This window comes from Podarcis filfolensis (genome assembly GCF_964270895.1).
Source record: "Podarcis filfolensis genome assembly, chromosome: 2".
NCBI lineage: Eukaryota > Metazoa > Chordata > Lepidosauria > Squamata > Lacertidae > Podarcis > Podarcis filfolensis.
Genome location: NC_139605.1, coordinates 3444400 through 3668800, shown reverse-complemented (window position 1 = coordinate 3668800; position 224401 = coordinate 3444400). Strand labels below are relative to the sequence as shown.

Here is a 224401-nt window from a genome sequence, read left to right as displayed (position 1 = left end):
GGCCCAGCAAAATCTAAGTGCAGCCGGCTCCAGGGAGATCTGGACTGCTCCCACCAGTGAACTGGTGCTCTGGCCACTTCTGGCCGCACCTCTTGGCATGCCTTGCATGTTCGTACCCATTGTTCTATGTTCTGGTCCATTCCAGGCCACCACACATAACATCGGGCTAGCGACTTCATCCTGACCATTCCCGGGTGTCCCATGTGAAGCGTCTCAAGAACCCTGTTTCTCAGTGGTGCTGGGATGATCACCCTATCTCCCCACAGGAGACAACCCTTATGCATGGACAACTCGTGCTGCCTTGTCGCATAAGGCCTGAATTTGTCTTCATGCGGACCACCTGGCCACCCCCTCCCCACCCAAGTGAGCACACGGGAGAGAACAGCATCTTTCCTCATTTTCTCAGCTATATCAGTAGCCGTTACAGGAGCCCCCGGAAGTGTTTCCAGCATCATTGTGTGCTCCGCTGGAGCAGGATCCACATTGCTCCCGCCAGGAAGAGGCAATCGACTCAGCGCATCAGCATGGCACAACCGTTTCCCCGGCACATGGGTCAAGGTGTACTGGAACCCGTTCAGCAATATAGTCCAACGCAACATTCTGGGGGAGAGAATTTGTGGCGTTTGTTTGTTCGAGTTGAACAACCCTAACAGTGGTTTGTGGTCCATTTCAATGGAGAAATGGCGACCATACACATAATCATGGAACTTTTTGATTCCTGCCACAATTGCAAGCGCCTCTTTGTCAATTTGAGCATAGTTGCGCTCCGTGGGCGACAACGTACGGGAATAGAAAGAGATGGGCTTTTCCGACCCATCCGGTTCCCTATGACTCAGCACCACCCCCAGGCCGTATTGAGAGGCATCACATGCCAGGACCAGCGGCTTCGACTCATCGTAATGAGCAAGGACGCTCCTGCTACTCAGCATTCCTCGCAAGGAGTCAAAAGCCTTCTGCTGCCCCTGCCCCCATCGCCACACATTCTTTTTCTGCAACAGTCGATGTAATGGTTCAGCTACCGAAGCTTTCTGGGGTAAGAACGAATGATAAAAGTTAATAAGTCCCAGGAATGACTGCAACTGCGTCTTGTTCTGTGGTCGTGGTGCCTCGATGATGGCCTTAATCTTAGCATCTGTGGGGTGGATGCCTGATGCATCAATTTTAAACCCCAAGAAATCCACAGTTGGCACCCCAAAACTGCATTTTTCCTTTTTCAGTTGCAACCCCACCTCCTTGAACTTGAGCAGCACTGCACGGACACGCGCAACCAGTTCCTGTGGGTCTTTTCCAGCAATCAAAACGTCATCAAAAAATGGCAAGACCCCCGGCAGACCTCTTAACAGGCGTTCCATGAGCCCTTGAAAAATCCCTGGGGCCACACAAACTCCAAATTGTAATCTGTTAACTCTGAACGCCCCTTTATGTGTGACAATAGTCTGTGCTTCCGCTGATTGTGGGGTTACTGGCAGCTGTTGGTAAGCTTGTGCCAGGTCAATTTTGGCGAACACCTTGCCCCCAGCCAGTTTAGCCAACAGATGTGATACGACTGGAATGGGGTATGAGTTTCCCCTGAGTGCCTTATTGATAGTACATTTGTACAGATCCTGACTTCCCCATTTGCTTTAAGGGGCGTGACGATTGGAGTCTCCCACTTAGCAGAGTCCACGGGTGAGAGAACTCCCTGCTTGACCAATTTATCCAGCTCTGCTTCGATCTTGGGTTGCAGTGCAAATGGCACTCGCCTTGGTTTGAGTCGGATTGGGGCCACCCCAGGGTCCAATTCGAAGTCAACTGGGGGCCCTTTATAACAACCCAGTTTTCCATTAAAGAGACCAGCAAATTCTTTGCATAATGCCTCGCTCATCTCAGGGCAGGTTTGGATTGAATTAAGCCCTGATATACTCAGTCCCAGGGCGGGGAACCAGTCAGTGCCCAGGAGACTGGGGCGACTGCCCTTCGCAATCACCAGTTTGAGCACCGCCTGTTTGTCCCGGAACTGTACTCTCACGGCACACATTCCCATGACATGGATGCGGCCCGCTGAGTATGACTGCAAGGTTGCCGGGAAGGGCTCCAGAGGGGGCAACTTACCCCTGGGGAAGAATGTCCTCGCGGTCTGGTCCGACACGATAGTGAATCCAGATCCGGAGTCCACCTCCATGTCGCACAGCTGACCCTCAATCTTCACCTTGACGTGTGCCTTGCCTTGCGCTGGAAACTGCACGACCCTCCCGTTGATCTCCGTTACGTAGTGGCAGTCCTTTAGAACATGGTTTGCCGTGGACAGTCTGCGATGCTCCAGTCTAGTTGCTCCTGTCGCTCCCAACGCCGCCGATCTACAGACCCTGGCGATGTGACCTGTCTTCCCGCACGTCCGGCACATAGCATCCCGGAAACGACAACTCTTCCGCTCATGGTTTCCGCCACAACCAGGGCACCTGCCTCGGTGATCTTTGTGCACTGTGCAGGCCTGACGCACTGACTCGACCCCACGGACTGGGCTTTGGCTCGGAGTAGCCTCTAGCTCGTCCATGGCATGCGCAACTTCTATCTGTGGCTTAGGGGCCTTGCGACTGGCATCAAGCTCTTCTCTTTCATAATTCTCCGTGGCAGTGGCCTCCTTCAAGGCTGAAGCAAGGGTAACCTCTTCTTTAGCCACGATGCGTCTTCTGGCTTTCTTGCTGCTCAGACCACCGATAAACCGATCCAGGAGAGTCTCTTCCAGATCTTGAAAGTCGCAGTGCTGAGCGAGCTTCCGCAGTTCAGCTAGGAATGCAGATACAGACTCCCCAGCACGCTGCTGCCTCTTATGAAACTCCAACCGCCGGGCCATCTTGGTCTCAGTAGGCGCCAAATGGCTTGTCAGGCAGGCAATAATATCTTTGAGAGGTGTCTCACTTAGCTTCGCTGGAGCAAGCAATGCCTTGGCCAGCTTGAAAGTCTCAGGCCCACAGTAGCTCAGGAATGTGGCCCTTCTTTTGCTGGCATCGGTGATCCCTTGAGCAACTGTGAAGAACTCGAAGCGTTTGACGTAGTCTTCCCACGTGTGGGGCTCTGATGGCTGGAAGGGCTCCAATACCCTTGGACTCTCCATTGTCCTGTGGGCAGGGTCGTCTTCTCAGCCGGCCAGTGAGTCTTGTTCTTAGCTACAATCCGGACTCTGAGGCAGGGCTGTGTTTAACCGCTCCTCAGCATTCCGGATCCCATCCTCGTCGCCAGTTGTTGTGACGTGGGGTTTGTGATTTCAGCTCTCTTGACATAATATGCTGGAGACAGTTCTGTAGTAACGCTTCTTTATTACAGCAAACAAGACTGAGAACTGAGGAGGGGAGAGCTACATTTATAGGGACAGGGAACCAGCTAGAAAGGATACATTTTGGAGGGAACAATATCAGGCAATCACAGTCCTGCCTTTTGGAGGAAACCAATAAGACAGAGGATCCAAATACAGCAGCTTAAATGAACCAATAGTAGCTGTACCCTCTGGAACCAAAAGGCAGTTACTTTACCCTAATGCAAATGCAGACAACAATAATACAGATATAAAATCCTTTGACTCAATACACAACAGGGGATGCTGGGACCTCAGAGGCCTTGGGTCCCATGGCTTCCCTTCCCTCCAGCCACCCAGGGGATCCTCCCAGTCATCCCTCAGCCCCCCCAATAGCCCCCTCTGCACCCCCCCCCCCGTCGCACCAGGGCCTCCCCTTCGCACAAAGGACCCACCGCCCCAGAGGGCTCCCAAGACAAGCGAGGAGAGGAGAGGAGGTGGCGGGAAGGGAAGAGGGGCATTTCCCAGGCCGCTCTAGGCAGCTGGGGTCTCCCGCTCCCTTTAACGCTTACCTGGCCTCCCCACTTGGGGATTCCAGCTCAGGGAGAAAGTGGGCAAGGCACCGGGAGGGATCCGGATCCCGCTGTGAGATCCGCTAGATTCAGGACATGACTTGGCAACACTCTGCTGGGCTCCCACCCTGGGAAAAGGGCATACATAGGAGCCAATTCCCAGGGGCCCAGAACCCTTTGGGGGTGATGACATATTGAAGGGGCCATAGGTGGGATAGCTCAGTGGGCAAAGCATGAGGCTCTTCACCTCAGGGTTGTGGGTTCGAGACTCACGTTGGGGAAAAGAGCCCTGAATTGAAAAGTGGTGGAGTAGATGACCATCTGGGAGTCTTGCAACCCATTGCATAGATCCGGGGCCCAGTAAGGGCCCTTTTTGGGGGCCCCTCCCTTCCCCATCACTGCATCTTCATCTCCTTGTCCTCTCTGCCCATCGGCCTCCCTTGCTCGCTCCTCCGGGAGTCTATTTCTGCGAGTCAAGCGGGGGTGCCATGCCCTCTATGATGGGGGGGCAGTTCTTCCCTGTTCAGTTCTTCCTGTATTGGATCCTCAGGGATCCTGCACCTCAGCCCACAAGGCCCCTTTTCTGCAAGGTGGTTCTTTGGCCACTTCTTCCCTGCCTCTGGTTTACAGAAAGCTGCGAAATCTGCACATGCCCAGAGTATGAAGGATTTTCAAAACTGTGGTTATGTTTGTTGTGGGGGAAGAAATCGGGGGGGGGGAGCTGTCTGCGGACAAAGGTCCAGGGGTCCTTCACCTTCGCCTTCCCTTTGGTGGGCATCGCACGTCAGTTTCCGCAAAGGGGCCCCTGGGGGTGCAGGGCAGGGGAGCATCTCTTGGCCCCCCAGGGAAAGAGAAACGTGTGTGTGTGTGTGTGTGTGTGTGTGTGTGTGTGTGTGTGTGTGGAGGGGGGGAGACTTCCAGGATGCACTCTGCCGGTGGGTCCCAGGAAAGGCGCTTTAACATTCACTTATTGAGTCATTTCAAAGTAGGGATCCAGATGCACACTGCATAATGCAGAAACCCCCACCTCCCTTGTCGTCAGTCTGCATAAGATGGGGGGGGGGGGCCTTGATGCAGAGTCCTTGGCACAGATGGAGAAGGGAGGGCAGCCTAGAGCGCAGAAGCAGGAAAACGGCAGGCAGGGAGAGGGAGGGGCGGTCTGGGTGCCCTCGGCTTGCCAAGGGTTAAAAGGAGCAGAGCTGGATTCCTAGAGAGGACAGGAAGGGGAGGGCGGGGAAGGGCAAGGTCCTCCCGAACAGAAGCCCCTCCCTGCCCAGTCCCTTCCTGCGAGCAAAGAGGAGGCTGCTTTGTTCTCTCTGCTTTGCAAAAACTTCCTCGGTGCCCCTCCTGGAATCTGGTGAGTCTCTTCTCTCTTCCCCCTTGGGGTGCAGCGGGGAGAAGGGGGTCCCAGGGCTGCAAGGGGGGAGGCAACCCCCCCGTTCAGCTCATGCATGGGGGGGGGGAGACCCCCAAGTCAGGGAGCAGAGGGTCCTGCCCCCAGTTCCTCTCTGCCAAGCCAGGGAGGGGCTGAGTGTCCAGCAGGTCTGCGACTCTGTTCTTCCTTTGGATCAAGATGCTGCCTTCCCTTTGGGGGAGGAGTCTTTGGGGCAACAAAAAGAGGGCATGCAAATAAGCCCCCTTCAGACTGAGGGGAAAGTCGCATTTGATAACACAGAGAAGCATCCAAGGACTCCGAGGAAGGAGAAGCCCTGTGGAGTGGGGAGATACAGCCCCCCCCCAAGTGTGGAGACTGGAGGGGAGACCCTCTCCCACCATCTACCCAAATACAATTCCCAGAGATCCCTGGCAAGAAGGGGGGATTGGTGACCACTCTGGGAATTGCAGGCTTTGTCTCCTTGCAACTCTCAGGGTCCTGAACCAATTCTGGCTCCCAGGATTCTTCGGAGGAGTCCCTAGGGCCGGGTGAGATCTGGTTTCCAACCTTGTTAAACATCTGCCCCCTCCCAGCAGAGCAAGTGCTGGCATGTGCCACTCTTGGGAGCAGGAGCTGCATCCAGCCTTGCTCAGCTCAATATTTTTAGGAAGACCATGCCCCTCCTGCCCTGGCAAGGCACTGGGGTGCAGCTGCCACCGCCATCAACATCCTGTGCGAATAATAATAATAACAATAGTATTTACCTGCTACCCAGTTCACTGGGTTTTCCCAGACACTCAGGGCGGCTTCCAGCACATACAATATACAGGGCTGCTTTCAGGTGTCTTCTAAAGGTTACATAGTTACTCATCTCCTTGACATCTGATGGGAGCGTGTTCCACAGGGAGGGCGCCACTACCAAGAAGGCCCTCAGCCTGCTTCCCTGGAACATCTCTTCTTTCACTGAGGGAACCGCCAGAAGGCCCTTGGTGCTGGACCTCAGGGTCCAGGCTGAATGATGGGGGTGGAGATGCTCCTTCGGGTATCCTGGGCCGAGGCCATTTAGGGCTTTAAAGGTCAGCATCAACACTTTAAATTCTGCTTGGAAACATACTGGAAACCAATGTAGATCCTTTAGGAGTGGTCTTACATGGTTCCAGCAGCCACTCCCAGTCACCAGTCTAGCCTCCGCATTCTGCAGAACACTAAGTGAATGACACAGAAGTTGCTGCAGACTAAAGTTAGAAAAGCTTTAATTGCTACAAATGGTATAAGGAAACATTTTGCGTGAATAAGGAAAACGAGGAGGTGGCTAAGAAACAGCAGGAGCCAGATCCTATTACCAACCTTCTAGGGTCTCTCAGCAGCTCTAATGATGAGCAGAAAGAGGTTTTGGGCCCAGCCAGCTCAACTCCAAAGTCATCTCTTGCATTGAGATGTGGGGGCACCTACATGTAATAGCTACTCGGCTGTATTCTGCCCATGCTCTGGGGTTGCAGTTTTCAGGCTTGGGGACAGGATGGTGCCTGGTTTTTGCACCAAGTTCTATCCATAAGCCCCACTGAGTTCAATGGGGTCTACTCTCAGGTCACTAGTGTGCAGACCATGCCAGCCTTACGAAGTGGGTTGAGGTGCAAACAGATTAAATGGGAATCACTGGAGATGTTGCAAATGGGGTTTCTGTTGGGAAGGGGCTGCCCCATTTGTGCTTATCCAGGAGCAGGGGAATATCTAGGGCAGGAGAATCCCTGCAGGGCCTCTGAGGCTCCCTTTGTTTCTTCCTCTCTCCCAGGACCCTGCAGCTCGTGGTGGCTTTTCGACTCCTCAGGAAGGATGAAAGAGACTGAATCTGTAAACCAAGCGAGGATGGAAAGGGGAAGATGGACAGTTGACCTGGTCAGGTTGTCTCCTGCATCCCTCCTCACAGCCTCTCAGCGTTCCCTCTCAGGGACTTCCGAGATATCTGGTGAGTCCCAGGGGAGGGAAGATGGGGACATGGATGGATGGGGCTGGAGAGGTACTGGGGCATGTGTATCATTCGTGCACACTCTCCCACCTCTCCAGCCTGCCTTCCAACTCCGTCAAGACCCGGCTGAGGGGGGTGGGGTGCGCCGAAACTTTTTCAGAACATAAAGAAACAATAACAGTAGTTTGCTGCCACCACTTCCTTATCTTAGAACAGCCCTGAAAAGTAACCTAAGGAAGGAGATTATTCTTCAGTTTTTCCAGACTGCCCCACACTGTGTCACTTTTCTGTGTCACAGACAGAAATCCACCAGGCTCTGGTAGGCGACTAAGTGGTCAGGTACTGGTTTGGCTTCCCCGGCAGAAAGGCATAAAAGACAGAAACAGGGAAAAGTCCTTTTTCCAGAATTTTTTAAAAACCAAGATTATTCAAACATAAAAGTTGGCACACCTCTTACAATTCCCAAACAGAAAATAAAAACATTTTTCAATATCACTAACTACAGAACATACAACGAGAATGAAAGTGTGAAACAGAACTGTTCTCCGCATCCCTGGCATCAGGGCAAGTCCTCTTTGCAAGACAATGGTCTCACATGGCAAGGTATGTTAGGGAATTGCAAGTTGGCTTCCTTAGGTTTTATCCCCTTTGAACCCACGTGGATTCAAAACTCAAAAGCCAATCAGTTCTTTAGATTAATTAGCAACTCGCCAATGGTTAGATAGAAGAACAATAACTCAGGCTTATTAGGAGCCTCGACAGCCGAATCCTGTTTATCAAAAGGCCTTGAAGATGAAAAGCATTCCCAAAGCCAGACCAGATTCTTTGAGTTGTAAATTAAGCTTCATAACCTTTTCTACACAGAAACGGCATCTCAGATAGCCAGGTGTCAAGACTACAAATCAGCTAGGAACCTCCTTCCTGCAGATGGAGAAGATAACTTATTCACACTCTTTGAGACAGAAAGTCTGCAATTAAAGAAGCAGATACACATTACCAGAATTCTACAGCGTTTGGCTCTCCCATAATGCTCTTCTTTAGCATGAGCCAAAGTTTTAACTTGCTAAGAGCCAGTGTGGTGTAGTGGTTAAGAGCGGTATCTCCTAATCTGGTGAACCGGGTTCGCTTCCCCGCTCCTCCACATGCAGCTGCTGGGTGACCTTGGGCTAGTCACACTTCTCTGAAGTCTCTCAGCCCCACTCACCTCACAGTGTTTGTTGTGGGGGAGGAAGGGAAAGGAGAATGTTAGCCCGTTTGAAACTCCTTCGGGTAGTGATAAAGCGGGATATCAAATCCAAACTCCTCCTCCTCCTCCTCCTCCTCCTCCTCTTCTTTTTCTTCTTCTTCTTCGATTTCCCAACTTCATTACAAACTCTTTATTGGTAATATATAGAGATAAATTGAGGATTTTTACAATTTTATAAAATGCAAATAAAATTATGTGTTGCGAAACCAGAGAGAGGAGCTGGGGGAAGTCTTGGGGGTGGGGAGGGATTTTTTTTTTTTTTAAGGGGGAAATGGGGGGGGGGAATAATGTGGATGATGTATTTTTGTTAAAATTGTTATGTTGGAATTCCTAATAAAAACATGTGTTTTTTTAAAAAAAGGAATTAAGGGGAAAGATGGTGTTGACCTGGAGTGGTTACAGAATTTCTGGCCTCTCCCCAAGTGCCACGGGCCCTGCTCCAAAGAGAGCTTCTCTAAAGAAAGCACAACCAAAAATCACTCCATTTTGCATGAATAAAGAAAATGAGGAGGTGGCTAAGAAACAGCAGGAGCCAGATCCTATTCCCAACCTTCTAGGGTCTCTCAGCAGCTCTAATGATGAGCAGAAAGAGGTTTGGGGCCCAGCCAGCTCAACTGCTAAGGCATCTCTTGCACTGAGATGTGGGGGCACCTACATGTAATAGCTACTCGGCTGTATTCTGCCCATGCTCTGGGGTTGCAGTTTTCAGGCTTGGGGACAGGATGGTGCCTGGTTTTTGCACCAAGTTCTATCTATAAGCCCCACTGAGTTCAATGGGGTCCACTCTCAGTCACTACTGTGCATACCATGCCAGCCTTACGAAGTGGGGTGAGGTGCAAACAGATTAAATGGGAATCACTGGAGATGTTTCAAATGGGGTTTCTGTTGGGAAGGGGCTGCCCCATTTGTGCTTCTCCAGGAGCAGGGGAATATCTAGGGCAGGGGAATCCCTGCAGGGCCTCTGAGGCTCCCTTTGCTTCTTCCTCTCTCCCAGGACCCTACAGCTCGTGGTGGCTTCTCGACTCCTCAGGAAGGATGAAAGAGACTGAATCTGTAAACCTAGTGAGGATGGAAGGGGGAAGATGGACAGTTGACCTGGTCAGGTTGTCTCCTGCATCCCTCCTCACAGCCTCTGAGCGTTCCCTCCCAGGGACCTCTGAGATATCTGGTTAGTCCCAGGGGAGGGGAGATGGGGACATGGATGGATGGGGCTGGAGAGGTACTGGGGCTTGCTCATTTTGGGGGTGGGATGAGGCAGGCAGGCGAATGGAGTTTGAGAAGGTGGGCACCTTTTTGGGCTCCTCCACCTGCCTTCCAGCGCCTTTGACATCTGCAGGGAATTTGGGCCAGGAATACGTCACAGCTCCCCGGCTACCACGATGTATTGGCGCCAGTACTGTGCTCTGAATGCCCTACCAATGTCAGAGAACTCACTGATCCATTGCGCAGCACTAGAAGCCATGATTCTTTAAATTACCTGATCCTAATTTCAGGACTGATTGCCGATGGGGCCTCTGTGTTTTGCCTTTTTCTTTTCTTTTAGGAATAACTTTTCATTTTCTTTTAAAAACAAGGATCATATAAGACTAATATATGATACAAATATGTAGACTAAATAAATTTGCAGGAATAACATGTCGTTCCTCGTTGGTGATCAATGTATGAGTTCTGGGTTCATGAATTGGTATAAATTGAAACAAAAAAGGGTAAACAGCGGAGAACAGAGAACATTCAACATCGCATAGACGAATTCCTTGTCAGAAGCTCTTGTGACTGTCGTGCTTAGATTAAGTGTGAGTAATAGTCATTTTCCATCTTCTGTTACCAATTAAACTATACAGAGTTGGTCTCCTCATGAAAATGAGAGGAGATTCCAAGTGAAGAAAGATATTTAGAAAAAGGTTTAAATTTAGACCAAATTTAGATTGAGGCAACAGCTGATGGGGAGTGTGCAGGTGAAGATGTTCCTGCTTGTTTCAGAGGAGGCAGGGACGTTGCTGGATCCTGACCAGAGAGCTTTTTCTAAGGAAATCAAGAAGGAGAATTGAGGGATCATGGACCCTCTCGTTAAAATTCCCTGTTAGATCATAACATCAATTTTGAAATTCCATGCCTACCTCTATTTCAGGGGTGGCCAGCTTCCAAGAGACTGCGATCTACTCACAGAATTCAAAACTTGGAGTGATCTACCCCTGTTTTGTAGGGGTTCAGGTCAAAGTTGTGGAGCTTTTATTAGCAACTCACCAAAGGAGCGCTGGGGGGAAAACAGCCTCCAGCCTCGGTTTGTAAGCTCTGTCTTCCATTCTCCAACAATGGAGGGAGGATCCGGGAGGGGGTCAGTGATTGACTGCGATTGACCAAAACCTCGCAGGGATTTACCAGCAGATCGTGATCGACCTGTTGGACACCCCTGCTCTATTTGATGAACCACCACTATTTGGATGGAGACCAACAGCATCTGGGATTCTAACATCCACACCGTGAGCCCTGAATGGAGGGATATCAACTGTTTGTGAATATTCTTTGTCTAGTCATGCCTTTTGAAACAATGACCAGGCTTGTCTGAACCACCCAGGCCTTCTTAAATGTGGGCTTGAGAGTTTTTAGGGAAGTTGAAGTAACTTCTGTCAGGTTTGTTGTTTTGGCTTCTGTTTGCATTTGATTGACCAAAGAGATGACTGACCTTGCATATGGGGTGGATTCCAGGATTGAGCCAAATCAAATCTATCCCAGATAAAAGCCAAGCAATATTTCAGTTAATATCAGCCAACAAAGGCAGTGAAAACTATTGTAAGGCCTCACATCTAACTCCAGTCCTTCCTTTATCACAAGCATTCATTAACTTTGTTCAATAATGGATGTGAACCACGTCCCCTTCGCTCTGAGTGGGGTTGGGGTCCGGGGCAGCGATGCAGAGTTAGCACGACTTACCCTAACGTGGCAGTGCATTGATGGGGGAGGGGTCAGGTGGTGGGTTTGATGGTTCTGTGTCATCTGCGCCCCGGTCACAGTATGCTGGCAGTGTGGCCCATTGGTTTCAAGAGAGTCAGGCACCCCTCAGGCGTGCTCAAATGTTGGGGGGTTGAAGATGCCACACATCTACAATGCCATTAATTTAGACTTCAAGGAAGTCCTCTTGAGGCTGAAACGAAGCACTGTCAAGTCTCTTAGTGAGTTGGGGGGGCGGGGAACTCTGTTCAATAATCTGGAGCTCCATTTCTTCCTGACGCGATAATTATCTTCTCTTCATTGCAGATGGTGATGAATGGGAAGGGAAGAACAAGGGGGACCACAACAGAATCCACATATCGGAGAAATCAAATAAATATTCAGAGTATGGAGAGAACATCGGCCAGAGCTCCCAGTCCACCTCCCATCAACGAAAGAGCTTCATTCGGAGGGATAGCCTCACTTCACATGAAAGAATTCACAGAGGAGAGAGATTGTATCACTGCACAGAATGTGGAAAGAGTTTCAATTGGAAGTACATTCTCACTTCCCATCAAAGAATTCATACGGGGGAGAAACCCTATCAGTGCTTAGAATGTGGGAAGAGCTTCCGTCACAGCAGTAGTCTCACTTCCCATCAAAGAATTCATTCAGGGGAGAAATCCTTTCAGTGCTTGGAATGTGGAAAAAGCTTCAGTCAGAGGCAGGGTCTCACTTCCCATCAAAGAATTCATACAGGGAAGAAACCATATCAGTGCTTCGAATGTGGGAAGAGCTTCCGTCACAGCAATAGTCTCACTTCCCATCAAAGAATTCATACAGGGGAGAAACCCTATCAGTGCTTGGAATGTGGGAAGAGCTTCAGTCGAAAGGACAGTCTCACTTTGCATCAAAGAATACATACAGGGGAGAAATCCTATCAGTGCTTGGAATGTGGGAAGAGCTTCGGTCAAAAGTCCAGTCTCACTTTGCATCAAAAAGTTCATACAGGGGAGAAACCCTATCAGTGCTTGGAATGTGGGAAGAGCTTCAGTCAGAGCAGCAGTCTCTCTTCCCATCAAAAACTTCATAAAGGAGAGAAACCGTATCAGTGTTTGGAATGTGGAAAGAGCTTCAGTAGAAAGGGCACTCTCACTTTTCATCAAAGAATTCATACAGGGGAGAAATCCTATCAGTGCTTGGAATGTGGCAAGAGCTTCACCCACAGTCGGAGTCTCTATTCCCATCAAAAAGTTCATACAGGAGAGAAACCACATCAGTGCTTGGAATGTGGAAAGAGCTTCAGCCACAGCCACAGTCTCACTTTGCATCAAAGAATCCATACAGGGGAGAAACCCTATCAGTGCTTTGAATGTGGGAAGAGTTTCAGTCAAAGCCCCCATCTCATAATCCATAAAAGAATCCATACAGGGGAGAAACCATATCAGTGCTTGGAATGTGGGAAGAGCTTCAGTCAACGCCCCCATCTCATAATCCATAAAATAATCCATACAAAGGAGAAACCATATCAGTGCTTGGATTGTGGAAAGAGCTTCAGTCACAGACAACATCTCACTTCCCATCAAAGAATTCATACAGGGGAGAAACCCTATCAGTGCTTGGAATGCGGAAAGAGCTTCAGTCACAGCGAAAGTCTCACCTCCCATCAAAGAATCCATACAGGGGAGAAACCCTATCAGTGCTTGGAATGTGAAAAGAGCTTCAGTCACAGGCAGAATCTCACTTCCCATCAAAGAATCCATACACGGCAGAAACCCTATCAGTGCTTGGAATGTGGGAAGAGCTTCAGTCACAGCAATAGTCTCACTTCCCATCAAAGAATTCATACAGGGGAGAAACCCTATCAGTGCTTGGAATGTGAAAAGAGCTTCAGTCACAGGCAGAATCTCACTTCCCATCAAAGAATCCATACAGGGGAGAAACCCTATCAGTGCTTGGAATGTGGAAAGAGCTTCAGTCAGAGCCACAGTCTCACTTCCCATCAAAGAATTCATACAAGAGAGAAAACCTCTTAGTGTTTGGAATGTGGGAAGAGCTTCAGTCAGAATGCCACTCTCATGGCCCACCAAATAATTCATACAGAGTTGAAAGCATATCAGCGCATGGAATGTGGATAAAATTTCATTTGTAAATAAGTCAATTCAAGAACTCACAGCAGGGTAAATAATAGAATGGAAGATTCGGAATCTAGTCCAACCCCCGCCCATGCAGAAAAAAACTCATTTCAAGCATCCATGACAGATGGCCATCCAACTTCTTCTTAAATACCTCCAATGATGGAGAGTCCACCCCCTTCTGAGGGAGTTCCTTTTCACTGCTGGCTCTTGCTATCAGAAAGTTCCTCCTGATCTTTAGGAGAAATCTCCTTTTGTGTTGCTTGAATCACCTCTTTAGATTCCTTCAAGACCTTGAGAAGGACTTCTGTAAGTCTGAGAATGTCCAGGGGACTGGACCATGCTCTATATTCAGGGGGGAACCCATGGAGAGGAGTCCCATATAGGGCTTAAGTCATCTGGGCATTGGTCCGATTGTCCAAACGTCCAAAGGAATTCTGTAAGTCTGAGAATGTCCATATTTGGGGGGGACACCCATGGAGAGGTGTTTGATATAGGGCTTAAGTCATCTAGGCATTGGTCAGATTGTCATAATTACAGACATACTTACTGGTTTGGACGGAAGTGATTCTTCTTCCAGGGGAAGCGGTGACTGTGAGATTACAGGTGCTCTTGCCAATATTGTCCAAACGTCCAGTAAAACTTTGACACAGCAGAGCGAATGTTTACCCGCTGAGGTTGATGTATTGGGAGGTTAGGTTTAGGGCCGTGTGGTATTGCTTAATTGTATGTGGGGTCCCTATAAAGGGAACTTCTTCCTCTAGGTGGGAGGGAGACTGGTCAAGTTACCATCAGTTGAATGCAACATTTAAGTTAGATTTTAAAAAATGGATTTGCAGAACAAAACTCACAGTTTGAAAGCTTGCTATATGCTAAGGGAAAACTTCATGAAGATGATGCAAAGGAGTCAATCAAGATTATCAAGACTCTGAAACCAAGCCTTCTGAGGAGGGCTTGAAGGAACTGGGGGTGGGGGGCGGGGGCGGCGTATCCATTTCAAGTGAAGTTTGCCGAAATCTACGCTTGCGACATGGGCTGCCATATGTCGAGATTTTCCCGGACATTTCAGCAATTTCCGCCCAGACGCTGTTTACAATTCTGGATGTATGGCAACCATGTCTATATACAGTGGTACCTCGGTTTTCAAACAGCTTAGTTCCTGAACAACTTTGAACTCGAATGCTGCAAACCTGGAAGTCAGTGTTCCAGTTTGCGAACTGTGCTTCGGAAGCCGAACGTGCTCCTGAGCTTCTGTTTTCACTGTTGCGCTGCTAATTTGTGTCCCCCTGCATTGGAATCAAAGCCTTCTTCCTTCTGTTTTCACTGTTCTGCTGCTAATTTGCGCCCCCCCCCCCATTGTAATCAAAGCCTTCCATTTCCAATTGCAGTGTTCTGAGGTGATATTTGGAGCTTATATCTGGTGCTTTTTTTTTTGCTAAAAGAAATTGCGTTTTTATTTGGCTTTTTCGTTTTTGTGACTGTGGCTTGTTCTCTGTTTTTGATTGATTGTGTGACTGCGGCAATGTATAAAAGCCCCCCCATCCAAACAATGTCTATCAATCAGTGCAGGTAAGAAAAAATAATAATTTTAATTTTAATCTAAAGTACTGTCTTCTTTCTTTTATAGTACAGTACATTGATTATTGCTTTCATTTTATGGATCAATGCTCTCGTTAGATAGTAAAATTCATGTTAAATTGCTGTTTTAGGAGTTGTTTTTAAAAGTCTGGAATTGATTAATCTGTTTTGCATTACTTTCTTTTTTTAAAATTTATTTTATTTTATTCGAGTTTAAGATTTCTTACATACATATATTATGTTCTTACAATTTTTAAATTTTCCCACACAATTTTTAAATTTTAAATTATACCCATTGTCATGAAATCAAAATCTATTGAAAGCTTCCCTTTAAAAATTTCATTAATAACCTTTAGGATTTCCCCCCAGAATTCCTTTACCTCTGGGAATTCCCAGTACATATGGGAAAACCATCCCTTGGCTTGTTTACAGTGCCAACAGCTAGAATTCAATCCTGCTACCATATTAGCAAGCTGGGCTGGAGTTATGTAGCATTTTAGAAAGAATTTTAATTTCAGCGCTCTAAATTTGCTTACTTTAATCTCATCTGTTCCTTTCATTATCCTTTCAACCGTTGCTTCGCTAACTTGTTCTTCCTTACTCCACATCTTTTGAATAAGTTGGGTTGTCTGTTCATTTGTTTGTATAGTTCCTCTACTGGCTCTTCTAAACTCCTATTTCCTGTCTCTTGGACTTTGGAAGTTTTGTTGTATAGTCCTCCAATTTTTAACCAATATTGGTTACCTATATTCTCTGTTACTTCCTGCAATGACTTTAAGGACTCACCTCTATACATACATTTAACTATATGATATCCCAGATTTTCTTCAAAGTCTGGTATACCTGCTGTTGCAGCTTCTTTCTAGAAAATTTAAATATTACATTCCTGGGGGATTTTCTCCCCTTGGGCACTCGGCAGCTATGGGCTCGTTCCACATCTTCTGCCTTCAAACTAACTCCTTGAATACTACTACTACTACTAACTTATTATTTATACCCCGCCCATCTGGCTGGGTTTCCCCAGCCACTCTGGGCGGCTTCCAACAAAACACTAAAATACAATAACCTATTAAACATTAAAAGCTTCCCTAAACAGGGCAGCCTTCAGATGTCTTCTAAAAGTTTGGTAGTTATTTTTCTCTTTGACATCTGATGGGAGGGCGTTCCACAGGGTGGGTGCCACTACCGAGAAGGCCCTCTGCCTGGTTCCCTGTTACTTGGCTTCTCATACTGAGGGAACCGCCAGAAGGCCCTTGGCGCTGGACCTCAGTGTCCGGGCAGAACGATGGAGGTGGAGCATAGCCAGGTTCTCAAAGTTTCTTCCAACTCTTTAGCCTGTATTTCTTCTGGAATTCCTCCCAGAATCGTATTAGCTCTTCTCTGGGGGTCCGGCAATTCTGACCCCTGTTTAGATAGTGTAGTTACTTTTTTTTCATTTTCCTGGGCTAGCTCTTTAGCTTGAATTGCTAATTGCTTCGCCCCCTTAATTTTGACTCCTTGAAGCATTACAATATATAAATCCTAGTTAAAATATTTTTTAAAACTTCCACCACATTCACCACACGTCTCTTAGTTATCTTGCTCGCCTTTACATCTGTTCTTCAATCATTTCCCTTCCTTAGGTTCTTTCATAATCCGTCAAATCTTTATGTTCTCTATATTCTTCACAAGGTTAGTCTAAGCACAGCCAAACTTTCGTATTTGAGCCCTGCTTGTATAAATATTCATTTAAGCATTCCCATTGTTTCTGTATTATAGTTTTGGATTTATGCCTTATTAAATCCGTCAATTTTGCTAACTCCAGGTACTCACATAGTTTACTTAACCAGTTCCCTTTTGTTGGGATATAATTTCCTTTCCAATGACAGGCTACCAACATTTTCAGAATCCAATCTTCAGAATCAGTTGTATATCCTAAATCCCGTTCCCACTTTAGAATATTCTCTCCTTTGACTTCTTGATCTGGGAGGACTTTATCTAATAATCTATATATTTTAGAGAGTGTTTTTTGATTATTTTGTAAAGCCTCTCTTTCTAATTTTGATATTTTATTTCCCAAATCCCCTAGTTTTTATATCTTTCTTGTATGTAGCCTTAAGTTGGAAATATTCTAACCAATTTATTCCCAGTATTTTGAGTTCTTCATATTCTTTTAATTTGATACAGTGGTACTTCGGGTTACATACGCTTCAGGTTACATACGCTTTAGGTTACAGACTCCACTAACCCAGAAATAGTGCTTCAGGTTAAGAACTTTGCTTCAGGATGAGAACAGAAATCGTGCTCCGGTGGTGCGGTAGCAGCAGGAGGCCCCATTAGCTAAAGTGGTGCTTCAGGTTAAGAACGGTTTCAGGTTAAGTACGGACCTCCGGAATGAATTAAGTACTTAACCTGATGTACCACCGTATTTTCATTCATTCCTTCTGCTAAATCTCTATAAGTTGGCCAGGCAATTATTTTTTTAATGTCGAGGTTGCCTCTATTGGAGAGGTCCACCTTGGAGTTCTTTCTATAATTCTCTCTTTTGTTCTTTCCCATACCTCAAATAGGGCCTTTCTCACGAGGCGGTTCGTAAATCCTTTATGCAATTGTATTTTCCCATAGAATAAATACCCATGCCAACCCTGTATTTTGTCCCAGCCTTCTAGTTCCAAAACTTCAGTATCTTTTAGTAACATCCACTCTTTCATCCAACTCCAGCACACTGCTTCAAAATATCTTCTTAAATCTGGGACTGCAAATGCCCCCATTTCTTTTGGCCCCATCATTATTTCTGATTTTATTCTGGCTTTCTTCCCTTGCCATATAAAATTGGCAAGGTCTCTTTGCCAGCTTTTAAAATATTTTGTCCCAATTATTATTGGGATAGTTTAAAATAAAAATAGGATTATCTTTCTGTGTGAACGTAAACAAAGATCCTTGGAGACTCTGGCAGAAGTTGAACAAACAAGAAAGATTATTTTACAGAAGAAAGTTGAAAAAAGCAAAGGATGTGTCAGGAGATAGATAATGTTCTTTCAGGAAACAGTAAACCTATTGATAAATTGTACTAAATTTAGTGTATGTTACAGGGTTCTAAACAAAGTAGTAAATGCACAGCTTTTTTAAACTTCTGTTGCTTTTTTAAAGTTATTCCTCTTCGATGTTACAGGTGTCTAGAGAGGATGGCCAATGCTGAGCTTATTTCCAGTTATTTCACTTCAGCTCCTTAACTTAGTTGTTGCAACTTAATATTTTGATTTTTAAACAAGGTGGTACTTTCTGTCAGTTTCCACGCTCCTGAGGTACTTCTGACAGTATAGAAGACCCAGGGGGTCACCACACCCTTCAAAACTGGTTTGGGATTCTTCTCTTTCTAGAAGATCTTTCCCTTCCTGACTGAAATGAGACCAAAGTAGACAGTATCCTCACAGCTTCTACTTCTACTACTGAAGCTGATGGAAGGCACTCCGGGCCACCGAGGCCATCTGAGCCTCGAGCGACAGCAAAGGCTCCTGGAGTACCCCCAAGCTGTGAACCTGCTCCTTTGGAGGAAACGTGACCCTGTGAAGAGCAGGTGGCCTAGGGAACCACCCACTAACAGTGCCTTGGTCTTATCTGTTAGGATATTTCCGTTCCACCTTAAAAGGGAGCAGGATGTTTGTGTCACAGTCTGCGTATTTCCTGTTCACAGGATGTTTATGTTTTCTATTGCTTTCGTTTCTCTCTGTGTCGGAGACACTGAAGCAGGCAGTCATGTTTTTTTGTTCTGATCAACGCTGAATAAAACGCTGAATAAAACTTGTAAATAATGCTCTCCTGTGTGCGACTTTTGCTGTGTGAATTCTGCTGATAGAGCGTGCATCAGCCCAGGAATGTGGATGCTATTTTCTGGAGCTCGTGTCGCTATTTGCTGATACTGCGTGTCTACGGGAGATCGATGGACGTCCGGAGACGACGTGGAGTCATCATGGACTTTATCTCCCTGGCAGTATCCCAACAACAGGTTTCGGGCCCAGATTCACGGCACTTACAGGAGAGTAAGACTGCGACAGACTGTTGAGGTATGTGGGGAAAACGAAACCAAATGAGGCTTTTCTGTTGCCGCGGCAGCCTCTTTGAACTCCGGCCGGCTAATTGGCCTGGGAGCCGAGCCAAGCAGGCCTCAAGATTTATGAGGAGCCAAGATAAGGAGTCTCTGAAGTGAAGAAGACTCACGGCTCAAGTAAAGAGCTGGAATGGAGTTTTTCCAAGCCTCTGAAGCTGCTGAGTGCCCAAAGTTAAACAGGCACAATTATGAGACCTGGGCAAAATGGTGTGAGAGTTTGCTGCGACAGTTTGGAGTGTGGCATACTGTGAGTGAAGCCCCTCCAGTTCCTCTGACAGAGAAATGGAAGGCTCAGAATTCGAGGGCCATGGACGTAATAGTCTTATCCGTCTCTCTGGAGGAAATTGCTACGCTACCTGGCAACACGACTGCACGTCAGATGTGGAATGCTTTGAAAGTAGCTCATCTGCCGGTCATCCCAGCCCAGAGTTTGACTGCATCGGAGGTCCTGGCTGTTTTCCAGAATGCGAGTGAATGCAGGGATGCTGAGGGCACCGGTTGCAAGCTGCAGGGGGAGCTGACTGTGATGTCATCCCCGGCAGCATACCAGCCTCCAGGGGGAGCCAAGGAGTCGGCAGCTGAGAGCTCTGTTTCCCATGGGAGCCAAGGTCAACTTTGCAGAGGCCGGAAGGCCAGAAGTAAACAGAGACAGATGCCTGCAGATGGCCCGAAGCAGAAGGGGGGTAAAGAACCCACGCCAGTGGAAAACAAGGCTTTGTTTGCTGGCAGAGCTTCACCAAAGGCTAAAGGCAAGGTTGATGGCCAGGAGCAGGGGGGCAAGCAGCAAAAGCCCACGCCGGTGGAAAACAAGGTTTTGCTTGCCAGAAATCCTGCTCCCAAAGCCAAAGCCAGGTTTATTGTGGATTCGGGATGCACCCGCCATGTGACGAAAGAGCGACATCTCTTTATCTCCTTCACACCTCAAGACGGAGAGATCCACCTGGCTGATGTAAGGACGTTGCAAATTGCAGGAGTAGGGACTGTGAAACTTGCAAGTCTGCACACTACCATCAGAGATGTACTTTTTGTTCCAGGTGCTGCGGACAATTTGCTTAGTGTCCCACAGCTGATTGGGCGTGGTTTGAGGTTTCCTTCAAGAGGAGCGGCTGTGTCATCAGGAAAGGCAAAGAGGACATTTTGCATGCAAAGTTTATGGATGGCTTATTCTGTATAACTTATGATGACAATGCTATTATGTCTAATGTTGATTCTTGTTGTGTTGCACAAACTAACAAGGTTCTTCATGCAGGATGTATTCATGATCAACATCGAAGATTTTGTCACATGTCTTGGCAGGCGCTGGCCAAGATGCCTGGGTTGGTTGAGGGTTTGAACATCAAACCCTGTAAGTTTCACATGAAATGTGTATCTTGTGCAGAGAACAAGGTGAAGGTTGCTCCAAAAGGCAAGGAGTCTAGCAGGCAGGCTTCCAAACCCTACCAGCTAGTTCACGCAGACCTGGTTGGTCCACTTGCGCCCTCTTTGGGTGGAGCAAGGTACTTCATGGTTCTAATTGATTCTTTTTCTAGGTACATTCATGTGTTTATGCTTGAGCAGAAATCGCAAGCGTTTCCTAGGTTCAAGGCATTCTGTGCTTGGTTGGAGAATGTTCACAGTAAACGTATCGGCTGTTTGTTTACTGATCGGGGCGGGGAGTTCACTTCTCAGCAGTTTGAAGCTTTCCTGACTGAGAAGGGAATCCAGCATGACTTGTCAACGCCTAGATCGCCATGGATGAATGGACTTGCAGAGCGAGCAAATCAGACTTTGCTTCAAGGCCTGAAAACCTTGTTGCATGATGCCAACCTCCCTGAGAAGTTTTGGGGGGAAGCTCTGTCGACGTTTGTTTATTCCTATAATCGCAGACTGTCATCACCTATTGGTTGTACTCCCTCCGAGAAGATGTTTGGTAAGAAACCGAACGTCAAGCACATGAGAATCTTTGGTTCTGACATTTGGGTACACACCCCACAGAGCAACAAGCTTGGGAAGCGTGGGGCACATGGTTTGTTCATGGGGTACGAAAAAGGTGCATACAGGGTATGGATGACTAACTCTAAGTCCATTAAGTTCACAAGGAGTGTTGAGTACAATCCTAAGTGGGGGGAAAATGTGGGAATTTTCCAGTTACCCAGAGGAAGATGAAGGTGATGTGAAAAAAGCAGATGATGTTGAGAAAGCTGAGGATGAAGATGATGATGATGATGGTGATGATCAGAGTTCGGATTCCAGTTCAGTGGGTGGCGCTGCTGGTGGTGTCAGCGACAGTGATGACACAGCAGACTACAAGAGCGCAAAGGCCTCAGTCAGACCATCTGATGCGTCTGACAATGAACTGGAAGAACCACTGTTCACCATTGGTCACTTTTCTCCTAAGAAAGAGGAGATGAGTCCAGAAGACTTGCGTCTGGTTCGCAGGTCTGAAAGGGCGACCAAAGGCAGACCTCCAAAGAGATTTGCTGATGAGTTTGCTAAGACAGCAACTGCTGTTCTTAGTAGCTCAGAGAAGGTGTGGGAACCTTCAAGCTTCAAAGAGGTTCAGGAGTTAACCTCTGAAGATGCTGAGCCTTGGCTTAATGCCATGAAGGCTGAAGTTGATTCCTTGAACAGGAACCAAACTTGGGAGCTGGTACCGGTAGTCCCAGGAATGAGACTGGTTGGCAGCAAATGGGTCTTCAAGGCCAAGACAGACCAGAATGGCAAGGTTGTCAGACACAAAGCCAGATTGGTTGCCAGAGGTTTTTCACAGGTACCAGGACAGGATTACCACGAGACCTACTCGCCCACCGTCAAATATGAGAGCATTCGGCTGATGCTCAAAATCGCTGCGGAGGAGAAACTGCATGTTTCCCATCATGACATTAATACAGTTTTTTTGTACGGGATTTTGGGGGAGGAGCTGTACATGCTTCCACCTGATGGAATGCAGATACAGAAGGGAATGGTCTGTAAACTGTGGAAATCCTTATATGGTCTCAAGCAGAGTGCCAGGTGTTGGAACACAAAACTCACTGAGACGTTGCTTTCTCTAGGTTTTCACCAGGGCAAAGCTGATCCGTGTGTGTTTGTCAAGGAGGAGGGGCAAAACAAACTGTATTGTTTATGTTTTGTTGATGATCTTCTGATGTTTTGGAAGAATCAGGCTTTCTACCAAAGCACCCTAGCTCAGCTGAAGGAGCACTTTGACATGAAGGATCTTGGTGAGGTATCCAACTATCTTTCTCTGCAGGTGGAGAGGGACCAAGCAGGTAATTTTCTGGTACACCAAACACAGAAAATTGCTGATGTATTAACCAGGTTGAATTTGGTTGATGCAAACCCAGCAGACACACCGATGGTGACAGGTTACCAGGTAGACGGTACTGCTGAAGCGTTTTCTGACACTACGCTGTACAGATGCATTCTAGGCAAGTTGAATTTCATTGCTAGATGTTCAAGACCTGACGTAGCTGTAAGCACTAACCTGCTTAGCAGACATGCTAACAATCCTACTGTTCAGGATTGGAAAGCTCTGAAGCACATAGCCCGTTATTTCAAAGGGACTATGCACTACAGGCTGAGGTTCACCAGTCAGAAGACTGGAGGTCTTGAAATCTTTGCAGATGCAAGTTTTGGAAATGACACCACGGATGGTACAAGCACTTCTGGAGTATGCTACATGTACAACCACTGTTTGTTTGACTGGCTGTGCAAAAAGCAGACGACAGTTAGCCTAAGTTCCTGTGAAGCAGAACTCAATGCTCTGTCATTTTCACTCATGGATTGTGAATGGTTGATGCAACTGTTTAAGGACATCGGAGTTTCTGTGAAATGTCCTATACAAGTGTATCAAGACAATAGATCATGTTTGGCTTTGCTGAACTCAGAGAGTTGCAAGCAAAGAACCAAGTACTTGCAGATTAAGCTACATCGTGCAAGAGAGTGTATTCAAAAAGGACTCATTCAGGTGTCCTACATGCCAGGAAATGAAATTCCTGCTGATCTGTTGTCTAAGGTTGTTAACAGAGAACAACTTAAGGTTTACGTACAGAGGTTGCAATTGGGTTGAACCACAGGTACTACAGGTTACACGGAAAGGGGGAGGATGTTAGGATATTTCCGTTCCACCTTAAAAGGGAGCAGGATATTTGTGTCACAGTCTGCGCATTTCCTGTTCACAGGATGTTTATGTTTTCTATTGCTTTCGTTTCTCTCTGTGTCGGAGACACTGAAGCAGGCAGTCATGTTTTTTTGTTCTGATCAACGCTGAATAAAACGCTGAATAAAACTTGTAAATAATGCTCTCCTGAGTGCGACTTTTGCTGTGTGAATTCTGCTGATAGAGTGTGCATCAGCCCAGGAATGTGGATGCTATTTTCTGGAGCTCGTGTCGCTATTTGCTGATACTGCGTGTCTACGGGAGATCGATGGACGTCCGGAGACGACGTGGAGTCATCATGGACTTTATCTCCCTGGCAGTATCCCAACATTATCTGGATTGAGCTTAAGTTTGTTGGCTCTCTCCAGTCCATTACCGAGGCAAGACACTGGTCCAGCACTTCCACTGCCTCACCTGCAGATGTTAAGGAGAAACAGAGCTGAGTGTCATCAGCGTACTGCTGACAACGTACTTACTTCTGACCTGGCTTACTTCTCAGCAGATGTGCCAACTTGAATAAAATAATAGGAGGGCCCAGGCAATCAATGTCCAGCAGAATTGATCATATGATGCCGTGCACACACACTATTTGAATGGCAGTGCCGGTTAACTTTGGGGGTGCCAGGACCCCACAAATATTTTATTGGCAAAGCCGATCAGCCCCTAGGAGTTGGCTCTTGTGCGTCAGAACCGCAAAGGGCTGGGCTGCAGATTCTTCCACCTGGATCTCTGCAACTATTGAGAAGAGTTGAGTGCTGACCATTCCTGGCTCCCTGGAGCAGTCCTTGTTTCTGCTAATAAAGAGTTAGCTTCACATGCTCTCTGTGATTATTGCTGGCTGGCTCTAGGATTCCATGAATCCAAACTCCCTGGAGGAAGGGGGTGCGGTGGGACTAGGACCCCCACCCCCCGCTTTACTTCAATCAGATACCTGAGCAGGAGGAAGACGCCAAGGCAGCTCTGGAGCCCCTCCAGGAAATTCTCTGCCAGCGTCCCCAACCGTCCCCTGGCAATGCTTGGCTGGGCTTCCCTCCCACACCCTCTTCCTCCCAGTCTAATGGATGATGGGACCTTGGCCCCTAGGAGTTGGCTCCTGGGCCTCTTTCCACCCCCTCCCTGGGGAGTCAACCCTGAGGGCCCTCTTTGGCGATGGGGACCCTCATCTGAAGGACAGGGAAGGTCAGGGTTCGAATCCCAACGACGGGGTGAGCTCCCATTGCTCTGTCCCAGCTTCTGCAAACCTAGCAGTTCAAAAACATACCAGTGCAAGTAGTTGTGGCATTTCTGTGCACTCTGGTTTTCACCATTGTACCCTGTTGCGCCAGAAGCGGTTTAGTCCTGCTGGCCACGTGACCCGGAAAAGCTGTCTATGGACAAACGCCAGTCCCCTTGGCCTGACAGCAGAGACGAGCGCCCCAACCCCACAGTCGCCTTTGACTGGGGTCCTTTACCTTTTGAATATCCCAGTGTTACTGTGCGTGGGGGGAGGGTAATCTGCGGGGGGAGGGGCTTCATCCTGCCACGCAAGCCCTGCAGGTGTTGGGTTCCCACTTTGCAGCTTTTTGGAGGCCCCTCCCTTCCCCATCACTGCATCTTCATCTCCTTGTCCTCTCTGCCCATCGGCCTCCCTTGCTCGCTCCTCCGGGAGTCTATTTCTGCGAGTCAAGCGGGGGTCCCACCCCCTCTATGATGGGGGGGGCAGTTCTTCCCTGTTCAGTTCTTCCTGTACTGGATCCTCAGGGATCCTGCACCTCAGCCCACAAGGCCCCTTTTCTGCAAGGTGGTTCTTTGGCCACTTCTTCCCTGCCTCTGGTTTACAGAAAGCTGCGAAATCTGCACATGCCCAGAGTATGGAGGATTTTCAAAACTGTGGTTATGTTTGTTGTGGGGGAAGAAAGGGGGGGAGCTGTGTGCGGACAAAGGTCCAGGGGTCCTTCACCTTCGCCTTCCCTTTGGTGAGCATCGCACGTCAGTTTCCGCAAAGGGGCCCCTGGGGGTGCAGGGCAGGGGAGCATCTCTTGGCCCCCCAGGGAAAGAGAAACGTACGTGTGTGTGTGTGTGTGGAGGGGGGGAGACTTCCAGGATGCACCCTGCTGGTGGGTCCCAGGGAAGGCGCTTTAACATTCACTTATTGAGTCATTTCAAAGATTCCTAGAGAGGACAGGAAGGGGAGGGCGGGGGAGGGCAAGGTCCTCCCGAGCAGAAGCCCCTCCCTGCCCAGTCCCTCCCTGCGAGCAAAGAGGAGGCTGCTTTGTTCTCTCTGCTTTGCAAAAACGTCCTCGGTGCCCCTCCTGGAATCTGGTGAGTCTCTTCTCTCTTCCCCCTTGGGGTGCAGCGGGGAGAAGGGGGTCCCAGGGCTGCAAGGGGGGAGGCAACCCCCCCGTTCGGCTCATGCATGGGGGGGGAGACCCCCAAGTCAGGGAGCAGAGGGTCCTGCCCCCAAATCCTCTCTGCCAAGCCAGGGAGGGGCTGAGTGTCCAGCAGGTCTGCGACTCTGTTCTTCCTTTGGATCAAGATGCTGCCTTCCCTTTGGGGGAGGAGTTCCCTGGCAAGAAGGGGGGATTAGTGACCACTCTGGGAATTGCAGTCTTTGTCTCCTTGCAACTCTCAGGGTCCTGAACCAATTGTGGCTCCCAGGATTCTTGGGAGGAGTCCCTAGGGCCGGGTGAGATCTGGTTTCCAACCTTGTTAAACATCTGCCCCCTCCCAGCAGAGCAAGTGCACAGACTGGCATGTGCCACTCTTGGGAGCAGGAGCTGCATTCAGCCTTGCTCAGCTCAATATTTTTAGGAAGACCATGCCCCTCCTGCCCTGGCAAGGCACTGGGGTGAAGCTGATCAGCATCCTGTGTGAATGATAATAATAACAATAGTATTTACCTGCCACTCATCTGACTGGGTTTCTCCAGACACTCAGGGCAGCACATATAAAAACACAATAAAACATCAAACATTAAAAACGTCATGATACAGGGCTGCCTTCAGATGTCTCCTAAAAGTTGTGTGGTTCTTTATTTCCTTGACATCTGATGGTAGCGTGTACCACAGGGAGGGCGCCACTACCAAGAAGGCCCTCAGCTTGCTTCCCTGTAACTTCTCTTCTTGCACTGAGGGAACCACCAAAAGGCCCTTGGTGCTGGACCTCAGGGTCCAGGCTGAATGATGGGGGTGGAGACGCTCCTTCAGGTGTACAGGACTAAGGCCATTTAGGGCTTTAAAGGTCAGCACCAACACTTTGAATTGTGCTCGGAAACATACTGGGAACCAATGTAGTTCCTTTAGGAGTGGTCTTACATGGTTCCAGCAGCCACTCCCAGTCACCAGTCTAGCCTCCGCATTCTGCAGAACACTAAGTGAATGACACAGAAGTTGCTGCAGACTAAAGTTAGAAAAGCTTTAATTGCTACAAATGGTATAAGGAAACATGATATGGAATTAAGGGAAAAGATGGTGTTGACCTGGAGTGGTTAGAAAATTTCTGGTCTCTCCCCGAGTGCCACGGGCCCTGCTCCAAAGAGAGCTTCTCTAAAGAAAGCACAACCAAAAATCACTCCATTTTGCGTGAATAAGGAAAATGCTCTAATGATGAGCAGAAAGAGGTTTGGGGCCCAGCCAGCTCAACTGCTAAGGCATCTCTTGCATTGAGACGTGGGGGCACCTACATGTACTAGCTATTCGGCTGTATTGTGCCCATGCTCTGGGGTTGCAGTTTTCAGGCTTGGGGACAGCATGGTGCCTGGTTTTTGCCCCAAGTTCTATCCGTAAGCCCCACTGAGTTCAATGGGGTCTACTCTCAGGTCACTAGTGTGCATACCATGCCATCCTTAAGAAGTGGGGTGAGGTGCAAACAGATTAAATGGGAATCACTGGAGATGTTGCAAATGGGGTTTCTGTTGGGAAGGGGCTGCCCCATTTGTGCTTATCCAGGAGCAGGGGAATATCTAGGGCAGGGGAATCCCTGCAGGGCCTCTGAGGCTCCCTTTGCTTCTTCCTCTCTCCCAGGACCCTGCAGCTCGTGGTGGCTTTTCGACTCCTCAGGAAGGATGAAAGAGACTGAATCTGTAAACCTAGCGAGGATGGAAGGGGGAAGATGGACAGTTGACCTGGTCAGGTTGTCTCCTGCATCCCTCTTTACAGCCTCTGAGCGTTCCCTCCCAGGGACCTCCGAGATATCTGGTTAGTCCCAGGGGAGGGGAGATGGGGACATGGATGGATGGAGCCCTAGAGGCATCGGGGCTTGCTCAGCTTGGGGGTGGGGGGAGGCAGGCAGGCGGATGGAGATTGAGAAGTTGGGCACCTTTTTGGGCTCCTCCACCTGCCTTCCTGCGCCTTTGACATGCAGGCAATTTGAGCTAGGAATACATCACAGCTCCCCGGCCACCGTGATGTATTGGCGCCAGTACTGTGCTCTAAATGCCCTACCAATGTCAGATAACTCACTGATCCGTCGCGCAGCACTAGAAGCCATGATTCTTTAAATTACCTGATCCTAATTTCAGGATTGACTGCAGATGGGGCCTCTGTGTTTTGACTTTTTCTTTTCTTTTAGGAATAATTTTTCATTTTTTTAAAAAAACAAGGATCATATAGGACTAATAAATGATATAAATATGTAGACTGAGTCTTCTCAGTCTTCTCATGTGATTCGGGTGGCGAACCTATTTGGGCTCGTCCGCAAATACAGATGGATCCTGATAGATTCCGACAAGCCTTGCGGGACCCTGCTCCTCCTGGCGACTCATTAGATGACCTTGTTGAGGACTGGAATAACCGGCTCTTGGCAGCCATTGATGAGATCGCACCTAAGCGCCCTCTGCGACCCCATCGAAACCGGGCCCCTTGGTTTACTGAGGAGCTCCGGAAAATGAAGCGGGATCTCAGACGGCTAGAGCGAGTATGGCGGCGGACTCGTGACGGAGCCACAAGAACATCTTATAGGACGCTTATGAAAGCCTATGAGATGGCTATGAAAGCTGCTAAGAAATCTTACTTTGCAGCTTCCATTGTTACGAAAAAGGAGCAATGCTGCTGAGTGCTCCAGGTGGCTGGAATGGTAAACAGGAAGCTGATGTTATTGGATTGTACCGTGGGAACCAGGGACAGTCTGTAAAGTGCTCTGAGAGCCGGATGTTAGCTCAGAGTGTCACATGACCCTGTACTGGAAGTACATGGGTGGAGTTATTTTCTCTCTGCTGTGGGTATCAGAGGGTGCAGACATGTTGTTCTCTGCACTGAGGAAAGACAGAAATAAAGGCATGTAAATACATTTCTGTCTGTCTCTTTCCCCTCCCTGGGGATGGCAGGGAGTGAGGGAGGAGGAGAGTGGCTGTGTTCTTCTCACGTTTGAAGAAGGATCGGCCGATAAAGACCTCGCCTTGTCTAGCCGGGAGTCGCTGACGGGGGAGGCCAACAAGAAATCAAGCCGGGCACCTGGATAGAGTGCCAAATTTCCTCTGACTGACAAGGCTTGATTCAACATATGGTAGCAAACGCTGCTGGTTATCTGATCCATGGGAATCAGCATGAGAGGTGAGAGGTTGATGGATCGTGTGCCATCCTCTGCACCAAGGAAAGAAGATAACGTCTGCAATTGCAGCCAGAAGCTGAACAGACGGCTGGCCCCAAGAGGGGGTGTTTTCCAAGCAACGGAGCCCCAAAAAGGTATGCTGAATATCGGGCTAAAAGTGTGAATGCAGATTGATTTATTCTCTGGTTCACGAGAGCTGCGTTTGGCAAAACAAGCTCTGAAAGAAAGGCTTGCATACCAGAAATTCCTGTGGTGAGATAAGGATTCCCGTCCCGGGGAAGGTTGCTAAGCAACGACAGTAGGGCAGTGGAAAACTACTGACACCTGGGGCTGGCTCAGTCAGAGCCGGGAAAGCGAAAGTTGTTTTGACTTTCAGACAGCTTGGAGATTGCCTGCCTGGGAGAGAGGCAGAAAAACAGCTCAAAAGAGCTTTTGGGATTTTACTAGCTCGAGAGTGCAGAGCTGTGACTTGAGTTCAGCATGGATGCCAAGAAGGGGGGAGTGCCCCTGAGTGCCGTGGTTCAGGATGAACACAGCCGGCATGCTGCACTGGAGGTGAAGGACAGGGGGAGGGAAGAACGGAGTTCTAATTCCCCCACTGATGTTGCTACTGGAGAGGATGCTGTAGCTTTGAACGTTGTCCGATGCTACAATTGCGGACAGGCTGGGCATCTTCAGCGGAGCTGTAAGAAGCCACGCCAGCCGAAAGGAGCGAAGGGCCGCTCAGCAAAGCCTGAGGCGTCAGGCAAAGGTCATACCAAGCCTATGGTGGAACCTGCAAGGGCTTTGATGGCGAAAGGAACCACGCCAGATGTTGGGAACGCGTTTATTATCGACACTGCAGCGACGGTTCATATGTCCCCGCACAGAGGACTCTTTTCGACGTTTAAGAAGCAAAGCTTCGCTGTGGAACAAGCCAACGGTCAGAAGCTGGAGGCGACTGGGGTTGGATCTGTGTATCTTAAGAGTCTGAACTTGACAATACACAATGTTTACTTGGTTCCTGAATTGAAGTTCAATCTGCTGAGTGTTTCGCAGATTGCAAAGAAAGGACTGAAACTGTCCTATGATGATAAGAGCTGCGAGATCTTCAAAGATGGAGAGTTATATCTTTCTGCCAGACAGAAAGGTGGACTGTATTTGTTGGACTTTGACCAAAGTGATTACATGGAATGTAATTCTGAGTCTAACATGATTTCTCTTGCAGGTGTGACCAAAACGAGCGCCAAGAAGGTGGCCAGGGTCGACAGAGCGTTTCAGCGGGTGTATGCTGATGTGATTGGTCCTCTAGAACCATCTAGAGGCAATGCAAGATATTATCTTGTGTGTGTGGATCATTTCTCTAACTTTGTCTGGGTTTATGTGTTAAAGAAACCACAGGAAGCCTTGGAGAGGTTTCAGGAGTTTTGTGACAAAGTTCAGAGTATGCATGATGCTAACATTGATTGTCTATTCACAGATGAGAAGCAGATTTTTCTTTTACAGGATTTCCAGAGGTTCCTGCACAAGAAAGGGATTAGACACAAGGTTGCTGTTTCAGCGGAAGCGTGGAACAGGGGTGCCTGTGTACGGGTGAACAGAGAATTGCAAAAGGGGATGGAAGCGCAATTGCTTAGTTCACATCTGCCACATGAGTTCTGGGCGGAGTCACTCATGTCGTTTTGTCATGCATGGGTGAGAAAGGTTTCGAAAGAGTTGGGAAGTTCTCCTTTTGAGAAACTGTTCCAGAGAAAACCTTCTGTTGCCCATTTCAAGGTTTTTGGGTCTCATGTGAGGACAGAAGCTCCAGGTGGAGTAAAGAATGCCAGAGGCATTTTTGTGGGATATGAAAAGGGTCTCTACAGAGTAATTTTGTCTGAATCTGGTCAGGTGATTCTCACAAAATTTCTAGAGAGTGCTCCTGAAAAGGAGAGAGTCATAGTGCACACATTTCCCACAGAGGACGATTCAGATGATGATGGTGACTTCACAGAGTACAGTGGTACTGAGAGTGACAGTGATAGCTCAGAGAGCTCAGTTGTCACAGTCATTGAGAGGAAATCTCACACAATGGATAGACCTTCACAGGTGAAGGATGAACCACTGTTTGCTGTTGGAACTGGTTCTCCTAAGAGTCCTGAGACAGAACCAGTGAGCAGAGAGGATCAGCACCTCATACGCAGGTCTGAGAGAGTCACAAAGGGTGAACCACCCAAAAGGTACTCAGAAGAGTATGCTAATTTAGCTGTTGCATGTGTTGCTGTTGTACACAACCGAGGACAGGTTGGAGCTGTGTCTAAGTCAGAGACAAAGACACAACAGAGAGTTGCTAGCCAAGGTAATGCAGATGCACTCATTCCTTGGAAGCCAGACAACCAGAGAGGTACACTGGGAAAACCAGTGGCGGGTAGTTCCAAGGGTGGAACTGAAACAACAGGGGAGTGTTATGTGTATAACAACTGTTTGTTTCCTTCTCTGGATCACGCTTTGCTTGCCGCAACATGCATTGATTCTTTTGGGGGAGGTTGTTACGAAAAAGGAGCAATGCTGCTGAGTGCTCCAGGTGGCTGGAATGGTAAACAGGAAGCTGATGTTATTGGATTGTACCGTGGGAACCAGGGACAGTCTGTAAAGTGCTCTGAGAGCCGGATGTTAGCTCAGAGTGTCACATGACCCTGTACTGGAAGTACATGGGTGGAGTTATTTTCTCTCTGCTGTGGGTATCAGAGGGTGCAGACATGTTGTTCTCTGCACTGAGGAAAGACAGAAATAAAGGCATGTAAATACATTTCTGTCTGTCTCTTTCCCCTCCCTGGGGATGGCAGGGAGTGAGGGAGGAGGAGAGTGGCTGTGTTCTTCTCACGTTTGAAGAAGGATCGGCCGATAAAGACCTCGCCTTGTCTAGCCGGGAGTCGCTGACGGGGGAGGCCAACAAGAAATCAAGCCGGGCACCTGGATAGAGTGCCAAATTTCCTCTGACTGACAAGGCTTGATTCAACATCCATTGCATCCGCTAGCTCTCGCCCGGCACAACTTTTTAGATTAATTAGATCAAAAACGTCCTTAGGAGGACAACCAAATTTAAGCACAAATTTGACCCACAGCTGTGAGGCATTCGCAAGCTTTTTTGCGGAGAAAGTCCTCTTGCTCCGCCGTGACCTCCCTGCCAATTTAGATACAGTGACTGAACTGGAGGCCCCTCGACTGACTTCAGGTCCAGTGTTAGACCATTTCGATCGGATACTCCCTGCTGATGTGGATAGATTCCTCCAAGTTGGTAGGCCCACCACCTGCCTCCTTGATCCGTGCCCATCTTGGCTGATTATGGAGTGTCCAGATGTTGTGCGGACCCCCCTGGTTGAAATTATCAATTTGTCCCTTGACACGGGGACATTCCCAGGGGAACTGAAGGAAGCAGTAGTGTGTCCACTCTTAAAGAAAACTTCATTAGATCCCTTAGACCTATCCAATTACCGCCCAGTTTCAAATCTTCCATATCTGGGTAAGGTAATTGAGAGAGCAGTTGCTGAACAGCTTGGTAGGTTTCTGGAGGAAACATCGGCTTTAGATCCATTTCAGTCCGGTTTCCGTCCTGGTTTTGGGACCGACACAACTCTGGTTGCCCTAACAGATGATCTCCGTAGACAACTGGATCGAGGCGGGTCAGGACTGCTGATGCTTTTAGATTTGTCAGCAGCCTTTGACATGGTTGATCATGATCTTCTGGACCACCGCCTTGCAGATGTGGGGATACAGGGCATAGTCCATAACTGGCTGTGCTCTTTTATCTCTGGTCAGGGACAGAGGGTGGCACTAGGGAGGGAAATGTCGTCACGCCATTCCTTGGTGTGTGGAGTGCCGCAGGGTGCAATTCTCTCCCCGATGCTTTTTAACATCTTTATGCGCCCCCTTGCCCAGATTATCCAGAGCTTTGGGCTGGGCTGTCACCAATATGCTGATGACACTCAGCTCTATCTGCTGATGGATGGCCACACCGACTCGGCCCCGAACACACTGACCAGATGCTTGGAAGCTGTGGCTGGATGGTTTCGTGGGAGCTGATTGAAACTAAATCCTTCGAAGACAGAGGTCCTATGGCTGGGTCAGGATGGCATGGGGATGAGAGACCAACTCCCTTCTCTTGCAGGGGCCCAATTAGTGCCATTGCCTTCCGTTAAGAGTTTGGGTGTAATCCTTGACGCCTCCCTTTCCATGGAGGCGCAAGTTACAGCAACAGCCAAGGCGACATTTTTCCACCTTCGCCACATCAAGCAGTTGGTCCCTTACCTTTTCCGCCCTGACCTGGCCACAGTGATCCATGCGACGGTCATCTCCAGGCTTGACTACTGTAATTCGCTCTATGCGTGGCTGCCCTTGAAGCTGACCCAAAAACTCCAGAGGGTGCAGAATGCTGCAGCGAGGCTCCTCACGGGGTCTCTGCCATGGGAGCATATTCACTCAGTGCTTTTCAAACTGCACTGGCTCCCGGTAGAGTACAGGGTTAGATTTAAGGTGCTGCTTTTGACCTTTAAAGCCCTTCACGGCCTAGAACCCTCGTACCTACGAGACCGCCTCTCCCGGTATGCCCCACGGAGAGCCTCAAGGTCCATAAATAACAACACCCTAGTGGTCCCAGGCCCTAAGGAAGTTAGATTGGCTTCAACCAGAGCCAGGGCCTTTTCAACTCTGGCTATGGCCTGGTGGAACGCTCTGCCTCATGAGACCAGGGCCCTGCAGGATCTGATTTCTTTCTGCAGGGCCTGTAAGACAGAGTTGTTCCGCCTGGCCTTTGGCTTGGAGCCAATTTGATTCCCTCCCTCTCTTTCTTTTTTCCTTTCCTTCTCCTCCTGTGATGAGGCTACATGTTTCAATATTTTAATGTTGTATTTTAATTTTGTTTTTAAGTTGTAATCATTCAACTTGTTTTTATTATTGCTTGTAAGCCGCTCTGAGCCCAGCCTTGGCTGGGGAGGGCGGGGTATGAATAAAAATAAAAATAATAATAATAATTATTATTATTCTCAAAACTAGCAGAATAAATTTGCAGGAATATCTGTAATATATGGTTCATCGTTAGTGGTCAGTTTATGAGTTCTGAGTTCATGAATTGGTTTAAATTGGGGGGGGGGAGATAGGAGAGAACAGAGTACATTCAACATCTCCTAGCCGAATGCCTAGTCAGGAGCTCTTGTGGCTGTTGTGCTTGGATTAAGTGTGAGTCATAGTCATTTTTCCTCTACTGTTACCAATGAAACAATATAGAGTTGATCTCCTCATGAACATGGGAGTGTGGTTCTAAGTGAAGAAAGTGATTTATAAATTTAAATTGAGACCAACCAGATTGAGGTAAATGCTGATGGGGAGTGTGCAAATGAAGATGTTGCTTTTTGTTGAGGCATGGAGATTGCTGGATCCTGACGAGAGAGCTCTGCATAAGGAAGTCAAGGAGGGGAATCGTGGAATCATGCACCCTCGGTGAAACTCCCTGTTAGATCATAAGATCAGTTTTGAAATTCTATACATACCTCTATGTGATGAACCTCCACTATTTGGATGGAGACCAACAGCATCTGGGATTCTAACATCCACACCGTGAGCCCTGAATGGAGGGATATCGACTGGTTTCTCTGTGAATATTCTTTGTCTAGTCATGCCTTTTTAAACAATGACCAGATTTGCCTGAACTCCCCAGACCTTCTTAAATGTCGGCTTGAGAGTTTTTAGGGAAGTTCAAGTAACTTCTGTCAGGTTTGTTGTTTTTGCTTCTTTTTTTTACACTTTATTTATTATTAATGTTGCAATACATATATGAAATCTTTACATATTGATACATATACATTATATTCGTAAATTCACATTTTCACATTTCATTATGTACCAACATTTATCCATTACTTATTTCTTGCTCTGTTACAGATAGGTAGCCGTGTTGGTCTGCCATAGTCAAAACAAAAAAATTTTTTTCCTTCCAGTAGCACCTTAAAGACCAACTAAGTTAGTTCTTGGTATGAGCTTTCGTGTGCATGCACACTTCTTCTTATTTCTTGCCCTGTGTCTTCCCTCCATCCGTACGTGACTTCCTTGTTATTATTTTGTAACTTTATTATTGAGTTCGTAATTTTGTATCTTAATAATTAAACATTCAATCTTATATATTAGCTTAGCTTAGCTTAACGTAACTTTGTGAAATCAGTCTATACAGATAAATAAATTTCCATTCCTGTTTGAGATTTTTATTAGATTGCATTCTAATTGTTGCCATCATTTTTGCTAATTCAATCATTTCAAAAAAATTATTTTGCCAATCTTTCAATGTTGGTGCTTCTTCTGATTTCCAATATTTTGCAATCAATAACCTTGCGGCAGCTGTTGCATAAAAAAAATTCTCTTCATGTCTTTTGGGATGTCATTTGTTATAATTCCTAAAAGGAATGTTTCCGGCTTCTTACCAATTGTTGTTTTAAACATTTTTTTCAGTTCCTCATGTTGTATATTTCCCCAAAATTTCTTAATTTTATCACACCCCCACCATACATGATATAAGGATCCCTCTGATACCTTACATCTCCAACACAGATTCAATGTTAGTTTATAATTTTTAGCCAGTTTTAGTGCCATCTATACATCATTTTCATTATATTTTCCTTTAACACTGTACATGCAGTGAACTTGACCCCTTTCCTCCATAACCTCTCCCAATCTTCAAACATTATGTTGTGTTCCACATCTCTTGCCCAGTCTATCATCACAGATTTAACTTGTTCATCCTTTGTATGCCATTCCAACAATAAATTATACATTTTAGACAAATTTTTAACTTTAAAGTCCAACAACTCCGTTTCCAACTTAGTTTTTTCAGAAGCAAAATCATTTTTCTTATCTAATTTATACAGTTCATTAATCTGGTGATGTAGCCAATTTATTTTATCTTTAATTTGATCAAATGGTTTTAATTTATATCCTTCTTTATCTTCCAGTAACAGATCAGCGTATCTCAACCACTTGGTTTCCATATTTAACTTTTTGGGGGCCTTTGCCTCCATTGGCGAAAGCCATCTGGGTGTTTTCCTCTCTAAGAGATCTTTGTATTTTAGCCAAACATTATATAGAGATTTTCTAATTACATGATTTTTAAAACCATTGTGGGCCTTTACCTTGTCATACCATAGATAAGCATGCCATCCAAACACATTGCCAAATCCCCCCAAGTCTAAAACATCAGCATCATCTAGTTGTATCCATTCCTTAACCCAGCAGAGAGCTGCAGCCTCAAAATAAATCTTCAAATCTGGCAGGGAGAACCCCCCTTTTTCTGTTGAGTCCACTAGTAATCTATACTTAATTCTGGGTCCCCCCCCCCCCGCCAGATAAATCTTTAGTAAAGCTTTCTGCCATTCTTTAAAACATTTCACATTGTCAATAATTGGGAGGGCTTGAAACAAAAAGAAACATCTTTGGCAATACATTCATCTTAATCACAGAAATCCGGCCCATTAATGACAATTTTAAATTCGACCAAATCGCTAAATCTCTCTTGATTTCATTCCATAATTTCTCATAGTTATCTTTGTATAAATTCAAAATTTTCACCGACAAATTAACCCCCAGATATTTAACTTTTTTCACAAAAAGTAGGCCCGTCTTTTCTTGTAGTAATTTCCTTTCCTCGTCCAGATTTTTCTCTAATACTTTGGTTTTGCTCTTATTTAACTTAAATCCTGCTACCTGTCTGAACTCCTGTATCATCTCCAGTGCTTTTACTGCACTGGAGTCTGGATCTTGTAATGTCAACACCAAGTCATCTGCAAAGGCTTTTAATTTATACTGTTTGGATCCTACTACTATACCTTTAATTTGTTCATCTTTCCTTATCATACTTAACAAGACCTCCAGGACTGAAATAAAGAGCAGAGGGGAAAGTGGGCACCCTTGCCTGGTACCCTTCTCAATTCTAATTTCCTCTGATACCACATTATTTACTATAATTTTAGCTTTTTGTTCCTGATAGATCGCATTAACACCGTTTAAAAACTCTTGACCAACCCTAATACTTTCTAAATTATGTGTCATAAAACTCCAAGATACATTATCAAAGGCCTTCTCCGCATCAATAAACATTAACATTGCTTTACAATTTTTTCTTGCTTCCAACTTTTCCAAAATATCTACTATATTCCTAATATTATCCTTCATATGTCTTCCAGGCAGAAAACCTGCCTGGTCCTTATGGATATATTCTGACATGACCTTCTTCAGCCTGTTGGCCAATTTATTAGCAAAAAATTTGTAATCCACATTAAGTAGAGAGATTGGTCTATAATTTTTGACATTAGCTCTATCTTGATCTTGTTTTGGATATTTGGCTAATATTTCCTCATTTTCTTCTATTTCTTTTCTAATTTGATACATTTTCTTTTCTCTATTTCTTTTATGAATCACATTTTGTTGAATATAAAATCTTCTTATACCAGCTTTTCTCACCTCCCATATTATTCTACTATCTGTATCTTGCTCTTTATTAATTTGGAAGAATTCTCTAGGTAATTCCTGTGCTTTACCTAGAATCTTTTCATCATTAAATTTTTTTTTCATTCATTCTCCATCTTCTTTTTACCTTTCTGTTATCTCTTAATTCCAGTGTAACTGAATTATGATCTGTTAGTAGTCTAGGTTGTATTTCTGTTTTTGTTTTTTCTTAACATTAAATTATTTGAGATCCAGATACCATTGATCCTTCTTGCTGATTTTTTTGCCTGTGAATAGTGTGTGAACTGTTTCTCTAGTGGATGTTTATATCTCCTAACATCTTTTAAATTTAAATTTTCAACCATTTGGGAAATAGTGTGTGGAAGTCTACCACCTTTTGACTTCTTTGTTGTGTTGGTGCAATCATATTCCAATGAGGTGACTCTGTTGAAGTCACCTAATAGAATAATCTCATCATCTATATATTCTAATAATTTATCTTGCACTATTTTAAAATACTGTGATTTATTCCCATTTGGCGCATAAATCCCTACCACCACAATTTTTTCCATCCCTTTTTCCAATAGTAACTCCAATAATCTGCCTTTCTCATCCTTGAAAATTAGTTTCGTCTCTATTTGAGGGTTTATATATGTTACAATACCTCTTTTCTTTCTGGGATCTGATGATATAAATTCTGTTCCTAGCTTCTTGTTTATCAATACCCTTCTATGTCTTTTCGCTACATGGGTTTCTTGCAAATATACAACATCCCATCTTCCCTTTTTCATAATATACTCTATTTATTTCTTTTCAATTTACTATTAAGACCATTTACATTCCAAGAAATTATGTTCATCAGTCTCTATTCAATTTTATCTAATTTGTTTACTATGTTAAAATTCTAAATTCAAATGAATTAATTCTATTGTTCTTATCTAACAATTGTCCTTCTGCATTGAGGTTTCTATTCTCTCCCTTCCGACTCCTCTTTTCTTTCCGTTGATGCTTCTCCTCCAAGCTCCTTTTTATACTTTCTCCAAAATTTTGCCATTTCTTCTATTGATCTTAGTTATTTTCTTCTTTCTTTTAACGTAAATGTCAGATGTTCTGTTCATCAATTACTAATTTACATTGGCTTCTTTTTGAAATATTTTGTCTTTGAATAGCCTTGAGTTTAAAAACACTAGGCAATCTCCTGGGCCTTTGTACATGTTTGATCTTTCTGATCTGATCCTAAATATTTTGTCCACATCCATTAATAATTTGTCTTCCTGTACTCCCATCCACTTTGCTAACTCTTGGATTATTTTATTCTCAATTTGTTCATTTTGGGATTCAGGAATTCCTCAAAAGTGCAAAACCATTTGATGCTGATACATGTCCAAGATGGCAATCTGATCTAATAATTGCTCTTGTGCCTTCTTTATCTCTGTTTTTTTTATAAATATTTTTTTATTAACAGGCCAATCAAATCACATTAATTCCAAATCACATTAGTTCCAAATTATACAGCCAAATTTTTAAAATTTTATTGGGGGTACCCATACTTCGCGCTCCGAAAGGGATCCAAACATCACTCTTGCTGCTGCTTTAATTTCACAATTCTGTCCAGATAGTCTCTTTATTATTTTCCTCATCTTCTTGTTGTAATCATATATTCCTTTCTTTGTGATCTCTGATATTCTTCACAAGCGGGTTGGAAACAAACATATCCTGTGTGGATTTTACAATGTCCAGGAACCATATCACATAAAGGACAGCCACCATTTCCACCCTCCATAAAAAACATTCCTACAGTCTGTCCGTTGATTTCCACCGGCCTGCGTATCTGTATCTCAGGGGGCCCTGCCGGGTCAAATTCACATTCCGATCACCATACATTCACATTCCAATGACCACGGTCTTCCTCCCCCCGTCCTCCTGCAGGCAGGCCGTCTTGACAAGTCTCCATTTTGAAACTGCATCACAAAGCTTTCCTTCCATTCCCGATTTTCCCACCAGTCCTCTCTTTGATCTATAATTCAATTCCACACAGTTTTTAATCTCCAGCTTGTGATTCATAATTTGCAACAATCTTTCTCTCTGGGAGGGAGGATTATTGGGTACTCACATAAGACGAAAAAAAGAAAAGTTTTTTCCTCCCCCCCTTTCCGTTTCAGTCCGACATACCAGTCTTTTAATGATGAGTCTTCACTTGATTTATTGACCAGCCCATTGCTCCGCACACAGAGATCCCATTAATCAGCAGTCTTTACTCCCTATCTTCACTTGAAGTATGTGCATTTGCTTCTTTATCCAATTATATATTTCGAAGTGATGCAAACCAGTGCGCAATCACAGATAGCGTCCGGGAGAGCGACCCTGCCCAAGGGCTTTGTGCCAAGTGCCCTCACCCCCTTCTTTCAAATCCCGGGGGGGAATTATGGACACAGCTGGCAAGGCAGTCTCCCCCATCCCCTTGGGGGGGGGCAAGGGAGGCTGCATACTCCCATATCAGCCTCTTAATTACCTCGTGTGGGGTCGGAGAGATGTTATTGTCGGCCATCTTCCAATGCGCCCCCTGGTGGCCCCCTGCCTTCTTTATCTCTGTTATGTCATCTGGTATAATCTCCTGTTTTTTCCTCAGGTCTTTATTTTCATCCTGAATCCGTTTGGACATTTCTTCTTGTTTATTTGTCTTGATTTTTACCGTATTTTTCGCACCATTGGACGCACCGGAGCAATAGACGAACCTAGTTTTTAGAGGAAGAAAACAAGTAAAAAATATTCCGAATCAAATGTTGTATAAACTACTGTATTTAATAAACAACCAGTATATCAGAATCATATTACAGCCATGTAAAGTGAACAGCAGCCAACAATGGCATTAAGAACCATCATCACTGTCATTAACAAATGAAGAGAGACTTTAAAGTTTGAGTACTCTTCTAGTCTTCTGTGAACCCCAAGAACTCATCACTGCTAGAGTCAGAATTTGTGGAGCTCAGTTGCTCACAATCACTGACATCACTTTCTTCGCTATCTTCATGTAAAATACCATCTTCGTTACCATCCAAAGCATTGCTAATGCCACATTTTTTGAATGACCGGACAACGATTTCCTCCTTCACTGAGTGCCATGATGTTTTCACCCATTCACAAACTTGAGTGATAGTGGGCCTCTTCATTCGTCCAGTGGGTGTTAGATCATGATTACCAGCAGCCATCCATTTGTTCCACTCTTCTCGCATAAAGATCTTAAATGGCTTGTTGATGGAAACATTGAGAGGTTGCAACTGGCTGGTAAGACCTCCAGGAATTACAGCTAGATGAGTCTTCACTTCTTTAAAGCACTTTTTTGTAGTTTCGCTAATATGTGCTCTAAAGTGGTCAAGTACTAATAAGGCAGGTTTTTTCAAAAGCCCTCCAGGACGTTTGGACCACACTTTTTCAACCCATACTCTTATTCCATTTTCGTCCATCCATCCTTTCTCATGAACATGTACAACAACTCCTCGTGGAATCACTTCTTTTGGAAATGTTTTCCTTTTGAAAATTAACATAGGTGGCAATTTGGTGCCATCTGCACAGCAAGACAACACAACAGTGTAATGGGTTTTCTCATGTCCAGAGGTTTTCATGGCGATAGTTTTGGCACCTTTCCGATCAACAGTCCTATTTGATGGCACATCAAAGGTTAGAGGGACTTCATCCATATTCCCAATCTGGCCAATTTCAAATCCATTTCTCTTCCTAGCATCAATTACAAATTTATGAAAAGACAGAATCTTAGATTTATATTCTTCTGGCATTTTTTGTGCAGTTCTAGTTTTAGTGCGCATAGCAAGGCCACATCGCTTCATAAATCTGTAGCACCATGATGGTGAGCCAGTAAAATCGTGAATGCCTTTCTCTAAAGCAATGCGTTTGGCTTCATATATTATCATTTTTGTAGAGACTGCGAAGCCTTTATTCCGCTGTTTTGTGATCCATTCTTTCATGGCAATGTCCATCTGTGGCCACTTTGCAGCATGTCCACGAAAAGTGTGCTTGCTTTTATCTGCTTTTTGCAGCTGATCCTCCTGTTTCCTCCACTGTCTTATCATTTTTTCAGTTGGAGGTGGTCCAAAATGTCTCTCTGCTGCTCTGTTTCCATGCTCCTTAGCATATTTTACTACCTCTAGTTTAAAAGGAATCTTATATGCTAGTCTTTTATGCTTTATCATCCTTATCAGAATGGGGGAGGTTTTCTGCAAGAAAATACAGTGGCAAGGAACTATCAGTAATGTACAGTACAGTATCTCCATTGTTTACTATTGGGCGCTTAACTGCCCCCCCCCCAATATTTTTAAGTTGGAAGAGGGAGGGAGAGAGGGAGGGAGGGAGGGAGGGAGGGAAGGAAGGAAGGGAGAGGGAGAGCTCAGCCTGTGGGTCCCCAGATATTGTTGGACTACAACTCCTATCATCCCTCAACTCCCATCTTCCCTGAGCTCTGGCCTTGCTACCTAGAGGCGTTCACATCTGGGGACCCACAGGTTGAGAAGGGCTGAATTGTGGTATGTGATGTGGGGCTTTACTGCCCCCCCCCAATATTTTATTTAAGGTGGAAGAGGGAGGGAGGGAGGGAAAGAAGGAAGAGAGAGGGAGATCTCACATTTCTGGATGTCTGTGGAGGGCAGCTGCCTTGCCTCCTGGAACTGGAGCAAAAGGAGGAAATGCCGGGAATTACCGATACAATAACCTGGGGGAGGGGCGGAAGGGGATGTCCAAATCTTCCGGCTCATTGTAAAGGGCTTCCCCAGCCAGCCCCCTAGAGCGGCTCACCTTGGACTCAATGGAGAAGCCCAGGGCTTCCCCAGCCAGCCCCCTAGAGCGGCTCACAGGACGGAGGGCAAGTTACAGGCAGCCTCTCTGCTGCTCGCTCACCGCCCTGAGCTCCTCCAACTCAAAGGGAATCCCAGGGCTTCCCCAGCCAGCCCCCTAGAGCGGCTCACAGGACGGAGGGCAAGTTACAGGCAGCCTCTCCGCTGCGCGCTGACCGCCCTAAGCTCCTAGCACTGAATGGGGAATCCCAGGGCTTCCCCCAGCCGCCCACGCAGCCTCTCAGCTGCTTGTCGGGCTGAATGGGGAATCCCGGGGTTTCCCCAGCCGCCCACGCAGCCTCTCTGCTGCAACCGGAGCTTGGAGGGGCTGGAGGGGGAAGTCCCAGGACCACACATTCGCTCCATAGGACGCACAGACTTTTCCCCTTAGTTTTTAAAGGAAAAAATGTGCGTCCAATGGTGCGAAAAATACCGTAATTCCTGAACTGTTTTGTCTAGCTACTTATTTTTTATTGTCAGGTCTTTTACCTGACCTTGGAGACCTATTATTATTTTTAAATGTTGTTCAATCTTATTGTTCATTGAATCCGGTTTATCATTTATATTTTTGTTCATGTTGACTATCAAGTCTTTCAAATCTGCATTGGGATCAGTTTCTGCTATTGAAAGTCTCCTACCTTGGGAGCTGGCAGTAACAGTTATTTTAGATTGTATTTTCTTCTCAGCCATCTTGACCTTCCATTTCTTTTTCTTATGTACACAGGTTAATATGCTTTGGCCCAGGTTTGGCTGGTGATGTCTTTAAATAAGACCAGAACATCCAAGTCTGTAATATTTCAAACTGTTGGGATCTGTCAGATATTATTCCCACTATTTAATAATGGAAGAGATAGAGGAGTCGGCTTTAAATACAGAGGATGAGCACATCAACACATTTTGCCTGCACTTTTAAAATTGTCTGCCAGATGGCGCTGTGCACTTTTCCTTCTTTTATTACTAGCCTTGGTTTGTCTTCTGTCCTGGTTCCTAATTCCCAGAATGCTTTTTAACTGTCCTTCCTCTTTCTTTATTTCCTGTTTGCTTTCCAAGGTGAGGGTGAGTCAGCAATTAGCAAGCTGACCCCACCATCTTCATCTGCCCTCAAACCTTTCTCCTTCCTTTGTCTCCTCCCTCCTGGCTCTCAAAACACTCTTGCAGTCCCTCATCATCCTGGCTCTTCCCTCTTTCAATTTCTCTCGTTCTCCCCACCACCTTCGCCACCACTTCTCCCCACGCACCTTCAGTCTGCTTAAACAGCGTTAAACAGGGTTCTTGCAGGTTGGGCAGCTTCTTGCAGGTATTTATTTATTTTCTTTGATATGTTTTGTCTTCTTTTAGTTTAGAACGTAATCCTCACAAAGCTTCTTAGTCCCAATTTATAAAATCACATGAGAATGAACCTCCTTTTTCTAATTCACTCTATGTCACTGTTTTTAATAGAGTTTTACTCCCAGTCTCCCACGTATTGCTATAGTATAGTCTGTTTTAAGGGAGCCAGGGTTGGAGTTTCCAGCTGTAATATTTGGAGAAACCTGGTGCTTCCTCATCTGGGTTTCAGGCATCTCACTGTTAGGAGTGCCCCTTTTTAAGCGCTGGACTATTCCTGCCACCTTCCACTTTTTGTGCCAGCGTACGGAGAGTCTCTTCTAGTGCCGCTTTGGTGCTTTTTTGGCTAGAGACCTCTTCTCTGGCTTTTTTCCAGGGGAGTCTACATCGCCCTCGTTCTCCCCTCACCCCTTTTACAGTGATCGGGTGTGCTCGACTGTATCAGAGCACTTCCCTCGACCCACCACTGAGCGCACCACACAGGGAAGTCTCATTTTTGCTTTTGCTTCTGTCTGCATTTTGTTGACCAAAGAGATGACTGACCTTCAAGATGGATTGGACTCCATGACTGAGCCAAACAAAATCTATCCCAGATAAAAGGCAAGAAATTCCAGCTAAAAAAGGCAGTGAAAATTATAGTAAGGCCTCACATCTAACTCTCCTCAGTTCTTCCTCTATCACAAGCATGCATTAACATTGTTCAATAATCTGGAGCTCCATTTCTTCCTGAAGCTCTAATTAGCTTCTCTCTTCATTGCAGATGGTGATGAATTGGTGGGGAAGAACAAGAGGGACCACAACAGAATCCACATAGCAGAGAAGTCTGATAAATATTCAAAGTGTGGAGAGAACATCCGTCAGAGCTCCCTGTCCACCTCCCATCAAAGAAAGAGCTTAATTCGAAAGAATAGCCTCACTTCCCATCAAAGAATTCATACCGGAGAGAGACCCTATCAGTGCCTTGAATGTGGGAAGAGCTTCACTCGAAAGTACAGTCTCACTTCCCATCAAAGAATTCATACAGAGGAGAAACCGTATCAGTGCTTGGAATGTGGGAAGAGCTTCAGTCGAAAGTACAGTCTCACTTACCATCAAAAAAGTCATACAGGGCAGAAACCCTTTCAGTGCTTGGAATGTGGAAAGAGCTTCATTCACAGACAACATCTCACTTCCCATAAAATAATTCATACCGGGGAGAAACCCTACCAGTGCTTCGAATGTGGAAAGAGATTCAGTCATATGTCACATCTCACTTCCCATCAAAACCTTCATACTGGGGAGAAACCCTATCAATGCCTGGAATGTGGAAAGAGCTTCAGTCACAGGCAGAGTCTCACTTCCCATCAAAACCTTCATACTGGGGAGAAACCCTATCAGTGCCTCGAATGTGGGAAGAGCTTCAGTCACAGGCAGAGTCTCACTTCCCATCATAGAATTCATACCGGGGAGAAACCATATCAATGCCTGGAATGTGGAAAGAGCTTCAGTCACAGGCAGAATCTCACTTCCCATCAAAGAAGTCATACAGGGCAGAAACCCTTTCACTGCTTGGAATGTGGTAAGAGCTTTATTCGAAAGGACAGTCTCACTTCCCATCAAAGAATTCATACCGGGAAGAAACCCTATCAATGCCTGGAATGTGGAAAGAGCTTCAGTCACAGGCAGAGTCTCACTTCCCATCAAATAATTCATACCGGGGAGAAACCCTATCAGTGCTTCGAATGTGGGAAGCACTTCAGTCACAGCCGCAGTCTTGCTTTGCATCAAAGAATTCATACAGGGCATAAACCCTATCGGTGCTTGGAATGCGGAAAGAGCTTCAGTCAGCGCATCCATCTCACTTCCCATCAAAGAATTCATACAGGGCATAAACCCTATCGGTGCTTGGAATGTGGAAAGAGCTTCAGTCAAAAGTCCAGTCTCACTTCCCATCACAGAATTCATACGGGGGAGAAATCCTATCAGTGCTTGAAATGTGGAAAGAGCTTCAGTCGAAAGGACAGTCTCACTTCCCATCACAGAATTCATACGGGGGAGAAATCCTATCAGTGCTTGAAATGTGGAAAGAGCTTCAGTTGCAAGAAAAGTCTCACTTCCCATCAAAGTATTCATACAGGGGAGAAATCCTATCAGTGCTTGGAATGTGGAAAGAGCTTCAGTTGGAAGGAAAGTCTCATTTCCCATCAAAGAATCCATACAGGGGAGAAACCATATCAGTGCATTGATTGTGGAAAGAGCTTTCGTCTGAGTGGTGATCTCACTTCCCATCACAGAATTCACACAGGGGAGAAACCTTTTCAGTGCTTGGATTGTGGAAAGAGCTTTCGTTTGAGGGGTGAGCTCACTTCTCATCACAGAATTCATACAGGGGAAAAACCATATCAGTGCTTGGATTGTGGAAAGAGCTTTCGTCAGAGTGGTGAGCTCACTTCCCATCACAGAATTCATACAGGGGAGAAACCCTATCAGTGCTTGGAATGCAGAAAGAGCTTCAGTCACAGACACCATCTCGCTTCCCATCAAAGAACTCATTCAGGGCAGAAACCCTTTCAGTGCTTAGAATGTGGAAAGAGCTTTCGTCAGAGTGGGCATCTCACTTGCCATCAAAGAATCCATACAGGGTAGAAACCCTTTCAGTGCTTAGACTGTGGAAAATGCTTCCGTCGGAAGGAACATCTCACTTCCCATCAAAGAATTCATACAGGGGAGAAACCGTATCAGTGCTTGGAAAGTGGAAAGAGCTTCAGTCACAGGCAGAGTCTCATTTCTCATCAAATAATTCATACAGGGGAGAAACTGTTGGGTGTAGTGAAGGGTTAACCTTCTATGCCTCGTGCTTGAGGGGACGGGCTTACAAGGGAAGTAAGCCAGGACGTGACGAAAGCAGCTTGGTATGTTGTGAACTGAGTGGAAATCGAAAGCACTGAGTTCAGCCGCTGCAAGGAGAGAGAGAGAGAAGGCAGAGAAAATGCAGCTTAACACGGATGGCTGTTGTGGATTGTAGATACGCTATTTTGTTTCCAATAAAGAGATATTAGGACAGAAGAAACGTCTGGACTGATTTACTGCCCTTTCGACACACAGGCGCTGTGTAATTCTGCTAATGGCTTTACGACCGCTCTAAAGCCACACTGCGTAAACAGAAGCTGCAGAGGCTCGCAGGGGAAGCGTGGCTGGGCGCCAAACAATAAAGCAATAAATCTAGCAACAGAAACCATATCAGTGCTTCGAATGTGGGAAGAGCTTCAGTCACAGCTGCAGTCTCGCTTCGCATCACAGAATTCATACAAGAGAGAAAACTTCTTAGTGTTTGCAATGTGAGAAGAGCTTCAGTCAGAGTGCCACTCTCATGGCCCACCAAATAATTCATACAGCTTGGAAGAGATAGCTCAACTTAGGGACCCAGAACATTTTAGTAACCTTGACTCTAGCTGTAATGCTTAGAGTTTTGTTTCTCCATCTTTTCATCTCCTTTAGTATTTTATGCCATACCTTCTTATAGTTGAATTCTGCAGTCTTGTTAATATTTCTGCAGAGTTTGATGCCTAGGTATTTTATTCTTTTAGACCCCAGGCCCATACCTGTTATGATGTTTATTACTTTTTTTTTGTTACATTCACATTAAAATACATTATTCTGATTTTGTTATATTTACCCCTAATCCAGAATATTCCTCAAAATCTTCTAATATTATCTTTAATTCTTTTATCCCTTCCTTAGGATTTGTTATGATTCCAATAGTATCATCTGCAAACAAATTGATTTTCATCTCCTCTTTCCCAATCCTATAGCCCTCTATCCTTCCACAGTTCCTTATCCTTTCTGCTAGTTGTTCTATAGCCGTTATAAATAGGGACGGCGAAAGAGGACACCCCTGCCGAACGCCTCTGCGTATTGGGATAGTTTGGGAGTGTTTTCTTTCATTATACAGTTGCCCCTAAAGACACATTTTGCTGCACTCCTGAGGATTTCTGGAGTAACTGATCCTTTATTATCTTGAAAAAATTACCTGATCTGCTTTTCCATATACTCTGTCTTGAACTTTTTGTTGTTGTTTAGTCGTGTCTGACTCTTTGTGACCCCATGGACCAGAGCACGCCAGGCACTCCTGTCTTCCACTGCCTCCCGCAGTTTGGTCAAACTCATGCTGGTAGCTTCGAGAACACTGTCCAACCATCTCGTCCTCTGTCTTTTTTCTTTTTTAAAAAATAATATTTATTACTTTTCCAACAATTTAAACAAAACAAAATAAACAATACAGTACAATACAAAAACACTACATAATATAACATAAAAACACTACATAACACTAACACACACTAACAAAATAAAAACAATTTAAAACACACCAAACAATTTCAATATCTTATCTTTCATTCACTTATTTCAGCGACCTCCTCACACCTCCCTTTTTGTATTCCACTTCTATTAATTGTTTCAGCAATTCCTTTCCATCTTCCTCTGCTTTCTATCCTATAATTATCTTAACATTTCTAACCTTATTTTTTCCTTTAATACTCTAATAATCTAATTATACTTCGTTCCTTATCACATTTCTACTAAAGCCATATAACTTCATTTCCACATTTTTCTAACATTCATTAATTTACAGTATTTCTGTAAATAGTCTTTAAACTTTTCCCAGTCTTCTTCCACCGACTCTTCTCCCTGGTCTTGGATTCTGCCAGTCATTTCCGCCAGTTCCATATAGTCCATCAACTTCATCTGCCGTTCTTCCCGGGTGGGTAAATCTTGTGTCTTCCAATACTTCGCGATGAGAATTCTTGCTGCTGTTGTTGCATACCATCTCGTCCTCTGTCGTCCCCTTCTCTTTGTGCCCTCCATCTCGCCCAACATCAGGGTCTTTTCCAGGGAGTCTTTTCTTCTAGCTTTCATCCAGCACATGTTTGCAATTTGGTCTCTGGTTCCTCTGCTCCTTCAAAATCCAGCTTACACTTCTGGGAGTTATCGGTCCACATACTGCTTAAGCCTGCCTTGTAGAATTTTAAGCATAACCTTGCTAGCGTGTGAAATGAGTGCAATTGTGCGGTAGTTGGAGCATTCTTTGGCACTGCCCTTCTTTGGGATTGGGATGTAGACTGATCCTCTCCAATCCTCTGGCCACTGCTGAATTTCCCAAATCTGCTGGCATATTGAGTGTAGCACCTTAACAGCATCATCTTTTAAAATTTTAAACAGTTCAGCTGGAATATCATCACATCCACTGGCCTTGTTATTAGCAGTGCTTTCTAAGGCCCATTTGACTTCACTCTCCAGGATGTCTGGCTCAAGGTCAGCAACCACACTACCGGGGGTGTACGAGCCATCCATATCTTTCTGGTATAATTCCTCTGTGTATTCTTGCCACCTCTTCTTGATGTCTTCTGCTAGGTCCTTACCATTTTTGTCCTTTATTATGGTAAGGTCTCTTGTCCTTACTCAGTCTTAATTCTAACTCAATACTTAGAGGGGCATGGTCTGAAATTAATATTGGGCGTGTTGTAATTCCTTTGACTACCCAATTGCTTGCCTTTCCCAAAATAAAGAAGTCTATACAGGATGCTGTTTATGCCTGCTGGATATATGGGTAGCTTTGGGTTTTAAACCTAGGATGCCAGGTGCTTCTTGCAGTCCCCAGTTACTGAATGAATTGTTTTAATTTTTGTGATATCCATATTCAAATCGCCTGCTATAATAATTTTGCCCTCTGAGAACTGGTAAATTTTTAAAAGTACTTTATTTCGGAATTTATTCTGTCCTTTATTTGGAGCATAAATGTTCACTATTTTCCAGTTTACCTTTAAGCACCATAAATCTACCTTCCTTGTCTAACTCCATTTCTGTCATCTTAATATCTATTCTCCTATTTGCCAGGACTGATACCCTCTTGCTTTTGCTTTACTTCTTGCTTCTGCTAATACCTCCCAAGCTGAATTATTAAATAATGTCTTTTTGTCTTTTTTTGGTTTATGGGTTTCTTGAAGACACATTATATCGGCTCCTTGCTCTCTAGCTAGCCTAGATAACCTATATTGTTTAAGGTCGGATGTAAGACCATTGACATTCTTCCGCCCGGATCTCTGCAACTACTGAGAAGAGTTGAGTGCTGACTATTCCTAGCTCCCTGGAGCAGTCCTTGTTTCTGCTAATAATGAGTTAGCTTCATCACATGCTCTCTGTGATTTTGGCCGGCTGGCTCTGACATTTCCTAGGATTCCATGAATCCAACCTCCCTGGAGGAAGGGGGTGCAGTGGGAATAGGACACCCCCCGCTTTACTTCAAGCAGATTCCTGAGCAGGAGGAAGACGCCAAGGCAGCTCTGGAGCCCCTCCAGGAAATTCTCTGCCAGCGCCCCCAACCGTCCCCTGGCAATGCTTGGCTGGGCTTCCCTCCCACACCCTCTTCCTCCCAGTCTAATGGATGAGATGATGCCACACACCCCTCACCATTTTAATGTCAATCAACTTTTTGGGAGGTGGGGGACAACGGGACCTTGGCCCCTAGGAGTTTTAGTCCAGAAGAGGTTTAGTCCTCCTGGCCACGTGACCCGGAAAAGCTGTCTGTGGACAAACGCCAGCCCCCTCGGCCTGACAGCGGAGACAAGCGCCCCAACTCCACAGTCGCCTTTGACTGGGGTCCTTTACCTTTTGAATATCCCAGTGTTATTGTGCGTGGGGGGAGGGTAATCTCCTGCACGGGAGGGGCTTCATCCTGCCACGCAAGCCCTGCAGGTGTTGGGTTCCCACTTTGCAGCTTTTTGGGGGCCCCTCCCTTCCCCATCACTGCATCTTCATCTTTTTGTCCTCTCTGCTCATTCACCTCCCTTGCTCGCTCCTCCGGGAGTCTATTTCTGCGAGTCAAGCGGGGGTGCCATGCCCTCTATGATGGGGGGGGCAGTTCTTCCCTGTTCAGTTCTTCCTGTACTGGATCCTCAGGGATCCTGCACCTCAGCCCACAAGGCCCCTTTTCTGCAAGGTGGTTCTTTGGCCACTTCTTCTCTGCCTCTGGTTTGCAGAAAGCTGCGAAATCTGCACATGCCCAGAGTATGAAGGATTTTCAAAACTGTGGTTATGTTTGTTGTGGGGGAAGAAAGGGGGGGAGCTGTCTGCGGACAAAGGTCCAGGGGTCCTTCACCTTCGCCTTCCCTTTGGTGGGCATCGCACGTCAGTTTCCGCAAAGGGGCCCCCGGGGGTGCAGGGCAGGGGAGCATCTCTTGGCCCCCCAGGGAAAGAGAAACGTACGTTTGTGTGTGTGTGTGTGTGTGTGTGTGTGTGTGGAGGGGGGGAGACTTCCAGGATGTACCCTGCCGGTGGGTCCCAGGGAAGGCCCTTTAACATTCACTTATTGAGTCATTTCAAAGTAGGGATCCAGATGCACACGGCATAATGCAGAAACCCCCACCTCCCTTGTCTGCATAAGATGGGGGGGCGGCCTTGATGCAGAGTCCTTGGCCCAGATGGAGGAGGGAGGGCAGCCCTAGAGCGCAGAAGCAGGCAGGGAGAGGGAGGGAGGGGCGGTCTGGGTGCCCTCGGCTTGCCAAGGGTTAAAAGGAGCAGAGCGGGATTCCTAGAGAGGACAGGAAGGGGAGGGCGGGGGAGGGCAAGGTCCTCCCGGGCAGAAGCCCCTCCCTGCCCAGTCCCTCCCTGCGAGCAACGAGGAGGCTGCTTTGTTCTCTCTGCTTTGCAAAAACTTCCTCGGTGCCCCTCCTGGAATCTGGTGAGTCTCTTCTCTCTTCCCCCTTGGGGGGCAGCGGGGAGAAGGGGGTCCCAGGGCTGCAAGGGGGGAGGCAACCCCCCCGTTCAGCTCATGCATGGGGGGTGAGACCCCCAAGTCAGGGAGCAGAGGGTCCTGCCCCCAGTTCCTCTCTGCCAAGCCAGGGAGGGGCTGAGTGTCCAGCAGGTCTGCGACTCTGTTCTTCCTTTGGATCAAGATGCTGCCTTCCCTTTGGGGGAGGAGTCTTTGGGGCAACAAAAAGAGGGCATGCAAATAAGCCCCCTTCAGATTGAGGGGAAAGTCGCATTTCACAACACAGAGAAGCATCCAAGGACTCCGAGGAAGGAGAAGCCCTGTGGAGTGGGGAGATACAGCCCCCCCCAAGTGTGGAGACTGGAGGGGAGACCCTCTCCCACCATCTACCCAAATACAATTCCCAGAGATCCCTGGCAAGAAGGGGGGGTTGATGACCACTCTGGGAATTGCAGTCTTTGTCTCCTTGCAACTCTCAGGGCCCTGAACCAATTCTGGCCCCCAGGATTCTTGGGAGGAGTCCCTAGGGCCGGGTGAGATCTGGTTTCCAACCTTGTTAAACATCTGCCCCCTCCCAGCAGAGCAAGTGCTGGCATGTGCCACTCTTGGGAGCAGGAGCTGCATCCAGCCTTGCTCAGCTCAATATTTTTAGGAAGACCATGCCCCTCCTGCCCTGGCAAGGCACTGGGGTGAAGCTGATCAGCATCCTGTGTGAATGATAATAATAACAATAGTATTTACCTGCTACCGAGTTCACTGGGTTTTCCCAGACACTCTGGGCGGCTTCCAGCACATACAATATACAGGGCTGCTTTCAGGTGTCTTCTAAAGGTTACATAGTTACTCATCTCCTTGACATCTGATGGGAGCGTGTTCCACAGGGAGGGCGCCACTACCAAGAAGGCCCTCAGCCTGCTTCCCTGTAACTTCTCTTCTTGCACTGAGGGAACCGCCAGAAGGCCGTTGGTGCTGGACCTCAGGGTCCAGACTGAATGATGGGGGTGGAGATGCTCCTTCGGGTATCCTGGGCCGAGGCCATTTAGGGCTTTAAAGGTCAGCATCAACACTTTAAATTCTGCTTGGAAACATACTGGAAACCAATGTAGATCCTTTAGGAGTGGTCTTACATGGTTCCAGCAGCCACTCCCAGTCACCAGTCTAGTCTCCGCATTCTGCAGAACACTAAGTGAATGACACAGAAGTTGCTGCAGACTAAAGTTAGAAAAGCTTTAATTGCTATAAATGGTATAAGGAAACATGATAAGGAATTAAGGGGAAAGATGGTGTTGACCTGGAGTGGTTACAGAATTTCTGGTCTCTCCTGAGTGCCACGGGCCCTGCTCCAAAGAGAGCTTCTCTAAAGAAAGCACAACCAAAAATCACTCCATTTTGCGTGAATAAGGAAAATGAGGAGGTGGCTAAGAAACAGCAGGAGCCAGATCCTATGGTTTTTGCACCAAGTTCTATCCATAAGCCCCACTGAGTTCAATGGGGTCTACTCTCAGGTCACTAGTGTGCATACCATGCCAGCCTTACGAAGTGGAGTGAGGTGCCAACAGATTAAATGGGAATCACTGGAGATGTTTGAATGGGGTTTTTGTTGGGAAGGGGCTGCCCCATTTGTGCTTCTCCAGGAGCAGGGGAATATCTAGGGCAGGAGAATCCCTGCAGGGCCTCTGAGGCTCCCTTTGTTTCTTCCTCTCTCCCAGGACCCTGCAGCTTGTGGTGGCTTCTCGACTCCTCAGGAAGGATGAAAGAGACTGAATCTGTAAACCTAGCGAGGATGGAAGGGGGAAGATGGACAGTTGACCTGGTCAGGTTGTCTCCTGCATCCCTCCTCACAGCCTCTGAGCGTTCCCTCCCAGGGACCTCTGAGAGATCTGGTGAGTCCCAGGGGAGGGGAGATGGGGACATGGCTGGATGGAGCTGTATTGGGGCTTGTGTATCATTCGTGCACACTCTCCCACCTCTCCAGCCTGCCTTCCAACTCCGTCAAGACCCGGCTGAGGGGGGGGGCTGCGCCAAATCTTTTTCAGAACATAAAGAAAGAGAAACAGTAGTTTGCTGCCACCACTTCCTTATCTTAGAACAGCCCTGAAAAGTAAGCTAAGGAAGGAGATTACTCTCCAGTTTTACTGGGCTGCCTCACTTTACCATGGCACAGACAGAAATCCATCAGGCTCTGGTAGGTGACTAAGTGGTCAGGTACTGGTTTAGCTTCCCCGGAAGAAAGGCAGAAAAGACAGAAACAGGGACAAGTCCTTTTTCCAGAATTTTTTAAAAAACAAGATTATTCAAACATAAAAGTTGGCACATCTCTTACAAATCCCAAACAGCAAATAAAAACATTTTTCAATATCACTAACTACAGAACATACTCACAACGAGAATGAAAGTGTGAAACAGAACTGTTCTCCGCATCCCTGGCATCAGGGCAAGTCCTCTTTGCAAGACAATGGTCTCACATGGCAAGGTATGTTAGGGAATTGCAAGTTGGCTTCCTTAGGTTTTATCCCCTTTGAACCCACGTGGATTCAAAACTCAAAAGCCAATCAGTTCTTTAGATTAATTAGCAACTCGCCAATGGTTAGATAGAAGAACAATAACTCAGGCTTGTTAGGAGCCTCGACAGCAGAATCCTGTTTATCAAAAGGCCTTGAAGATTAAAAGCATTCCCAGAGCCATACCACATTCTTTGAGTTGTAAATTAAGCTTCATAACCTTTTCTACACAGAAACGGCATCTAAGATAGCCAGGTGTCAAGACTAAATGTGAGGCTCCCTTTGTTTCTTCATCCCTCAGAAACCTGCAGCTCGTTTTCGCTTCTGAGCTCCTCAGGAAGGATGAAAGAGTCTGATTCTGCAAACCTAGCTAGAATGGAAGGAGGAAGATGGACGGTTGACTTGGTCAGGCTGCCTCCTGCATCCCTCCCCAGAACTGTTGAGCATTCCCTCCCAGGGCCCTCAGAGAGATCTGGTGAGTTACAGGGGGTAAGATATGGGCGCAGGGGTGGAAAGAGACAGGAGGAGGGAAACACATTGGCAAGGGGAAAAGATGGAGAGGAGAGAAAAGGCAGGAAGAAGGAAGCAGAGAGGCCTTTTCCCATGCTCCTCTTTGTTTCTGGGATCTGCTTTCATAGAGTAACCAGAAACCTTTTTCCTCTCACAGCGTTTTGATTTTACATCTTTCCCCTGCACTACATGATTAAATGATGATTATTACCTAGACTAATACAGAAATATGGGTAAAAGGTGTTGGGGAAATGCTTTCAGTAATTATAGATTATTTATTTATTTATTTATTTATTTATTTGAAACATTTCTACCACTTTATTTTTTTTCTAGACAATTATCATTATTTATGTAATTTATATATCTCCCTTCATACAAAGATATTCCTTGAAACCCTAAAATCATTTCTCCCTTTGCTTCAAAGCAGGTGGTGCAGACAATCGACAGAACTCTGCAGAACGTGGAATGAGCTTTATCGATGGTGGAAACCTTACAAACCATCAACGAACTCACACGGGGGGAAAACCATTTCAATGTAATGAGTGTGGAAAGAGTTATAGTAGTAATGCCACTCTTAAACAACATCAGCGAATTCATACAGGGGAAAAACAATATGAATGTGTGGAGTGTGGTAAGTGCTTCAGTGAGAGTGGAAAACTTAAAAGACATCAACGGACTCACACAGGAGAGAAACCATTTAAATGTATGGAGTGTGGAAAGAGCTTCAGCGAAAGTTGGACCCTTCATACGCATCATCGAAGTCACACAGGGGAGAAACCATTTAAATGTATGGAGTGTGGAAAGAGCTTTGGTCAGAGTTCACACCTTACTTCACATCATCAAACCCACACAGGGGAGAAACAATTTAAATGTATGGAGTGTAAAAAGAGCTTCCGTGACAGGGGAACACTTAGAAAACATCAACTAATTCACACAGGGGAAAAGCCATTCACATGTATAGAGTGTGGAAAGAGCTTCCGTCATATTAGTTCACTTCGTGTACATCAACGGACTCACACAGGGGAGAAACCATTTGAATGTCTAGAGTGTGGAAAGTGGTTCAGACGAAAGACACATCTCACTTCACATCGGCGAACTCACACGGGGGAGAAACTATTTAAATGTTTGGAATGTGGAAAGACTTCCACTGATAGTCGAACACATGCAGAACATCAACGAACTCACACAGGAGAGAAACCACTTAAATGTATGGAGTGTGGAAAGAGTTTCCGTCATAGCAGCTCACTTACTTCACATCAGCTAACTCACACAGGGGTTAAACCATTTAAATGTATGGAGTGTGGAAAGAGCTTTGGTCAGAGTACCCACCTTACTTTACATCAGCAAACTCACACAGGGGTTAAACCATTTAAATGTATGGAGTGTGGAAAGAGTTTCCGTCAGAGTGCACACCTTAACATACATAAACGTATTCACACAGGGGTGAAAGACTTTAAATGCTTGGAGTGTGGAAAGAGCTTCAGTCGACGTGATAAACTTAGTAAACATCAGAGAACTCACACAGGGGAGAAACCATTTAAATGTATGCAGTGTGGAAAGAGCTTCAGTCAAAGTGGAGCCCTTAGAACGCACCAGCAAACTCACACAGGGGTGAAACAGTTTAAATGCTTGGAGTGTGGAAAGAGCTACAGTCGACGTGATAAACTTTGTAAACATCAGAGAACTCACACAGGGGAGAAAAGTATGGAGTGTGAAAAGAGTTTCCATCAGAGTGCACAGCTTACTTTAAATAAACATACTCACACAGGGGAGAAACCTTTTAAATGTATGGAGTGTGGAAAGAGCTTCAGTTGGAAGAATCAGCTTAATTCTCATCAACGAACTCACACAGGGGAGAAACCCTTTAAATGTATGGAGTGTGGAAAGAGGTTCAGCGAAAGTTGCACCCTTAATATTCATCATCGAACCCACACAGGGGAGAAACCATTTAAATGTATGGAGTGTGGAAAGAGTTTCCGTCGGAGGACACACCTTACTTTACATAAACATACTCACACAGGGTGAAACTTTGAATGCTTGGAGTGTGGAAAGAGCTTCAGTCAACGTGGGAAACTTAGTGAACATTCACTCAATGTTCATTCTTTTTCATAGAATTCTAGAGTTCACCCTTTTTGGATGGGGCAGTGTGGAAACACATTCACTTTGTTTTGTTTACTTCTCTGGAACAAATGAACCTCAAAGGCAGATTAGCATGACAATCCACCAAGAGGTTCAGTGCTGTCACTTGTGGACTGAATCGGGACCATGGATGTTTTTCACAATGTGGGTTAATCAGATTCCCAGTGCCAACTACAGTGGTACCTTGGTTTAAGAGCAGCTTAGTTTATGAACAACTTAGTTTATGAACAACTTGGAATAAGAATGCTACAAACCTGTAAGTAGGTGTTTGGGTTTGTGAACTTTGCCTTGGAAACAGAACATGTTCTGCTTCCTGTTGAGTGTGTTCCGTTTGTAAATTGAGTCCCCCACTGCTAATCAGAGGCTTCCTGTTGAGTCTGTCGGCTGTTGAGTCCGGAGCACCCACACAACACAGAGGTTATATTTGGAGCTTTTGTCTTTGCTAACTTTTGTCTTTTTGTTTGTGTGGCTTTTTCTTTTATTTTTACTGTGTCTTGTTCTTTGTTTTATGGCACTGACTTTTGACTGTGGCTTGTTACTTCGTTTTTATGATTGTGTGGAACCCAGTTCAGCTACTGGTTGATTGTGTGACTGCAGAAATGGATAAAAGCCCCCCATACAAACAATTATTATCATCAGTGCACGTAAGAAAAAAATAATAATTTTGAGTTTTATCATCTACAATACTGTCTTATTTATTTTATTGTACAGTACATTGATTATTGCCTTCCTTTTATGGATCAGTGGTCTTGTTAGATAGTAAAAATCATGTTAAATTGCTGTTTTAGTGGTTGTTTTTCATTGTCTGGAATGGATTAATCCATTTTCCATTAATTTCTATGGGAAAGCATGCCTTGGTTTAAGGACAGACTTCCTGAACAGATTAAGTTCGTAAACCAAGGTATCACACTGATTTTGTGTGTGAAAACAACTATTAATAAAAGCGGTGGACTTGTAATCTGGTGAACCGGCTTCGCGTCTCTGCTCCTCCATATGCAGCTGCTGGGTGACCTTGGGCCAGTCACACTTCTCTGAAGTCTCTCAGCCCCACTCACCTCACAGAGTGTTTGTTGTGGGGGAGGAAGGGACAGGAGAATGTTAGCCCCTTTGAGACTCCTTAAGGGGAGTGAAAGGCGGGATATCAAATCCAAACTCTTCTTCTTCTTGACTGGGAAGTCAAGAAGGAGGAGAGTAATGCTGTCATGATTCAATGGGCCCAGGATTTTGGATATAATGAAGCACGTGAAGGTAATAGCAGGTACCCAATTTGCATTATAAGGATCAGGCAGACGCAGCAATGGAGAATAAGAAGGAGAAGTTTATTGCCAAGCAATAAGGACCCAGTTTGGAATCTCTTCCAAAAGGAACTGGGACCCCAATTGACAGAAATCCCGAGGTCTTTATACATGAGCAAATCACAGCAAATCATAGATCATGGGACAACCATGAGACAGTCACGATATCGCCAGTGAAAATTAGCCAATTAGCAAGCTCCTTGCCATGCTTCCAGCTCCTGGTCAAGCACTGGTCAAGCACAGAGTTCTACTTCTGCTTTCCATTGCCTGCAGTGACGCTCTGTCTAACCTCTCCCCTAGTTATGACAGGACAGGGAGTTTTGGAGATTTTGTGGTTTAGCTCTTCCTGTTCCAGTGGATTAATTTAGCCTGTATCTGAGGGGATTTTGTACCAGAATCTCTGATTCACATCTTCCCCTTGTTCAGGGTGCACGGATGTTTGTAGGGGAAAGGTCGGCTCCTAATTTTGCTGTTTCGAGCAGTTTGCAGTTAGCTAAGGCACAGCTTCCCTTTGATTCAAAATGGATTATAAAATACTGTAAGCCCTGATTATGTGTGAGATTATATATGAATATATTGATTACTGATAACTGATTATATGAATAGCATAAGGGTAGCCCTTCTTCCTTGGCTCAATAACACAGATATGAAAGAGTGGGAAAATTTATGGAAAGTAAATCTGAAATTCACAGAATGCGGGACTTCCAGGTTAGCGTGAACGGCTAATGGCGGATTCCCTCCGAGCTCCGGAGGGAATCGGCTCTGCAGGAGCTGGGTCTTGCCGCTGTGGCGACGCGGGGACCCTTAGAAATCACAGGCGCTGAAGCCTGTGAACCTGGTGACTCGGCGGGCACCATTTGCGCCCCCTGACCTGCGAAAGAGCCTTTTTAAAGGCTTCGGAACGGGGGACGGGGTGAGCGGCGCGGTGCTGAGAGTCGACTGCTCCTCCTGTGGAGTGAAGCCGTGTGCCATGGTCGGAGAGCGCTGACTTCTTCTTGTGAACAATTGGACTCTAAAAGTAACAACCCGTGAGTAGTACGGAAATTGGACTTGTTAAGGAAATTTTCTTCTGAATTTGGCACGATCGGGGAAGGCGCAAACAGGAAGTCCGCCTCCCCGTCTTGTAAAAAATTTAAAGCAAGGACTAGTTAACTAAGGTCGAGATAACTTCTTTTTTTCTATTGGATAAAAGATATTAATTTCACGATTTGGCAGTATAAGTATAAGTAATTTTACTGGAGGATAAGAGCTAATTTTGAGAGCCGAAGTGTCAACCCCCCCCCCGGACCCGGGAGTGATTCGCGAGAGAGCCTGCTGAGGAGAAATAGAAGAGTTTGACAGCTGTCAAAATCAGCTGTCAAGAAGGAAAAAGAGAACTTTGTTTCTGCTGTCTCTGCTGGATATATTTGTTGCAATTTGGTTTTATTTTGTTGAAAACAAGGAAGAACTGATACAAACTAACCTGACTTTTGGATTTGAACTGGAAAGAATATTAAGTTACCAAAATCCCTCTAGAGGGGGATTTGGGACATTACAAGAATGGCTGGAGGAGGGAAAATTCAGGCTGGGTTGGACAGAGTTTTTGTTCTCTTGGGAAAGTTACAAGGCCAAATTGATGTTTTGGCTACAAATGTTGCAACTCTGGACTTGACAGTAAATAACATTACTGAATTTGATAAGGATTTGACTCAGGAAGCCCATGCAGCTGGACAAAAAGAGAAAGTTGAGAATTTTGAAAGTGTGGAGAAGGAGACATATGTTGTTCCTGAGGAGAAGGAAGGAGGAGCTGTAATTCTGCAAATGACAAAGGAAAGCCAGAGGCCTGACAGGATGCTTACAAAGGAAAATAAGAAATCGAACCAGAGGCCTGACATGATGATTACAAGGGAAAATAAGTACTGGACGATGAAAATCTGCTTTGAATTGGAGATTGAAGAATGGAGAGATCTCCTTATGTGGAGATCTGAAGACCTATGGATTACAAATTTGATTAAAGTGGAAGCTGGAGTTTTCACGACAATTGGACTTTTGGGCCCTACTTCTAAGTATGGAGGTCTGGCTGGAAGAAACATGGACCTTATTGGGACAGAGCTGCTCCGAGATCTGGTGTTTAATACTAAGGACTATCAAAAAAAACCGGCAGAGAGGAACTGAGAGAGAATTAAGAGCCTCGGACGTGAGATCTCCAGGCTAATAGTAGATTAAGACTGATGGACATTTGCTGGGGATCGAAACCGGGAAAGGGGGTGGTGGGTCTGGGAATCCAAAGGGTGTACAATTATAATCTGTTTTTTATTTTGTTTGGTTATTAGTATGAAAATTGGGGAATTCGTGGAAGGAAATTTGGGTCGACTTTAGAAAAAGGTTTGAGCACTGAGGTACAAATATTGATGTCTATAAGTTAAAATTGGTTTTTCTAAAATGAATTAAATATAAAAAGGTTAAAAACTGGGGATAGGAACTTGTTGAACTAACAATTTGAATTGGAATACAAGAAGGGGAGGTGTGGGGAAGTCAGGGAAATATGGTACTGAAAATATGGAATTGTAAAACTTATGTGTTTTTAATTTTTTTGATTTTTCTTTTTTGATTTTTTGTATTAAATGTGGAAAATTTTAATAAATATTAAAAAAAAAGAAATTCACAGAATGCTAAACCTTGAGGTAACATTTCCAAAAAAATGCAATATTGTTGGTATTTGACCCCATGGAAACTTTCAAAAACGTATAAAAATGTTTTTAGTAATTTTTGGTGATGTGGAGAAGGAACAGGCACAATGTTCCATATGTGGTGGCTATGTAAAAAGGTTTTCTGGGATGACATCTATATATGACGGGATGCTATGATTCTACACATGACTGTGGCCTGATGGGAAGTCTTGCACATGACTGTGGCCTGATGGGAAGTCTTGCTTTTAAGCTTCGCTCCTGCATATAATGCTGCACAAACCATTCTTATACTAAGACATTCCCTCACCACCCCAGAATGTTCAGTTCACATTGAGTTCAGGAAAAACATTGTACTTTGACCCGTTCTTAATGCATAGTTGACCACATCTACGGATGAATGCTATATCAATCACTAGTAAAAGTTTAATAAGGAGGTTTTCACGCCTGTCCAGTTCTGTGCTCCCTTTCCCAGTCTTTAATCTATTGGTGATTAATGCCTATGTGCAACCCTTTGCTTTGTACTTGTGTTAACCAATCAGCAACAAGCACATATGTGGCAATGCTGTAATATTCAATAAAAGAGGCTCCTTGAGACTTGCTCAGGAGATGCCTCCCAGATGACACTCGCTACCTGTCTGTCGTTATTTCAACCCAACAATATAGAACTTTAAAAAATGTTAAATGTTTGTTTCACACAAAAAAACAGAAGCCTTTTTATCAAAGGCGCCGATATTCCTAGAAATGTAAGGGAGGTATTTTTATACGCCACTGTTGCCGCTAGAGTCCTAATAGCGACAAATTGGAAGAGTGATAAAGTTCCTTCCAGGTTAGAATGGTTACAAGAATTGGTCTAATATGCAGAGCTAGCCAAACCAACCGAAAAAATAAAAGATAATTCAAAACAAGTATTTATTTCAAAATGGGAAGTTTTAAGAAGATATCTCCTGCCTGCCTCACTATGCCCAGTCCATGATGGGGAAGCAGCGCTCCTGGATCGCTCCCAGCTCCGGTGGCTCTGATCCCAGGACTTGGGTGCTGCTGCTGCTGCTTCGCTCTCCGGCGCAGCATCAGCACCCAGATTGTCACCACAGGGCTTCACTCTCTCTCTCTGCCCCCTCAGCAGCCCATTCTCTTACATTCCCTACTGTTGCTTTAAATTGCAGCTGATTTCGTGTCAGCATCCCCAAGCCCTTACTCCACCTCTCTTTCACCTACTGTTTTGAGCCTTTCCCTCACTCAAATTTATGGGGCGCTAAGGGGGCTTTCCCCCATGTCTTTTGTTCTTTGCCGCCCTCACTGTCTCCTATGGACTCATTGTTAAAACCGTGTCTATGGAAGACAATCTTACTCGGCTACGAGTGATCGCCAAAGAAGAAGAAGAAACTGTATAGAATTTTACTTGCCCCCAAATGGAAAGAAGTCCCAGCAAAGGAAGAATGGATACAAAAGCTTAGGGAATATGCAGAAATGGTGAAACTTACCCAGAAGAATAAGAAATCAAGATAACAAACTATTTATAAAATAATGGAAATGGTTTATTGAATTTTTACAGATAAACTGTAAACAGATAAGAACATTCGTAGGATTATTGTAATAACCTGCAGTATTATAAGTGTATATTTGTAAAGTGGATGAATGAAAGAGCAATTTAAGTCGATTTGGATATGCAGAGGATACGAAAAATAAATTTAAGGAACTGCGGAAAGAGAGGGAAGAAAGTCAAGTTTTTAAATGTCAAGATGATTGTAAATTTGATGAAATGTATAAATCTGAAAAGCATAAATGACTTTTTTTTAAAAAAAAAAACAAGCTCCATGGTTGGTTCCTCCAATGGGAGAGGAGTGCTGGGCTCCACTGGGGGCGCCTGCAAAGCAGTGACTGCCTTGTGCCCCCTCAAAAATCTGCTCCGGGGCCACTGCCCTGCTGGCATCACCCCCATGCAACGCCCCTGTCACAGGGTGGTTGTGGGGAGAAGAGGGAGAAGGTTGCCAATGTAAAAATAATGCAACATATTGGGGGTACCAATGAATAAAATATTTTGGGGGGTCCAGGTAATCTGCGTCCTGCATAATTGATCACATGCTGCAGTGCACACACCCCATTTGAATGGCAGTGCCCATCAACTGGAGGGGAAGGACCCGGCCCCCTCAAATATTTTATTGGGGGGTGAAGCCCCTAGGGCTCCTAGGAGGTGGCTCCTGTGCAACATATTAAACCCACTAAAGCAGAGAGAAGGCGGCAGTCAGATGCCTTACACCCGTCCGGGAGAGGAAGAATGAACCCAAGCCTTTCTAAGGAAGGACACGCCAAGCCAGGCAGGTAAACGAGGGGGAAAGGAAAGATGCTATGGCGGAAGGGGAGGGGGGCGCTCTTAGGTTACAGATCTGGCCAAGTTCTTCCAGTGACGCCTTTGCAAAGCGCTGGCATCCTGAGGGTGGTCCATCTTTCCACAAGAGCATTTCATGCCATGCACACCCCCAACATAATGAGTGTGTATATTTATATATATACTGTGTGTGTATATATATATGTGGGCATCACTTTCACGGTGAAAGCGATGCCCGCGAGGGGCCCTATCCTCCAGCCAGGCTGGTTTTGCACCCAAGTCTCTAATACAGCGCCCTTCTCTGCGGGATCTGGATCCCTCCTCCTGCCTAGACCTGGAAAAACGCAACTGGCGAGGCGCGCAGGTAGTGCTATTTAGGGAGGAGGGGGAGGGGGAAGGGAATAGAGAGAGCCCGGCTGCCTAGAGAGGCCTGGGAACAGACCCTCCCTCTGTCCCCCCCCACCTCCCCTCCCCTCTCCTCTTGGGTGGTCCCTCCTGATGCAGAGGAAGAGATGCGGCGCGCAGGGCGAGGGGTGAGTCGTGCCAAGGGGGAGATTTCGTGGGTGGGGGACCCGAATAGGAGGGTGTTGGGGGGCTGAGGGGGGAAGGGGAGGATCTCTGGGAGGGAAGCCCAGCCTTCTTGCTCCTGCTCAGGAATCTCCTTTAAGTCACATCCCTGCACGAGGCGAGGGGCGTCCTATCCCCCCCCAAGCCTTTCTTCCCTGGAAGCTGGATTCCTGCCCCCTTCCTGCTCCCAATGGGGAAGCCGGATCTTCTGGGGGATCCCAACGTGGGGCGCTGCCTTAGACCGAGTCCGCCCTTCGGTCGACGTGGGGCAGAATTGCATAGGGTCGCTGCCTTTGTTCTGGCAAAAGATGCGCAGGGCGGTGAGGGGGGGCTCGCGGGATTCTTTATTATTATTATTTTTTGGCGCTGAATTGACTTCAAAGCGACCCATTACAATCTATTGCAGCCTAATTCCCCTCTGTGGAATTTTATAAAAATGCCTGCAGAATTCTTCGTCTTTCTTTGTGTCCTGGCCATAGTCGCTTCTAGGGTACGTGGTCTGGGGGGAGGGGCTACAGCGGAAGGGAAGCCAGGCTGGAGGAAGAGAGTTGGGGGAAGACCTGGCAGCCAGCAGAGTGGCTGGGGAAGCCCTGCCAGATGGGCGGGGAAATAATAATAATTGCTATTATTGTGGGGGGGGGGGGGTATTGAAATAACTGGGAGCTTGTGGCCAGGGAGGCTGCAATGCCAAAGCTCCCATCCAACAGAGATAAAAGCAGACGCAAAAGGCATGACTCTAGTCATCATGATGATGATGATGCTATTATATATATCCCACCCATCTGGCTGGGTTCCCCCCGCCATTCTAGGTGTCTGGGTTTTCCTTTCACCACAGAAACTGTGTTGCCCAGAGGGCGCCAATTTACTCTGTATGAAAAAGGAGTCTACACCAGATCGGGCATCACTAGATTTATTGCCGTAACAGGACTGCACGGGCGACTCCTTAGCTCATTCCAGCTTACATCACACATAATTTATAACCTAAAAGCGTTCGAATATCCCTCCTACAATTCCTATTGGTTAAGAAATTGCAGTTTTCAGGCTACCCAATCTACCTACACATTATCCCTCTAATATGTACCCCCATCAATAACATGCATCCCATGTCCATTCAGATAGCAATTTCTCCTTTAGGGGTGTGTATTCATGAAGCTTTTGAGCACGCGTACTAGTTCTTAAACTTTTGTTGTTGTTCTTTAGTCGTGTCCGACTCTTCGTGACCCCATGGACCAGAGCACGCCAGGCACTTCTGTCTTCCACTGCCTCCCGCAGTTTGATCAAACTCATGCTGGTAGCTTCAAGAACACCATCCAACCATCTCATCCTCTGTCATCCCCTTCTCCTTGTGCCCTCCATCTTTCCCAACATCAGGGTCTTTTCCAGGGAGTCTTCTCTTCTCATGAGGTGGCCAAAGTATTGGAGCCTCAGCTTCATGATCTGTCCTTCCAGTGAGCACTCAGGGCTGATTTCCTTCAGAATGGATACGTTTGATCTTTTTGCAGTCCATGGGACTCTCAAGAGTCTCCTCCAGCACCATAATTCAAAAGCATCAATTCTTCGGCGATCAGCCTTCTTTATGGTCCAGCTCTCACTTCCACACATCACTACTGGGAAAACCATAGCTTTTACTATGCGGACCTTTGTTGGCAAGGTGATGTCTCTGCTTTTTAAGATGCTGTCTTAAACTATCACCTGCTATTTGTCCTTGTTATCTCGAGTCACCTCTAAACTATAAATCTATCACTCACAGGTTCAGCATGGGCCTTGAACACATTCTTTCACAGATAACACCCTGTTTCTTAGTCTTAATTGCACCCTCAACAAGGAAAGCAGTTTAAGGAGAATCCTTTGATTCAGCTAAGGATTCATTTTTATGCATTTATTCCTCATTGGGGCAGGACCTATTTTTCTTGCATGGTGGGTTTTAAGAGGAAGGCACCCTCTTTCACCATGGGAACAGTGAAAGACTTACCCTTCAACAGCTAAATGTGAGGCTCCTTCCTGCAGATGGAGAAGATAACTTATTCACACTCTTTGAGACAGAAAGTCTGCAATGAAAGAAGCAGATACACATTCCCAGAATTCTACAGCGTTTGGCTCTCCCATAATGCTCTTCTTTAGCATGAGCCAAAGTTTTAACTTGCTAAGATTTCCCAACTTCATTACAAACTCTTTATTGGTAATATGTAGATAGAGAAATTGAGGATTTTTACAATTTTATAACATGCAGATAAAATTATGTGTTGCGAAACCAGAGAGAGGAGCTGGGGGAAGTCTTGGGGGTGGGGAGGGATTTTTTTCTTTTTTAGGGGGAAATGGGGGAGAATAATGTGGATGATGTATTTTTGTTAAAATTGTTATGTTGGAATTCATAATAAAAACACGTATTTTTTTTTTATAAAAAAGGAATTAAGGGGAAAGATGGTGTTGACCTGGAATGGTTAGAAAATTTCTGGTCTCTCCCCGAGTGCCACGGGCCCTGCTCCAAAGAGAGCTTCTCTAAAGAAAGCACAACCAAAAATCACTCCATTTTGCGTGAATAAGGAAAATGAGGAGGTGGCTAAGAAACAGCAGGAGCCAGATCCTATTCCCAACCTTCTAGGGTCTCTCAGCAGCTCTAATGATGAGCAGAAAGAGGTTTGGGGCCCAGCCAGCTCAACTGCTAAGGCATCTCTTGCACTGAGACGTGGGGGCACCCACATGTAATAGCTATTCGGCTGTATTCTGCCCATGCTCTGGGGTTGCAGTTTTCAGGCTTGGGGACAGGATGGTGCCTGGTTTTTGCACCAAGTTCTATCCATAAGCCCCTCTGAGTTCAATGGGGTCCACTACTGTGCATACCATGCCATCCTTATGAAGTTTGGTGAGGTGCAAACAGATTAAATTGGAATCACTGGAGATGTTTCAAATGGGGTTTCTGTTGGGAAGGGGCTGCCCCATTTGTGCTTCTCCAGGAGCAGGGGAATATCTAGGGCAGGAGAATCCCTGCAGGGCCTCTGAGGCTCCCTTCGTTTCTTCCTCTCTCCCAGGACCCTGCAGCTTGTGGTGGCTTCTCGACTGCTCAGGAAGGATGAAAGAGACTGAATCTGTAAACCTAGCGAGGATGGAAGGGGGAAGATGGACAGTTGACCTGGTCAGGTTGTCTCCTGCATCCCTCCTCACAGCCTCTGAGCGTTCCCTCCCAGGGACTTCCGACATATCTGGTGAGTCCCAGGGGAGGGGAGATGGGGACATGGATGGATGGGGCTGGAGAGGTACTGGGGCTTGCTCATTTTGGGGGTGGGATGAGGCAGGCAGGCGGATGGAGTTTGAGAAGGTGGGCACCTTTTTGGGCTCCTCCACCTGCCTTCCTGCGCCAATGACATCTGCAGGGAATTTGAGCTAGGAATACATCACAGCTCCCCACCCACTGTGATGTATTGGTGCCAGTACTGTGCTCTGAATACCCTACCAATGTCAGAGAATTCACTGATCCATCGCACAGCACTAGAAGCCATGATTCTTTAAATTACCTGATCCTAATTTCAGGATTGACTGCAGATGGGGCCTCTGTTTTTTGCCTTTTTCTTTTCTTTTAGGAATAACTTTTCATTTTCTTTTCAAAACAAGGATCATAATAGGGCTAATATATGATACAAATACGTGACCCGGAAGTGTCTCCGGACAGCGCTGGCCCCCGGCCTCTTGAGTGAGATGGGCACACAACCCCAGAGTCTGTCAAGACTGGCCCGTATGGGCAGGGGTACCTTTACCTTTACCTTATGATACAAATATGTAGACTGAGTCTTCTCAGTCTTCTCATATGATTCTCAAAACTAGCAGAATAAGACTTCGGGTCAGCGCCAGCGACAATGGCGGATTTCCTCTGATCTCTCAGGGGAACCGCTCCGGGGATTTAGGGTCTGCCGCTGCGGCGAAAGCGGAGACCCTCTAGAAACCACAGGCAGGAGAAGCCTGTGGACCTGGGATCCGGCGTGTACCTTTTGCGCCTCCCTTGCTCGCGAGGAGACCCCTGTTTGAGGCTCCGCCGCGAGGCGGGGTGAGCAGCGCGGGGCTTCGGATCGACCGCATCGTCCCCGGAGTGAAGCCGCACAGCTGTTGTCGGAGAGCGCTGATTTCTTTCTGGACAATTCGGCTCAAAAAGTAACTACCCGTGAGTAGAACCAATTAGAAGAATTAAGATAAGGACCGAGGTTTAAAGAAGTTAAATTTTAATTGGAAATTTTTAAAGAGGAAAAGTTAATCTGGCTTTAATAGCGGGAAGGTCTAAACAGGAAGTCCACCTTCCGCTTTTGTATATAGCCTGAAGCAAAGACACTACAAGCAAAAATCCTGCAATTTTATTTTTGCAAGCCTAAATATCCGCTGTTTAAAGTATTCACCCCCTTTGGAGGAAGTAGGGGGAAACTTTGATTTGGACAATATTGGGATTTAAAACCTTCTCAGCACTGACCTGGGAACAGGCTGTCTGGATGCTAAGAAAGGATTTGAAAAACTACTCCTTTTTTGGACAAATGGATGTAGACAGCTGTCTAAAAGATACAGTTTCCTCTACCCCCTCCTGCATTCAAAATGGAGATCTGCAACATTGTTTACTTCTTCTTGAAATTGAACTGGCACTTGGAAAATAGTTAAATTGTATCCCTCTAGTGGGGAAACTTTGAAACTGCTACAGGAACAAGTGCCAGCTGCAGATAAAAGCTTGGGAATCGACCTTGAACATCCAAAATGCAGACCTCTGAAGCAATAATAAATGCATTACATAAGATAAACTTTCTGTTGGAAGGGCTCCACAAGAAATTAGATCACATAATTGGGCGGGACAGTGGGGAACAGGAAAAGAATGGTCGGGAACTGGTTGAGTTGATGGAAGGAAAGGAAGAAGAGACTAAAGTAACACATGAGGCACTTTCGACTTTACAGATGCAAACTCAGTTTTACAAACCGAAGACATGTGGCAAGGACATTGCTGAGGGACAGATTGTGACAACAGGATGCCAGTTCAGACTGGTAAAATGGAAGGATCCTGTCTTACAGGGGTCTATGGACTGTTGTAATATGGACGTGGACTTGGGTTTGGAAGAGTCAGACGGACTTGGGGCCCGTGGGTTTGGAGGTATTTGGGTATACCTCCTGAAAGATTACTCAAACTACAATTATAACTTTGGAAACTTGGCTGAATTACATAAAGGATGTAACTTTAATGTCAGGATGAAATACTTCAGAGATGAGTCAGTTGGTATCAAAGAGTATGAACAAAATCTGCAGAAGGGGCTGGGAGGAGACTTAAGAGCCTCCGATATTAGATTCCCAGATTGAGAGACATTAGGGAATGGACGGTAAGGACAGGCAGTTTCTGGGACCAGGGGGGTGCTGAGGGGGGGAAATTTGGGAAATTCAAAGTGTACAAAATACATATTAAGTTCAAAGTTTAATGTAAAACAAACTAAAATATTTGTGAGATTGAACAACGGTGGATAGACACTTCTTGGACTTTGTATAAATGTGGTGAGAGTTTAGGTAATTACATGTGGTTGACTTGAAGCTTAAATAAGGATGAGGAAAGTATGCTAAGTATACAAACCAAAATTCGGGTAAGATGGGAGGGATTTGCTGAAATAATAATTTAAAGCGGACTACAAAAAAGGGAGGTGTGAGGAAGTCAAAGAAACAAGCAAATGAAAGTATGATTATGGATGTCTTATTTTGTTTTTATGTATTGTTTATTGTTGGATTTTTATTTATTTTTTTGTTTTTTCATTTTTGTGTTGTTATTTGTTGTTAATGTTTGTGTTTTATCTTTGAAACTTAATAAATATTATTATTAAAAAAAATAGCAGAATAAATTTGCAGGAATATCTGTAACATATGGTTTATCATTAGTGGTCAGTGTATGAGTTCTGAGTTCATTAATTGGTTTAAATCGGGGGGGGAGGAGAGATAGGAGAGAACAGAGCAACAGAACAAGTCACTGATCCATCGCGCAGCACTAGAAGCTGATCCTAAATTCTTAAACTACCTGATCCTAATTTCAGGATTGACTGCAGATGGGGCCTCTGTGAGTTGCCCCGTTATCTTTTCTTTTTGGAATAACTTTTTATGCTTTTAAAAACAAGGATCATAGAACTAATAAATGATACAAATATATAGACTCATTCTTCTCGTGTCATTTGTATATCTCAAAACTAGCAGAATAAATTTGCAGGAATAACATGTCGTTCCTCGCTGGTGATCAGTATATGAGTTCTGGGTTCATGAATTGGTATAAATCGAAACAAAAAAGGGTAAACAGCGGAGAACAGAGAACATTCAACTTCGCATAGCCGAATTCCTAGTCAGGAGCTCTTGTGGCCGTTGTGCTTAGATTAAGTGTGAGTAATAGTCATTTTCCATCTTAGGTTACCAATTAAACTATCCTTATTTTTCGCTCTATCGGACGCACTTTTTCCCCTCCAGAAATGAAGAGGAAATGTTTGTACGTCCTATGGAGCGAATGCAGGCTTTCGCTGAAGCCTGGAGGGCGATAGGGGTCGGTGCGCAGCGGGGGTTGGCGCTGCACACCCGGGCTTCAGGCTTCAGGCTGCTGTCCGCGAGCCTTTGGAGCCCGGCGGGAACTCCCGCCGCATTCAAAAGGCTTGTGGATAGCTGCCTCTTCTGGGGGATGGGGTCGGGGGAAGCTCAGGCTTCCCCCGCCCCAGCCCTGCAGCTAAAAACGAAGCCAAGAGAGCTAGCGGGATCCATCCCGCTAGGTGTCTTGGCTTCTGCCAAAGCCGCCCGCAGCCTCTCCCGGCTGGAGGGTTTGCGCGCGACTAAAGAGGAAGCCAAGACAGCCAGCGGGATAGATCCCGCTCACTGTCTTGGTTTCTTTGCTATTTGGGGCTGGGGTGCCCCAAACTAGGTGTGCCCTATGGTCCGGTGCACCCTATGGAGCGAAAAATACGCTATACAGAGTTGGTCTCCTCATGAAAATGAGAGGAGATTCAAAGTGAAGAAAGATATTTAGAAAAAAGTTTAAATTTATACCAAATTTAGATTGAGGCAACAGCTGATGGGGAGTGTGCAGGTGAAGATGTTCCTGCTTGTTTCAGAGGAGGCAGGGACGTTGCTGGATCCTGACAAGAGAGCTTTTCATAAGGAAGTCAAGAAGGAGAATTGAGGGATCATGGACCCTCTCGTTAAAATTCCCTGTTAGATCATAACATCAATTTTGAAATTCCATGCATACCTCTATTTCAGGGGTGGCCAACTTCCAAGAGACTGCGATCTACTTGCAGAATTAAAAACTTGGAGTGATCTACCCCTGTTTTGTAGGGGTTCAGGTCAAAGTTGTTGAGCTTTTATTAGCAACTCACCAAAGGAGCGCTGGGGGGAAAGCAGCCTCCAGCCTCGGTTTGTAAGCTCTGTCTTCCATTCTCCAACAATGGAGGGAGGATCCGGGAGGGGGCCAGCGATTGACTGCGATTGACCAAAACCTCGCAGGGATCAACCAGTAGATCGTGATCGACCTGTTGCACATCCCTGCTCTATTTGATGAACCACCACTATTTGGATGGAGACCAACAGCATCTGGGATTCTAACATCCACACCGTGAGCCCTGAATGGAGGGATATCAACTGTTTGTGAATATTCTTTGTCTAGTCATGCATTTTGAAACAATGACCAGGCTTGTCTGAACCACCCAGGCCTTCTTAAATGTGGGCTTGAGAGTTTTTAGGGAAGTTGAAGTAACTTCTGTCAGGTTTGTTGTTTTGGCTTCTGTTTGCATTTGATTGACCAAAGAGATGACTGACCTTGCATATGGGGTGGATTCCAGGATTGAGCCAAATCAAATCTATCCCAGATAAAAGCCAAGCAATATGTCAGTTATTACCAGGAAACAAAGGCAGTGAAAACTATTGTAAGGCCTCACATCTAACTTCAGTCCTTCCTTTATCACAAGCATTCATTAACGTTGTTCAATAATGGATGTGAAGCACGTCCCCTTCGCTCTGAGTGGGGTTGGGGTCTGGGGCAGCAATGCAGACTTAGCACAACTTACCCTAACATGGCAGTGCATTGCTGGGGGAGGGGTCAGGTGGTGGGTTTGATGGTTCTGTGTCATCTGCGCCCCGGTCGCAGTATGCTGGCAGTGTGGCCCATTGGTTTCAAGAGAGTCAGGCACCCTCAGGCGTGCTCAAGTGTTAGGGGGTTGAAGATGCCACACATCTACAATGCCATTAAGTTAGACTTCAAGGCTGTCCTCTTGAGGCTGAAACGGAGCACTCTCAAGTCTCTTGGTGAGATGAGGGGCGGGGAACTTTGTTCAATAATCTGGAGCTCCATTTCTTCCTGAGGCAATAATTATCTTCTCTCTTCGTTGCAGATGGTGATGAATGGGAAGGGAAGAACAAGGGGGACCACAACAGAATCCACATATCGGAGAAATCAAATAAATATTCAGAGTATGGAGAGAACATCGGCCAGAGCTCCCAGTCCACCTCCAATCAACGAAAGAGCTTCATTCGGAGGGATAGCCTCACTTCACATGGAAGAATTCACAGAGGAGAGAGATTGTATCACTGCAGAGAATGTGGAAAGAGTTTCAATCGGAAGTACAGTCTCACTTGCCATCAAAGAATTCATACGGGGGAGAAACCCTATCAGTGCTTAGAATGTGGAAAGAGCTTTAGTCACAGATCACATCTCACTTGCCATCAAAGAATTCATACAGGGGAGAAACCCTATCAGTGCTTAGAATGTGGAAAGAGCTTTAATCAAAGCATACATCTCACGTCCCATCAAAGAATTCATACAGGGGAGAAACCCTATCAGTGCTTAGAATGTGGAAAGAGCTTCAGTAACAGCACCAATCTTGCTTCCCATCACAGAATCCATACAGGGGAGAAACCCTATCAGTGCTTGGAATGTGGAAAGAGCTTCAGTCAGAGCAGCAGTCTCACTTCCCATGAAAAAATTCATACAGGGGAGAAACCCTATCAGTGCTTTAAATGTTCAAAGAGCTTCAGTCACAGCAAGAGTCTCGCTTTGCATCACAGAATCCATACAGGGGAGAAACCCTATCAGTGCTTTGAATGTGGAAAGAGCTTCAGTCAGAGCAGCAGTCTCGCTTCGCATCACAGAATCCATACAGGGGAGAAACCTTATCAGTGCTTGGAATGTGGAAAGAACTTCAGTCAGAGCAGCAGTCTCGCTTCGCATCACAGAATCCATACAGGGGAGAAACCCTATCAGTGCTTGGAATGTGGGAAGAGCTTCAGTAAGAGCGACCATCTCGCTTCCCATCAAAGAATCCATACAGGGGAGAAACCCTATCAGTGCTTGGAATGTGGAAAGAGCTTCAGTAACAGCACCAATCTCGCTTCCCACCAAAGAATCCATACAGGGGAGAAACACTATCAGTGCTTGGAATGTGGGAAGAGCTTCAGTCACAGTCAGAGTCTCTATTCCCATCAAAGAATCCATACAGGGGAGAAACCCTATCAGTGCTTGGAATGTGGAAAGAGCTTCAGTCGAAAGGACAGTCTCACTTTGCATCAAAGAATCCATACAGGGGAGAAACCCTATCACTGCTTGGAATGTGGGAAGAGCTTCAGTCAGAGCAGCAGTCTCACTTCCCATGAAAGAATTCATTCAGGGGAGAAATCCTTTCAGTGCTTGGAATGTGGAAAGAGCTTCAGTCGAAAGGACAGTCTCACTTTGCATCAAAGAATCCATACAGGGGAGAAACCCTATCACTGCTTGGAATGTGGGAAGAGCTTCAGTCACAGTCAGAGTCTCTATTCCCATCAAAGAATCCATACAGGGGAGGAACCCTATCAGTGCTTTGAATGTGGGAAAAGTTTCAGTCAAAGCCCGTTTCTCATAATCCATAAAAGAATCCATACAGGGGAGAAACCCTATCAGTGCTTTGAATGTGGAAAGAGCTTCAGTCACAGCCGCAGTCTCGCTTTGCATCAGAGAATTCACACCAGAGAGAAATCTTCTTAGTGTTTGGAATGTGGGAAGGCCTTCAGTCAGAGTGCCACTCTCATGGCCCACCAAATAATTCATACAGGGTTGAAAGCATATCAGCGCATGGAATGTAGATAATATTTCCCTCGTAAAAAAGTCAATTCAAGAACTCACAGCATGGTGAATAATAGAATGGTAGATTCGGAATCTAGTCCAACACCTGCCAACGCAGAAAAAAATCATTTCAAGCATCCATGACAGATGGCCATCCAACTTCTTCTTATAGACCTCCAGTGAAGGAGAGTCCACCCCCTTCTGAGGGAGTTCCTTTTCACTGCTGGCTCTTACTATCAGAAAGTTCCTCCTGATCTTTAGGAGACATCTCCTTTTGTGTTGCTTGAATCACCTCTTCAGATTCCTTCAGGACCTTGAGAAGGACTTCTGTATGTCTGAGAATGTCCAGGGGATTGGACCATGCTCTATATTTGGGGGGAAACCCATGGAGAGGAGTCTGATATAGGGCTTAAGTCGTCTAGGCATTGGTCAGATTGTCATAATTACAGACATACTTACTGGTTTGGACGGAAGTGATTCTTATTCCAGGGGAAGTGGTGACCCTGAGCTTACAGGTGCTCTCACCAATATTGTTCAAAGGTCCAGTAAAACTTTGACACAGCAGACCAATGCCCGCTGAGGTCAATGTATTAGGAGGTTAGGTTTAGGGCCGTGTGGTATTGCTTCATTGTATGTGGGGTCCCTATAAAGGGAACTTCTTCCTCTAGGTGGGAGGGAGACTGGTCAATTTACCATCAGTTGAATGCAACATTTAAGTCAGGTTTTTTAAAACGGATTTGCAGAACAAAACTCACAGTTTGAAAGGCAGTTATTAGGCTCCAGGGTTAAAATATTATCTAAATGTTACTGGAGTGGGATACAAAGAATGAAATGATAAAATCATGAATGAGAAGCTGGGCCAGAGATGTAGGACAAAACATTGACTTTGCTTTATGGGAGCAACTGTGGAAAGTAAATTTAAGATTTACAGCTAGCTACATGCTAAGGGAAAACTTCATGAAGATGATTCAGAGGAGTCAATCAAGATCATCAAGGGTCTGAAACCAAGCCATATGAGGGGGGCTTGAAGGAACTGGGGGGGTGCGTATCTATTTCAAGTGACGTTTGCCGAAATCTACGCTTGCAACATGGGCTGTCATATGTCCAGATTTTCCCGGACATTTCAGCAATTTCCGCCCAGACGCTGCTTACAATTCTGGATATATGGCAACCATGTCTGTATACAGTGGTACCTCGGTTTTCAAACAGCTTAGTTCCTGAACAACTTTGAACTCAAATGCTGCAAACCTGGCAGTCAGTGTTCCAGTTTGCGAACTTTGCTTCGGAAGCCGAACATGCTCCTGAGCTTCTGTTTTCACTGTTGCGCTGCTAATTTGCGCCCTCCCCCATTGTAATCAAAGCCTTCCATTTCCAATTGCAGTGTTCTGAGGTGTTATTTGGTGCTTTTGTTTTTGCTAAAAGTAATGGCGTTTTTATTTGGCTTTTTCATTTTTGTGACTGTGGCTTGTTCTCTGTTTTTGATTGATTGTGTGACTGCGGCAATGCATAAAAGCCCCATCCAAACAATGTCTATCATCAGTGCAGGTAAGAAAAAATAATAATTTTAATTTTAATCTAAAGTACTGTCTTCTTTCTTTTATAGTCCAGTACATTGATTATTGCTTTCATTTTATGGATCAATGATCTCGTTAGATAGTAAAATTCATGTTAAATTGCTGTTTTAGTTGTTTTTAAAAGTCTGGAATTGATTAATCTGTTTTGCATTACTTTCTTTTTTTAAAAAAAATTATTCGATTTTTTACATATATGCTTACAATTTTTAAATTTGCTGTACAATTTTTTCCTTTCCCTCCCCCCCCCCACCCATTGGAAGGGTTCAAACAATTATTCTCAGCCACGGGCATAGTGTCTTTAGTTTCTACCGAATGTCTTTTGTTCCAGTAGTTTTTATCCAATCAAGATAGGGGTTCTATCTGTTCCTTATTGTGGTGGACTTGACCTTCCACGTTGTTTCCTGTGACATGACTGCGACAATGTCTGACTGAATAAGTTCAACAAATAAGTATTCCATGCCTCTACTGTCTTTTCCTCTCTCTTTCCAACCTAAAGCTGTCGTTGCCTTTCCCGCTAATATCATAGCTTTGAAGGTAAACTGGTCACCTTTCTCTATTGCCATGTTTCCAAGTATACCCATTGTCATGAAATCTATTGATAGCTTCATTTTAAAAATTTCCTTAATAACCTTTAGGACTTTTTCCCAGAATTCCTTTACCTCTGGGAATTCCCAGTACATATGGGAAAACCATCCCTTGACTTGTTTACAGTGCCAACAGCTAGAATTCAATCCTGCTACCATATTAGCAAGCTGGGCTGGAGTTCTGTAGCATTGTTCCATTTGCTGTTTTCTCATCTCTACTTTAATATTTCATTCCATACCTTCTTATAGTTGAATTCTGCAGTCTTGTTAATATTTCTGCAGAGTTTGATGCCTAGGTATTTTATTCTTTTAGACCCCAGGCCCATACCTGTTATGTTGTTTATTACGTTTTTTCCGGCTACGTTTACATTAAAATACATTATTTCTGATTTTGTTATATTTACCCCTAATCCAGAATATTCCTCAAAATCTTCGAATATTATCTTTATTTCTTTTATCCCTTCCTTAGGATTTGTTATGATTCCAGTAATATCATCTGCAAACAAATTGATTTTCCTCTCCTCTTTCCCAATCCTATAGACCTCTATCCTCCCACAGTTCCTTATCCTTTCCGCTAGTTGTGCTATAGCCATTATAAATAGGAACGGCGAAAGAGGACACCCCTGCCGAACGCCTCTGTGTATTGGGGGAGATTGGGAGTATTCCCCATTAACTCTCCCCACTGCTGTTCTTTCCTTATATAGTTCTTGTATCGCGAACCGATAAACCTCTCCTATTCCATATTTTGTCATTGTTTCCCATAAAAACTCCCATGAGTGTATCACATGCTTTAAAGACATCTAATTTCAGTAGCCCGAACTTTTTTACTTGTCCGTGATATTGGTCTTCTTTTATTATTTGGGGGGTGCCATAATTTTGGCGAAGATTTTATAATCTTGGTTTAATAGACTTAGAGGTCCATATGAACCTACTTCTTTAGGGTCTTTGTTTGGTTTTAAGATTACCATTATTTCTGCCTTTCTCCATGTTTCTGGGGCCTTTTCCCCTTCTAGTATACTGTTAAAAAGTTGTAGTAGTTCCGGGGCCAAAATTTCTACCATTTCCTTATAAAATTCAGCTGTAAAACCTTATGTTATGTCGTTGTTATGCAGTTTTTGTGCATAAGGTTTCATTGGGCTTTCTTGCCTTAAAGTAGCCTGGCATACATCTCGACTCACCCACACTCTTTTCCCTTGGAAACTCAATTTCCTTCAAAGTCTGGTATACCTGCTGTTGCAGCTTCTCTCTAGAAAACGTAACTATTGCATTCCTGGGGGATTTTCTCCCCTTTGGCCCTCGGCAGCAATGGGCTCGTTCCACATCTTCTGCCTTCAGACTAACTCCTTGAGTACTACTACTACTACTACTACTACTACTAATAATAATAATAATTTATTTATACCCCGCCCATCTGGCTGGGTTTCCCCAGCCACTCTGGGCGGCTTCCAGCAAAACAGCAGCTTCCAAGATGGCGACGGAGACAGCAGGCTATTCAGACTCCTCTGCTTTTAACTAAGCTTTTAAGTAGTTTTAAGTAGTTTTTAACCACTTCCTGGTTTTAAACTCTCAGTTTTAACGTTTTACTAGCTGTTTTATTACCTCCTCGCTTTATTTTTAGTTTATTGTTTTATTGTTTTATTGTTTTATTGTTTTATTGTTTTATTGTTTTATTGTTTTATTGTTTTATTGTTTTATTGTTTGACTGGAGAACGGCGGGGCGGAGCAGTGGGTCGAGGGAAGCCACTTTCTACCTCCGAATAGCGATGCCCCAAGCTCGCAGAGAAAGCACCTCGCTCTCAAGTTAAAGAAATCTGGAGCATAAAGTGAAGTCTCGGAGCAACAAGGAGAACCCGGAGAGAAAAATTTCGTGGAGTTCAGCTGACAGCCAAAATCAGCACAGACGCAAAGCTATATGCAGAGCGGAAAAAGGAAAGTGAGTTGCCCTAGCGGCCATTGTTTCTTTCCCCCTACTAACTTTTTTAAAAAAGTAACTTTTTAAGAAGATACACTGAGTGTTTTATCATTGTTTTAAGTGATAAGGAAGGCTAATAGCTGAAGGAAACCTGCTGTGAACTTTTAATGCAGCTGAGCATTGTAGCGTGTTTATTACAACAATAAAGAAATAATTTACAACTTTAAAGAAACAATGGTGATGACCAGAAGTGGTTGCAAAACCTCAGGCTTTTCTCTGAAGGCTGTAAGACCCACCTTTAAAAGAACCACTCTAAAGAATTCGCAAACAAAAATCACTCGCTTCTACATGAACAAAGCAAAATGTGGAACAAATGAGGAAACGACTGAAATGAGTGAGAACAAGAACAAGAAGGGAAGAGAAATTCTACTCTCTCCTACCAATCTCTCTTACAGCCATAGTGAAGGACTGGTTATGCAAAGAAAGGAGTGTACTAAAAGCAGTGATAAAAGCCTGAATATATTGGAAGCAACACAAAACATCCTCGATACAGCCGATGAGGCATCCCCGAAACTGAAAGCCAAATCCCAAGTTCCCCCCGAACCATCGTTAGATCAAAAAATGGAGGAACTAATGTTAAAACAAATTTTGGAATTGGCCTCGGGAAACAATAAACCTTCGAAAGACTCTTATCCTCATTCCCATGAGACAAATGAAGAGGGTCTTTCAATCATCAAATGGCTGGTGCTCCTTACTGAGGACATTGAATCCATAAAGTCCTACCTGGACATTTGCACAAAAATTCTTACCATCATGGCTGACTCCTGTAAAACTTTATGGAGAAAACCCGTCGGAATGCCTGCAGAATCAGAAAGTAACCATGGCCTCGCCTCCACCCTCTGTAGGAGTGGCCCATTAAGGAAGGGTAAGAAAGCCTGCAGAGCTAATGCTTGTAAAAGAAGACCCATAGTTGTAAAGAATGTTAAAAAAAGTAAAAACATAAAAAAATTTAAGTCAGTGCATTATAAAAAAATGGTTTTTAAAAAGCTTTTTAACCTACTTGAGAGCACAACAGCCTCTGGGACTAGAGGGAACCTGGTGAAGTCTTTAGCCAAGAAGTCAGTTAAACAGGATTTGCCCCCAAACGTCTGTGCTGATAAAGCTCTGGATTGTCTAAAACCTTCAGCGCATGCTCCACCACCAAGCCCTAAGCAAGATTTATTGCCCCAAGACCCATGGTCCTACGTTTTAACCATAGACAACTCCAAATCCAATAAGGAGAGCATTCCAACAAATAAGAACTGGAAGCTGGTGTTGCTTCAAAACAAGCTTGTTTTTTCAAGCTATCCTAAGCCTCCAGGATTTATATCACAAGAGGATCGCAAAGTCCATTTACTAAACTTCCTTAAGGCATACATGCCAGGTACTTTGAGTAATCCCTCGGAGTTGGACAAAGTGGAATATCTATATTTTGATGGCTTGCTTGCCAGGGCGGTGGTTACATTCCATGATCGGAGATTGTATTTCTTCCGGAATTCCTCCCAAAATCGTATTAGCTCTTCTCTGGGGGTCCAGCAATTCTGCCCCCTGTTTAGATAGCGTAGTTACTTTTTTTTCATCTTCCTGGGCTAGCTCTTTAGCTTGAATTGCTAATTGCTTCACCCCCTTAATTTTGACTCCTTCAAGTATTACAATAATATAAATCCTAGTTAAAATATTTTAAAAGACTTCCACCGCATTCACCGCACGCCTCTTAGTTATCTTGCTCGTCTTTACATCTGTTCTTCAATCATTTCCCTTCCTTAGGTTCTTTCATAATCCGTCAAATCTTTATGTTCTCTATATTCTTAACAAGCTTAGTCTAAGCACAGGCAAACTTTCACATTTGAGCCCTGCTTGTATAAATATTCATTTAAGCATTCCCATTGTTTCTGTATTATAGTTTTGGATTTATGCCTTATTAAATCCGTCAATTTTGCTAACTCCAGGTACTCACATAGTTTACTTAACCAGTCCCCTTTTGTTGGGATATAATTTCCTTTCCAATGACTGGCTACCAACATTTTCGCTGCTGTTGTTGCACTCAGAAAGATGTTAGTTTTGTCTTTGGGGATATGCTTACTCAAGATTCCTAGTAAATATGCTTTTGCCCTCCTGATATATGATACTTTTATCAATTTTTTAATCTCTTCATGGATCATCTCCCAAAATTTTCTGATCTCTGGACATGTCCACCACATATGGTATAGAGTGCCTTTCATTCTATTACATCTCCAGCATTTATTACTATTTGATCTATTCGTTTTTGCCAGTCTGTCTGGTGCCATATACCATCTGTGGTGCATCTTCATATAATTCTCTCTTAATGAATACTAAGCTGTAAAATTTATATTTTTTCCCCAAAACTTTTTCCAATCTCCAGAATCAATTGTATATCTTAAATCCCGTTCCTACTTTAGAATATTCTCTCCTTTGACTTCTTGATCTGGGAGGACTTTATCTAATAATCTATATATTTTAGAGAGTGTTTTTTGATTATTTTGTAAAACCTCTCTTTCTAATTTTGATATTTTATTTCCCAAATCCCCTAGTTTTTATATCTTTCTCGTATGTAGCCTTAAGTTGGAAATATTATAACCAATTTATTCCCAGTATTTTGAGTTCTTCGTATTCTTTTAATTTGATACAGTGGTACCTCGGGTTACATACGCATCAGGTTACATACGCTTCAGGTTACAGACTCCGCTAACCCAGCAATAGTGCTTCAGGTTAAGAACTTTGCTTCAGGATGAGAACAGAAATCGTGCTCTGGCGGTGCGGCAGCAGCAGGAGGCCCCATTAGCTAAAGTGGTGCTTCAGGTTAAGAACAGTTTCAGGTTAAGTACGGACCTCCGGAACGAATTGAAAAAAGCAAAGGATGTGTCAGGAGATAGATAATGTTCTTTCAGGAAACAGTAAACCTATTAATAAATTGTACTAAATTTAGTGTGTGTTACATGCTTGTAAACAAAGTAGTAAATGCACAGCTTTTTTAAACTTCTGTTGCTTTTTTTAAGTTATTCCTCTTCCATGTTACAGGTGTCTAGAGAGGATGGCCAGTGCTGAGCTTATTTCCAGTTATTTCACTTCAGCTCCTTAATTTAGCTGTTGCACCTTAATATTTTGATTCTTAAACAAGGTGGTACTTTCTGTCAGTTTCCACGCTCCTGAGGTACTTCTGACAGTATAGAAGACCCAGGGGGTCACCACACCCTTCAAAACTGGTTTGGGATTCTCCTCTTTCTAGAAGATCTTTCCCTTCCTGACTTAAATGAGATCCAAGTAGACAGTATCCTCACAGCTTCTCCTTCTCCTACCGAAGCTGATGGAAGGCACTCCGGGCCACCGAGGCCGCCTGAGGCTCGAGCGACAGCAAAGGCTCCAGGAGTACCCCCAAGCTGTGAACCTGCTCCTTCGGAGGAAACGTGACCCCGTGAAGAGCAGGTGGCCTAGGGAACCACCCACTAACAGTGCCTCGGTCTTATCTGGATTGAGCTGAAGTTTGTTGGCTCTCTCCAGTCCATTACCGAGGCAAGACACTGGTCCAGAACTTCCACTGCCTCACCTGCAGGTGTAAAGGAGAAACAGAGCTGAGTGTCATCAGCATACTGCGGACAACGTACTCCAAACCTCCAGATAAGCCCACCCAGCAGTTTCATGTAGATGTTTAACAACCTGGGGGATAGGCTTGAGCCCTGCGGAACCCCACATTGAAGGTTCCATGGGGCTGAAAATCACTCCCCATGTACCACCTGGCTTACTTCTGACCTGGCTTACTTCTCAGTAGATGTGCCAACTTGAATAAAATAATAGGAGGGCCCAGGCAATCACTGTCCAGGAGAATTGATCATATGATGCCGTGCACACACTCTATTTGAATGGCAGTGCCGGTTAACTTTGGGGGTGCCAGGACCCCACAAATATTTTATTGGCAAAGCCGATCAGTCCCTAGGAGTTGGCTCTTGTGTGTCAGAACCGCAAAGGGCTGGGCTGCGGATTCTTCCAACCGGATCTCTGCAACTACTGAGAAGAGTTGAGTGCTGACCATTCCTGGCTCCCTGGAGCAGTCCTTGTTTCTGCTAATAAAGAGTTAGCTTCACATGCTCTCTGTGATTTTTGCTGGATGGCTCTAGGATTCCATGAATCCAAACTCCCTGGAGGAAGGGGGTGCGGTGGGACTAGGACCCCCACCCCACCCCGCTTTACTTCAATCAGATACCTGAGCAGGAGGAAGACGCCAAGGCAGCTCTGGAGCCCCTCCAGGAAATTCTCTGCCAGCGCCCCCAACCGTCCCCTGGCAATGCTTGGCTGGGCTTCCCTCCCACACCCTCTTCCTCCCAGTCTAATGGATGAGATGATGCCACACACCCCTCACCATTTTAATGTCAATCAACTTTTTTGGAAGGGGGACAACAGGACCTTGGCCCCTAGGAGTTGGCTCCTGGGCCTCTTTCCACCCCCTCCCTGGGGAGTCAACCCTGAGGGCCCTCTTTGGCGATGGGGACCCTCATCTGAAGGACAAGGGGGGTCGGGGTTCGAATCCCCACGACGGGGTGAGCTCCCGTTGCTCTGTCCCAGCTTCTGCCAACCTAGCAGTTCAAAAGCACATCAAAGTGCAAGTAGTTGTGGCATTTCTGTGCACTCTGGTTTTCACCATTGTACCCCGTGGCGCCAGAAGCGGTTTAGTCCTCCTGGCCACGTGACCCGGAAAAGCTGTCTGGAGACAAACGCCAGCCCCCTCGGCCTGACAGCGGAGACGAGCGCCCCAACCCCACAGTCGCCTTTGACTGGGGTCCTTTACCTTTTGAATATCCCAGTGTTATTGTGCGTGGGGGGAGGGTAATCTCCTGCGTGGGAGGGGCTTCATCCTGCCACGCAAGCCCTGCAGGTGTTGGGTTCCCACTTTGCAGCTGGATTGCATAGATCCGGGGACCAGTGAGGGCCCTTTTGGGGGGCCCCTCCCTTCCCCATCACTGCATCTTCATCTCTTTGTCCTCTCTGCCCATCCGCCTCCCTTGCTCGCTCCTCCGGGAGTCTATTTCTGCGAGTCAGGCGGGGGTACCACCCCCCCTCTATGATGGGGGGGCAGTTCTTCCTGTACTGGATCCTCAGGGATCCTGCACCTCAGCCCACAAGGCCCCTTTTCTGCAAGGTGGTTCTTTGGCCACTTCTTCCCTGCCTCTGGTTTACAGAAAGCTGCGAAATCTGCACATGCCCAGAGTGTTATGTACTGAAGTTCTCACCCTGGGCCATCAGGGGGATAGTGTAGATAGTTTTCACTCAGGTCCACGTCAGTTATTTTAGGCGGGAAACCCTGGGTTGTTGTTGCTACAATGTTAACAGCTGGCTGCCTATAAAAGCAGGCCGGCTGAGCTGTTTGCTGTTCAGTTTTCTGTTCCAGCTTACAAAATAAAGAGCTGCTTTGGAGAAATCGCTGTGTCGTCTGCCATGTCTACCCACTATTCTTCACAGAGTATGGAGGATTTTCAAAACTGTGGTTATGTTTGTTGTGGGGGAAGAAAGGGGGGGCGCTGTCTGCGGACAAAGGTCCAGGGGTCCTTCACCTTCGCCTTCCCTTTAGTGGGCATCGCACTTCAGTTTCCGCAAAGGGGCCCCTGGGGGTGCAGGGCAGGGGAGCATCTCTTGGCCCCCCAGGAAAAGAGAAACGGGGGGGGGGGGAGGGGGAGAGACTTCCAGGATGTACCCTGCCGGTGGGTCCCAGGGAAGGCGCTTTAACATTCACTTATTGAGTCATTTCAAAGTAGGGATCCAGATGCACACGGCAGAATGCAGAAACCCCCATCTCCGTTGTCGTCAGTCTGCATAAGATGGGGGGGGCCTTGATGCAGAGTCCTTGGCCCAGATGGAGGAGGGAGGGCAGCCCCTAGAGCGCAGAAGCAGGCAGGGAGAGGGAGGGAGGGAGGGGCGGTCTGGGTGCCCTCGGCTTGCCAAGGGTTAAAAGGAGCAGAGCTGGATTCCTAGAGAGGACAGGAAGGGGAGGGCGGGGGAGGGCAAGGTCCTCCCCAGCAGAAGCCCCTCCCTGCCCAGTCCCTTCCTGCGAGCAACGAGGAGGCTGCTTTGTTCTCTCTGCTTTGCAAAAACTTCCTCGGTGCCCCTCCTGGAATCTGGTGAGTCTCTTCTCTCTTCCCCCTTGGGGGGCAGCGGGGAGAAGGGGGTCCCAGGGCTGCAAGGGAGGAGGCAATCCCCCCGTTCAGCTCATGCATGGGGGGGGATAGACCCCCAAGTCAGGGAGCAGAGGGTCCTGCCCCCAGTTCCTCTCTGCCAAGCCAGGGAGGGGCTGAGTGTCCAGCAGGTCTGCAACTCTGTTCTTCCTTTGGATCAAGATGCTGCCTTCCTTTTGGGGGGGGGAGTCTTTGGGGCAACAAAAGGAGGGCATGCAAATAAGCCCCCTTCAGACTGAGGGGAAATTCGCATTTCTTGACAAAAATAAGCGTCCATGGAATCCGAGGAAGGAGACGCCCTGTGGAGTGGGGAGATACAGCCCCCGCCCCCAAGTGTGGAGACTGGAGGGGAGACCCACGATCTACTCAAATACAATTCCCAGAGTTCCCTGGCAAGAAGGGGGGATTGGTGACCACTCTGGGAATTGCAGTCTTTGGGCAGCAGGGCTGAAGCTGTCTCCTTGCACCTCTCAGGGTCCTGAACCAATTCTGGCTCCCAGGATTCTTGGGAGGAGTCCCTAGGGCGGGTGAGATCTGGTTTCCAACCTTGTTAAACATCTGCCCCCTCCCAGCAGAGCAAGTGCACAGACTGGCACGTGCCACTCTTGGGAGCAGGAGCTGCATCCAGCCTTGCTCAGCTCAATATTTTTAGGAAGACCATGCCCCTCCTGCCCTGGCAAGGCACTGGGACTGTAGCAGGAACCCCCCCCCACCCCAATCATTCTGTTTGTACAAACTTCACACACACTCACACACTACATACGCCACATTTCTGTTATAAATTCATAGAAAATCAACCATACATCGGATTTGCACTGTTCCATTTTATTTTACTCCATATGACAAGAACTATCAAAGGGGGGTGCCTTGGTCCTGGTCAGCCATAATCCCTTCACCGTCTCAGCACATCCACAGGAGCCCTGCCCAGTTGCTATGCCAACCCTGATGATCCCAGACAGAAGACCATCAAGATCACAAAGAAGTTGCATATGGGAGTGGATTCAGCATGGACTGAAACAAAGGACAATGATCAGATCTTCCCTCTGGGGGCAGGAAACTGCAAACTCCCCTTTGTCTCCTGGAAGTGACTCATGGGGAGGGGGGAAAGGAGGAACTAGCCAGGTGACAAGACACTCAGGTTACCACCAACTCCTCCCTCAACCCCTCCTTTCTGTAATGTATGCATGATGTTTCTGGGGGTGGGCTTGACTTAGAGGAGGGGAATTTCAAAAGTTTTTATAAGACCTTGCACACTGTTTTTCTGGGTCTTTCCTCTCTCTTGCAAGTGAGGGGAACACCCTGTTGCAACAGTTCAATAAAGGCCAAGCCTACAGGCTGCTGTTTTGCTCCAAGTTATCCTGGTTGGTGTCTTTACTTTTGTCCAAGGGAGCCCTCGGATATTTCCGGCAACAGTTTGAAGCTGCCACTGCCGCCATCATCCTGTGCGAATAATAATAATAACAATAGTATTTACCTGCCGCCCATCTGACTGGGTTTTCCCAGACACTCTGGGCGGCTTCCAGCACATACAATATACAGGGCTGCCTTCAGGTGTCTTCTAAAGGTTACATAGTTACTCATCTCCTTGACATCTAATGGGAGCGTGTTCCACAGGGAGGGGGCCACTACCAAGAAGGCCCTCAGCCTGCTTCCCTGTAACTTCACTTCTTGCACTGAGGGAACCGCCAGAAGGCCCCTGGTGCTGGACCTCAGTGTCCAGGCTGAATGATGGGGGTGGAGATGCTCCTTCGGGTATCCTGGACCAAGGCCGTTGAGGGTTTTAAAGCACCAACACTTTGAAAGTAGATCCTTTAGGAGCGGTCTTACATGGTTCCAGCAGCCACTCCCAGTCACCAGTCTAGCCTCCGCATTCTGCAGAACACTAAGTGAATGACACAGAGGTTGCTGCAGACTAAAGTTAGAAAAGCTTTAATTGCTACAAATGGCATAAGGAAACATGATATGGAATTAAGGGAAAAGATGGTGTTGACCTGGAGTGGTTACAAAATTTCTGGTCTCTCCCCGAGTGCCACGGGCCCTGCTCCAAAGAGAGCTTCTCTAAAGAAAGCACAACCAAAAATCTCTCCATTTTGCGTGAATAAGGAAAATGAGGAGGTGGCTAAGAAACAGCAAGAGCCAGATCCTATTCCCAACCTTCTAGGGTCTCTCAGCAGCTCTAGTGATGAGCAGAAAGAGGTTTGGGGCCCAGCCAGCTCAACTGCTAAGGCATCTCTTCCACTGAGACGTGGGGGCTCCTACATGTAATAGCTACTCGGCTGTATTCTGCCCATGCTCTGGGGCTGCAGTTTTCAGACTTGGGGACAGGATGGTGCCTGGTTTTTGCACCAAGTTCTATCCATAAGCCCCTCTGAGTTCAATGGGGTCTACTCTCAGGTCATTAGTGTGCAGACCATGCCAGCCTTAAGAAGTGGGGTGAGGTGCAAACAGTTTAAGTTGGAATCACTGGAGATGTTTCAAATGGGGTTTCTGTTGGGAAGGGGCTGCCCCATTTGTGCTTCTCCAGAAGCAGGGGAATATCTAGGGCAGGAGAATGCCTGCAGGGCCTCTGAGGCTCCCTTTGTTTTTTCCTCTCTCCCAGGACCCTGCAGCTTGTGGTGGCTTCTCGACTCCTCAGGAAGGATGAAAGAGACTGAATCTGTAAACCTAGCGAGGATGGAAGGGGGAAGATGGACAGTTGACCTGGTCAGGTTGTCTCCTGCATCCCTCCTCACAGCCTCTGAGCGTTCCCTCCCAGGGACCTCCGAGAGATCTGGTGAGTGCCAGGGGAGGGGAGATGGGGACATGGATGGATGGGGCTGGAGAGGTATCGGGGCTTGTGTATCATTCGTGCACACTCCCCCACCTCTCCAGTCTGCCTTCCAACTCCGTCAAGACCCGGCTGAGGGGGGTGGGGTGCGTCGAAACTTTTTCAGAACATAAAGAAACAAAAACAGTAGTTTGCTGCCCCCACTTCCTTATCTTAGAACAGCCCTGAAAAGTAACCTAAGGAAGGAGATTATTCTCCAGTTTTTCCAGACTGCCCCACACTGTGTCACTTTTCTGTGTCACAGACAGAAATCCACCAGGCTCTGGTAGGCGACTAAGTGGTCAGGTACTGGTTTGGCTTCCCCGGCAGAAAGGCATAAAAGACAGTAACAGGGAAAAATCCTTTTTCCAGAATTTTTTAAAAACCAAGATTATTCAAATTTTTCAATATCACTAACTACAGAACATACAACGAGAATGAAAGTGTGAAACAGAACTGTTCTCCGCATTCCTGGCATCAGGGCAAGTCCTCTTTGCAAGACAATGGTCTCACATGGCAAGCTGGCTTCCTTAGGTTTTATCCCTTTTGAACCCACGTGGATTCAAAACTCAAAAGCCAATCAGTTCCTTAGATTAATTAGCAACTCGCCAATGGTTAGATAGAACAATAACTCAGGCTTCTTAGGAGCCTCGACAGCCAAATCCTGTTTATCAAAAGGCCTTGAAGATGAAAAGCATTCCCAAAGCCAGACCAGATTCTTTGAGTTGTAAATTAAGCTTCATAACCTTTTTCACACAGACAGGGCATCTAAGATAGCCAGGTGTCAAGACTACAAATCAGCTAGGAACCTCCTTCCTGCAGATGGAGAAGATAACTTATTCACACTCTTTGAGACAGAAAGTCTGCAATTAAAGAAGCAGATACACATTCCAAGAATTCTACAGCGTTTGGCTCTCCCATAATGCTCTTCTTTAGCATGAGCCAAAGTTTTAACTTGCTAAGAGCCAGTGTGGTGTTCTGGTTAAGAGTGGTATTCACCTAATCTGGGGAACCGGGTTCGCGTCTCCGCTCCTCCACATGCAGCTGCTGGGTGACCTTGGGCCAGTCACACTTCTCTGAAGTCTCTCAGCCCCACTCACCTCACAGGGGGTTTGTTGTGGGGGAGGAAGGGAAAGGAGAATGTTAGCCGCTTTGAGACTCCTTCGGGTAGTGATAAAGCGGGATATCAAATCCAAACTCCTCCTCCTCCTCCTCTTCTTCTTCTTCTTCTTCGATTTCCCAACTTCATTACAAACTCTTTATTGGTAATATATAGAGATAAATTGAGGATTTTTACAATTTTATAACATGCAGATAAAATTATGTGTTGCGAAACCAGAGAGAGGAGCTGGGGGAAGTCTTGGGGGTGGGGAGGGATTTTTTTCTTTTTTAGGGGGAAATGGGGGGGGGGATAATGTGGATGATGTATTTTTGTTAAAATTGTTATGTTGGAATTCCTAATAAAAACATGTACTTTTTTAAAAAAAAAAAGGAATTAAGGGAAAAGATGGTGTTGACCTGGAGTGGTTAGAAAATTTCTGGTCTCTCCCCGAGTGCCAGGGGCCCTGCTCCAAAGAGAGCTTCTCTAAAGAAAGCACAACCAAAAATCACTCCATTTTGCGTGAATAAGGAAAATGAGGAGGTGGCTACGAAACAGCAGGGGCCAGATCCTATTCCCAACCTTCTAGGGTCTCTCAGCAGCTCTAATGATGAGCAGAAAGAGGTTTGGGGCCCAGCCAGCTCAACTGCTAAGGCATCTCTTGCACTGAGACGTGGGGGCACCTACATGTAATAGCTATTCGGCTGTATTCTGCCCATGCTCTGGGGTTGCAGTTTTCAGGCTTGGGGACAGGATGGTGCCTGGTTTTTGCACCAAGTTCTATCCATAAGCCCCTCTGAGTTCAATGGGGTCTACTCTCAGGTCACTAGTGTGCAGACCATGCCAGCCTTAAGAAGTGGGGTGAGGTGCAAACAGATTAAGTTGGAACCACTGGAGATGTTTTAAAAGGGGTTTCTGTTGGGAAGGGACTGCCCCATTTGTGCTTCTTCAGGAGCAGGGGAATATCTAGGGCAGGAGAATCCCTGCAGGGCCTCTGAGGCTCCCTTTGTTTCTTCCTCTCTCCCAGGACCCTGCAGCTTGTGGTGGCTTCTCGACTCCTCAGGAAGGATGAAAGAGACTGAATCTGTAAACCTAGCGAGGATGGAAGGGGGAAGATGGACAGTTGACCTGGTCAGGTTGTCTCCTGCATCCCTCTTTACAGCCTCTGAGCGTTCCCTCCCAGGAACTTCCGAGATATCTGGTGAGTCCCAGGGGAGGGGAGATGGGGACATGGATGGATGGGGCTGGAGAGTTACTGGGGCTTGCTCATTTTGGGGGTGGGATTTAGACCAAATTTAAATTTAGACCAAATTTAGATTGAGGCAACAGCTGATGGGGAGTGTGCAGGTGAAGATGTTCCTGCTTGTTTCAGAGGAGGCAGGGACGTTGCTGGATCCTGACCAGAGAGCTTTTTCTAAGGAAATCAAGAAGGAGAATTGAGGGATCATGGACCCTCTCGTTAAAATTTCCTGTTAGATCATAACATCAATTTTGAAATTCCATACATACCTCTATTTCAGGGGTGGCCACCTTCCAAGAGACTGCGATCTACTCACAGAATTCAAAACTTGGAGTGATCTACCCCTGTTTTGTAGGGGTTCAGGTCAAAGTTGTTGAGCTTTTATTAGCAACTCACCAAAGGAGCGCTGGGGGGAAAACAGCCTCCAGCCTCGGTTTGTAAGCTCTGTTTTCCATTCTCCAACAATGGAGGGAGGATCCGGGAGGGGGCCAGCAATTGACTGCGATTGACCAAAACCTCGGAGGGATCAACCAGTAGATCGTGATCGACCTGTTGCACATCCCTGCTCTATTTGATGAACCACCACTATTTGGATGGAGACCAACAGCATCTGGGATTCTAACATCCACACCGTGACCCCTGAATGGAGGGATATCAACGGTTTGTGAATATTCTTTGTCTAGTCATGCATTTTGAAACAATGACCAGGCTTGTCTGAACCACCCAGGCCTTCTTAAATGTGGGCTTGAGAGTTTTTAGGGAAGTTGAAGTAACTTCTGTCAGGTTTGTTGTTTTGGCTTCTGTTTGCATTTGATTGACCAAAGAGATGACTGACCTTGCATATGGGGTGGATTCCAGGATTGAGCCAAATCAAATCTATCCCAGATAAAAGCCAAGCAATATGTCAGTTATTACCAGGAAACAAAGGCAGTGAAAACTATTGTAAGGCCTCACATCTAACTTCAGTCCTTCCTTTATCACAAGCATTCATTAACTTTGTTCAATAATGGATGTGAACCACGTCCCCTTCGCTCTGAGTGGTTCTGTGTCATCTGCACCCTGGTCACAGTATGCTGGCAGTGTGGCCCATTGGTTTCAAGAGAGTCAGGCACCCTTCAGGCGTGTTAGGGGGTTGAAGATGCCACACATCTACAATGCCATTAAGTTAGACTTCAAGGCTGTCCTTTTGAGGCTGAAACGGAGCACTCTCAAGTCTCTTAGTGAGTTGGAGGGGCGGGGAACTCTGTTCAATAATCTGGAGCTCCATTTCTTCCTGAGGCGATAATTATCTTCTCTCTTCATTGCAGATGGTGATGAATGGGAAGGGAAGAACAAGGGGGACCATAACAGAATCCACATATCAGAGAAATCAAATAAATATTCAGAGTATGGAGAGGACATCGGCCAGAGCTCCCAGTCCACCTCCAATCAACGAAAGAGCTTCATTCGGAGGGATAGCCTCACTTCACATGAAAGAATTCACAGAGGAGAGAAATTGTATCACTGCAGAGAATGTGGAAAGAGTTTCAGTTGGAAGTACAGTCTCACTTCCCATCAAAGAATTCATACGGGGGAGAAACCCTATCAGTGCTTAGAATGTGGGAAGAGCTTCCGTCACAGCAGTAGTCTCACTTACCATCAAAGAATTCATACAGGGGAGAAACCCTTTCAGTGCCTGGAATGTGGAAAAAGCTTCAGTCAGAAGCAGGGTCTCACTTCCCATCAAAGAATTCATACAGGGGAGAAATCCTTTCAGTGCTTGGAATGTGGAAAAAGCTTCAGTCAGAAGCAGGGTCTCACTTCCCATCAAAGAATTCATACAGGGAAGAAACCATATCAGTGCTTCGAATGTGGGAAGAGCTTCCGTCACAGCCATAGTCTCACTTCCCATCAAAGAATTCATACAGGGGAGAAACCCTATCAGTGCTTGGAATGTGGGAAGAGCTTCAGTCGAAAGGACAGTCTCACTTTGCATCAAAGAATCCATACAGGGGAGAAACCCTATCAGTGCTTTGAATGTGGGAAGAGTTTCAGTCAAAGCCCCCATCTCATAATCCATAAAATAATCCATACAGAGGAGAAACCATATCAGTGCTTGGATTGTGGAAAGAGCTTCAGTCACAGACAACATCTCACTTCCCATCAAAGAATTCATACAGGGGAGAAACCCTATCAGTGCTTGGAATGCGGAAAGAGCTTCAGTCACAGCCAAAGTCTCACTTCCCATCAAAGAATCCATACACGGCAGAAACCCTATCAGTGCTTCGAATGTGGGAAGAGCTTCCGTCACAGCCATAGTCTCACTTCCCATCAAAGAATCCATACAGGGGAGAAACCCTATCAGTGCTTGGAATGTGGGAAGAGCTTCAGTCACAGGCAGAATCTCACTTCCCATCAAAGAATCCATACAGGGCAGAAACCCTATCAGTGCTTGGAATGTGAAAAGAGCTTCAGTCAGAGCCACAGTCTCACTTCCCATCAAAGAATTCATACAAGAGAGAAAACCTCTTAGTGTTTGGAATGTGGGAAGAGCTTCAGTCAGAATGCCACTCTCATGGCCCACCAAATAATTCATACAGAGTTGAAAGCATATCAGCGCATGGAATGTGGATAAAATTTCATTTGTAAATAAGTCAATTCAAGAACTCACAGCAGGGTAAATAATAGAATGGAAGATTCGGAATCTAGTCCAACCCCCGCCCATGCAGAAAAAAACTCATTTCAAGCATCCATGACAGATGGCCATCCAACTTCTTCTTAAATACCTCCAATGAAGGAGAGTCCACCCCCTTCTGAGGGAGTTCCTTTTCACTGCTGGCTCTTGCTATCAGAAAGTTCTTCCTGATCTTTAAGAGAAATCTCCTTTTGTGTTGCTTGAATCGCCTCTTCAGATTCCTTCATGACCTTGAGAAGGACTTCTGTATGTCTGAGAATGTCCAGGGGATTGGACCATGCTCTATATTCAGGGGGGAACCCATGGAGAGGAGTCCCATATAGGGCTTAAGTCATCTGGGCATTGGTCAGATTGTCATAATTACAGACATACTTACTGGTTTGGACGGAAGTGATTCTTCCAGGGGAAGTGGTAACTGTGAGATTACAGGTGCTCTTGCCAATATTGTCCAAACGTCCAGTAAAACTTTGACACAGCAGAGCGAATGTTTACCCGCTGAGGTTGATGTATTGGGAGGTTAGATTTAGCGCCGTGTGGTATTGCTTAATTGTATGTGGGGTCCCTATAAAGGGAACTTCTTCCTCTAGGTGGGAGGGAGACTGGTCAAGTTACCATCAGTTGAATGCAACATTTAAGTTAGATTTTAAAAAATGGATTTGCAGAACAAAACTCACAGTTTGAAAGCTTGCTATATGCTAAGGGAAAACTTCATGAAGATGATGCAAAGGAGTCAATCAAGATTATCAAGAGTCTGAAACCAAGCCTTCTGAGGAGGGCTTGAAGGAACTGGGGGGGGGGCGGGGGCGGCGTATCCATTTCAAGTGAAGTTTGCCGAAATCTACGCTTGCGACATGGGCTGCCATATGTCGAGATTTTCCCGGACATTTCAGCAATTTCCGCCCAGACGCTGTTTACAATTCTGGATGTATGGCAACCATGTCTATATACAGTGGTACCTCGGTTTTCAAATAGCTTAGTTCCTGAACAACTTTGAACTCGAATGCTGCAAACCTGGAAGTCAGTGTTCCAGTTTGCGAACTTTGCTTCGGAAGCCGAACGTGCTCCTGAGCTTCTGTTTTCACTGTTGCGCTGCTAATTTGTGTCCCCCTGCATTGGAATCAAAGCCTTCTTCCTTCTGTTTTCACTGTTCTGCTGCTAATTTGCACCCCCCCATTGTAATAAAAGCCTTCCATTTCCAATTGCAGTGTTCTGAGGTGATATTTGGAGCTTATATCTGGTTTTTTATTTGGCTTTTTCGTTTTTGTGACTGTGGCTTGTTCTCTGTTTTTGATTGATTGTGTGACTGCGGCAATGTATAAAAGCCCCCCCATCCAAACAATGTCTATCAATCAGTGCAGGTAAGAAAAAATAATAATTTTAATTTTAATCTAAAGTACTGTCTTCTTTCTTTTATAGTACAGTACATTGATTATTGCTTTCATTTTATGGATCAATGCTCTCGTTAGATAGTAAAACTCATGTTAAATTGCTGTTTTAGGAGTTGTTTTTAAAAGTCTGGAATTGATTAATCTGTTTTGCATTACTTTCTTTTTTTAAAATTTATTTTATTTTATTCGAGTTTAAGATTTCTTACATACATATATTATGTTCTTACAATTTTTAAATTTTCCCACACAATTTTTAAATTTTAAATTATACCCATTGTCATGAAATCATAGAATCATAGAGTTGGAAGAGACCACAAGGGCCATCGAGTCAAACCCCCTGCCAAGCAGGAAACACCATCAGAGCACTCCTGACATATGGTTGTCAAGCCTCTGTCTAAAGACCTCCAAAGAAGGAGACTCCACCACACTCCTTGGCAGCAAATTCCACTGTCAAACAGCTCTTACTGTCAGGAAGTTCTTCCTAATGTTTAGGTGGAATCTTCTTTCTTGTAGTTTGGATGCATTGCTCCGTGTCCGCTTCTCTGGAGCAGCAGAAAACAACCTTTCTCCCTCCTCTATGTGACATCCTTTTATATATTTGAACATGGCTATCATATCACCCCTTAACCTCCTCTTCTCCAGGCTAAACATGCCCAGCTCTCTTAGCCGTTCCTCATAAGGCATCGTTTCCAGGCCTTTGACCATTTTGGTTGCCCTCCTCTGGACACGTTCCAGTTTGTCAGTGTCCGTCTTGAACTGTGGTGCCCAGAACTGGACACAGTACTCCAGGTGAGGTCTGACCAGAGCAGAATACAGTGGCACTATTACTTCCCTTGATCTAGATGCTATACTCCTATTGATGCAGCCCAGAATTGCATTGGCTTTTTTAGCTGCCGCCTCATACCGCGTCACACTGAAATCAAAATCTATTGAAAGCTTCCCTTTAAAAATTTCATTAATAACCTTTAGGATTTTTTTCCAGAATTCCTTTACCTCTGGGAATTCCCAGTACATATGGGAAAACCATCCCTTGGCTTGTTTACAGTGCCAACAGCTAGAATTCAATCCTGCTACCATATTAGCAAGCTGGGCTGGAGTTCTGTACCATTTTAGAAAGAATTTTAATTTCAGCACTCTAAATTTGCTTACTTTAATCTCATCTGTTCCTTTCATTATCCTTTCAACCGTTGCTTCGCTAACTTGTTCTTCTTTACTCCACATCTTTTGAATAAGTTGGGTTGTCTGTTCATTTGTTTGTATAGTTCCTCTACTGGCTCTTCTAAACTCCTATTTCCTGTCTCTTGGACTTTGGAAATTTTGTTGTATAGTCCTCCAATTTTTAACCAATATTGGTTACCTATATTCTCTGTTACTTCCTGCAATGACTTTAAGGACTCACCTCTATACATACATTTAACTATATGATATCCCAGATTTTCTTCAAAGTCTGGTATACCTGCTGTTGCAGCTTCTTTCTAGAAAATTTAATTATTACATTCCTGGGGGATTTTCTCCCCTTGGGCCCTCGGCAGCTATGGGCTCGTTCCACATCTTCTGCCTTCAAACTAACTCCTTGAGTACTACTACTACTACTAACTTATTATTTATACCCCGCCCATCTGGCTGGGTTTCCCCAGCCACTCTGGGCGGCTTCCAAGAAAACACTAAAATACAATAACCTATTAAACATTAAAAGCTTCCCTAAACAGGGCAGCCTTCAGATGTCTTCTAAAAGTTTGGTAGTTATTTTTCTCTTTGACATTTGATGGGAGGGCGTTCCACAGGGTGGGTGCCACTACCGAGAAGGCCCTCTGCCTGGTTCACTGTTACTTGGCTTCTCATACTGAGGGAACCGCCAGAAGGCCCTTGGCGCTGGACCTCAGTGTCCGGGCAGAACGATGGAGGTGGAGCATAGCCAGGTTCTCAAAGTTTCTTCCAACTCTTTAGCCTGTATTTCTTCTGGAATTCCTCCCAGAATCATATTAGCTCTTCTCTGGGGGTCCGGCAATTCTGACCCCTGTTTAGATAGTGTAGTTACTTTTTTTTTTTTTCATTTTCCTGGGCTAGCTCTTTAGCTTGAATTGCTAATTGCTTCACTCCCTTAATTTTGACTCCTTCAAGCATTACAATATATAAATCCTAGTTAAAATATTTTAAAAGACTTCCACCGCATTCACCGCACGCCTCTTAGTTATCTTGCTCGTCTTTACATCTGTTCTTCAATCATTTCCCTTCCTTAGGTTCTTTCATAATCCGTCAAATCTTTATGTTCTCTATATTCTTCACAAGGTTAGTCTAAGCACAGCCAAACTTTCGTATTTGAGCCCTGCTTGTATAAATATTCATTTAAGCATTCCCATTGTTTCTGTATTATAGTTTTGGATTTATGCCTTATTAAATCCGTCAATTTTGCTAACTCCAGGTACTCACATAGTTTACTTAACCAGTTCCCTTTTGTTGGGATATAATTTCCTTTCCAATGACAGGCTACCAACATTTTCAGAATCCAATCTTCAGAATCAGTTGTATATCTTAAATCCCGTTCCCACTTTAGAATATTCTCTCCTTTGACTTCTTGATCTGGGAGGACTTTATCTAATAATCTATATATTTTAGAGAGTGTTTTTTGATTATTTTGTAAAGCCTCTCTTTCTAATTTTGATATTTTATTTCCCAAGTCCCCTAGTTTTTATATCTTTCTTGTATGTAGCCTTAAGTTGGAAATATTCTAACCAATTTATTCCCAGTATTTTGAGTTCTTCATATTCTTTTAATTTGATACAGTGGTACTTCGGATTACATACGCTTCAGGTTACATACGCTTTAGGTTACAGACTCCGCTAACCCAGAAATAGTGCTCCAGGTTAAGAACTTTGCTTCAGGATGAGAACAGAAATCGTGCTCCGGCGGTGCGGCAGCAGCAGGAGGCCCCATTAACTAAAGTGGTGCTTCAGGTTAAGAACGGTTTCAGGTTAAGTACGGACCTCCGGAATGAATTAAGTACTTAACCTGATGTACCACCGTATTTTCATTCATTCCTTCTGCTAAATCTCTATAAGTTGGCCATAGAGGTTGCCTCTATTGGAGAGGTCCACCTTGGAGTTCTTTCTATAATTCTCTCTTTTGTTCTTTCCCATACCTCAAATAGGGCCTTTCTCACAAGGCGGTTTGTAAATCCTTTGTGCAATTGTATTTTCCCATAGAATAAATACCCATGCCAACTCTGTATCTTGTCCCAGCCTTCTAGTTCCAAAACTTCAGTATCTTTTAGTAGAATCCACTCTTTCATCCAACTCCAGCATGCTGCTTCAAAATATCTTCTTAAATCTGGGACTGCAAATGCCCCCGTTTCTTTTGGCCCCATCATTATTTCTGATTTTATTCTGGCTTTCTTCCCTTGCCATATAAAATTGGCAAGGTCTCTTTGCCAGCTTTTAAAATATTTTGTCCCAATTATTATTGGGATAGTTTAAAATAAAAATAGGATTATCTTTCTGTGTGAACGTAAACAAAGATCCTTGGAGACTCTGGCAGAAGTTGAACAAACAAGAAAGATTATTTTACAGAAGAAAGTTGAAAAAAGCAAAGGATGTGTCAGGAGATAGATAATGTTCTTTCAGGAAACAGTAAACCTATTAATAAATTGTACTAAATTTAGTGTATGTTACAGGGTTCTAAACAAAGTAGTAAATGCACAGCTTTTTTAAACTTCTGTTGCTTTTTTTAAGTTATTCCTCTTCGATGTTACAGGTGTCTAGAGAGGATGGCCAATGCTGAGCTTATTTCCAGTTATTTCACTTCAGCTCCTTAACTTAGTTGTTGCAACTTAATATTTTGATTTTTAAACAAGGTGGTACTTTCTGTCAGTTTCCACACTCCTGAGGTACTTCTGACAGTATAGAAGACCCAGGGGGTCACCACACCCTTCAAAACTGGTTTGGGATTCTTCTCTTTCTAGAAGATCTTTCCCATCCTGACTGAAATGAGACCAAAGTAGACAGTATCCTCACAGCTTCTACTTCTACTACTGAAGCTGATGGAAGGCACTCCGGGCCACCGAGGCCGCCTGAGCCTCGAGCGACAGCAAAGGCTCCAGGAGTACCCCCAAGCTGTGAACCTGCTCCTTTGGAGGAAACGTGACCCTGTGAAGAGCAGGTGGCCTAGGGAACCACCCACTAACAGTGCCTTGGTCTTATCTGCTAGGATATTTCCGTTCCACCTTAAAAGGGAGCAGGATGTTTGTGTCACAGTCTGCGTATTTCCTGTTCACAGGATGTTTATGTTTTCTATTGCTTTCGTTTCTCTCTGTGTTGGAGACACTGAAGCAGGCAGTCATGTTTTTTTGTTCTGATCAACGCTGAATAAAACGCTGAATAAAACTTGTAAATAATGCTCTCCTGAGTGCGACTTTTGCTGTGTGAATTCTGCTGATAGAGTGTGCATCAGCCCAGGAATGTGGATGCTATTTTCTGGAGCTCGTGTCGCTATTTGCTGATACTGCGTGTCTACGGGAGATCGATGGACGTCCGGAGACGACGTGGAGTCATCATGGACTTTATCTCCCTGGCAGTATCCCAACATTATCTGGATTGAGTTTAAGTTTGTTGGCTCTCTCCAGTCCATTACCGAGGCAAGACACTGGTCCAGCACTTCCACTGCCTCACCTGCAGATGTAAAGGAGAAACAGAGCTGAGTGTCATCAGCGTACTGCTGACAACGTACTCCAAACCTCCAGATAACACCACCCAGCAGTTTCATGTAGATGTTTAACAACCTGGGGGATAAGCTTGAGCCCTGAGGAACCCCACATTGAAGGTTGCATGGGGCTGAAAATCACTCCCCATGCACCACCTGGCTTACTTCTGACCTGGCTTACTTCTCAGCAGATGTGCCAACTTGAATAAAATAATAGGAGGGCCCAGGCAATCACTGTCCAGCAGAATTGAACATATGATGCCGTGCACACACACTATTTGAATGGCAGTGCCGGTTAACTTTGGGGGTGCCAGGACCCCACAAATATTTTATTGGCAAAGCCGATCAGCCCCTAGAAGTTGGCTCTTGTGCGTCAGAACCGCAAAGGGCTGGGCTGCGGATTCTTCCACCCGGATCTCTGCAACTACTGAGAAGAGTTGAATGCTGACTATTCCTGGCTCCCTGGAGCAGTCCTTGTTTCTGCTAATAATGAGTTAGCTTCATCACATGCTCTCTGTGATTTTGGCCGGCTGGCTCTGACAGTTCCTAGGATTCCATGAATCCAACCTCCCTGGAGGAAGGGGGTGCAGTGGGAATAGGACACCCCCCGCTTTACTTCAATCAGATACCTGAGCAGGAGGAAGACGCCGAGGCAGCTCTGGAGCCCCTCCAGGAAATTCTCGTCCCCTGGCAATGCTTGGCTGGGCTTCCCTCCCACACCCTCTTCCTCCCAGTCTAATGGATGATGGGATCTTGGCCCCTAGGAGTTGGCTCCTGGGCCTCTTTCCACCCCCTCCCTGGGGAGTCAACCCTGAGGGCCCTCTTTGGCGATGGGGACCCTCATCTGAAGGACAGGGAAGGTCAGGGTTCGAATCCCAACGACGGGGTGAGCTCCCGTTGCTCTGTCCCAGCTTCTGCAAACCTAGCAGTTCAAAAACATACCAGTGCAAGTAGTTGTGGCATTTCTGTGCACTCTGGTTTTCACCATTGTACCCTGTGGCGCCAGAAGCGGTTGAGTCCTCCTGGCCACGTGACCCGGAAAAGCTGTCTGGAGACAAACGCCAGCCCCCTCGGCCTGACAGCGGAGACGAGCGCCCCAACCCCACAGTCGCCTTTGACTGGGGTCCTTTACCTTTTGAATATCCCAGTGTTATTGTGCGTGGGGGGAGGGTAATCTCCTGCGCGGGAGGGGCTTCATCCTGCCATGCAAGCCCTGCAGGTGTTGGGTTCCCACTTTGCAGCTGGATTGCATAGATCCGGGGCCCAGTAAGGGCCCTTTTTGGGGGCCCCTCCCTTCCCCATCACTGCATCTTCATCTCCTTGTCCTCTCTGCCCATCGGCCTCCCTTGCTCGCTCCTCCGGGAGTCTATTTCTGCGAGTCAAGCGGGGGTGCCACCTCCTCTATGATGGGGGAGCAGTTCTTCCCTGTTCAGTTCTTCCTGTATTGGATCCTCAGGGATCCTGCACCTCAGCCCACAAGGCCCCTTTTCTGCAAGCTGGTTCTTTGGCCACTTCTTCCCTGCCTCTGGTTTACAGAAAGCTGCGAAATCTGCACATGCCCAGAGTATGGTGGATTTTCAAAACTGTGGTTATGTTTGGTGTGGGGAAGAAAGGGGGGGAGCTGTGTGCGGACAAAGGTCCAGGGGTCCTTCACCTTCGCCTTCCCTTTGGTGGGCATCGCACTTCAGTTTCCGCAAAGGGGCCCCGGGGGGTGCAGGGCAGGGGAGCGTCTCTTGGCCCCCCAGGGAAAGAGAAACGTGTGTGTGTGTGTGTGTGTGGAGGGGGGGGAGACTTCCAGGATGTGCCCTGCTGGTGGGTCCCAGGGAAGGCGCTTCCAGGAGAGGCGCTTTAACATTCACTTATTGAGTCATTTCAAAGTAGGGATCCAGATGCACACTGCATAATGCAGAAACCCCCACCTCCCTTGTCGTCAGTCTGCATAAGATGGGGGGGGGGGGGCTTGATGCAGAGTCCTTGGCACAGATGGAGAAGGGAGGGCAGCCCCTAGAGCGCAGAAGCACCCGGGGGGGGGAGGGGCGGTCTGGGTGCCCTCGGCTTGCCAAGGGTTAAAAGGAGCAGAGCTGGATTCCTAGAGAGGACAGGAAGGGGAGGGCGGGGGAGGGCAAGGTCCTCCCCAGCAGAAGCCCCTCCCTGCCCAGTCCCTTCCTGCGAGCAACGAGGAGGCTGCTTTGTTCTCTCTGCTTTGCAAAAACTTCCTCGGTGCCCCTCCTGGAATCTGGTGAGTCTCTTCTCTCTTCCCCCTTGGGGTGCAGCGGGGAGAAGGGGGTCCCAGGGCTGCAAGGGGGGAGACAACCCCCCGGTTCGGCTCATGCATGGGGGGGAGACCCCCAAGTCAGGGTGCAGAGGGTCCTGCCCCCAATTCCTCTCTGCCAAGCCAGGGAGGGGCTGAGTGTCCAGCAGGTCTGCGACTCTGTTCTTCCTTTGGATCAAGATGCTGCCTTCCCTTTGGGGGAGGAGTCTTTGGGGCAACAAAAAGAGGGCATGCAAATAAGCCCCCTTCAGACTGAGGGGAAAGTCGCATTTCACAACACAGAGAAGCATCCAAGGACTCCGAGGAAGGAGAAGCCCTGTGGAGTGGGGGGATACAGCCCCCGCCCCCAAGTGTGGAGACTGGAGGGGAGACCCTCTCCCACGATCTACCCAAATACAATTCCCAGAGATCCCTGGCAAGAAGGGGGGATTGGTGACCACTCTGGGAATTGCAGTCTTTGGGCAGCAGGGCTGAAGCTGTCTCCTTGCGACTCTCAGGGTCCTGAACCAATTCTGGCCCCCAGGATTCTTCGGAGGAGTCCCTAGGGCCGGGTGAGATCTGGTTTCCAACCTTGTTAAACATCTGCCCCCTCCCAGCAGAGCAAGTGCTGGCATGTGCCACTCTTGGGAGCAGGAGCTGCATCCAGCCTTGCTCAGCTCAATATTTTTAGGAAGACCATGCCCCTCCTGCCCTGGCAAGGCACTGGGGTGAAGCTGATCAGCATCCTGTGTGAATGATAATAATCATAATAACAACAATAATTTTTACCTGCCGCCCATCTGACTGGGTTTTCCAAGACACTCTGGGCTGCTTCCAGCACATATAATATACAGGGCTGCCTTCAGGTGTCTTCTAAAGGTTACATAGTTACTCATCTCCTTGACATCTGATGGGAGCGTGTTCCACAGGGAGGGCGCCACTACCGAGAAGGCCCTCAGCCTGCTTCCCTGTAACTTCTCTTCTTGCACTGAGGGAACCGCCAGAAGGCCCTTGGTGCTGGACCTCAGTGTTCAGGCTGAACGATGGGGGTGGAGATGCTCCTTCGGGTATCCTGGGCCGAGGCCGTTTAGGGCTTTAAAGGTCACCACCAACACTTTGAAAGTAGATCCTTTAGGAGCGGTCTTACATGGTTCCAGCAGCCACTCCCAGTCACCAGTCTAGCCTCCGCATTCTGCAGAACACTAAGTGAATGACACAGAAGTTGCTGCAGACTAAAGTTAGAAAAGCTTTAATTGCTATAAATGGTATAAGGAAACATGATAAGGAATTAAGGGGAAAGATGGTGTTGACCTGGAGTGGTTACAGAATTTCTGGTCTCTCCTGAGTGCCACGGGCCCTGCTCCAAAGAGAGCTTCTCTAAAGAAAGCACAACCAAAAATCACTCCATTTTGCGTGAATAAGGAAAATGAGGAGGTGGCTAAGAAACAGCAGGAGCCAGATCCTATGGTTTTTGCACCAAGTTCTATCCATAAGCCCCACTGAGTTCAATGGGGTCTACTCTCAGGTCACTAGTGTGCATACCATGCCAGCCTTACGAAGTGGAGTGAGGTGCCAACAGATTAAATGGGAATCACTGGAGATGTTTGAATGGGGTTTTTGTTGGGAAGGGCTGCCCCATTTGTGCTTCTCCAGGAGCAGGGGAATATCTAGGGCAGGAGAATCCCTGCAGGGCCTCTGAGGCTCCCTTTGTTTCTTCCTCTCTCCCAGGACCCTGCAGCTTGTGGTGGCTTCTCGACTCCTCAGGAAGGATGAAAGAGACTGAATCTGTAAACCTAGCGAGGATGGAAGGGGGAAGATGGACAGTTGACCTGGTCAGGTTGTCTCCTGCATCCCTCTTTACAGCCTCTGAGCGTTCCCTCCCAGGAACTTCCGAGATATCTGGTGAGTCCCAGCGGAGGGAAGATGGGGACATGGCTGGATGGAGCTGTATTGGGGCTTGTGTAGCATTCGTGCACACTCTCCCACCTCTCCAGCCTGCCTTCCAACTCCGTCAAGACCCGGCTGAGGGGGGTGGGGTGCGCCAAATCTTTTTCAGAACATAAAGAAACAGAAACAGTAGTTTGCTGCCACCACTTCCTTATCTTAGAACAGCCCTGAAAAGTAAGCTAAGGAAGGAGATTACTCTCCAGTTTTACTGGGCTGCCTCACTTTACCATGGCACAGACAGAAATCCATCAGGTTCTGGTAGGTGACTAAGTGGTCAGGTACTGGTTTAGCTTCCCCGGAAGAAAGGCAGAAAAGACAGAAACAGGGACAAGTCCTTTTTCCAGAATTTTTTAAAAAACAAGATTATTCAAACATAAAAGTTGGCACATCTCTTACAAATCCCAAACAGCAAATAAAAACATTTTTCAATATCACTAACTACAGAACATACTCACAACGAGAATGAAAGTGTGAAACAGAACTGTTCTCCGCATCCCTGGCATCAGGGCAAGTCCTCTTTGCAAGACAATGGTCTCACATGGCAAGGTATGTTAGGGAATTGCAAGTTGGCTTCCTTAGGTTTTATCCCCTTTGAACCCACGTGGATTCGAAACTCAAAAGCCAATCAGTTCTTTAGATTAATTAGCAACTCGCCAATGGTTAGATAGAAGAACAATAACTCAGGCTTGTTAGGAGCCTCGACAGCAGAATCCTGTTTATCAAAAGGCCTTGAAGATTAAAAGCATTCCCAGAGCCATACCACATTCTTTGAGTTGTAAATTAAGCTTCATAACCTTTTCTACACAGAAACGGCATCTAAGATAGCCAGGTGTCAAGACTAAATGTGAGGCTCCCTTTGTTTCTTCATCCCTCAGAAACCTGCAGCTCGTTTTCGCTTCTGAGCTCCTCAGGAAGGATGAAAGAGTCTGATTCTGCAAACCTAGCTAGAATGGAAGGAGGAAGATGGACGGTTGACTTGGTCAGGCTGCCTCCTGCATCCCTCCCCAGAACTGTTGAGCATTCCCTCCCAGGGCCCTCAGAGAGATCTGGTGAGTTACAGGGGGTAAGATATGGGCGCAGGGGTGGAAAGAGACAGGAGGAGGGAAACACATTGGCAAGGGGAAAAGATGGAGAGGAGAGAAAAGGCAGGAAGAAGGAAGCAGAGAGGCCTTTTCCCATGCTCCTCTTTGTTTCTGGGATCTGCTTTCATAGAGTAACCAGAACCCTTTTTCCTCTCACAGCGTTTTGATTTTACATTTTTCCCCTGCACTACATGATTAAATGATGATTATTACCTAGACTAATACAGAAATATGGGTAAAAGGTGTTGGGGAAATGCTTTCAGTAATTATAGATTATTTATTTATTTATTTATTTATTTATTTATTTATTTATTTGAAACATTTCTACCACTTTATTTTTTTTCTAGACAATTATCATTATTTATGTAATTTATATATCTCCCTTCATACAAAGATATTCCTTGAAACCCTAAAATCATTTCTCCCTTTGCTTCAAAGCAGGTGGTGCAGACAATCGACAGAACTCTGCAGAACGTGGAATGAGCTTTATCGATGGTGGAAACCTTACAAACCATCAACAAACTCACACGGGGGGGAAACCATTTCAATGTAATGAGTGTGGAAAGAGTTATAGTAGTAATGCCACTCTTAAACAACATCAGCGAATTCATACAGGGGGAAAACAATATGAATGTGTGGAGTGTGGTAAGTGCTTCAGTGAGAGTGGAAAACTTAAAAGACATCAACGGACTCACACAGGAGAGAAACCATTTAAATGTATGGAGTGTGGAAAGAGCTTCAGCGAAAGTTGGACCCTTCATACGCATCATCGAAGTCACACAGGGGAGAAACCATTTAAATGTATGGAGTGTGGAAAGAGCTTTGGTCAGAGTTCACACCTTACTTCACATCATCAAACCCACACAGGGGAGAAACAATTTAAATGTATGGAGTGTAAAAAGAGCTTCCGTGACAGGGGAACACTTAGAAAACATCAACTAATTCACACAGGGGAAAAGCCATTCACATGTATAGAGTGTGGAAAGAGCTTTGGTCAGAGTACCCACCTTACTTTACATCAGCAAACTCACACAGGGGTTAAACCATTTAAATGTATGGAGTGTGGAAAGAGTTTCCGTCAGAGTGCACACCTTAACATACATAAACGTATTCACACAGGGGTGAAAGACTTTAAATGCTTGGAGTGTGGAAAGAGCTTCAGTCGACGTGATAAACTTAGTGAACATCAGAGAACTCACACAGGGGAGAAACCATTTAAATGTATGCAGTGTGGAAAGAGCTTCAGTCAAAGTGGAGCCCTTAGAACGCACCAGCAAACTCACACAGGGGTGAAACACTTTAAATGCTTGGAGTGTGGAAAGAGCTTCAGTCACAGTGGAGCCCTTAGAACACACCAGCAAACTCACACAGGGGTGAAACACTTTAAATGCTTGGAGTGTGGAAAGAGCTACAGTCGACGTGATAAACTTTGTAAACATCAGAGAACTCACACAGGGGAGAAAAGTATGGAGTCTGAAAAGAGTTTCCATCAGAGTGCACAGCTTACTTTAAATAAACATACTCACACAGGGGAGAAACCTTTTAAATGTATGGAGTGTGGAAAGAGCTTCAGTTGGAAGAATCAGCTTAATTCTCATCAATGAACTCACACAGGGGAGAAACCCTTTAAATGTATGGAGTGTGGAAAGAGGTTCAGCGAAAGTTGCACCCTTAATATTCATCATCGAACCCACACAGGGGAGAAACCGTTTAAATGTATGGAGTGTGGAAAGAGTTTCCGTCGGAGGACACACCTTACTTTACATAAACATACTCACACAGGGGTGAAACTTTGAATGCTTGGAGCGTGGAAAGAGCTTCAGTCAACGTGGGAAACTTAGTGAACATTCACTCAATGTTCATTCTTTTACATAGAATTCTAGAGTTCACCCTTTTTGGATGGGGCAGTGTGGAAACACATTCACTTTGTTTTGTTTACTTCTCTGGAACAAATGAACCTCAAAGGCAGATTAGCATGACAATCCACCAAGAGGTTCAGTGCTGTCACTTGTGTACTGAATCAGGACCATGGATGTTTTTCACAATGTGGGTTAATCAGATTCCCAGTGCCAACTACAGTGGTACCTTGGTTTAAGAGCAGCTTAGTTTATGAACAACTTAGTTTATGAACAACTTGGAATAAGAATGCTACAAACCTGTAAGTAGGTGTTTGGGTTTGTGAACTTTGCCTTGGAAACAGAACATGTTCTGCTTCCTGTTGAGTGTGTTCCGTTTGTAAATTGAGTCCCCCACTGCTAATCAGAGGCTTCCTGTTGAGTCTGTCGGCTGTTGAGTCCGGAGCACCCACACAACACAGAGGTTATATTTGGAGCTTTTGTCTTTGCTAACTTTTGTCTTTTTGTTTGTGTGGCTTTTTCTTTTATTTTTACTGTGTCTTGTTCTTTGTTTTATGGCACTGACTTTTGACTGTGGCTTGTTACTTCGTTTTTGTGATTGTGTGGAACCCAGTTCAGCTACTGGTTGATTGTGTGACTGCAGAAATGGATAAAAGCCCCCCATACAAACAATTATTATCATCAGTGCACGTAAGAAAAAAATAATAATATTGAGTTTTATCATCTACAATACTGTCTTATTTATTTTATTGTACAGCACATTGATTAGTGCCTTCCTTTTATGGATCTGTGGTCTTGTTAGATAGTAAAAATCATGTTAAATTGCTGTTTTAGTGGTTGTTTTTCATTGTCTGGAATGGATTAATCCATTTTCCATTAATTTCTATGGGAAAGCATGCCTTGGTTTACGGACAGACTTCCTGAACAGATTAAGTTCGTAAACCAAGGTATCACACTGATTTTGTGTGTGAAAACAACTATTAATAAAAGCGGTGGACTTGTAATCTTGTGAACCGGGTTCGCGTCTCCGCTCCTCCACATGCAGCTGCTGGGTGACCTTGGGCCAGTCACACTTCTCTGAAGTCTCTCAGCCCCACTCACCTCACAGAGTGTTTGTTGTGGGGGAGGAAGGGAAAAGAGAATGTTAGCCCCTTTGAGACTCCTTAAGGGGAGTGAAAGGCGGGATATCAAATCCAAACTCTTCTTCTTCTTGACTGGGAAGTCAAGAAGGAGGAGAGTAATGCTGTCATGATTCAATGGGCCCAGGATTTTGGATATAATGAAGCACGTGAAGGTAATAGCAGGTACCCAATTTGCATTATAAGGATCAGGCAGACGCAGCAATGGAGAATAAGAAGGAGAAGTTTATTGCCAAGTAATAAGGACCCAGTTTGGAATCTCTTCCAAAAGGAACTGGGACCCCGATTGACAGAAATCCCGAGGTCTTTATACATGAGCAAATCACAGGAAATCATAGATCATGGGACAACCATGAGACAGTCACAATATCGCCAGTGAAAATTAGCCAATTAGCAAGCTCCTTGCCATGCTTCCAGCTCCTGGTCAAGCACTGGTCAAGCACAGAGTTCTACTTCTGCTTTCCATTGCCTGCAGTGACGCTCTGTCTAACCTCTCCCCTAGTTATGACAGGACAGGGAGTTTTGGAGTTTTTGTGGTTTAGCTCTTCCTGTTCCAGTGGATTAATTTAGCCTGTATCTGAGGGGATTTTGTACCAGAATCTCTGATTCACGTCTTCCCCTTGTTCAGGGTGCACGGATGTTTGTAGGGGAAAGGTCGGCTCCTAATTTTGCTGTTTCGAGCAGTTTGCAGTTAGCTAAGGCACAGCTTCCCTTTGATTCAAAATGGATTATAAAATACTGTAAGCCCTGATTATGTGTGAGATTATATATGAATATATTGATTACTGATAACTGATTATATGAATAGCATAAGGGTAGCCCTTCTTCCTTGCCTCAATAACACAGATATGAAAGAGTGGGAAAATTTATGGAAAGTAAATCTGAAATTCCCAGAATGCGGGACTTCCGGGTTAGCGCAAACGGCTAATGGCGGATTCCCTCCGAGCTCTGGAGGGAATCGGCTCTACAGGAGCTGGGTCTTGCCGCTGCGGCGACGCGGGGACCCTTAGAAATCACAGGCGCTGAAGCCTGTGAACCTGGTGACTCGGCGGGCACCATTTGCGCCCCCCCGACCTGCGAAGGAGCCTTTTTAAAGGCTTCGGAACGGGGGACGGGGTGAGCGGCGCGGTGCTGAGAGTCGACTGCTCCTCCTGTGGAGTGAAGCCGCGTGCCATGGTCGGAGAGCGCTGACTTCTTCTTGTGAACAATTGGACTCTAAAAGTAACAACCCGTGAGTAGTACGGAAATTGGACTTGTTAAGGAAATTTTCTTCTGAATTTGGCACGATCGGGGAAGGCGCAAACAGGAAGTCCGCCTCCCCGTCTTGTAAAAAATTTAAAGCAAGGACTAGTTAACTAAGGTCGAGAGAACTTCTTTTTTTCTATTGGATAAAAGATATTAATTTCACGATTTGGCAGTATAAGTATAAGTAATTTTACTGGAGGATAAGAGCTAATTTTGAGAGCCAAAGTGTCACCCCCCCCGGACCCAGGAGTCATTCGCGAGAGAGCCTGCTGAGGAGAAATAGAAGAGTTTGACAGCTGTCAAAATCAGCTGTCAAGAAGGAAAAAGAGAACTTTGTTTCTGCTGTCTCTGCTGCATATATTTGTTGCAATTTGGTTTTATTTTGTTGAAAACAAGGAAGAACTGATACAAACTAACCTGACTTTTGGATTTGAACTGGAAAGAATATTAAGTTACCAAAATCCCTCTAGAGGGGGATTTGGGACATTACAAGAATGGCTGGAGGAGGGAAAATTCAGGCTGGGTTGGACAGAGTTTTTGTTCTCTTGGGAAAGTTACAAGGCCAAATTGATGTTTTGGCTACAAATGTTGCAACTCTGGACTTAACAGTAAATAACATTACTGAATTTGATAAGGATTTGACTCAGGAAGCCCATGCAGCTGGACAAAAAGAGAAAGTTGAGAATTTTGAAAGTGTGGAGAAGGAGACATATGTTGTTCCTGAGGAGAAGGAAGGAGGAGCTGTAATTCTGCAAATGACAAAGGAAAGCCAGAGGCCTGACAGGATGCTTACAAAGGAAAATAAGAAATCGAACCAGAGGCCTGACATGATGATTACAAGGGAAAATAAGTACTGGATGATGAAAATCTGGTTTGAATTGGAGATTGAAGAATGGAGAGATCTCCTTATGTGGAGATCTGAAGACCTATGGATTACAAATTTGATTAAAGTGGAAGCTGGAGTTTTCGCGACAATTGGACTTTTGGGCCCTACTTCTAAGTATGGAGGTCTGGCTGGAAGAAACATGGACCTTATTGGGACAGAGCTGCTCCGAGATCTGGTGTTTAATACTAAGGACTATAAAAAAAAACCGGCAGAGAGGAACTGAGAGAGAATTAAGAGCCTCGGACGTGAGATCTCCAGGCTGATAGTAGATTAAGACTGATGGATATTTGCTGGGGATCGAAACCGGGAAAGGGGGTGGTGGGTTTGGGAATCCAAAGGGTGCACAATTATAATCTGTTTTTTATTTTGTTTGGTTATTAGTATGAAAATTGGGGAATTCGTGGAAGGAAATTTGGGTCGACTTTAGAAAAAGGTTTGAGCACTGAGGTACAAATATTGATGTCTATAAGTTAAAATTGGTTTTTCTAAAATGAATTAAATATAAAAAGGTTAAAAACTGGGGATAGGAACTTGTTGAACTAACAATTTGAATTGGAATACAAGAAGGGGAGGTGTGGGGAAGTCAGGGAAATATGGTACTGAAAATATGGAATTGTAAAACTTATGTGTTTTAATTTTTTTTTCTTTTTTGATTTTTTGTATGTGGAAAATTTTAATAAATATTTTTTTAAAAAATGAAATTCACAGAATGCTAAACCTTGAGGTAACATTTCCAAAAAAATGCAATATTGTTGGTATTTGACCCCATGGAAACTTTCAAAAACGTATAAAAATGTTTTTAGTAATTTTTGGTGATGTGGAGAAGGAACAGGCACAATGTTCCATATGTGGTGGCTATGTAAAAAGGTTTTCTGGGATGACATCTATATATGACGGGATGCTATGATTCTACACATGACTGTGGCCTGATGGGAAGTCTTGCACATGACTGTGGCCTGATGGGAAGTCTTGCTTTTAAGCTTCGCTCCTGCACATAATGCTGCACAAACCATTCTTATACTAAGACATTCCCTCACCGCCCCAGAATGTTCAGTTCACATTGAGTTCAGGAAAAACATTGTACTTTGACCCGTTCTTAATGCATAGTTGACCACATCTACGGATGAATGCTATATCAATCACTAGTAAAAGTTTAATAAGGAGGTTTTCACGCCTGTCCAGTTCTGTGCTCCCTTTCCCAGTCTTTAATCTATTGGTGATTAATGCCTATGTGCAACCCTTTGCTTTGTACTTGTGTTAACCAATCAGCAACAAGCACATATGTGGCAATGCTGTAATATTCAATAAAAGAGGCTCCTTGAGACTTGCTCAGGAGATGATACTCGCTACCTGTCTGTCGTTATTTCAACCCAACAATATAGAACTTTAAAAAATGTTAAATGTTTGTTTCACAACAAAAACCAGAAGCCTTTTTATTACAGGCCCCGATATTCCTAGAAATGTAAGAGAGGTCTTTTTAATAGCCACTGTTGCCGCTAGAGTCCTAATAGCAACAAATTGGAAGAGTGATAAAGTTCCTTCCAGGTTAGAATGGTTACAAGAATTGGTCTAATATGCAGAGCTAGCCAAACCAACCGAAAAAATAAAAGATAATTCAAAACAAGTATTTATTTCAAAATGGGAAGTTTTAAGAAGATATCTCCTGCCTGCCTTACTATGCCCAGTCCATGATGGGGAAGCAGCGCTCCTGGATCGCTCCCAGCTCCGGTGGCTCTGATCCCAGGACCTGGGTGCTGCTGCTGCTGCTTCGCTCTCCGTCACGGCATCAGCACCCAGATTGTCACCACAGGGCTTCACTCTCTCTCTCTGCCCCCTAAGCAGCCCATTCTCTTACATTCCCTACTGTTGCTTTAAATTGCAGCTGATTTCGTGTCAGCATCCCCAAGCCCTTACTCCACCTCTCTTTCACCTACTGTTTTGAGCCTTTCCCTCACTCAAATTTATGGGGCGCTAAGGGGGCTTTCCCCCATGTCTTTTGTTCTTTGCCGCCCTCACTGTCTCCTATGGACTCATTGTTAAAACCGTGTCTATGGAAGACAATCTTACTCGGCTACGAGTGATCGCCAAAGAAGAAGAAGAAACTGTATAGAATTTTACTTGCCCCCAAATGGAAAGAAGTCCCAGCAAAGGAAGAATGGATACAAAAGCTTAGGGAATATGCAGAAATGGTGAAACTTACCCAGAAGAATAAGAAATCAAGATAACAAACTATTTATAAAATAATGGAAATGGTTTATTGCATTTTTACGGATAAACTGTAAACAGATAAGAACATTCGTAGGATTATTGTAATAACCTGCAGTATTATAAGTGTATATTTGTAAAGTGGATGAATGAAAGAGCAATTTAAGTCGATTTGGATATGCAGAGGATACGAAAAATAAATTTAAGGAACTGTGGAAAGAGAGGGAAGAAAGTCAAGTTTTTAAATGTTAAGATGATTGTAAATTTGATGAAATGTATAAATCTGAAAAGCATAAATGATTAATTTAAAAAAAAAAACAAGCTCCATGGTTGGTTCCTCCAATGGGAGAGGAGTGCTGGGCTCCACTGGGGGCCCCTGCAAAGCAGTGACTGCCTTGTGCCCCCTCAAAAATCTGCTCCGGGGCCACTGCCCTGCTGCCATCACCCCCATGCAACGCCCCTGTCACAGGGTGGTAGTGGGGAGAAGAGGGAGAAGGTTGCCAATGTAAAAATAATGCAACATATTGGGGGTCCCAATGAATAAAATATTTTGGGGGGTCCAGGTAATCTGCGTCCTGCATAATTGATCACATGCTGCAGTGCACACACCCCATTTGAACGGCAGTGCCCATCAACTTGAGGGGAAGGACCCGGCCCCCTCAAATATTTTATTGGGGGGTGAAGCCCCTAGGGCTCCTAGGAGGTGGCTCCTTTGCAACATATTAAACCCACTAAAGCAGAGAGAAGGCGGCAGTCAGATGCCTTACACCCGTCCGGGAGAGGAAGAATGAACTTAAGCCTTTCTAAGGAAGGACACGCCAAGCCAGGCAGGTAAACGGGGGGGGGGGGGCGGGAGGAAAGATGCTAGGGCGGAAGGGGAGGGGGGCGCTCTTAGGTTACAGATCTGGCCAAGTTCTTCCAGAGACGCCTTTGCAAAGCGCGTGCATCGTGAGGGTGGTCCATCTTTCCACAAGAGCATTTGATGCCATGCACACCCCCAACATAATGTGTGTATATGTGTGTATACATACATATATATATATATATTGCTGTGAAAGTGATGCCCGCGAGGGGCCCTATCCTCCAGCCAGGCTGGTTTTGCACCCAAGTCTCTAATCCAGCGCCCTTCTCTGCGGGATCCGGATTCCTCCTCCTGCCTTGACCCGGAAAACGCAACTGGCGAGGCGCGCAGGTAGTGCTATTTGGGGAGGGGGGGGAGCCAAGGGGAGGGGGCAGGGAATAGAGAGAGCCCGGCTGCCTAGAGAGGCCTGGAAACAGACCCTCCCTCTGCCCCCCCACCTCCCCTCCCCTCTTGGGTGGTCCCTCCTGATGCAGAGGAAGAGATGCGGCGCGCAGGGCGAGGGGTGAGTCGTGCCAAGGGGGAGATTTCGTGGGTGGGGGACCCGAATAGGAGGGTGTTGGGGGGCTGAGGGGGGAAGGGAAGGATCTCTGGGAGGGAAGCCCAGCCTTCTTGCTCCTGCTCAGGAATCATCTCTAAGTCACATCCCTGCACGAGGCGAGGGGCGTCCTATCCCCCCCCAAGCCTTTCTTCCCTGGAAGCTGGATTCCTGCCCCCTTCCTCCTCCCAATGGGGAAGCCGGATCTTCTGGGGGATCCAAACGTGGGGCGCTGCCTTACACCGAGTCCGCCCTTCGGTCGACGTGGGTCAGAATTGCTTAGGGTCGCTGCCTTTGTTCTGGCAAAATACGCGCAGGGCGGTGAGGGGGGGCTCGCGGGATTCTTAATAATAATAATAATAATAATAATAATAATAATAATAATAATTATTATTATTATTATTATTATTATTATTATTATTATTTGGCGCTGAATTGAGTTCAAAGCGACCCATTACAATCTATTGCAGCCTCACAGGATGCCCCTCTGTGGAATTTTATAAAAATGCCTGCATTATGTTTCGTCTTTCTTTGTGTCCTGGCCATAGTCCCTTCTAGGGCACGTGGTCTGGGGGGAGGGGCTACAGCGGAAGGGAAGCCAGGCTGGGGGAAGAGGGTTGGGGGAAGACCTGGCAGCCAGCAGAGTGGCTGGGGAAGCCCTGCCAGATGGGCGGGGGAAAAGTAATAATTGCTATTATTGTGGGGGGGGGTATTGAAATAACTGGGAGCTTGTGGCCAGGGAGGCTGCAATGCAAAAGCTCCCATCCAACAGAGATAAAAGCAGACGCAAAAGGCATGACTCTAGTCGATGATGATGATGATGATGTTATTATATATATCCCACCCATCTGGCTGGGTTCCCCCCGCCATTCTAGGTGGCTGGGTTTTCCTTTCACCACAGAAATAGTGAAAGACTTACACTTCAACAGCTAAATGTCTGGGGCAGGAAAAGGCTTGCAGGGTCTGTGAAGCTGCTTTGGTTTCTTCCTCCCTCTCAGGAACCTGCAGCTTGTTTTGGCTTCTGAGCTCCCTAGGAAGTTTGAAAGAGTCTGATCCTGCAAAGCTAGCGAGGATGGAAGGGGGAAGATGGACGGTTGACTTGGTCAGGCTGCCTCCTGCATCCCTCCCCAAACCTGTTGAGCATTCCCTCCCAGGGCCCTCAGAGAGATCTGGTGAGTTGCAGGGAGAAAGGGCAGGGATGGATGGAGACAGGAGGGGGGAAACACATTGGCACGGTGTTGGACAAATATGTCCCAGGGATCTTTACCCAGAGGGCGCCAATTTACTCTGTGTAAAAAAGGAGTCTACACCACGATCGGGCATCACTAGATTTATTGCCGTAACAGGACTGCACGGGCGACTCCTTAGCTCATTCCAGCTTACATCACACATAATTTATAACCTAAAAGCGTTCGAATATCCCTCCTACAATTCCTGTTGGTTAAGAAATTGCAGTTTACAGGCTACCCAATCTACCTACACATTATCCCTCTAATATGTACCCCCATCAATAACATGCATCCCATGTCCATTCAAATAGCAATTTCTACTTTAGGGGTGTATATTCATGAAGCGTTTGAGCATGCGTACTAGTTCTTAAACTATCACCTGCTATTTCTCCTTGTTATCTCGAGTCACCTCTAAACTATTAATCTATCACTCTCGGGTTCAGCATGGGCCTTGAACACATTCTTTCACAGATAACACCCTGTTTCTTAGTCTTAATTGCACCCTCTGATACGGAAAGGAGTTTAGGGAGAATCCTTTGATTCAGCTAAGGATTCATTTTTATTCATTTATTCCACATTGGGGCAGGACCTATTTTTCTTGCATGGTGGGTTTCAGGAGGAAGGCACCCTTTTTCCCCATGGAAACAGTGAAAGACTTACCCTTCAACAGCTAAATGTGAGGCTCCTTCCTGCAGATGGAGAAGATAACTTATTCACACTCTTTGAGACAGGAAGTCTGGCATTAAAGAAGCAGATACACATTGCAATAATTCTACAGCATTTGGCTCTCCCATAATGCTCTTCTTTAGCATGAGCCAAAGTTTTATTTTATTTTATTTTATTTAATAAATTTTTATTGATTTTCCAACATGAATTAAAACACATTACAACTAACAATACATAGACAAACAAACATATAAACACGTATAATTTCATAACCTCTTTTTCTTAAGCCTTGTTTCAATGACTTCCCCATACCTCCCTTTTCTGCATCCCTGTTTTAAACTTTTTCAGCAACCCCTAATCTCAATTACTTATGATTCACTTTCTTTAATCCTTTTTCTCTTACCCATTCATTTATCGCTGCAATTCTGTTTTACATTACCCATGACATTTTAGCACTCATTAATTTTACAACAGTTCTTAAGATAAACTTTAAATTTCTTCCAATCTTCTTCCACCGTCTCTTTTCCTTGGTCGCGGATTCTGCCAGTCATCTCAGCCAGTCCCATATAGTCTATCACCTTCGTCTGCCACTCTTCCAGCGTGGGTAGTTCTTGTGTCTTCCAGTACTTTGCTAAGAGAACTCTTGCTGCTGTTGTAGCATACATAAAGAACGTCCTATCTTTCCTTGACACCAATTGGCCTACCATGCCCAGGAGAAAGGCCTCTGGTTTCTTATGAAAGGTACACTTAAGGACCTTCTTAATTTCATTATAGATCATTTCCCAGAAGACCTTAATCCTTGGGCACGTCCACCAAAGGTGGTAAAAAGTACCTTCAGTTTCATTACATTTCCAGCATTTATTATTGGGCAAATGATAGATTTTTGCAAGCTTGACTGGGGTCATGTACCACCTATAAATCATTTTCATAATATTCTCTCTTAAGGCATTACATGCCGTAAACTTTATACCGGTGGTCAATAACTGTTCCCAGTCAGCAAACATGATGTCATGACCAATGTCTTGTGCCCATTTAATCATAGCTGATTTAATCATCTCATCCTGTGTATTCCATTTCAACAGCAAGTTGTACATTCTTGACAAATTCTTAGTATTGGGTTCTAACAATTCTGTTTCTAATTTTGATCTCTCCACCTGAAAGCCAATTTTCCTGTCCTGTTTGAATACTTCATTTATCTGGTAATAATGAAGCCAGTCTCTTACTTTAGACTTCAATTTCTCATAACTCTGTAGTTTCACTTTCCCCCCCTCTTGTTCTATAATTTCCCAGTATTTTGGCCATTTAGATTCCATATTAAGTTTTTTCACTTCCTTAGCTTCCATTGGTGACAGCCACCTAGGGGTTTTGTTTTCCAACAGATCTTTATACCGAATCCAAACATTATATAGTGCTTTCCTAACAATATGGTTTTTGAAACCTTTATGAGTTTTTACCTTGTCATACCATATATATGCATGCCAACCAAACCTGTTATTGAACCCTTCCAGATCCAAAATGTCTGTGTTCTCAAGAAGTAGCCAGTTTTTCAGCCAGCAAAAAGCCGCTGATTCATAATACAGTTTTAAGTCTGGCAGGGCAAACCCCCCTCTTTCTTTTACGTCAGTTAATATCTTAAATTTTATTCTGGGCTTTTTGCCCTGCCAGACAAATCTAGATATATCTTTCTGCCACCCCTTGAAACAGTCCATTTTATCCACAATCTGCAATGTTTGAAACAAAAACAGCATTCTCGGCAAAACATTCATCTTAATAACAGCAATTCGGCCTAACAAGGAAAGTCTCAAATTTGACCATATTTCTAAATCTGTCTTAACTTCTGTCCAGCATTTCTCATAATTGTCTTTAAATAAGTTCACATTCTTAGATGTCAAATTAATCCCCAGGTATTTCACTTTCTTTGCTACCATTAATCCAGTTTCACTATGAAACCTCTCTCTTTCAGCAGCTGTTAGATTTTTCTCCAGTACTTTCGTTTTCTGTTTATTCAGCTTAAAACCTGCTACTTGACCAAATACTTGTATTAGCTCTAAAACTTTTCGTACTAGTGTCTGGCTCTTGTAAAGTTAGTACTAGGTCATCTGCAAACGCTCTCAATTTATATTGTTTAGCTCTGACCTGAATCCCTTTAACCAGCTGGTCCCCTCTGATCATGTTTAATAAAACCTCCAAGACAGATATAAAAAGTAATGGGGATATTGGGCACCCCTGTCGTGTCCCTTTTTCAATAGCAAATTCTTCAGTAACCACATTATTTACAATTAATTCTGCTTTTTGTTCAAAATAAATTGCACCTATACCATTCTCAAAAGCTTGGCCTACCCCCATCCCTTCAAGATTCTTTTTCATAAAACTCCAACAGATATTGTCAAAGGCTTTCTCCGCGTCCACAAATATTAATACTGCCTTAGTATTAATATTGACTTCTAATAATTCCATAATATCTATTATGTTTCTCACATTGTCAGATAAATGTCTTCCTGGAAGAAAGCCAGCCTGGTCTTTGTGAATCTCTCCCACCAAAACTCTCTTCAGTCTTTTTGCCAAAATGTCTGCAAAAATTTTGTAATCCACATTAAGTAATGATATAGGGCGGTAGTTCTTAATCTGGTTCTTCTCAGTCTCAGATTTTGGTATAAGTGTAATATACGCTTCTTTCCACGTTTCGGGTGCCTTCTTCCCCTCTAAAATTTCATTACAAACTTCCTTCAACGGTTGTACCAGCCATTCTTTCAGAGCTTTGTAGTATCTGGAAGTTAATCCATCTGGTCCTGGAGATTTTCCCAATTGCATATTTTGAATGGCTCCCTCTATTTCTTGCTCAGTTATCTTCTGATTCAAAATTACTTTGCTTTGTTCAGAAATTTTTTGTAATCCGTGTTTTTTAAGAAATTCTTCTATCTCTTTTTCATTCACCGGCCCTTGTGCATAAAGTCTCCTGAAATAACTCTGAAAACAGTTTCTAATCTCATTTGGTCTATAAATGTTCCTTCCTTCAACTTCTAAACTTGTAACCATATTCAGTTTTTGTCTCTTCTTCAATTGCCATGCCAGAAGTTTCCTACATTTATCTGCCGATTCAAATGTCTTTTGTCTCATTTGTTTTATTTTCCATTCTATCTCCTGATTCATCAGTTCCATGTACTGCCTCTGATAAAGCTTAATTTCTCTCAAGATTTCATGGGACTTTGGCTTTGATCTCAGTTTTTTTTCTCCTTCTTTTATCCTTTTCAGGATCTTATCCTTCTTTTCATTCTGTCTCTTCCTTTTTATAGCGTTCTGCTGTATTAAAAATCCTTGCATAACAGCTTTACTTGCGTCCCAAATTACTCTTTTCTCCACCTCTGTTCTCAGATTTATCTCAAAATAATCTTTCACCGTTTTCTGGGCCTTTTTGTACACCTCTTCATCTCTAAATAGGGAGTCATTCATCCTCCATCTGAAGGAACCAGCTGTTGTTAAATTCATCTCCATCTTTACAGCATTATGGTCGGAGCAAGTCTTTGGGCAGATTTCCACTTTCTTTATCTTTGGTGCCATCCCACTAGTTACCCAAATTTGGTCAATTCTAGTCCAGGTCATTTTTGCTTCAGAGAAGAAAGTTCCCTCCCTCTCAAGAGGGTTCCTTGTTCTCCAAATGTCAATCAAGTCCATATTATCTGTCATTTCAAAAAAAGTCTTTGGTAGTCTCCCATCCTTGGAAACCACCTGTCTTTGTGCTTTATCCATATTTGTAGAGACCACTCCATTCATATCTCCCATCATAATTACATTGTAATCCAGATAGTCCATTAATGTCTCATGCAATTTCTTGAAGAATTCTGACTTCCCTTCATTTGGAGCATATATCCCTATTATCAATAGTTTTTCTCCTTGGACTTGTATTTCAATTGCCAAATATCTTCCTTGTTCTTCTTTAAAAATTAACTTAGGGGCCAACTTTTCCTTTGCGTAGATCACCACTCCTCTTTTCTTCACTTTATCTGATGAAATAAATTCCTGTCCTAATCTTTTATTAATAAGTAGTTTTCTATGTTCTCTGGTCACGTGGGTTTCTTGCAAACAAATCAAGTCCAATTGTTCTCTTTTTAAAATATGAAAAACCTCACGCCTTTTTCTGGGAAGATTCAGTCCATTACAATTCCAGCTTAGAAATTGCAGAGCCATCTTGTTATTTACTTAGTTGTTCCCCCAACTGCCCCAAGCAGTTGTTCTTCCTCTGTCGGTGCTTTGAGCCCAAATGTTAAATTCAAAATATCTGTTACTTCCTTTGCTTTTGTAGTTTGTTCCACCACTTCCTTCAGGAGGTCCTCCTCGTTCCTTTCCAGAAATTGTTCTTTGTCTTGCACTGTTTTTATTTTAATTTTCTTTCCTTTGTAGTTAAAAGACAAGCCTTGTGGAAACTCCCATCTAAATAATATATTGTTCTTTTTCAACAGAGTGACCAAGTCCTTACAATAAGCTCTCACCTCCAGAATATATTTAGGGATATCTTTATATATCTGCACATAGGAGTCTTTAATCTCCAGAGTTCTTTGAAAGTGTAGGTTTAGTATTTTATCCCTCTCCTCCTTAGATCTTAAAGTTATCAGACAGTCCCTTGGATTCTTTCTATTTTGTCTCCTGCCCAATCTGAAAGCAGTTACTATCTTGAATTCCTCCTTCAAATTTACCTGCCAAAATTCCGAAAACTCTTTTGTAAGAAAATCTACCAGATTATCTTTTTCACTTTCTGGAACCAGTCTCAGTCTCAGATTTCTCTCTTTTCTCTGTAATTCCAGTAAGGACAGGGCCGCCTCATGTTCATCCAGCCTTTTGCAAACTGGTACTAGCTTTTCCTGTGTAGTTTCTGCAGAAATTTTTGCCTCTTCAGCAATCTTTCGAATTGTAGCATTTTCTTCAATTAATTTATTTATTGTCTCTGTATTGGATGTGACACTTTTGGTATTTAAATCTAATTTAGTTGACAGTTCTGTCAGCTGTTTGGAATTTTCTGTGCTCTGCTTAGTCAAAGCTTCCAAGGCCTCATTTATTTTGACTAATGCCTGTGTCACTGGCTCCATAGGTATAGTTGTCACTTTTTCCTGCCCAACTGCGCCTACTGGAACTGAGCCTGATATAGAGCCCCTTTTCCTATGTGCGGTTTTACTTTTTGCTCTTGTTGTTATCTCTTCTGCTGTGCCACTCATGTCCCAAGGTCGTTCCCACGGAAATTACTTTTAGATGGAAAACTCCACTGGCCTGCTCTTTACAATCTAATTTGTAACTGTTTCCCTACAACCCTCTAGAGGGAGCAGTCCAAAGTCCAAAATACAAAGAAACAAGGATTCCCCTCAGAAATAGCAACAAATCTTCCAATATATTTCCAATGGTAGAGCTGTCAAATAGTAACTTCAGCCAAGTCCCAAACTTGTAGCAAATAAAGTCCCCACTTTGTAATAAATAGACAAAGCACCAACTTTGTAACAAATCTCTAATGGCAGTTCTCAGTCCCGGTGACTTACTTTCAAGGCGGTCCTTTCCAAGGATTCAAAACGGCAGAAAATTTCACTTCTTTACTTCTTTCATGCAGGTAGTACAAATTTAAATCTTCCCCCCTGCTCCTGCCTTCTAAGGGGGAGGTTCAAATTCAATGTCCGAGTTAATCAGTTTTAAAATTATTTTCCGTCAAATTGCCGCTTTGTATTTCGTTGCTTTAGCCGTCATGCAGTCCGGGAAAGGCAGACTTCCTTACTTTTTACCTTCCCCGTTTTCGGCCAAATTTCAAAGGTTGTTTTAAAGTTGTTGTTCAATCCTACTCACGAGTAATCAAATTAAGTTCCAAATGTCAGGAAGGAATCGGCGCTCTCCGTCCATGGCGACGCGGCTTCACTCCACGGGCTGGGTAGCGACTCTCAGCACCGCGCTCACACCCGATGCCACTCCGGAGCCTTTAAAAAGGCTCCTTTGCAGTAAGGGGGGGCGCTTAAGGTGCCCACCGAGTCTCCGTGTTCACAGGCTTCCGCGCCTGTGATTTTAGGGGTCCCCGCTTCGCCGTAGCAGTCAGACCCGAACTCGTGGAGTAGTCTCCCTGAGCGGAGCTCAGCGGGAGACCGCCATTGAGCGCTGGCGCTGGCGCCGACCGGAAGCCAGCATGAGCCAAAGTTTTAACTTGCTAAGATTTCCCAACTTCATTACAAACTCTTTATTGATAATATGTAGATAGAGAAATTGAGGATTTTTACAATTTTATAACATGCAGATAAAATTATGTGTTGTGAAACCAGAGAGAGGAGCTGGGGGAAGTCTTGGGGGTAGGGAGGGTGTTTGTTTTTTTTTAGGGGGAAATGCGGGGGGGGGAATAATGTGGATGATGTATTTTTGTTAAAATTGTTATGTTGCAATTCCTAATAAAAAAAACGTATTTTTTTTTTTAAAGGAATTAAGGGGAAAGTTGGTGTTGACCTGGAATGGTTACAAAAATTTCTGGTCTCTCCCCGAGTGCCATGGGCCCTGCTCCAAAGAGAGTTTCTCTAAAGAAAGCACAACCAAAAATCACTCCATTTTGCTTGAATAAGGAAAACGAGGAGGTGGCTAAGAAACAGCAGGAGCCAGATCCTATTACCAACCTTCTAGGGTCTCTCAGCAGCTCTAATGATGAGCAGAAAGAGGTTTGGGGCCCAGCCAGCTCAACTGCTAAGTCATCTCTTGCACTGAGATGTGGGGGCACCTACATGTAATAGCTACTCGGCTGTATTCTGCCCATGCTCTGGGGTTGCAGTTTTCAGGCTTGGGGACAGGATGGTGCCTGGTTTTTGCACCAAGTTCTATCCATAAGCCCCACTGAGTTCAATGGGGTCTACTCTCAGGTCACTAGTGGTCATACCATGCCAGCCTTACGAAGTGGGGTGAAGTTGTTGTTGTTGTTTAGTCGTTTAGCCATGTCCGACTATTCGTGACCCCATGGACCAGAGCACGCCAGGCACTTCTGTCCTCCACTGCCTCCCTCAGTTTGGACAGACTCATGCTGGTAGCTTCGAGAACACTGTCCAACCATCTCATCCTCTGCTGTCCCCTTCTCCTTGTGCCCTCCATCTTTCCCAACATCAGGGTCTTTTCCAGGGAGTCTTCTCTTCTCATGAGGTGACCAAAGTATTGGAGCCTCAACTTCACGATCTGTCCTTCCAGTGAGCACTCAGGGCTGATTTCCTTAAGAATGGATAGGTTTGATCTTCTTGCAGTCCATGGGACTCTCAAGAGTCTCCTCCAGCACCATAATTCAAAAGCATCAATTCTTTGGCAATCAGCCTTCTTTATGGTCCAGCTCTCACTTCCATACTTCACTACTGGGAACACCATAGCTTTAACTATACGGACCTTTGTTGGCAAGGTGATGTCTCTACTTTTTAGGATGCTGTCTAGGTTTGTCATTGCTTTTCTCCCAAGAAGCAGGCGTGTTTTAATTTCGTGACTGCTGTCACCATCTGCAGTGATCATGGAGCCCAAGAAAGTAAAATCTCTTACTGCCTCCATTTCTTCCCCTTCTATTTGCCAGGAGGTGATGGGCCCAGTGGCCATGATCTTCGTTTTTTTGATGTTGAGCTTCAGACCATATTTTGCGCTCCTCTCTTTCACCCTCAATAAAAGGTTCTTTAATTCCTCCTCACTTTCTGCCATCAAGGTTGTATCATCTGCATATCTAAGGTTGTTGATATTTCTTCCGGCTATCTTAATTCCGGCTTCGGATTCATCCAGCCCAGCCTTTCCCATGATGAATTCTGCATATAAGTTAAATAAGCAGGGAGACAATATACAGCCTTGTCGTACTCCTTTCCCAATTTTGAACCAATCAGTTGTTCCATATCCAGTTCTAACTGTAGCTTCTTGTCCCACATAGAGATTTCTCAGGAGACAGATGAGGTGATCAGGCACTCCCATTTCTTTAAGAACTTGCCATAGTTTGCTGTGGTCGACACAGTCAAAGGCTTTTGCATAGTCAATGAAGCAGAAGTAGATGTCTTTCTGGAACTCTCTAGCTTTCTCCATAATCCAGCGCATGTTTGCAATTTGGTCTCTGGTTCCTCTGCCTCTTCTAAATCCAGCTTGCACTTCTGGGAGTTCTCGGTCCACATACTGCTTGAGCCTTCCTTGTAGAATTTTAAGCATAACCTTGCTAGCATGTGAAATGAGTGCAAGTGTGCGGTAGTTGGAGCATTCTTTGGCACTGCCCTTCTTTGGGATTGGGATGTAGACTGATCTCCTCCAATCCTCTGGCCACTGCTGAGTTTTCCAAACTTGCTGGCATATTGAGTGTAGTACCTTAACAGCATTATCTTGTAAAATTGTAAATAGTTCAGCTGGAATACCATCACTTCCACTGGCCTTGTTATTTGCAGTGCTTTCTAAGGCCCATTTGACTTCACTCTCCAGGATGTCTGGCTCAAGGTCAGCAACCACACTACCTGGGGTGTACAAGACATCCATGTCTTTCTGGTATAGTTCCTCTGTGTATTCTTGCCACCTCTTCTTGATGTCTTCTGGTTCTGTTAGGTCCTTACCACTTTTGTCCTTTATTACAGTAATCTTTGTACGAAATGTTCCTTTCATATCTCCGATTTTCTTGAACAGATCTCTGGTTCTTCCCATTCTGTTGTTTTCCTCTATTTCTTTGCATTGCTCGTTTAAGAAGGCTTTCTTGTCTCTCCTTGCAATTTTTTTGGAAATCTGCATTCAATTTCCTGTATCTTTCACTATCTCCCTCGCATTTTGCTTGCCTTCTTTCCCCCGCTATTTGTAAGGCCTCGTTGGACAGCCACTTTGCTTTCCTGCATTTCTTTTTCATTGGGATGGTTTTCGTTGCTGCCTCCTGTATAATGCTGCGAGCCTCCACCCATAGTTCTTCAGGCACTCTGTCCACCAAATCTAAATCCTTAAACCTGTTCCTCACTTCCACTGTGTATTCATAAGGGATTTGATTTAGATTGTATCTTACCGGCCCAGTGGTTTTTCCTACTTTCTTCAGTTTAAGCTTGAATTTTGCTATAAGAAGCTGATGATCTGAGCCACAGTCAGCTCCAGGTCTTGTTTTTGCTGACTGTATAGAGCTTCTCCATCTTTGGCTGCAGATAATATAATCAATCTGATTTCGATGTTGCCCATCTGGTGATGTCCATGTGTAGAGTCGTCTCTTGTGTTGTTGGAAAAGCGTATTTGTGATGACCAGCTTGTTCTCTTGACAGAACTCTATTAGCCTTTGCCCTGCTTCATTTTGATCTCCAAGGCCAAACTTGCCAGTTGTTCCCTTTTATCTCTTGATTCCCTACTTTAGCATTCCAATCCCCTATAATGAGAAGAACATCCTTCTTTGGTGTCACTTCTATAAGGTCTTGTAAGTCTTCATAGAATTGGTCAATTTCAGTTTCTTCAGCACCAGTAGTTGGTGCATAAACTTGGATTACTGTGATGTTAAAAGGTCTGCCTTGGATTCGTATCGAGATCATTCTATCATTTTTGAGATTGCATCCCAGTACAGCTTTTGCCACTCTTTTGTTGACTATGAGGACCACTCCATTTCTTTCACGGGTTTCTTGCCCACAGTAGTAGATATGATAGTCATCCGAACTGAATTCTCCCATTCCCGTCCATTTTAGTTCACTGATGCCCAGGATGTCAATATTTATTCTTGCCATCTCATTTTTGACCACATCCAACTTACCCAGGTTCATGGTTCTTACATTCCAGGTTCCTATGCAATATTTTTCTTTACAGCATTGGACTTTCCTTTCGCTTCCATGCATATCCACAATTGAGCGTCCTTTCGGCTTTGGCCCAGCCGCTTCATCAGCTCTGGATCTACTTGTACTTGTCCTCCGCTCTTCCCCAGTAGCATGTTGGACACCTTCCGACATGAGGGGCTCATCTTCCAGCGTCAGAACTTTTATATGCCTGTTGTCTTTGTCCATGGAGTTTTCTTTGCAGGGATACTGGAGTGGCTTGCCGGTTCCTCCTCCAGGTGGATCACGTTTGGTCAAAACTCTCCACTATGACCTGTTCATCTTGGGTGCCCTGCTCGGCATAGTTCATAGCTGCTCTGAGTTATTCAAGCCCCTTCGCCACGGCAAGGCAGTGATCCATGAAGGGGTGAGGTACCAACAGATTAAATTGGAATCACTGGAGATGTTTCAAATGGGGTTTCTGTTGGGAAGGGGCTGCCCCATTTGTGCTTCTCCAGGAGCAGGGGAATATCTAGGGCAGGAGAATCCCTGCAGGGCCTCTGAGGCTCCCTTTGCTTCTTCCTCTCTCCCAGGACCCTGCAGCTTGTGGTGGCTTCTCGACTCCTCAGGAAGGATGAAAGAGACTGAATCTGTAAACCTAGCGAGGATGGAAGGGGGAAGATGGACAGTTGACCTGGTCAGGTTGTCTCCTGCATCCCTCCTCACAGCCTCTGAGCGTTCCCTCCCAGGGACCTCTGAGAGATCTGGTGAGTCCCAGGGGAGGGGAGATGGGGACATGGATGGATGGGGCTGGAGAGGTAGTGGGGCTTGCTCAGCTTGGGGGTGGGATGAGGCAGGCAGGCGGATGGAGATTGAGAAGGTGAGCACCTTTTTGGGCTCCTCCACCTACCTACCTGCGCCAATGACATCTGCAGGCAATTTGAGCTAGGAATACATCACAGCTTCCCGGCCACCGTGATGTATTGGCGCCAGTACTGTGCTCTGAATGCCCTACCAATGTCAGAGAACTCACTGATCCATCGCGCAGCACTAGAAGCCATGATTCCTTAAATTACCTGATCCTAATTTCAGGATTGACTGCAGATGGGGCCTCTGTGTTTCGCCTTTTACTTTTCTTTTAGGAATAACTTTTCCTTTTCTTTTAAAAACAAGGATCGTATAGGACTAATATATGATACAAATATGTAGACTGAGTCTTCTCAGTCTTCTCATATGACTCTCAAACCTAGTAGAAGTAATTTGCAGGAATTTCTATAACATATGGTTTATCATTAGTGGTCAGTGTATGAGTTCTTAGTTCATGAATTGGTTTAAATCGGGGGGGGGGGGAGAGATAGGAGAGAACAGAGCAACAGAACAAGTGACTGATCCATCGCGCAGCACTAGAAGCTGATCCTAAATTCTTAAATTACCTGATCCTAATTTCAGGATTGACTGCAGGTGGGGCCTCTGTGTGTTGCCTCATTATCTTTTCTTTTTGGAACAACTTTTTATTGCTTTTAAAAGCAAGGATTATAGGACTAATAAATGATACAAATGTATAGACTCATTCTTCTCATGTCATTTGTATATCTCAAAACTTGCAGAATAAATTTGCAGGAATAACATGTCGTTCCTCGTTGGTGATCAGTATATGAGTTCTGAGTTCATGAATTGGTATAAATTGAAACAAAAAAGGGTAAACAGCGGAGAACAGAGAACATTCAACTTCGCATAGCCGAATTCCTAGTCAAAAGCTCTTGTGGTCGTTGTGCTTAGATTAAGTGTGAGTAATAGTCATTTTCCATCTTATGTTACCAATTAAACTATCCTTATTTTTCGCTCTATCGGACACACTTTCCCCCCTCCAGAAATGAAGAGGAAATGTTTGTGCATCCTATGGAGCGAATGCAGGCTTTCGCTGAAGCCTAGAGGGCGATAGGGGTTGGTGCGCAGCGGGGGTTGGTGCTGCACACCCCGGGCTTCAGGCTGCTATCTGCAAGTCTTCGGAGCCTGGCGGGAACTCCCGCCGCGCTCAAAAGGCTTGTGGATAGCTGCCTGTTCTGGGGGCTGGGGTCGGGGGAAGCTCAGGCTTCCCCCGCCCCAGCCCCACAGCTAAAAACGAAGCCAGGAGAGTTAGCGGGATCCATCCCGCTCGCTGTCTTGGCTTCTGCCAAAGCCGCCCGCAGCCTCTCCCGGCTGGAGAGTTTGCGTGCGACTAAAGAGGAAGCCAAGACAGCCAGCGGGATGGATCCCGCTCACTGTCTTGGCTTCTTTGCTCTTTGGGGCTGGGTGGGGGAATAATTTTTTCCCCTTTATTTCCCCTCTAAAGACTAGGTGCGCCCTATGGTCCGGTGCACCCTATGGAGGTAAAAATACGGTATACAGAGTTGGTCTCCTCATGAAAATGAGAGGAGATTCAAAGTGAAGTAAGAGATTTAAAAAAAAAGTTTAAATTTAGACCAAATTTAGATTGAGGCAACAGCTGGTGGGGAGTGTGCAGGTGAAGATGTTCCTGCTTCTTTCAGAGGAGGCAGGGACGTTGCTGGATCCCGACAAGAGAGCTTTGCGTAAGGAAGTCAAGGAGGAGAATTGTGGGATCATGGACCCTCTCATTAAACATCAATTTTGAAATTCCATACATACCTCTATTTCGGGGTGGCCAACTTCCAAGAGACTGTGGTCTACTCGCAGAATTAAAAACTGGGAGTGATCTACCCCTGTTTTTGAGGGGTTCAGGTCAAAGTTGTTGAGCTTTCATTAGCAACTCACCAAAGGAGCACTGGGGGAAAAGCAGCCTCCAGCCTCGGTTTGTAAGCTCTGTCTTCCATTCTCCAACAATGGAAGGAGGATCCGGGAGGGGGCCAGCGATTGACTGCGATTGACCAAAACCTTGCAGGGATCTACCAGTAGATCATGATCGACCTGTTGGACATCCCTGCTCTATTTGATGAACCTCCAGTATTTGGATGGAGACCAACAGCATCTGGGATTCTAACATCCACACCGTGAGCCCCGAATGGAGGGATATCAACTGTTTTCTCTGTGAATATTCTTCGTCTTGTCATGCCTTTTAAAACAATGACCAGGCTTGTCTGAACCACCAAGGCCTTCTTAAATGTGGGCTTGAGAGTTTTTAGGGAAGTTGAAGTAACTTCTGTCAGGTTTGTTGTTTTGGCTTCTGTTTGCATTTGATTGACCAAAGAGATGACTGACCTTGCATATGGGGTGGATTCCAGGATTGAGCCAAATAAAATCTATCCCAGATAAAAGCCAAGCAATATGTCAGTTAATACCAGCCAACAAAGGCAGTGAAAACTATTGTAAGGCCTCACATCTAACTTCAGTCCTTCCTTTATCATAAGCATTCAATAACTTTGTTCAATAATGGATGTGAACCACGTCCCCTTCGCTCTGAGTGGTTCTGTGTCATCTGCACCCTGGTCACAGTATGCTGGCAGTGTGGCCCATTGGTTTCAAGAGAGTCAGGCACCCTTCAGGCGTGCTCAAGTGTTAGGGGGTTGAAGATGCCACACATCTACAATGCCGTTAAGTTAGACTTCAAGGCTGTCCTCTTGAGGCTGAAACGGAGCACTGTCAAGTCTCTTGGTGAGAAAAGGGGCAGGGAACTTTGTTCAATAATCTGGAGCTCCATTTCTTCCTGAGGCGATAATTATCTTCTCTCTTCGTTGCAGATGGTGATGAATGGGAAGGGAAGAACAAGGGGGACCATAACAGAATCCACATGTCGGAGAAATCAAATAAATATTCAGAGTATGTAGAGAACATCGGCCAGAGCTCCCAGTCCACCTCCCATCAACGAAAGAACTTCATTCGGAGTTATAGCCTCATTTCACATGAAAGAATTCACAGAGGAGAGAAATTGTATCACTGCAGAGAATGTAGGAAGAGCTTCAATCAGAAGTATACTCTCACTTGCCATCAAAGAATTCATACAGGGGAGAAACCCTATCAGTGCTTGGAATGTGGAAAGAGGTTTCGTCAGAAGTGGGATCTCACTACCCACAAAAGAATTCATACAGAGGAGAAACCCTATCAGTGCCTGGAATGTGGAAAGAGATTCAGTCACAGGCAGAGTTTCACGTCCCATCAAAGAATTCATACAGGGGAGAAACCCTATCAGTGCTTGGAATGTGGAAAGAGCTTCAGTCACAGGCAGAGTCTCACGTCCCATCAAAGAATTCATACAGGGGAGAAACCCTATCAGTGCTTAGAATGTGGAAAGAGCTTTAATCAAAGCATACATCTCACTTGCCATCAAAGAATTCATACAGGGGAGAAACCCTTTCAGTGCCTGGAATGTGGAAAGAGGTTTCGTCAGAAGGGGGATCTCACTACCCACAAAAGAATTCATACAGAGGAGAACCCCTATCAGTGCCTGGAATGTGGAAAGAGCTTCAGTCACAGGCAGAGTCTCACTTCCCATCAAAGAATTCATTCAGGAGAGAAAATTTTTCAGTGCATGGAATGTGGAAAGAGCTTCAGTCACAGGCAGAGTCTCACGTCCCATCAAAGAATTCATACAGGGGAGAAACCCTATCAGTGCTTAGAATGTGGAAAGAGCTTTAATCAAAGCATACATCTCACTTCCCATCAAAGAATTCATACAGGGGAGAAACCCTTTCAGTGCCTGGAATGTGGAAAGAGCTTCCGTTGCAGCTCAAATCTCACTTGCCATCAAATAATTCATTCAGGGAAGAAATCTTTTCAGTGCATGGAATGTGGAAAGAGCTTCAGTCACAGGCAGAATCTCACTTCCCATCAAAGAATTCATACAGGGGAGAAACCATATCAGTGCTTCGAATGTGGGAAGAGCTTCAGTTGCAGCTCAAATCTCAATTGCCATCAAATAATTCATTCAGGGGAGAAACCCTATCAGTGCTTGGAATGTGGGAAGAGCTTCAGTCGAAAGGACTGCCTCACTTTGCATCAAAAAGTTCATAGAGGGGAGAAACCCTATCAGTGCTTGGAATGTGGAAAGAGCTTCAGTCAAAAGTCCAAGCTCACTTTGCATCAAAAAGTTCATAGAGGGGAGAAACCCTATCAGTGCTTGGAATGTGGAAAGAGCTTCAGTCAAAAGTCCAAGCTCACTTTGCATCAAAAAGTTCATACAGGGGAGAAACCACATCAGTGCTTGGAATGTGGGAAGAGCTTCAGTCACAGTCGGAGTCTCTCTTCCCATCAAAAAGTTCATACAGGAGAGAAACCACATCAGTGCTTGGAATGTGGAAAGAACTTCAGTCACAGCCACAATCTCACTTCCCATCAAAGAATTCATACAGGGGAGAAACCCTATCAGTGCTTGGAATGTGGGAAGAGCTTCAGTCAAAGCCCCCATCTCATAATCCATAAAAGAATCCATACAGGGGAGAAACCATATGAATGCTTGGAATGTGGGAAGAGCTTCAGTCAACGCCCCCATCTCATAAACCATAAAAGAATTCATACAGGAGAGAAACCACATCAGTGCTTGGATTGTGGAAAAAGCTTCAGTCACAGACATCATCTCACTTCCCATCATAAAATTCATACAGGGGAGAAACCACATCAGTGCTTGGATTGTGGAAAAAGCTTCAGTCACAGACATCATCTCACTTCCCATCATAAAATTCATACAGGGGAGAAACCATATCACTGCTTGGAATGTGGAAAGAGCTTCATTCACAGCCAGAATCTCACTTCTCATCATAAAATTCATACAGGGGAGAAACCATATCAGTGCTTCGAATGTGGGAAGAGCTTCAGTCACAGGCAGAATCTCACTTCCCATCACAGAATCCATACGGGGCAGAAACCCTATCAGTGCTTGGAATGTGGAAAGAGCTTCAGTCAGAGCCAGAGTCTCACTTTCCATCAAATAATTCATACAAGAGAGAAAACCTCTTAGTGTTTGGAATGAGGGAAGAGCTTCAGTCAGAGTGCCACTCTCATGGCCCACCAAATAATTCATACAGGCTTGAAAGCATATCAGTGCATGGAATGTAGATAAAATTTCCCTCATAAAAAGTCAATTCAAGAACTCACAGCAGGGTGAATAATAGAATGGTAGATTTGGAATCTAGTCCAACCCCCGCCCATGCAGAAAAAAACTCATTTCAAGCATCCATGACAGATGGCCATCCAACTTCTTAAATACCTCCAATGAAGGAGAGTCCACCCCCTTCTGAGGGAGTTCCTTTTCACTGTTGACTCTTACTGTCAGAAAGTTCTTCCTGCTCTTTAGGAGAAATCTCCTTTTGTGTTGCTTGAATCACCTCTTCAGATTCCTTCAAGACCTTGAGAAGGACTTCTGTATGTCTGAGAATGTCCAGGGGATTGGACCATGCTCTATATTCGGCGGGAAACCCATGGAGAGGAGTCCGATATAGGGCTTAAGTCATCTAAGCATTGGTCAGATTGTCATAATTACAGACATACATACTGGTTTGGACGGAAGTGATTCTTATTCCAGGGGAAGTGGTGACTGTGAGATTATAGGTGCTCTCACCAATATTCTCCAAACGTCCAGTAAAACTTTGACACAGCAGACCAATAGTTTACCCGCTGAGGTCGATGTATTGGGTGGTTAGGTTTAGGGCTGTGTGGTATTGCTTTATAGTATGTGGGATCCCTATAAAGGGAACTTCTTCCTCTAGGTGGGAGGGAGACTGGTCAATTTACCATCAGTTGAATGCAACATTTAAGTCAGATTTTTTTAAACGGATTTGCAGAACAAAACTCACAGTTTGAAAGGGAGTTATTAGGCTCCAGGGTTAAAATATTATCTTCTTTTTTTTTTAATAAAATATTTATTGAGATTTTACAAAAACATAAGTTTACAAAATAAAAAAAATCATATAGAAAGAAAAAGATACAAAAAAGAGAACATACAAAAATACATAAAAAAGAAAAAAGAATAAAAATACAAAATACAAAAAACAAATAGATAAAAAAGAATTAAAAACAAATCCGTTTTTTGTAACTTTAAACTCATTAGCTTGTTTCCTTGACCTCCTCACACCTCCCCTTTTTGTATTCCCATTTAAATAATCAAATCAGCAAATCCTTACCCTCTTTCGTTTATCTTAACTCTATATCTTAACATATTATAACTATATTTTCATCCATTATCAATTCATTTTTGCATATTCTTATTAACTTTGTTGCTAATGCCACTTATTTTCAATCCAACATCATTTTAACATTCATTAATTTTACAGTGTTTCTGCAGATAGTCTTTAAATTTCTTCCAGTCTTCTTCCACCAACTCTTCTCCCAGGTCTCGGATTCTGCCAGTCATTTCTGCCAATTCCATATAGTCCATCACCTTCATCTGCCACTCTTCCAGGGTGGGTAACTCTTGTGTCTTCCAATACTTTGCAATAAGTATTCTTGCTGCTGTTGTTGCATACATAAAGAAAGTTCTATCCTTCTTTGGCACCAATTGGCCGACCATGCCCAGGAGAAAGGCCTCTGGTTTCTTCAGGAAGGTATATTTAAATACCTTTTTCTTTTCATTATATATCATCTCCCAGAAAGCCTTAGTCTTTGGGCACGTCCACCAAAGGTGAAAGAATGTACCTTCATTTTCTTTACATTTCCAACATTTATTATCGGGCAAATGATATATTTTTGCAAGCTTGACTGGTGTCATGTACCACCTGTAAATCATTTTCATAATATTCTCTCTTAAGGCGTTACATGCCGTAAATTTCATACCGGTGGTCCACAACTGTTCCCAGTCAGCGAACATAATGTTGTGACCAATATCTTGTGCCCATTTGATCATAGCAGATTTAACCGTTTCATCCTGCGTATTCCATTTTAACAGCAAGTTATACATTCTTGAAAGTATCTTAGTTTTGGAGGACTTCCGGGTTAGCGCGATCGGCTAATGGCCGGAGGGAATCGGCTCTGCAGGATTGGGTTTTGACCGCTGCGGCGACGCGGGGACCCTTAAAAATCACAGGTGGTGAAGCCTGTGAACCTGGTGACTCGGCGGGCACCATTAGCGCCCCCCCCCCGACATGTGAAGGAGCCTTTTTAAAGGCTTCAGAACGGGGGACGGGGTGAGCGGCGCGGTGCTGAGAGTCGACTGCTTCTCCTGCGGAGTGAAGCCGCATTGCCATGGTCGGAGAGCGCGGACTTCTTCTTGTGAGCAATTGTACTTTAAAGCAACAACCCGTGAGTAGTACGGAAATTGGAAAGAAAAATTTTTCTTTTGAATTAGGCACGATCGGGGAAGGCGCAAACAGGAAGTCCGTCTCCCCGTCTTGTAGATAACCTAAAGCAAGGACCTGCTAACTAAGGTCGAGAGAATCCTTTCTTTTTTATTTGGTAAAAGATATTAATTTCACGATTTGACAATATAAGAAATCTTACTGGAGGATAAAGAGCTAATTTTGGGAGCTGAAGTGCCACCCCCCCCCGGACCCGGGAGTGATCCACGAGAGAGCCTGCTGATGAGGTATTGAAGAGTTTGACAGCTGTCAAACTAGCTGTCAAGATGGGAAAAGAGAACTTTGTTTTTGTTGTTTCTGCTGGTTATATTTGCTACAATTTGGTTATAATCTGTTGAAAACAAGGAAGAACTGTTACAAACTAACTTGATTTTTGGATTTGAACTGGAAAGATACTAAGTTACCAAAATCCCTCTAGAGGGGGATTTGGGACATTACAAGAATGGCTGGAGGAGGGAAAATTCAGGCTGGGTTGGACAGAGTTTTTGTTCTCTTGGGAAAGTTACAAGGCCAAATTGATGTTTTGGCTACAAATGTTGCAACTCTGAACTTAACAGTAAATAACATTACTGAATTTGATAAGGATTTGACTCAGGAAGCCCATGCAGCTGGACAAAAAGAGAAACTTGAGAGTTTTGAGAGTGTGGAGAAGGAGACATATGTTGTTCCTGAGGAAAAGGAAGGAGGAGCTGTAATTTTGCAGATGACAAAGGAGAGCCAGAGGCCTGACATGATGGTTACAAAGGAAAATAAGAAATTGAGCCAGAGGCCTGACATGATGGTTACAAAGGAAAATAAGTACTGGATGATGAAAATCTGGTCTGAATTGGAGATTGAAGAATGGAGAGATCTCCTTATGTGGAGATCTGAAGACCTATGGATTACAAATTTGATTAAGGTGGAAGTTGGAGCTTTCGGGACATTTGGACTTAAAAGGAGTAAGAAACAAGATTTGGGCTCCACTTTTAAGTATGGAGGTCTGGCTGGAAGAAACATGGACCCTATTGGGACAGAGCTTCTCCGAGATCTGGTGTTTAATACTAAGGACTATCAAAAAAACCGGCAGAGAGGAACTGAGAGAGAATTAAGAGCCTCGGACGTGAGGTCTCCAGGCTGATAGTAGACTAAGACTGATGGACATTTGTTGGGGATCGAAACCGGGAAAGGGGTGGGGGTGGGGTTTGGGAATCCAAAGGGTGCACAATTATAATCTGTTTTTTATTTTGTTTTGTTATTAGTATGAAAAATTGGGGAATTCGTGGAAGGGAATTTGGGTCGACTTTAGAAAAAGGCTTTAGAATGAGCACTGATGTACAAATATTGATGTTTATAAGTTAAAATTGGTTTTTCTAAAATGAATTAAATATAAAAAGGTTAAAAATTGGGGATAAGAACTTGTTGAACTAACAATTTGAATTGGAATATAAGAAGGGGAGGTGTGGGGAAGTCAGGGAAATATGTTATTGAAAATACGGATTGTAAACTTTATGTGTTTTTTAACTTTTTTGTTCTTTTTTGATATTTTTTTTTAATGTATTAAGGTGGAAAATCTCAATAAATATCTTTTTTAAAAAAAGAAAGTATCTTAGTTTTGGGATCTAACAGTTCTGTTTCAAATTTTGATTTTTCCACCTGGAAGCCAATATTTTTATCCAAATTATAGGCCTCTCTTATTTGATAATAATGAAGCCAGTCTCGCACTTTATCTTTTAATTTCTCAAAACTCTGCAATTTCAATTTGTCTCCTTCTTGTTCCAATATTTCCCAATATTTCGGCCAATATTCGGCTTCCGGAGGCGGCACCAACGGCAATGGCGGTCTCCTAGCTCGGAGGGAGAAGCTTCGCGGAAATCGGGTCTGTCCGCTACGGCGAAGCGGAGACCCTTGTGAAAATCACAGGCAGGAAAAGCCTGTGACCGTGGGACTCGGCGGGCACCTGTAGCGCCCCCCGGACTAGCGAAGGGACCCCGTGAGGGGCTCCGGAGCACAACGGGAGCTTGGCACGGTGCTGAGAGTCGATTGCTTTTTCTGTGGGGTGAAGCCGCACAGCTGTTGCCGGAGAGCGCTGACCTTTTTCCTGTGACAATTCGGCTGCTAAACAACTACCCGTGAGTAGGTGAAGTTTAAGAATTGGGACTTAAAGGAGAAAAAAAGGATTAATTCGGCACTGAAGCGGGAAGGTGTAAACAGGAAGTCTGCCTTTCCGTTTTCTGTACATAGTTCAAAGCAAAGACTCTTTAAGCTAAAGACCTAGAGAGCGGTGTTATAAAAGCTCCAAATCCGAAGATCAAAGTGAAAGAACTCCCCCCCCCAGGCTAGTGGAGGGGGGGGAGAGGGAAAGGTGACTTTCTTACTTCTGGAAAAAATAGAGACAATTATCTAACTCCTGGGAACGGACTGCCAGGTCCACTAGAATTGTTGCACTGAGAGTCGCACTATTTATAGACAATGTAACTTTTTAATGGTTAACTCTGCAAAGGAGATACCTGTTGAAGGTCTTCTCTGGACTTGAAACTGTTACATGTTTTCTTGATGGGGACTTAAGAAAGTTGGAAAAGATTCTTTATTGTAACTTTAATGACTGCTACATTGTCCCCCTAGAGGAACATTGAAGCTGCACACCCAGCTGGGGGATTTTTCCATTCTGGACTTTGGGGATTTTCCACGATAAGACTTGACCGTGGGATCGACCTTGATTCATAGACAAAAGTGTGATGACTGATAGGACAACAAGATCGGGCAAGGCTAGAGTGCAGCAGCCCAGCACAGTTTCCCAGCAACGTAGATCATCTGTTCCCGGCCCTCCTGTGACACGGGGAAGATTTTGCACAAGCTGGGTCAAAAGGAATGGCTTCAGAAGGGGATTTTACTTCTGTGTTAAATAAAATTTATGAAAAATTGGAAGGCCTAAGCAAACAAGTTACGGAACAATCAACTAAAATAGACAGGAATACTGCCAGCATTAATAATCTGGGACAGAAGGTGAATTCCAATACAGAATCTATTGAAAAATTGCTGGAAGAATCTGTGTCTAATCGAAAAATAGCTGTGGAAGCAGAAGAAAAAGCAGTGGCTGTAGAGGAAGAAATAAAACCTATGCGCAAACAGATTGGGGACCATCAGTCACTTCTGTCTATGATTGAACTGAGGGAGAAACAGACCAATCTGAGGATCAGGGCAGTACCGGAACTTGAAAAAGATAACCTAACCTTACCTTACCTACCTTACGCAGGAATTTGGAAAATTTTGGAATTTGGAGCTGGAGAAAGACTTTAAGATAGTAAGTGCGTTCAGACTTGGAAGAGGAGGGAGAAAAAACAGGGTGAGAGACTGTTTGGTTACCCTCCGAACGAAAGAAGAGAGAGATAAAATACTGAGTGCGCACTTCCAGAAGACTTTGGAGATCAACGATTCGAGAGTGGAGATTTTTAAGGATATACCGAAACATCTATTGGATCTTAGAACCAACTACGGAGATCTGGTGGCCCTACTGAGAACAAACAGAATTGTTTTTAGGTGGGAATTCCCCCAGGGACTATCTTTTACCTTTAAAGGGAAAAAGTTCAAAATAAGATTAGTGGAAGATAAGGGAAAATTTTTGAGAGACCACGAAGAAGACCTGCAAAAAGAAGTACTAGAAGAGCTAAGAGCTTTAAGATCAGGAGTACTAGACATAGTACCACCACCTTTGGGACTGGACAAACTAAAAAAAGCGATACCACCGTCAGAACAAGAAGAACTTTTGAGAGCAGTTGGAGGAGAATAGAATAACCACACCATGTCTCTGCAATTATTGAGTTGGAACATTCATGGATTTAATTCCCCGGAGAAGAGGAAGAAAGTCTTTCATTTATTGAAAAAGGAACAATTGGACATAATTTGTTTACAGGAAACTCATGTGATAAGGCTTCACAGGAAAGTACTGATTAATAAAAGATTGGGTCAAGAGTTTATTTCATCGGACAAGGTTAAAAAGAGAGGAGTTGTTATTTATGCCAAAGAGAGCCTATCACCGAAATTTGTTTTTAAAGATGAACAAGAAAGATTTGTGGCAATTGAGATTCAATCACAAGGAGAAAAATTTCTGATTGTAGGAGTTTATGCACTAAATGAGGGGAAATCTGAATTCTTCAAGAAATTGCATGAGACATTGCTTGACTACATGGACTACAACATTATTATGATGGGAGATACGAATGGAGTGGTATCTACAAATATGGACAAGTCGCAGAGACAGGTTGTAACTAAAGATGGCAGACTACCAAAAACCTTTTTTGAACTGACTGACAATATGGACTTGATTGACATCTGGAGAACTAAGAACCCCCTTGGAAGAGAGGGAACATTCTTCTCTGAAGCCAAAATGACATGGATAAGAATTGACCAAATATGGATAACTAGAGGACTGGCACCTAAGACTCGAAAAGTGGAAATTTGCCCAAAAACTTGCTCCGACCATAATGCGGTGAAGATGGAGATGAAACTAACACCAATCGGTTGCTTCAGATGGAGGATGAATGACACCTTATTTAGAGATCAAGAGGTTACCAAGAAGGCCCAAAAAATCTTGAGAGATTATTTTGAGATAAATTTGAATACCACGGTTGAAAAAAGAGTAATCTGGGACGCAAGCAAAGCGGTCATGAGAGGGTTTCTGATTCAACAGAATGCAATAAAGAAGAGAATTCAAAATGAGAAAAAAGATAAAATCTTGGAAAAAATAAAAGGAGAGAAGAAATTAAGAGTGAAACCAAAGTTGCAAGAGATTCTGAGAGAAATAAAGTTATATCAAGTACAATATATGAAAATGATAAATCAGGAAGTAGAATGGAAAATTAAGCAGATGAGACAAAAGACATTTGAATCGGCTAATAAATGCGGGAAACTGCTAGCTTGGCAGATGAAAAAAAGACAAAAATTAAACACTATCACAAATCTGGATGTGGAAGGAAAGAACATACAGAATCAATTGGAGATTAGAAAGTGCTTCCAGAGATATTTTAAACAACTATATACACAAGGACCACAGAAAGAGACTGATTTAGACCAATTTTTAAGAACAAATGGATTACAAAAAATCTCTCAAGAAAATAAGATAATGTTGAATCACAAAATTACAGAACAGGAGGTAGAAGGTGCCATTCAGAACATGCAGTTGGGTAAATCTCCAGGGCCGGATGGTCTAACCTCCAAATATTATAGATCTTTGAAAGACTGGTTAATTCAGCCACTAAAGGAGGTCTGTGATGAAATTTTGGAGGGGAAAAAGGTGCCAGAGTCGTGGAAGGAAGTTTACATTACACTTATACCGAAAACTGAGTCTGAAAAGACACAACTCAAGAACTACCGCCCCATATCCCTGCTTAATGTGGATTACAAAATTTTTGCTGATATCTTGGCTAATAGATTAAAAAAGGTATTAGTTGCAGAGATACATAAAGATCAAGCCGGCTTTCTCCCAGGTAGACATCTGTCTGACAATACGAGGAATATAATTAACATTTTGGAGAAGCTGCAAGTGAACATCAATACCAAAGCAGTTTTAATTTTTATAGATGCGGAAAAAGCTTTTGATAATATTTATTGGAATTTTATGAAGAAAAATCTTCAGGGAATGGGGGTGGGCCAAGGGTTTGAAAATGGTATAAGTGCAATTTACTCAGAACAAAAGGCTAAGTTAATAGTTAATAATGTGATGACAGAGGAATTTAAGCTAGAGAAAGGGACACGACAAGGCTGCCCAATTTCCCCATTGCTTTTTATTTCGGTTCTGGAGGTTTTGCTGAATATGATTAGAAGGGACCGTCTGATTAAAGGTATTCAGGTCGGAGCCAAACAATATAAATTGAAAGCTTTTGCAGATGACCTAGTTTTGACATTACAGCAGCCAGAATCTAGTACGAAAAGAGTTTTAGAATTAATTCAAGAATTTGGTCATGTGGCAGGATTTAAGCTGAACAAGTCAAAAACTAAAGTGCTTGAGAAAAATTTTACACCAATTGAGAAAGAGAGGTTTCAGAAGGAGACAGGTTTAACATTAGTTAAGAAAGTAAAATATTTGGGGGTTAATATGACTGCTAAGAATTTAAATTTATTTAAAGATAACTATGAGAAATGTTGGATAGAAGTGAAAAAAGATTTGGAAATATGGTCAAATTTGAAGCTTTCCCTGTTGGGTCGAATTGCAGCTATAAAGATGAATGTATTGCCAAAAATGTTATTTCTGTTTCAATCATTGCAAATTTTGGACAAGATGGACTGTTTCAAGAAGTGGCAGAGAGATATTTCCAGATTTGTCTGGCAGGGCAAGAAGCCTAGAATAAAATTTAAAATATTAACTGACGCAAAGGAAAGAGGTGGATTTGCCCTGCCAGACCTTAAACTTTACTATGAATCAGCAGCATTCTGCTGGTTGAAAGACTGGCTGCTTCTTGAGAACACAGACATTTTGGACCTAGAAGGTTTTAACAACGTTTTTGGATCGCATGCATATTTGTGGTACGACAAGGTTAAAGCACATAAAGCATTTAAAAACCATATTGTCAGGAAAGCATTGTTCAATGTGTGGATAAGATACAAAGATTTACTGGAAAATAAAACCCCAAGGTGGTTGTCACCAATGGAAGCGAAGGCTCAGAAAAAGCTCAATATGGAGGTTAAAATATTATCTAAATGTTACTGGAGTGAGATACAAAGAATGAAATGATAAAATCATGAATGGGAAGCTGGGCCAGAGATGTAGGACAAAACATTGACTTTGCTTTATGGGAACAACTGTGGAAAGTAAATTTAAGAATTACAGCTTGCTACATTCTAAGGGAAAACTTTATGAAGATGATGCAGAGGAATCAAGATCATCAAGGGTCTGAAACCAAGCCTTATGAGGAGTGCTTGAAGGAACTGGGGAGGGGGGCGTATCTATTTCAAGTGAAGCTTGTCGAAATCTACGCTTGCGACATGGGCTGTCATACGTCCAGATTTTCCCGGACATTTCAGCAATTTCCGCCCAGACACTGCTTACAATTCTGGATGTATGGCAACCATGTCTATATACAGTGGTACCTCGGTTTAAAAACAGCTTAGTTCCTGAACAACTTTGAACTCAAATGCTGCAAACCTGGAAGTCAGTGTTCCAGTTTGCGAACTTTGCTTCGGAAGCCGAATGTGCTCCTGAGCTTCTGTTTTCACTGTTCCGCTGCTAATTTGCATCCCCCCATTGTAATCAAAGCCTTCCATTTCCAATTGCAGTGTTCTGAGGTGAGATTTGGAGGTTTTATTTGGTGCTTTTGTTTTTGCTAAAAGTAATTGCGTTTTTATTTGGCTTTTTCATTTTTGTGACTGTGGCTTGTTCTCTGTTTTTGATTGATTGTGTGACTGCGGCAATGCATAAAAGCCCCATCCAAACAATGTCTATCATCAGTGCAGGTAAGAAAAAATAATAATTTTAATTTTAATCTAAAGTACTGTCTTCTTTTATAGTACAGTACATTGATTATTGCTTTCATTTTATGGATCAGTGATCTCGTTAGATAGTAAAATTCATGTTAAATTGCTGTTTCAGTTGTTTTTAAAAGTCTGGAATTGATTAATCTGTTTTGCATTACTTTTTTTAAAAAATTATTCGATTTTTTACATACATATATTATCTTCTTACAATTTTTAAATTTGCTGTACAGTTTTTTCCTTTCCCTCCCCCCCCCCCAATACCCATTGGAAGGATTCAAACAATTATCCTCAGCCACGGGCATAGCGTCTTTAGTTTCCACCGAATGTCTTTTGTTCCAGTAGTTTTTATCCATTCAAGATAGGGGTTCCCTCTGTTCCTTATCGTGGTGGACTTGACCTTCCACGTTGTTTCCTGTGACATGACTGCGACAATGTCCGACGAAATAAGTTCAAACAAATAAGTATTCCATGCCTCTACTGTCCATTTTCCTCTCTCTTTCCAAGCTAAAGCTATCGTTGCCTTTCCCGCTAATATCATAGCTTTGAAGGTAAACTGGTCACCTTTCTCTGTTGCCATGTTTCCAAGTATACCCATTGTCATGAAATCAAAATCTATTGAAAGCTTCATTTTAAAAATTTCATTAATAACCTTTAGGATTTCCCCCCAGAATTCCTTTACCTCTGGGAATTCCCTGTACATATGGGAAAACCATCCCTTGACTTGTTCACAGTGCCAACAGCTAGAATTCAATCCTGCTACCATATTAGCAAGCTGGGCTGGAGTTCTGTTCCATTTTAGAAAGAATTTTAATTTCAGCTCTCTAAATTTGCTTACTTTAATCTCATCTGTTCCTTTCATTATCCTTTCAACCTTTGCTTCGCTAACTTGTTCTTCCTTACTCCACATCTTTTGAATAAGTTGGGTTGTCTGTTCATTTGTTTGTATAGTTCCTCTATTGGCTCTTCTAAACTCCTATTTCCTGTCTCTTGGACTTTGGAAATTTTGTTGTATAGTCCTCCAATTTTTAACCAATATTGGTTACCTATATTCTCTATTACTTCCTGCAATGACTTTAAGAAGAAGAAGAAGAAGAAGAGTTTGGATTTGATATCCCGCTTTATCACTACCCGAAGGAGTCTCAAAGCGGCTAACATTCTCCTTTCCCTTCCTCCCCCACAACAAACACTCTGTGAGGTGAGTGGGGCTGAGAGACTTCAGAGAAGTGTGACTAGCCCAAGGTCACCCAGCAGCTGCATGTGGAGGAGCGGAGACACGAACCCGGTTCACCAGATTACGAGTCCACCACTCTTAACCACTACACCACACTGGCTCTCCTTTAAGGACTCTCCTCTATACATACCTTTAACTATATGATATCCCAGATTTTCTTCAAAGTCTGGTATACCTGCTGTTGCAGCTTCTCTCTAGAACATTTAATTATTACATTCCTGGGGGATTTTCTCCCCTTAGGCCCTCGGCAGTGATGGGCTCGTTCCACATCTTCTGCCTTCAAACTAACTCCTTGAGTACTACTACTACTACTACTACTAATAATAATAATAATAATAATTTATTATTATTTATACCCCACCCATCTGGCTGGGTTTCCCCAGCCACTCTGGGCGGCTTCCAACAAAACACTAAAATAAAATAAGATATTAAACATTAAAAGCGTCCCTAAACAGGGCTGCCTTCAGATGTCTTCTAAAAGTTTGGTAGTTATTTTTCTCTTTGACATCTGATGGAGGGCGTTCTACAGGGTGGGTGCCACTACCGAGAAGGCCCTCTGCCTGGTTCCCTGTTACTTGGCTTCTCATACTGAGGGAACCACCAGAAGGCCCTTGGCACTGGACCTCAGTGTCCGGGCAGAACGATGGAGGTGGAGCATAGCCAGGTTCTCAAAGTTTCTTCCAACTCTTTAGCCTGTATTTCTTCTGGAATTCCTCCCAGAATCCTATTAGCTCTTCTCTGGGGGTCCGGCAATTCTGCCCCCTGTTTAGATAGTGTAGTTACTTTTTTTTCATTTTCCTGGGCTAGCTCTTTAGCTTGAATTGCTAATTGCTTCACCCCCTTAATTTTGACTCCTTCAAGCATTACAATATACAAATCCTAGTTAAAATATTTTAAAAGACTTCCACTGCATTCACCGCACGTCTCTTAGTTATCTTGCTCGCCTTTACATCTGTTCTTCAATCATTTCCCTTCCTTAGGTTCTTTCATAATCAGTCAAATCTTTATGTTCTCTATATTCTTCACAAGGTTAGTCTAAGCACAGCCAAACTTTCGTATTTGAGCCCTGCTTGTATAAATATTCATTTAAGCATTCCCATTGTTTCTGTATTATAGTTTTGGATTTATGCCTAATTAAATCCTTCAATTTTGCTAACTCCAGGTACTCACATAGTTTACTTAACCAGTTCCCTTTTGTTGGGATATAATTTCCGTTCCAATGACTGGCTACCAACATTTTCGCTGCTGTTGTTGCATACAGAAAGATGTTAATTTTGTCTTTGGGGATATGCTTACTCAAGATTCCTAGTAAATATGCTTTTGCCCTCCTGATATATGATACTTTATCAATTTTTTAATCTCTTCGTAGATCATCTCCCAAAATTTTCTGATCTCTGGACATGTCCACCACATATGGTATAGAGTGCCTTTCATTCTATTACATCTCCAGCATTTATTACTATTTGATCTATTCGTTTTTGCCAGTCTGTCTGGTGCCATATACCATCTGTGGTGCATCTTCATATAATTCTCTCTTAATGAATACTAAGCTGTAAAATTTATATTTTTCCCCCAAAACTTTTTCCAATCTTCAGAATCAATTGTATATCCTAAATCCCGTTCCCACTTTAGAATATTCACTGCTTTGACTTCTTGATCTGGGAGGACTTTATTTAATTATCTATATATTTTAGAGAGTGTTTTTTTATTATTTTGTAAAACCTCTCTTTCTAATTTTGATATTTTATTCCCAAATCCCCCAGTTTTTATATCTTTCTCATATGTAGCCTTAAGTTGGAAATATTCTAACCAATTTATTCCCAGTATTTTGAGTTCTTCGTATTCTTTTAATTTGATATTTTCCTTCATTCCTTCTGCTAAACCTCTATAGGTTGGCCAGGCAAATTTTTTTTTAATGTCGAGGTTGCCTCTATTGGAGAGGTCCACCTTGGAGTTCTTTCTATAATTCTCTCTTTTGTTCTCTCCCATACCTCAAATAGGGCCTTTCTCACAAGGCGGTTCGTAAATCCTTTATGCAATTGTATTTTCCCATAGAATAAATATCCATGCCAACCCTATATTTTGTCCCAGCCTTCAAGTTCCAAAACTTCAGTATCTTTTAGTAACATCCACTCTTTCATCCAACTCCAGCACACTGCTTCAAAATATCTTCTTAAATCTGGGACTGCAAATGCCCCCGTTTCTTTTGGCCCCATCATTATTTCTGATTTTCTTCTGGCTTTCTTCCCTTGCCATATAAAATTGGCAAGGTCTCTTTGCCAGCTTTTAAAATATTTTGTCCCAATTATTATTGGGATAGTTTAAAATAAAAATAGGATTATCTTTCTGTGTGAACGTAAACAAAGATCCTTGGAGACTCTGGCAGAAGTTGAACAAACAAGAAAGATTATTTTACAGAAGAAAGTTGAAAAAAGCAAAGGATGTGTCAGGAGATAGATAATGTTCTTTCAGGAAACGGTAAACCTATTAATAAATTGTACTAAATTTAGTGTATGTTACAGGGTTCTAAACAAAGTAGTAAATGCACAGCTTTTTTAAACTTCTGTTGCTTTTTTTAAGTTATTCCTCTTCGATGTTACAGGTGTCTAGAGAGGATGGCCAATGCTGAGCTTATTTCCAGTTATTTCACTTCAGCTCCTTAACTTAGCTGTTGCAGCTTGCCGTGCACACACTCTATTTGAATGGCAGTGCCGGTTAACTTTGGGGGTGCCAGGACCCCACAAATATTTTATTGGCAAAGCCGATCAGTCCCTAGGAGTTGGCTCTTGTGCGTCAGAACCGCAAAGGGCTGGGCTGCAGATTCTTCCACCTGGATCTCTGCAACTACTGAGAAGAATTGAGTGCTGACTATTCCTGGCTCCCTGGAGCAGTCCTTGTTTCTGCTAATAAAGAGTTAGCTTCACATGCTCTCTGTGATTTTTGCTGGCTGGCTCTAGGATTCCATGAATCCAAACTCCCTGGAGGAAGGGGGTGCGGTGGGACTAGGACCCCCACCCCCCGCTTTACTTCAATCAGATACCTGAGCAGGAGGAAGACGCCAAGGCAGCTCTGGAGCCCCTCCAGGAAATTCTCTGCCAGCGCCCCCAACCGTCCCCTGGCAATGCTTGGCTGGGCTTCCCTCCCACACCCTCTTCCTCCCAGTCTAATGGATGAGATGATGCCACACACCCCTCACCATTTTAATGTCAATCAACTTTTTTGGGGGGGGGACAACGGGACCTTGGCCCCTAGGAATTGGCTCCTGGGCCTCTTTCCACCCCCTCCCTGGGGAGTCAACCCTGAGGGCCCTCTTTGGCGATGGGGACCCTCATCTGAAGGACAGGGAAGGTCAGGGTTCGAATCCCAACGACTGGGTGAGCTCCCGTTGCTCTGTCCCAGCTTCTGCAAACCTAGCAGTTCAAAAACATACCAGTACAAGCAGTTGTGGCATTTCTGTGCACTCTGGTTTTCACCAATGTACCCCGTTGCGCCAGAAGCAGTTTAGTCCTCCTGGCCATGTGACCCGGAAAAGCTGTCTGTGGACAAACGCCAGCCCCCTTGGCCTGACAGCAGAGACGAGCACCCCAACCCCACAGTCGCCTTTGACTGGGGTCCTTTACCTTTTGAATATCCCAGTGTTACTGTGCGTGGGGGGAGGGTAATCTGCGGGGGGAGGGGCTTCATCCTGCCATGCAAGCCCTGCAGGTGTTGGGTTCCCACTTTGCAGCTGGATTGCATAGATCCGGGGCCCAGTAAGGGCCCTTTTTGGGGGCCCCTCCCTTCCCCATCACTGCATCTTCATCTCTTTGTCCTCTCTGCCCATCCGCCTCCCTTGCTCGCTCCTCCGGGAGTCTATTTCTGCGAGTCAGGCAGGGGTGCCATGCCCTCTATGATGGGGGGGGGCAGTTCTTCCTGTACTGGATCCATAGGGATCCTGCACCTCAGCCCACAAGGCCCCTTTTCTGCAAGGTGGTTCTTTGGCCACTTCTTCCCTGCCTCTGGTTTGCAGAAAGCTGTAAAATCTGCACATGCCCAGAGTATGGAGGATTTTCAAAACTGTGGTTATGTTTGTTGTGGGGGAAGAAATCGGGGGGGGGGGAGCTGTCTGCGGACAAAGGTCCAGGGGTCCTTCACCTTCGCCTTCCCTTTGGTGGGCATCGCACGTCAGTTTCCGCAAAGGGGCCCCTGGGGGTGCAGGGCAGGGGAGCATCTCTTGGCCCCCCAGGGAAAGAGAAACGTACGTGTGTGTGTGTGTGTGTGTGTGTGGAGGGGGGGGAGACTTCCAAGGAAACCCCGCAGGTCCCCAACTTCGTAGCCGGATCCCTCGTACCCTGCCGGTGGGTCCCAGGGAAGGCGCTTGCAGGAGAGGCCCTTTAACATTCAGGTTTTTAGTCATTTCCAAGATCCAGATTCACACTGCAGAATGCAGAAACCCCCACCTCCCTTGTCGTCAGTCTGCATAAGATGGGGGGGCGCGCCTTGATGCAGAGTCCTTGGCCCAGATGGAGGAGGGAGGGCAGCCCCTAGAGCGCAGAAGCAGGCAGGGAGAGGGAGGGAGGGGCGGTCTGGGTGCCCTCGGCTTGCCAAGGGTTAAAAGGAGCAGAGCGGGATTCCTAGAGAGGACAGGAAGGGGAGGGCGGGGGAGGGCAAGGTCCTCCCGAGCAGAAGGCCCTCCCTGCCCAGTCACTGCAAGCAAAGAGGAGGCTGCTTTGTTCTCTCTGCTTTGCAAAAACTTCCTCGGTGCCCCTCCTGGAATCTGGTGAGTCTCTTCTCTCTTCCCCCTTGGGGGGCAGCGGGGAGAAGCGGGTCCCAGGGCAGCAAGGGGGGAGACAACCCCCCGCGTTCAGCTCATGCATGGGGGGGAGACCCCCAAGTCAGGGAGCAGAGGGTCCTGCCCCCAGTTCCTCTCTGCCAAGCCAGGGAGGGGCTGAGTGTCCAGCAGGTCTGCGACTCTGTTCTTCCTTTGGATCAAGATGCTGCCTTCCCTTTGGGGGAGGAGTCTTTGGGGCAACAAAAAGAGGGCATGCAAATAAGCCCCCTTCAGACTGAGGGGAAAGTCGCATTTCACAACACAGAGAAGCATCCAAGGACTCCGAGGAAGGAGAAGCCCTGTGGAGTGGGGAGATACAGCCCCCCCCAAGTGTGCAGACTGGAGGGGAGACCCTCTCCCACCATCTACCCAAATACAATTCCCAGAGTTCCCTGGCAAGAAGGGGGGATTGGTGACCACTCTGGGAATTGCAGTCTTTGTCTCCTTGCAACTCTCAGGGTCCTGAACCAATTCTGGCCCCCAGGATTCTTGGGAGGAGTCCCTAGGGCCGGGTGAGATCTGGTTTCCAACCTTGTTAAACATCTGCCCCCTCCCAGCAGAGCAAGTGCTGGCATGTGCCACTCTTGGGAGCAGGAGCTGCATCCAGCCTTGCTCAGCTCAATATTTTTAGGAAGACCATGCCCCTCCTGCCCTGGCAAGGCACTGGGGTGAAGCTGCCACCGCCATCAACATCATGTGTGAATAATAATAATAATAATAATATTTACCTACCACCCATCTGACTGGGTTTTCCCAGACACTCAGGGCGGCTTCCAGCACATATAATATACAGGGCTGCCTTCAGGTGTCTTCTAAAGGTTACATCATCTCCTTGACATCTGATGGGAGCGTGTACCACAGGGAGGGCGCCACTACCAAGAAGGCCCTCAGCCTGCTTCCCTGTAACTTCTCTTCTTGCACTGAGGGAACTGCCAGAAGGCCGTTGGTGCTGGACCTCAGGGTCCAGGCTGAACGATGGGGGTGGAGATGTTCCTTCAGGTATCCTGGGCCGAGGCCGTTTAGGGTTTAAAGGTCAGCACCAACACTTTGAATTGTGCTCGGAAACATACTGGGAACCAATGTAGATCCTTTAGGAGTGGTCTTACATGGTTCCAGCAGCCACTCCCAGTCACCAGTCTAGCCTCCGCATTCTGCAGAACACTAAGTGAATGACACAGAGGTTGCTGCAGACTAAAGTTAGAAAAGCTTTAATTGCTACAAATGGTATAAGGAAACATGAAAAGGAATTAAGGGGGAAAATTTATGGTCAATGGGGTCTACTCTCAGGTCACTAGTGTGCATACCATGCCAGCCTTACGAAGTGGGGTGAGGTGCCAACAGATTAAGTTGGAATCACTGTAGATGTTGCAAATGGGGTTTCTGTTGGGAAGGGGCTGCCCCATTTGTGCTTCTCCAGGAGCAGGGGAATATCTAGGGCAGGAGAATCCCTGCAGGGCCTCTGAGGCTCCCTTTGTTTCTTCCTCTCTCCCAGGACCCTGCAGCTTGTGGTGGCTTCCCGACTCCTCAGGAAGGATGAAAGAGACTGAATCTGTAAACCTAGCGAGGATGGAAGGGGGAAGATGGACAGTTGACCTGGTCAGGTTGTCTCCTGCATCCCTCCTCACAGCCTCTGAGCGTTCCCTCCCAGGGACCTCTGAGAGATCTGGTGAGTCCCAGGGGAGGGGAGATGGGGACATGGATGGATGGGGCTGGAGAGGTAGTGGGGCTTGCTCAGCCTGGGGGTGGGGGGAGGCAGGCAGGAAGATGGAGATTGAGAAGTTGAGCACCTTTTTGGGCTCCTCCACCTACCTGCCTGCGCCAATGACATCTGCAGGCAATTTGAGCTAGGAATACATCACAGCTCCCCGGCCACCGCGATGTATTGGCAGCTCAAGATGTCTACAACCTGTACTGTGATTGAATGCCTTACCAGTGTCAGAGAACTCACTGATCCATTGCGCAGCACTAGAAGTCATGAACCTTTAAATTACCTGTTCCTAATGTCAGGATTGACTGCAGATGGGGCCTCTGTGTTTTGCCTTTTTCTTTTCTTTTAGGAATAACTTTTCCTTTTCTTTTAAAAACAAGGATCATATAAGGCTAATATATGATACAAATATGTAGACTAAATAAATTTGCAGGAATAACATGTCGTTCCTCGCTGGTGATCAGTATATGAGTTCTGGTTTCATGAATTGGTATAAATTGAAACAAAAAAGGGTAAACAGCGGAGAACAGAGAACATTCAACATGGCATAGCCGAATTCCTAGTCAGAAGCTCTTGTGGCCGTTGTGCTTAGATTAAGTGTGAGTAATAGTCATTTTCCATCTTATGTTACCAATTAAACTATACAGAGTTGGTCTCCTCATGAAAATGAGAGGAGATTCAAAGCGAAGAAAGATATTTAGAAAAAAGTTTAAATTTAGACCAAATTTAGATTGAGGCAACAGCTGATGAGGAGTGTGCAGGTGAAGATGTTCCTGCTTCTTTCAGAGGAGGCAGGGACGTTGCTGGATCCTGACAAGAGAGCTTTTCGTAAGGAAGTCAAGAAGGAGAATTGAGGGATCATGGACCCTCTCGTTAAAATTCCCTGTTAGATCATAACATCAATTTTGCAATTCCATACATACCTCTATTTCAGGGGTGGCCAACTTCCAAGAGACTGCGATCTACTTGCAGAATTCAAAACTTGGAGTGATATACCCCTGTTTTGTAGGGGTTCAGGTCAAAGTTGTTGAGCTTTTATTAGCAACTCACCAAAGGAGCGCTGGGGGGAAAACAGCCTCCAGCCTCGGTTTGTAAGCTCTGTCTTCCATTCTCCAACAATGGAGGGAGGATCCAGGAGGGGGCCAGCAATTGACTGCGATTGACCAAAACCTTGCAGGGATCAACCAGTAGATCGTGATCGACCTGTTGCACATCCCTGCTCTATTTGATGAACCATCACTATTTGGATGGAGACCAACAGCATCTGGGATTCTAACATCCACACCGTGAGCCCTGAATGGAGGGATATCAACGGTTTGTGAATATTCTTTGTCTAGTCATGCATTTTGAAACAATGACCAGGCTTGTCTGAACCACCCAGGCCTTCTTAAATGTGGGCTTGAGAGTTTTTAGGGAAGTTGAAGTAACTTCTGTCAGGTTTGTTGTTTTGGCTTCTGTTTGCATTTGATTGACCAAAGAGATGACTGACCTTGCATATGGGGTGGATTCCAGGATTGAGCCAAATCAAATCTATCCCAGATAAAAGCCAAGCAATATGTCAGTTATTACCAGGAAACAAAGGCAGTGAAAACTATTGTAAGGCCTCACATCTAACTTCAGTCCTTCCTTTATCACAAGCATTCGTTAACGTTGTTCAATAATGGATGTGAAGCACGTCCCCTTCGCTCTGAGTGGAGTTGGGGTCCGGGGCAGCAATGCAGACTTAGCACAACTTACCCTAACATGGCAGTGCATTGCTGGGGGAGGGGTCAGGTGGTGGGTTTGATGGTTCTGTGTCATCTGCGCCCCGGTCGCAGTATGCTGGCAGTGTGGCCCATTGGTTTCAAGAGAGTCAGGCACCCTCAGGCGTGCTCAAGTGTTAGGGGGTTGAAGATGCCACACATCTACAATGCCATTAAGTTAGACTTCAAGGCTGTCCTCTTGAGGCTGAAACGGAGCACTCTCAAGTCTCTTGGTGAGATGAGGGGCGGGGAACTTTGTTCAATAATCTGGAGCTCCATTTCTTCCTGAGGCAATAATTATCTTCTCTCTTCGTTGCAGATGGTGATGAATGGGAAGGGAAGAACAAGGGGGACCACAACAGAATCCACATATCGGAGAAATCAAATAAATATTCAGAGTATGGAGAGAACATCGGCCAGAGCTCCCAGTCCACCTCCAATCAACGAAAGAGCTTCATTCGGAGGGATAGCCTCACTTCACATGGAAGAATTCACAGAGGAGAGAAATTGTATCACTGCAGAGAATGTGGAAAGAGTTTCAATCGGAAGGACAGTCTCACTTGCCATCAAAGAATTCATACGGGGGAGAAACCCTATCAGTGCTTAGAATGTGGAAAGAGCTTTAGTCACAGATCACATCTCACTTGCCATCAAAGAATTCATACAGGGGAGAAACCCTATCAGTGCTTAGAATGTGGAAAGAGCTTTAATCAAAGCATACATCTCACGTCCCATCAAAGAATTCATACAGGGGAGAAACCCTATCAGTGCTTAGAATGTGGAAAGAGCTTCAGTGCAAGCAGCAGTCTCACTTTGCATCAAAGAATTCATACAGGGGAGAAACCTTTTCAGTGCCTGGAATGTGGGAAGAGCTTCAGTCGGAGCACCCATCTCACTTCCCATGAAAGAATTCATTCAGGGGAGAAATCCTTTCAGTGCTTGGAATGTGGAAAAAGCTTCAGTCACAGCCACAGTCTCACTTCCCATCAAAGAATTCATACAGGGAAGAAACCCTATCAGTGCTTGGAATGTGGGAAGAGTTTCAGTCACAGTCAGAGTCTCTATTCCCATCAAAGAATCCATACAGGGGAGAAACCCTATCAGTGCTTGGAATGTGGGAAGAGCTTCAGTCGAAAGGACAGTCTCACTTCCCATCAAAGAATTCATTCAGGGGAGAAATCCTTTCAGTGCTTGGAATGTGGGAAGAGCTTCAGTCACAGACAGAGTCTCTATTCCCATCAAAAAGTTCATACAGGAGAGAAACCACATCAGTGCTTGGAATGTGGAAAGAGCTTCAGTCAAAGTCAGAGTCTCTATTCCCATCAAAGAATCCATACAGGGGAGAAACCCTATCAGTGCTTTGAATGTGGGAAAAGTTTCAGTCAAAGCTCCCATCTCATAATCCATAAAAGAATCCATACAGGGGAGAAACCATACCAGTGCTTGGAATGTGGGAAGAGTTTCAGTCACAGACATAATCTCATTTCCCATCAAATAATCCATACAGGGGAGAAACCCTATCAGTGCTTGGAATGTGGAAAGAGCTTCAGTCAGAGAACCCAGCTCGCTTCCCACCAAAGAATCCATACAGGGGAGAAACCCTATCACTGCTTTGAATGTTCAAAGAGCTTCAGTCACAGCAAGAGTCTCGCGTTGCATCACAGAATCCATACAGGGGAGAAACCCTATCAGTGCTTGGAATGTGGAAAGAGCTTCAGTCAGAGAACCCATCTCGCTTCCCATCAAAGAATCCATACGGGGAGAAGCCCTATCAGTGCTTGGAATGTGGAAAGAGCTTCAGTCAGAGAACCCATCTCGCTTTTCATCAAAGAATACATACAGGGGAGAAACCCTATCACTGCTTGGAATGTGGGAAGAGCTTCAGTAAGAGCGCCCATCTCGCTTCCCATCAAAGAATCCATACAGGGGAGAAACCCTATCAGTGCTTAGAATGTGGAAAGAACTTCAGTCAGAGCAGCAGTCTCGCTTTGCATCAGAGAATTCACACCAGAGGGAAATCTTCTTAGTGTTTGGAATGTGGGAAGGCCTTCAGTCAGAGTGCCACTCTCATGGCCCACCAAATAATTCATACAGGGTTGAAAGCATATCAGCGCATGGAATGTAGATAAAATTTCCCTTGTAAAAAAGTCAATTCAAGAACTCACAGCATGGTGAATAATAGAATGGTAGATTCGGAATCTAGTCCAACACCTGCCAACGCAGAAAAAAATCATGTCAAGCATCCATGACAGATGGCCATCCAACTTCTTCTTAAAGACCTCCAATGAAGGAGAGTCCACCCCCTTCTGAGGGAGTTCCTTTTCACTGCTGGCTCTTACTATCAGAAAGTTCCTCCTGATCTTTAGGAGACATCTCCTTTTGTGCTGCTTGAATCACCTCTTCAGATTCCTTCATGACCTTGAGAAGGACTTCTGTATGTCTGAGAATGTCCAGGGGATTGGACCATGCTCTATATTTGGGGGGAAACCCATGGAGAGGAGTCTGATATAGGGCTTAAGTCGTCTAGGCATTGGTCAGATTGTCATAATTACAGACATACTTACTGGTTTGGACGGAAGTGATTCTTATTCCAGGGGAAGTGGTGACCCTGAGATTACAGGTGCTCTCACCAATATTGTCCAAACGTCCAGTAAAACTTTGACACAGCAGACCAATACCCGCTGAGGTCAATGTATTAGGAGGTTAGGTTTAGGGCCGTGTGGTATTGCTTCATTGTATGTGGGGTCCCTATAAAGGGAACTTCTTCCTCTAGGTGGGAGGGAGACTGGTCAATTTACCATCAGTTGAATTCAACATTTAAGTCAGATTTTTAAAAACGGATTTGCAGAACAAAACTCACAGTTAGAAAGGCAGTTATTAGGCTCCAGGGTTAAAATATTATCTAAATGTTACTGGAGTGGGATACAAAGAATGAAATGATAAAATCATGAATGAGAAGCTGGGCCAGAGATGTAGGACAAAACATTGACTTTGCTTTATGGGAGCAACTGTGGAAAGTAAATTTAAGATTTACAGCTAGCTACATGCTAAGGGAAAACTTCATGAAGATGATTCAGAGGAGTCAATCAAGATCATCAAGGGTCTGAAACCAAGCCATATGAGGGGGGCTTGAAGGAACTGGGGGGGTGCGTATCTATTTCAAGTGACGTTTGCCGAAATCTACGCTTGCAACATGGGCTGTCATACGTCCAGATTTTCCCGGACATTTCAGCAATTTCCGCCCAGACGCTGCTTACAATTCTGGATATATGGCAACCATGTCTGTATACAGTGGTACCTCGGTTTTCAAACAGCTTAGTTCTTGAACAACTTTGAACTCAAATGCTGCAAACCTGGAAGTCAGTGTTCCAGTTTGCGAACTTTGCTTCAGAAGCCGAACGTGCTCCTGAGCCTTTTTCACTGTTGCGCTGCTAATTTGCATCCCCCCATTGTAATTAAAGCCTTCCATTTCCAGTTTGCAGTGTTCTGAGGTGATATTTGGAGCTTATATCTGGTGCTTTTGTTTTTGCTAAAAGAAATTGCATTTTTATTTGGCTTTTTTGGTGTGACTGTGGCTTGTTGTTCGTTTTTGATTGATTGTGTGACTGTGGCAATGTATAAAATCCCCCATCCAAACAATGTCTATCATCAGTGCAGGTAAGAAAAAATAATAATTTTAATTTTAATCTAAAGTACTGTCTTCTTTCTGTTATAGTATAGTACATTGATTATTGCTTTCATTTTATGGATCAATGGTCTCGTTAGATAGTAAAATTCATGTTAAATTACTGTTTTCGGAGTTGTTTTTAAAAGTCTGGAATTGATTAATCTGTTTTGCATTGCTTTCTTTTTTTAAAAAAATTATTCGATTTTTACATACATATATTATCTTCTTACAATTTTTAAATTTGCTGTACAATTTTTTCCTTTCCCTCCTCCCCCCCAATACCCATTGGAAGGGTTCAAACAATTATCCTCAGCCACGGGCATAGCGTCTTTAGTTTCCACCGAATGTCTTTTGTTCCAGTAGATTTTATCCATTCAAGATAGGGGTTCCCTCTGTTTCTTATCGTGGTGGACTTGACCTTCCACGTTGTTTCCTGTGACATGACTGTGACAATGTCCGACGAAATAAGTTCAAACAAATAAGTATTCCATGCCTCTACTGTCCATTTTCCTCTCTCTTTCCAACCTAAAGCTATCGTTGCCTTTCCCGCTAATATCATAGCTTTGAAGGTAAACTGGTCACCTTTCTCTGTTGCCATGTTTCCAAGTATACCCATTGTCATGAAATCAAAATCTATTGAAAGCTTCATTTTAAAAATTTCATTAATAACCTTTAGGATTTCCCCCCAGAATTCCTTTACCTCTGGGAATTCCCTGTACATATGGGAAAACCATCCCTTGACTTGTTCACAGTGCCAACAGCTAGAATTCAATCCTGCTACCATATTAGCAAGCTGGGCTGGAGTTCTGTACCATTTTAGAAATAATTTTAATTTCAGCTCTCTGAATTTGCTTACTTTAATCTCATCTGTTCCTTTCATTATCCTTTCAACCTTTGCTTCGCTAACTTGTTCTTCCTTACTCCACATCTTTTGAATAAGTTGGGTTGTCTGTTCATTTGTTTGTATAGTTCCTCTATTGGCTCTTCTAAACTCCTGTTTCCTGTCTCTTGGACTTTGGAAATTTTGTTGTATAGTCCTCCAATTTTTAACCAATATTGGTTACCTATATTCTCTATTACTTCCTGCAATGACTTTAAGAAGAAGAAGAAGAAGAAGAGTTTGGATTTGATATCCTGCTTTATCACTACCCGAAGGAGTCTCAAAGTGGCTAACATTCTCCTTTCCCTTCCTCCCCCACAACAAACACTCTGTGAGGTGAGTGGGGCTGAGAGACTTCAGAGAAGTGTGACTGGCCCAAGGTCACCCAGCAGCTGCAAGTGGAGGAGTGGAGACGCGAACTCGGTTCACCAGATTACGAGACTACCGCTCTTAACCACTACACCACACTGGCTCTCCTTTAAGGACTCTCCTCTATACATACCTTTAACTATATGGTATCCCAGATTTTCTTCAAAGTCTGGTATACCTGCTGTTGCAGCTTCTCTCTAGAACATTTAATTATTACATTCCTGGGGGATTTTCTCCCCTTAGGCTCTCGGCAGTGATGGGCTCGTTCCACATCTTCTGCCTTCAAACTAACTCCTTGAGTACAACTACAACTACTACTACTACTACTACTACTACTAATAATAATAATTTATTATTATTTATACCCCATCCATCTGGCTGGGTTTCCCCAGCCACTCTGGGCGGCTTCCAACAAAACAGTAAAATACAATAACCTATTAAACATTAAAAGCTTCCCTAAACAGGGCTGCCTTCAGATGTCTTCTAAAAGTTTGGTAGTTATTTTTCTCTTTGACATCTGATGGGAGGGCGTTCCACAGGGTGGGTGCCACTACCGAGAAGGCCCTCTGCCTGGTTCCCTGTTACTTGGTTTCTCATACCGAGGGAACCGCCAGAAGGCCCTTGGCGCTGGACCTCAGTGTCCGGGCAGAACGATGGAGGTGGAGCATAGCCAGGTTCTCAAAGTTTCTTCCAACTCTTTAGCCTGTATTTCTTCCAGAATTCCTCCCAAAATCATATTAGCTCTTCTCTGGGGGTCCGGCAATTCTGACCCCTGTTTAGATAGTGTCAGGGAACTGCCATCGGAAGAACAGGAGGTGAAAGGGCTCACAGAGGTTGGGAGAGACTTATCAGCTGAGGAGGGAACCAGCAGGGGGAGAGAAGGAGCTCCAAGGGAAAGTGAGTCGGAGGGATGGCTCAGAGACACTTCCAGCGAAAACAGTGGGGAGGTTTCAGGACCTCCTATAGGGACACCCACTCCTCGCCGGAAACTGTCGCGCCGAGAGTCCAGAAGGCGCGTTTCCGTTAAGGAGTTTTTATGCTGGAAGAAATTCCGTAAACGCCCACTGTCGGATTCTACCAGCGACTGACGGAGCCATGCTTAAGGAGCTCCGTTACAGACAGAGGTTTGTGGACTTAGCCAAACTCTGAGGGACTAGGAATTTCACGCACAAGCAGCTCATCATCCCATCACAGCAATCCGACAGTCCCTGAAAGCAGCTTGTGCAGAGAGGCATCATGAGCAACCCAGCCGGAACCGGAGAAGCGGGAGGAGCTGGAGCGGGTCCAAGCCTGGAAGAAAGGTACCGGGTGTTGGAGGTCCAGCTAGCGCTGCAAACGGCGAGGCTCGAGGAGAGGAGGGCGCAGGATGCAGAAAAGGCAAAAGGCTCCCCATTGGCAAGAAAGATGCCAGGATTGGTGCAGAAGTTTGGGGGGGATCCCAGGAACTATCAAGCCTTTAGGACAGAGATGCAGTATGCTCTCAATCTGCAGTTTGACGACTTTCCCGACGAGGAATCGCGAGTGGCGTTTGTGGTTGGCCATCTCGAAGGGGGGGCGAGAGACTGGGTTAGACCCCTGATGGCAGGGAATAATGACGTCCTGAAGGACACGAGGAAGTTTTTTCGCGCCATGGACCTGATGTTTTCCAGCGACATTGAGCAGGGAGTGGTGCGCAGACAGTTGATGGCTTGTAAACAGGGGAGCCGATCTGTCCGTGAGTACTGGACTGAGTTTACCATGTTGATACATAAATTGGGGTGGGATCTATCGGCGGAACCCATTCAAATGCTTTTCGAAGAGGGGCTTTCTTCGGCGGTGAAAGACGAACTTTCCCGGGCGCCCAGGGCGGAGTCTATGGACCAGCTGACCAAATCAGCGCTGACCATTGGAGCGCGCCAGGAGGCGAGAGCCTTGGAGAAGCGGGAAGGGAAAGGGGAGCGTTGGAGGGATTTCCGCATTCCAGAGATTCCGGAGCCAACTTTCCCGCCAGGAGAGCCGATGGAAATTGGAACAGCGCGCGCGTGCGCAGTTTCAAATCCCAGTGAAGGGCAGAAGAAGGAGGGGAAGAGCGCCAAGAAATGTTATCTCTGCCAGCAGCCAGGTCACTTTGCCAGAGTCTGCCCACAAAGAAAGGAATGGCAAGGGATGGCGGGAGCTGTTGGGGGAAAGGAGGAGGAAGTCCAGGAGCAAGTAAAAGCCAATGCCTGGCTGACACCGTCAGGGCACAGCAGCCAGGCCAAGGAGCAGTAAAAGTGCCCACGCCGGAACCTCCAAGACCAGTCCTAGTGATAGAGGTGTTGCTAGAGCTGCCAAACGGACACCCACTAAAGATAAAGGCGCTATTGGACTCAGGCAGCTCCTGTAATTTTATGAGTAAGGAGTTTGCAGCTGAACACCAGATACAGACAATCCCTTTAAGTAACCCCTTGCAGGTGACCACGATCGATGGGAGGGAGCTGTTGGGAGGAGAAGTTAGCCTACAGACCATCCCAATGGTAATGAGGGTGGCCAGGCACACCGAAAGAATAGCGTTCAATGTGGCCACCTTGGGAGGGGCTCCCATTATTTTGGGAATGAGCTGGCTAGCGTTGCACGATCCGCTAGTGGGCTGGCATCAGAGAGTGGTCTCCTTTGGGTCAGCACATTGCCTAGAACACTGCAAAGAGGGGAAGGCTCCGGAAGGGGCAAAAGCCTTTCTAGCAGGGACGGAAGTAACGGACAAAGGGAAGGTGCCCAAACAATACGCTGACCTGAGCAATGTCTTCAGCGAAAGGGAAGCCGACAAACTACCACCGCATAGAGCCTTTGACTGCCAAATCAATCTAGTCCCTGGGGCCCAGCTCCCAGTGGGCAAGCTGTACGCCATGTCAGACAGGGAAATGCAGGAGTTAAGGGAGTTTATTGATAAAAACCTGAAGCGAGGTTTCATCAGAGAGTCCAGAGCGGTGGGGGGCAGCCCAGTGTTTTTTGTGGACAAAAAAAACACGGATAAACCGAGACTTGTAGTGGACTACCGGGCCCTAAATGCAGTGTCGGAACCAGTGGCTTTCCCCATGCCCAGAATTGATGACATTTTGACCAGGGTGAGGAAGGGAAAGATTTTTACTAAACTGGACCTGAGGGGGGCATACAACCTGATACGGATAAGGAAGGGGGATGAATGGAAAACCACCATGTTCACCCCTTTGGGGGCTTTTGAATATCTCGTTATGCCCTTCAGATTACAAGCAGGCTCAGCATGTTTTCAGTCGTTCATGAACCACGTCCTGGGACCTCTGCTCTACAAGAATTGCGTGGCCTTCCTAGATGACGTGTTAGTATATTCAGAGAATGAGCAGCAGCATGTAAAGGACGTCAGGGAAGTGTTGAGCCAACTGCAAGCAAACCAGCTGTGGGTGAAATTGGAGAAGTGTCAGTTTCACACCAAGGAGGTGGAATTCCTGGGGTACCGCTTATCAGACAAGGGATTAGCCATGGATCAAGGCAAGGTCCAGGCGGTGCTGGAATGGAAGACACCGAAAACGAAAAGGGATGTGCAAAGATTCTTAGGGTTTGGGAACTTTTATCGTAAGTTCATCAAGAACTTTGCCCACTTAACGGCTCCCATTACGGACTGTCTCAGCAGCAAGAAGAAATTTGTTTGGACGGCGGAGGCGGAGCAAGCATTTGAAGAATTGAAAAAGGCATTCGCTTCGGAAGAACAGCTCCTGCATGTGGATTTACAAAAACCAATGAGAGTGGAAACTGATGCATCAGACCGGGCAGTGGCGGCGGTGCTTCTTCAGCCGGGGAAGAGTAGGTCGGAGTGGAGACCGTGTGCCTTCTTCTCGCGTAAGCTAAACAAATCCGAGAGGAACTACACGGTATATGACCGAGAACTACTCGCCATTCACGAAGCGTTCCGGAGATGGAGACACTTACTAATTGGTGCACAACATAAGGTGCAAGTGTGCACGGACCACAAGAATTTAGAGTATTGGAGAACGGCACGAATGCTCAACCAACGACAAGTGAGATGGGCCCAGGAGTTCTCCAAATTTCATTTTGAAATTTGCTATGTGCCAGGTCCAGAAAACGTCAGGGCGGACGCTCTCTCACGCAAACCTGAATATTTGGAGGGGGAGGGAGCACCCGAAGAGAGACATATCATCCCAGAGGACCGCTGGGTGTGTGGGGCGGCATTGGTGGGGCAAAGGGAACTGGTAGAGGGAACGGAGAATGATGAATACGCCCAGAATAAGCTCAGGTGTCTAAGGAGAGAGGGAGAAAACCCCGGAGGTTTTGAAGAAAGAAACGGGGCATTGTATTACAAAGGGGCACTATATATACCCGAAGGGGAATTGAGAGGGAGAGTACTCAAACAGCTGCACGACAGCCCCACAGCGGGGCATTTTGGGCAACACAAGACCATGTGGTTGGTTACCAGGGAATTTTGGTGGCCTAAGGTGAGGGAAGATGTACGGGAGTATGTAAGAGGGTGTGACCAATGCCAGCGAGCCAAAGGAGAAAGGCGGGCGCCGGCGGGGTTATTAGAACCGTTACCCACACCAGAACGACCATGGGAGGCGGTATCGATAGATTTTATGACTGATCTGCCGAAATCCAAGGGGAAAACCGCCATCCTGGTCGTAGTAGACCTGTTAACTAAGATGGGCCACTTTGTAGCTTGCTCACATGCAGTCACGGCGGAAGAGACCGCGAAATTGTTTGTAGAACATATTTTTAGGCTGCATGGCGCCCCCTTGAGGGTGGTCTCAGACAGAGGCAAACAATTCACGTTCAGGTTCTGGAGGAAGCTCATGAGCTTACTGCACGTAGAGGTCAATTTTTCGACTGCCAGGCACCCTGAAACCAACGGGCAGGCGGAAAGAGCAAACGGTATCCTCCAACAATACCTGAGGTGTTATGTCAATGACAGAGAGAACGATTGGGTCGAAAAGTTGGCGCTGGCGGAATTTGCCTACAATAATGCGGAGAATGTGTCCACCGGGATGAGCCCCTTTTTGGCTAATTATGGGTGCCACCCCAGGGCATTTCCAGGGGGAGGAGGGGAGAGATGGAGCGTCCCGGCCGCCGAACATTTTGTAGAAGAAATGGAAGCGATCCATCGTCAACTCCAACTCAACTTAGAAAGTGCCAAAGAAGAATATAAGAGACAGGCAGACAAGAACAGAAGGGAAGGTGAAACCATAAGGGTGGGGGATCAGGTGTGGCTGTCAACCCAAGGGTTGCCGTTCAAGGGGGGTTGCAAGAAATTGAGACCCAAAAGATTGGGACCATTTGAGGTCATTCAACAGGTCAACCCAGTGGCTTTCAGACTCCGGTTACCGAACCACATGAAACTGCACCCAGTATTCCACAGGTCATTACTGTCACCGTATAGGGGGGGAAATGAAGGGGTTTCCACACGGGGACCAGTCTTAGAAGAGAGGGAAAGCAGCAACCATGTGGCGGAAATCATCGACTCCAGGTGGAAGGGTAATCAGGTGGAGTATTTGGTAGCGTGGGAAGGGGAACCGGAGTCAGAAAATACCTGGGTGACGGCAGAGGAGGTCAATGACGAGATCTTAATCGAAACGTTCCATCAAAGGTTCCCCAGGAAACCTCAGTCAGTAGCGAGGTTCCGGAGGGAGAACTTTGGCACCACCGACGAGGAGGAGGAACTGGAAGGATTCACGGAATCGGAGTTGGAAGAAGGGATAGACTCCGATGAGGAGGAGTACTTAGAAACCAGAAACAGCAACCGGTGGAGGGAAATGTTCGAGACTTCGGAAGATGAGGGAGGTTCTTTCAGGGGTTTTGCTCCCTCGCCGCCCGCAGAGGAGGGGAGGGGAGGGGGTGAAGGGGGCCCTGGAGGGGAGGTGGATGTCAGGGAACTGCCATCGGAAGAACAGGAGGTGAAAGGGCTCACAGAGGTTGGGAGAGACTTATCAGCTGAGGAGGGAACCAGCAGGGGGAGAGAAGGAGCTCCAAGGGAAAGTGAGTCGGAGGGATGGCTCAGAGACACTTCCAGCGAAAACAGTGGGGAGGTTTCAGGACCTCCTATAGGGACACCCACTCCTCGCCGGAAACTGTCGCGCTGAGAGTCCAGAAGGCGCGTTTCCGTTAAGGAGCTTTTATGCTGGAAGAAGTTCCGTAAACGCCCACTGTCGGATTCTACCAGCGACTGACGGAGCCATGCCTAAGGAGCTCCGTTACAGACAGAGGTTTGTGGACTTAGCCAAACTCTGAGGGACTAGGAATTTCACGCACAAGCAGCTCATCATCCCATCACAGATAGTGTAGTTACTTTTTTTCCATCTTCCTGGGCTAGCTCTTTAGCTTGAATTGCTAATTGCTTCACCCCCTTAATTTTTACTCCTTCAAGCATTACAATTTATAAATCCTAGTTAAAATATTTTAAAAGACTTCCGCCGCATTCACCGCACGTCTCTTCGTTATCTTGCTCGCCTTTACATCTGTTCTTCAATCATTTCCCTTCCTTAGGTTCTTTCATAATCCGTCAAATCTTTATGTTCTCTATATTCTTAACAAGCTTAGTCTAAGCACAGCCAAACCTTCGTATTTGAGCCCTGCTTGTATAAATATTCATTTAAGCATTCCCATTGTTTCTGTATTATAGTTTTGGATTTATGCCTAATTAAATCCGTCAATTTTGCTAACTCCAGGTACTCACATAGTTTACTTAACCAGTTCCCTTTTGTTGGGATATAATTTCCGTTCCAATGACTGGCTACCAACATTTTCGCTGCTGTTGTTGCATACAGAAAGATGTTAATTTTGTCTTTGGGGATATGCTTACTCAAGATTCCTAGTAAATATGCTTTTGCCCTCCTGATATGATACTTTATCAATTTTTTAATCTCTTCATGGATCATCTCCCAAAATTTTTGATCTCTGGAAATGTCCACCACATATGGTATAGAGTGCCTTTCATTCTATTACATCTCCACCATTTATTACTATTTGATCTATTTGTTTTTGCCAGTCTGTCTGGTGCCATATACCATCTGTGGTGCATCTTTATATAATTCTCTCTTAATGAATACTAAGCTGTAAAATTTATATTTTCCCCCCAAAACTTTTTCCAATCTTCAGAATCAATTGTATATCCTAAATCCCATTCCCACTTTAGAATATTCACTGCTTTGACTTCTTGATCTATATATTTTAGAGAGTGTTTTTTTGATTATTTTGTAAAACCTCTCTTTCTAATTTTGATATTTTATTCCCAAATCCCCCAGTTTTTATATCTTTCTCATATGTAGCCTTAAGTTGGAAATATTCTAACCAATTTATTCCCAGTATTTTGAGTTCTTTGTCCTCTTCTTCGAAGAGGAGGTTAAGGGGTGATATGATAGCCATGTTCAAATATATAAAAGGATGTCACATAGAGGAGGGAGAAAGGTTGTTTTCTGCTGCTCCAGAGAAGCGGACACAGAGCAAACTACAAGAAAGAAGATTCCACCTAAACATTAGGAAGAACTTCCTGACAGTAAGAGCTGTTCGACAGTGGAATTTGCTGCCAAGGAGTGTGGTGGAGTCTCCTTCTTTGGAGGTCTTTAAGCAGAGGCTTGACAACCATATGTCAGGAGTGCTCTGATGGTGTTTCCTGCTTGGCAGGGGGTTGGACTCGATGGCCCTTGTGGTCTCTTCCAACTCTATGATTCTATGATTCTATTCTTTTGATATTTTCCTTCATTCCTTCTGCTAAATCTCTATAGGTTGGCCAGGCAAATTTTTTTTAATGTCGAGGTTGCCTCTATTGGAGAGGTCCACCTTGGAGTTCTTTCTATAATTCTCTCTTTCGTTCTCTCCCATACCTCAAATAGGGCCTTTCTCACAAGGCGGTTTCGTAAATCCTTTATGCAATTGTATTTTCCCATAGAATAAATATCCATGCCAACCCTGTATTTTGTCCCAGCCTTCTAGTTCCAAAACTTCAGTATCTTTTAGTAACATCCACTCTTTCATCCAACTCCAGCACGCTGCTTCAAAATATCTTCTTAAATCTGGGACTGCAAATCCCCCCGTTTCTTTTGGCCCCATCATTATTTCTGATTTTCTTCTGGCTTTCTTCCCTTGCCATATAAAATTGGCAAGGTCTCTTTGCCAGCTTTTAAAATATTTTGTCCCAATTATTATTGGGATAGTTTGAAATAAAAATAGGATTTTTGGTAATATCACCATTTTAATCATTGACACTCTCCCCCAAGGTACCACTGTAATCAGTTTCTTCAGTCAGTCCTGACTGCCTATATAACCACAATGGGTATCTTACACTTTTTGTTTGAATGTAAACAAAGATCCTTGGAGACTCTGGCAGAAGTTGAACAAACAAGAAAGATTTATTTTACACAACAAAGTTGAAAAAAACAAAGGATGTGTCAGGAGATAGATAATGTTCTTTCAGGAAACAGTTAACTTAATAATAAATTGTACTAAATTTAGTGTATGATACAGGGTTCTAAACAAAGTAGTAAATGTGCAGCTTTTTAAAACTTCTGTTGCTTCTTTTAAGTTATTCCTCTTCAATGTTACAGGTGTCTAGAGAGGATGGCCAATGCTGAGCTTGTTTCCAGTTATTTCACTTCAGCTCCTTAACTTAGCTATTGCACACACTCTATTTGAATGGCAGTGCCGGTTAACTTTGGGGGTGCCAGGACCCCACAAATATTTTGTTGGCAAAGCCGATCAGCCCCTAGGTGTTGGCTCGTGCGTCAGAACCGCAAAGGGCTGGGCTGCGGATTCTTCCAACCGGATCTCTGCAACTACTGAGAAGAGTTGAGTGCTGACCATTCCTGGCACCCTGGAGCAGTCCTTGTTTCTGCTAATAAAGAGTTAGCTTCACATGCTCTCTGTGGTTTTGGCTGGCTGGCTCTAGGATTCCATGAATCCAAACTCCCTGGAGGAAGGGGGTGCGGTGGGACTAGGACCCCCACCCCACCCCGCTTTACTTCAATCAGATACCTGAGCAGGAGGAAGACGCCAAGGCAGCTCTGGAGCCCCTCCAGGAAATTCTCTGCCAGCGCCCCCAACCGTCCCCTGGCAATGCTTGGCTAGGCTTCCCTCCCACACCCTCTTCCTGCCAGTCTAATGGATGAGATGATGCCACACACCCCTCACCATTTTAATGTCAATCAACTTTTTTTCGGGGGGGCCTCAAATATTTTATTTAGGTGGGGGACAATGGAACCTTGTGTGGAGTTTGGAACTGACAGGGTTAAAACTCCGTGGTGTCCTTTATCTGGGAGGAGGAGCTTGTCGCAGAGAAGTGAGTCACAGCGTGTGTCTGCTTTCAGACTTGCTTTCGATTTTGACTGAGACGCAGCTCAGCTCAGAGGCTGCGTGTGTGCTTTTGGAGCACGGCTGAGAATGCCTCCAAGTTCCGATGGAATGGGACTGATTTATGGCTTGTAAATAAACGCTTCTAGAGATAAGAACCGAACTGTCTCTGGACTTGATTTATCCCTCATCTCACACGGACACAGGACCGCTGCTACTCTGCTCTCCTGCCAGGTCAGCTCCCAAGCAGAGCCACGCAAGGGAAGCGTGACTGGACGCAGGGGTTTTATTTCCGCAAAGGTTATGGCGTTACGTGTTTCCTGACAAGTGTGAGAAGGGAGAAGGCTGCCAGCGGTGAGTTGCTGTGATCTCCTGCCAGGAAGGGCAGTGGGAGATGCTGGAGAGAGGAGCCAAGAGCCAAGAGGGACGGCTGCTTCGAGAGTCCGGCTTGCTGGCAGTGTGAGTACGCTGAAGCCCCGGGGGGGAGGAAGAATGGCTGCTGCACAGGCACAGCAGAGCCAAGAGAGCTACCCCGGTGAGAGGCTGAATGGGGCCAACTGGGAGGCCTGGTCAAGAAGAGCAAGGGGGTGGTTTGTGGCCACAGGGCTCTGGAGTCCAGTCCAGAAGGAGCCGGCCCCACCCATGCATGCTACTGCTCTGCTAAGTGAGAGAGAGCAGAGAGAGCTCAGCATGTTGCAAGCAAGTGTGGACGCTTTGCTGTTGCCCCACCTGGAGGGCGTTAAATTGGCTCAGGCCGCCTGGCAGGTGCTGAGGAGTCTGTGCGAAAGCTCAGCAGGAGCCAAGGGCCGGGAGGAAGCCGAGGGCCAAGGGAGCAAGCCTCAGGCCGAAGTGAGAGCCAGACCAGAGGGGGCTGGAAGCCCAGAAGGGGCTGAGGAACGCCCAGAAAGCCCAGTGGGGGCTGGGACTGTGTTGGCAAGCTTTTGCAATGCTTCGACACGTCTGTGTGATGGACTGTGTGCTGGAGAGAGGCTGAGAGCTGTGAAAGAGGGCACAGGCTGCACCCCAAGAAGGAGTGGGGGGGCAGGCCAGGCAGGCCGTTCCAAGAGCTCTGAGAAAGCCAAAGGCTTCGAAAGATGTTTGTGCTTTGAGACGACGTCCAACAGCGCTGGGAAGCATCCGCTAGAGGCCCAGGCTGCCAAGGACACCGGCCGGTGTGGAATGTCAACAAAGCAGGTTCCCAAGACCAGTTCCCAGGACAGACGTGGGAAAGCAGCAGGCCAGGAGAAAAACAAAGACAAGGCGTCTTATCACCTCACAGCTGCGATGGTGTCTCTGAGAAAAGGCAAAAGCCTCAGTCGGGGGGAGGCTGTGGCCATGGCAACCGATGGGAGTGCGAGCAACGCCACGGCATCTTTGGAAAACAGCCAGAGACACTCTTTATCTCTTGTTGTCGATTCGGGAGCTTCACATTGCCTAGTGACCTCTAAAGGGCTCCTGAGGAACTGCAAGACAGTTAAAACTGGACGCTATGTTACCTTAGCAGATGGGTCTCAAAGACCACTGACTGAATCTGGGTTTCTTTATTGTTCTTTTATAGATCATTGGGTGCAAGCTTATGTGGTTCCAGAGCTTGCCCACTCTCTTTTAAGTGTGCCAGCTCTTATGGCTGCTGGGTTCGATGTTCTGTTCTCTAACAATTTGTGTTCCTTCTGCAGGGATGGGAAGAAGATCTACAGTGTCGAGAGAAAAGACAGGCTCTTTCTGGTGGAGATGCCCATTGAAAATGGGACTGGTGGGAAAATGGGGCTGGTGGAAAATGGGGCTAGTGGAGAGTCCATTAACGACGCCCAAGGGCAGTGTGCTAATGTCCCACCACACCATGATTGTATACACTTATGGCACAGGAGATTTGGGCACGTTGGGTGGTCATATGTGAGAAAAGCCACAGGCAACACAATTGGATGTAGGTTCAAAGCATGTGACAAATACCTAGATTGTCAAGCCTGTAAGCAATCAAAGGTCACAACATGCACATACCCCAGGTCAGAGAGGAGAACCAGTAAACCCTTTGAACTTGTCCATGCAGATTTGTCGGGCCCCATGCCGACACCTTCTTTAGCTGGATCTAAATGGGTTTTGCTTCTGGTTGACGATTTTTCTAGACATTCTTGGGCTTTTGCGCTGCAACAGAAGTCAGAGGCAGCTGCACTGATCAGGGATTGGATCACAGCGGTAGAGCTACGGTTCTCTACCAGGGTGATTTCCTTTCAATCTGATCGGGGGGGGGGGGAGTTTACAGGTTCTGCGCTGCAATCGTTTTTCAGGCAGAAGGGTATCAGTCATCGACTGACGGCCCCCCACTCTCCGCAACAGAATGGGGTTGCAGAGAGAAAATTTCGCACACTACAGGAATCAGCGAATGCTATGTTGGCAGACTCGGGTTTGCCACAGCGCTTTTGGGCTGAGAGTTATAAGACAGCATGTTTTCTGCAGAACAGGGTGTTCAATTCAAGTGTAGGAGACACACCGTACTTTCTGCTTCACGGGAAGCAGCCGAAAGTGGGTTTTCTGCGCACTTTTGGGTCTACGGCTTGGGTTCTCATTCCAAAGGCCATGCGCAGAAAGGGTGAGCCAAGGTCTAGGAAGATGATCTTTGTAGGCTATGAGCCGGGTTCAAAGGCGTGGCGTTTCGCATACCCTACTGGCAACCAGTCCAAGCTGCTTATTAGCGGCAGTGCTGAGTTTTGCGAGCAGAGTGGGTGGAAGCGTCTTCACGGGAATCCAGATGTTCTGTTAGACTCAGATGAGGAAGAGGAGGAGGACGAGGCTGAACCTGTTGCTGAGGTGCACAGTCCACAGCCACAGAGTCCAGAGCCGGGATCTCCAAGGGAGAGGCTCCGTATCTCTCCAAAAGGGAGTCCCAGGACCCCTCCACAGGTCTCTGTCAAGTCTGAGCTAAGGAGTGAACCATCCTCGCCAGCAGAACCAGCTGTTCGCCCTAAACGGCGCAGCAGGTCAGAGGGGGATGTTTCTGCCACAGAGGATAGTAGGGTTGATCCAGGTGATTCAGGCGCAGTTCCAGAATTCACGCTGAGGAGGTCAGCAAGATCAACCAAAGGGAAGCCACCTGAAAGGTATGAAGCCACGAGTGTCTGGGTTGGTGTGGCTAGATGTGAACCTGAATCCTTTGAGGATGTTCAGAAGTTGCCTCGGGAAGAAGCCAGCAAATGGCATGAGGCGATGCAGAAGGAGATGAACTCAATGGAGTCTCTTGGAGTGTTCTCACTCACACAGCTGCCGGCTAACCAGCAAGCTGTAGGCTGCAGATCGGTTTACCGACTTAAACCCACAGAAGCAGGAGAACCACAGTATAAAGCGAGGTTAGTGGCCCGAGGATTCACACAGAGGAAGGGTGTCCACTTCACAGAGGTATATTCGCCGACCTCAAGGGCGGAGACTTTGAGAACGCTTTTGGCGATAGCAGCACAGAGAGGTTGGAAGGTGAACCATTTTGATGTAGATGTCGCCTACCTGAACTCAGATCTCCAGGAGGAGTTGTACATGCTTCCTCCTCCAGGGTTTGAAGTCAGTGAGCCAGGCGTCGTGTGGCGGTTGCACAAATCCATCTATGGATTACGCCAATCTGCCAGGAATTGGAATATGTGCCTACATGAAGCCTTAGAAGAGCTAGGTTTTAAGAGATCTCTTGCAGACAGTTGTCTTTACATTAGAGATTCAGGCTTGCAACAGCAAGTGGCCCAGGTGTTTGTTGATGACATCTTGCTCATGGCAAAGACAGGTGAACAGGTAGAGAAGTTTGCTAAGGAGCTTGGAAAGCGGTTCAAGCTGAAGCAACTTGGAGATGTCAAGTCCTATCTAGGCGTAGAGATCACGAGAGCAAGTGATGGAAACTTTTTGCTTCGCCAGAAAGGTAAGATTGAACAGTTGCTTGAGAAGTTCAGGATGTCTGAATGTGCAGGTGCCAGATCACCCATGGAGACTGGGTACGTGAAGGAGTGTCAGCAAGTAGAACGCGTGGTGTTCGAAAATACTGAGCTCTTTCAGTCAGCTCTGGGTAGTCTGTTGTACCTGTCACAGTGGAGCAGACCAGACATAGCGTTTGCTGTCAATCTGCTCAGTAGAGAGGCTTCAAGTCCTAGTGTGCAGGCCTGGAATGGTGTTAAGCGGGTGCTACGTTACCTGCAAGATACCAAAGACTTTTGCCTCAAGATGTCAGCTGAGGGCGATGTCAAGCTGACCGCCTGGGTGGATTCGGATTGGGCTAACCTTGAGGACCGCAAATCAGTGTCAGGCCTAGTGGTGAAGTTTGGGGACTCAGTGATTGGGTGGAGGTCCCGGAAGCAAAGTCTCATAGCGCTTTCATCTACTGAAGCTGAGTTCAGTGCGCTATCAGAGGTTTGCAGAGAACTGGAGTTCTATGTGTGTTTGGTCGAGGAAATCTGTGGAGAGAATTGTCTGCCCGTTGTGGTGCATGAAGACAATCAACCATGCCTCAAATTGGCTGAGACAGGGCAATTCAAGGCGAGGACCAAACATTTGGACATACGGTTCCGGAATGTATGTCAGAGCGTTCATGAGGGGCTAGTTGCTCTGAAATACTGTCCCTCAACCAAGAACCTCGCTGATGGTTTCACAAAACCATTAACCTTCCAGAAGCACGAGGAGTTCTGTGAGGGTCTGTGTATGGGGAAAGCATTGTTGGCTATTGTCCCCAGATGCAGGACAAGAGGGGGTGTGGAGTTTGGAACTGACAGGGTTAAAACTCCGTGGTGTCCTTTATCTGGGAGGAGGAGCTTGTCACAGAGAAGTGAGTCACAGCGTGTGTCTGCTTTCAGACTTGCTTTCGATTTTGACTGAGACGCAGCTCAGCTCAGAGGCTGCGTGTGTGCTTTTGGAGCACGGCTGAGAATGCCTCCAAGTTCCGATGGAATGAGACTGATTTATGGCTTGTAAATAAACGCTTCTAGAGATAAGAACCGAACTGTCTCTGGACTTGATTTATCCCTCATCTCACACGGACACAGGACCGCTGCTACTCTGCTCTCCTGCCAGGTCAGCTCCCAAGCAGAGCCACGCAAGGGAAGCGTGACTGGACGCAGGGGTTTTATTTCCGCAAACCTTGGCCCCTAGGAGTTGGCTCCTGGGCCTCTTTCCACCCCCTCCCTGGGGAGTCAACCCTGAGGGCCCTCTTTGGTGATGGGGACCCTCATCTGAAGGACAAGGGAGGTTGGGGTTCAAATCCCCACGACGGGGTGAGCTCCCGTTGCTCTGTCCCAGCTTCTGCCAACCTAGCAGTTCAAAAACATGCCAGTGCAAGTAGTTGTGGCATTTCTGTGCACTCTGGTTTTCACCAATGTACCCCGTTGCGCCAGAAGCGGTTTAGTCCTCCTGGCCACGTGACCCGGAAAAGCTGTCTGGAGACAAATGCCAGCCCCCTCGGCCTGACAGCGGAGACGAGCGCCCCAACCCCACAGTCGCCTGGGCAGAGGACAAAAAGATGAAGATGCAGTGATGGGGAAGGGAGGGGCCCCCCAAAAGGGCCCTTACTGGGCCCCGGATCTATGCAATCCAGCTGCAAAGTGGTGACCCAACACCTGCAGGGCTTGCATGGCAGGATGAAGCCCCTCCCGCGCAGGAAATTACCCTCCCCCCACGCACAATAACACTGGGATATTCAAAAGGAAAAGGACTCCTGGACCTTTACGTCCAGTCAAAGGCGACTGTGGGGTTGGGGTGCTCATCTCCGCTGTCAGGCCGCCCCGATCTTATGCAGACGAACGACAAGGGAGGTGGGGGTTCCCCGTTACCATTCTGCCGTGTGCATCTGGATCCCTACTTTGAAATGACTAAATAAGTGGATGTTAAAGGGCCTCTCCTGGAAGCGCCTTCCCTGGGACCCACCGGCAGGGTACGTGGGATCCGGCTGCGAAGTTGGGGACCTGAAGGGTCTCCTTGGAAGTCTCCCCCCCCCACGTTTCTCTTTTCCTGGGGGGCCAAGAGATGCTCCCCTGCCCTGCACCCCCCGGGGCCCCTTTGCCGAAACTGAAGTGCGATGCCCACCAAAGGGAAGGCGAAGGTGAAGGACCCCTGGACCTTTGTCCGCAGACAGCTCCCCCCCTTTCTTCCCCCACAACAAACATAACCACAGTTTTGAAAACCCTCCATACTCTGTGTAGAATAGTGGGTAGACATGGCAGACGACACAGCGATTTCTCCAAAGCAACTCTTTATTTTGTAAGCTGGAACAGAAAACTGAACAGCAAACAGCTCAGCCGGCCTGCTTTTATAGGCAGCCAGCTGTTAACATTGTAGCAACAACAACCCAGGGTTTCCCGCCTAAAATAACTGACGTGGACCTGAGTGAAAACTATCTACAGTATCCCCCTGATGGCCCAGGGTGAGAACTTCAGTACATAACACTCTGGGCATGTGCAGATTTTGCAGCTTTCTGTAAACCAGAGGCAGGGAAGAAGTGGCCAAAGAACCACCTTGCAGAAAAGGGGCCTTGTGGGCTGAGGTGCAGGATCCCTGAGGATCCAGTACAGGAAGAACTGCCCCCCCCATCATAGAGGGGGGGGTGGTACCCCCGCCTGACTCGCAGAAATAGACTCCCGGAGGAGCAAGCAAGGGAGGCGGATGGGCAGAGAGGACAAAGAGATGAAGATGCAGTGATGGGGAAGCGAGGGGCCCCCAAAAGGGCCCTCACTGGGCCCCGGATCTATGCAATCCAGCTGCAAAGTGGGAACCCAACACCTGCAGGGCTTGTGTGGCAGGATGAAGCCCCTCCCGCGCAGGAGATTACCCTCTCCCCACGCACAATAACACTGGGATATTCAAAAGGTAAAGGACCCCAGTCAAAGGCGACTGTGGGGTTGGGGCGCTCGTCTCCGCTGTCAGGCCGAGGGGGCTGGCGTTTGTCCCCAGACAGCTTTTCCGGGTCACGTGGCCAGGAGGACTAAACCGCTTCTGGCGCCACGGGGTACAATGGTGAAAACCAGAGTGCACAGAAATGCCACAACTACTTGCACTGGCATGTTTTTGAACTGCTAGGTTGGCAGAAGCTGGGACAGAGCAACGGGAGCTCACCCCGTCGTGGGGATTCGAACCCCGACCTCCCTTGTCCTTCAGATGAGGGTCCCCATCGCCAAAGAGGGCCCTCAGGGTTGACTCCCCAGGGAGGGGGTGGAAAGAGGCCCAGGAGCCAACTCCTAGGGGCCAAGGTCCCGTTGTCCCCCTTCCAAAAAAGTTGATTGACATTAAAATGGTGAGGGGTGTGTGGCATCATCTCATCCATTAGACTGGCAGGAAGAGGGTGTGGGAGGGAAGCCCAGCCAAGCATTGCCAGGGGACGGTTGGGGGCGCTGGCAGAGAATTTCCTGGAGGGGCTCCCGAGCTGCCTTGGCGTCTTCCTCCTGCTCAGGTATCTGATTGAAGTAAAGCGGGGTGGGGTGGGGGTCCTAGTCCCACCGCACCCCCTTCCTCCAGGGAGTTTGGATTCATGGAATCCTAGAGCCAGCCAGCCAAAACCACAGAGAGCATGTGAAGCTAACTCTTTATTAGCAGAAACAAGGACTGCTCCAGGGAGCCAGGAATGGTCAGCACTCAACTCTTCTCAGTAGTTGCAGAGATCCGGTTGGAAGAATCCGCAGCCCAGCCCTTTGCGGTTCTGACGCACAAGAGCCAACTCCTAGGGACTGATCGGCTTTGCCAATAAAATATTTGTGGGGTCCTGGCACCCCCAAAGTTAACCGGCACTGCCATTCAAATAGTGTGTGTGCACGGCATCATATGATCAATTCTGCTGGACAGTGATTGCCTGGGCCCTCCTATTATTTTATTCAAGTTGGCACATCTGCTGAGAAGTAAGCCAGGTCAGAAGTAAGCCAGGTGGTACATGGGGAGTGATTTTCAGCCCCATGGAACCTTCAATGTGGGGTTCCTCAGGGCTCAAGCCTATCCCCCAGGTTGTTAAACATCTACATGAAACTGCTGGGTGGGCTTATCTGGAGGTTTGGAGTACGTTGTCCGCAGTATGCTGATGACACTCAGCTCTGTTTCTCCTTTACACCTGCAGGTGAGGCAGTGGAAGTTCTGGACCAGTGTCTTGCCTTGGTAATGGACTGGAGAGAGCCAACAAACTTCAGCTCAATCCAGATAAGACCGAGGCACTGTTAGTGGGTGGTTCCCTAGGCCACCTGCTCTTCACGGGGTCACGTTTCCTCCGAAGGAGCAGGTTCACAGCTTGGGGGTACTCCTGGAGCCTTTGCTGTCGCTCGAGGCTCCGGTGGCCTTGGTGGCCCGGAGTGCCTTCCATCAGCTTCGGTAGGAGAAGGAGAAGCTGTGAGGATACTGTCTACTTGGATCTCATTTAAGTCAGGAAGGGAAAGATCTTCTAGAAAGAGGAGAATCCCAAACCAGTTATGAAGGGTGTGGTGACCCCCTGGGTCTTCTATACTGTCAGAAGTACCTCAGGAGTGTGGAAACTGACAGAAAGTACCACCTTGTTTAAGAATCAAAATATTAAGGTGCAACAGCTAAATTAAGGAGCTGAAGTGAAATAACTGGAAATAAGCTCAGCACTGGCCATCCTCTCTAGACACCTGTAACATGGAAGAGGAATAACTTAAAAAAAGCAACAGAAGTTTAAAAGAAGCTGTGCATTTACTACTTTGTTTAGAAGCCTGTAACACACACTAAATTTAGTACAATTTATTAATAGGTTTACTGTTTCCAGAAAGAACATTATCTATCTCCTGACACATCCTTTGCTTTTTTCAATTCGTTCCGGAGGTCCGTACTTAACCTGAAACTGTTCTTAACCTGAAGCACCACTTTAGCTAATGGGGCCTCCTGCTGCTGCCGCACCGCCGGAGCACGATTTCTGTTCTCATCCTGAAGCAAAGTTCTTAACCTGAAGCACTATTTCTGGGTTAGCGGAGTCTGTAACCTGAAGCGTATGTAACCCGAGGTACCACTGTATCAAATTAAAAGAATACGAAGAACTCAAAATACTGGGAATAAATTGGTTAGAATATTTCCAACTTAAGGCTACATACGAGAAAGATATAAAAACTAGGGGATTTGGGAAATAAAATATCAAAATTAGAAAGAGAGGTTTTACAAAATAATCAAAAAACACTCTCTAAAATATATAGATTATTAGATAAAGTCCTCCCAGATCAAGAAGTCAAAGGAGAGAATATTCTAAAGTAGGAACGGGATTTAAGATATACAATTGATTCTGGAGATTGGAAAAAGTTTTGGGGAAAAAATATAAATTTTACAGCTTAGTATTCATTAAGAGAGAATTATATGAAGATGCACCACAGATGGTATATGGCACCAGACAGACTGGCAAAAACAAATAGATCATATAGTAATAAATGCTGGAGATGTAATAGAATGAAAGGCACTCTATACCATATGTGGTGGACATGTCCAGAGATCAGAAAATTTTGGGAGATGATCCATGAAGAGATTAAAAAATTGATAAAAGTATCATATATCAGGAGGGCAAAAGCATATTTACTAGGAATCTTGAGTAAGCATATCCCCAAAGACAAAACTAACATCTTTCTGAGTGCAACAACAGCAGCGAAAATGTTGGTAGCCAGTCATTGGAAAGGAAATTATATCCCAACAAAAGGCGACTGGTTAAGTAAACTATGTGAGTACCTGGAGTTAGCAAAATTGACGGATTTAATAAGGCATAAATCCAAAACTATAATACAGAAACAATGGGAATGCTTAAATGAATATTTATACAAGCAGGGCTCAAATGTGAAAGTTTGCCTGTGCTTAGACTAAGCTTGTTAAGAATATAGAGAACATAAAGATTTGACGGATTATGAAAGAACCTAAGGAAGGGAAATGATTGAAGAACAGATGTAAAGACGAGCAAGATAACTAAGAGGCGTGCGGTGAATGCGGTGGAAGTCTTTTAAAATATTTTAACTAGGATTTATATTATTGTAATACTTGAAGGAGTCAAAATTAAGGGGGTGAAGCAATTAGCAATTCAAGCTAAAGAGCTAGCCCAGGAAGATGAAAAAAAAGTAACTACGCTATCTAAACAGGGGGCAGAATTGCCGGACCCCCAGAGAAGAGCTAATACGATTTTGGGAGGAATTCCGGAAGAAATACAGGCTAAAGAGTTGGAAGAAACTTTGAGAACCTGGCTATGCTCCACCTCCATGAGGTCCAGCGCCAAGGGCCTTCTGGCGGTTCCCTCGGTATGAGAAGCCAAGTAACAGGGAACCAGGCAGAGGGCCTTCTCGGTAGTGGCACCCACTCTGTGGAACGCCCTCCCATCAGATGTCAAAGAGAAAAATAACTACCAAACTTTTAGAAGACATCTGAAGGCAGCCCTGTTTAGGGAAGCTTTTAATGTTTAATAGGTTAATGTATTTTACTGTTTTGCTGGAAGCCGCCCAGAGTGGCTGGGGAAACCCAGCCAGATGGGCGGGGTATAAATAAATTATTATTATTAGTAGTAGTAGTAGTAGTAGTACTCAAGGAGTTAGTCTGAAGGCAGAAGATGTGGAACGAGCCCATTGCTGCCGAGGGCCTAAGGGGAGAAAATCCCCCAGGAATGCAATAGTTACATTTTCTAGAGAGAAGCTACAACAGCAGGTATACCAGACTTTGAAGGAAATTGAGTTTCCAAGGGAAAAGAGTGTGGGTGAGTCGAGATGTATGCCAGGCTACTTTAAGGCAAGAAAGCTCAATGAAACCTTATGCACAAAAACTGCATAATAACGACATAACATAAGGTTTTACAGCTGAATTTTATAAGGAAATGGTAGAAATTTTGGCCCCGGAACTACAACAACTTTTTAACAGTATACTAGAAGGGGAAAAGGCCCCAGAAACATGGAGAAAGGCAGAAATAATGGTAATCTTAAAACCAAACAAAGACCCTAAAGAAGTAGGTTCATATGGACCTCTAAGTCTATTAAACCAAGATTATAAAATCTTCGCCAAAATTATGGCACCCCCCAAATAATAAAAGAAGACCAATATCACGGACAAGTAAAAAAGTTCGGGCTACTGAAATTAGATGTCTTTAAAGCATTTGATACATTCTCACGGGAGTTTTTATGGGAAACAATGACAAAATATGGAATAGGAGAGGTTTATCGGTTCGCGATACAAGAACTATATAAGGAAAGAACAGCAGTGGGGAGAGTTAATGGGGAATACTCCCAATCTCCCCCAATACACAGAGGCGTTCGGCAGGGGTGTCCTCTTTCGCCGTTCCTATTTATAATGGCTATAGCACAACTAGCGGAAAGGATAAGGAACTGTGGGAGGATAGAGGTCTATAGGATTGGGAAAGAGGAGAGGAAAATCAATTTGTTTGCAGATGATATTACTGGAATCATAACAAATCCTAAGGAAGGGATAAAAGAAATAAAGATAATATTCGAAGATTTTGAGGAATATTCTGGATTAGGGGTAAATATAACAAAATCAGAAATAATGTATTTTAATGTAAACGTAGCCGGAAAAACGTAATAAACAACATAACAGGTATGGGCCTGGGGTCTAAAAGAATAAAATACCTAGGCATCAAACTCTGCAGAAATATTAACAAGACTGCAGAATTCAACTATAAGAAGGTATGGAATGAAATATTAAAGTAGAGATGAGAAAACAGCAAATGGAACAATGCTACATAACTCCAGCCCAGCTTGCTAATATGGTAGCAGGATTGAATTCTAGCTGTTGGCACTGTAAACAAGTCAAGGGATGGTTTTCCCATATGTACTGGGAATTCCCAGAGGTAAAGGAATTCTGGGAAAAAGTCCTAAAGGTTATTAAGGAAATTTTTTAAATGAAGCTATCAATAGATTTCATGACAATGGGTATACTTGGAAACATGGCAATAGAGAAAGGTGACCAGTTTACCTTCAAAGCTATGATATTAGCGGGAAAGGCAACGACAGCTTTAGGTTGGAAAGAGAGAGGAAAAGACAGTAGAGGCATGGAATACTTATTTGTTGAACTTATTCAGTCAGACATTGTCGCAGTCATGTCACAGGAAACAACGTGGAAGGTCAAGTCCACCACAATAAGGAACAGATAGAACCCCTATCTTGATTGGATAAAAACTACTGGAACAAAAGACATTCGGTAGAAACTAAAGACACTATGCCCGTGGCTGAGAATAATTGTTTGAACCCTTCCAATGGGTAGGGGGGGGGAGGGAAAGGAAAAAATTGTACAGCAAATTTAAAAATTGTAAGCATATATGTAAAAAATCGAATAATTTTTTTTAAAAAAAGAAAGTAATGCAAAACAGATTAATCAATTCCAGACTTTTAAAAACAACTAAAACAGCAATTTAACATGAATTTTACTATCTAACGAGATCATTGATCCATAAAATGAAAGCAATAATCAATGTACTGGACTATAAAAGAAAGAAGACAGTACTTTAGATTAAAATTAAAATTATTATTTTTTCTTACCTGCACTGATGATAGACATTGTTTGGATGGGGCTTTTATGCATTGCCGCAGTCACACAATCAATCAAAAACAGAGAAGAAGCCACAGTCACAAAAATGAAAAAGCCAAATAAAAACGCAATTACTTTTAGCAAAAACAAAAGCACCAAATAACACCTCAGAACACTGCAATTGGAAATGGAAGGCTTTGATTACAATGGGGGAGGGCGCAAATTAGCAGCGCAACAGTGAAAACAGAAGCTCAGGAGCATGTTCGGCTTCCGAAGCAAAGTTCGCAAACTGGAACACTGACTTCCAGGTTTGCAGCATTTGAGTTCAAAGTTGTTCAGGAACTAAGCTGTTTGAAAACCGATGTACCACTGTATACAGACATGGTTGCCATATATCCAGAATTGTAAGCAGCGTCTGGGCGGAAATTGCTGAAATGTCCGGGAAAATCTGGACATATGACAGCCCATGTTGCAAGCGTAGATTTCGGCAAACGTCACTTGAAATAGATACGCACCCCCCCAGTTCCTTCAAGCCCCCCTCATATGGCTTGGTTTCAGACCCTTGATGATCTTGATTGACTCCTCTGAATCATCTTCATGAAGTTTTCCCTTAGCATGTAGCTAGCTGTAAATCTTAAATTTACTTTCCACAGTTGCTCCCATAAAGCAAAGTCAATGTTTTGTCCTACATCTCTGGCCCAGCTTCTCATTCATGATTTTATCATTTCATTCTTTGTATCCCACTCCAGTAACATTTAGATAATATTTTAACCCTGGAGCCTAATAACTGCCTTTCTAACTGTGAGTTTTGTTCTGCAAATCCGTTTTTAAAAATCTGACTTAAATGTTGAATTCAACTGATGGTAAATTGACCAGTCTCCCTCCCACCTAGAGGAAGAAGTTCCCTTTATAGGGACCCCACATACAATGAAGCAATACCACACGGCCCTAAACCTAACCTCCTAATACATTGACCTCAGCGGGTATTGGTCTGCTGTGTCAAAGTTTTACTGGACGTTTGGACAATATTGGTGAGAGCACCTGTAATCTCAGGGTCACCACTTCCCCTGGAATAAGAATCACTTCCGTCCAAACCAGTAAGTATGTCTGTAATTATGACAATCTGACCAATGCCTAGACGACTTAAGCCCTATATCAGACTCCTCTCCATGGGTTTCCCCCCAAATATAGAGCATGGTCCAATCCCCTGGACATTCTCAGACATACAGAAGTCCTTCTCAAGGTCATGAAGGAATCTGAAGAGGTGATTCAAGCAGCACAAAAGGAGATGTCTCCTAAAGATCAGGAGGAACTTTCTGATAGTAAGAGCCAGCAGTGAAAAGGAACTCCCTCAGAAGGGGGTGGACTCTCCTTCATTGGAGGTCTATAAGAAGAAGTTGGATGGCCATCTGTCATGGATGCTTGAAATGATTTTTTTCTGCGTTGGCAGGTGTTGGACTAGATTCCGAATCTACCATTCTATTATTCACCATGCTGTGAGTTCTTGAATTGACTTTTTTACGAGGGAAATTTTATCTACATTCCATGCGCTGATATGCTTTCAACCCTGTATGAATTATTTGGTGGGCCATGAGAGTGGCACTCTGACTGAAGGCCTTCCCACATTCCAAACACTAAGAAGATTTCTCTCTGGTGTGAATTCTGTGATGCAAAGCGAGACTGCGGCTGTGACTGAAGCTCTTTCCACATTCAAAGCACTGATAGGGTTTCTCCCCTGTATGGATTCTTTGGTGGGAAGCGAGACTGCTGCTCTGACTGAAGCTCTTTCCACATTCCAAGCACTGATAGGGTTTCTCCCCTGTATGGATTCTGTGATGCAAAGCGAGACTGCGGCTGTGACTGAAGCTCTTCCCACATTCCAAGCACTGGTATGGTTTCTCCCCTGTATGGATTCTTTTATGGATTATGAGATAGGGGCTTTGACTGAAACTTTTCCCACATTCAAAGCACTGATAGGGTTCCTCCCCTGTATGGATTCTTTGATGGGAATAGAGACTATGGCTGTGACGGAAGCTCTTCCCACATTCCAAGCACTAATGTGGTTTCTCTCCTGTATGAACTTTTTGATGGGAATAGAGACTCTGACTGTGACTGAAGCTCTTCCCACATTCCAAGCAGTGATAGGGTTTCTCCCCTGTATGTATTCTTAGATGAAAAGTGAGACTGTCCATTCGACTGAAGCTCTTCCCACATTCGAAGCACTGATATGGTTTCTCCCCTGTATGGATTCTTTGATGGGAAGTGAGACTATGGCTGTGACGGAAGCTCTTCCCACATTCGAAGCACTGATAGGGTTTCTCCCCTGTATGGATTCTTTGATGGGAAGCGAGATGGGTTCTCTGACTGAAGCTCTTTCCACATTCAAAGCACTGATAGGGTTTCTCCCCTGTATGGATTCTGTGATGCAAAGCGAGTCTCTTGCTGTGACTGAAGCTCTTTGAACATTCAAAGCACTGATAGGGTTTCTCCCCTGTATGGATTCCTTGGTGGGAAGCAAGATTGGTGCTGTTACTGAAGCTCTTTCCACATTCCAAGCACTGATAGGGTTTCTCCCCTGTATGGATTCTGTGATGCAAAGCGAGACTGCGGCTGTGACTGAAGCTCTTTGAACATTCCAAGCACTGATAGGGTTTCTCCCCTGTATGGATTCCTTGGTGGGAAGCAAGATTGGTGCTGTTACTGAAGCTCTTTCCACATTCCAAGCACTGATAGGGTTTCTCCCCTGTATGGATTCTTTGATGGGAAGCAAGATTGGTGCTGTTACTGAAGCTCTTTCCACATTCCAAGCACTGATAGGGTTTCTCCCCTGTATGGATTCTGTGATGCAAAGCGAGACTGCGGCTGTGACTGAAGCTCTTTGAACATTCAAAGCACTGATAGGGTTTCTCCCCTGTATGGATTCTTTGGTGGGAAGCAAGACTGGTGCTGTTACTGAAGCTCTTCCCACATTCCAAGCACTGATAGGGTTTCTCCCCTGTGTGGATTCTTTTATGGATTATGAGATGGGAGCTTTGACTGAAACTTTTCCCACATTCAAAGCACTGATAGGGGTTCTCCCCTGTATGGATTCTTTGATGGGAATAGAGACTCTGACTGTGACTGAAGCTCTTTCCACATTCCAAGCACTGATAGGGTTTCTCCCCTGTATGGATTCTTTGATGGGAAGTGAGACTATGGCTGTGACGGAAGCTCTTCCCACATTCCAAGCACTGATAGGGTTTCTCCCCTGTATGAATTCTTTGATGGCAAGTGAGATGTGATCTGTGACTAAAGCTCTTTCCACATTCTAAGCACTGATAGGGTTTCTCCCCCGTATGAATTCTTTGATGGGAAGTGAGACTGTACTTCCGATTGAAACTCTTTCCACATTCTCTGCAGTCATACAATTTCTCTCCTCTGTGAATTCTTCCATGTGAAGTGAGGCTATCCCTCCGAATGAAGCTCTTTCGTTGATTGGAGGTGGACTGGGAGCTCTGGCCGATGTTCTCTCCATACTCTGAATATTTATTTGATTTCTCCGATATGTGGATTCTGTTGTGGTCCCCCTTGTTCTTCCCTTCCCATTCATCACCATCTGCAACGAAGAGAGAAGATAATTATTGCCTCAGGAAGAAATGGAGCTCCAGATTATTGAACAGTTCCCCACCCCTCATCTCACCAAGAGACTTGAGAGTGCTCCGTTTCAGCCTCAAGAGGACAGCCTTGAAGTCTAACTTAATGGCATTGTAGATGTGTGGCATCTTCAACCCCCTAACACTTGAGCACGCCTAAGGGGTGCCTGACTCTCTTGAAACCAATGGGCCACACTGCCAGCATACTGCGACCGGGGCGCAGATGACACAGAACCATCAAACCCACCACCTGACCCCTCCCCCAGCAATGCACTGCCATGTTAGGGTAAGTTGTGCTAAGTCTGCATTGCTGCCCCGGACCCCAACCCCACTCAGAGCGAAGGGGACGTGCTTCACATCCATTATTGAACAACGTTAATGAATGCTTGTGATAAAGGAAGGACTGAAGTTAGATGTGAGGCCTTACAATAGTTTCCACTGCCTTTGTTTCCTGGTAATAACTGACATATTGCTTGGCTTTTATCTGGGATAGATTTGATTTGGCTCAATCCTGGAATCCACCCCATATGCAAGGTCAGTCATCTCTTTGGTCAATCAAATGCAAACAGAAGCCAAAACAACAAACCTGACAGAAGTTACTTCAACTTCCCTAAAAACTCTCAAGCCCACATTTAAGAAGGCCTGGGTGGTTCAGACAAGCCTGGTCATTGTTTCAAAATGCATGACTAGACAAAGAATATTCACAAACCGTTGATATCCCTCCATTCAGGGCTCACGGTGTGGATGTTAGAATCCCAGATGCTGTTGGTCTCCATCCAAATAGTGGTGGTTCATCAAATAGAGCAGGGATGTCCAACAGGTCGATCACGATCTGCTGGTAGATCCCTGCGAGGTTTTGGTCAATCACAGTCAATCACTGACCCCCTCCCGGATCCTCCCTCCATTGTTGGAGAATGGAAGACAGAGCTTACAAACCGAGGCTGGAGGCTGTTTCCCCCCCAGCGCTCCTTTGGTGAGTTGCTAATAAAAGCTCAACAACTTTGACCTGAACCCCTACAAAACAGGGGTAGATCACTCCAAGTTTTTAATTCTGTGAGTAGATCGCAGTCTCTTGGAAGTTGGCCACCCCTGAAATAGAGGTATGTATGGAATTTCAAAACTGATGTTATGATCTAACAGGGAATTTTAACGAGAGGGTCCATGATCCCTCAATTCTCCTTCTTGACTTCCTTACAAAAAGCTCTCTTGTCAGGATCCAGCAACGTCCCTGCCTCCTCTGAAACAAGCAGGAACATCTTCACCTGCACACTCCCCACCAGCTGTTGCCTCAATCTAAATTTGGTCTAAATTTAAACCTTTTCCTAAATATCTTTCTTCACTTTGAATCTCCTCTCATTTTCATGAGGAGACCAACTCTGTATAGTTTAATTGGTAACAGAAGATGGAAAATGACTATTACTCACACTTAATCTAAGCACGACAGTCACAAGAGCTTCTGACTAGGAATTCGGCTATGCGATGTTGAATGTTCTCTGTTCTCCGCTGTTTACCCTTTTTTGTTTCAATTTATACCAATTCATGAACCCAGAACTCATACACTGATCACCAACGAGGAACGACATGTTATTCCTGCAAATTTATTTAGTCTACATATTTGTATCATATATTAGCCTTATATGATCCTTGTTTTTAAAAGAAAAGGAAAAGTTATTCCTAAAAGAAAAGAAAAAGGCAAAACACAGAGGCCCCATCGGCAATCAGTCCTGAAATTAGGATCAGGTAATTTAAAGAATCATGGCTTCTAGTGCTGCGTGATGGATCAGTGAGTTCTCTGACATTGGTAGGGCATTCAGAGCACAGTACTGGCACCAATACATCGCGGTGGCCGGGGAGCTGTGACGTATTCCTGGCTCAAATTGCCTGCAGATGTCAAAGGCGCTGGAAGGCAGGTGGAGGAGCCCAAAAAGGTGCCCACCTTCTCAAACTCCATCCGCCTGCCTGCCTCATCCCACCCCCAAAATGAGCAAGCCCCAGTAACTCTCCAGCCCCATCCATCCATGTCCCCATCTCCCCTCCCCTGGGACTCACCAGATATGTCGGAAGTCCCTGGGAGGGAACGCTCAGAGGCTGTGAGGAGGGATGCAGGAGACAACCTGACCAGGTCAACTGTCCATCTTCCCCCTTCCATCCTCGCTAGGTTTACAGATTCAGTTTCTTTCATCCTTCCTGAGGAGTCGAGAAGCCACCACAAGCTGCAGGGTCCTGGGAGAGAGGAAGAAACAAAGGGAGCCTCAGAGGCCCTGCAGGGATTCTCCTGCCCTAGATATCCCCCTGCGCCTGGAGAAGCACAAATGGGGCAGCCCCTTCCCAACAGAAACCCCATTTGAAACATCTCCAGTGGTTCCAACTTAATCTGTTTGCACCTCACCCCACTTCGTAAGGCTGGCATGGTCTGCACACTAGTACCTGAGAGTAGACCCCATTGAACTCAGAGGGGCTTATGGATAGAACTTGGTGCAAAAACCAGGCACCATCCTGTCCCCAAGCCTGAAAACTGCAGCCCCAGAGCATGTGCAGAATACAGCCGAGTAGCTATTACATGCGGGTGCCCCCACGTCTCAGTGCAAGAGATGCCTTAGCAGTTGAGCTGGCTGGGCCCCAAACCTCTTTCTGCTCATCATTAGAGCTGCTGAGAGACCCTAGAAGGTTGGGAATAGGATCTGGCTCCTGCTGTTTCGTAGCCACCTCCTCATTTTCCTTATTCACGCAAAATGGAGTGATTTTTGGTTGTGCTTTCTTTAGAGAAGCTCTCTTTGGAGCAGGGCCCATGGCACTCGGGGAGAGACCAGAAATTTTGTAACCACTCCAGGTCAACACCATCTTTTCCCTTAATTCCTTTTTTAAAAAAAAAATACATGTTTTTATTAGGAATTCCAACATAACAATTTTAACAAAAATACATCATCCACATTACCCCCCCCCATTTCCCCCTAAAAAAGAAAAAAATCCCTCCCCACCCCCAAGACTTCCCCCAGCTCCTCTCTCTGGTTTCGCAACACATAATTTTATCTGCATGTTATAAAATTGTAAAAATCCTCAATTTATCTCTATATATTACCAATAAAGAGTTTGTAATGAAGTTGGGAAATCTTCGCAAGTTAAAACTTTGGCTCATGCTAAAGAAGAGCATTATGGGAGAGCCAAACGCTGTAGAATTCTTGGAATGTGTATCTGCTTCTTTAATTGCAGACTTTCTGTCTCAAAGAGTGTGAATAAGTTATCTTCTCCATCTGCAGGAAGGAGGTTCCTAGCTGATTTGTAGTCTTGACACCTGGCTATCTTAGATGCCCTGTCTGTGTGAAAAAGGTTATGAAGCTTAATTTACAACTCAAAGAATCTGGTCTGGCTTTGGGAATGCTTTTCATCTTCAAGGCCTTTTGATAAACAGGATTCGGCTGTCGAGGCTCCTAAGAAGCCTGAGTTATTGTTCTATCTAACCATTGGCGAGTTGCTAATTAATCTAAAGAACTGATTGGCTTTTGAGTTTTGAATCCACGTGGGTTCAAAAGGGATAAAACCTAAGGAAGCCAGCTTGCAATTCCCTAACATACCTTGCCATGTGAGACCATTGTCTTGCAAAGAGGACTTGCCCTGATGCCAGGAATGCGGAGAACAGTTCTGTTTCACACTTTCATTCTCGTTGTATGTTCTGTAGTTAGTGATATTGAAAAATTTGAATAATCTTGGTTTTTAAAAAATTCTGGAAAAAGGATTTTTCCCTGTTACTGTCTTTTATGCCTTTCTGCCGGGGAAGCCAAACCAGTACCTGACCACTTAGTCGCCTACCAGAGCCTGGTGGATTTCTGTCTGTGACACAGAAAAGTGACACAGTGTGGGGCAGTCTGGAAAAACTGGAGAATAATCTCCTTCCTTAGGTTACTTTTCAGGGCTGTTCTAAGATAAGGAAGTGGGGGCAGCAAACTACTGTTTTTGTTTCTTTATGTTCTGAAAAAGTTTCGACGCACCCCACCCCCCTCAGCCGGGTCTTGACGGAGTTGGAAGGCAGACTGGAGAGGTGGGGGAGTGTGCACGAATGATACACAAGCCCCGATACCTCTCCAGCCCCATCCATCCATGTCCCCATCTCCCCTCCCCTGGCACTCACCAGATCTCTCGGAGGTCCCTGGGAGGGAACGCTCAGAGGCTGTGAGGAGGGATGCAGGAGACAACCTGACCAGGTCAACTGTCCATCTTCCCCCTTCCATCCTCGCTAGGTTTACAGATTCAGTCTCTTTCATCCTTCCTGAGGAGCCGAGAAGCCACCACAAGCTGCAGGGTCCTGGGAGAGAGGAAAAAACAAAGGGAGCCTCAGAGGCCCTGCAGGCATTCTCCTGCCCTAGATATTCCCCTGCTTCTGGAGAAGCACAAATGGGGCAGCCCCTTCCCAACAGAAACCCCATTTGAAACATCTCCAGTGATTCCAACTTAAACTGTTTGCACCTCACCCCACTTCTTAAGGCTGGCATGGTCTGCACAGTAGTGACCTGAGAGTAGACCCCATTGAACTCAGAGGGGCTTATGGATAGAACTTGGTGCAAAAACCAGGCACCATCCTGTCCCCAAGTCTGAAAACTGCAGCCCCAGAGCATGGGCAGAATACAGCCGAGTAGCTATTACATGTAGGTGCCCCCACGTCTCAGTGCAAGAGATGCCTTAGCAGTTGAGCTGGCTGGGCCCCAAACCTCTTTCTGCTCATCATTAGAGCTGCTGAGAGACCCTAGAAGGTTGGGAATAGGATCTGGCTCCTGCTGTTTCTTAGCCACCTCCTCATTTTCCTTATTCACGCAAAATGGAGAGATTTTTGGTTGTGCTTTCTTTAGAGAAGCTCTCTTTGGAGCAGGGCCCGTGGCACTCGGGGAGAGACCAGAAATTTTCTAACCACTCCAGGTCAACACCATCTTTTCCCTTAATTCCATATCATGTTTCCTTATGCCATTTGTAGCAATTAAAGCTTTTCTAACTTTAGTCTGCAGCAACCTCTGTGTCATTCACTTAGTGTTCTGCAGAATGCGGAGGCTAGACTGGTGACTGGGAGTGGCTGCTGGAACCATGTAAGACCACTCCTAAAGGAACTACATTGGTTCCCAGTATGTTTCCGAGCACAATTCAAAGTGTTGGTGCTGACCTTTAAACCCTAAACGGCCTTAGTCCTGTACACCTGAAGGAGCGTCTCCACCCCCATCATTCAGCCTGGACCCTGAGGTCCAGCACCAAGGGCCTTCTGGCGGTTCCCTCAGTGCAAGAAGAGAAGTTACAGGGAAGCAGGCTGAGGGCCTTCTTGGTAGTGGCCCCCTCCCTGTGGAACACGCTACCATCAGATGTCAAGGAAATAAAGAACCACACAACTTTTAGGAGACATCTGAAGGCAGCCCTGTATCGTGACGTTTTTAATGTTTGATGTTTTATTGTGTTTTTATATGTGCTGCCCTGAGTGTCTGGAGAAACCCAGTCTGATGGGTGGCAGGTAAATATTATTGTTATTATTATTATTCGCACAGGATGCTGATGACGTGGCAGCTTCACCCCAGTGCCTTGCCAGGGCAGGAGGGGCATGGTCTTCCTAAACATATTGAGCTGAGCAAGGCTGGATGCAGCTCCTGCTCCCAAGAGTGGCACGTGCCAGTCTGTGCACTTGCTCAGCTGGGAGGGGGCAGATGTTTAGCTGCTGATCCATCACAAGGTTGGAAACCAGATCTCACCCGCCCTAGGGACTCCTCCCAAGAATCCTGGGAGCCAGAATTGGTTCAGGACCCTGAGAGTTGCAAGGAGACAGCTTCAGCCCTGCTGCCCAAAGACTGCAATTCCCAGGGTGGTCTCCAATCCCCCCTTCTTGCCAGGGAACTCTGGGAATTGTATTTGAGTAGATCGTGAGTCTCCCCTCCAGTCTCCACACTTGGGGGCGGGGGCTGTATCCCCCCACTCCACAGGGCTTCTCCTTCCTCGGATTCCTCGGATGCTTCTCTGTGTTATGAAATGCGACTTTCCCCTCAATCTGAAGGGGGCTTATTTGCATGCCCTCCTTTTGTTGCCCCAAAGACTCCCCCCCCCCAAAGGAAGGCAGCATCTTGATCCAAAGGAAGAACAGAGTTGCAGACCTGCTGGACACTCAGCCCCTCCCTGGCACGGCAGAGAGGAACTGGGGGCAGGACCCTCTGCTCCCTGACTTGGGGGTCTCCCCCCCTGCATGAGCTGAACGGGGGGGGTTGCCTCCTCCCTTGCAGCCCTGGGACCCCCTTCTCCCCGCTGCACCCCAAGGGGGAAGAGACTCACCAGATTCCAGGAGGGGCACCGAGGAAGTTTTTGCAAAGCAGAGAGAACAAAGCAGCCTCCTCGTTGCTCGCAGGAAGGGACTGGGCAGGGAGGGGCTTCTGCTGGGGAGGACCTTGCCCCCCCCCGCCCTCCCCTTCCTGTCCTCTCTAGGAATCCCGCTCTGCTCCTTTTAACCCTTGGCAAGCCGAGGGCACCCAGACCGCCCCTCCCTCCCTCCCTCTCCCTGCCTGCTTCTGCGCTCTAGGGCTGCCCTCCCTTCTCCATCTGGGCCAAGGACTCTGCATCAAGGCCCCCCCATCTTATGCAGACTGACGACAAGGGAGGTGGGGGTTCCCCGTTACCATTCTGCCGTGTGCATCTGGATCCCTACTTTGAAATGACTAAAAACCTGAATGTTAAAGCGCCTTTCCTGGAAGCGCCTTCCCTGGGACCCACCGGCAGGGTACGTGGGATCCGGCTGCGAAGTTGGGGACCTGCAGGGTCTCCTTGGAAGTCTCCCGCCCCACACGTTTCTGTTTTCCTGGGGGGCCAAGAGATGCTCCCCTGCCCTGGACCCCCAGGTGCCCTTGCTTTAATTGCTACAAATGGCATAAGGAAACATGATATGGAATTAAGGGAAAAGATGGTGTTGACCTGGAGTGGTTACAAAATTTCTGGTCTCTCCCCGAGTGCCACGGGCCCTGCTCCAAAGAGAGCTTCTCTAAAGAAAGCACAACCAAAAATCACTCCATTTTGCGTGAATAAGGAAAATGAGGAGGTGGCTACGAAACAGCAGGAGCCAGATCCTATTCCCAACCTTCTAGGGTCTCTCAGCAGCTCTAATGATGAGCAGAAAGAGGTCTGGGGCCCAGCCAGCTCAACTGCTAAGGCATCTCTTGCACTGAGACGTGGGGGCACCTACATGTAATAGCTACTCGGCTGTATTCTGCCCATGCTCTGGGGTTGCAGTTTTCAGGCTTGGGGACAGGATGGTGCCTGGTTTTTGCACCAAGTTCTATCCATAAGCCCCTCTGAGTTCAATGGGGTCTACTCACAGGTCACTAATGTGCAGACCATGTCAGCCTTACGAAGTGGGGTGAGGTGCAAACAGATTAAGTTGGAATCACTGTAGATGTTTCAAATGGGGTTTCTGTTGGGAAGGGGCTGCCCCATTTGTGCTTCTCCAGGAGCAGGGGAATATCTAGGGCAGGAGAATCCCTGCAGGGCCTCTGAGGCTCCCTTTGCTTCTTCCTCTCTCCCAGGACCCTGCAGCTTGTGGTGGCTTCTCAACTCCTCAGGAAAGATGAAAGAGACTGAATCTGTAAACCTAGCGAGGATGGAAGGGGGAAGATGGACAGTTGACCTGGTCAGGTTGTCTCCTGCATCCCTCCTCACAGCCTCTGAGCGTTCCCTCCCAGGGACTTCCGAGATATCTGGTGAGTCCCGGGGGAGGGGAGATGGGGACATGGATGGATGGGGCTGGAGAGTTACTGGGGCTTGCTCATTTTGGGGGTGGGATGAGGCAGGCAGGCGGATGGAGTTTGAGAAGGTGGGCACCTTTTTGGGCTCCTCCACCTGCCTTCCAGCGCCTTTGACATCTGCAGGCGATTTGAGCCAGGAATACATCACAGCTCCCCGGCCACCGCGATGTATTGGTGCCAGTACTGTGCTCTGAATGCCCTACCAATGTCAGAGAACTCACTGATCCATTGCGCAGCACTAGAAGCCATGATTCTTTAAATTACCTGATCCTAATTTCAGGACTGATTGCCGATGGGGCCTCTGTGTTTTGCCTTTTTCTTTTCTTTTAGGAATAACTTTTCCTTTTCTTTTAAAAACAAGGATCATATAAGGCTAATATATGATACAAATATGTAGACTAAATAAATTTGCAGGAATAACATGTCGTTCCTCGTTGGTGATCAGTGTATGAGTTCTGGGTTCATGAATTGGTATAAATTGAAACAAAAAAGGGTAAACAGCGGAGAACAGAGAACATTCAACATCGCATAGCCGAATTCCTAGTCAGAAGCTCTTGTGACTGTCGTGCTTAGATTAAGTGTGAGTAATAGTCATTTTCCATCTTCTGTTACCAATTAAACTATACAGAGTTGGTCTCCTAATGAAAATGAGAGGAGATTCAAAGTGAAGAAAGATATTTAGGAAAAGGTTTAAATTTATACCAAATATAGATTGAGGCAACAGCTGGTGGGGAGTGTGCAGGTGAAGATGTTCCTGCTTCTTTCAGAGGAGGCAGGGACGTTGCTGGATCCTGACAAGAGAGCTTTTTGTAAGGAAGTCAAGAAGGAGAATTGAGGGATCATGGACCCTCTCGTTAAAATTCCCTGTTAGATCATAACATCAGTTTTGAAATTCCATGCTTACCTCTATTTCAGGGGTGGCCAACTTCCAAGAGACTGCGATCTACTTGCAGAATTCAAAACTTGGAGTGATCTACCCCTGTTTTGTAGGGGTTCAGGTCAAAGTTGTTGAGCTTTTATTAGCAACTCACCAAAGGAGCGCTGGGGGGAAAACAGCCTCCAGCCTCGGTTTGTAAGCTCTGTCTTCCATTCTCCAACAATGGAGGGAGGATCCGGGAGGGGGCCTGCAATTGACTGTGATTGACCAAAACCTCGCAGGGATCAACCAGTAGATCGTGATCGACCTGTTGCACATCCCTGCTCTATTTGATGAACCACCACTATTTGGATGGAGACCAACAGCATCTGGGATTCTAACATCCACACTGTGAGCCCTGAATGGAGGGATATCAACGGTTTGTGAATATTCTTTGTCTAGTCATGCATTTTGAAACAATGACCAGGCTTGTCTGAACCACCCAGGCCTTCTTAAATGTGGGCTTGAGAGTTTTTAGGGAAGTTGAAGTAACTTCTGTCAGGTTTGTTGTTTTGGCTTCTGTTTGCATTTGATTGACCAAAGAGATGACTGACCTTGCATATGGGGTGGATTCCAGGATTGAGCCAAATCAAATCTATCCCAGATAAAAGCCAAGCAATATGTCAGTTATTACCAGGAAACAAAGGCAGTGAAAACTATTGTAAGGCCTCACATCTAACTTCAGTCCTTCCTTTATCACAAGCATTCATTAACTTTGTTCAATAATGGATGTGAACCACGTCCCCTTCGCTCTGAGTGGTTCTGTGTCATCTGCACCCTGGTCACAGTATGCTGGAAGTGTGGCCCACTGGTTTCAAGAGAGTCAGGCACCCCTCAGGCGTGCTCAAATGTTGGGGGGTTGAAGATGCCACACATCTACAATGCCATTAATTTAGACTTCAAGGAAGTCCTTTTGAGGCTGAAACGGAGCACTCTCAAGTCTCTTAGTGAGTTGGAGGGGCGGGGAACTCTGTTCAATAATCTGGAGCTCCATTTCTTCCTGAGGCGATAATTATGTTCTCTCTTCATTGCAGATGGTGATGAAGTTGAAGGGAAGAACAAGGGGGACCACAACAGAATCCACATATCGGAGAAATCAAATAAATATTCAGAGTATGGAGAGAACATCGGCCAGAGCTCCCAGTCCACCTCCCATCAACGAAAGAGCTTCATTCGGAGGGATAGCCTCACTTCACATGAAAGAATTCATAGAGGAGAGAAATTGTATCACTGCAGAGAATGTGGAAAGAGCTTCAATTGGAAGTGTAATCTCACTTCCCATCAAAGAATTCATACAGGGGAGAAACCCTTTCAGTGCCTGGAATGTGGGAAGAGCTTCCGTCACAGGCAGAGTCTCACTTCCCATCAAAGAATTCATACAGGGGAAAAACCCTATCAGTGCTTGGAATGTGGGAAGAGCTTCAGTGAAAGCAGCAGTCTCACTTTGCATCAAAGAATCCATACAGGGGAGAAACCACATCAGTGCTTGGAATGTGGAAAGAGCTTCAGTCAGAGCACCCATCTCACTTCCCATGAAAGAATTCATTCAGGGGAGAAATCCTTTCAGTGCTTGGAATGTGGAAAGAGCTTCAGTCGAAAGGACACTCTCACTTTTCATCAAAGAATACATACAGGGGAGAAATCCTATCAGTGCTTGGAATGTGGAAAGAGCTTCAGTCAGAGAACCCACCTTGCTTCCCACCAAAGAATCCATACAGGGGAGAAACCCTATCAGTGCTTTGAATGTGGAAAAAGCTTCAGTCACAGTCAGAGTCTCTATTCCCATCAAAAAGTTCATACAGGAGAGAAACCACATCAGTGCTTGGAATGTGGAAAGAGCTTCAGTAAGAGCGACCATCTCGCTTCCCACCAATGAATCCATACAGGGGAGAAACCCTATCAGTGCTTTGAATGTGGAAAGAGCTTCAGTCACAGCCGCAATCTCGCTTTGCATCACAGAATTCACACCAGAGAGAAATCTTCTTAGTGTTTGGAATGTGGGAAGGCCTTCAGTCAGAGTGCCACTCTCATGGCCCACCAAATAATTCATACAGGGTTGAAAGCATATCAGCGCATGGAATGTAGATAAAATTTCCCTCGTAAAAAAGTCAATTCAAGAACTCACAGCATGGTGAATAATAGAATGGTAGATTCGGAATCTAGTCCAACACCTGCCAACGCAGAAAAAAATCATTTCAAGCATCCATGACAGATGGCCATCCAACTTCTTCTTATAGACCTCCAATGAAGGAGAGTCCACCCCCTTCTGAGGGAGTTCCTTTTCACTGCTGGCTCTTACTATCAGAAAGTTCCTCCTGATCTTTAGGAGACATCTCCTTTTGTGTTGCTTGAATCACCTCTTCAGATTCCTTCATGACCTTGAGAAGGAACATTAATAGCCAATAATAGGAAAGGGAATTACGTTCCGACCAAAGAATGGCTGAATAAATCATGTAAATATAATGTAGAAACAATGGAAATGTTAAAATAATTATAGACAAGGATTAAGTATAAGATATTGGTTGTGTTTAAAATAGATTTATTGATTTATTTGAAATTATGACTTTTTTGTTTTGTAAAATCTTAATAAACATTTATTTAAAAAAATAAAATAAAATAGATTTATAAAAGATTCAGAAAACATTGATTAGAAAATTTTATGAGATTGTATGGGAAAAATACGGAATAACATAAAAATTTGCTTAAAATGGATATATGAAGTGCAGTGTAATTTTATTATTGAGATATTTGTAGAATAAATTTGGAAGAAGTTCTTCCATTTTTTCTTCTTATTTTTTACTTTTTCTTTTCTTCCTTTTTCTTTTTTTTCTTTTTTTATATATGTTTGCTTATCTGAAAAAACGTATGTATGTATGTATTTTTATGTATTTTGCTTGTATTTTGTAATAATTATGTTAAATAAAATTTAATAAAAAATTTAAAAATATACCATTTTAGAAAGAATTTTAATTTCAGTTCTCAAAATTTGCTTACTTTAATCTCATCTGTTCCTTTCATTATCCTTTCAACCTTTGCTTCGCTAACTTGTTCTTCCTTACTCCACATCTTTTGAATAAGTTGGGTTGTCTGTTCATTTGTTTGTATAGTTCCTCTACTGGCTCTTCTAAACTCCTGTTTCCTGTCTCTTGGACTTTGGAAATTTTGTTGTATAGCCCTCCAATTTTTAACCAATATTGGTTACCTATATTCTCTATTACTTAAATGACTTTGAGGACTCTTGTGATGGCCTGGGAATCTGATTCAGAGGCTGAACCTGAGGAATCCCAGCCTGCACAGGAGTCCCTGCCTCCAGGGCCGGCTGAGCCGGGGCAGGGGCTTGAATCTGAAGGGCCCGCACCTGTGCCAGATCCTCGGGAGCACCAGATGAATCCACTCTGGCTCTGGAGGCGATCGAGGACCCATTGCCTGCAGGTGCTCCTCTCCCAGCCCTGTCAGGGGAAGGTGAGGTTGCCTCTGGGTCCAGTAACCCTCCAGCCTCTCCTGAGCTGCAGAGGCTCAGGGCAGAGAGGCGGAGGGAACTAGGTTCTCTCAGGAGAAGTGCTCGCCTTAAGGCCAGGAGAGGTGAGTCACCTGTGGGCCAGGACCGCCCTATGCCTCAGAGGAGATAAAGGCCAGTCAGCCCAGTCCTAGGTTGCGGGAGCAACATCACTGGAAACCTGTTCCTGCCAGCACCCTGACCTGCTCTTCCGGAGTTCCTGACCACTCCCGGCTCCTTGCCTTGGACCCCGCTTCACCCTTGATGAACAGCCTCCAGACCCTCAACCCAGGACCGGACTCAGACCACACCTCACGGTAACCCCCCCGGGACCAGCACAGTTTGCTCCCACCACACCCGCACTCCCCCTTCGTTGGGGTGCATTTGGGAAGAGCCAGAAGCCATGGCCGACCAGGCAGCTGCGTTGGTGGCATTGGCCCAGGAGAACCAGGCCTTGACTCACACCGTTCAGCAGCTAAGCAATGCAGTTATGGCGCTTCAGCAGCGGTTGGACGCCTTACCGGCTCCTGGGGCTGACGCCCCAGTTTCTGGCAAGTACCCAGGGGCCCTGCCAGAGAAATTTGATGGGTCCCCGGCCAGCTTTCCCATGTTCCTCGCCCAGGCCAAGCTGTATATTCAGGGGCGATCCTGGAATTTTCCTGACAATCGCACCAAGGTGCACTTTTTGAGCAGCTTGCTGAAGGACCAGGCGGCTAAGTGGGCTTTGCCACTGCTCCGGCAAGACTCTCCTTTGCTGACAGACTGTGGGGTTTTGTAACCACTTGGAGACTGCGTTTGGCAACCCTCTGAAGGGGAGCCAAGCCAATCGGGCAATTCGTCGGTTGAAACAGGATAAGTCCACAGCCGCTGCCTACACCACAGAATTTCGGCTGTTGGCACAGGACTTGTCCTGGAATGACTTCGCACTGCGGGATCAGTATTTCGAGGGGTTTTCAGATGAGATACTGGACCAGATGGCCATGATGGATCGCCCCACCATGCTGGACGCCCTCATTCAGCGGAGCCTGCAGATAGACGATCGGTTGGAGGACCGTCGCCAGGCCCGGGACTGCCAGCACTCCCGGCTCCTGGCTCCAGTCCTTCCCAGCAGGTCCATGGCCACAGCCGAGTTGCCGGACTAGCCAACGCAGCTCAGGGCAGTGCGACCTCACCTCTCCCCCTCGAAGACGCAGCGTCGCGAGGGGAGTCTGTGTCTCTACTGCGGTGGGAGTGGACATTACGCCCGATCCTGTCCCGAGAAGATGCCAGCCACAGGGAAACCGCCAAGCCGAAGGCCCTGGTACATGGGGTCCCAAACCATGCAAGAGGGGCCCTCACCAGTGGAATTGCGACACCTCATGGTTCTGGTGCGCCTTTACCCCTCTGGCGGGCCCTGGATTCTCACCCACGCTCTGGTAGATTCAGGGGCAACCCGCTCGTATATGGACTCTGCCTTTGCCGCCCATCACCAGGTGCCACTCCAGGATAAGTCGGAACTGGTACAGGTGGAGGCAATTGGCAGACGGCTCCTGTGCTCGGGCACCATTACTCAGGAGACCCAGCCCTTGGTTCTGTGTCACTAGCAGCACCGGGAGGTGTGAACTTTGGACATTGCTACCATGCCCCGGTTTCCCCTGGTGCTCGGGATGGACTGGCTGGAGTCTCACAATGTTCAGATCAACTGGGTCAATCGGACTGTGCACTTCCCAGACCCGTGTCCCCATGCTCGGTCCGGGATGCTAGCGGCTGCCACCACCGGGGAGGCTGCGTCAACTCTCCTTGCTGTTTACCAGGACTACCAAGACGTGTTTGAGGAACGGGGGGCTGCCGCCCCATCGGTCTTTTGACTGCAGCATAGACCTCCAGACCGGGGCGCCCCTGCCGGTGAGTCGCCTATACTCTCTTACGGAGCTGGAGCGCGAAGCTTTGCAGGACTTCCTTCGCAAGATCCTGGAGCGGGGTTCATTTGGCCGTCCACCTCGCCCACTGCCGCTCCAGTGCTCTTCGTTAAGAAGTGTGGGGAGCTTTGTCTTTGCCATGATTACCGGGCCCTGAACAAGATTACTATCCCAGACCGGTACCCCTTGCCCCTTATCTCGGAGTTGCTGGAGCAGGTGCAAGGGGTGCAGGTGTTCACCAAGCTAGACCTCCGGGGGGGGGCTACAATTTGATTCGGATCCAAGCCGGGGATGAGTGGAAGACCCCCCGGCCTACTTCAGCTGTTGCCAGTCCCACCACGTCCTTGGCACATGGTCTCACTGGACTTTGTGGTGGACTTACCCCAGTCTCGTGGCTGTACCTGCCTCCTGGTTTTCACAGACCATTTCACTAAGATGGTGCACTGTGCCCCCTGCCCATCTGTACCCACGGCCAAAGAAACTGCTCAGCTATACATTCAGCCCATCTTCTGCCTGCATGGCCTTCCTGAGCATGTGGTTTCCTACTGGGGCGTCCAGTTGACATCCCTGCTTCTGGCGAGCGTTGCATCAGGCCCTCGGGACAGAGGTCTGTCTATCTTCAGCCTACCCCCTGCAGACCAATGGTCAGACGGAACGGGCAAACGCGGTGCTGGAGCAGTATCTGTGGTGTTACTCCAGCTTCCAGCCGGACGACTGGGGCGACCACCTAGCATTGGCAGAGTTCGCTTACAACAATGCAGTGAACATCTCCACCCAGCAGACCCCCGGAGGGAACTAGGTTCTCTCAGGAGAAGTGCTCACCTTAAGACCAGGAGAGGCGAGTCACCTGTGGGCCAGGAAAACTGTTCCTGCCAGCACCCTGACCTACTCTTCCAGAGTTCCTGACCACGCCCGGCTCCTTGCCTTGGACCCCGCTTCGCCCTTGATGGACAGCCTCCAGACCCTCGACCCAGACCACGCCACACGGTAACCCCCCCCCCCCGGGACCAGCACAACTCTCCTCTATACATACCTTTAACTATATGATATCCCTTAGCGTTTAGAATTTTCCATTTGGGATCATCTGTTACCTCATAAATACTTTCTAAGGGTGCACTTAGAGAAATCCTTTTAACCAGAAAGGTTGCCATTTCCTCCATATACTTAATGCCAATTTCCTGGGGCCTATTGCAGATTTCAAATCTTTCATTACATTATTTTGGAAAATTCCAAATCTTACTGCGCCATTGTTTGCCTCATCCTCAAATTTGATCCACTTTTGTTTGTTTTCAACTGCAATTTCTAGTAATTTTTTTAATTGAACAACTTCGTAATAATTGTAAATGTTTGGGAGGCCCCACCCTAGTTCTGATTTGTGGTTGTACACAAATCTCTTTTGCATCCTTGATTTTTTACTTCCAAATATCCATTGTCTTATCTCACAATTCCATTGTTTCATTTGCTGTTTTCTCATCTCTAGTGGGATAGCTTGAAAGAGATAGCTCAGCTTAGGGACCCATAACATTTTAGTAACCTTGACAGCTGTAATGCTTAGAGTTTTGTTTCTCCATCTTTTCATATCCTTTAGTATTTTATGCCATACCTTCTTATAGTTGAATTCTGCAGTCTTGTTAATATTTCTGCAGAGTTTGATGCCTAGGTATTTTATTCTTTTAGACACCAGGCCCATTCCTGTTATGTTGTTTATTAAGTTTTTTCTGGAGAAGGGGACGACAGAGGACGAGATGGTTGGATAATGTTCTTGAAGCTACCAGCATGAGTCTGACCAAGCTGCGGGAGGCAGTGGAAGACAGAAGTGCATGGCGTGCTCTGGTCCATGGAGTCACGAAGAGTCGGACACGACTAAACAACAACACATTATTTCTGATTTTGTTGTATTTATCCCTAATCCAGAATATTCCTCAAAATCTTCGAATATTATCTTTTATTCTTTTATCTCTTCCTTAGGATTTGTTATGATTCCAATAATATCATCTGCAAACAAATTGATTTTCATCTTCTCTTTCCCAAGCTTATAGACCTCTATCCTTCCACAGTTTCTTATTCTTTCCGCTAGTTGTTCTATAGCCATTATAAATAGGAACGGCGAAAGAGCACACCGCTGCCGAACGCCTCTGCGTATTGGGGGAGATTGGGAGTATTCCCCATTAACTCTCCCCACTGCTGTTCTTTCCTTATATAGTTCTTGTATCGCGAACTGATAAAGGTAAAGGGACCCCTGACCGTGAGATCCAGTCGTGACTGACTCTGGGGTTGCGGCGCTCATCTTGCTTTATTGGCCGAGGGAGCCGGCGTACAGCTTCTGGGTCATGTGGCCAGCATGACTAAGCCGCTTCTGGCGAACCAGAGCAGCGCACGGAAACACGGTTTACCTTCCCGCCAGACCTATTTATCTACTTGCACTTTGACATGCTTTTGAACTGCTAGGTTGGCAGGAGCTGGGACCGAGCAACAGGAGCTCACCCCGTTGTGGGGATTCGAACCACCGACCTTCCGATCAGTAAGCCCTAGGCTCTGTGGTTTAATCCACAGTGCTACCCGCATCCCTTCGCGAACCGATAAACCTCTCCTATTCCATATTTTGTCATTGTTTCCCATAAAAACTCCCGTGAGAGTGTATCAAATGCTTTAAAGACATCTAATTTCAGTAGCCCGAACTTCTTTACTTGTCCGTGATATTGGTCTTCTTTTATTATTTGGGGGGTGCCATAATTTTGGCGAAGATTTTATAATCTTGGTTTAATAGACTTAGAGGTCCATATGAACCTACTACTTTAGGGTCTTTGTTTAATTTTAAGATTACCATTATTTCTGCCTTTCTCCATGTTTCTGGGGCCTTTTCCCCTTCTAGTATACTGTTAAAAAGTTGTTGTAGTTCCGGGGCCAAAATTTCTACCATTTCCTTATAAAATTCAGCTGTAAAACCTTATGTTATGTCGTTGTTATGCAGTTTTTGTGCATAAGGTTTCATTGGGCTTTCTTGCCTTAAAGTAGCCTGGCATACATCTCGACTCACCCACACTCTTTTCCCTTGGAAACTCAACTCTTTAATTTCCTTCAAAGTCTGGTATACCTGCTGTTGCAGCTTCTCTCTAGAAAACGTAACTATTGCATTCCTGGGGGATTTTCTCCCCTTAGGCCCTCGGCAGCAATGGGCTCGTTCCACATCTTCTGCCTTCAGACTAACTCCTTGAGTACTACTACTACTACTACTAATAATAATAATAATCTACTACTACTAGTAAAAAGGTAAAGGTACCCCTGCCCGTACGGGCCAGTCGTGTCTGACTCTAGGGTTGTGCACCCATCTCACTTAAGAGGCCGGGGGCCAGCGCTGTCCGCAGATACTTCCGGGTCACGTGGCCAGTGTGACAAGCTGCATCTGGCGAGCCAGCGCAGCACACGGAAACGCCGTTTACCTTCCCGCTAGTAAGCGGTCCCTATTTATCTACTTGTACCCGGGGGTGCTTTCGAACTGCTAGGTTGGCAGGCGCTGGGACCGAGCAACGGGAGCGCACCCCGCCGCAGGGATTCGAACCTATTAAACATTAAAAGCTTCCCTAAACAGGGCTGCCTTCAGATGTCTTCTAACAGTTTGATAGTTATTTTTCTCTTTGACATCTGATGGGAGGGCGTTCCACAGAGTGGGTGCCACTACCGAGAAGGCCCTCTGCCTGGTTCCCTGTTACTTGGCTTCTCATACCGAGGGAACCGCCAGAAGGCCCTTGGCGCTGGACCTCATGGAGGTGGAGCATAGCCAGGTTCTCAAAGTTTCTTCCAACTCTTTAGCCTGTATTTCTTCCGGAATTCCTCCCAAAATCATATTAGCTCTTCTCTGGGGGTCCGGCAATTCTGCCCCCTGTTTAGATAGTGTAGTTACTTTTTTTTCATCTTCCTGGGCTAGCTCTTTAGCTTGAATTGCTAATTGCTTCACCCCCTTAATTTTTACTCCTTCAAGTATTACAATAATATAAATCCTAGTTAAAATATTTTAAAAGACTTCCACCGCATTCACCGCACGTCTCTTCGTTATCTTGCTCGCCTTTAGATCTGTTCTTCAATCATTTCCCTTCCTTAGGTTCTTTCATAATCCGTCAAATCTTTATGTTCTCTATATTCTTAACAAGCTTAGTCTAAGCACAGCCAAACTTTCGTATTTGAGCCCTGCTTGTATAAATATTCATTTAAGCATTCCCATTGTTTCTGTATTATAGTTTTGGATTTATGCCTTATTAAATCCGTCAATTTTGCTAACTCCAGGTACTCACATAGTTTACTTAACCAGTCCCCTTTTGTTGGGATATAATTTCCTTTCCAATGACTGGCTACCAACATTTTCGCTGCTGTTGTTGCATACAGAAAGATGTTAATTTTGTCTTTGGGGATATGCTTACTCAAGATTCCTAGTAAATATGCTTTTGCCCTCCTGATATATGATACTTTTATAAATTTTTTAATCTCTTCATGCACTTCATCTAATAATCTATATATTTTAGAGAGTATTTTTTATTATTTTGTAAAACCTCTCTTTCTAACTTTGATATTTTATTCCCAAATCCCCTAGTTTTTATATCTTTCTCATATATTGCCTTAAGTTGGAAATATTCTAACCAATTTATTCCCAGTATTTTGAGTTCTTCGTATTCTTTTCATTTGATAAAGTGGTACCTCAGGTTACATACACTTCAGGTTACAGACTCCACTAACCCAGAAATAGTGCTTCAGGTTAAGAACTTTGCTTCAGGATGAGAACAGAAATCGTGCTCCGGCGCTGCGGCAGCAGCAGGAGGCCCCATTAGCTAAAGTGGTGCTTCAGGTTAAGAACAGTTTCAGGTTAAGTACGGACCTCCGGAACGAATTAAGTACTTAACCTGAGGTACCACTATTTTCATTCATTCCTTCTGCTAAATCTCTATAAGTTGGCCAGGCAATTTTTTTTTTAATGTCGAGGGTGCCTCTATTGGAGAGATACACCTTGGAGTTCTTTCTATAATTCTCTCTTTCGTTCTCTCCCATACCTCAAATAGGGCCTTTCTCACAAGGCGGTTCGTAAATCCTTTATGCAATTGTATTTTCCCATAGAATAAATATCCATGCCAACCCTGTATTTTGTCCCAGCCTTCTAGTTCCAAAACTTCAGTATCTTTTAGTAACATCCACTTTCATCCAACTCCAGCACACTGCTTCAAAATATCTTCTTAAATCTGGGACTGCAAATCCCCCCGTTTCTTTTGGCCCCATCATTATTTCTGATTTTCTTCTGGCTTTCTTCCCTTGCCATATAGAATTGGCAGGGTCTCTTTGCCAGCTTTTAAAATATTTTGTCCCAATTATTATTGGGATAGTTTGAAATAAAAATAGGATTACCTTTCTGTGTGAACGTAAACAAAGATCCTTGGAGACTCTGGCAGAAGTTGAACAAACAAGAAAGATTTATTTTACACAACAAAGTTGAAAAAAGCAAAGGACGTGTCAAGAGATAGATAATGTTCTTTCAGGAAACAGTAAACCTATTAATAAATTGTACTAAATTTAGTGTGTGTTACAGGCTTCTAAACAAAGTAGTAAATGCACAGCTTCTTTTAAACTTCTGTTGCTTCTTTTAAGTTATTCCTCTTCGATGTTACAGGTGTCTAGAGAGGATGGCCAATGCTGAGCTTATTTCCAGTTATTTCACTTCAGCTCCTTAATTTAGCTGTTGCAACTTAATATTTTGATTCTTAAACAAGGTGGTACTTTCTGTCAGTTTCCACGCTCCTGAGGTACTTCTGACAGTATAGAAGACCCAGGGGGTCACCACACCCTTCATAACTGGTTTGGGATTCTTCTCTTTCTAGAAGATCTTTCCCTTCCTGACTGAAATGAGACCCAAGTAGACAGTATCCTCACAGCTTCTACTTCTACTACAGAAGCTGATAGAAGGCACTCCGGGCCACCGAGGCCGCCTGAGCCTCGAGCGACAGCAAAGGCTCCAGGAGTACCCCCAAGCTGTGAACCTGCTCCTTCGGAGGAAACGTGACCCTGTGAAGAGCAGGTGGCCTAGGGAACCACCCACTAACAGTGCCTCGGTCTTATCTGGATTGAGCTGAAGTTTGTTGGCTCTCTCCAGTCCATTACCAAGGCAAGACACTGGTCCAGAACTTCCACTGCCTCACCTGCAGATGTAAAGGAGAAACAGAGCTGAGTGTCATCAGCATACTGCGGACAACGTACTCCAAACCTTCAGATAAGCCCACCCAGCAGTTTCATGTAGATGTTTAACAACCTGGGGGATAGGCTTGAGCCCTGAGGAACCCCACATTGAAGGTTGCAGGGGGCTGAAAATCACTCCCCATGTACCACCCTCTGGGAACAACCATCCAACTAGGACTGGAACTATCACAAAGTCATGCCAAACTCTCCTAGTTCGGAGTGTCGCTCCAGAAGGATACCATGGTCGATGGTATCAAAAGCTGCTGACAGGTCGAGAAGAATGAACAGGGACATGTTTCCCTTATCTCTCTCTCGACAGAGGTCATCATCATACAGGGCGACCAAAGCAGTTTCTGAGCCCAAACTGGGCCTAAAACCCAATTGAAATGAATCAGGAAACTAGTTTTTTCGAAAAGCACCTTGATCTGAGTTGGCTTACTTCTTGAATAAAATAATAATAAAATAATAGGACTTGAATAAAATAATAGGAGGGCCTAGGCAATCACTCTTGGGCGCTTTTGCAAGAGGTGGGGGAAGTGAGAAAGTCATGCTCTGTCCCTTCCCCCACCTCCCGCGAAAGCCATGGATTGCCGTGCGAAGCCGGCGCAGGGGAGCGGGATGAAGGCTCCCCGCTCCCCTGCGAAGACTTTGCGCGGCTAAGCCGGAAGCTAGAACAGCGAGAGGGAGCCCTGCGCAGTGCTCCCTCTCGCTGTTCTGGCTTCTGGGGTAGCCCGCGAAGCCTGCATTTGCTCCATAGGACGCACATGAAGTGAAGGCCCAAGACAGGAGTTGATCATCATGTGAGCTGCGCACAGGTGGGCTGAAGCGAGCTGCCGGCTAGCCTGTGGAGCCTCTTTTTATTGAGACAAATATGCAAGCTAGGCAGTTACATTTTGGCCTGTGACCTTTACACATCTTCCAGTCCCGAGATCGTGGGCTGGTACAAAGTTATTTTGGCACCTGTTTCCACAGCGTCATTTTCCCCTTGCACAGTGTATGACGAAAGAGACAAACGGTCTCAGGGACAAAGGTTACAGACAGGACACTGCAGACTGCTGAGACCGCAAAAGGTCAGACAGAGGGAACAATGTTCGAGACAGCTGTGACTTGTCTGAGGGGGAGTATGCTACGTACCAATGGCTTCATGTTTTAGGGAAGGAGATTCCGACTAAACATACGAAAAAACTTTCTGGCCGTAAGAGCTGTTTGACAGTAGATTCTATGATTCCAATATAGATCACTGGCATACCAATACCTTTTAAATTTTTATTAAATTTTTGTATTGGCATTAAAAATGTGCAAAAATTATGGGAAATACAAGACACTCAGCTCCAGCCCCACATATGCAGCCCCATCCTTGTACCCACAGTGGCCTCAGGTTGTATATGCATTGTCATTGGTGCGCTGATACGGCTTTTCCCCCATGTGCATTCTCTGGTGTGTGAGAAGGCGCGATTTTTCGTAAAAGCTCCTGCTGCATTCCAAGCAGTTGTAGGGTTTGTCTCCTGCGTGAATCCTCTGGTGCGACTTCAGGTTGGACATCCGATGGAAGCTCTTCCCGCACACCGAGCACCGATACTGTTTCTCCCCTGTGTGGATCCCTTCGTGGGAGGTCAGCTGCGAGCGCCGAATGAAGCTCTTGCCGCACACCAGGCATTTATGAGGCTTCTCCTTTGAATGAATTAACTGGTGCAGGTTCAGGCCCGACTTGTCGCAAAAGTTCCGGCGGCACACAGAACAGCTGTAGGGTTTCTCTCCCGTGTGTTTCCTTAGGTGAGCAGTGAGGCTTGTGTTCCGACTGAAGCTCTTCCCGCACTCGGAGCAGTGATACGGCCTCTCTCCCGTGTGGGTTCTCTGATGTGATGTGAAGTTGGCACGCTGCCGAAAGCTCTTTCCGCACAATGAGCACTGATACGGCTTTTCGCCCGTGTGGATTGTCTGATGAGTAGCGAGGTGTGCGCTCTGCCTAAAGCTCACCCCGCACTCCAAACATCTGTGTTGCTTCAGACTCGTGTGGATTCTCCTATGAACACTGAGATCTGATTTGTAGCTGAAGTGTTTCCCACACACGGGGCAGATATTCCTTTTCTTTCCCTTGGGATTGTGTTCCTGAACTGGAACTTCGTGGAGGTTAATCCCTGGCCAATATGTCTTCTTGCCTTCCTCTGCTGGGTTTTTCTTCTGCTTATTCTCTCCTCCTGGAGTCCTGAAGTTCTCTTCCATCTCCTGAATCTTGCTTCCCCCTACTGGCCTGGCATATTGGTCTCCATGTTTCTCATCCCCCCCAACACCTGCTGAAATCAGACAGAGAAACCTGGTAAGAGCACAGCAGGAGAAAAGAACATCATCATCATCATCATCATCATTATTATTACCCTGCCCTTCACCCAAAGATACCATGGTAGGTTACAGAAATTAAAACATTTAAAAAGTTTAATACAACTCACAATCACAGGAATAAGGAGGATCCTTAAAAAATACAGCAAACCCACAATTTACGCTCACTTTATTTGCACAAGCGACTGAAAAATAAGCAAACAAATTTGAAAGATGCAGGGGGAAATTTGGAGATGGTTCTGTCTGAGAGCATGGCCACTCCTCAACTGGCGGGAAAGCTAAAAAGCAGGGAACGTGCGCTCCCACCCAGAAGCATGCACTTGCACCAAAAGGACTTTGCTTGCACCGAAAGGCTCTCTCCCTCTCTAAGCAAGCTTCAAACCTTCCACAGCCAGCGAAGGAATGCAAAGCCAGCACCGGTTGGCTTCACAGTTTTAAGAACCACTTCAACCACAAGAACATGCACACGTCCGGGGAGGCTGCATGTGAGCGCAAGGAGGAGTCAAATACACCCCCTCCTGAGCCCTTAAAACACTGGATAAACAACAAGGGATATGTGCCGGAACAAGTTATCCGTGGGGGGAAATGCCTGAATAAAGTCTGACCGATGGGGAATTTGGTGTGAGCCTCCATCCTTGACCCCCCCAGAGGAATTTCTCCCACAAGGATACAGGTCAAGAGGAGTCCAAGTCTTGCTGAACTACCTCAAGTCAGAGCACAGAGGGGATTGAGTCTTACCCAGAGAGGCCACATTCCAAGAGTTCTCCAAGGTGACTTCTCTGTGCAGGGATTTCTGCTGTGTGCTGAGTAGGGCCCACTCCTTGTTGCTGAAATACACAGCCACATCCTCGAAGGTCACCAGATCCTGGAAGGGGAAGCAGACATCCCTTAGGAACAGAGGATCCCAAGGAACGGAGATGGGTGGCCATCTTTCAATTTAGTTGAAATTCCTGCATTGCATGGGATTGAACTAGATGACCTTTGGGGGTGCCTGCCAACTCTACAACACATCCAAAGTTATAAGGTTCCCATGAATCTCTGGACTTTCCCCTCCATGGGTTCTGTTGTTAAAACTTTTCTACTGCATCTTTTTTTTTTAAAATAATCCAAATTTATATAACTCTGTAGTGTCCATAGTTCTCGTTACATTACAAGTGTTATTGTAGTCCCGCTAACATTTTGAAATGATTCAAGGTAAATCATAATTTTCCCTCATTCCTTATTAAAGTTTTGGTCTTCCTGGTTCCTAAGCTTTCCAGTCACTTTTGCTATTTCAGCATAACCCATCAACTTAATTTGCCATTCTGCTCTGGTAGGGACTTTATCTTCTTTCCATCTCTGGGCTAACAACATCTGCACAGCTGTCGTCACACACACTAAAAAATCTTTTCTGCTCCCTTGGAATTTCAGCACCTACAATTCCTAATAGAAAAGCCTCTGGGTTTTTACTTTGGTAAAAGTTATTTTAAACATTTTTTCCAGTTCATTGTATATCATTTCCCAGAATGCTTTTATTATCTTACACTTCCACCACATATGATAAAAGGTGCCTTCTTTTTCTTTACATTTCCAACAGGTATTTGTACCTACGGTTCTACATTCTATGCAGCCCTTCATATGAGAAATACTGGGTTATGCTTGGGGGGCTCATAACACAGGCAAAACGCCCCCCGTGTGCCCCCCATGTCCTTAAACAGTTATTTCCCTTGTTGCAAAGGGTTAGATAAATACTTGATACCTTCAAGGTGTGCTCAAAAATCACAAACACAGCAATGAAGAAAAAGAAAGTAAGATTTATTGCTGACAGCAATAAGACCCAGCGGAAATTGGTTTCCAAAGACTGGGTGTGGAGCTCTGGTACTTTGAGTTTACAGTGGTACCACGGGTTAAGAACTTAATTTGTTCTGGAGGTCTGTTCTTAACCTGAAACTGTTCTTAACCTGAAGGACCACTTTAGCTAATGGGGCCTCCCGCTGCTGCTGCGCCGCCAGAGCACGATTTCTGTTCTCATCCTGAAGCAAAGTTCTTAACCCGAGGTAATATTTCTGGGTTAGCGGAGTCTGTATCCTGAAGCGTCTGTAACCCAAGGTACCACTGTATATCCCTTTTTCCAAACAGCATTAAACATTACATATTCATAAATTGCAGCAAAATCAAACCAATGAGCTTGGACACAACGCTTCCTAAATCCTCCTATGTCCATTTACAGATCACTTCTGCTTTGTTCCATATATGTACTCAGGATATTACTAATTGCTTCTACCTTATTATCAGCGAGCAAGCAGAAAAAAATCCCCTTTTGGCAGGCAAAGCCAAAATCCCCCCTTTTGTTATCAAGAAGAAGAAGGAGTCTCAAAGTGGCTAACATTCTCCTTTCCCTTCCTCCCCCACAACAAGCACTCTGTGAGGTGAGTGGGGCTGAGAGACTTCAGAGAAGTGTGACTGACGCAAGGGTCACCCAGCAGCTGCAAGTGGAGGAGCGGGGAATCGAACCCGGTTCACCAGATTACGAGCCTACCGCTCTTAACCACTACACCACACTGGCTCTCAACCAGTGTGCAGACATCTACGTAAGATGGAAAGTACCCAACTTCAGACACCCTGCTTTGTCAGGTCATGGTGACCATCTCATGAGCATGAGGAATGCTCCTTACAGATTGCAAACGCAGCTAAATATATTTCTGTTTTCTGCAAGCACAGCAGCAAAAGAGAGACGGCATTTGATTCTTAGCATTTAGGCACTTTTAGCATTAAGCATTTTTAAGATACATGACAGCATATGAGGCACAAGGGTATACCTGTTATACCTTCTTTGGGTAGCCTTGCCACACCCTACCTGAGCTGGCTGTACATCTGCCGCTTCCACGCCACCACAAAAATGGGGCATTTCCAGGGGCATGCAGGACATCCCTTGGGACCCTGCGAGGTGGCAGAAACAGAACGTTGAAAGCAGGCTGGGACTCTGGGAGAGGCTGGGCACAAAACACAGGCACTCGCTAGGGAAAGACGGCCTGAGCACATGTGATGAAAAAGTTGGTTTTGCTGGACAGGTTGGATGCAACAAGCATTTCTTTTTCCCCCTGCCAGCAAATAGTTAACAAATGGCAGCCTCTGATTGGCCGTGGTTCCAGGAGGGAGAGTTTAAAAGGAGAGGATTTGAGAAGAGGCAGTTAGTTGAGGAGGTTGAAACAAAATTTAAAAATTCCATACAGAATGCTGATCGCCGAAGAATGGATGCTTTTGAATTATGGTGCTGGAGGAGACTCTTGAGAGTCCCATGGACTGCAAGGAGATCAAACCTCTCCATTCTGAAGGAAATCAGCCCTGAGTTCTCACTGGAAGGACAGATCGTGAAGCTGAGGCTACAATACTTTGGCCACCTCATGAGAAGAGAAGACTCCCTGGAAAAGACCCTGATGTTGGGAAAGATGGAGGACACAAGGAGAAGGGGACGGCAGAGGACGAGATGGTTGGACAGTGTTCTCGAAGCTACGAACATGAGTTTGACCAAACTGCGGGAGGCAGTGGAAGACAGGAGTGCCTGGCGTGCTCTGGTCCAGGGGGTCACGAAGAGTCGGACACGACTAAACGACTAAACAACAAGCACCTTAGAGACCAACTAAGTTTGTTATTGGGATGAGCTTTCGTGTGCACGCACACTTCTTCAGAACTTAGTTGATCTCTAAGGTGCAACTGGGGGAAAAAAATTTCTTTTGTTTCGACTACGGCAGACCAACACGGCTACCTACCTATATTGAGAGGGTTGGTTGAGATGGGCTGGAATTGAGGTTGGAGAGACAAAGGTCCCCGGGAGCAGGATACTCTGGGCTAGAATTTTAAGGGGAAAGGGAAATAAACCTTGGGGTAAAGGGTTGTTCAGTGAGGTGGGGGCAATTTATCTGAGCGAGAGCGGGCCAAACAGGAGGAGCGCATTGCGCCAATCCTGGCTGACTGCATTAGTTTCCGGGCTGGTTTTGACCTATAAAGACTTGTGCTGTGGCTCAAGACCACAACACCTCAAGGACAGCCTTGGGTATAGCTGGTGCCATATTTTACTTTGGCTTTAAGGCCTTCATTTAGCGGGTTTTTAGACTTCTTCCAGTGGGGCAGAAACTGTAAGACCTGTATCTTATTTTGTCTTGATGTGTGCGCTTTTCAGTTTTATATTGATTGCGATTTTAGCATGTCTACCGTGCTGGAAAGTTGCTTTGCATTATTATTTCACGAGTAGAGCGACCAAGAAACACTACTATTATTACAATTAACAATAATAATATTCAGGGTGTGCTACTATGCTTTGCTTTGTGGGGGTGTCATTGTTAATTTTAATTCCAACTATTTATTTGCTTCCATGTATGAAACTTCCTATAACGTATCTCAAAAGCCACTTCACAGTAAATTAGTAACAACGCCCCCCCCAAAAAAATAGTAAAAAGATGACAATATCACACAACTTTGCAACAGCTGCAATAATAGGAAAGCACTTGTGGATTTGGGGTTTTTAATTTGTTCTCAAGTTATATTTTATGTATTTTAAGTTGTCGTTAAGTTACACCAAAATTCAATTTGTAAAATTGTAAAACAGAAAATAAAATTGCACAGCTTCACATATAAAAATAATTATGAGAAACTTCTTTAAAAAACACACACACATTTAAAAATGCTTTCATATGTAAAAACAATTTCAAATTTGATGCCATTACAAACTGGAATAACGATCTCCCCCTTATAAGACCTGTTGTTTTTTCTCAGTTTCATGGCAAGCTGCTTAGATATGGCCATGGAATTAAGCGCTATACCAAATATAGGGGGCATCGGAGGAAGAAAACAGAGACGGAGAAGGAGGAGGAGAGCTGATACTTCACAAAATCCTGCAGTTCTGAAGCCCAAAGGATCCTCCCTTACCCAATTAATCATTCCGACTTTGTACCTCCTGGGCGATGCCCCACGAGAGGGGCTTTGAACAACGGTCAGTTGGGTCCTCCTCTGAATCGCGGGAAACAACGGCCACATCTAAGGACAGGCTTTGCACCTGAAACAGAAGCAAGGAACCCAGACAGGGAAGAGGGAGAGGAAGTTAGGAAGGACAGTGCAAACCAAGCAATGGATTCTCGCCCTCCCTCAAGTCTTCTGGCAAAACCCTGTTGCAGAAACCAGTGGAGCTGTGAGGCAGAAAGAGGACCTTCTCCGTGGCTCTAGTAAATGTTGTTAAGGCTTAATCCCATTTAAAGATTGTGTGTATTCCCGCGCTGGGACTTCCGGGTGAAGGACGAATAACCAATCTATACCTGTATTAAGAACATAAGGGCCTGCTGGATCAGGCCAACGGCACATCAAACCTTATGAGGAACGGTTAATAATAATAATAATAATAATAATAATTTTTATTATTTATACTTCGCCATCTGGCTGGGCTTCCCCAGCCACTCTGAGCGGCTTCCAACAAAATATTAAAATACAGTAATGCATCAAACATTAGAAGCTTCCCTAAACAGGGCTGCCTTCAGATGTCTTCTAAAAATTTGGTAGTTGTTCTTCTCTTTGACATCTGGTGGGAGGGTGTTCCACAGGGTGGGCGCCACCACTGAGAAGGCCCTCTGCCTGGTTCCCTGTAACTTGACTTCTCTCAGTGAGGGAACTGCCAGAAGGCCCTTGGCACTGGACCTCAGTGTCCAGGCAGAATGATGGGGGTAGAGACGCTCCTTCAGGTATACTGGGCCGAGGCCGTTTAGGGCTTTAAAGGTCAGCACCAACACTTTGAATTGTGCTCGGAAATGTACTGGGAGCCAATGTAGGTCTTTCAAGACCGGTGTTATGTGGTCTTGGCAGCCGCCCCCAGTCACCAGGCTAGCTGCTGCATTCTGGATTAGTTGTAGTTTCCGGGTCACCTTCAAAGGTAACCCCACACAGAGCACATTGCAGTAGTCCAAGCGGGAGATAACCAGAGCATACACCAGTTTGGCAAGACAGCCTGCAGGCAGGTAGGGTCTCAGCCTGCGTACCAGATGGAGCTGCCAGACAGCTGCCCTGGACACAGAATTGACCTGCACCTCCATGGACAGCTGTGAGTCCAGAATGACTCCGAGGCTGCGCACCTGGTCCTTCAGGGGCACAGTTACCCCATTCAGGACCAGGGAGTCCTCCACACCCGCCCGCCTCCTTCCCCCCAAAAACAGTACTTCTGTCTTGTCAGGATTCAACCTCAAACTGTTAGCCGCCATCCATCCTCCAACCGCCTCCAGACACTCACACAGGACCTTCACCACCTTCACTGGTTGAAGGAGCTGGGTATGTTTAGCCTGGAAAAGAGGAGATATGATAGCCATCTTCAAATATCTCAAGGGCTGTCACATGCAGGGAACAAGCTGGTTTTCTCCTGCTCTGGAGGGTAGGACTGAAACCCATGGTTTCAAGTTACAAAAAGCGAGATTCTGACTAAATCTATGGGGGGAAATTCTGACAGTTAAGAGCTGTTCGACAGTGGAACGGTTTCCCTCGGGAGGTTGTGGACTCTCCTTCCTTGGAGGTTTTTAAGCAGAGGTTGGGTGGCCAACTGTCATGGATGCTTTAGCTGAGATTTCTGCATTGCAGGGGGGTTGGACTAGAAATAAGCCTTTCTCAACCTGCGGGTCCCCAGATGTTGTTGAACTACAACTCCCATCACCCCTAGCTAGCAAGGCCAGAGCTCAGGGATGATGGGGGCTGTAGTCCAACAACATCTGGGGACCCACAGGTTGAGAACTGCTGGACTAGAATAAGCGTGGGAGGTCCCTTCCAATTCTACAGTGGGAAACCAGCAAGCTAGACCGAAGCAGCACAAGAACACTCTCCTCTGCTGCGGTTTCCAGAAACTGGTATTCAGAACCATGGCTGCCTTCTCAGTTCCTTGGAACTGCCTGGATGATTGGGGTGGGGATAACCCCCCTCTCACCTGTCTCTTTTCCTGCCTCCTCTCTTCTGTCTGGCTCAGGAGGAAGCCTTCTGCCAAGGCCACCGCCTGCGAACTGGTCTCCACTCCGCACTCCCTGACCCAGTTCTCCATCTCCAGGGGAAGGACAGCCAGGAACTGCTCCAAGACCACCAGGTCCAGGATCTGGGCCTTGGTGAGCCTTTCTGGCTTCAGCCACAGACGGCAGAGACTGTGGAGTCGGCTGCAAAAGTCTTGGGGCCCCTCGGCCTCCTGGTAGCCAAACTCCCTGAACCGCTGGCGCCCAACGTCTATGTGGGCTTCTTCTGAACTTAGGATCTTCTTCACCGTTCCTTCCCAGAATCCTCCGCTGCTCCCAGTCTTGGTGGCACCAGGGTCTCCTCCTGCTCTGTCCGAAAGATCCATCTTGGACCTGTGGGGAGAGGCCTCCTGCTTCCTCCCAGAAGTTCAATGAGGGACGTTAACAGACAGCTTCCAAGCAAGCTGAATGTTTCCAGCTGTCAATCCGAGAAAATCTCCCCTCCAGAAACAAACAGGAAGAACCAGAGATCGAGAGAACCTTGCACCATGCCCTCGTTCAGAAACATTCTTCCCCGTCTCTCTTTCCCGTGGACGTAGCTCCGTTGGTTAGAGCATGGTGCTGATAACGCCAAGGTTGCAGGTTCGATCCCCATATGGGACAGCTGCATTTTCCTGCATGGCAGGGGGTTGGACTAGATGATCCTCAGGGTCCCTTCCAACCCTACGATTCTATGACTGCCCCCTATCTCTTGTTGTCAGTGTGTGTGTGTGTGTGTGTGTGTGTGTATTATTACGGAAAATCTAGGTGCAAGGCTGCTCAGTCACCAGCTCATCGGGCAGAGCCCGCAGGTCCTTGCGGAATAAACGGAGGAGTCCAGCCACCAACCGGAGCAAATAGCTGTAGACCAAAGTTTATTGTGCAACAGGTTCAAAGAGGAATTTTGAACCCCGAGAATAGGGTGACAAGGACTTTTAAAACTTTCCCACCATATCCCAGAAAACAGTTCGTACAGCATCATTGCTACATCACTGACATGTCACAAAAGGGGAGGGGTTAACCTTGGCAAACATGTCCAGGCAAGTCCTTGGTACAAGATTAGAATAAACAGACATCGCAGGGCAAAACCCTGGTATAAGATGAGCATAGGCAAACACCTCTGAAGTTCCACCACCCAGATTACAATAGAACTTCCTTTGCATGTCTTAACCCCTTGGCAAGTTTTGGTGATGGGATTAGGCTTCCCTTGGCCAACAATCAGCTCAGCAATTGTCACCTCTGGGAACATCCTGGAGTCCTTTTTCAAGGGGAAAATAGCTTTGGAATGCAGGAAACTGGCAAAGGAGTTGATTTTATATTATTTTTAAAGCTAGGTAACTTTCCTGAGCTGTCAAGTTGAAAGGATAAATTCAGGCATAATATTTGTAACATTTAACAACTTTAAAGATGTGCCCCCCCCCGTAATTTCCGTAACACATATATATATAGAAGGTAAAGGGACCCCTGACCATTAGGTCCAGTCGTGGCCGACTCTGGGGTTGCGGCGCTCATCTCACTTTATTGACCGAGGGAGCTGGCGTACAGCTTCCGGGTCATGTGGCCAGCATGACTAAGCCACTTCTGGTGAACCAGAGCAGCACACGGAAATGCTGTTTACTTTCCCGCCGGAGCGCTACCTATTTATCTACTTGCACTTTGACGTGCTTTTGAACTGCTAGGTTGGCAGGAGCAGGGACCAAGCAACGGGAGCTCACCCTGTTGCGGGGATTCAAACCGCCGACCTTCTGATAGGCAAGCCCTAGGCTCTGTGGTTTAACCCACAGCGCCACCTGTGTCCCTTTAACACACACACACACACACACACACACACACAGTATATATAATCCAGACGAAGAGTCCTTTGTAACTTAAAAGCTGACACTTTTCTCTTGCTAAACATCAGAACCACATAGCAACATTCAAAAGCAATATGAAGAAATCATTAAAATGACTGGCTACTGGGGACATTCTAGAAACCTGCATAGGCCTGTTGGCGTACAAAGGTCTTCAATAGATGCCCCCAAACCGGTAGCTGTGGACAGCTCTCTCTCTCTCTCTAGCTCAGTCAGTAGGAAGAAAAACAAACCAATAAACCACCCTCCCAAAACATATTTGCAGAGCACGAGACTCTTAATCTCAGGGTCGTGGGTTTGAAACCCACGGTGGGCAAAAGATCCCTGCATTGCAGGAGGCTGAGCTAGGATGTCCCTCGTGCTCCTTGCAATTCTGCAATTCTCTGATTCCCTACGTCCAGGCTAAGGAGCATACCTCAGCGGCAGGGCGTCTGCCTCGCATGCAGACGGTCCCGGGTTCAAACCCTACATTCGGCGTCTGTAGGTAGGGCTGGGAATGTCCTTCCTCCGGAGCTTTGGAAAGTCGCTGCCAGCCCAACGTGGGCAACTCTTGATTCCGATGCCCGGAGTCCGCAACACAGACACACACACACACACACAAGCCCACTCCCCATCCTGCCGGCGGGGAGGCATCACCTTCCACCCCCCCGCCCCCCAAATTCCACTCTCCTGTCCAGACCCAAATGCAGCAGGATGTGACTCTCCCTGAAATGCTGGGGGGGGAGTGTTTGGGTGGGTGGGATTTAACCCTTAGCGAGTCTGGCTTTTTTGGGGGGGGAGGTCTTTGCACAGGGGGAGATCAGACGGAGGAAGGGAATCGACCAGGGAGAGGCGATCACTCAGGCGTTGCTGGATCCGGGGAGAGATCCACTTCTTCTCTTCTTGCTCTTGCAAAGTGGCCTTGGAGAAGGGGGGGGACTGTCCCCTCTACCCCCCCCCCCCCCCGCTTTTCTTGCTACGGAAAAGTGCATCTCGGGGTTAAAGAGATCGAGTCCAGGGCGCCTAGACAGGCTGCAGAGCGAACGACAACCCTTCTTCCTTACCTCTCACGCCCCCGCGCGCCTTCCTGCTTTTTGTGAATGGAGCTTGGAACGTTCGCGTCACCCCACGTGGCTCCAGCAGCAGCGCCTCCCTCTTCCAGGAGGGCGCAAATTGCGTTTGAGTGGCAAGCAAAATGCAGTATCCCCGAAGAGGGAAAACCAGTGCTCTGGGGTTGCGCCAACTCCTGGCTGGATGGAAGGGGAGCCCGTGCCAATCTCTCTTTCTTCCACACACATCATTTCCTTTTCCTTTTTTTTTTTTTACAAATTTAAACAGATAAATGTATATTTTGTATTTGGACTTAAAAGTTACCATCGACTTCCCTCTACCCACCCCCCATCCATGGTTCATTTTATTAACTCTTTTCTACTACATAATCTAGGGGACGTGGGTGGCGCTGTGGGTTAAACCACAGAGCCTAGGACTTGCCGATCATAAGGTTGGCGGTTCGAATCCCAGCAACAGGGTGAGCTCCCGTTGCTCGGTCCCTGCTCCTGCCAACCTAGCAGTTCAAAAGTACATCAAAGTGCAAGTAGATAAATAGGTACCGCTCCGGTGGGAAGGTAAACGGCGTTTCTGTGTGCTGCTCTGGTTCGCCAGAAGCAGCTTAGTCATGTTGGCCACATGACCCGGAAGCTGTACGCCAGCTCCCTCGGCCAATAAAGCAAGATGAGCGCCACAACCCCAGTCTGCCACGACTGGACCTAATGGTCAGGGGTCCCTTTACCTTTACCACATAATCTGGGATGTGGGTTGCGCTGTGGTCTAGCTCCCGTTGCTCGGTCCCTGCTCCTGCCAACCTAGCAGTTCGAAAGCACATCAAAGTGCAAGTAGATAAATAGGTACCGCTCTGGCGGGAAGGTAAACGGCATTTCCGTGCGCTGCTCTGGTTCACCAGAAGCAGCTTAGTCATGTTGGCCACATGACCCGGAAGCTGTACGCCAGCTCCCTCGGCCAATAAAGCGACATGAGTGCCGCAACCCGAGTCGTCCACGACTGGACCTAATGGCCAGGGGTCCCTTTACCCATCACCTTTACTACATAATCTATTCCCCTCCCCCACATTCTCGTTTCAGTTTTATATCAAATTTGTGTTAATTGCTCTTTAATTACTCCATTAGCCTGTCCATGTTGCATCAAGTTCAGGATCTGTGCGCTTGCCTGTTGATTTTATTTCACTGTGTGTGTGCAAGTATAGCTCAGGCGACCCAAAATAATCAAAGAGACAGAACAATTCCCCTATGAGGAGAGTTTGCAGTGTCTGGGGGGGTGGGCTTCAAGAATACCTTGACACAGGACCCAGGGGCCACTCACCAAATTAGATTTAGGGATGTGTGTTTATACTCCCCCCTCCATATCAGCACAGAGGGTTCAGGGAAGACTTGCAGTTTCGTCATTTTATTTAGCATGTTTCTTTACTTAAGCAAATGCAATTCAAGATTACAAAGGAGGAAAATGTAAGTTTATCAAACTGATACAGAAAATGCCACCTAGCAAATTAGCACAAAAGAAAACAAATAATTCCCTAGGCACAGGCCTGATTCTATCAAAAAGAGAAGACTGAGTTTGGTGCCCCAAAAGGTGGCAATATCTATACCCCGTCTCCCCTCTGAAGAGGTAATTTGTACAACACACATTCAAAATGATTGGTCATCTTCACAATTGCCAGAGGGAACTATCTCTTTTAGACCAAAGGAAAGCTATCCGATTTGTAGGAGATCTGTACACATGAAAAGAAAGCAATTGTTCTAATATGAAGGCTACACATACAGCTGTTTTCATCGAAACATCCTTTACTTTTATAGTTGATGTGCTTAAGAGTAAAAGTTGGCACTTGGTAGATCTGGATTTCTACCAGGTCACATAGTTCCTTTTCAGTCTAGACAGATATTAATTGGCACATCGGTCCTTTAATTTGCTGAGCGGTTTGTTATAAAGATTTTATGGTTGACAACAGAGAGACGCTTTGAGGCTTGGCTTGTGTTAAGAAAGGCCAGGGGGTTGGAGCGCACTGCTTCGCACTTCTGTCAAGGGAGCTCCTGGGTTCTTCACCAGCTCTCTGAACGCTGAACTGAATTACGCTGGAGAAAATGGGGTATTCTGGCTCTGTGGTCTAGGACTGCTCCTTTTTCTTCATGGAAGTGGAAGAACACAGGACATCCACAACAGCACAACAAACCACAGGTGGGTATAGGTGTTTATGGGCGTTTAAATGGTCCTTTTGTGATTTGGAAAGGTATGAATGATTGATGGCATATCCGCAGATCAGGATAGTGATACGACTGCCCCGTAAACAAAGCAGAATGAATTACCAATGACACCAGATTTAGACTAACCACATGCTTCAACTGCGGATGAATGCAGTATAATCTGAATAAGCAAGATGTCTGGAAGAGACGATAGGCTTAATAAGGCCTGGACAGAAGCTTTAACCACAGAGTGATCAATTCTGCTGTCTCTCTCCTTATTGAGAGATAGTAAGGGCCTCACTGTGACAGAACATCCGCAGAAGAGGAAGGATATGGGAAATCCATAACGGTCAAACCAATCATGGAAAAAACTGGGCTCCCCCACCCGTTTATTATTACAATTTTTCAATAATACATATAGCAAAAATGTTAGTATGCATTGCTTATTCTGTAACTTTCTGTAATAAAACAAAATGAGACGAAAACAAAGGTGGGGGAGAGGAAAGAGCAAGACATAAAAGAAAAGAAGCTAAGAATCTGCAAGTGCATGGAGCTATATAACAGGTGATTGGACTGGATGACCTTTGGGGGAGCCGTCCAACACTACAATTCTCTGATTCTAAGGAGAGAGGAACTTTCCATTCGTGGGTCAATACATTTCATTCTAATTCAAGTTGTTGCAAATTCCATGCTATTTCATATGGCTGATCCACTGTATGGGTTCTTTGATGTGAAGTAAGTTTGCAGCTTGTGCTGAAGCTCTTTCCACACTCAGCGCATGCACAGGGTTTCTCTCCCATGTTGTTTTTCTGATGTAAAGTAAGACTCCTGCGAGAATTAAAACTCTTTCCACACTCCAGACATTTGTATGGTTTCTCCCCTGTGTGGGTTTTTTCATGTGAACTGAAGTTTGCCTTTCGACTAAAGCTCTTTCCACACTCCAAACACGTGTGTGGTTTCTCTTCTGTGTGGATTCTCTGATGTTTAGTGAGTGCTCCATTGTCCACGAAACCCTTTCCACACTCCAGACATTTGTGCGGCTTCTCCCGTTTATGGATTCTCTGATGTGAAGTAAGGTGCCCAGTTTGACTGAAGCGCTTTCCACACTCCATGCATTGATATGGTTTTTCTCCCGTGTGAATTCTTTGATGTGAAGTTAAGCGTCCATTTTGACTGAAGCTCTTTCCACATTCGTGGCATTCATATGGTTTCTCCCCCGTGTGGGTTCTCTGATGTAAACGAAGGTGTCCACTCTGACTGAATCTCTTTCCACACTCTTTGCATTCATATGGTTTCTCCCCTGTGTGGGTTCTCTGATGTGAGGTTAGGAGGCCACTCTGACTGAACCTCTTTCCACATTCACGGCATTCGTATGGTTTCTCCCCCGTGTGGGTTCTCTGATGTAAAGTAAGGTGTCCACTCTGACTGAACCTCTTTCCGCACACTGTGCATATGTAGGGTTTTTCTCCCGTGTGGGTTCTTTCATGTGAAATAAGGTTTCCAATGTAACTGAAGCTCTTTCCACACTGCATGCATTCATACGGCTTCTCTCCTGTGTGGGTTCTTTGATGTAAATTAAGGTGTCCACTCTGACTGAAGCTCTTTCCACACTCCGTGCATGTATACGGTTTGTCTCCCGTGTGGGTTCTTTCATGTGTACTAAGGTTTCCCATGAAACTGAAGCTCTTTCCACACTGCACGCATTCATGCGGCTTCTCTCCTGTGCGGGTTCTGCTATGAGCATAAGTCCACAAGCATCTATATGATTTCATCCCTGTGTCAGCTATTTGATGTTCAGTAAGTGCTCCCTTAGCAAGCTCTTGCTGCACTCCTTGCATCTCTCCTGATGTGGGCTCCGCAATATTTATTTAACTTTGGTTTATTTTAGAATATTCCCCCTCCCCACCCCAGTACCCTTTCCCTTGCTTATTGTCCCTTTGTCATATTCCACTGGGATCAATATTTTGTGGATATCAACAACATGGAAGGATTTCTCTCTCTCTGTCTCTCTCTCTGGTTTCCTTTGTGCCTCAAATGTATCCTTGGATTTCTAGATGTCCTTTTTCTTCCTTCTTTCTGCTGACACCACATATGATTTTCTATAATTTTATTTGTCCTGCTTTTGATCTGTTTGGGGAAATAAGAAATGAACATGAAAACCTGTTAGGTGTTCAAGCCTGCTACTCTTTATTCATCATCTCCAGAGTTCTCTCTCTTCCTCTTTCTATGCCCTGCTGAATAAATTGATTATGCTACTGTCTGAAGACAATAACATAAATTCCTTTCTGGTCCCTCTTGATAATAATAATAATAATAATAATAATAATAATAATAATAATAATTTTTTATTGATATCCCGCCCTCCCCAGCCGAAGCCGGGCTCAGGGCGGCTAACAACAATAAAAATAATACAACATTCTAAAATCATTTCATTATAAAAGTAATTCAAATCAAATTGATGGCAACCATTGGGCTAGAGGTCTGTGAAGATTGCCAAAGGAGGGAGTCAGGCTGTGCCCTGGCCAAAGGCTTGGTGGATACCTCTCTTCATCTCCCAAGCACATCTCTCGCTTTCACATGTGTGGGTTTATGAGGAAATTTTTATCGGGAGGAAGGTAAGGGAGTAAAACTCTGAAAGGGTAGAACAGACTCACTTCTTAGGAGAAAAGAGAAGATTGTTATCTAAATTTCAGTGTTTTTAGATGGAAATGTGTTTCATTCTGGGGGCATCGAATTTGACTTTCACAAGTGCCATCTGTGAACATCAGATTAGTGAGCCTCGAATTAGGCAGCCTCTTGAGATCATGTAACGTTTTTAGTTTAGGACTGCTCTTCTATATTTTTAAGGTACTCCCTGCTTTTGTCTTAGAGCTGTCGACTTAGAAACTGTTTTATGTTCTCGGTTGCCTTGTGTTGCACACCTAATAATAATAATAATAATAATAATAATTTATTATTTATACCTCGCCCATCTGGCTGAGTTTCCCCAGCCACTCTGGGCGGCTTCCAATCGAGTGTTAAAAACAATGCAGCATTAAATATTAAAAGCTTCCCTAAACAGGGCTGCCTTCAGATGTCTTTTAAAGATAAGATAGCTACTTATTTCCTTCACATCTGAAGGGAGGGCGTTCCACAAGGCAGACGCCACTACCGAGAAGGCCCTCTGTCTGGTTCCCTGTAACCTCACTTCTCGCAATGAGGGAACCGCCAGTAGATAAACTGAAGTTAAAAATGCATACCTACAAATAAACAGACTCGTAATATATCTTATGGTCTTGTGCGTCCTGCACAAACATCTCTCCCCCGCAAAAAAAGCAGGAGATGAGCTCAGATTTCAGCAACAGGGGCCGTTCTTCCTGAGAAAGCAAAAGCATAAATGCTATTCATGACATTCACGAGACCACATAACATAAAAGACCTACATTGGCTCCCAGTACGTTTCCGAGCACAATTCAAAGTGTTGGTGCTAACCTTAAAGCCCCAAGTGACCTCGGCCCAGTATACCTGAAGGAGTGTCTCCACCCCCATCGTTCTGCCCAGACACTGAGGTCCAGCTCCAACGGCCTTCTGGCGGTTCCCTTCCTGCGAGAAGTGAGGTTGCAGGGAACCAGGCAGAGGGCCTTCTCGGTAGTGGTGCCCGCCCTGTGGAAACGCCCTCCCATCAGATGTCAAGGGAATAAACAACTATCCGACTTTTAGAAGACACCTGAAGGCAGCTCTGTACAGGGAAGTTTTTAATGTTCGATGTTTTACAGTATTATACTTTTATATTTGTTGGAAGCCGCCCAGAGTGGCTGGGGAAACCCAGTCAGATGGGCGGGGTATAAATAATAAATTATTATTATTATTATTATGGCTGCAACAGAAATCCCAACCGCACTCATGCCAAGGTTGCAGGTTCAATCCCCGTACGGGACAGCTGCACGTTCCTGCATTGTAGGGGGTCAGACTACATGATCCACAGGGTCTCTTCCAACTGTACGTTTCTACGATTCTAATTCACTGGATAACATCTGTTGGGTTACTGTATGTGGGGTTCTATGTGGGGCTGCCTTGGGAAAGCGCTCAGAAACGTCAGCTGGCTCAAAAGAACTGCAGTCAGATTGTTAACCAGGGCTGGTTATGGGGAGCATAAGACTCCCTTGTTACAACAGCTCCACCGGCTAGCCGTCTGCCTCCAGGCACAATTCAAAGCAAGCTATCTTAAAGACGGTATTCCCTCCTAAGAACCTACCTGGGTTTTGAGATCTGCAGTGGAGGCCCTTCTTCTCTGTCCCGCTACCCTCCCAGGGAGAGGGCCTTCTCGGTGGCTGCTCCCCCACTTTGGAATTGCCTCCCTAGAGAAGCCAGAGAAGTTTTCTCCTTGCTGTCTTTCCGCCGGCAGGCGAAGACTTTCTTGTCCCAACGGGCTTTTGGAAACTGACTGCTTTTCGCTGTTCTTATTTTATCCATAAGCTGCCTTGGGTGTCTGTCAGGAGAAAAGGTACAAATAAATATAACAACAACAACAACAGCCACCTGGTAAGGTGGGCTGGTGTGAGAAAGGTTTAGCTGCCCCAACCACAACCACAACCTTAAACCAACCCTAGCTGTCATACTGGCCCACCTTACAAAACTTTTGTGAGACTGTACTTCGAACCCTCAGCCAATAGCTTCTACTTTCTACCTTCGCTGTATTCTTTTCCGGAGCCGTAGTTTTAGGCATACCTCCTGAGGCACGTAAAAGTCGGCATGTCTTTTTCATCTGCAATTCTGCTGACAATTTAACAGGATGCAAATTTTATTTAAGAAGTAGTGAGGCCTGCTGTGTGTGTGTATTTGTGTCAATGGTGTCTCCGAAATTTTTTTACACATTACTTGGGAAGACAGGCAAACTAATGCCAGCGTCCTAGAAGAAGCAAAGATCACCAATGTCGAAGCAATGATTCTTCAACATCAACTTCATTGGACTGGTCATGTTGTGCAGATGCCTGATGATCGTCTTCCAAAGCAACCACAGTGGTATCTTGGGTTAAGAACTTAGTTCGTTCTGGAGGTTCGTTCTTAACCTGAAACTGTTCTTAACCTGAGGTACCACTTTAGCTAATGGGGCCTCCCGCTGCCGCTGTGCCGCCGCCGTGCAATTTCTGTTCTCATCCTGAAGCAAAGTTCTTAACCCAAGGTACTATTTCTGGGTTAGCGGAGTCTGTAACCTGAAGCGTCTGTAACCTGAGGTACCACTGTACTCTATTCCAAACTTAAAAATGGAAGGTGTAATGCTGGTGGTCAACAAAAGAGGTTTAAAGACTGTCTCAAGGCAAAAAATGTTTTTTTTAAAAAGTAGTATAAACACCAGCAATTGGGAAACACTTGCCTGTGAGCGCTCCAATTGGGGAACAGCCTTTACTAAAGGTGTCATGGGCTTTGAAGATGCTCAAACTCAGGACGCAAGGGAGAAATGAGCTAAGAGGAAGGCATGCTTGGCAAACCCTCACTGTGATCAACTCCCACTTCGAAACCTACATCCCTACTGTGGAAGGATGTGTGGATCCAGAATTGGCCTCTACAGTCACTTACAGACTCACTATTAAGACCGTGTTAGTGGGAAACAATCTTTCTCGGCTATGAGTGCTCGCCAAAGAAGAAGAATTTGTGTGTTACCGGAGAGGGTGGTAGTGGCAGCCCCAGAAGAGAAGGACCCTTCAACTCAGCACCATTCTGCTCGGGGCCAGTCCTGCAAGAGAAGCCCAGCAGTTCCCTCCATCAAACACCTGAAGAAGCTCCTTCGAAACGCCAGGTGAGAAGGGAAGCAAATATTTTTTATTTCCTTCCAGCCTTTTTAACAAGGCCACTGACAGCCTGGTTCTCAGGACACCAGTCGGTTCCAAATGCCACCGCCACAATGGTATGCAAACTAAGGCCCGGGGGCCAGATTCGGCCCAATCGCCTTCTCAATCCGGCCCGCAGATGATCCAGGAATCAGTGTGTTTTCACATGAGTAGAATGTGTGCTTTTACTTAAAATGCATCTCTGGGTTATTTGTGGGGTACAGGAATTCGTTCATTCCCCTCTCCAAAAAAATATAGTCCGGCCCCCGCCAAGGTCTGAGGGAAGGTGGACCGGCCCCCTGCTGAAAAAGTTTGCTGACCCCTAGCTTAGCAGGAAGGAAGCCAAACAGGCTCCTTTATTTTATTTATCTATATTATTTATGTTGGGTCTCTGGACCGTACTAAAGATTGATTGATTTTATTTATTTTATTTTTTCGGGTCAAGGAAAAAAGCAAGGAGCAGTTCGCCTAATATGAAAACAACACAGCTGAAAACAAAGCAACCAAATATCCAAAATAAACTAGACCACATGATTAGCTTTGAATGCTTTCCTTAGCTTTTACTCTCCTTCCCCAGAGGTTTTTAAGCAAAGGTTGGATGGCCGTATGTCATGAAGGCTTTAGATGAGTTCCCTGCACTGCAGGGGGTTGGACTAGATGACTCGTGGGGTCCCTTCCAGTGTTTGTGCTGACCTTTAAAGCCCTAATCGGCCTCAGTCCAGTATACCTAAAGGAGCGTCTCCACCCCCATCATTCTGCCCAGATACTGAGGTCCAGCGCTGAGGGCCTTCTGGTGGTTCCCTCACTACGAGAAGCCAAGTTACAGGGAACCAGGCAGAGGGCCTTCTGGGTAGTGGCACCCTCCCTGTGGCACGCCCTCCCACCAGATGTCAAAGAGAAGAACAATTACCAGACTTTTAGAAGACATCTGAAAGCAGCCTTTTTTAGGGAAGCTTTTAACGTGTAACAGACCACTGTATTTTAATACTCTGTTGGAAGACGCCCAGAGTGGCTGGGGAAACCCAGCCAGATGGGCGGGGTATAAATAATAAATTCTATTGTATTCTAATTCTATTCTAAGATTCTATGATTCCATAACAGGAAAGAATCAGAGCCCCTCCAACTTTCCCCACCACGCCATATTCTCTGCATTGAGGGGGCCCCCATAGGACTGTTGGAAGGGAACCAGCGCTCGCTGCAGCTGGATAAGCCTGGATTCTTTGAGGTGGGGGTCCCTCCGTCCCTCTTTTTTTGTGGGGAAGGGGAGGCAGGAGGAGTCCTGCTCCATCCATCCCACTCGGGCAAGGCTGTTTCCTCTGCGTCCAGGCTCTTTCTTCTACCCCACCCCCTACATCCCATGTCGTCTGAGATCTGGGATTTGGGGGCCGGGGGGGGCGGCTTCAAAGGATTTCGTGCAACGGGGAAGCATGCAGCCGCCTGGCCTCCGCTTTGCAGCTCCTTTGCATCGATTTGCACCCCCCACCCCGACCCTTCCTTTCCCATTCCAAAAATAAAAAATTAAAATAGAATTATCCTCCCCTCTGCCCCTTTTACCTGTTTGACCTCTCCAGGCATCAGCCTCCTCCCCCATCGCCGAGAAGACGATTTCCTTCCCTGCAAAAAAGAAAAAGGGAGGGACTGTGACCCCCCCCCACACTCATCCCCTTTGCAAAAAAACCTCCTGCCGCTCTAGGAATCCCAAAATTCCTGGCCGGAAACCGCCTCTCGCCACTCAATCGCCTCTTTCCACGCATTTCAAGTGCGTCACTCGCAACTTCGGGTTCGTTTTCGAACGCAGAGAGAGAGAGAGCCGTAGAGCAATTGCGTGGTAGAGCAAACCCCTATGACTCCTGCCTGCGTTCGAGTGGGAACCGGAAGTGATGGGGCGCGCGCACACACACACGAGCACGCAAACATACACAGACACAGAGTGCTGGACGAAGGGCCGAAAAGAGCTGAGATTGAAGGGGATTTTTGGGCCACGGTGTCGCCAGGAAGGCGTGGATCCGTGATTTTTGTGGTGCATGCTGTGCCCATGGCTATGATGTTTGATCTGATGGTGACTTCGGGCTGATCTAGTGCAAAAATCATGAGGATCCGTGTTTTTTTAACCATGTTTTTGCGCCATTGTGGCCCCACTAAACAGTGAATGTGTGATTCTTTTGATGCTGCCTACAGACTAAGACATGGTCTGCAGGGACGCAGGTGGCAATGTGGGTTAAACCACAGAGCCTAGGACTTGCTGATCAGAAGGTCGGCGGTGTGAATCCCCGCGATGGGGTGAGCTCCCATTGCTCGGTCCCTGCTCCTGCCAACCTAGCAGTTTGAAAGCACGTCAAAGTGCAAGTAGATAAATAGGTACCGCTCCGGTGGGAAGGTAAACGACGTTTCCGTGCGCTGCTCTGGTTTGCCAGAAGCGGCTTAGTCATGCTGGCCATATGACCCAGAAGCTGTCTGCGGACAAACGCTGGCTCCCTCGGCCAATAAAGCCACGACTGGACCTAATGGTCCCTTTACCTTTACCTTACTAAGACATGGTCTACAGTATCATGGTGGTTTTATTTAATTTGAATGAAAAAAATCACATGAATTCATGAGGATCCGTTTAAAATCAGCTGGATCCGCCTTTTACCCAGTCCCAGATTGAAGCATTGCAAAAGCTGGGTATAAGTGGAGAGAGAAGTTGTGGTTGTTGTTTTTATTATATCGCCCTATACCTGCAAGCCTAGAAACTAGAACTCATGGACCTCCAAGGAATCTGAATGTTGGAAGATGGAAGACGGACAGAAGAAAGTCCTCCTTCACAAGGCGTATAATCAAACTATGAAGCTTGCTCTTGCATGAAGCAGTGATGGCCACCAAGTTGGGTGGCTTTTAAAGATGATTAGACAAATCCGCTGAAGTAGCCTTAAATGTTACCTGGGGACAGTGGGGGCAGAAAAGCCTGTCTCTACCTAGTCCAGTGGTTCCCAACTTTTTCTGGCCGTGCCCCACCTCCCCCCACGTGTCCACCCCCATCATTTTACCCGGACACTGAGGTCCAGTACCGAGGGCCTTCTGGCGGTTCCCTCCCTGCAGGCAGAAGGCCTTCTCGGTAGTGGCGCCCTCCCTGTGGAACGCCCTCCCACCAGATGTCAAAGAGAACAACAACTACCAGACTTTTAGAAGACATCTGAAGGCAGCCCTGTTTAGGGAAGCTTTTAATATTTGATGTATTACAGCATTTTAATATTTTTTTGGAAGCTGCCCAGAGTGGCTGGGAAAGCCCAGCCAGATGGGCGGGGTATAAATAATAAATTATTATTATTATTATTATTATTATTATTATTATTATTATTATTATTTAAAATCCTAATGCCTCCTCCCCCCTGTGACATATAATCCTTATTATTCAAAAAGTGAACTCCTATTCACATGGAGGAAGCCAAAAGGTTAATAACTCATTCTCGAATTGCCCCCATGTGGGGCGTGTGCCCCACGTTGGGAACCACGGGTCTAGACTCTGGAACAAGGGAAGAAAAAAATGCTGACAAGGTCTTTTGTCTTAGAAAACTTAGAAAACAAAGTGGCATTTTCCACCCTGTTCCTACCATCTGGATTTTTCTGGATCTTATCTGCTGGATTCCAAATTCATCTCTCAACTATCCCCTAAGCTAAGCCCACAGGAAACTGTCTTTCCACTTTTTCTTGGTGTTTTCATTTTGTTTGCTTTCCTTGTTTCTTAAATGCCTAGGTTCAATATGCGCTAGAGGTATTGTGGTGTCAAAGCTGATGTCCTCAGAGGCGATAGCAAGACTCTTGTGCATAGACCTTGTTAATCCTTAGCTACACCCTGGGTCTCTCTTTATTCTAGGTCAAGACAGCATGAATCCTATTCACAATTTAATAATCATCTTCTTCTATGGCGATCTCTCGTAGCCAAGTGAGACAGTCTTCACCCTCGTCATCAATAAGATGAAGAGGTCTTTGATTCCAGTGGCCTTCATTTCACCTTGGAGGGATTTAGATTTTTAAGTAATCTAGTGATTACAGTCTTGACGGAAGCCTGTCTTCCTGTCCAATGAATGCGGGTGGCTGCTACTGCTAGAAGATGACAGGGAAAGTTCAGAGAACATAGGAGACCAGCATGACACACCCAATAAAAACAGCCAGAGTCCTATTTTGTAAAATGCAATGCTGCATTCTGGCCTAATTTCAACACCCATAGGCCCTCCCCCCACTGCTGCCCGGCAAGTTCAAGATTTCAGAATCCCATCATCACTGGAAGTGTGCCCCCTCCTCACAAATCATCCTTGCCCATCCTGAGGTGGTTTGGGGGCTCCAGCTGCTCTCAGGGATGGGATCAAATATTGGGCACACCTTTCTTCTCCCTACCAAGGCTGCTTCCTCTGCACCAAGTCCCCCCCCCCACTCCACTGGCATACCACCCCCTCTACCGCCAGGGAGGACTAGACTGGCAACAGAAAGAACAGCAAAAGTGTTTTCTCTCGTTAGGAACCAAAGTTTCGTGCTTTTGCCAACAGAGAACTGACAATTTCTTCCGCTTGGTGTTTGGGCGGGGGGGGGGCACCTTGTGAATTTTGCTCCTCCCACTGTCTCTCCAGTAGGGCCTGTTTTTCTCCCAATAATTTGATGAGGATGCCCTCCACCTTCAATACTGCCTGTCCCCCTCCTTTAAAAAAGAACAACAAAAAACGTTTTGCCTCTCTAGGAACTAAAGTGTTGTGCTTTTGCCATCAGAGAACTGAATATTTCACCCCCTTGGTGCTGGGCAGGGGTGGGGTGGGGGACCTGTGTATTTTGCTCCCTGCCCACGCTCTCTCCAGTCATCCTCATCCTCTTTGGGGCCTTTCGGAAACCAGATGGGTATAATGGTTCAGGTACCTCCTCTTATACCAAGCTCAGAGTGACCTTATCTCTGCAATTATTGCAGCTCCCAGATTATTTACTTATTTATTTATTTATAGCCCGCCCATCTGGCTGAGTTTCCCCAGCCACTCTGGACGACTCCCAATCGAGTGTTAAAAACAATACAGCATTAAATATTAAAAACTTCGCTAGAGAGGGCTGCCTTCAGATGTATTTTAAAGATAAGATAGCTGCTTATTTCCTTGACATCTGATGGGAGGGCGTTCCACAGGGCAGGTGCCACTACCAGTTTCGTGACAATTCCTAGTTTCATGACGGGTGATGTGTTGTGTGACCCATTTCAGCTTCTGCAATCAGCTGATATAGACACCTAGGTGTTGGCTGAGGGGGTAAACTGCTCGAAATCACGTTTGGGGAAATTATTTTTTAAAAATCGCCAGCATAATAAAAGTGAATGCAATTAATTTTATTTAAGGTGCAATAATCTACCATTCTTTTAAAAATAACACTATACAACACATTGATTAA

At 45.7% G+C, this 224401-nt stretch overlaps 9 protein-coding genes and 1 long non-coding RNA gene across 11 annotated transcripts; 5 read left to right on the top strand and 5 right to left on the bottom strand.

Moving 5' to 3' along the window:
• Positions 1 to 5131: 5131 nt before the first annotated feature.
• LOC310756460 (uncharacterized protein) lies at positions 5132 to 138545 on the top strand. The gene is made up of 8 exons (XM_083600588.1): positions 5132 to 5200; positions 52894 to 53067; positions 53987 to 54160; positions 102524 to 102697; positions 112457 to 112630; positions 123657 to 123830; positions 126759 to 129835; positions 137959 to 138545. Exons 2-7 carry the CDS (start codon positions 52935 to 52937, stop codon positions 128969 to 128971), a joined length of 3042 nt encoding a protein of 1013 aa, XP_083456714.1. The 5' UTR covers positions 5132 to 5200; positions 52894 to 52934; the 3' UTR covers positions 128972 to 129835; positions 137959 to 138545.
• Positions 25475 to 47077, top strand: LOC310756673 (uncharacterized protein). The gene is made up of 3 exons (XM_083601207.1): positions 25475 to 25597; positions 27298 to 27471; positions 44198 to 47077. The coding sequence occupies exons 2-3, from the start codon at positions 27339 to 27341 to the stop codon at positions 46060 to 46062; spliced, it is 1998 nt and encodes a 665-aa protein (XP_083457333.1). The 5' UTR covers positions 25475 to 25597; positions 27298 to 27338; the 3' UTR covers positions 46063 to 47077.
• On the top strand, positions 83319 to 92564 carry LOC310756968 (uncharacterized protein). Its single transcript, XM_083601981.1, has 3 exons — positions 83319 to 83494; positions 86148 to 86321; positions 90001 to 92564. The coding sequence occupies exons 2-3, from the start codon at positions 86189 to 86191 to the stop codon at positions 91203 to 91205; spliced, it is 1338 nt and encodes a 445-aa protein (XP_083458107.1). The 5' UTR covers positions 83319 to 83494; positions 86148 to 86188; the 3' UTR covers positions 91206 to 92564.
• A 6127-nt stretch (positions 138546 to 144672) lies between the features above and the next one.
• Positions 144673 to 161707, top strand: LOC310758074 (uncharacterized protein; the record flags this gene model as incomplete). The annotated part of the gene is made up of 4 exons (XM_083604012.1): positions 144673 to 144739; positions 146283 to 146456; positions 148560 to 149879; positions 161700 to 161707. Exons 2-4 carry the CDS (start codon positions 146324 to 146326, stop codon positions 161705 to 161707), a joined length of 1461 nt encoding a protein of 486 aa, XP_083460138.1. The 5' UTR covers positions 144673 to 144739; positions 146283 to 146323.
• Positions 161708 to 162142: 435 nt separating this feature from the next.
• On the bottom strand, positions 162143 to 168448 carry LOC310757511. The gene is made up of 3 exons (XR_014545282.1): positions 168325 to 168448; positions 167542 to 167901; positions 162143 to 162352 (listed from the first exon to the last, which is right to left on the bottom strand). It is a non-coding gene; the product is annotated as an uncharacterized lncRNA (long non-coding RNA).
• A 740-nt stretch (positions 168449 to 169188) lies between these two features.
• Positions 169189 to 189706, top strand: LOC310757113 (uncharacterized protein). The gene is made up of 3 exons (XM_083602305.1): positions 169189 to 169263; positions 186050 to 186223; positions 188219 to 189706. The coding sequence occupies exons 2-3, from the start codon at positions 186091 to 186093 to the stop codon at positions 189058 to 189060; spliced, it is 975 nt and encodes a 324-aa protein (XP_083458431.1). The 5' UTR covers positions 169189 to 169263; positions 186050 to 186090; the 3' UTR covers positions 189061 to 189706.
• Positions 176906 to 185349, bottom strand: LOC310757146 (uncharacterized protein). The gene is made up of 4 exons (XM_083602349.1): positions 184809 to 185349; positions 180567 to 180740; positions 177995 to 178480; positions 176906 to 177825 (listed from the first exon to the last, which is right to left on the bottom strand). Exons 3-4 carry the CDS (start codon positions 178021 to 178023, stop codon positions 176940 to 176942), a joined length of 915 nt encoding a protein of 304 aa, XP_083458475.1. The 5' UTR covers positions 178024 to 178480; positions 180567 to 180740; positions 184809 to 185349; the 3' UTR covers positions 176906 to 176939.
• Positions 189707 to 200165: 10459 nt separating the features above from the next.
• LOC310758073 (uncharacterized protein) lies at positions 200166 to 204047 on the bottom strand (the record flags this gene model as incomplete). Its single annotated transcript, XM_083604011.1, has 3 exons — positions 203965 to 204047; positions 201867 to 201993; positions 200166 to 201085 (listed from the first exon to the last, which is right to left on the bottom strand). Exons 1-3 carry the CDS (start codon positions 204034 to 204036, stop codon positions 200166 to 200168), a joined length of 1119 nt encoding a protein of 372 aa, XP_083460137.1. The 5' UTR covers positions 204037 to 204047.
• A 909-nt stretch (positions 204048 to 204956) lies between these two features.
• On the bottom strand, positions 204957 to 208552 carry LOC310757267 (zinc finger protein 24-like). The gene is made up of 2 exons (XM_083602564.1): positions 208060 to 208552; positions 204957 to 206160 (listed from the first exon to the last, which is right to left on the bottom strand). Exons 1-2 carry the CDS (start codon positions 208459 to 208461, stop codon positions 206038 to 206040), a joined length of 525 nt encoding a protein of 174 aa, XP_083458690.1. The 5' UTR covers positions 208462 to 208552; the 3' UTR covers positions 204957 to 206037.
• Positions 208553 to 212390: 3838 nt separating this feature from the next.
• Positions 212391 to 220850, bottom strand: LOC310757025 (uncharacterized protein). Of its 2 annotated transcripts, XM_083602115.1 has the most exons (4): positions 220559 to 220813; positions 218838 to 218910; positions 217432 to 217665; positions 212391 to 215324 (listed from the first exon to the last, which is right to left on the bottom strand). In XM_083602115.1, exon 4 carries the CDS (start codon positions 215033 to 215035, stop codon positions 213857 to 213859), a length of 1179 nt encoding a protein of 392 aa, XP_083458241.1. In that variant the 5' UTR covers positions 215036 to 215324; positions 217432 to 217665; positions 218838 to 218910; positions 220559 to 220813; the 3' UTR covers positions 212391 to 213856. The 2 variants fall into 2 exon arrangements, with proteins under 2 accessions (XP_083458241.1, XP_083458240.1); XM_083602114.1 differs by lacking the exon at positions 218838 to 218910 and having other exon boundaries at positions 220559 to 220850.
• Positions 220851 to 224401: the final 3551 nt, after the last annotated feature.

Excerpts from the sequence above, each read along its gene's own strand:
- LOC310757113 (XM_083602305.1), top strand. The coding sequence starts at position 186,091 with ATGAAAGAGACTGAATCTGTAAACCTAGCGAGGATGGAAGGGGGAAGA. Across the intron at positions 186,224-188,218 it reads AGGGACTTCCGAGATATCTG|ATGGTGATGAAGTTGAAGGG; the intron begins GTGAGTCCCGGG and ends TCTTCATTGCAG.
- LOC310757267 (XM_083602564.1), bottom strand. The coding sequence starts at position 208,461 with ATGGATCTTTCGGACAGAGCAGGAGGAGACCCTGGTGCCACCAAGACT. Across the intron at positions 206,161-208,059 it reads GGAGGCAGGAAAAGAGACAG|GTGCAAAGCCTGTCCTTAGA; the intron begins GTGAGAGGGGGG and ends CTTCTGTTTCAG.
- LOC310757025 (XM_083602114.1), bottom strand. The coding sequence starts at position 215,035 with ATGCAAGGAGTGCAGCAAGAGCTTGCTAAGGGAGCACTTACTGAACAT.
- LOC310756968 (XM_083601981.1), top strand. The coding sequence starts at position 86,189 with ATGAAAGAGACTGAATCTGTAAACCTAGCGAGGATGGAAGGGGGAAGA. Across the intron at positions 86,322-90,000 it reads AGGGACCTCCGAGAGATCTG|ATGGTGATGAATGGGAAGGG; the intron begins GTGAGTGCCAGG and ends TCTTCATTGCAG.
- LOC310756460 (XM_083600588.1), top strand. The coding sequence starts at position 52,935 with ATGAAAGAGACTGAATCTGTAAACCTAGCGAGGATGGAAGGGGGAAGA. Across the intron at positions 53,068-53,986 it reads AGGGACCTCTGAGAGATCTG|AAACCTGCAGCTCGTTTTCG; the intron begins GTGAGTCCCAGG and ends TTCATCCCTCAG. Across the intron at positions 112,631-123,656 it reads AGGGCCCTCAGAGAGATCTG|GACCCTGCAGCTTGTGGTGG; the intron begins GTGAGTTGCAGG and ends CCTCTCTCCCAG.
- LOC310756673 (XM_083601207.1), top strand. The coding sequence starts at position 27,339 with ATGAAAGAGACTGAATCTGTAAACCTAGCGAGGATGGAAGGGGGAAGA. Across the intron at positions 27,472-44,197 it reads AGGGACCTCCGAGATATCTG|ATGGTGATGAATTGGTGGGG; the intron begins GTTAGTCCCAGG and ends TCTTCATTGCAG.
- LOC310757146 (XM_083602349.1), bottom strand. The coding sequence starts at position 178,023 with ATGTGGAAAGAGCTTCAGTCACAGTCAGA. Across the intron at positions 177,826-177,994 it reads GAGCTTCAGTCACAGTCAGA|TCTTGCTTCCCACCAAAGAA; the intron begins GTCTCTATTCCC and ends TAACAGCACCAG.